This window comes from Lineus longissimus, chromosome 1 (assembly GCF_910592395.1).
Source record: "Lineus longissimus chromosome 1, tnLinLong1.2, whole genome shotgun sequence".
In the NCBI taxonomy this organism is placed as follows: domain Eukaryota; kingdom Metazoa; phylum Nemertea; class Pilidiophora; order Heteronemertea; family Lineidae; genus Lineus; species Lineus longissimus.
Genome location: NC_088308.1, coordinates 7,163,098 through 7,371,559, shown reverse-complemented (window position 1 = coordinate 7,371,559; position 208,462 = coordinate 7,163,098). Strand labels below are relative to the sequence as shown.

General features: G+C 41.5%; 18 protein-coding genes and 1 long non-coding RNA gene across 26 annotated transcripts; 10 read left to right on the top strand and 9 right to left on the bottom strand.

Moving 5' to 3' along the window:
- Positions 1–835: 835 nt before the first annotated feature.
- On the bottom strand, positions 836–4,116 carry LOC135487502 (oxysterols receptor LXR-alpha-like). Its single transcript, XM_064771236.1, has 2 exons — positions 4,009–4,116; positions 836–2,698 (listed from the first exon to the last, which is right to left on the bottom strand). Exons 1-2 carry the CDS (start codon positions 4,065–4,067, stop codon positions 1,588–1,590), a joined length of 1,170 nt encoding a protein of 389 aa, XP_064627306.1. The 5' UTR covers positions 4,068–4,116; the 3' UTR covers positions 836–1,587.
- Positions 4,117–11,549: 7,433 nt separating this feature from the next.
- LOC135482937 (uncharacterized) lies at positions 11,550–12,888 on the bottom strand. The gene is made up of 3 exons (XR_010446283.1): positions 12,823–12,888; positions 12,122–12,231; positions 11,550–11,799 (listed from the first exon to the last, which is right to left on the bottom strand). It is a non-coding gene; the product is annotated as an uncharacterized LOC135482937 (long non-coding RNA).
- A 94-nt stretch (positions 12,889–12,982) lies between these two features.
- Positions 12,983–17,044, bottom strand: LOC135496925 (testis-specific serine/threonine-protein kinase 3-like). The gene is made up of 6 exons (XM_064786525.1): positions 16,709–17,044; positions 16,181–16,421; positions 14,323–14,454; positions 13,867–13,980; positions 13,106–13,342; positions 12,983–12,990 (listed from the first exon to the last, which is right to left on the bottom strand). Exons 1-6 carry the CDS (start codon positions 17,042–17,044, stop codon positions 12,983–12,985), a joined length of 1,068 nt encoding a protein of 355 aa, XP_064642595.1.
- Positions 17,045–17,778: 734 nt separating this feature from the next.
- Positions 17,779–22,227, top strand: LOC135487475 (serine hydroxymethyltransferase, cytosolic-like). Its single transcript, XM_064771161.1, has 7 exons — positions 17,779–17,836; positions 18,382–18,663; positions 18,997–19,355; positions 19,656–19,868; positions 20,085–20,321; positions 20,635–20,862; positions 21,011–22,227. The coding sequence occupies exons 2-7, from the start codon at positions 18,401–18,403 to the stop codon at positions 21,175–21,177; spliced, it is 1,467 nt and encodes a 488-aa protein (XP_064627231.1). The 5' UTR covers positions 17,779–17,836; positions 18,382–18,400; the 3' UTR covers positions 21,178–22,227.
- A 233-nt stretch (positions 22,228–22,460) lies between these two features.
- On the bottom strand, positions 22,461–24,260 carry LOC135496920 (melanopsin-like). Its single transcript, XM_064786512.1, has 3 exons — positions 24,157–24,260; positions 23,600–23,814; positions 22,461–22,978 (listed from the first exon to the last, which is right to left on the bottom strand). Exons 1-3 carry the CDS (start codon positions 24,258–24,260, stop codon positions 22,461–22,463), a joined length of 837 nt encoding a protein of 278 aa, XP_064642582.1.
- A 621-nt stretch (positions 24,261–24,881) lies between these two features.
- LOC135498658 (uncharacterized) lies at positions 24,882–27,246 on the bottom strand. The gene is made up of 2 exons (XM_064789046.1): positions 27,170–27,246; positions 24,882–26,500 (listed from the first exon to the last, which is right to left on the bottom strand). The coding sequence occupies exons 1-2, from the start codon at positions 27,219–27,221 to the stop codon at positions 25,980–25,982; spliced, it is 573 nt and encodes a 190-aa protein (XP_064645116.1). The 5' UTR covers positions 27,222–27,246; the 3' UTR covers positions 24,882–25,979.
- A 1,607-nt stretch (positions 27,247–28,853) lies between these two features.
- LOC135498648 (tetraspanin-33-like) lies at positions 28,854–34,669 on the bottom strand. Its single transcript, XM_064789034.1, has 8 exons — positions 34,283–34,669; positions 33,025–33,210; positions 32,669–32,743; positions 31,854–31,949; positions 31,231–31,350; positions 30,628–30,675; positions 29,990–30,106; positions 28,854–29,493 (listed from the first exon to the last, which is right to left on the bottom strand). The coding sequence occupies exons 1-8, from the start codon at positions 34,409–34,411 to the stop codon at positions 29,395–29,397; spliced, it is 870 nt and encodes a 289-aa protein (XP_064645104.1). The 5' UTR covers positions 34,412–34,669; the 3' UTR covers positions 28,854–29,394.
- Positions 34,670–35,397: 728 nt separating this feature from the next.
- LOC135498640 (uncharacterized) lies at positions 35,398–39,054 on the top strand. Its single transcript, XM_064789023.1, has 7 exons — positions 35,398–35,479; positions 35,835–35,917; positions 36,555–36,695; positions 37,034–37,139; positions 37,483–37,595; positions 37,797–37,859; positions 38,311–39,054. Exons 1-7 carry the CDS (start codon positions 35,401–35,403, stop codon positions 38,473–38,475), a joined length of 750 nt encoding a protein of 249 aa, XP_064645093.1. The 5' UTR covers positions 35,398–35,400; the 3' UTR covers positions 38,476–39,054.
- Positions 39,055–41,831: 2,777 nt separating this feature from the next.
- LOC135487453 (histone acetyltransferase KAT6A-like) lies at positions 41,832–63,352 on the top strand. 4 transcript variants are annotated; one of them, XM_064771139.1, is made up of 18 exons: positions 41,832–42,013; positions 42,690–42,972; positions 46,039–46,147; positions 46,303–46,418; positions 46,772–46,859; positions 47,611–47,755; positions 48,153–48,215; positions 49,422–50,323; positions 51,403–51,503; positions 53,222–53,358; positions 54,667–54,739; positions 55,129–55,359; positions 55,711–55,804; positions 56,223–56,457; positions 56,735–56,894; positions 57,185–57,365; positions 57,671–57,903; positions 58,710–63,352. In XM_064771139.1, exons 3-18 carry the CDS (start codon positions 46,054–46,056, stop codon positions 61,593–61,595), a joined length of 5,739 nt encoding a protein of 1,912 aa, XP_064627209.1. In that variant the 5' UTR covers positions 41,832–42,013; positions 42,690–42,972; positions 46,039–46,053; the 3' UTR covers positions 61,596–63,352. The 4 variants fall into 4 exon arrangements, with proteins under 4 accessions (XP_064627209.1, XP_064627189.1, XP_064627180.1 ...); XM_064771119.1 differs by having other exon boundaries at positions 42,690–43,727; positions 53,237–53,358; XM_064771110.1 differs by having other exon boundaries at positions 42,690–43,727.
- Positions 63,353–64,342: 990 nt separating this feature from the next.
- LOC135487433 (renalase-like) lies at positions 64,343–67,985 on the top strand. Its single transcript, XM_064771077.1, has 7 exons — positions 64,343–64,570; positions 65,052–65,154; positions 65,301–65,449; positions 66,131–66,307; positions 66,625–66,798; positions 67,054–67,223; positions 67,434–67,985. The coding sequence occupies exons 1-7, from the start codon at positions 64,411–64,413 to the stop codon at positions 67,602–67,604; spliced, it is 1,104 nt and encodes a 367-aa protein (XP_064627147.1). The 5' UTR covers positions 64,343–64,410; the 3' UTR covers positions 67,605–67,985.
- A 71-nt stretch (positions 67,986–68,056) lies between these two features.
- LOC135487441 (marginal zone B- and B1-cell-specific protein-like) lies at positions 68,057–71,313 on the bottom strand. 2 transcript variants are annotated; one of them, XM_064771090.1, is made up of 4 exons: positions 70,882–71,313; positions 70,045–70,163; positions 69,098–69,202; positions 68,057–68,921 (listed from the first exon to the last, which is right to left on the bottom strand). In XM_064771090.1, exons 1-4 carry the CDS (start codon positions 71,146–71,148, stop codon positions 68,741–68,743), a joined length of 672 nt encoding a protein of 223 aa, XP_064627160.1. In that variant the 5' UTR covers positions 71,149–71,313; the 3' UTR covers positions 68,057–68,740. The 2 variants fall into 2 exon arrangements, with proteins under 2 accessions (XP_064627160.1, XP_064627168.1); XM_064771098.1 differs by having other exon boundaries at positions 71,095–71,313.
- Positions 71,314–72,724: 1,411 nt separating this feature from the next.
- On the top strand, positions 72,725–75,000 carry LOC135496912 (uncharacterized). The gene is made up of 3 exons (XM_064786499.1): positions 72,725–73,087; positions 73,800–74,396; positions 74,669–75,000. The coding sequence occupies exons 1-3, from the start codon at positions 72,778–72,780 to the stop codon at positions 74,998–75,000; spliced, it is 1,239 nt and encodes a 412-aa protein (XP_064642569.1). The 5' UTR covers positions 72,725–72,777.
- An 8,976-nt stretch (positions 75,001–83,976) lies between these two features.
- Positions 83,977–141,358, top strand: LOC135487466 (UPF0764 protein C16orf89 homolog). Its single transcript, XM_064771150.1, has 7 exons — positions 83,977–84,382; positions 133,373–133,540; positions 136,394–136,544; positions 136,989–137,103; positions 137,978–138,137; positions 138,425–138,565; positions 139,382–141,358. The coding sequence occupies exons 1-7, from the start codon at positions 84,196–84,198 to the stop codon at positions 139,528–139,530; spliced, it is 1,071 nt and encodes a 356-aa protein (XP_064627220.1). The 5' UTR covers positions 83,977–84,195; the 3' UTR covers positions 139,531–141,358.
- Positions 141,359–143,342: 1,984 nt separating this feature from the next.
- LOC135498635 (transmembrane channel-like protein 7) lies at positions 143,343–154,427 on the bottom strand. The gene is made up of 15 exons (XM_064789010.1): positions 154,117–154,427; positions 150,427–150,484; positions 150,214–150,295; positions 149,480–149,751; positions 148,858–149,006; positions 148,434–148,581; positions 147,922–148,083; positions 147,533–147,705; positions 146,944–147,067; positions 146,389–146,594; positions 146,002–146,077; positions 145,440–145,570; positions 145,001–145,156; positions 144,410–144,488; positions 143,343–144,160 (listed from the first exon to the last, which is right to left on the bottom strand). Exons 1-15 carry the CDS (start codon positions 154,305–154,307, stop codon positions 143,939–143,941), a joined length of 2,229 nt encoding a protein of 742 aa, XP_064645080.1. The 5' UTR covers positions 154,308–154,427; the 3' UTR covers positions 143,343–143,938.
- Positions 154,428–159,246: 4,819 nt separating this feature from the next.
- Positions 159,247–175,425, top strand: LOC135487412 (testis-expressed protein 2-like). 3 transcript variants are annotated; one of them, XM_064771049.1, is made up of 10 exons: positions 159,247–159,342; positions 162,315–163,810; positions 164,691–164,726; positions 165,844–166,737; positions 169,794–170,038; positions 170,142–170,237; positions 170,789–171,001; positions 171,203–171,323; positions 171,734–171,803; positions 174,630–175,425. In XM_064771049.1, the coding sequence occupies exons 2-10, from the start codon at positions 162,389–162,391 to the stop codon at positions 174,656–174,658; spliced, it is 3,126 nt and encodes a 1,041-aa protein (XP_064627119.1). In that variant the 5' UTR covers positions 159,247–159,342; positions 162,315–162,388; the 3' UTR covers positions 174,659–175,425. The 3 variants fall into 3 exon arrangements, with proteins under 3 accessions (XP_064627119.1, XP_064627136.1, XP_064627128.1); XM_064771066.1 differs by lacking the exon at positions 164,691–164,726; XM_064771058.1 differs by lacking the exon at positions 171,734–171,803.
- Positions 175,426–179,086: 3,661 nt separating this feature from the next.
- Positions 179,087–183,085, top strand: LOC135498626 (ribosomal L1 domain-containing protein 1-like). Its single transcript, XM_064788997.1, has 7 exons — positions 179,087–179,191; positions 179,643–179,782; positions 180,056–180,200; positions 180,532–180,680; positions 180,915–181,016; positions 181,473–181,639; positions 182,144–183,085. The coding sequence occupies exons 1-7, from the start codon at positions 179,120–179,122 to the stop codon at positions 182,452–182,454; spliced, it is 1,086 nt and encodes a 361-aa protein (XP_064645067.1). The 5' UTR covers positions 179,087–179,119; the 3' UTR covers positions 182,455–183,085.
- A 2,583-nt stretch (positions 183,086–185,668) lies between these two features.
- On the bottom strand, positions 185,669–190,211 carry LOC135498622 (ankyrin repeat domain-containing protein 40-like). Its single transcript, XM_064788982.1, has 4 exons — positions 190,022–190,211; positions 188,764–188,912; positions 188,261–188,452; positions 185,669–187,844 (listed from the first exon to the last, which is right to left on the bottom strand). Exons 1-4 carry the CDS (start codon positions 190,159–190,161, stop codon positions 187,522–187,524), a joined length of 804 nt encoding a protein of 267 aa, XP_064645052.1. The 5' UTR covers positions 190,162–190,211; the 3' UTR covers positions 185,669–187,521.
- A 959-nt stretch (positions 190,212–191,170) lies between these two features.
- On the top strand, positions 191,171–197,679 carry LOC135498616 (UV-stimulated scaffold protein A-like). Of its 2 annotated transcripts, none has more exons than XM_064788970.1 (13): positions 191,171–191,309; positions 191,619–191,794; positions 192,169–192,323; positions 192,516–192,636; positions 192,890–193,845; positions 194,044–194,179; positions 194,717–194,900; positions 195,142–195,285; positions 195,550–195,610; positions 196,134–196,256; positions 196,567–196,666; positions 196,970–197,180; positions 197,433–197,679. In XM_064788970.1, the coding sequence occupies exons 1-13, from the start codon at positions 191,179–191,181 to the stop codon at positions 197,530–197,532; spliced, it is 2,598 nt and encodes an 865-aa protein (XP_064645040.1). In that variant the 5' UTR covers positions 191,171–191,178; the 3' UTR covers positions 197,533–197,679. The 2 variants fall into 2 exon arrangements, with proteins under 2 accessions (XP_064645040.1, XP_064645030.1); XM_064788960.1 differs by having other exon boundaries at positions 195,139–195,285.
- Positions 197,680–198,103: 424 nt separating this feature from the next.
- Positions 198,104–208,123, top strand: LOC135487353 (splicing factor U2AF 50 kDa subunit-like). The gene is made up of 13 exons (XM_064770961.1): positions 198,104–198,316; positions 198,646–198,775; positions 199,196–199,311; positions 199,561–199,626; positions 200,002–200,246; positions 200,549–200,665; positions 201,253–201,391; positions 201,539–201,618; positions 204,159–204,281; positions 204,668–204,754; positions 205,140–205,266; positions 205,477–205,580; positions 205,835–208,123. The coding sequence occupies exons 1-13, from the start codon at positions 198,289–198,291 to the stop codon at positions 205,964–205,966; spliced, it is 1,494 nt and encodes a 497-aa protein (XP_064627031.1). The 5' UTR covers positions 198,104–198,288; the 3' UTR covers positions 205,967–208,123.
- Positions 208,124–208,462: the final 339 nt, after the last annotated feature.

Here is a 208,462-nt window from a genome sequence, read left to right as displayed (position 1 = left end):
AACGTCTTTTTTAATCATCTCACCGATTCCGACACAAATCTTCAGCCATTGGTACACTCCCAACACGGGCTCTGAAAGCAGGAGTAACCGTCTCTGTTGATAAAAAAAATCATCCGAGTCCAGAAAAACAACTGCTCTTTTTAGGTAAGCGTTTTTATCTTTCTTTGTCTTTGTCAGTTCTTGGTATTACACATGTGACAACAGTTCATTGCTGATACATCGGTCAGGGGGAAACGTGATTTTAAAGGTTAACGCTATACACAGGGTAAGATTTCGTAAATCGTACGGTGTCACAGCACAGGCACAGCATATTTTACACGGGAGTATGGAACGTGTTGTGAAAAGATTTCATAAAACCAATAAAAATCTATCTGGTTCTCTGTTTGCATTTTAACGGGTGACTTCGATCCACAGTCATTTGACTTCAGTCGATAGTTCAACTGTAGCGCTGTTGCATGTATGAACACCGGCCATGTCTGTGACCAGGGCAAAAATGCGTTAATCGTTCTTATGTGGAATAATGCCTCAGAGAGAAATCTCTGTGTGGCATTTAAACAGTTTGAATGCTGTTCGTAATTAATTCGCAGTGTAACCTTGCAGATCATTTGCAGTCATTGTACACCGGTGTGAAGAAAATTACAGTCCTGGCCCTGGGATAGATTCTTCCCACTCGCAGTAGGCATATTTAAGGCTTTGGGTCAGCAATAGCAACATCAAATCAGTCTGAATCCATAATCCTATTGCAAGGGGACATGCATTCCACTTGGCATTGTATTTCTTTCACAAATGCTCAGACTCCAGCTTATAGTGGATACAATTGATTTTCAGTAAACCATTACATGTATGTGATAACCAGTTTAATTATAAAGGAAGCTTCTAATGAAGAAGCTTCCGCTAATAAACTTCGATATTGTTGATTACAAAAGCCATTCGCTGTTCTGTTGCCGGGATTTTAATAAATCCCCTCCTTAAAGGACCGTATCTGAGGAAATGTGGTCATCCTTTAAATACATTGAGCCACCTATGAAGCAGTAGACGAACGGTACAATAAACACCGGCTAACAGTTCCTCTTCTGTTTCACTGGTGGCTCAACTGGCATTTTACATACTGAACTTCCAGCGGTATTGCTTCCGGTGCCTCCGCCCCTATTGACGTGGGTTGTCTGGAAGCTGAGCAATGTCAATACATTGAGGGTCAAGATGGTATTTCAAGGCGTTTATCTTGTCCTTGAATACAAGAATTCTTCAGCTTGGCGACGAAACTACCAATAAGCCCTGGATGTAGATATAGTGGCACTCATTGTACATGAAGTTCCAGTCCGGAATGGATGCTTATATAGAAATCTACTGGAAAAACAGTGCTGCCGGATTCTCGAGAACACTGAGGCTGTCTTCGACTCCCTGCTCTCGCCTGATGTCAGTCCATCAGGGCGTATTTAGCGGGTATGCATGGTGCTGACGTCTTGCGGATTTGGCCTCCGCAGAGAGATTGACTATTGATGGCATCCAAATCGGTAGCCATGTATACGCATGAAAGGTGAGCAAAACCTGCCGTCAGGGCTCTGTGCTTAATACTAAAGCTGATACTTATTTCAATCCAAAGTATTCATGCAGAATAGGCCTCACGTTATGCTTGGGGACTCGGACAACGTACCTTTCAAACGCGCCGACCGTTTGGCGAGCTAAAGAGGCTGCCGACATGGTGGCAGTGTAAAGATAATCAGCTTGGTCATGTCCCGCAATATGACAAAGATAAAGCCTGAACAACCTAAGGTACATGTTGTGTGTCCTGTCAACGCTTACAACATCGTTCATCCCTTGTCTCCCTCGCCAGAACAGTAGGATACGAGTCAGAATGACCAGCGCAGTGTCATCGAGGTTGAGCTCAACTAGAGATTGTCCGTATGGAGAATTAGTGATTTCGTTTCCCGTAATCGCCTCCAAGATCCTTTCCGTCGTGATTACGTTACCACCGGCTTGATCCAACCACGCAACCCCCTCGCCTGGCACATGGCGTCGATGCGACGGCATCGCCAGCCTCGTCAGCATAATCTCTATCGCAGCGCCCTTTAATAAAGTCACCTGGTCCTCCACTCCGAGCTGTTTAAAACACATATCCAGCTTAGCGAATGCCGATATCCTTGTGACGACTCCTTCAAGGAGGTTAACGATGCCAAGCAAGTCTTTTTTAGCGTCTCGTATCTCCGCAGCCGTAAAGGGGTTGTTTTCTATAGAAATGCAATGCTGTTCAACAAGACCCTGTGTAAAATGATAGTCCAATTCAGTGAAGACCCAAATGCTTGGTGTGACTAATGACAAACTTGGTTCGACCTGGCGGATTGCTGACAACTGTGTGTCCCGATCGGTCTTTTGTCTCCGGGTTATGGACGCCGCCCCGATTCGCGCCTTGCTCTTATCCGCCCCGCCGCCCCGCATCCCCAGTGACCGACACTTCTGCAGTCGACAGTACTGGCATAACTTCCTTGTCTGGACAGTAATCTTACAGTTCTTGTCATCGTAGCAAACGTATCTCTCCGAGAAGCGTCTTAGGCCCGAACGACGGAAGAATACTTTGCACGATTCACAAGAGAGGACGCCGAAGTTACAACATTTAGCCCTGTCTCCGCACACGCGACAAATCTGGTCCGTCTTGATCATTGGCTCGCTTGGACACGAATCCGCATTGTATCCTGAAGACCTGTAGAACGCAAAGAAACGGCAACTCAGTATTCGGGCTACATGACTGAACAGGTTGTTTTAACATATGAGGCGGTGAGAAACCAGAGTCTACCAAATAACATTCAATTTTTGACAAAGATGGTTCGGCCCTGGCTCCTCAACTTCAGATTTTTCATGGATGGACAGTGGAGTGCTGCCATAATATAAGAGTAAGTGGATCAACATCAATGAACCTCTGTCATAAAATCGTATTCAGGTCAGAGGTTGCTATACATGTACATGTACATGCACTTTTTTAAACTCATTTTTGACCAAATTGTCACTCCGGTTCTCACTGCCTTACACACCATGTATATGAAACCCGGTCAAGACGTCATTCGCAAAGATAAAGAACATCGGAATTGTGATTCAAAATTGGGTTGAAAATGGTCAAGTAGTATTTTCAAGTAGGTGGGTCACTTGACGGTATGACTCATCTGTACTTCGGCATCATGAGGTCGTGCACGGATGATACGTTACTATTACCCAACGAAGACACAATATGGCAGATTCTATAACTTTCATAGGTCCATCTGCACATCACGGACAACTTGTTCTTGCCTATATCAGAATCGTTTAACAATGAATCTGCTGACATGAAATATCGAGAGGCGGAGTGTGTTTAAAACCACTGGTTATGTCAGGATGCATTAGAACGAGAACGGCCATAACTTTCCAATTAGGAGTAACGCGCTATTCTGTGGATTTTCTACAAATTTCATTTGCAATATGAGATCAGTTTTTAACGATACACACTATGCGACCATCTTGTTTGTATAAGGTCAGGTCGATGGTACAATTTATTACAGCCCCCTAGTACATTAAAAGCCTAAAGTGTAGCCTATTAATGCTCCGTACTGTCAGCTGTTCTGGCTCGGCTTTATTTGTGCATCATCAGCCTGTTGGTCTCCTCTATCAACGTAGCCGGGGATTCTAAATCTGGTAATGCACTAACTCGGTGGTCAATATGATATTTGTACGGAGGCTGTAATTGTGCCACAAGGGTCAAAACTGCTACTAGGAGACTGAGTGGAACTCGCAATGGGGTTCGTTGATGCTGAGGTAAAAACCGTGAGACAGGTAGTCAAAACTGCTAAGAGATTGAATGGAACTCGCAATGGGGAATGATGATGCATGGTGAGGCAGAAACCGTGAGACAGGTAGTCAAAACTGCTAAGAGATTGAATGGAACTCGCAATGGGGAATGATGATGCATGGTGAGGTAGAAACCGTGAGACAGGCGGCGAGGTGATATTGAAAATCACCTTCTTTCTCAACTTGTAAACCTACCTCGACACATCCCCCGCATGGCAGGATGACATTTCCTTGTCCAGATCCGTGATATACATCCTATCGAGATCCAAGTCGAAATAAAAAAGAACAAAACCCAGATTGATTTGAGTGATGACGATGTATGACCTGGAGTGACATTATTATCAGACGTCTGAGGTCTACGTTAACAAACTGAAGTGCCTATAAGGAAGTTCGTTATCAATTTTACGTGCGGATGGCCGAAATTCCTACAAATACATGTACTATCCATTCTAGTCTGAACGAAGATGCGGATCGGGACGCAGAGGCTAGGGAGTTTTCGCAATTTTCCTGGACCATGACAATCACCATTTCAAACTCTGCTGCCCGCTTCTCCATTCAATGATAGTGGGGTCGAAGACAATACAAAGGTTACATGCAATACTTGACTTGCCAAACTCAGCTCGACGCCGAACTGCAGTGCCACTCGCGGACAAAGATAGAACAACTCGACATTTTTTTCACCGGTTTTCTTGCTGCGCATGCGTACCAGCGTCATCTTTTGTTGATTTCCGCTGGTACGCATGCGCAGCAAGAAAACCGGTGAAAAAAATGTCGAGTTGTTCTATCTTTGTCCGGGAGTGGCGCTGCAGTTCGGCGTCGAGCTGAGTTTGGCAAGTCAAGTACATGTATTACATGTACATCTTGACCACAAAGGTTCGACCTCATGATAACGATGTCGAACACGCGTTGACGTTTCGGGGGCTTCGCGAAAACACCCTATTGACTCTGTTGAAATAATGATTTGACGACGGATTAGTAGGTTTTAAAACTAGGTTGAGGTCCTTCTTGTATATAAATACTAACTCCAAAGTTCACCATTTGAATTTTTTATTGCAGGTACAACGGCGTGTACCTGACAACTCGCGCAGTTCACGACGCGGTACCAACATAATGGAGCGGCGCGGTCAATCTTCTTCTTCTTCTTCTTAGCGTTTGATTTCCTATTCATGGCTACATTACACAACCTATGTCTCTTATAAACCTGGCTGTCGTCTCTTGTTTCGTCCCCTGATCCCCATAGCCTAGTCTCCATTGATGCACCGTATGACCATGAGGTCAGTCTCTCGGTGTCCCAGAGTGGGCGTTCTGCAGCACATATTCTGGTGTCTGATCAGGTGTGTTGCACTAGCACCTTCCGGACGCGGCCATGTTCGTTCTGTCGTTTACCGACGTGTACCAGCCAACTCGCACAGTGCACGACGGGACCAACATGCAGCCGGGTCAATCTAAACCTTCCTATTTTCTAGCCATTTCACGACGTACCATTATATTCTGATAGTGTGCAGTAAATTATATAATTTTTGAGTATTTCTGTAGTGACGCAGTATCACATGTTTACCACTATAAACACTGATAAAACGCAAGCAACGCTGATAATTGTCTTGGAAACCAGGGCGTTGTATAATAAATCGTCATTGGATTTCTTATCACGGCTCTCCAACCAGACGGTCACTTGACTTCGAGCCGCCACCCTGATTGGACCAAGTTCGTTTGACTGCGATATCTCAAAAACTTAGGTAAGATTTCTACGGTTGGTTCTCGTTTTTCTTTCGCAGATTTTCGCTAATTTTCATATTTCACGAGTTGATTTCACTGTTCGTGATGTCCTACGATTCAGAAAACCTGAATAGTTCGTTACATTTGAAGTCTCGTTTGGCCGAACCGTTGCTTAATCTGGTTTTATGAGTGCGATATACGTTGCTGGCTGGCCACGAGAATTTTGTTTCTCTTTGTAAGAGTTTGATTTCTTGTTCATAAATCAAAATTTGACGTACTGTTCTCTTCAATCAATCAATTTTGAAAATCAAAATGGGGGTTTTGGAGTCCCATTAGCCACTTATGTGATCAGTGACACTTTACATTAATTATATCGAGCAAAAAGATAGGTTTTTAAGTGATCCGCGAAGACAGGGGTACTGGTCAGCATCCGCAAGCTGATTGGGAGTCGGTTCTACAGCTTGGGAGCGATGCAAGAAAAGGCTCGGTCTCCGAAGGTCACCAACCTAGCCCTTGGCTGTACCAAAAGCAACATGATGTAACAGAAACTGTAGTTACATGAACATTGTATAACATATTCTAGATTCATCGAGCTAAGACCAGCTCTGAATATTCAATTTAAATATGCTAGATATTCTCAAGAATTAATTGAGACTTTATAGATTCTTGATTTTATGCAAATGGTCGTTCAACATGTTAAATTTGGAAAAACAATCGGTTGGCCAGATCAAGTTGTCCAATAGTCATGGCGTCGTGTTCAGGCTTCCCTTTGTCTTACTTCCTCACACGTGTCATTGGTAACGGTTGCTTAGTGATACTTTCATACATTCGGTCTGTTTCGGTAGCAGGCAAGTGAGGGGCAGTCCTCTCGTTGGGAGATTGGGTTATTTTCTGAATATGTCCTATCAGAAATTTCAAAAAGTCATTCTACAGATACAGGTGGTGTATCGATATGAAGACATTCGTCAACTCAAGTAAATGAAAGATTACACGGCTGCAACGCAGTCTCTAAGTCGGAGTGGGATTCGTTTTGTAATTACGAAGCAGATTTCGGGCGCGGCAAATTCTAATAAATTCCGAACTTGGCGTGTCGCAGCAGTCTTTCAAACGTTTCGCCTTGTGTTTGTATACCGTAATGCCCTAACGTGTTTATTTATCCTAGTGACCAGATAAGGATGTCATTGTTCAGGCCTAAATTGATATGTCACAATTCCGCTGCCAAGACATAATTGGTCTCTTAATCCGTGATTTACTGATTGGCGTCTGAAGATGTGATTACTTTTCAATTCTTTGACCTCCTGATCAATACAGTTATCAACGATTTGTCCTGTTCGATATCAAAACTATTTACATTTGTACTATGACCTCAATATCGATTTTTTGATAAGTCGTCCCGTGACTGCCAACACCCCGGCTGCCATTACTGAAGTTCTACTCCAAGGTTCTTGGGTGTATGAAAAAGTAAGACCTAAGACCCCCCAGTAAAAAACTAGAGCCCGAAAAGTAAAAAACTAAGATCTCCAAAATAAAAAAGTAAAAACCCCAAAGTAAAAAACTAGACCCCAAAACTAAAAAACTAGATCCCAAAAGTAAAAAACCAGACCACAAAGTAATAAAACTAGATCCCAGAGTAAAAAACTAAGACCCAGGTAAAAACTAAGATCACCGAAGTAAAAACACTTAGACCCAGGTAAAAAAAGTAGTTCCCTGAAGTAAAAAACAAAAACCCCGGGCCCTGGTAAAAATAGTTAGATCCTCGAAGCAATGTGTGTTTTCTGCAAGTTATGAGAGGGCTAGAGATTTCTAAATTGCTAATTGGTTCTGGGGTCCTCTTGTCTTCTTGCTCGAGATGAACTTAAGCATTACCCTTTCTACTTTCAGGATGAAGATTCTTATTGCTTTCGCTCTCCTCTGCCTTGCGCACTACAGTAAGTAAAACTTCTTTGCAACAAAGGTCCGTTTCCACTAGAGTAGTTTCCCGCTGAAATCCAACCAATCTGAGCTTTGAAGTCGAAACACGTCTTTATTTAGCACACCACTTGGCAGTCCAATGCTTATTAGAGAGGTTCTTATGTGTATTGTTGTGACGTAAATTTATCATCGTGATAAGGAATGAGCCCGACTATTAAGGCTATTGTAGTTTCAGAGATTGTTCACTTCCCGGCCCTGCCCTGTGTGTGCAGTATCGGAGAAACGAACATTAACGCCTGATATCCTCAGGATGAAGTAGATTGTGTTCACTCTTTCAACCTCAACATATCAATTTGGTATCATACTTGGTTGTGTCCCCTCGCAAAATAATTGAATAATTTAAAGGGAAAAAATTATTCAAGGTCCAGCTGCTAAATCGACGTCAGAGACAAACGCTAGCGTTAGCTCTACGTATCTCCTTCGGGGAATTACATTACCGTGACAATAGCAGCGGTAAGACTAACGGCAGCGTTGCTGCTAACGCCAATTGAGCAGAACCACACCCATAAAAATTGTTTTGTCAAATCTCAACCAATTAATTTTTGTGGAAATTGGATGTCGTTTTGATGGATTAATGTTGATAAACCAGACCCACTATTATACATTTTCGGTACTATCAAAAATACATTACTTCAAAGTAACGTGTTTTTGATATTATCAACAATCAAAAAGCTTATACTGTCTCCACTTACCTTTGAACTGTACATGTATTTCTTTCTGTTTTCAGGTTACTGCGCCACCACCTCTACCACCGGCGCTGCTTCTTCAACCTCCGCCGCTTCTCCTTCAACCTCCGCAGCCGCAGCTTCAACGGCGATGGGATCATCTACCATGGCTTCTACTGCAGCCACAGTAAGTACCGCTATGTCATAAAACGTCTTAACTCAAAATTCTCTGTTTTCATCAGGGGGCAGGATGCGCAATCCGCTCGAACAACGTCGCACGAATAAGAATACGAAGGTCGATGGAGGCATCCACTCATATACTCATTTCGTTCATTTACAGAACATTCGTACTTCGTAGGAATAATGGATTTTTTTCTTAAATCTTCCATGAAATACATTTACAGGCTTTGTATTTGGTTTGACTTGTAAAACCTGTCTTGTGTTGTAAAAGATGCGAAATTCTGACAATTCGCCACCAGACTTCTGGCATCATCCAAATAAGATGCTCTGTGTAATGTTCAACAGGAATTTGTAGCATAATATTGTCAGTATCTACATGCATCCCAGCTACTATGGAGGTATGAAGTCGGTCGATTACGCTATTTCAGTGAATGTTGGACTGATATACTGCAAACCTTTCTTGGTGATCAATTTTACAGCTTAAAGAAGAACTCACATTTTCAACGTTTTGTAATTTGATATCATAATAAACAATACAGTGAACATGCCACTGTGAATGAAAAAGGGATTCGAATTCGAGATTTCTGCAGTGATATTATTATCATACTGTCCCGACAACAAATTACAAAACGTTGAAAATGTCAGTTAACAAACTTGACGAATAAGTACATGTATTATACAATATGTAATATTTTGACTTATTCGTTATTACGCTCCTGTTAATTATCAACACACTTCTAACAAACACTCATGATTTGCCTCTTTTTCAGACCACGAGCTCCGCAGGCGCAGTTGCCTTCATCCTCGTCGCCATGATGGTTGCAGCCATCGTCGCCATGTTCCACTAAAAGATGCTTACACAAAGACAATTAACCCGCGCTATTTAGACGCTTTATGCTTACGAGCATTCAGCTGAAGGATAGTGGTCGTCGGTTTGAGCGTCCAATCTTGAGGGTCAGAGGCATTGCTTTAAGGACGTTGCATAATCATTTGATGCAGGTTTAGACCGAGTAAATGATCAGATGAACCTGTGATACAAACTTGGCAATCTGCGAATGAAAATGTTTTATTTGCAGCTGATAGAGATGGTCCGATCCATGCGAAACCAGCCGCAAGATTGGAACAAAGTCTGAAATCATTCAGTTCTCATCTGCCCACGCGTTATGCATAGTGGACAAAATATTTCTCATACCTTGCACAAATGAAATGTACGTGCTTTATTATATGAGCTTTATTTGCTGGGTGTAGAAGCTTTCAATACACCAAAAAATGCCTTGTGTTTTATACACTAATTGACATCTTTAATTTACATGTATTTCTAAATAAACGACTGATAAAATAAAACTTTGGTTCTTGTTATTTAGGCAGTGTACTAAACAAAAACATGGCGTAGCCCGGATTTCCGGAATCCGGATTTCCAGTGCTAGGATTTCCAGAGAGGAGGGTCGTAGAATAAACTCGTCAATGTTGAAAATGTATTCACAAAATCATCCAAAGAGGGCGTTGTTTGCAGCCCCAGACTCCATCTGGCAACAGTTATGAAAAAATGATGACACTGAAGATCCTCTGTCACCACTTAAGACATACTACAAATATATAGAGTAGAACCTCCCGGACAGAATCCTACAATACAAATTTCCCTAGAGAGCTGTGGCATCTAGTTATACTTGTCATGATCGGACTCGGATTTTCTCGGAATGACAATTAATGATCTCATACCTCAAGTGAGATTCCGTGAATATGATTGGCTGATAGACGTCACGTGACCGTGTGGTATTCGCAATGTTGCCCGCTCCAGCCGGTCGACATTTATTTAGCCATGTCTCCCGGCGTGACGACATTCGGCATGTTACACTCTGTGGCGGGCAATATTTATATAATGTCCACTGAGAGGTGCACTGACTACAGAGTTCAAATTGAATTAAATTGACAAATTCAGGACCAAAGTCAGTGTCATTATTATCGAGGGTGTCCTGCTAACAGAGGTGTCCGCAAAAGGAGGTTCAACTCTATAGATAAAGGATACTACTGTTGTCGCAGAGTAAGGAGAAAGTAGCATGAATGGAGAAGGAGGGGAGCTGATGGAACAGTGAAGTTCTTTCAACTGAAGAACTACTGTTGTTTGTAGATTTTCGTGCATGGCTACATGTAGATTACGATCTAACAATGGAATCCTTTGCCCGAACTTTCCCTTGAAGGGTTTATAAGATAGCTTTCACACTGGATTTACGCCTTTACGGTACTATCAACACAATCATTGCTATCGATCTCAAATTTTCTCCGACCATAGACACAACGATCGCGCGGATTGGCCACCCCGATTTTTTGGGAGTTTCACCATTTCAATAGCGGGAGTGGAACAGTTTGCCTAGAGACTAGTGACTTCGTTACATGTATTTTCAAAGAATTGACGGCTATTAGCCAGGCTGATTACATGTAATGTCAAGTCAATTACCAACGTTTTTACGCATCCGGGAGCCAGGGTCGGAAGATGCCTTTTTCTTCTCCATACATGCGGCCGTCCACTTGCTCATCTTGCACAATCAAGTGGGTAGTTTTTACTAGATAGGACTCACTCACTCACTCACTCACTCACTCACTCACTCACTCACTCCTAGTCTACAACTCGACATATCTATGTCAACTGTGCCACCGCATCCGTCCAGGCATTATGGTCCTGACCCGCCTGTGTAAACACTTCTCTCGCAACTCCAGCATTCTCTGCATCACTGGCTACAACATCCATCCAGGACTACAACGATGGAATAACAACATCAAGTGACGAAATTTCCAGCTTCATCCATTCCAGGACAGATGCAGATCAATGCATCCGTGATTCCGGTTTATCTGGGGGACAAGATGCGTATCGTGGTGACCAAATGCGCGCATCTTGGTTATCCAAGTTCTCCAGCTAGATTATTTTGTGCTGGTTGTCATCTTGGAGAATGTAAGCAGGTGAACGAAGGATGCGTGGAGGGGTGGACAATGATAAACCAAACAAAGAAAAAGCCAGCCTTACGTTTATGCTCTGAGGGCCATTTTGTCGCCGGCTTATTATTCCAAAAATTTTAATCAATTTCGTCATCACTGTGAGAGTTTGCAATCATACATTTTGTGAGGAAATTGGTAACTAAACTAGATTCATCGGGTAATCCCTCCTCTGATCGCTTGATACTTTCCAAGCTACTCATCCGCTGTACAGACTTCTTTCTAAGAACGGTCGTGCTATTCCTTTGCTCCTCTCCGAGATATTTCGCAACTCTCCCGCTGCCCGTGTACTTCAAGCAATTCAGTTCAGTGACGAGAGATTTGTGGCTTGCTCCTTGCTCTATCAACTGGTTAACACGTCCTTCGGGAGTGGAAGTTCTCCTCGGAGAGTCGGCAAGCAAACTTCGCCTCCGGAATCCAGTCAAGTTTCTTCGACCTGTTTCTGCAGAGGGCCCCACGTTAAAATCTGAAATGGAAGTTGAAACACTATCTCAAAGTAGGTCAGGGAGTCACCGAGGCAATTATCTGCTTGTTAAGAGAGCCAATTGCTCGTTTTCGTTAACACATAAGTCATTAGAATGGTGATCGTTGCTCGCCAGGATATCCAAGTCGTCCAATGGACATTCGATTAGAAAACATGTTCTTCTCTGTTGGTTAAGTAAGCCACACAATCATTTTCTGCACGTCTCCAAAGAGTAATCGACAATGGTTGACGTAATCTGGTATGCTATTCCAACAATTATCATACGTTCTCACTGACCCAGTCAACCTCGGAATGACAATCTTACCATTGCATTGGGAAATCGGCTGCAGTTTCCCGGAGATCTTCCTCCCGACAGCTCCTTTGACACCAATATCTGTACCGCTGCTTCTCGCCGAGGACATTGACTTAACTTCTCTGAAATCGGAAAAAAAGACGCTCAGGGTGAAGTAGTTGTCTGCAGTGAATTTCAGGATGGCGTACAGCGTGACAAGTGGGGATCTTGATCTATGTGTGTCATTTTATTAGTGCACTCTGTTCAGGACGACATGGCGAACAGGAGATAGGATAAGAGACCGGAGACCTTGTCAACTTGCTTAGGACTATAGAAAGGAGGCTCGATCGTCAAGGCTTCAGGAAATCATGGCAATTGAGCTCATGTGATTGACCAGCGCGTGACAATGCCTTCTTACCTGTCCCACCAACCATCCTCGAAAACCAGAGTCAGTTATATCCGCCTCCCCTCACACTCCTCGGTCGTTAGTGCCGAGTGTTGGCCTCAAGTTCAGGATGCCCACCAACAAAACTCCTCAAAGGATTAAATCAAGTTCCCTCTCTCCCGAGGTAGGCCTACCTACATACTGAACTTCTAGCGGGATTGCCTCCGTAGCCTCCGTATAGCCTCTCCGCCCATACTTGACGCGCGTTGTCTGGAAGCTACGCAATGTCAATACGTTGATGGTCAAGTCTGCCCGAGGTACCATTGTGTACATTTTATTAATTTCTCACCTGCAGCTATTAATTGCGACGGCTGTCAGCACATCAGTGACTATGGTCGTACTCGTAGCGGCATTTCCTGTGTGGCGCTGGTCGCTATTGTAGCCGTGCTCGACGGGTACATGAGGATCTGCAACAGATGTTACACAATCTAATATAATAATCCTTCCTTTCAGTTGACTGAAACGGTACAGGAATGAAATAAACGGTAATGCGAATCATCGTCCTCCAGTCGTCCACAATGCTTAAAATAATACTCTTAAAACCGAGATGGTGCAGCAGACTGATCCTTTACCTTCAACAATCCTGACACCTTGGCTGGAAACCGTTGAGTTACTAACGCTCCCGCTAGCCTCCGATGGTTCACGCCGAGAGATGATGCTCCACGTGGAGTCGAGGTCATCGTCGTGGTCGTCGTCCTCGGGTATGGTCACGAGGGGCATGGTCATCCACGGGGAAGCTACGATGTCCGCCAGGCTCACCCTCTGTGATCTGTCGACTCTTAACATCGAGCGGATTAGATCAGAACATTCTAAAAGTAGAGTATATATATGGGATTATTTGTGTGGTATACCCGGAAAGGCTAGCTTGGTGACATGAGAAATGAGAAATTGAAGATGCCAGTACAAGAATTTGGTTAAGTGCCATTTTTCTAAATCTTTTTCGAGAAAATGTGCAAAACCACAATGAGGTTATTAAAAAGTGGATTAGGAGAGCCAATTTTGAATGTTTCCCACTCACACTATGTCGATAAAACGATATAAGCGGCGTTATGATAGGAGGCCCAGCTCCCCGTGTCGCAATATCTACACCTTCTCCATATATGCTTCTTCCCTCTTGCTCAAATGAATGCGCTCTTTGAAAAGATTGTTATAGCCACTTTATAAATTCACAAAGACTAGTCTTTATGAATTCTTGATATGACGTTTAATGCAAGTAATGAAAAACAGAAGTTCTTTGCATATCAGTTTATTAAGTTCCTCTTTGTGTTGGCCGAAAAATAATTTAAAATTTTTCGAATGCTCAAAAACCTTTATTTCTTAGAGTGTCACTTACCTTTTGTTACACCAGCATTGAAATGGATCTCCCCGTCCATGGACTGGCGAAGGATGTCGACGTCTTCTTCGTGGAATGGTACCCTTCCGTGCAGCATCCCATATAGGCAAACGCCTTATGAAAGAATAGGAGGCTTCATATCAAGGAATGTATTTAACGTAACGTTGCATTTTTCAAAGCAACTTAACACATCTTATTGGCGTGTTACTGTTCTACTCTATACCAGTTATTGCACGGAATTTAGTCCGCCGCTAAGTTTATAATGAGACGTTGCAAACGTTTTGGCTTCGCGAACATTTTTGAGAGTACATGTATATGATTATACTGAACGAATTGTTTTGACGTGTATTTCGTGTAAGTAGTGTAACCCTAAGAAGCTTAGCGAAACGTGAGTTTACGATACGGTGTTGGGTGTTTCCCTCTCAATGAACATGTTGAAATAGTAAAACGCCTTACCCAAAGACCACACGTCAGCAAGCTTGCCGTCATAGTCTTCACCGTCTAGGATCTCGGGGGCGGCGTACGCGTACGATCCACAGAACGTCTTGCTGAGCTCGTAAGAGTATTGGAGGCGGGCAAAGCCGAAATCTGTGAGCAAGAAAAATGGTCACATTGATTTTGATGCGTCGATAGTTTGATTGATTTAAACCCTGTCACAAAGAGAATTTTGTACGACGTCAAAAAAGTACAGTGTTTTGTGTTTTTGCAAGTTCACGTCGGGATAGATTTGTCTTTTGCCAAATTTGACGATCTTGCATTAGGGACTTCTCTCGCTTTGCTCAATATGTGACCAACGAGTCCTTGAAATGCATTGCGAAAAAACTATACATTTTATTTAGAGCAAATAATATGCACATGTGGGTATTAAGTTGAGATCACAAGCTGATCAATAGGACGTCATCCTGCCTACTACATGTACCCTGTCTGAATAATATACCTGCTAATTTGACATTCTAACGCCGTTCCAGTAAGATGTTGCGAATTTAACACTGTGTGAATCATGATCCAGTAAGATATTTTTTGCCATCTAGTTTACCTGCTAATTTGACATTTTTTCCCTGATCGAGTAAAGTGTTATCTAGTTTGATGTATGATTACCTGCTAATTTGACATTTTTATCCTGATCGAGTAAGGTGTTATCTAGTTTGATATTTTTACCGGACAATTCGACATTTTTATCCTGATCGAGTAAGGTGTTATCCAATTTGATATACATGTACACTAGCATTGTACCCGTGGCGCAGGCAGGTTCAAATGGGCTATACCTTGAATAGATTGAATTGCAATGAAAATATAATGCAATATCAAAGGAGCAATATCGAAGAGACAAATTAAACCAACCATTTGTCCACAGACTCGGACCCTGTGGCGTGCTGTATGCGTGCATATAAAAGTAAATCAATTGGTCCGAATGAGATGATGAGGCAATGTGAATATACCTCGTTCCTTAGTCAGCAATATGCCCCTTTTTATACGGAGATGAAGGAGAACCCAGATAGGCCTTCACATGTCGGCCTCCAAATGGCTCGGACCAATTGCACTATCACTACTAAAACTTTAAAATGCGTGCTCCTCCTACATGTAGCATGATCTCGGGCAAGGCACTTAGTCGACAGGCTAGCTAGAAGTTCAGCACCGTGAGCAGCTCCTTGATAAGGCCATGCCAAGTTCAGAGTGCCTCTTCAGATACATCAAGTTTTGAAAGCTGTGGTGAGCACATAAACATACCATTGTAACCTTAATTTGAAAATCCTTTCATAATCAAGGGCTAGCTCTGGCTAATACAGTACCAATATACGATAGACCATCAATTTGACCCCAGCTCCTTACTGCGGGAAAACCCAAGTCCAGCAACCAAAAGTATCAAAATACAGTTTATTTGAACTGCACACATGCGTTTGTTTACAATTTCTTTCCCGCGAAATCTCGAAGATCAGGTGACCTACAATCGTGGATTGAAAATAACATTAACCTTGGTTCAGCAGGTCAACACGTGTACAGGCTGTTCCAATCATCCCCCTACAGCCAGCCGTTCAACAGGTAGTGTTAGTCACCCCACAGGGAGTGCAGGTGATTCATTAATCCTCTGCATAACTGAACAGCAATGGCTTGGCTTCCGTGAGTGATAAGGAGAATTGACCGTGTCCGATTAAAAATCCCTCATTACTGCTCCGCTGAAGTAAATTTCCGAAAATAAACATGACGTTGCATCAGGATAACATATCACCTGCAAACGCGCAAAATTTCGAGACGAAACACGACCCCCAAATGGCACTTTAGCGAGCCGCCTTATAGTATTATGATATAGATTTACCTGCTAATTTCACATTGTTATCCTCATCCAGTAAAATATTATCTAGTTTGATATCTCTGTGTACAACCTTTGCCTCGTGTAAAACTTTTACTGCGGCAATGATCTGCCGGAACAACCTCCTGGCTTCTGCTTCCGGCAGGACACCGGCCTGGTTTACATATTGGAGAAGGTCGCCATTTTGAGCGTATTCCATGACGATGTAGATGTGGTTTTTTGACTCCACTACTTCGTTCACACCAATCTTTGAAATAGAAAATGCATTTTATTTTTAAAGTAAAAAAACACTTTCATGCATACATTGCTCTATCAAGGCATTACCATAAATCAGAGGCGATCATGCAGGAAGTGTTGTTACTATGAAAGTAAGCTACTTCTGAAGGAAGGCGGTTTTTCTTGCAAATGCAAGTTGGGAGTCCTTATCAGATCATATACATTTACATGTAATTTTGACCCCGATGTTGAATGAAAAATGACGAATGGTCGAAGGCGTTCACTGAGACTACCCACTCTACACGTACATGTACTTACAATATGAGGATGTTGAAATTGCTGCATAATATAAATTTCCCTCTTGATAAACTTTTCAAATATTTTCCTGGGTATCTTATCCTTCGTGATAACCTTAACGGCCGCGTGTTCTTCTTCTTTTGGGTTGTAGGCAAGTTGGATCTTAGAGTAAGGTCCTTCGCCGATCCTTTCGCCAAGAATGTAGCCAAACTTTTCAAGCGGGGCGTTCTCTCTCACGGGCCGCCAACTGTGATTTTTTCGCTTGAGCACCAAAGGTCCGGCCGCTACGGAGATGATCTTCGCCTTATATGCAGAAGGTGTGAGTGCGGCCTTGTCATAGCACGCCAATGCTGCCATTATTGTTTGGTCCGTTACAAAAAATTGAATCGAGAAAGTTTTGCGATTTTTTGGCCGTGTGGGAGTCCCTCGTTGTCAGGGCGTTTCATTAACAACGTGTCGCCAAGAGTGACGTCATTATATGCGTCATAAAACGTCATGACGTCATCATACTGCAGGTGCGAGGTGTGACGTCATGCCCCGATAAATGCAATGCAATGCAATCAACATCCTCCTTCTTATGACAATTAATGTTTGCGTTTCGGTTTGTGATGTCGGCAAGGAGCATCCATCTAACGACGCGACGACAATGACTAATGAGTGACTACCGCCGTTGCTGACATAATTCATTTGGCGCCAAAACCTTTATCTTTATGCCTCACTCATTCTACGACATAATAGGCCACAAAAACAGGCACGTCCCATCCTCGGTCACTTCAAGTTAATTAGTCAATCATAAACTTGAAGCTTAACCAGGCATGCGCCAGGAAATTATAGTATAGTCTTACAAGAGTGTACTCCAGTTGAAGACGAAGTGCGCATACATTCAATGTTTTATCTTTATTTTATATTTTCGCGGGAATTGCGGGCCACGTGCCACATCGGTTAGTTTCGTTTCATCTATTCACGATAGATGCCACTTCTGGTTACAGCCATCGGCACCGATTGGCCAATATGAATAGGTCGCCTCTAATTGGTTGAGTTCCAGAATAAATACAAAAGTGCCCCACTATCAGCCTCACTTTCTATACGTTCAGCTGTGTGTCTGTGCTGCTGGTGTTATTTGCTTGCCTTGTTGTGTTTACTTGTTACGTAAGTGTATCGTTGCGTTGTCATAACATTCACCATTCTCCAAAGGACACTGACAGCGTATTTGTTAATCATGACATAAACAGATTCGATTGTAAACACAGTTTCTTTTCTTGTTTTTATTTCTGTGTGGTTTCCCGCCATGCCGCGAAGTGTGCATGACACTCGATTTAGTCATAACAATAACATGCATAAATGCATTTAGGCCATGCTTATAGATAAATGCATGTAGGCCCTATGTATGTATGTATTACTAAAAGTAATGCATGAGTTGAACACAGGCCACTGAATCAAGTGTCAGTAAGGAGTCAAATCATTGTAAAAAGGGTCGAGGTAGAAGAGGGAGCAAGATTCCAAGGAGACCGAGCAGTATCCGATTCCCGTTGTGGTTGTCGATGCATGGGCTGGCGAGAGCAACGGCACATGCCACGTTTTGTTACCATTTTTTGTCATTCAAACCATTAACCAGGAAAACCTGATTCGGACTAGTTGTAACCAGCTTTAGTACCAGCTACACATATTCATTCATTAAAAAAATCATTTTGCAGAGAACAGATATCCCGCACTATGGAGGTCGACCAAGCTCCTCTCGCCAATGGCCACAACGCCAAGTGTATGAATGGTGGCGGGGACGGTGCCCACCGCTGGAATCTTCAGGATAATCTCGAGGTTGATGACCCAGCCATCTACAACATCATCCTCAAGGAAAAGGATCGTCAGAAGAGAGGACTCGAACTGATTGCTTCGGAGAACTTTGCGAGCCGGGCAGCGCTGCAAGCTCTTGGCTCGTGTTTGAATAATAAATACTCTGAAGGCACTGTGGGAAACAGGTGAGCTAAAGCATTACATAAAGAACTTTTTAGAATTACTGCAATACTGGGCCTAAGTCGCAGGTGTTGTATCGGCTGCGGTGTCTGCTTTTTTCCATCCCAAGGTATGCTGTCGAAAACTGAGTCATGCAGTGGACGGTCACTGCCTGGGGCCAGCTTGTCAGCCCCTGGAACAACAATTGGGGTTCGTTGGCCGAGTCCTCATTATATGAGCAACGTTATGATCAATGATAGTCGAGATAAAAGTCAGACATCTGAAAAAATATTCAGGTTTAAATACGTTACATTGTTTTGGGCCTTGAAGAATTAGTGATTAATCAATTTCTTTTGCAGGTACTATGGAGGAGCCCAGTTCATTGACGAAATGGAGAGTCTGTGCCAGAAACGAGCCTTGGCAGCATTCCACCTCAACCCAGAAGAGTGGGGCGTCAATGTCCAGCCTCTGTCCGGCTCCCCTGCCAACTTTGCTGTTTATACTGCCCTTGTGGAGCCCCATGGGAGGATCATGGGTCTGGATCTGCCAGATGGTGGCCACTTGACGCATGGTTTTATGACGGCCAACAAGAGAATCTCTGCGACGTCCATCTTCTTTGAGTCCATGCCGTACAAGGTGAACCCGGAAACTGGCTTGATCGACTATGACATGTTGGAAACCACTGCCAGACTCTTCCGTCCAAAACTCATTGTTGCAGGTAAAACTTTCAGACAACACTTGTGCCATCAAAAAATGGCAGAGAGAAATTTAGATAACTTTGTATGAATGCCAATTCCGACCTAGAAATTGTGTCCAGGTTTACAAGTGGCGAGATTATGAGTATGACGTGCTTGACGCCTGATGTAAGTGTTGCGCATAAATCAGTTTGGCTTGATTAGAAATGAATGACCGAGAAATTGGACATGATGGCTTAAAGGGAGACTGTAGGCAATTTATATATTTGAAACCAATGTTTTATTACCCATTCCTATTCAAATTTGAATCATGTTCGTTTCAGGTGTGAGTTGTTATTCCCGTAACCTTGACTACAAGCGATTCCGCCAGATCGCTGATGAGCATGGAGCATACGTCATGGCTGACATGGCGCATATCAGCGGATTGGTTGCTGCAGGGTTAATGGATAGCCCTTTTGAATACTGTGATGTTGTGACGAGCACGACACATAAGACACTAAGGGGGCCGCGTTCCGGAATCATTTTCTACCGAAAAGGTATGCTATATGCTAAAGTGAGATTGGCTTTTTTGTGTATAACCGTGATATTGGTCCCAAATAGGTTGTTTCCATAACATAATGTCCTCTGTAATCAGGAGACTTTTTTACTATAACAGCATCAGAGTCTCCTCTAGAGAGGCTGTTTGAAAGGCCAAGGGATTGATTTTCATTCTCAGTAAAAATGTTGTTAACTGTGCGATTGGTGTTTTTCAGGTGTCAGGAAGGTGACTGCCAAGGGCGAGAAGATCATGTACGATCTGGAAAAGCCCATCAGTGATGCCGTCTTCCCTGGTCTGCAAGGTGGTCCACATAACCATGCCATTGCTGGGGTGGCTGTAGCCCTGAAACAAGCGGCAGAACCTGCATTTATTGAATACCAAAAGCAGACCGTCGCCAACTGTAGGACCATGGCTAAATATTTAGCCGATAAGGGGTACAAAATAGTCACTGGTAAGTAGAATGGGTTACATTGTACAGTATTTTGATATCCATTCGAGTTTGAATCACGACCCAGTTGTACAAAGCCTATCACTTGGCAAAAGTAAAATCGTGCATTGACCACCAGGGTCTCTAGCTTTTCTGTTAACATGCATATTATATGTATTCACCATAACGTGTTCTTGAGAAAAAATTACTTGTTTGTAAAGGGGGCTACAATTACATGTACAATCCGGAGACGGAGTAAAGAGCGAGACTACCATTTCAAAAGCTGTGATAATATTTCCTTGCTTTTATCATATTCTAATACACATCTGGTTTCCAGGTGGCACTGACAATCACTTGATCCTTGTTGATCTCCGTTCCAAGGGAATCGACGGTGCGAGGCCCGAGTTCGTACTCGAAGAAATCAGTATCGCTGTCAATAAGAACACGTGTCCAGGCGATAAGAGTGCCCTCCGACCCAGCGGGCTCCGCTTGGGGTCACCGGCTCTTACATCAAGGAACATGAAAGAGACCGACTTTGAAAAAGTGGCCGAGTTTATTGACCGAGGTGAGTCGCGCTGGCCTTCTATTACTAGACTGGATTATTTTAATGTATAAACGACCAGTCTTAATGACATATGGCGGCCTATTCCAGTCACCCTCGCACTCAAATCACTTGTACCAGTGCAATTCAGTCCTTTCATTCCTTGTTTCAGGAGTTGCCCTCGCCATCGAGATAAACAAAGACTGTGGAAAGCTGCTCAAGGATTTCAAGACCAAGGTCACGAGTGATCCAGTCGCCAAACAGAAGGTTGCGGCTTTGAGACAAGATGTTGAGAACTTTGCTGTGCAGTTTCCGATGCCAGGGCACGAGGTACTGTAGGTTTGGACTCGTAGACCAAAAATACTTTAAAAGTAATGCATGCAGCTAAAATGCCAGGGTTTGGGATAAAAAAATACAAGAGAAAAAACAATCACATTCTGACTTCGTTTCATCATGTACATTTGAAAACACAAACTGTGCTTGAATTTTTGTTGATGTTCGTTTCGAGTAAATTAGTTTTCAGGTGTGTGTAGCCTATTGATAATACATAAACTTGTCATGAAATGACTTTATGATAGGCAGACTTGCTGAGCCTGCCATTCACATGCATTTGATCAGTATACATGGTATATGGGATTGGTTATTCTTCTTTATAATAAAATACGTAGTATACTGGTCCTTGGGTTTGGGGTAACCTGTATATTTAATAATCATGTCTTCCAAGCCATTTCCTTGGCTCTTTCTAATCGGTTCATTTCATTGATGTGCTAGTCGTAGCCTTAACACCTTCAGGGCCAGCATATCATTCCCTCATTCCGGCTGTGGCCCAAACTACCTTGATCTATGTGGACCAAACCCCCCTCCCCCTCCTCCAGCCAGTAATTCCAGCTCAAAAAGGCTTTAATGTGAAAATGACTCGGCACACCATCTTCAGAGAGCTCAACATGGGATTTTGGCAACTCAAGATCATTGTGGTGTGGCCCTGAAGGTGTTATAAGGATATGCATTTCTGTTATACTACATGTGGTAATCGGATAGTCCAAAAAGCAAGAACCAAATATGTGTTAAAGGCCCTGTGTGGGTGGAATTAAAATGTTGGCCATAACTAGGTGCCATGTCGAGATTCTGATGTGCAATGCACCCCGAGTGCGGTGTCGCAAGATAACCATAGTGACAGGAAGAATGTCTGTCTAAAACTGCTCTAAAAGTAATTACGATTGCATCATGGCCAATAAAGGGTGCGATGTATTTAAAACAATTGCGGTACATTGCAATCAAGATGTGTTCGATTTTAGAACACTCAAAGCATCATGTTTCTTACATCATTATTATCTACAAGTAATCGCCTAGTTGTGTTTTATGTAATAAAATACAAAGAAATTCTTGATAATTATGTGCTGATATCTTTCTTTGTCTGCTTTTGTGTGGGGTCATATATACTACTGTAAAATCGATCAGGAACTGTCAGGTCCTTCTTATTGAACAAGACTGCTACCAGTCGATGTTGCTCATTCCGTTGGGGAAATAGGAGTACATCACACCCATGCTCAAAAAGTTGCCCTGGCTTCAGTCGGGAATCATCAAGAGTTCCTCAATGACAACAGTGCTGCTGTTGATGGATGTTAATTTCTTCCCTTCTTTGCCGTCCTGAGGTAAAACATGATCCTTTCCAGTATAATTCGCACGTCCTGGCGATATCTCTTGCCCCCTCCGATACAATAGAGATAAAAGTTCACTGCATAGTTCCATTCCCACAAGTGGTGCAGGATGTAGTTTTGCGCACTGTACCTCAACCTCCAATAGGGGTCGCTCAAATCGTAATGGGCACTAATACTCGGGACTCCCATGAGGAGATCGTGTAGTCTGTACGGGATCGATGTGACAACATACGCAAAACAAACTATGATGAGCATCTTGGTGAGATAACGGGCCTCCTTCTCTCTGGATTTCTGCCCGTCCTGGCCAACTCCCATTGCCACACTCTTCTTGGATGCCGCGTGAAGGGTATAGATAATCCAGATATTACAGAATACAATGATGGCAAATGGTAGGAAGGTACCGAAAATAAGTGGCACCAACATCCCAAATGTCTCCAAGGCTTTGTCGTCAACGGACATCCGAATAACCTCTCCTTCACCCCCTGCAAGACATCATAAACTATCAATATGGTCACTTAATAGCAACAAGTCGCACGGCGGCGCATATGCGTCTAGGCCATCCAGGACTTACTAGATTTCGATTCGATGTCAGCTACGAGTCTCTGACAAGTGCAGACAAAAAGCAGATATTCTGGGTGGTACGAGGCTTGCGCACCGCCTTGATGGATGATGGAAGACAATCGGACTGGGGGAGCCATGTCTTATGAAAGCTATGTTTCACTACTCTGTTCAAGTCCGACATTGGCGCAGCGATGTAAAAGGTTGCATTTCTAAAACTGACCAACGGGGGACATAATAGCAGTTGTCAATGTGCGGTGCAGCCAGGCCAGTGTGTTCATTTGGCCGCGGCGTAGCACTGACGTCTATTGATGAATCGAGCTTTGTGGCCATGAAATATTAACGCCGCATCTATACCTTTAGTTTTGTCATGATTGTCAGGCATAGACACACACGCCACGACTTTGTCACACGACTGGCTGTCCGCGGCAGTTTATCGAAAGCGGCCATGCGACAAAATCGCAGCGTGTCCGCCTCACAGTGACACAAGCAAAAGCGGTACCGGCTAAAAGCCTGGATTTCAACTTCAATGATACAGAACTCACCTTCCTCTTTCACATACTTAAACGTAAAGAAGATATAGATGTTCAGCGCCATCGCGAAAAGGAATGTGATAGCGACGGTAAACTTTGCCCGTCTCGTCGTGCAGATTGAGGGAGCGGCCAATGGGAATCTGACTACGATCAATCTGTCAATGGTCATCTCCGTCAGATAGAATCCTGACAAGATTCCGAAGGCCCAGGCTTCGAACCACATTAGTCTGGAATTGACAATGATGATAGAACTTCGAATCGTTAGTATTTTTTTTCATGGACTTTGACGACAGTTGCATTGGTCAGAAATAATGCCTGCCGCGGACTCATAGTTGATGCGACGATTCCAATTTTACCGCTTTACAACTTTACACTCAAGGGTGGATTCGCCGCATTTTGAAACGAGACGCCACATTGATTTTGCTGCACCGTGTTCCAAAACGAGGTGAAAGGCCCCCTGACTATCCGTCGTGGTCGTGCGGGTGCTCAACACGGATTGAAAATAACCAGAGTCGAGCAAAGCACACCCAGTCCGCTGAACTTAATGACGTAAAGGGAAAGACACTTACTGCATTTCAAATTCTGTTGGTTTTTCGGACTTCCAGAAGATCAAAACGTGTCCCCACACGGCCTCTATGAGGACCATCGTATCTGCACACGCAAGTCCAGTCATGTAAACACAAGTTGAAATTCGCCTGTTCCGCTGTTGTAGGGTGACACAAATCGACAAAATGTTCCCCGGGATGCCGAAGATGACAATGATCATCCACATGAACCGAGTCCACAGGTAATGCACCAGTTCCAGGTTGGAGAGGTCTGGGTTTTCTGTCGTCGCTGTCATAATCAGGTCAGATTGCAACGCGACGACGGACGAGATGTTTTCTACCGAAGACGTCGCCATCAGGTTGTTTGAGCCGCTGACCCCTCCGAGCAATTTTGAGATGATCATTTAGTATACCAACCTCGTCGATGACTGCAGTCACTGCTTTGTGTCATTCTTATAAATCGCGTTTAAATCTAAATGAAGTTGAGACTCTCATAAACAGAACAATGCATTTCTGTGCAAGGTATTAATATAAAATTAAAAATCAGAATACTTTAAGATCACTCCTTTCATATAAGCTCGAACCTATAATAGTGGTGCGATCAATAGTTTCACCAGTTTGGATTTATCGAATTGCAATGACCGTGCATCGGGTGTCTCAAAAGTATACAAACACTTGCTTGACTGCACCAGCCACACCGACCCCGGGTTATCCATGATGCTTGGTTCCTGTCCTCGGTTCCTATTGACTCTTCTTACCAATCCCTATTCATAAAAAATCCAACTTTACGCACATTCCGGACGCAGAGTGGGCCGGCCGGTGAAGAAGTTTAAAATGTCCTAGGATAGAATGCCCGGGAAACAAATGATTCTATTATGCGCTTCAATCTCTGAGCTATTGACGGTCAGGTTCTCTATAGAACCATATTGCAGAATACAATAGGGCCGGACACTTTTTCCAGGGGGGGCATTTGTTACTGTTACATCGGCCTCGTCCCTCTCCAACACGACTGCCGAATATAGGATGACGATAGGACTGCCCCTGGAGTTAAATTTCACCGTGCAAGCTCAACATCACCTCAGTGCTACCACATCGCCCAAACTAGCGCAATAATGCATCAGCGATCCATTTTTTAAAAATGTGTCTTCATCACATCCAGCACTAACTCGATGATCGGACAAAATATTGAGACTGACGTTCTGACATTCGACAACCAACGTCTTCGAATTATGATCAACATTTTCACAATGATAGAAGCCGCATTATCCTTTCACCTGAGGTACTTCAAATCCTAACACGGCTCCACCCACCGTGTCAAGATGGTTGTTTATCCAGATGATGAAGGCAGGTTTACACCCAGTAGAATAAATGAACCGGCTCGCTTTGGTCATCTGCAAAGAAGTAAACCTTGCTTTTCGGTCTGTTTAGGCTACACCACAGAAGGAATTCGTAACACTTTGGCATTCCAGATTCCTGCAGCGGCATAGAGTGGTTAACGCAACCGAGGATGTCGGCCACGCGCGTCGTGTGCTACATCGTGACGCAACCTTGGAACACTACACAACATGGGAAGACCTGGTTACTCATATTCGATCAGAAGAGATTCGAAGATAAAGCCGTCAAGTTAGAAAATCCTATATATTATATACATGTATATATGTGTGTACCATGCGTTGTTTGATGCATGGGGATATCAATCAATATCATAGGCAGGGGCTACAATTAAACCGGGGCTACAAATACCCCATTCTACCCTAGCTGTTGGTAGTCAAGCAAGGATCCCCGAACGGTGGTGCCAGGAACCGATAAGAGTTCCCAAACCACAACTACGCTACTACTGATGGATGTTAATCTTTTCCCTTCTTTTCCATCCTGAGGTAAAACATGATCCTTTCCAGTATAATTCGCACGTCCTGGCGATATCTCTTGCCCCCTCCGATACAATAGAGGTAAAAGTTCACTGCATAGTTCCATTCCCACAAGTGATGCAGGATGTAGTTCTGCGCACTGTACCTTAACCTCCAATAGGGGTCGCTCAAATCGTAATGGGCACTAATACTCGGGACTCCCATGAGGAGATCGTGTAGTCTGTACGGGATCGATGTGACAACATACGCAAAACAAACTATGATGAGCATCTTGGTGAGATAACGGGCCTCCTTCTCTCTGGATTTCTGCCCGTCCTGGCCAACTCCCATTGCCACACTCTTCCTGGACGCCGCGTGAAGGGTATAGATAATCCAGATATTACAGAATACAATGATGGCAAATGGTAGGAAGGTACCAAAAATAAGTGGCACCAACATCCCAAATGTCTCCAAGGCTTTGTCGTCAACGGACATCCGAATAACCTCTCCTCCTTCACCCCCTGCAAGACATCATAAACGATAAATACGGTCCCTTAGGTCCGCCACAGGCGACGATAATTTATTCATCTGGGTACTTGGTATTTTCGCTGTCTGCGGCGAACCTATATAGGTACGTTTGGCCACGGACTTTGCTTGGTCCATCCAAACTTGATGATAGACCCCTCCCCTCCCCCCTCCCCCTCCCCCTCCCCCATCATACGAGGCTTACCCAACGCCTTGGCGGGTAATGGGGAACAGTCGGACTGGGGGATCCAGGTCTTATGAAAGCTATGTGTCAGTAGTCTTTTCAAGTCCGACATTGGCGAGGCGATGTAAAAGGTTGCATGCATTCCTAAAACTGACCTACGGGGGACATAATATCAGTTGTCAGTGTGCGGTGCAGCCAGGCCAGTGCGTTTATTTGGCCGCGGCGGAGCGCTGACGTGTCCATTAATTGGATGAATCGAGCTTTGTGGCCATGAAATATTAACGCCGCATCTATACCTTTAGTTTTGTCATGATTGCCAGGCATACACACACCGCGACTTTGTCACACGACTGGCTGTCCGCGGCAGTTTATCGAACGCGCAATGCGACAACATCGTAGCGTGTCCGCCTCACAGTGACATAAGCTGCAAAAGCGGTACCGGGTAAAAGCCTGGATTTCAACTTCGATAATCAGAACTCACCTTCCTCGTTCACATACTTAAACGTAAAGAAGATATAAATATTTAGCGCCATCGCGAAAAAGAATGTGATAGCGACGGTAAACTTTGCCCGTCTCGTCGTGCAGATTGAGGGAGCGGCCAATGGGAATCTGACTACGATCAATCTGTCAATGGTCATCTCCGTCAATAAGAATCCCGACAAGATTCCGAAGGCCCAGGCTTGGAACCACATTAGTCTGGAATTGACAATATGATAGAAGTTAGAATCGTACGTTAGTATTTTGTTCATAGACTGTGACGACGGTTGCATTGGTCAGAAATAATGCCTGGCGCGCACTCGTCCGCGTTTTACCGCTACTCGTCCGTGCGGCATGCCAAATCACAGGCGGTGTGCGACAATCCTATTAACGTTTCTGTCGCCAGAAGGGATACATCGAACAACGCCGATAGATCGGCATGCCGTGCGGTAAACTTGCAGCTTCCGAGCATGCACTCTGCTATTCGATCACCATTCCGAATGAAGTCCGACGAGATAGATTTGTAGTTACACCTGGCGTCTGCTGAAATACTCATGGGTCGACTCGCCGTATTTTAGAACGAGACGCCACATTTATTTTGCCGCACCGCGTTCTGAAGCGAGGCGAAAGGGCCCCTGACTATCCGCCGTGTGAGATGATCGCACGGGTACTACACGGACTGGGAGTCAAGCAAAATACACGTACACCCAGTCCGCTGAACTTAATAACCTGAAGGGGAAACACTTACTGCATTTCAAATTCTGTTGGTTTTTCGGAATTCCAGAAGGGCAAAACGTGGCCCCACACGGCCTCTATGAGGACCATCGTATCTGCACACGCAAGTCCAGTCATGTAAACACAAGTTGAAATTCGCCTGTTCCGCTGTTGTAGGGTGACACAAATCGACAAAATGTTCCCCGGGATGCCGAAGATAACAATGATCATCCACATAAAGCGAGTCCACAGGTAATGTACGAGTTTCAGGTTAGAGAGGTCTGGGTTTTCGGTTGTTGTCACAATCAGGTCAGACTGCAGCAAGACGACGGACGAGATGTTTTCTGCTACCCAAGGCATCTCCATCAGGTTGTTTGAGCACTGTTCATCGAGGGGTGTGAGCAATCCCTGCTTGTAATTTGGAACTTCGATGATGTCTTATCAAGCCGTTCTCCTAGCAAAATTGTCTTCAATCTCGTTTTAATAGTACTCGGAGTTGTGTGGGTACGTGTATTGATAGGCCACTTCTACAAAAGGTGCATCAACAAGCAGCTTCTCCAGTACGACCAAGGCATGGTCAGCGATCTGAAGCAAAATGATGGCTAACCCCTCCCGAGCAATTTTGAGATGATCCCTTAGTATACCAACCACTTCGATGACTGCAGTCTCTACTTTGTGTCATTGTTATAAATCGCGTTAAAATATAAATGAAGTCGAGACCCTTATAAAAAGAACAATGTATTTCTGTGCAAGGTATTGATATTACATTAAATAGCATAATATTTTTAGATCACTCCTGTCATGCTAACACCTGACGCCTGCTACTTTTTATTAGTGGAGCTATCAATAGTTTCACCAGTTTTGGATTAATCCGGTTTCAATGACCATGCATCGGGTGTCCCAAAATTATACAACCACTTGCTTGACAGCACCGACCACATGGACCCCGGGTTTATCCATGATGCTTGGTTCCTATCGACTCTTAGTTTTGCTCTTCTGATCAATCCCTCAAAAAAATCTAACTTAACCTACACTCCGGACGCAGAGTGGGCCGGCCTTGTCCCTCCTCATAAGGAGAGACGAATAGGATGACGAAATTAATGGACTGCCCCTGGAGTTTAATTTCACCCTGAAAGCTCATCATCTTATACTCAGTGCTACTACATGTACATCGCATCAACTATCGCCATACATAATGGATTTTGCCGGCCCAGTCGCGCAAACTAGCCATTCAGTCTCTGTGACTGGCGATTGTAATATGACAAAAATATTATTCATCTGCAGGAAAACCGGTAATCACTGGGTTTGATACTATGTGCAGGTCCCTGCACCACTATTTCGTGTCTCAGGCACCTTTGAATTAAGACAGGCACAGACGAAAAAATTGCCGCAGCGATTTAAATCGCTTGTTTGCCAGGTGCTTACAGAGTATGTTCCTGAGACCACTGTTCCAAGATTAGACCAAGAACGTTGAATATACATGTACATTATGTAGATCTATATGCTTGGTTGTGACTAAGTTTCCTCCCGAGACACTTGGCTTTTGTACGTGTACATTGTCCTTTTCTCCGACACCATTGAGATCATCCAATAGACACAAACAAGACCAAAAATCTGGAAGAAAAATTTGAAATTCTTAAAAATTACTCAGTCGGTGACACTGACCTGGTGATAGCATCCGAGTTCAGAGTTCGAGAGTCAGCTGGTTTCTACAACCGTATAGATTCTATTGCTACAGAGGAGAAGATTTACTGAAACACTGGTGTAGACGTTTTTAAAGTCTCCTCCTGGAAATAGTGTCCTTCCTAATTGTATAGTAACGGATTAAACGTATGGTTTTGTGTCGAACCAAGGCCTCAAATGCATTTTTACCCAAATTACCAATTTTCTTGGCTGTTTTCCAACTTACCCAAACCCACCAAGGCCATCCCGGAAATCGGCACCGGGTTGGGCCAATACTGCATCGGACCGCTAGCCATCCCGTAGTGATTAGATTAGAATCAATTTCAGGACAAAATATTGAAGCGGACGCTCTGACATTTGACAAACAACGCCTTCAAATTATGATCAAGATTTTCACAATATGATTGAAGCCGCATTACCCTTTTACCTGAGGTATTGCAAATCCTAACACGGCTCCACCCATCGCGTCAAGATGGTTGTTTATCCAGTTGATAAAGGCAGGTTTACACCCAGTAGTATAAATGAACCGGCTCGCTTCAGTCATCTGCAAAGAAGTAAACTTTGCTTTTCGGTCTGTTTAGGCTAATCCGTAGAAGGAATCCGTAACACGTTGGCATTCCAGATTCCTGCAGCGGCATAGAGTGGGTTCCCGCAACCACGGATGTATAGAACTACACGCGCTGTGACGCAACCTTCGAACACTAACAACATGGAAAGACTTGGTAACTCTATATTCGATCAGAAAAGATTCGAACTCACGACCTTGTACATAGTTGTATTTTATTTGCGGTGAAGCGTCAAGTCAGAACACCATTACAGAAGATGTGTGCCATTCATATAGAGAAGTCGCATCGCAAATCTGTCTCATGAACTCTAGCTCAGTGTTGGCAGTCTAGCAAGGATCCCCGAACAGCAATTTCTCGCCAATTCGGGCGACAGCCCCCTCGAAATTCCCAGATTCGAGTACGCCATGGATACCACAGACAAGGCGCGATCGAATCGGCGGGTGTCCAGGCAAAACTATAGCTCGTTTTGCCAACAACTCGCAGTTTGGGAGTGACTTACAGTTCGATTTGTTCGCATTCCAACGCCGCAGTTGTCTTCAAGTTCATACTGGAAAAAGGAGTTTAAAGAAGTAATTTTAGAAGTGACTGGTCGCCGAGGACAACATGTGTGACAAAGGTTGCCGGTGATGCAGCCTAAATGCCGCCCCCCGAAAAAAGCCATTTCGCTATCGTATGAGGTGACGGATAAATCTTTTGGTTCTAAAGAAATCCATGACCTTTAATACGCTCCAGATATAAAGCCCATTACAGCATCGTTTTTCCGCGGGACACTCTATGGCAACACCCATGCAAAAGTTTACGTGACTGCACTTTACATGAGGTAATCTCAATGTCAACTGGTGGCGCTATCAATCCGGATGGCAATACCGGAAATTTTGTATTAATTTGAAAATGATCACTCATCCTAGATGTTACCTAAAAATGCATCTGAAGGTCCATCTGATTTCAATCTCTTGTGAACATCAAGCTACGAAGTTGATATTGCGATAATTTCATTCCTCAGGTAATGCGCTGACAGCAGGCAAAATCTGCTGCTAAAGTTATGATGAAGTGATGACCATGCCTATATGTGGGAAGAGTTGGAAAGATGACACCGCTTTACCTTATGGAAGGGTTGACAACATGAGGCAGGCACACCGCAGACCTTAGCCAGCCTTCTGTTACAAGTATATCGGATGTTATACTGCCAGTCTTGATAGTCGTTTAAACCACAGCAGTGGAGCTAGAAGGAGAAAGAGCAGTTTGGATCATGTCAGATTTCCAATACGACGAAATGGTCCAGCGTTCGCGTTCCCCTCTCGTACGCACAGCGTCGTGCCTCTTTCGCTGTACAGCGAGATAGTAGAGACCTCAATCGGCGATTTCGTGTACCTTAAACCCAACCTATCTGGCTCCTGCCAAAAAGCATCCGTCTCTTTAAATGTTGTGGCTGGAAGAGGTATGGCTCCACGGAGTGGAGTATTCGCAACCTGTATAGTCCCTCCATAGTAGCTCTCCTACGATTTGCAGCAACACCAACAAATACCCTATTTCACAAACACAAATTGATCACTATCTATTAAAGGACCACACGGCTAATTCTCAACACCCGCAGTGTCTCCTCGACGCGCTTTTCCATCGAATTGACCGCGATTATTTGAAGGTATAGGTGAAGGTATGAAAATGACTCTGTGTGGAGAGCGAAGCCAATTTGAGCAAAATATGACCTTGGCATGCATTCCTTACTTGCTGTTGAATATAATTAACCCTCCGTGTGACGTCACTATCTTGCCCATAAGATGATACAGTGAATGAGACATACTTTGTTGCCATATCAACTGCCTGAAACGATTCAAAGCATTTTTTCTAAAATCTAAAAAATACGGTTACAATGATAATCGGATATACGTTCCGCGATATAACCCATAATATATTGCAAATTCAGTGAACAACTACATTTTGTAAGAAAGATTAGACAAATCTATTGCCAAATTTTAGTACAGAATTAGAGGCGTGGTTGCTATGGCCACGTCTTCTTCAATATTCGGTGATCATATAGCATCATATAGCATCATCGACTCGTCAAAATCCTTTGTTACAAGGACCTCGGCTTTTGGTATTTTGATCCTCTCACAGATCTAAGTCTCGTACATTGCCTTGTAATTAACAATCGATTAGAAAGCTGTGCTGAAATGCCAATACGAATACGGTATTCTCCACATCAAAAAGATTACATTGATAAGAAAACAAATTCTGCTATATACCGCTGTACCGGTTATTTCTGGATGAAGAAATCTTCAGATTATTTTTCTTCATGTATCTCTCAATCAAATATGCCAAATTCGACCAGAAAACTAACGGGCACTGTCCAGGTGCTTCAACAAAAAAAACATATCAATATTTACATGATCTGTAAATTTCTATCCTAGGAATTGAGGAGGGTCCCAAAATTAGATTAAAGAAGGCAAAAAGACTTTGATGAATTCGGCCGAAGTATGTGCACAGTGACCCAAAAGGACGTGGTCATTTACTTCTGAAAAAGCCTATAACGCCATACATACCTTCTCTCTATGAATGAAGACAATGATACCACAAATGACTTGGAAGAAAAACAGTAGCACCAAGACACACAAGAACTGAAACGATAAAGCTTAAAACAGTTACGGAATAATCAATTTTCATGATACACGCCTAGATTTTAATCGTTGTCAAGCCATAGAAATAGTCTAAGGGTTGATCAGTCTATAGATGCTGTGTACATATCTGAGAGGGTTTAGCGCAGTCCAAACCGTGGGGGTCAAGATGACGTGCCACATGCAGGCCCACTAGAAACAAACCAAGGTCAGTTTGATTAAAAGACTACCCGGTTAATTTTGGAGCATTACAAAATGGTCGAAAATGAGGCACTTTTACTTACTACTTTGAGTACTCTGCTAATTACCCTGACAGCGCCAACTATCCCCAACAATCCGGTCAGAAGGACCACTACCCCTGCCACTGCCACAAGCACGGCGGGTGTGTGGATGTGCCCACTGATCGGGTCATAGTTCGTCTGAATGGTGGTCACAAATATGCCTAAGGCCAAGAGGATAATACCAGTCACCTGCAACGCAATGATATCAAACTTTTCAGGATAAAGTAACAGAAACTGACAGCACGATCCTCGAACTGTATATGTACACTAAGGTGTCAAGTGCCAAGGATTAAAGAAATCTGTAGGTCTATGTGATGGTATCAATAACCCCAATCATATCTGTCTCTAGAGCTAACATGTTCTACTGAGGGGTGTTACACAAACCGTTAAGCCCTTTTCGGTTTTTAATGGGCCGTCCTAAATTTTTCATTTTTTAAGCGTTTCGTGATAGGTTTCCTTTCATACTAAGACCTTTTCAGGATGTTTGCAGTTACTATGATAGGCAGCTCAAATCTATATATAAGATGTATTAGATGCATTCCACTCCTAGTTATTATTCGATCAAATATCATATCTTCTGGTACTCTTTCATATCCAGGTTATGAAAATACAATGGATCCATATTTTAGGTACAGAATAGCAACTATCGAGTCTCAGTCTGCATATACTGCGATAATATACTTGGATATTATCATGCAGTCTGCTTTGGAGACTGGCGAGAACTCGGTTTTACCTTTTCGACGACCTGCAACCGACGCTTCTAATCAAGCCGTGTTAATGACTGACAATTCCTGGTATCAGTTAGAGCTGAGATATGTAGTTCATGTTTTATTTAGTTCAATTGATGTGCGCTTTGGAATGCCAAGAATCAACTAATAGAGTTATGATGAGTGGTGGTCTATAGCATTCGCGGCCATTTTGAATTTCATTTTGAAAGTGAATGCGGTGACACAACAACTTGGAAAGATTGGACGAAAAATTGATGATTTATCTTGGCGGGAATATGCGCAAGCGAGTATTGTTGATAGATAAAAAGCGGGGATCGATGATGAGGTTCATGCATGATTTCGAAAGGCACCAAAGCATAAAACCCTGAAACAACAATCCATCGAGAACAATAAAGACCCGTCTAATAATCGATCAGACTCAGACTCATGGGCGTTGCCCCATGCACAAGCGACACATGCACGTGGCAGACTTGGGTTCTGCCGGAGAAACAATTACTGCAAATCAGGGGAATATTTGGTAGACTTATACTCACAAGCAGAAAAACTGTAAACACAATAGTAACTATCCGAACCATTCCATAATATTGGTTAACATGTCCCCTTGTTTCTTGCTCCGAGACGGAAGATAACGGCTCCCGCATGGTAACTGTGCCGTTGGCCATCTCCCCGGATTGCCTTATACTTCGTCTATCGAGTCTTGTCCTTTTCTAATGGCGGGAAAACTTTCGATCAAGAGATTAAATAAGTGAGAAAATTACTCCAGAGAATAGAAAAAGCTGCCCTCTTTCTCAAGTCTGTTTGAAGCATTTCAAAATAAAAACCCCTGTTCATCAGTCGGTATTATAGGGGGCTCGTCAAATTGGTTCGCGCCGTTTGCTGAAATGCATGTTCAGCCTGGGTTGGTTCAATGTATATGGCATCAGTGGCATTGGCATCGTAGTGAAGTATACGAGGACGATACGACCACATCATCTCACTACTATTACTGCGTGGCATGATTGGAATAGTCTCTCTGTGGAAGGACGACCATCTCGCTATCCATGGTACACCTAAAAGTAAAGGCATGAGTTGAGGTTTTGAAAAATATTGTCAACATTTTATATTTGAAATCGGACTTTTCAATAAATATTAGCATTTCTACAACACCGATGGAGATCAATCTTGATATGTCTCATGGTGGCTATACAGGTTCAATTTCAATTGCAAGTTGTTTATTTTGTGGTACACAGAGGATAACAGAATATAGCCTAACATGAATATAAAGCATTACAAAAATAAAACTATCTATACATGCAATTGCACACAAGATGCAATAAAGATAATACAAAATTATCAGACTAGAACCAGTCTTTGCTCTTATATACATTCGTACTTTAGTGTCGCACAGCCCCACGGGCAAATGTTATATAATAAGTAGGCGAATGGCACTTTTCAGGGTAAAGAAACCTCAAAACTTATAAACCGATGAAGGTTATTCAGGTGTTGCATATTTGTGTTGCCCGAAAACGCATTTTGACCATTGGCGCACTTCTGATGCATGCAGTGGTTCGTTCCTTCTCCCTAAACAGGAAGGGGCCAATGCCAATGCCAATACCAATGATTAGAACCAACCACCTGGATGTCAGCTGACTGTCACGTGAGAGATGATACAATGGACAAAATGGTAGACGGACGGATCTTCTTGATTATCTCTTGTTTTGTTGTTTTATTGTCGATTTGTGCCGATGGAGGTAGGCTGATCGCCAAAATATAAATGCCAGATGATGGATAATGGTTAACACTCGCTAATGATGCCATTTGTAGGCTATCATTGCTGTTTCAAGTGAGAAATCGGATTTTGTAACTTCCCGGGCCGGGTTGTGACTTGACTTCCCACTTACAGTTAACAGTACTTCCTGGCCAGAGGTCACTGCGTGGTGTAACAATAATGGATATCCCCTGAAAAAAACTGCCCTGTGCCTAATAATTTCATTGAACAATGACCTTTGGTGGGGGGGGCATGATCAGGGTTTGAAATCTTGTTCGTTCTGTGTGACGTTTTGTCATGATCTCGAGTGACCGACATTGTTATCGCTTTTATTTCAGATGGCTCAAAACTGATGCATAGAACACAAGATGCGGTGATTACAAAGAACCAGGATGAAGGAGTTCAACTAAAAGATTTGACTGTAAGTTGAAGGTAGTAGTAGAGAGTGTTTATTGCTGACCCTTTCGAATTACATACATTCCTTTCAGGGGTCTTAACGTTTAAATAACAGACAGGTTGAGTGGATATAATGAATACAATGTTATGTGAGTTACAGTTTGTGATAGAAGTGGTAGAGTTTATGATGATTACTTTTGAGCAAATATCAACCACAATCAAACAAGAAAACAATCAAAATATTTACAGTAGCATAAAATAATGGGGTCACATGTTTGAAAATTACCTGAGAAGATTAGAGGTACATTGACTGCTGACAACAGTGTATTACTGATGGTGGACAATTGTAATTAGTTGCGTTGAGTAGGCAGATACAATATTTACAAGTGAGTTGTATGCGATTAGATTAAGTAAGTTGAAGGCCTGCCTCTGAAGCTAATTATTCTCTATGAGAAGCCAGAATTTAACTGATACGAGTTCTACACAATACAAGATTTACGGACTGCCTGGTACGAGGTGGGGATTTGACCTATTGGGGTAAGATGGCAAAGATCACATTATAATGACTCGTTTTTTTACTTTGTGCATAAAGGTTAGATTTGAGTTTGTGTAATGACATTTTTCTGGTGTTGATGCATGCTTTACTGTATATTTTCTTCTAGGTTGATGCAAGGTGTGCTTTCTGCAAATTCTTTGTTCAGAAGTTCAAAGATGCTGTGGAAAGTGCTAAGACGCGGGGACAACTCTACAATTCTATCAATGGTTTGTGTCTGGCATTTGTAAACAAATCACAGCAAGCGATGGTAAGTGGACCATTTTCATATTGCACTTTATTGAGTGTTTGGGGTGTAGCTTTGTTTTGCAAAAGAAAACCAACCCACCTTGATTAGAGCTAAGCTTGGTGCTTATTTTCATATAATAAGTCAAAATTCTCCGCTTATTCTGTGTGAAACATGTAGACACTTTTATGACTTTACCCTTTGCAAAGATCAAAGTCATAAATCGGTCATAATAATCAGCTGTTTGGCAACTGTTATTGATGTAACACTTTGATCACCCTGTCCAATGTATTGGCACTGCCAAAAATAATAGATAAAAGTGATTTTACATGCTGTGACACGTTTCCAATCTTATATTTCAGTGTCCAGGGATAAGCAAAATGATAGTTGATGGAATAGAGAAATATTTTGACTCAGCTGTCTCCCCACAAGGAACTTGTGCCTTGCCACAAATAGGAATGTGTCCTGGTGAGTCAATGTGAAGCATGGGCATGTGCTAGGTTGGTTTTTCATGTGACGATGGTTTTTAGCTGGGCCTCGTGTTTCAGCAGAGGAGTTTTAGCAGGGCACAGCATTCTGCCTTTTCTCAATTTGTGGGTACAAGTGGGAACTGCATTTCCATTTAAAGAAGGGCACTGCACTCTGCCTTATTCAGACAATGCTCTTTTCACCCTCCCTTTTCAGATTTCGAGCTCGAACATCACTTCTCCCAACAGGATCATCGAAAAACCATGAGCTACTGTGCAATACTTTTAGTTTGTGATGAATTGTATTTTCACAATAGTTACGTTTATCATTTTCCTGCTTGCAGCTTCTGAGATTCTGGCCTTGAAAATCATCCATGGCGATCAGAGGCAATCCATAATGTGCACTTTGTGCCTTGAAGTTGCAGAAACACTCAACAGGTTTATCAATAAACATATGGTGAGTTGAAGTAAATTTAAAGTCAAGTGAAGATTACCTATCTAAACTACAAACAAAAAAATTTCCTTCTTGCTTGTAATTTTGAATAGGTTCATGCCGTGCCATCTTATGTTAATCCTTGTCTCACTTTCCCTTTCATCTTTTAATCATACATACATTCAAAAATAATTGACTCAGACTTGTAAGCTATTTCTATTTCAGGGCTTCATCCAACAGGCAGCAAAGGACATATGTGACAGGATGCCCCCACCAACTGACAAGATGGTATGTATGCAATGAAAGATTGAACGAAAGAATGTTATGGTGTTGATTTTAACTGGATTCCAAACCCAAGGATGGTCACAACTCAAGCTGAAGCCACGTTGTTTGTTTTTTTTTGCACTGCTAACGGCACTATATGCAAAGTACCTTACTCTTACGTCTCAGGACGTCAAGGAGAAAGCTATGTAGGGCAAGGTCTCTTGCTCAAGGACACTAAGATGAAACAATGATGCTATGATCTGTCCGAGTCAAACCAACCACCTCTTGATAGGAACCCAACACTCTTACCACAACAAGTACATGCATGCCATGATCTCCCAAGATGGAAACAAATTTGCTTTTTCCCAGATGCATGGAACTTTAGATTACTGACAGTCATCAGATTCTGTTTTCTTCCTTTGAGTAAATACCATCTCTAAATGTAAACATTCTCTTTCATCTCTTTTACTTTTAGTGCGAGGAAGGTATCAATGAACTCTTGGACAAAGTGGTGAATGTCACTCTGTCTCCTGATCATCTGTGCCAAGTTGTGGGAATGTGCCCACACTCTCAGGGAAAGGATCTGTACATCATCAACCCAGCGATGATTCCACTTATCCTTGAAAAGGAGGATGCTTAGATTACTGAAAAACCCTTTACGTACACAAGCTATACAGGCAGAGCCAGAGGCGGTTGGGTGGGGAAGGGGGGATTTTATTCTTGAACAGAAAGAGCTCTTGAGCTGAAATTCATTTTCACAACTGGTCATGAACTGCCCTTGTTTTTCTGGTAAATGATAACCTCTCTGAAAATACTGGCTATGCCTGTGCTTTATTTCATTGCAATACAGGAAAAAAACTTTTAGAATACGAAAATGTTCAACTTGGTGAGTAAAGGTATCAATTCATAGGAAGAGATAAAGGTGTAAAAACCGAAACTGAAGTTGTGCAAAAAATTAGGGCCACAATAAATAAAGGGGTTGAATGATGTGCCATTTCCATTAAATACATTTCACATTGTAAACCTGTATAAATTCAAACACTATTAGCATGTATTTATTAAGAGACTAGAGATAACAGACTTAAATTTGAACGTTCATTAGACCAGAATATTATTTTCGAATGGATGATAATGCTATTCTGTGATCTTGGTATGTGTATGTGCTACAAATTTTCTTCTATTGATTTTACATTTGACACTTGAATAAATATATTTTCACAAATAATGTTGTTTTTTTGGTTCCTGAGGAAACAATGTGATTATAACTTGTAAAAACCGAAGATGACTACTCATTATAAAACGCTACACTCAACTCCCTAGCCCTGAATCTGCACAAGTCTTTTAGTGAGCTGAGAGAAACTTTGATCCCCTTTCTCTTCCAGGCAAACCAATTGAGTCCCTGGCACAATAAGACCACGGTATGTTCAACATGCGAAATAGGACGGGCCGACGGGGCATTGCTAAGTAGCCAACAAGCAAATTTATGTTGGTCACAACCTCCATGTACTGTCACTCTTCAATATGTAACAAAACATGCCTTAAACACTGGTCCAATGTACACTGCCCGAGTCTATGTATAAACACTTTTTGCAGACCCGAGGTACAGTGTTCCAGTCTTGTCTGCCATTGTTTGTGTCCCTTATTACCTATGTGAGGCTTGGACATTTGTAAGTCAATGTCCTATATCCAGCAGGCCAACAAACGTGTACATCAGGACCTGTGTAATACCCTTGCAAAGTAATCCTGTAGACAGATATGTGACGACCTGAGAGAGTTGCAGGAGGTCTTGTCACAACCTGGTCCCCTGGTGACATCTTAAATTACTGCCACAGCAAACCAAACATCACGTCACAACCTAACTACAACCAAACTCGAACACCAATCTGTGTGCAGTCACACTCGGTTCGGGTTGTCAATTAAGAGGAGCACCTTTCACAACCTGGTCTGCCTGTGGACAACTAGAGACTGCAGTATCCAACTGTCTACAAGCCTAACTAACCCACTGCAGCCTATAAATCTCCACTGAGCGTAATCTTAAAGAGGAGAGCCTGCCACAACCTACTGCATGGTCCCCCAACTGGAGACTGTGAAGACTGCCAGTGTCTCCAACAACCAACCATCGATCATAATAATAGATAAATCTATGTCACAACCAAACTACATGTATTTCCAAACTTTGAGACAATAACCACTGAGAGTGTGAGTTGTCAATGAGGGGCAACACAGTCACAACCTGGTCCTCGTGAATGGCGATGGCAAAGACTGGCAGTGTCACAACAATCTCAGCTGTCATCAAATAGTAAATCAATCAATGTCACAACCTAACTAATGAGCCGAATTTGGAGACGAATAATATATTTAGCTCGGAGCGCAAGCTGTCAAAAAGAAGAGTACTTGTCACAACCTGGTCCTCCTGAATGGAGACGATAAAGACACATGATGTGGCCAACAATCCACCATCAACAAGTAATAAATAAATGTATCCCATAACCAAACTACATGCATAGCCCACCAAGAGACAAATCGATATGTCCGCTGAGCGCGAGAATATATAGCAGAGCACCATCCAGATGTGTCACAACCTTCCGAGGACAGCTGGAGACGACAACGACTGCCAGTGTGTAGTGTCCACTAATCTACCATCAGTCAATAAATAGATAAATGTCACAGCCGATCAAACTTAACTAGCGTAAATAAACTTGGAGATAGATCATTTGTATGTCCACTGTACTATGAGCGAGACTGGGCGAAGAGGCCAGGAGCATGCGCCTGTCACAAGCTACTAGTACTGGTCCGCTCAGGGGAGGTGGAGTGCACAGTGTCAGTGTCACAGCAATCATCAAATAATGCGCATGTATGTCACAACCTAACTATAGTCCAACACGGAGACAAATGTGTCCACTGAGCGTCACAACTAGTCTGGTTATGCCTCGATGCAACTTACTGTCACAACCTTCTGGTCCTCCTGATCAGTGGTGACAGCTCAGTGCTATTGAGACGGAGTGCGATTATTATATACAGCGACGCAGCAATCTCAACAAGTCAATCACCAAATAATGCATGTATAGGTCACAACCTAAGGAGACATGCAGAACATTGGGTGGGGGGGGGGGGGGCAGTGTTTTTAAAATAAAACATAGTAAAAATTTATTTATCAATCTTCCGAGCCATCTATTGTCAAAATTTGGTAGTGTTGCTTTCATATTCTTAGTTGGTCTCAATTATTCATCCTAAACCTTATGGGCCATACTCCCTTTAAACATAGCCGGGTAAGATGCAAAAACCGTGGTGGTCAAGATGGATATTATCAAGAATTATTATAAAGACTATTTCTTCTTGATTTATATAATATATAAAAAATAATCAAACCATTGCTAATTGGCTCCTTAGAGTACTAAGTACAGTACAAGTGGGCTCCCTGGTAGTGTATACCGAGTATTTCAATTGCCTGTGTTTTTATCAAGCCTTGCTGGGGAATTCCCAAGCAAATAGTTAGGGTTGTAATTAATTGGTTAATTAGGGGTCATCATGGTAATCAAAAACCGCCTCAAACTTTACACTTTGAAAGGCCAAAATTTTAAATACGTTAAGGACAAGGCCAAAGGGTTTCCAAGATGATGATCAATATACAAGTAGTTGGATGAATAGTGATTGCAGAATAATTACCAATGCCTGTCACCTGTTATCTGCATGATGACACCAAGTCATGATCCGACCAATCACAGAACCCGTTACTTTACTTATGCATAAATGTTTTCATCAGAGGTCACCGATTGAGAATTGCTGTCTTTAGTAGGTGTAAAATTTATAAATACCACTTAACTAAGCTCTGTATGAAGAATTCTATATTGTGAGACTATTAAGTGCGTATTCATTATTTATTGTCGTTGGTGAATTGAGATAGTTTGAAATACATATCTCAGGAAAATTCAGTGTATTTTTCTAACCGTTGATCAAACTGCGAATTCTCCCAAAGAATAGGCTCGCGTCTGTTGTGCGACGGGAGCCATATTTACGAAGATGAACGATCGTTCTGGATTTTGTGAATAGACTTGCGAAATTTATCACAGTTTTTCACCGAATTCTTAAAGTTTTTACATCCGACATCGGTATCAATATCTAAACAAAGGTTCAGTGAATCCGGGGGTCGGATGATAGGCGATTTGGATGATTTTCCCGTGAGTATTTCGCAATGTTTTTATGAAATTTTCATATCATTCTTCGCATCCCGACAACCGCAGAACTGCCGAGCGGGGAAAAACCATCGCAGAAATGGTGCAGAAATCCATCAAAATTGCATCATCTTCTCAGCGAATTACATGTCTCGAATTGTAGTGATAAGATGCTTTGATATCTCTGCAATATAACTATATGCCTTTTATGGTAAATTATTCGCTGAACTTGTTGTATTTTTGTGTGGAAAAAAGTAAATATTTTCCCGTCTCTGCCGCCATTTTGTTTTGCGATTTGCAGCCAGTGACTGGTCGCCATTTTATGATTTGGTTTCGTTTGGGGCAGGATCGTACTTGATATGTGCAATTTCTATAACTGGGTTATACTGGGTATTGTGCAGGGGTCATTTTCCGGCGTTTGGGGTCACATTCGATGAGATTTTGGACTTAAAACTTACTCTCTTTTGTTGCAAAACAACGGTCGCTTTGCCCGCTGCAGCCAAGCCCGTATGCTGCGCGTGCATTGCTCAATACACACAAATAATAGTAATTCAATTGAACTATGCAATGCATTGCTATTATGATGACTAACAATATATTCCCTCCATTTTTAGGTGCTCTTTGTTTAGCCCATATGTTAGTTTCGGCTGTGATGCTACTTTGATGTTTCTCTTTTGCACAGGTGGTGGAGATTGTGATCACGATACTGGTTGCGCCAATTGCAGAGAGTGAAAGGGACGCGTTTACACTGGTTCAAATCAACAGAATAAAGAGTCTCAGTGACAAGATGTCCAGTTCTTGCAATAGAGTGCAAATTTGAATTGAACATAAAAGTCATACATTGAATGCTGCCTTTGTGTGTTGACTCTTTGTTGAAATCCCTGGATTTCTCACTGAACATTCCACACTAGAGTTAGGACTACAACTTTTTCAAGCCAGGTAGCAACAGGGATTGCTAAATAAAGGTAACTGGTTCTGTCGATTCATATTATTTGTATGAGATTTTTTTTATACAAATGTGTCAGTGTGAAGTCCACGCGGGGAATAGCTATGTAGGAAATAATACCATGAGTGCCGACTGACAACTATGGTGAAGGAAGTAGAAAATCAGGGTCTTGCCAATGCGACATACACCAAATGGCTTCTTGAAGCCATCAGGAAGGTCAAACATCAGAAGCAGCGGCCCTGTGTTGAACGCATCTTCCACGCTGTAAAGCAGTACCACAAAGTAACCAAGGAATTGATTGCAGAGCAGTTGGAGCTTGCCGTCAATGATGGATCTGTTCTGAAAGTGTTTAATAAAGGACTGGTCTCTTACAAAGACCCTGTCAGAGTTGCGAAGTTGAAATCACGTACACTGAGACTTAGCAGTAAGACAGACATTGTGAAAGTGATTATCAGGTGTATAAAAGAACTTGGCGAAATAGGTGGTTCATCTCTACAGAGTATTGAAAAATACATCAAGTCAAGTTATAACGTTGACGTTTTGGATGATACTGATTTGTCTGAGCACTTGATACTTGGGGCATCAAATGCAGTGAATGCAGGCAAACTGATTCAGGATGGGCGAATGTACAAAGTGAGTTGTGGAAGTAGCAGCGGAGATACAGATTCCATTAACGAAAGTACTAGTGGAAGCAGCAGCAATACTTTCCAACCCTACAAACTGGAAGATGACCCCACTCTGATCTACGACACTCTAGCCAATGGACAACGAAAGGTAGTTGTACAGTGCTATCTGTCTCTGGCTAGTTAATGCTTATTGTTTTGTTGTTTTCATGCAGCTCTAGTTTAACTATAGACCTAGTTCACATCATTCTGTATTCTGTTTGTACTAAATGGCTGTCCTTGATCCCTTTGCACCTTGTCCATTCAGCAATAAAATGCACTTTTGAAAGTAAAAAAATAGGGATGGTCTAACTTGAGTCCACTTGCCAAAAGTGACAAGTACGTGTATTGAATTGGGGTTTGAAGTAGAGCAACCACATACCCACTTTCAGAACCACTGTTTCATCCCTGGATCAGTTATCAATGAATTCTCTTCAGAAGTGCATTTTGCTAAATGGTCAAGTAATTAGCTTGACCCTGCTCATTGGTTTTAGTCGCCGCGCTCTCACTTTTGCTGCTTTGTATATTATGAATTGCTTCTTTTATTTTAAAGAAATCTGTTGTGATAACTGGCATTGTGTATTCATTAACTGCATTTCATCCTTCATTACTCATAAAGCTAACTTGTAAAATAACACCTTCATAAATTTGGTTTCCATTTGTGGGAAAAGGATGTCTGGAAAGGTGGAAGTGCTTTCTAAATTGTAATTGAAGACAAAAGCATAGGACTGAAGTCTGCAAATTCTGCTGTGTTACTTGATAATGAAGTGAAAATGTGTTGCTTTTTCTCATCCCCATCACGAAAGTAGTCAGCTTGTGCTGTAGACATCACTGCGCCAGTTGGACGTGGTCATTCATTCAAAGCCAAAACATAAATGTAACATATACATGATATAGGCACAAGGACACGTCACGTGGGATGCAATTATGCAGTCTTTTTTGTTCGCTGCCGGTTTGATGTGGCCGACAAGAGTTTCCTCCTACTGGTGCGGGATATCTTTTAAATTGAATTCAGAGCCTCCTCTACTGAAAAAACAAATGTCGTTCATCCCAATTACCCACTTGCCCTGGTGTATGTGCATCTTGGTCTGTTTACAGTCATCACTCTCATTGGTTGAGTCATCATGCATCATCGGCAATGTCGCAGAATAAAAACAAATGTATGGGGATTTCCCAATCAACCCTTTTATGAGTCAGACACCAGGACATTGATGTGATGCACAGATTTCTTCCAACCTTGCATCAGTCTACCAACAGTCATCATATTGATTCGGGCTGCTCCCACAGTGACCGATAATAGAAATGTAAATCATCAAATGTATTGGTTGCCAGGCATTGGGAATCCCCAAGCATTGTTGTTGTTTTGATGTGGAACATCTGACACTGTTCATTGATTGCCTTGCTGGGGAGGTCTCCTCATGATAAATCATGTCAGTATTTTGCAAGCAATTCATTGACACTATTATATAAACCACCGACTGCACTGAAGAAGAACACCGCGCACTGGCCCACTGGATTTAATCTGAGATTGGTTTGTGCATGCTCCGGAGGTTGGAGGAGGTGGTGGCTTGAGGTCAACCTGCTGCTGTATGTTTTATCTGACGGGTGTTTGGTTAAGTTACCGTACATGAATTGACAAAACATTACGTAACAAACATCACACTTATTCCACTCATTGATGTACATATATGTAGTCGGATACGACACAAGAAACACAATTCAAACAATGAATATAGTGGGACTGGGAGCCTAAGGCCAACCATTCACCCACATGCTAGCACACTAACAATTCACAGACACAGCGTAACACTTGACTCCATCCATTTCACTTCCATTCCAATCATTCTACTGCCACATGATATGGTGTTGTCCTCACCTCACACACTGGTGGAGCCATCCTCTCAATACATTCCTTTACCATTTCCATTGTCAATTGTCAATAAGTCCTTCTGTGTCAATCCTGAGTAACCAGTCTCTGTGATGTTGATTTTTGTTGTAGTTTAGCACGCATCCGGGCCAGGAAAGGATACTTTTGTACTTGTAGTTTTAGCCTGTCGTCTCATTCCAATCTCATCTCAGCAGTGAACAAGAAAAATCAATCAGTCTCAATCTCTCACATCAGTCACGGCTGATTGCGGAACAACCCCATTGCATTGTATTGGGTTTGGAACAACATCTAGTTGCTCTGCTTGCAGACAGTTTGTCCTCAGGCCTGTCGTTTGAAATTCTAAATTGAATACAAATTTGAAATAGGGATGCATGCTTGCATTGATGATCAAGACAGTAATTAGAGTTAGTTTATTAGAAGTAATTAGTAAACTTGGTAATTAGTCTTGTGAATTTGTAAGTTTGTTACAGTTCTGTTTGGCTTGTAGAAGCTCTTTGGCAAACACTTTTCTGATTGTTTTCTCATTTATTTTCAGTACCGGGCCCAGCCTATGCCAGTATGCTTTAGTTGTCTTGGTACTGTCGACGCAAATGAGTATGGAGAGCATGAGGAACTGATCTCTTGTGCCGAGTGTGGTTATAGTGGTGAGTACTTACAGAATTATTATCACAGTACAAAATATGTCATTTTTGTTGGCCATGATTCCAGTGGGCAGTGCCCCTGAGTAATAAATTGTTGCTGGTAGGTCTGCTATCCTGAATATGCTGCCAAGACTAAGTTCTTTTTTTTGTGCTTTCAGCTCATCCATCTTGCCTGAAGTTCTCCAAGGAAAAGACTGTCACGGTCAAGAGTCTGCGCTGGGAGTGCAGTGAATGTAAAGTGTGTGCCTTCTGTGGGGAAGTAGATGCAGAAGAGGTGAGAGCTTCATGTTGCTTGGAATAATGTACTGAATTTGAATTGAAATCCAAGTCTTCATCATAGCAGTCTGCAGAACAGAGTTAGAATGTCTCAGCGGAGTCAGCCTCAAGAACGAAACAAAAGTTTCTCAGCGAGGACCTTTCATGAATCAGGGCTTCGGCTAGAACCTCACAAAATTGAATTTTCAAGGGTCCTGCTTCATGCAGTTTGGAATGAGATATCCAATTACCAAGGGTCCTTTCTTCATTTTGAAAGGTAAAAAGACACAATGTGTCAGGAGTTAATGGATGTTCTGCCCGAACTTCTTTAGTCAGGTTGTAATGTCAAACCTGTCCACACCTCTATTTCAGGATGAGATAAGTTTGCAGATCTGTGATGCCTGTGACCAAGGATTCCATTTGGATTGTTGTGATCCACCTCTTGCAAAGCCACAGAAAGGTAAAGTTCAGCCTAGTACTTGTCTTCTACGGAATATTTTTACTGGTCTTCAGCATGCAAGGAACAAACAGCTAGATAGTCTTTCACTGTCTGACCTTCCACATAAAAGAAGGACAAAGTGCTAGGATAGGAAGGAAGTGAACTCCTGGCATCTCTGTTCGAATTTGGCCTCTCTAACCACTATTCCGCTTTGTTTTGAATAACCAGGCCCTAGTTATTGTTCATGTATGCCAGGAGAGTTGTTGCTACATGAATGAACTGTGACCGAAGAAGGTCTTCCAAAAACTGAGGGCTTCGGTTGAGAGAGAAAAGAACAAACATGGTTGAAATATTTCAGCATGATTTTGAGATTGGTCCTCCTACAGAAATAAGACATCAAAACGCGGATGGTCCTCGTCATATCTGATATTGATAATGAATGAATGAATGAATGAATGAATGAATGAATGAAAAGCATTTATAGGCGGCGCCTTTCCATGAGCCTGATCAAGGTGCCACCCCGTTCAAAACCGAAAACATCATTCAGAGAAGTGCTTCTTAAAAAGCCACGTCTTTAGCTGAAGTTTGAAACTGGTGATATTTTGGCATGCCTTGACGTGGCCAGGGAGGGCGTTCCAAAGAACAGGTGCACAAGACGAGAGACTCCGGTCGCCTAGCCGAGTTCGGGTTCTTTTGACGGAGACCCGATCAAGCCCAGAATACCGCGTCTCTCGTCGGCCAGGTGCAGCACTCAAATAATGTCCTTTTTCAGGATTTTGGAGCTGTGCCATATGCATCCCAAGGTCTGCAGGGAAGAAGCGCTTTGGAGTGTTTGAAGACAATATGAGGAGAAAGTATAGGAAAAGTGAGAATGTTAAAAATGGCATATTGACTGCTGCTCGTGATACTCCACAGAAGTAAGTTGCGATTTGTCTGTCTTGATCGTTTGCTGAATTATCAATTTGCGATTATTATGCACGTCTTTTTCTAACTTGATGATGACAGTCATCGTCATCTGTAAATTGAGCGGGGTGGTGAGCATTTGTTTATACTCGGTTGTTTGGATGAGTTTTCACCACCGTGATCCATCTGGTAAGTCTAGATCGTTTTAAAATGGCTTGTGACACATCGAAATTCTCTTGTACTCTGTGCCAGAGTTGTCAATTGGGGAAAGATAATGTTTTCTTTATTGTGACATCGTCTTGTTGTTTGCTCCATGTTTGTTGTGGCGTGTAAAATGTGGTATGGATATTGCTCCCCTCGATCCCTGCGTTGATGCAGCTCGAGTCAGTTGATATCCTTCCTCATTTACAGGTGCCCTACACCTGGATGCGATGGCTCTGGTAACAGTAATGACAAATTTACCCACCACCGGACGTAAGTACTTGTGTGAATCGGAGCGCCAGGGTTCTGCTGAAACATTAGATCATTGCATGTTAGCTGCAATCAAAATTCATACAGGTACTGACTACTGTGTGCTTGGCAAGGGTTATGCTAGATTTGTTCAATGGTCAGTATATTTTCAAATTGTCAACTTGACTTCCCCTTCATGGTGCCTTTTGAAAATGTGGTGTGATCTTATCTTTATCAATATCAGTAGAATTTGGAGTCACTGGGCCTTGATGGTGCTAAACCCCAGTAAACCACCTAAGACTGAAAGCAGTGTGACTGTTGAGGTTTCTAATCCTGTTCCTGGCATTTTTGATGGCAACTATTTCTAGCACAACCCGTGGCCATGCATTCCTATAACCTACTTCACTTTGTAATTTGCAGGTGTTTTACTTTTGGGATGATTGACTTGATGGACTTCAGTATTTTAATTCATTGTATAGTCTATTCTAGGGCAGTCTTTTGGCAGAACCCTGAGATCGCACTTGCATGTCCTCTTGAGAAGTCTTACATCATCTCATTCCATTTTAAAGCCTCTTCTTTCTCTTCATCTAGCTAGCTGTTCGGTAGAGACAGTTCCATTTTCACTCCATTCCTTTTAGGTTTAGCTTGAGACATAAGTAAAAGGAGCTGACTTTTGAAAGGAACCCTTTTCTTCAGGCTAAAATATTTTTCTTCAGGCAATATCATCTAGTGGATGGATAGTTTAGGTCTAGGAGACAGTGTGCAATAACAAATTTCAGCTTTTTTAAAAGTCTTCTGAATATTTCCATGCATGCAGTTTCTGTCAACTATTGGACTGACTCTGAAATCAGTCCAACTTGTGCGCTTTTCACTAACAGCATCGATATTGCATGCTTCTCAACTCAATTATAAGTTCAGACTTTTTATGACGACACGCTCGGTCATTGTGTTAAACTATGGTCTCGCTTCAAGTTAACCATTAGACTTGCCGATAATCTAAGCATTTGTGAGAGATTGTAGAAATTTGCAAATAGCCTGACCTAAATGCAGGGTGGATTTTAAAGAAGTACATAAAAAGGCTGGAATTTGATATCATATCCTGACACTGACAGAAAACAGTCCAGTTCTTCTTCATCATACTCATTAGTTCTCATCATCTTCTTCCTCTTCATGAAGTGGCTTTCCCATTTTGTAAATAGACTAATTGTATGTTTCATACTTTCTTTGCAGGCAGTACGCTTGTCCCCGGCTGCCACCAAACAAACGCCCCAGGTACAAGTGCCGTCAGAAAAGCGTTGTGTCGGCTCGAACTGCTAAAAAAGCTTCCACAGGGAGCAGCACGACAACTACAACCACCATCACGACAATACATGGTAATAAATCAACTAAATCAACGACCCCTACTGTCCAAAACGGTGATCACAATTCCTCTTCAGAGAGCGAGGAAGAACAAACGCCAAACCCACCACAACAATCGCCACCAGAACCAGCCAAAACTGAAGCTGGGTTCGAATCGACTGGGTTGGCAAACAAACCAAAAGGTTTGATTGACGGACTATCACAGTTCTTTACCCCTAGCAATAAAAGGAAATCTAGGGTCTCCCTCAACACTGACATTGCTTTACCCAACAAAACAGGTGACATAGTTTTACCCAACAAAGAGGTCAAAGTGCAAACCAAAGCAAAGCCAACTCAACCGCAGAGTAAAACACAACAGGCTGCAAGCCGACTTCTGAAGAAGTCTCGTGTTATACAGGCTAACAAAGGACGTCAGCGACAGCAGACGCATACAGGTCCTCCTGGAAGTGGCCAGCTAAAAGGATTGTTTGACGGACTCTCACATTTGTTTGCTGCACCTGGCGAAACAAGAAAACGTAGTTCTGCTGTTTATGCTCCGCCAAAGCGCATGAGATTTCTTAAGTTTGGTCGTCAGTTATCTGAACTTGGACGAGACGCTGTCGGATCCCAACTGTCAGAGGTAGCAACAGGAAGGGGCAGGGGGAGAGGTGCTGCGTCGGAGCGAGTGGGAACGAGTGCGACACCTGCAGACAAACAAGGGCCAGGAGAGCACCCTAAGAACGTCGCATCATCGAGCATGGGTCGTGGGCGAGGACGGGGCAGGGGAAGCACTGGTAAGAGTTTGCTGCCCTTGGAGCATGTCTGCATGTAGTTTTCCCACCTCCAGCTTCACCTAGTCTGCCCACTCCCTGCCTGTGTTCTGCTTCTAGTGCTATGTCTCTTCCTTTTCAGAACTTCTTAAATTTCTTTACTTTCCACCTAAACCTCCTCTTGCTGATTTGGCCTTGGCACCATTGTCGGCTGAACTGTCCTCCACAAGGTAGAGTTGTTAGCTGTTCAAGACTGTTATATCTTAACCTTGACAGTTGGGACTTGGACTGTCAGGAATATTTAACAACTCAACTGAGGCTGGATAGGTTTAGACCTAGTGCCAACTGTAGTGCTGAAGCCAAGAAGAATCTTCAACTATTTCCTCTTCTCTTTCTTTTGGGATGTGCTCGTTTGATAACAGTTTTGTTAACGTCGTTTTCGTTTGGTGTTGTGTGTTCATTCTAAAAACACAAAAGTCTTGTGAACGTTCTTGCCGACAGCTATGGACAGGATCACGTTGTTGGTGGCTCAGGCTGGTGAATTTCAAAATAAGAAAACAGACTTTGTTTTATGTTTTATCCATTGTTTATTGCTGGTCTTTGACTAGTATTACCTTGCTGGACTGGGTTGAGGTTTTAACGCTCAGTGTGGTAAACCACCATTTTATTTTCTAACCATTATAAAAAATCGGTCTTGAAGGACATGTAGATTGACATGGCCGTTTTACAATATACAATAGTTAACATGACCATAGTTTAGATGTAGATAGGTTTGATACTGCAATTGTTTTTGCCGAGTTCTGACTAATAAAACCAGTATGTGTTGTGAATTTGTTAAATCTGGTGCCTGTGATGCTAATTTTTTTATATGATTGTTAAAATATGACTTTGATAAAACCACATTGCATGACGCTCAAAACTCAATCTGTAATCATCGGATCACTGCGCTGTTCAGCCAGTCTGTCTTGACTTCATCCGTAAATACTCTGAAAAACACATCAGCATTTACAGACTGATTGAATCTGACTGATGCATTGGTACATGTATGTGCATGTTTCTTTAGATTGCATATTAGATCTCTGATGTCTATTCTTTGTTTTCAGAAGGGGCATTATTGAGTGGTATGAATCGGTCGTCGCTACCCCCAGGTGTGACTGAGAGGGACATTGATCTGTTCAAGAAGGCCAGACAGAGAGCTATGCAGGTAGGGTTTTGGTGTGGTGGCATTATCTTCATTCATGCTGTTGTCATTGTCTGTGTTGTGAATTTGGTCTCACCAGTCTTTTTAGGACTCTGCCATTGGGGCAGCAGGAGAAGTGCAAAAATTACCATTGAAACCACATTTTCCATTAATTTGAGAGAATGTCACTCTCATTTTGGGGTTTTCTCAACACAAAACTCATCTCTGAAAGTCCTTCAATTTTTAAATCAAAAGACTGGTGAGGATGAGTTTTCGAATGCGTTATGACGGAGGAAAAAGTAAACTTACTAAAGTACTGGAGCTGATTGATGTTTGCTTAGGATCAGAATTTTCCGCATTTTCTTTGGAACCAAATGTTTTTCAAGACCATAATGGAGCTTCCCCTATGTAATGTTTTAGATGAAGGCTTATATGGATGAACCTTTCGTGATCTGTGTGAACAACAAAGCTGTGAGTTGGTTGAGACATTTCGCACAAAGCTAACCTCTACCTGTTCCTTTGATACTAATGTTACACTTTGATTTGTGTTGGAGAGAACTGTACTTAAAAGTTTACAAAAGATTGTTTGGATTTTCAAAATATTTGCCAAAAGTTCACAAGTAGACTTACATGTATCTAACTGAGCTGAAATTAGGTGTCCGTTTTCTTTGAGATGCTTGTCTTTGATATCTGTGGTGCCTCGACAATGTATTATAAAAGTTGTTAATATTCACTAAATTCATTGATAGTTGTGGTGACTATTTCTGACTTTATTACTCACACATTTTGAGGTACCTCAAGTCTTTCTTCAACTTTCTGTTCAGTTGGAAGATGTAAACTCAATAGCAGTTATTAAATTTATATGAGACGAGTTCTGTTGATGGTTTGATTAAGCAAGTGGGGCGACGAGTTTCAAATTCAAAATCAAATTCAAATTCTTACTGCTGATGTATCAAGTTCCAGCTGAGTTCTAAAATGAGGGATTTATTATTCACAGGGATCAAAGTTCAGTACTGTTTGATAGCACAGACATGCGACCTTAATTTTGCCTGTACAACCAAAAAAATCTCATTCACATCTGGATTTTTTGCCTGAGCTCCTGAAAAAGGCTTGTTCTGATATGTGAACTTTGATCCCAGAGTATTGTTATTGTGTTGTATCCTTTTCTCATCAGTGGGGCTGTTCAATCATGCAGGTGATTCGCTGTTGTGAACGGCTCACGGTAGAGGCACCGGTGTGCTATGAGAAAGGTTTTAAAATTGAAATTCGCGGTCAGAAAGACAGATGACATTCAGATGAATTGGCATGATTTTTGATTGAGGATGGTCCTGGCCAATCTGCTAGCCATATCTTATATGTCATACATAACTACCACCTATGAACGTAATATTTGTAAAATCCATATCATGCTGTGTTTTCTAGTCTGAAGATCATTATTAAAATGACGGAAATACCAAGGTGTTTGTTTCACCTATCATGTCTTTACAAACCAATTTGTGCACCTATCACACCCTTTCCTCGTCTTCAGCGTAGTCAACAAAGTACAACCATCCTTACAAACAATGTTCTGAATTCCTAATATCAATCATTCCGATTTCAAAATAGGATGGTAAAATAACACCTGAAACTAAATAAGTCACTGCACGCTGCACCTCACTGATAAGAAAGTAAATGTTGTGTCGACGGGCTGACTCGATTACCGTATCCTGACACAAGTTTCCTTTCTTCTTTTAATTTTCTAGACTATACTCTTTCAGTCAACAGAAGGGGAAGTAGTACCAGCTAGTGAGCCTCAGGGACGATATCCTCCATGTATAGAGTTTGGCAAATATGAAATCAACACATGGTATTCGTCCCCTTATCCTCAAGAGTATGCAAGGTTTGTACATGTAATGACGCGTCCTGCCCGGTAGGGGCCGAGAACCAGACGAAAGGAGGATCATAGGATATATAACATGTTATAAATGATACTGTTAATGCTCTTCTTGCCACTTGCTTTGCATGTTGGTTAAATGGCTTTGTAAATGTAGTCGTCTTTGGTTTGTGACTGTTCATTTCATTTCGATACCTCCTTTTACTTTCTGGTCGCTGTTCATGTTTCACGCCAGTTGGCTTGGTCAAAACACAGCTTTTTATTTGTAATCCTAGCTTGTTTCAATTTCTAAGTTGCTTTACTCCTGTTATACCGTAACTAAAGTCAATTTGCTAAATTCATCTGTTGATTTGAACTATAATACCTTGTTCAATGTAGCTTCACCCACTTTCCTTTACTTCTCTCTCCTTCACCCTGGCCATTCTTATGCTACAGCATGCACTCTTTTAAATGTGTATGTCATCCTTACCAATTTAATTGCTTGATATTTTGGGGGAAGGGGGTCATGTCTGCTTGGAGGTTTGGGGATGGCAATCTTTCCATCAAACTTGAGAGAAAGAACAAATGCATTCCTACAAAGGACTGAACAAATTAATGCATTTGGTATTGGTTTTACCATGTCAATTTGGAAGAAGTAAATATGTGATAACAATTTTAAAACATTGCTCCTACCTGCAAATTGTATGGCATACTGATACATCGTAACTGTTAGCCATGAATTTTGAACAGGAACCAAAGATCGCCAAAAAACATAACCAGCATGAAATATTATTTTCTGGCTGTGTTGTGAATGAATATTTCATTTGTGGGGGCTGTCTGTGTTGCCATGCCTTTCTTGCATCCTGATACCAATATTAAGAACCTGAAAGCAAAAAAATATTTTATGTTGCCACCTGCTATTAAAAGTTTCATGTCTTGCTTCTCGATTATTCATCTTTCCTATCATCACACCATCCTACATTCTCTGGGTTGTTGGAGATCAGATATCCAAGTGGACCTCGAGGCTAGACTTCAGAAAATGGTGGTCTTTCCGCAGATTTCCCCCTGGAATGCAAGGCACATCCAGTCTTCAATAAACTATTGACATTGGACGGTATTGGATGTGCCTGTCTTCAAAGTGGATGCTCAGTTCTCCAATAACCCCTGAAATCCTTGCAGCTTAGTTGACTGCATGTTTTCTTCTATCCTCCATCAGCAACTCTTCTATCGCAAGCCTTTCCATGGGTGCTGTTACTCCCCAAGAACTAATTGCCGTCAGTGCGGTAACATTTTCTTTCATGTCCACCATCTCATTCATTGACTTCGATTTTCCAGATTGCCAAAATTATTTATTTGTGAATTCTGCCTGAAGTATATGAAGAGCAGGAGTATTCTACAGAGACACATGGTAAGTAGTTGATAACATCCCAGTTCAGGGATCAGAAGAGTTCCATTGAAGTCAGTGATTTGAATGGCATGTTTGCCTCCCCTATATTGACTACGAGGAGCTGCTATGGACTAGTGACTTGGACTCAAGGTTCCCAAAAGTCAGTGTGATACTTTAGGCTGGCCTCCTTGCTGTACATGCCTTAATACTCCACCAAGGTGTATGAACGTGTATTGTCAGTAATGCTCAGGTTGAAGTGCTGAATGAATCGTCCACCTGAGCTCTACTGAAAAGTTTCAGGGTAGACTGGGGTTAAAGTTAAAGTTCTAACATGAATATTTCCAACTCCTGAGAAATCTACGTCTACCAAGTCATCGAAACTTTTTAACGTCTGTCACTTGTTATTCCAGGAGAAATGTGGCCTGTATCACCCGCCTGCCAATGAAATCTACCGAAAGGATGATGTGTCAGTATTTGAAGTGGACGGGAACGTGAACAAGATCTACTGTCAGAACCTGTGTCTCCTTGCGAAGCTCTTCCTCGACCATAAAACCCTTTATTACGATGTGGAGCCATTTCTCTTCTATGTACTGACAGTCAATGATGACAGTGGATGCCATCTTGTTGGGTATTTCTCAAAAGTGAGTTGATACCACCTGATTTGTCCCACATGTCCAAGCAGGCAGCAACGGGTCCAGATGCCACTGTTGGGCATGGCTTTCAGGACCACGTAGCTTCATATCCTCAAGTTCAAGGAGTGCTTTTGTAACATTGGCATGTTGCTGTTGTACTAGTTGTACCATAACTGGTCAGAATTCAACCAGAATGTTTGTGCTTGTCGGGGTATTTTGTGGGTCCCAAGTTTCATTGCATCTGACCTCTGCTTTGCTTAAAACGTAGGACCGTAAGTGTCGTGGATTCTATTTTGAACAGCCAGGATAATATGCGGCGAGGGTTTGGTACAAGATTCTTTAACCTATCCTCTTTTCCAGGAAAAACACTGCCAACAGAAATACAATGTCTCATGCATCATGACGATGCCACAGTACCAAAGAAAAGGTTTTGGTAGATTCCTCATTGACTTCAGTAAGTAATTTCAACCATGCTGAGTCTCATTGCCTTTGTTCTGCTGGCCAAGTTCTTCTAACTTTTCCGGTGTCAAAAAGGGCATATATCAACCTGGCCTTGCCTTTGCCATTGCTTCCTGCAGGTCTTCTGTGGGAAGTGGCCTGTCATTTTCTGTCGATAGGTGAAGGTTATTGCTGGACAATTTTGATATATAGAGGAGACTGGTTTCGACTGCAACTGGCTGGCTAAAGGGTTCATTTTAATATGATATGCAGAATATTATAAAAATGTATTGTCTTCTGTAGTTAGGATTCATTGAGAATATCTATTCTGTTATGCAAAAAAACCTTGAGACTTGCTCTCTGACTGAGGTTGCTTGACATTGTGGGTTCGTGAATTTCAAGTTTTTTTCATGGTTGCTTCCTATCTACTTCAGGTTACTTGTTATCACGGATAGAGGGTCAGACTGGTTCTCCAGAGAAGCCCCTATCGGACTTGGGCCGAGTGAGTTACCAGGCCTACTGGAAGAGTATCATCCTTGAGTACCTGAACAAGTACCAGGAGCAGAGTATCACAATCAAGGGTGTGAGCAAGGCCACAGGAATGTGTCCTCATGACATTGCTGCCACCATTCAGCAGTTGACCATGGTCTGCAAGAAAGAAGACGGACAGTAAGTAATGGTTTCGAAAATAATGACGATGCTTATACATATCAGCGCTGATTTGGGTCTGTCCCAAGTCACTTGATCAGACAACAGCAATGTAGGACAAAGTGTACCAGCAGTGTTAGTACTTAATCTTCCTCTGCATTCAGACAGTTTCTGCTTCATGCTGTCATCTGCATGTAGAGACTGGCCCATCGAACAAGCTATTCAACCCTGGGAAAAAATTTCGATTTCATATTTTGGAACTTTGATTAGAAAGTCATGACGCTGTTTGTGTTTTCAGAATTGTGATTTGTGTTGACAAGAATCTGTTGAAGGAGCACATGGACAAACTGAAGGCCAAGCAGCACGAGAGGCGGAAACTGGATGATGAGGGCCTGCGATGGACACCGTTGATCTCAACTAACACTCTTGCTGAGGAGGAGAAGAAGCTCGAGAAAGAGGTAAGTGTGCTTTAGATTTCTTCTTCTGCATTGTCTCTTGTGGACATTTGTTTTGGGTTGCTAGATCTAGTAACTGCCAAGGTAGAGGCTGTGCAGATAATGTCATCACAGAAGAAGACACCATTTTACTGTCAAATTTGCTTCATTGACTCCGCGACACACGTAGTGTGGAGTGTATCCTATTCTGGACATTATTACATTAGTCCCGACTCCAACTTGTTTAATCAGGCTACTTTGATATTGACTGAAGACTGCTTGATGATGTTGAAACTAACTTGTTTGAATTTCAGTTGAAGGAAATGGGTGCAACTCTGAAGGGCCTTGTGCAAGAACGGAAATCAGACTCTGAATCGCCTGTGAAAACACCTCAGATGAAGAAGAAGCGAGGTCGGCCACCAAGGAAGCATCTCTTGCAGGATGAACCACCCTCAAAGCTGCCAAAGCTTGATCTCAGTCAGGCTGTGAAATCTGGTGAGTAGGAGGAATGAAGCTCTTTCTCTTCAAACCCTTGTGCACCCCAGGGGTTTCTGCTGCCATTAGCCATGATGAACAATGGGACCGTTTAAATTGCCAGGAAATGACAACTGTCACTGAAGGGAAGTTTCATCACGTTTCCAATAGTGGGCTATCTGTAGGTTCAATATAGCCACATTGATGTCTTGATGTAGGCCTCTCAGGGAGTAGGTTCTTAGCGTAAGACCTCGTCTCAACTTCATGTATCAGCGGGAAGAATATTTTTATTCTTGTTTATTATAATATATATTCTTTTTTTTCAGCGGAAGTTGAACCCGAGATGGAATCTCCTTGTAAGATGGATATCTCTGAGACAAAGATCATAGCCAATGGTGACACACTGCCTGAGCTTGAAGCAGACGTGGTGGTTAGACCCAAGCGACAAATCCGTCGGCGGAGGAAAGCACAAGGCTGGCCGAAGGGTGCCAAACGAGGGAAAAAGAAGGTCGTTGTTAGTGAGGTGACTGGCAGGAAAAGGCCTGGAAGGCCTCCGAAGGTACGCATCTCACTTCTGGAGCCTTGGGTTGTCAGAATGGAGCTGTGGCAACTTCGGTGCAAGCTACCTTCAGCATGTTCTCCTGTTCGATAAATTGATACCTGTTTTCGACAAGGTAACTTATATGTGTCCGGGATTGTTCAGGTGGCTGGTGCAACTGCAAGTGGATTGGTCTGCTATTGTGAAGTCAATGTAGTCTGCCCCAAGGATCAGTGGTGTTTGAAATACATAAGCTCTGCTTGGCATTGATATCCTTGCAAGCAGCGCATTTAGGGTTTAGCTTTCACTATCATGCTATTGATGTCTTTTCGGGAAAGAGAGAAAATTGCTTTCACCAAAGCACAATGTTGACCTTGGTTTTTATTCCATGCTAGTACCTGAGACAGAAAATGAGCAATTAACAGATAACTAGTCGGTTGTTGCATCAAAGTACAATTTTTCTGTGATTTTGTTTGTTTTTTACCGATTGGTGACAGTTGTCAAAGCCTATGTTATTAAGGCTAATTCTCCTTGACCACTGTTGCCATAGATATGTTGAGACTGCGACAGATATCGCTAGTTCCCAGAACAAGTCTGTTGGTACCACTGATGGGTGCTGCAGTGACTATTGCATGTCTATGATAAAAATCGCCAGTCTGCAGTGCGCTTTAAGGTGCACTCTGAATATTTTGTAGGAATAGAACCAAGTTTGAAAGTAGGTCTGTTTTGAAATAATTTCTCAGTTTTAATCTAAGTGAAGAAGTTCAATACTATTTAATGTACTGATGTTTTTTCTGTGTTATTCATTGACATTTCTTCCCTTTCAGATCCAGCACACGACCCTTGCAGAAACAACGCAACCGACTCTGGCAAATGGTGAGGTGAATGGTACCAGTGATCTCAGTGATAAGGAGGAGTCTGACAAGGAACAAGACGAGGAGGAAGAAGAAGAGGAGGCGTGTGAGGGAGGCAATGGAACAGCTGAAGAGACCAGGCACGAGAATTCAAACGATGTTGGGGACGATAGCAAAAAATGTGCGGAGGACAATCAGTGCAATACACACGCTGATAATGGCGATGAACCGGAGTCGCCCCTGGTTAGTGACGATGAGAATGATGAAAATAAAGCACCAAAGTTGGATATTCGTGATAAGCAAGTTGATGTGGTTAAGGAAAAACTGTTTGAATCCGAGAAACCGCTAGATTTAGATGTAAATGACGCTAAGCCTGTTGTTAAGAGTGTTGTGAATGCTGCTGTTGATTCTGATTCAGACTCAGACTCTCAGTCGTCTGATTCAGACAGTGACGATGATAGCGAGGACAATCATCAGGAGGATATCATTCATAAAGTGCTTTCGCCTGTTGTTGTATCTACGCAGTCTCCTCCGTCTCTTACCCGAGCTGATATTGATGAGTCAGGAGAGAGTGAGATCGATGAAACAGACTATAGTCACGAGGAGCCCATTAAGGACCAGGACCAAGAACCTCTTGGTAGGGAGGAGAAATTAAGTACCGTAGAGGAAGCCGTCGGAAATATTCCTGAAATTCATCATGAGGTTTTGCCCTCTCCGGGACCTGAACGTGCCATTGAAGTGTTTGAAAGCTCAGGCCTGCGCGACTCGGGTGTTGATGATTTTAGCGAGGAATCATTCGTAAAATCGGACACGTCTGACTCAGAGGCCAATATCTCGGCTTCTCATGAGGAGTTCAAGGATCTACAGCATGATTCAGTTGTGCAGGAAACGTTGGCATCCACGCGCAATTTAGGACAGATTTTGGCTGACGAGATGGGACAGAATTTTGATCAGATAGACAGTAGTGCCACTTCTGCGACTAGTTTACCTGTGGGTAATGTTAGTCAGCAGGATGCCCTGAATTCAGGAAGTGTGGATCACGAGGATGCCCCTCCTCTTGCACCTAGTCAAAAGGCCAGTCAGACTTGTACCAGTGCTGGTAAAGTTTCATATCAATCCACACATACCGTATCTAATTCTACTTCTGTGAGGCCAAGTGGCACCTTGGTGACCTCGCGTAGTCCTAATCCGCACATGCAGGCTGTGAGTGGCAGTCCTGCTCGTGTTGCCAGTAGTCCTTCTACATGTATGCCATCACCGGTGATGAGTAGTCCCAAAAAGGCCAGTTCAACCAGTAGTATGAGAAGTCCTGGCCCCTATGGAAATCCAGGTAGTGTACCTTCTCACAGTATGAACAGTCCCCAAGTTGTTACCGCTAATATGAACAGTCCGAATGTCATCTCTGCCAACGTTCACAGTCCGAATCATGGAAATGTTGTGCAGGGTAATCTTAGCAGTCCAGCTGTGCACGGAAACCTGAACAGTCCGAGCGTTGTTAGTTCAGCCAATGTACGTAGCCCGCAGGTGACGAACATTCATAGTCCGAGCATGTTATCTGGGAATATTCACAGTCCAAGTGTGGTTAGTTCAAATATGAACAGTCCTAATGTTGGCCCTGTGAGCATGAACAGTCCTATCATGGCCGCAACTAACATGAGCCCTAACATGGCACCAGCCAACATGAACAGTCCTAACATGGCACCACAAAACATGAACAGTCCAAATATGGTGCCACAGAACATGAACAGTCCAAATTTAGGACCGAATAACATGAACAGTCCGAACATGCAGCCCAACATAAATAGTCCGTCTGTGCCAAGTCCACATCAGAACTTGGCTAATGCCAACAGGAACTTGCCTCACAATGGATACGGAGGCCATGGTGTGGAAATCGATGTGACTCAGTTGGGATTGGAGTCGCCTGCTTCAAATTGCAGCAACGAGATGACAGGAAATGCAGTGGACACAAGCCCGCCGCAGAATTACTCCGACTGTGCACGCATTCAGAACTCTTACTGCCACCCTGGTAACTATATGGAGACAGTGAATATGCATCGTATGCAGCAGCAGCAGCAGCAGCAGCAGCAGCAACTACAACAGCAACATCAGCAAGCCCAACCTCAGCCATACATTCCTGCAGTTTCTAATCCTGGAAATGTGAACTACAACTGTCCGCCTAACCCATCGTTTACACCTCCTGTGCCACAGAACACTCAAAGACTTACTCATAGCTCATGTGCCATCTCTGTTGGTCGACAGACCCCATACCAGACAAATACCAGTTGTAGTCTTGCCAAGTTGCAGCAACTCACTAATGGCATTGTTGATATCATACCCGAGAACACCATGACACCGCCGCCAAATCTCACGCCGCCACCCGTCACAATGACACCGCCGCCATCTGTACAAAGAAACGTCACGCCACCCATTCCAAATCTTCATACTCAAGTTACATCGCCGTCGACAAATCATTACAAACCCTACCAGCGCCGCATCATGCAGAAAAGTCCGAATGTAACAGTGAAGCCAAATATGAGTTTTACTCCGAATGTGACAATCCAGCCGGGCAGCAATGTGATCACTGGTTACAATGTGTTGAATATGAATGGTTATAGAATGCAGCAGCCAGTGATCAATCCTAGTTACCATATCAACACTGGGTACCTGAATCAACCACAGACACTGCCTGTGCAGATGGGAGTGGTCAACATGCATCCGCAGGCGAACTTTCAGCAACAGATGCAGATGCAGATGCAAATGCAGCCTCCTCAGCACAGCATGAACAATGCGGTTTATACGTACGGTTACATCAATGGCATGCCAACACAGGCATTCAATATGAACATGAATCGTCGGTAGCAGGCTGTAAGACTTCTGGGAACAAACTTGATCAAATATATTGAAGAGAGGCTCTAATATTGTGGCCTCAGTTAAAGGGAACTGGAACCGCCGAGCGATTTATTCAACTTTTCGACTTTCACCGCCCGAGAAAGTCGAACTTCCAACTTCATATTCGAGTTCAAATTTGTAGCTCCGCCCCCAGTGCCCGAGCATGCGCAGTTCAATTTGTTATCATTGAGAATCATGTGAGAATCACGTGAGTCATGCGATCTTTCATTCATGAGTTTTCGTAGTAAATTCCATAGTAGTGACGTCACTCAATGATTGACAGCTAGGCGCCATGTTTCATTCATGCCTCGTTCTGATCACCCGATACGCGGGAAATGAAAACGAGGTCATACGAACTGGCTCGGCGGTTCCAGTTCGCTTTAACATGTTGGTGTTTCAAATAAATATGCTGGTTACTGCCCACAATAGACTTGCCGGAATCCCTTGTGGCTGGTGAAATGAGGGATGAAATAGCTGCCTTCGATCCCTTAGAATAATATTTGTACAAAAGATTCTGGGAAATCCATTGTGGCCCGTAATCTGTATATTAATTTGAATCGCACCGTGGCTAAGAGCTGCCGTTTCATAATGTCACTTTACAATCTGATCTAGTTGCGGGGAATGCTATGCTCAATGTGATACTCATCTGCGGAGTATAAAGGCAGGCAATTCTGAATAGTGACCGTGTTCTGCAGTAGGTTGGCATATTGCGTTATTGGGAGTGTCCCTCTGAAAGGTGGTGCTACTCTGAGGGAACATTGTACAGTTTAACTGGTGTTGGAAGTATCTTTATTCTGTGGCTTGGGCAGTATCTTTTCCATATGTTTGAACAAGTTTGTTCTCTGTCCTTCAAAAGTTCTGATCACAAACCATATCATAATATATTACCTGGTGCAAGGTTTCTGCGTGGCATGACCTTTAAAGTAAAACTGCTTATTTTAGCTTTCTATCCCAGAATGACTGGCACTTGCTGTGATTGAAAATCACAAAATGTGTGCTACGCTATTTAATTAAGTTGCTCTATCTTCACAACATGTAAATAGGGATGTGTAAATATGATGACTATGTTTTTATGAGGACCATTCTCTGTGTTCCTTGGATGCTGCAGACATTAAAACCTATTGTTTGTGATATTTCAACTTTCTCTACTGTTGTATATGTAAAGCAAGTGGTCACGATATGAATGTCTTGGGTTCATAGTATTTGCCCAGTTTTGGTTGTGATCGGAGTAGTAGATTTTATCAAGGTTGCTGAATCGGATGAACTGGAATTGATTTTCGTTTCATGCAAATTTTCAGCTGTAGGGTTTTAGGGAATGTCAGGAAAAAGCTGCAAACGAATGCCAAAATAAATGTAGTGGGATGGCAATGTAGGCTATGTTGCATTATGTGTCCCGTAACCTGTAATATTTATCTTGACACCATATCCAAGAAGTTCACCTGTACATTGCAATTGTACACAGTGATGTATCTAATGTACAGTGAACCTCTTGGACTTTAGATTTGCTTTAGTTTTAATTCTTGGTTGTAAGTGTATACATGTACATATATATTCAGACTCCCGTCTCAGGCAGACCTGATTTCTTGTACAGTTTTTGTAATTCCTTTGGTACCTTGTGTTGTACCGAGTTCGACATGGTATATTTTTGTGTAGAAAGATGACATTGTCGCCGTGCATCCTGTGCATTTATCAAAATAAATTATGTACATTATTTAGAATCAACCTCATCACCAAGTTTTTCTGCTTCTTTAGGGGTTTGACATGGAGTGTTTGAAGTACTATCATAATCCCATCTCAAAACTGGAGTAATACTTCTATTTTTCATCACTTTGTACTTCTACAACTCCATGTCAAATCTGTCATGAACCATTTTGCCCATTGTTCATGCATATGATGCTTTGCCGATGTTGAGATTTGTCCTTTCGCCTGGAGACTTGCCATGGACACCTCATTGAACAAGTGTCTGTGTGTGAAATTTGCCTGCAAGAGAAACTAGCCTGGACACCTTTTGCAACCTGTTGATGTGGCAAATATTCTGTGGACAAGAAATGGAACTTCTGGACTTGTTTCTTCCAACAGGACCTGGTTAGGTCATGACACTAGGCTCATACTTTCGGATACATTCACAAACTTCCCCAAGGATTGCTATCATACCCTTCAGGAAAAGGCCTGCCAATGACATTCAAAATGGTCTTCATGAAATTTGCTTGTGGTTCGTTTCCTGAAGCTGTTGTGAAAGTGAATATCCCAGCCTGCTGCCCCTTGAGAATTGGCACATCCTGCTTTTAGGGGATGTTGATTTCTGAGTTGGGTGTCCACGGACTCCTCCTTGTCTGCTTCAGTACCAGTCCTCATGTGAAAAAAAGACTGTCTGGTTCCACCAGATGGCTACTGCCATGACTGTATCCTTACACACCAGACGTATTGGACTGGCCTGAGGAGACCAAATTAGGATGACGCGATGGGCTCTATGTATCCTAAGAATTTTGACTAATGGAAAGGACCAAGGGAATGTGATTACACCTTCATGAACGATGCAGACCAATACACAAAGAGTCCACCCCCCCCCCCCCCCTCACCCCAGCAATTACCACCACTAATGATCACTGTCAGACTGTCGTCATGGTTGTGACTTTGTCCGTTGATGAAGTGTCGTCTGCTTCAACACGTGCATTTATTTACGTTCGAATCTACCTCCTCCGACAAGAGAGTTCCAATACAGATTTTTTTACCGGGATATCCCTGCACTTAGACACTCAAATATCGATGTAATCACTGTCGCATTATGTCTATTGCAAAAGGTCATCTATCAGTCAACATGGTGAAGAAGATTTTGATCGTAGGCTGTGGGGTAACGGGGGCAGCTTCAGCCTCTTTATTGCAGAAAACTCAAACTGACCCCCAGAAATTCAATGTCACGATCTTTGAGAAATCGAGAGGAACTGGTAAGGGTCTACATTGTTTCTTCTCTATTCTGTTGTTACAATGACCTTATGATCGTCTTCCTGGTTTTGTGGCAATGAATGTTGTTCTAGAAGGTGCATCCCAGGTACAATAATGACCACTGCGGGAAGTTAATCCGATTTTATATTGGTTTTAGACAGTAGTGTTGTCTGGTATATGGAACCAAGAATCCAAATAAAAATCAACACAGACTAACAAAGAAATGGCTCGACTCCTCTCGGTCTTACACACCAGAACCAACAATAGATACCAGTTATCAACTTGCACGATTGTGTGTGTTGGTTTCATTAAGGCGGGCCATCATGCCGACCAGCAATCATTGATAAGTGATTTGCCCAAGACTGTGGAGGGGACTCATTGGAAGGGGCCGAGTATGCACATCCATTTCCACGAAAAAAATTTCAAGCCCCTTACGACAGCACCCCTTGACCTCAAATTTCACTACATGTGTACCAATTTCAGGTGGGCGCATGAACACCAGCAGAAGTAGTACAAACCAGCAGACAGTAGACCTAGGCGCTCAGTACATAAGTGTGAGACCTAACTATGCACAAATCAATAAGAGGTAAGCATGTGCTCACAAATTATATCCCTACTAAAGTGTCCAAGGCCAAGGGCTTCCTTTGAAGGAGGCTGTCTATGTGGTATTGTTATGTAGTCCTGAGTTGATCCTGCGCATGAATAAAGCAACCCCACTCTCTTGCTTTTCAGCTTCCATGAAGAGTTGCTGTCAAGTGGCGTCCTGCAACCCCTGACAGGAGTCATAGAGGGCGACAATAACCTAATGCCTGATGGAACACTCAACTATACTGCTCCTGGTGGCATTGGAGCGATCCCGAAACATTTCTTAAAACAATCTGGTACGTACCGGGAGTAATCATTTAGGCAAGGCCAGGGCCTGGTTGTTAGAAAGCATGTTAGCTCTTAAAGTGATACTATGATGTGATTTACAACTTTGCGGAAATACGTCCGTTTTCAAATGTTGATCACAAATGTAAAGCTCAAATTTTCCATTTTGGATTAGATTTATTATAAAATCGCTGAATGTAAACCACCGCAACCGCGAAAATGTTCATGTTGTGACGTCATCAACGAAAATGGCATCAAAGCGAGCTGTCCGGGCGGGATTAAACCATCAATTTCTAGAAAATGTGCATTTCGATTCGAAAACTTTACTGATTTATGAGAAAGTGACGTAGTCATTTGTCAAAAACAGCTAAAACGTTATATGGTGAAATTTGACACGAGTTGCCCTTTAACATCATGCTGACCTGTTGTTTCATGTTCATCAATGCACATGTAATATCATGTCAACAGGATGTTATGAGCGAAAGTGCTTTCTAAAAGTGGGCCCTTGATTTCTTTATCAAGTGTCTCTTTAGAAAGAGATATGGGATCAGAATACCTTCAACAGCAGAACCACAAAAATGAGCCTGTGCATTTGCTGCTCAGCAGGCCCAACCCTGTAAAATATCTGCGTCATGGAGCAAATTCTTTTACCCTCGTCTTTTCTTCTGATGCAAATGCGTTTGCGATTTCAGATGCTGATGTTTCATTCTCCACTCATGTCTCCTCCATTGACCTGGATCCATTTGGTACCTACTGGCAAGTAAAAACACTAGATAAACCAGATGAGATCAAGAGCTTTGATGCAGTTCTACTCACTATTCCTGTACCCCAGATATTGCAACTGAAGGGGAATATACAAAATATGTTAGGTAATTTCAATTTCTCCATCAACATGTTCTAGATGCCACCGCATTGATAAGCCTTAAATGTGGACTGACGATTGTGATTTATGCGAAACAAGAGAAACAGAAATGTATTATGCTCACACTGAAGTCCTCAGCAACTAACTTTTGTCCACACAGTACAATCATCCGGGTACATGTCAAGAAGTATTGTTATACTTTCAAGTTTGCAAGACATGTAGGCATGACATCATCATTCCTGGGTGACGACGTCCCATTGGCTGGCTATCGCATTGCGACTTTTTAGAAAGTTTATTTTTCAAGAGTAATTGTTTTCATTCCAGATGAAAAGAAAGAAATCAAAGAGAAACTCGCCAAGGTGGCCTACTCTAGTCGATATGCACTTGGTTTATATTTCCCACCCGAAGCCAAGATCAGTGTCACCTGGGCAGCCAAATATTTCTGGGATGATCCATGTATTAGGTTTGTCTCTATAGACGATAGGAAGAGAGGGAAAGGTGAGAAGTGGGCACCACCCAATATCATTTGGGAGGACCTCATTGATGTCACATCATACAGGCTCCTGTCACAAGGCTCAGGCTTGCACAGAATGATAAACTTTGTTGTATTTCAAGGAGATTTTAATTCAGGCTCCGACATCTTAAATAGTTTTGTCACTGCCTTCAGAAACAATTAACCCTGGCTCATTTTGTGCTCGTCATTGCATGCGAATCTTTTTTGGAAACAATTTCAAGTTTGGGTCTGTTTTCTAGATGGAGTTGGTCATTCCTTGTGCGTGCACACAAGCGTGCCTTTCGGTCTTAAACATCTTGAGGAGGACAAGGAGGCGGTTCAACCAATAATCATGGATCATCTCAGGAAATTAATACCAGACTTACCACAGCCTACAGAAACTAAGTGTCAGAAGTGGAGATATTCTCAGGTCAGTATTAAGATACTGGTAGTTAGACACGAGGCAGCCAACTATAGTTAGCCTGACATTCACTTCTTGATCACCACCATGACCACACAGGTAGAGGTTCTCATAGTGCATCACCCTTATGTATTATGTTACAGAAGGAGTGTAGTTATTGACGTGATGAATCGCCAACATTCAATTCAAGTGAAACGGTTCTTGTTTCTTATTTTACAGGTATATAAAGGCTATGAAGGAAGTCCTGGCTGTGTAGTCCTACAGGACAGTCCACTTCTAGTCCTTGCCGGAGACAGTTTTATACATTCAAACTTAGACGCTTGTTTAGTATCGGCAAAAAAGACTGCAGATGTTATTCTGAATCATGGATATCTAGCAGGAAACTTATAGGATTATGTTTACATGTACAATGTTAGGTGGGATGAAAAATATATACCACCATGTCTGCATGTTGATAGTAATACGACCTTAAATGTTAGAGACTAATCATTTGTTGTGGTGATTTGTGTGTTACAGACTATGATAATTTTATAAAAGGTTGAGCTTTGTCGCCAACTGTTTCTTCAAATGAATATACATGTACTCATTTGAAGAAAAAACTATGCAACTTGCTTTTTGATAGAAGTTCAGAGAAGTTCAGATGGAGATAGGAGTATCAGTGTTTTGGAACTGGCGATTACCTACCAGACTCTTATACCCTGGCTATCTGGTAAAACCGTGTGTACCAATAGTGATATTGTTTTTCCTTCCCAAATGATGGGTACGACAAAAACTGCCACAAAATATTTTTCCTTCTTTTGCTGTATACGTTGTGTTCAATCCAAATAACTAAGAAAGCAGTGTTAGGCATAAACATTTCTTTACTAAATAAGCTTACCAACAACAATGTCATACAATATGTAAAAATGGCTGCAAGGCACAGTAAAGAGATCTCTGAACAGTCACAGATTGGTGCTGATGGCAGCTGTGAAATTCTTTGATCACTATTAGTCCGACAATGTCTCTGACCTACTGTAATCTGGAAATATTTGCCATGCGTTTCATTGCTTGTGTCTATTTTACAGAATTACTGGAGCCGTAATGCATAATTATGGATGTAGATGCATTTTGCGCTTGTTATTTAGCGATCCCACTCATTGGACCGCAAAATTTAAACGCCAGCAAATTTAATCTACCATCTTCAGTGCAACTTCTCTACCGGGTGAGACAGGAGTTACTATTAGCACCACGCTGACTTGTACACTTAACAATTCTGCACGCAAAAGTCAAAATAATATTTTCTACGACTGATGGCACACAACACAATTTGACAACTTCAGGTGAACAATATCGATAGCCTCGGCATAAACTGTCAACCACATTTGGCCTTAAAGGGTTAACTCTGTCATATAGTCCAGTGCGAAACACTATCAATTGAAATGGCCAAAAAATATAATGCAAATGGAATGTTCTCTGGAATGGATAGTGACATTTCTCTATTAAAGTTCCACCTTCGCTCGTTTGGAATGGATAGTTATCCGACGCTATTAAAGTTCCACCTTTGCGCGTTTTCCCTCCAGTTTTGAGCATGCACCGCGTAGGCCTGTTTCAGGTCCTCTACACAGATAGTTCTCAAAGTTCTGTATATCCTCTGGCCTCTTTTTAAACACTGCATAGATATTTTCCTCCTCTAGGTCTCCTACAAACTGATCGCACATATCATGTAACCTGAAACAAGATATTTATAATTCATGTAATGCCTTAGAAATTATTCATATATATCTTACAATCTTTATGATGAAGCCTTTTTTTTTTACAACTTTCTATCTCCGCTAATTCGTACATGGGATTCCTCATCGTGACGTTACTTTCTCAACCCAAGCGTAAACAAACAAAGAACCCACCTGCTAGGCCATTTCCCTCCACCCTGCATCATGCCAGGTTCATTAGCCTCGGGAAGACCAGCTCCTATCAATCGTTTCACATTGTTTATCTCCCGAATACCATACCTGAAAGAGCAAGGTTTATATGATTGAAATTCAAAAGTACAGTAAAACCTACATACTAAGGACACTCCTTGGACACCCTCAGGACTAGCAAGTACTGTCCTTATAGGCAAGTAATCTATACTTGTTAATAGGGTGGTGTCCTGATTAGAGAGATCGAATTTAATGGCAACAACTAACTTGAGACCTAACCTTGATAGAGAGTGTGTCCTGCTTGAACCTGCCCAAGTTTACTGAAGACGCTTCGTGAAAGAAAAGCATCAAATTTTGGTAGCGAGTCCACAATTCAGTGGTTTCCTGCTGCTTTAAATTCCTGGGGCTGTTCCCCTTTAACATACTGTCATGCTAATTTTGTGGCTGTCCACCTTTAATGAAATAATGTCTTCTTTCAGAATAACAAGACAAAACTATGTGCCATTGTGTACCAGATTAGACTAAGACCAATTGAAATCTATTCCTATCAATAAAGCCACTGTTGAATGAAACTCATGCAAAATACAAACATACGATATAATGATATCTTTGGATTAGACCTGCAAACATGAAATATGCCAACAGGTATTTGCTCAGGAGATGTGTTAAACTGTCGTATCAAATGTTTGAAATAGTCATAGAGGTTGGATTATTTATCCCTACCCTGAAGCACAGAAAAGTTATGGAATTGTATAGAGATGAAATATCGAAGTGAAAAGAACCTTCCAGGCCAACAGTGCCCAGAATGCTCCTAATTCGGGCCAAATGTCTGAAGTTTTTTGTCCAAATGAACCCCAAGTTAACAGCCTTCAAAGGCACAACATCCAGTGAGTAACTCCTCCCTGTTTCTCAGCTACTGCTTTTCAACTTACGTGTCAAAAACACCTTTTCCATGACAGACACCATCAAATACATCCATGATTATTGACTCTGGCAGATTCCCTTTTAACTTTGAATTTTGCACATAAGCTTTTCTTAGGGCTGAGAACAGCTGAAAGGGAAATATCAGCACTGTTAAAAGCACCAAATTAGAGAACATTTTCAAATTACATAGTCTACTATCTGTACTCAGTTTAGTGGGCAGGACATATATTTATTTTTACTCTCACATACCAAATAGTGAATCTTACTGCCACCTTAACCATCTAACTCCCAGATTTCATGAGACATTCTACAATGTGTTTTTATATGAGTTGTTCTCTTCAAGCAGACTGCAAAACCATTTACACCAATCTATATAGTTGTTTCATGGAAACCATGGCAACCAATGTGCTTGTGTCACACAACAGAATATCCCAGTAGAGCATAAAAACTCTTGATGTAAAAATGGTACATTGAGCAAATCTATGTACTGGTATATAGTGGGGATCAATAGTGGAGTTAGTTGGAGGTGAGATGGTGACGGAACCATGATATTATTATTACTATATATATAAAACTAGATTGATATCCCACCCTGGTCACATAGACATTCCTGCATCATGATAGGCTTATGTCAAATGAGAAGACATCTACAGAAATCCACTTATATTTAAAGGTTTAACAACATGGAAGAAGTTAGATAGATATAAACAGTATCTGGCTAATGCTGTGCCAGCAAAACAACTCACTGTCAGACCCCCCCCCCCCGCAAATCCCTGGGTGACATGATTTAGCCTAGGCCTACACATCACACAGAACCACTATAAGGGGCCTAGTAATTGAATTACCTGAAATGTGACAGCCCTGCATCCGTCACATCTGAGACTGTCCGGCATGAAAGGGCTGTGGGACTCCTCATCACTCAGGTCCGGTGGTTTAAAGCTCAGCTTCCCAGACTGCCCGCCCGGGTCAGATTGCATCTGAGGCCCACCCTGCATCATCTCCGGTCCACCATCCGCACCTGGATCTATGCTATCAATCTGAGCGAACAGGGCTCTTACCAAACACAAAACACACAACACACTTCCTATCAAAATGTTAGCATTCCTGGCCATGTTTGCGATGAAATTTCAACACCAGTAGTGTCGCTAGAGGCTTGAGGTTTTCAATCGATTAAAAATGTAACAAAATGTTGTTCAACTCCACGCGATTGGCTCTGATTGGAGAGATAATCGACAGGCATCACTAGATCTAATAGCAGATAGCCACGTCCGTTTCAAAGGTGTTTGGCCACCTAGTGTTAGTTTGTGAAACTATTAGATATCAGTCGTGTGTGTATACATGATGTCCCAAAAAGAAAGGGTGGTGTACAGTGGATGTGCCTCCTTCTCTCGCCCTATTAACGAGATCCAATTAGGATGTCACAATGGTCTGCCCCTGGAGCGTACCCAGACCAGTGGACAAAAAGGTTAGATGTGGCTCTGCTTCTTCACTGGGCTGGTAATATGATAATCGAACGATGAAAGTGAGATGAATATCCCTAACGTGCATGTGGGCCTATTGCGTTGTAATCATGCACAAAAACATTAGGCTTAAAACTGATGACATGTCTTTAATCATCTGTGCAGGAACACTGATCTATAAGATTGAGGTAGGCCCTGTTGATTCAGTAAAAATACAATTATAGCGTCGAATAGCATTTATTGATACACTGATGCAGATGGTAAGGCTTGAAGACTTAGAAATCAGAAATCAGCAATAAAGAGTCACAGAACCTCTCTATTATGGACACCCTCGGGACTGACAAGTGCTGTCCTTGATAAAAAGGTGTCCTGATTATGGAGGTTGAATTGAATTGAAACCACCAATTTGGGACCAAAACTATGTACGTCTCCTTTAGAGAGGTTGTCCTTAATAGAAAGGTGTCCGCTAAGGGAGGTCGTTCCACTGCATAAAAGTATTGGATAACTAAGCAGCCCCAGCTTCTACATGTACAGGCTCCCTTAATATCCGTTCAACGTACATGATTGTATATCATTGTACCACAATTTTGATGTTGGCCCCCCGAATGATTTTCAGTTTAACATGATAAAGCGAGAGATCAGTAAAAAAAATATATTGAACTTCAAGCGGTATTACCTGCGCCAATTGACGCGCGTTATGGAAGCTGAGCAATGTCAATACATTGAGGGTCAAGAAGGGGTACTACATGTATGACCGCATCCAGCGCTGCTTGGTCAGGTTGTTTGCGGTGTGAACGGGACAAACATGACAAACAGTACGCCAAGTAATTTTACGTCCTGAGATTCTGGGTTTTTTTCACTACTTCGTCATTACAAAAATATCGAAAGGCGGAGTATGTTAAAACAAGATGGTGATTTTGCGGCCGCGACGCTTGGTATAGCTTCGGATTCTCACGTTGTGCATCTATCAAGTGTTGAACAAATACAGCATGTCTGTTTTACCCGTCGCCGTCATGTTGATTCGTGCGACTGCCTGGACGCTGTCTCGCGAAGTACAAACAAATGTTCCCACCTCGATCCGTCACTATCATCTTGACTCGCCTGGACAACATCTTTTCGGACTCAAGCTGAGTCCACATCAACCGATAGCCCGATCGTTGCGTTCCTTATAAAACCCTTCCTTCCCGACATTCCGGACATCATCGGACCGATAGTGTACCAGCGCGTTTGATGAAGTGCTAGTTCAATCACAGCGGTATTACCTAGATTTACCCTGAGAAAATGTCGTCTTTAGTAGTTTTTCTCTTGTCTGCCTTGGCTCTGGGTTGTCTTATCCAGCCGAAAGGAGTAGATGCTCATGCTTCGAACCGCCACTGTCTGCAGACGACTCGGCTATATCGTCTGCTCTTCCAAATCGAGACGCTGGAGAAGATTATCTGCAGAGAATGTCCAAGCTGCAGCAGGACGTCCAAGTATTTTACTGTTCTTCAGCAATTAAGGCGGCCCTTGCGCATTAATGAAAGCATTGACCTAAAGTTGGCAACTGCGACTGTGGTATATTTGAAAGGCGTCTACAAAAAATGCAAGAGAGGTAAGAAAACATAAAGAATATTCATGACGTGTCAGTCTTCAATATACTCCATCATTGTTGAAAATTGCCAGCCAAAGTTGTCCGGACAACAACTCGTCGAAAGAAAACTTTGTAGCAATTTCTAAAAAATAGGGGTCTAGTTAAAATAAAAAGGAATCAACAATGTATTTTTTCTGAGTTTGGAAAGACCAGCCTTAAATGTGGTCAACGCCATCTCGTCTTGCTGGTCGTCGCAAACTATCCACAATATAAAATGGGGCAAAATTCAGAATTTGGTGAGTCGAGTCGAGTCTTTCGGTTCTAGTTGTCCGATGAGAAATGGTAAACAAGGCGTCAGAGGTGTAGTCTATTCCAGACATGAACCTCCGCAAAGCAATAAGGACTGATTCCACTAAGAGCGTTTTCCGCTTTAGTCGCCGCCGCGGTAAAAAAATTCACCTGGCCTCGGTGTTTTTTTGTTAAACTGTTAAATGTCAAATTTCCGCGCCTCTTTATTTTTTGCGATTCTCAAAATTTCTGTGTCTGGCTCCAAGAAAGAAGAGGAAAAGAGGTGAATACACCCCGTTATGTCAACTGCAACTAAATTGAATAGCGTCGAACTAAAGGAGATACATCTGTAACGCCAAGTTATAAGTAAACGCCAGCGTTGGTGACAAAATTTCTTTTGAAGAACCAGGCACTGTGTTATATCATTTTGTTCTTAAATCTTCAGGTTGCCGTCGCCCGCCCCCACGCATACAGCTGATAAAACGATCCGTGGACCTTGCATTTTTGATTGATACCTCTGTGACGCCGAAACAACTCCAACTGATGAAATCGGTGATGTCATCATTTGAGGCGAACTGCCTTCGTACCCTAAAAAAGGCGGTCCGTGTATCGGTCATCGTTTACGGCCGATACCCCAAAGCCCTGAAATGGTTCAGCACGAAGACGAAACTAAACAAGAAAATAATGGTATCCAAGGGAAATAGGTTCAGTCTAAAGAATGGCATCCGTTACGTGAGACAGTATGCTTTCCAGCGGCGGTATGGACATCGCCGCGGCGCACGTAAGATGGTGGTCGTCATCGGCAATGCAAAGAATCTTGACAAGGCTTCAACAGTAAAGGAAGCAAACAAGGCCAGAAATTCGACGAACATTGAATTTTTTTACCTAGCTTTGGCTGAAAGGAGAGAGAAGGTCGACACACAACTGCTAAATGGAGTGGCGCCCAGAAGGGGGAGATACATGTACTCTGTCATCCGGACCTACCGGAAGTGGACGCACAAGGCACTCGTGAGCAAAATATGCCGGGAAGTTAAATATCAAGGTAAGACGCACATCTGCAAAATTTTCCTTGACAACCAGCTCGGTACACATAGCTCATTTTTGAAGCTACTAGGTTGATTTCATCTTGATTTAGATTTTAAAGACGTCGAAAGGTATGAACTAAGCTATATGTAGTTTAAAGCCTACTAGCCTTTCTTGTATGATTTAGACTCCATTTTGTCCCCATTCGGATATCAGTTTAGAACATTCGGTTTTTTGTCTCTCACATCCACAGATTTGCCAGCAAAACCTATATTAAATCTTATATTTCAGACCGGGTGTTCCGGTTCACTGCCGTCGCTGGGCCCGGTAAGTTGTTGTCGCTGAATCAAGCTGCATCCGCCTGCAAGGAGCTCGGGTTAGCAGTCGCGAGTACCGCGGAGATCCACCGCGAGTGGAGGCGCTCCAGACTTGAGTCGTGCACCTGCGGCTGGGCCAGTAATGGAAAAGGTTACCTACCAATCCAAAGGAGAGGAGCTTGTGGCTACACCAAGACTGGCAAGATCCTCGGCCAGGGACCCCGATGGTGTCGGCAAGCTAGAGGAAAGGGATATGATGTTTTCTGTTCAGCAGTCCTGAAGACGAGTGCCAGAAATGTATCCTAAACCCCGATATATGAATGGAATCTGCCTTCTTTAATTCAAAACATTTTAAGCTGTACTTACAATCATCAATAAAAAAGGTTTCAACCTAAGGTGGTTGTTGATGGGTTTTTTTTAATTCACTCACAGTTATTTGTACACTTTACAAGGCGTTTGCCTGAAAACAGTCCCACTTACGGGACGTAATCTCAAGATCTCACATCACACGGCTCAAGTCGGACACTCATGACACATGTGCCCAAGTCGTTCACTCAACTCAAAAATGCGTTTATATTGCATTATAGGTCCATCTCATCCGAAGCAGGATGTTTATGTCAACGAAACAAAATGGCCGACAAAAGTTCCCCAACTTGTTGATGCACAGTACTAAGCTTACTGAGCATCACTGGAAGATAACTAAACATTCCCTGATAAGCAAATCGGTTCAGGACCGGGACAGTGGTCTTAAAATCAAGTTTTAAATGCGAGAAATCATACGTCGGCAACAATATGTCAGTCAGAGCTTGCATGTTATCCTCCAACTCTATCACGTGATCGAACTCCGATAGATCGCGAGAGTCTCGCATCTCACGTAACTGTCTCCTTATTTCATGCATAATTTCACTTGCGGTTTTCACTGTTGCTGGGAACCTCTCCAGAGTCTCTAAAGCTACGCTACCACCCAACCCCCTCTCCTTCAGCAGTCCAATATAGCTCTTCACCTCATGCATATCCTTTATTTTCGATGAATAAAATGGTTTAACGGAGTTCAAACCTTCCATGGTTTCTAAGACGCTGTCCTCGATGATGCGGACCTGTGAACGAAGGCTGTCTATACTGTCCCCTAGAGTCACGTGGGCACCTTTCCAGACGTACAGGTTCTGTGATTTTGATGAAGACTCGTCATGCGCATCTAAAAATAAAAACATTACATTGAGAACCAAGAGCGTGGGTTGATATTGGACCAACGCATTTTGCTTAGCTGCCGGCTGCCAAGTCGATTTATAGACCAGGGCGAGTTAATTTGACCCTTGAGATCATATTTATTTAGGCTATTGAACTGAAATGTGGGTGGACCCAACACCTGTGGCGTAGCTTAACCTTCCTATTAACAACACAACCTACCTAGAAAGCAAGCGAAGTTAAGATAGGCCTCATCTTCGTCTTCGCCAACGCTGACGTAACCACTATTGTCCCCGACCAACTCCATCAGTCCAGCATGGCACTCATCGAACTCGCTCTCCGGGATGTCCAACGAAAGTTCAATCTTCCCAATCCCAGTTTTATCCAACACATCCGCAGTCACGAAAGCTTGTTCACACCTCGACAATAGGTGGCCGGTTTCGTAATACACTCTCAATCGTGCTAGCGCCTTTAAAGTCTTACAGATCATCACAATTTTGATGCTGCCGATCATGAGATACTTTATAAAGAAATCTTTGAAGTTTAACAAGTCTGATAGCGCCTTGATGTGGTCCTCTTGATTCTTGACTACGGCAGTGTAATAGTGCAATACCATCTTCTGATAGGTGTCGGACCAAGAGCCACTGAGGTCGCCGCTGTCAGTCGTGGCTGATGGCGATAGAGGGGGAAGAGGTTCAACGGTTGATTTTGGTTCCATGTTTGCTATTTTGACAGTTGCTTTGACTTCACCTTGACCGAAGAAGAAGAAATAAGACAATTATTTAGTAGAATAACATAGCCCGATGTTGCAGAAGCAGGGTCAAGAGGTGTCGAAGCCTCCCGTGCCGTGTGAAACCGAGACTCCTGCGCTGTCGCGTATTATAAAATACACGAACGTCGCCACTATCACGTGCCTGCGCCACGCCCGCGACCTCATTGTGTAATGGAAGCTAGAACCAGTTGGCAGAGAGAATATATATATCCTTTGATCTGCTTCGAGAATGGGCGGCAGCCACAACAAAATGAAGGTATGGAGGACATATTCCTATTTGATATATAGTACTACATATACATTTCCTACATATTATTGTATTTTGCCTACCTCGCTCCCTGTGCTTCGATGTTCGCTTCTTATCGCTGAGAAGTGCCCATGTACGAGGATGGCCAGTCTCATCCAATTGCATTCGCTGCCCCGTTCCAATCGTCGGAAGTGACGCACTCAGTTTGCATTCTTCCGGTTTAGCCTCGTCTTTCAGCTGTGCTTCATCTGTAGGAGGTATATACTTGTATACTTTGTGTTGGCCGAAAACCATTAAAGGTTTTAAAAAATTTAAAAACACTTCATTTCATTAGTTATCGGCCAACCATCATCAACCTGTTTATATGGTTCTTGCTTTCCTTTGGTTTTGGTCGGTATATCACTGTCACCAAAGACTCCAAACATACAGTCGAGTGCGCGTCGGCCTACTTACATGTACTATCGCTGGATACACTTGTTCTTGATTTCTTTTTCCTTCTTTTAGCACCTCTACCACGTTCTTTGACCACCAGGGATTGGATCTCCTCTTAAATAAAATACTGAAGATAGTTAACATTTTTTGATTACGTCATCTGTACCCGGGGGAAACATCCCCTTGAGCATGTCCGGACAGGGAAACCCAAGGAATACCCAGGTTTTGGTATGCAGTTCATCCTTTTTTCACAGTGCACGTGATCTCAGCAACCTGACCTATAAGATTTGAATATGCACGGTTGCAACTTTCAACTTCAAGACTATAAATTCAATACCCTAACTGGAAAAAGATAGCTACACTCCTGTTAAGCCCAGGTGCTATCAGCAAGAGTCTGATAGCTTTCAAGAGATATGAACCTGAGGGATGGGACCTACCTTCTGCCCGCTTCAATTGTAGATGCTGGAGTGTCTGTACCAGTCTTGCTTTTGTGGCTGCTTTCCCTACCCTCTCATGCCAAAGACACAGGGCCTGGTACGCTAACTCAGACACTTTACTCTTCGGATTCCCCTCCTCTATCTCAAATATGTCGCTCTCGGCTACACCCAGGTCTCGCGAGACGTTTTTCCAATGCCTTACGATGTGTGGTGCAAGATGGCGGAATATGTCATGGATACCTGAATATGGATGAAAGAAAATGCATTTTAAAGAATATATACAATGTTCTAGCTCAAATTACAATCATACGCAGCTCTTCAAATAGATGGACCAATGATACTACAGTGTATTTGGGGAGAGAAATGGATGGGTTTAACGACACCACTGTCGAAGTCTGCAGGTAGCAAGAACTCCTTATCATATATATCTTGTATTAGCAGAAAGAAGTCTTCATCATGTTAACATATCTTTTAGGGTCGGTTCCTTAAAACGACAGCTGACTAGAACATTGCTGCTATCAAAAGTTCATAAGGTGAGCTTATATATTTTGCTATAAATTGATATCAGGAGGACCTTGGAGTTAACCAGGTTGAGGCCTTGCCAAATCTGCTGAGAAGAATTAATATTATTGCACGTTTTCAGCACAGCACGATTCTTACATTCAAGCATATTCTCTCTATAAACTCAATCAGGCCTAAGAAAATACCCACTGCTTTGTTGGCTTATTCATTAATAACAAGTCTTATGATTGTAATTCTATATTTATGTCTTAGATCATTAAGTTTTTTATCGTTTCCTAACCACCAGCATGAGAGACGGTAAATGACTGTACTTGTTTTTGGAACGTTCCCAAAAGGTACTAAGACTATTTCTGCATCACAAATGCTGTATCATTGGAGATGTCGATATGCGTTCTATCGCTAATTTCGACCCTGTCACCGACACCTTACAATGACTCATCATATTTTTGAGTATGTCTTTCGGAGGCGGCGACGACGACGTGAATGCTGATGAATTCAAATGGTTTATTTAGTTTAAGGTCGAAATGTTAATGAGACAATACAAGTGGAAGCTCCAATAGTCGAGAGTTGCAAATATCCATGTTCAGAGAAACTGGTGTAATATTCGAAACTTTATAATTATACAAATGTATAGTTATTGCAGTAGTGTAAGCGGGTAATAATCTATCTTCAAGCCCTTTTATGTAATCGTTCGAGTTAACCTCCTCTCGGGGATTTTTTTGCGATGCAATAAAAATTTTAAAAACTGCTCTAATTTTCACTCTGTTCCTCAGATTGTCATGATTAAATGTGGCAAAGCTACATAGAAACGTGTGTGGCGCAATAGATATAGCTTTGGAAGTGTTTGCATACGGCTAATGACAAATTGCCCCACACTTTTTTTTATCATTTGAAGATGATAGCGATGAGGAATCGTTGTGCCATCTTGGGTTTATCTTCTCAGTAAATTAGTAACATTATTATCCGAGCTCAGGAAAACTTAGGCTTTCCTTTTTAAAACGACATTCTTGTGCCTTTCTGAAGTTCGACTTTTTCCGTCTTCATTTTTTTCTTGTAAATGTGTACTGATCAAGGTTCAACAGATATTTTAAAAAACCACTTACCTCCAACCTCTATGGGGACCTCTGTCGCGGCCATTTCTTCACGGATATTAAAATGTCGTTTCGATACCTCAACAGCCATATTGTATCAAGTCTACCGAACACCAACCTTATTGTGATTTAAAACATACAGTATACTTAGCCTTTGTGATGCAAATGTTTGAAACGGAAAGTTTTATATCGAAGCTTGATTATAAATTCTCTTGTAATGTGGCCCGTACGGATTAGCTGGCTGGGATGATCCGGGATTAAAGTTCAAATGTATATATATATATATATATATTGCGTCTGGTTTTACTCATTATATGAACAAAACTTGATTTCGTCAGTCTAGTTATTTCGATACACTGACTAATTTTATTTAACCCCTGGCTGGCATCCAGGAGTTTTGGCAGCTAAAGTCTATCCCGGGGGATTTCTTGACCAGCCCTTGAATCTCACTAACTTTTGATTTTTATAAGTCGCGCTTACCGAAATTTATATCATTCAGAAAACAACTGAAATGTTGCTCTTTATTCAAGCATTCAAGAAAGACCACCACAACTAGCTTACTATACAGTTGCAATATTTGGTAAATTTGTAGGCCTATTTGTTAAATGACACTCTTGAAAATGGAAAGGCTTTGGGGCTTTTTTCGAGAAAGGTTTTTGGCCAACACTATTGCATGCGCAACGAGTAAACGTTTTCCGGGAAAGAGCTTCCGGGTTTTTTTCGATCTACATGTTAGATTCCAGTGAGAAGGTTACTTCATTATTGACTTGTGCTCTTTATTATTGAAAAACTCTGGTTCAACTATTGACATTTTACTGAGTGTTAAAGCTTTAAATTGTCAAATGAGTAAGTGGAAGGGAACGTGTAAGGAGCAGAATGAAGCTTTCAGACAACAAGGTTAATACCGGATGTATCAGGAAGTGAATCTTTGAACTTGGGACAACAGAGGTGATAGGTTATCATCACATTTGCGCGACCCTGATGCGAGAGATTGATATCCAGTTCGTCGACGCGAGGGAGGCTTTGTGACGTAGTGCATACTGTTACATGTATGGCTATAAACAACTGTGCTTCAGCTGGTTGGTCTGCGTGTATTCCGGTGGGCGTCGCTTCACCTTCATGGCTGATGATACATCGATACGTTCTTGAAGAAATTAATGTCCACGCCCTTGAGGGCTGCTGTGCAAAAAACAACTCGGCCGATTTCTTCAAAAATGATGTTTTTTCTTTAAATCAATTTTGGGAACCAAGAGGATTTTCACATTTCAGGAACCATGGTCACGAAATAATTGAACTGGACAGAGGCACCGACGAGCCCATGTCATACGAAGTGTAGGTAGGATCAGTATGGTACGACTGGTATGGATTGCGAACTATCAGAGATACATGAGCAAGTCAGAAGCACGCGAAAGGGTCGTCGGGTGAAAGGCTAATTGATATTGATCAGTTAGTTACCTTATCATTTGTTTTGGGTTCGGTAAATTAGTTTTCATTTGGAACATCATATCCGCCAACTCGTTTCAGTATGAAAAGTGGCTATCAATTTTGTCTGCGGCAATGACGCGAGGGACTATAATAGAAATATTTAATGTATTGGGTTGATAAACAATAATAATGCTTGTGTAAATACATAGCAATCGTTAGTATGAATGAAAATCAGTTGACCTTGCAGTGATACATTTGGTATTGATGGGGACGTTGGGGGAAAGTGCATGGCCTCACAGGATGTTGCTTGTGAAATCATGTAACCTAACCTCGAACAAGAACAATGCTATAATGATAATCTATCTGCTTTCTAATTCATTATAACAATGCCATGGTTTAAGCATATTGGCAAAAATAAAAATGATGAATAATGTACGAACAATCTAATTAGTAAACTTAAGGTGGTTTGGTTACCATGGAGAGAAACCTTAATTGCTATTTGTTATCTCTTATTGGAAAATTGTAATTTATGAGTTATAGTCCATGACATGAGTTTTGTGACATTATCCGGTGGGTCACCATTAATTCAAGTTAGCTGAACATTGGCCGAGTTCACTCATTTCCTATAACAAGTCTAATGCAAGATAATGCCGCCGATAAATCTTCACTGATGGCCTTTACTTCCGATGACAGTTCTGCAATAAGATTGATGGGTTTAACGCTTGACATGTCCATCGAGTTTTCAAGTCCGTCCGTCACGTTAATATTGATACATGTATCATGTATTCGGAGAAACCCGCTGATGAAACGCCATGATCACCTTGACCGATTTCGCTCAATTTTCAATGCTGTGCACGTGCGCATCTTCCTGTACTCGCGTTGTGTGTACATCAAAATACATTTACATGTAATACGATCATGCTCATCGCTGATTGTGAATCAAATTCGTTTCATGTTGGAGTTATCAAAACAAAACGTTCTAAAGTTTACAAGTAACTTAAGAAACAATACAATGCTTCGGATGGCTGTTCATTATATCGAACCGGGACAGAGATGATACGTTGCCGCATGTGCGCGACTCGCTGCGAGAGATTGTTACCCAGTTTTGAGATATTGTCACCAAGTATCTTGCATGCCGACTTACCGGCGGTGAACATCAATCCTACATGTAAAGTCTCCTCGTTTCATGGATGGATAATACACACAACGACGGTAGCCTACATTGTGGATTGGCATGGTTTCATGACGCGACCTCTCACAGTTTATATACGGAGGCGTTTGGACGTGTTACTGTTTTATCATGTCCCGGTTTGAATAACCAATAACAACTAGGTGAAACCAGAAACCCATTTTCAGTCCCAGTTTAAAGTAATCGGGCTTATAGTACATTTATTGTAACCAGGTGACTTAGCAGGGCGAAATGTATGATGAAAAATCAAGATACAACCGAAGAAGAAGAAAAACGATATGCCAGCAGCAACAATTCAATTCATCGTCGAACATTTTAGAATCGAATACGTGACAAAGTAATGAAACTTATTTTCATTAAAACTATAATATGCATCGTCAGCACTTAAGCAGCGACGAAACATGGCAAGGTGGCATAGCCTACTGCTCGCTCCAATGTATTTGAATAGACGACACGTGAGCTTGCATGTTGCTGAACAAAATGATGCGGTTTTACTCCAGGTTCAATTCATTTTTTTAAGTCAAGAGCTCAAATTCTTCTTTCTGGTGACGACTCTGCTGATTTCAAGCTGTCTTTATAGACGGAATCCCATATTAGTAGTTTTATCTCATTTTTCTTCTGAACTATATACATGTATATAACACAAATTGACACCAAAAATCCCTTCAGTTTGCCACTGATGAAGCTTGTCAAGCTAGGCGTAATAAAAGGCCTGATTGCAATAATTCGATTCCAATGATTCGGCGATTTTGTTACATGTTATATGGTTGTATTGAGGCAACGACGGATTAAAGCGCATGACAGAGTCTTCTGTTCCCCGGATATTCTATCCTAGGACATTTCAAATTTCTTCACCGGTCCACGGTGGCCGAAGTATAACTTGCCCCATGCCTTCAAAAGTGTACAGTCGTATATCCTGCGGTGACCCAGACAAGACTCTGGCCAATTTTCCACGAGATGTGAGTTTTCCCTGTGCCTCGTTCACAAAAAGTAAACACTTATTTCATCATCAAATCACTCGCCCAAGGAAAAAAAGAATTACAATCTTGTAATAAAATCCGCAGCTCTTTCCTAATTGATCACGAACAATTTGTGAAATATCTAGAGATTAGCGAGGCGCCGTCGGAAGGTGGTCGTCTTTTGAAAGGGAGTGAATGAATTATCCCGTCAAATGGTCCTTCTCCTGTTTTATAAGTAAAAATTCCTTCCTTAACGTGTTTTACGTTTTTCAAACCTGGTTTCAACGCTTAGATTGTGGAGATTTGCGTTCTTCGTTATTTTTAGTTCACACAACTCCTGGCACGAAAACCATTCAGACCACCACTTCAAATCGAGAATAACTCAATTTTCGGAAAATTTTCAATGTTTTTAATTCGATGTTGACTATAAGGCGAATAGCAAAACACGGTACAATTTAACCGTTACTCTTTATTTTTAGCATACACTGCAGAGAAATGCTGCCGGGATGGAGGATTCTCATTATTGGCACTCATTTGGAATAGGCGTCGGAAATACATTCATCCACGATATTTCCTTTTTTCTCTCACTTCCTGTGCTTATCGGTGATGGATATACCTGCGGTGGTATGAGAGGTTAATTAACGGTTGGTCTTTAACTGACGATTGTATGGGAAGTATAGACCTAGTATAATTGCTTACGTTTTAGAATGGACCTAATTTCTTGATTTAAGTCCGTGGGTGTGGGTGTAGGATAAAACGGTAACTTGAAGAAATTGTATAGCAGGCAGCATCTAAGTCGGCTTTTGTATGGGACGTCTTCTCAAATAGGACTGGTGTTCAAATGGTCTTCAGTTGCAACTCTACATGCAGTATCAACTTCTGAGTTGTTACACTCCTGTTTATTAGGCAAACGGCGTAACTGTTGAAGCCATGAACGAGACGAAACCAACTTCGATTTTACCAGGCAGTGATAACTCGTGACGCCAGGATGTGATCGTTACAGCAAAGAACCAATCAAATTAACGCCAGGATCAGCGCGCGCTGCTGCAGTTTAGCGCGTCCCTAAACATCAACCTCTGACTCAAAACCATGACAACCAAATGCGTCCCAAGAAGAGTTTTCGGCAAGTGATATAAAATGACTGGAAGAGCGGGGAGACAAATTCAGAAAAGGAAGGCAAGGGTCACACCTGGTGTCAACTACTGATAAAGTGATACTCTCATTTCTTCCCTTTGTTACATTATGAACATTGCCACATGGAGTTGCCTATTGCTAACGCTGCTGGCGGCACGTTCCTCTTCTGGCGAAACAAAGACGGATGTCCTACTCGTTAAGACCTTGGACGCCTTGGATCATGTCTTGGAATATCTTATGGATCAGCACAGAAACATCAACTTGGATGCGGTCATCGGGACTAGGATGGTTGAAGGTAGGACATTTACTTTCTTTGCTGTCATTATCAATTCATATACTAAGCATTTATAACAAGCATGTCTGATTTTGATGATTGATAATAATAAGATCTAATTTGGATTGGAACACATATATAGGATTCCCTTATACCTGTCGGTCGATGGATATTGGGCAGGCTGGGACCACATGAAAATCCAGAAATTATACCAGACTCATTCCCCGATTCCGGGGGAGGTTCTACTGTATTCTCGATTCTGCTTTGAAGCAATGTCAGTATTGTTTCAGCTTGAGCTCATGGTCACGCTAATAGCGGACTATCGATTTTTGTACACGATTTTTGTATTGCCTTAATTCATCGGAGGGATGTGATTCCATTGTAACAATAAGAAGAACAGTGATCGCTCATCTCACATACAGATAGGCTCGCCCCTATAGGCGGATGGAGGTTTTGGGCGAAACGTCAACTCAATCCGCTTGGTGTTTGGTTGAGTGTTAGGTGAGACAACCAATATCGACCTGACAATGAGGTAACATTTTTCGCAACCTGTACGGACGACGAAGAACTTCGAAGCTCGTTCGTGTCATCAAGTCCTGTGCCCATTTATTTGTATCGTCTTCTATACTCAGTTGTACGAGGAACCGGGAAAATTTTCAAAAATGGGCGCCAAAAAAGCACCTTTGCTTACCTGGTCGTCCAACATTCGTATATACCTCTTAATTAAGGGTAGCGGAACCAGCCTAATATCAAAGAGACGAGTGTCGTCAACGCCAATGGTCACAGGGTTTTGGCATACTGAACCTCCAGCGGTATTGCCCCCGAAAAGCCTCCGTGCGTTGTTTAGAAGACGCTGAGCAATGTCAATACATTGAGGGTCAAGATGGGTTTTGGCCCCCAAGAGTCGAGTCTGCGGAGAGAATGATTCGCACGTGCCTTTGACCCAAAGCCGCGAATTCCATCCATAAATTATCTAGTGTATAACTCACTGTCCATTGAGATAAAATATTAAATAAATATCAGATCTGATGACAATCATTAACAAAAACCTCATCAGGCATGCTAGAATTGATTTCGTTGATGGCAGAAGATCACTGTTTCTTTGACTAAAATGCACCCATCTTTTTCACTTACCAATCGACTATAAACCGGGTCCTACTTCTTAAAGCTAAAACAACCAACTAAGAACAATATCGGATTTTCTGTGTTCTCTTTGAAGAGCTCTTTGATAGTGCGTGTCTTGTTTTTGACCTGGCCAATTTATTCGTCAGATCATTTGCTGAGACAGGCAAAGATGGCATTTCTGAGAAAAAAACATGACGTTTTAACAAGTGAATATATCAGTCATCAAAGAATCAGGTGCATGGCTACTAAAAACCAGGGTTACGCACAGATAAAACAAATGTTAGGAAATGAGACCTCTGTGACAAGTAGATGCTTCGAAAATATGTGCTCTGTGAAGGGGACGTAAGTCAAGTCTTCTAGGCGCTTACTGTATAATTCCTCCAAGCTGCAATACACTCCTCTCTGGAATTAGTCGACAATCAATGCCTCCTTTTCAAAAATGACATGAGTTTCACACCGCAGGTTCAAGGTAATTGTTCGCCTTGCCAATTTATCAGCGGTGTGCGACAACCCTATAGTCTCTGAGGGATACCAACCCGCAACACCGATAGATTGGCATGTTGTACATACGCGTATGAAAATATACATGAAGCAACGCAGATTGATATACCATGAAGCTAATTATAGTATGAGAAAGGTATACGGTTTACCAAGTCTGCCGTTCTGGGAGTAACCTTGAGCATTCCGATCTCAACGAATATCATGCAAAATAGAATACGCCGTTATGTCTCTTTGTAGTTTATAGAATATACAGATTAATGGGCAAAAACTGATACAGAACGCCGGCGAGAGGCGTCCCAATGACAAACTAAAAAATGGTTCAAAGTGGATCAATGCTCCGTTTAATACAAGCCGAAAAGTCTACCATTAAGCTTACTACAAGATTAGACAGAATAAGGCAGATAGCAAGCCATCAACCTTTGATCCGAACATTAAACTTTCCGGAATCTCTTTTTTAACAGCAAAAGTACCCTTTGTCATGCACTCTGTACTCCGATCAAGCTTTTCCATCCGAACTATATGAAGTTTGACACAGGAAGGGAGTCATTAGAGAAAAAGTAACAACGTCGCCTTTGAAGTTGACATTTACATCTACTTCCTCCCTTATCTCGTAGTTTTTCACTTATAGTTCAGACAAATTTGTCATTGTTTATCGAGTGAGTCCTTATATGGGCAGGCATATATATGCCATCGCTTTGTTCTTTATTATTACGTTCTAACATGAGTTACATGGTAGTGCGTCACGATACTCTCGTGATTTATACAAGTATTGTCTGAGCATAACATGTCAACAACGAAAAAACCAAACGAAGGCTGTCATCCCAAGGGAGCCATTGCAACACCCAGGCGACTAGTGTCCCTATCTCCGCAAACACGCGATCTCCGCGGTGCTATCCCATTTAGCCTTTTTAACCACAATAGAGCCGATTCTCCTTCAAATGGAGCCAGTGCTACGCCAAGGCGAATCACTGAGCGTCGCCAATTCCGCGTTGATAACGATCTCACTCGTGCTCATCAAACAGAGAAGCTTTTCCTTCCAAAAGAGCCAATGCTACGCCCGCGCGAATCAGTGTCCCCTTCTTCGCGATTTTTCCGCTGTGAAAACAATCTCATTTCCAAACATAGCAAATTAACCAAAAACGAAGCCTCTCCTCCCCCAAAGGAGCAATTAAAATATATGACCATCGCTGTAACTCAGAAAATGTCAAATTTTCCCTTCAAAAGCGAGAAGAAAGCAAGCTGCCGTGATATGACAATAAAATGACTTCAGGCCAAGGCTCATATTTTTGTTCATGCATGTATACGCGTTAAGTTATCTTTGCGCAATTCGTATCATATGCGCAATATTATTAGCTTTTTAGGATATTTCGAGTATAATTTGTTTAACACTGCCTTGCGCAACCTAGAGAGTTTTGTTACAATGCTTTATATTGCCAATTTCGTCCATCTTTAGCAACAGCTCCAGTTGACGGCCGTTAACATCCCCGGAAGTCCTTTTTATGCTTGTTGACGTGAACGAATCATTGTCGCCTTGGTATTTGGTTAAAAACGGGTTTTCTTGAGAAGCGGTAAATAAACCGAGGGGAACCGCTTCACATCACGTGCGATGATTAAGTCAATCGATTACTCCGGCAAATACCCATCCGGCAGCAAGATGTCGTGCGACCTTTGTACAGCCGAGCCGTTATCCCAACCTTTCCGATCATGAATAAGGTTTCTGAATGTCAAAATGTTGATTCTGCTTTTGATATTGGTCTGTAACGAACTACTTCACTCACTAAACACTGCTCTAGAATTCTTTTGGTTCTTATCGTTTCTTGGTAATATCCTAACTTGTCTTTAGATGCTAACATGGGCGGTATATCCTGATTAGAGAATAGAAATGGTGCACTTATCAGGTACCACTTGGATAACCGGCAAAATAACAAGGACCTACCTCTAATGGCATACTTGAATGCTTTCGAAGTCACAAGGAGCAAGTTATCGCTGTAACCCACTCTACGATTCCAAACGTACAAGTAGCCCTTTTTATTAATGAATTTGAAATTCCCTTTTTTATTGATGGCTAATGCTTAGCGTCGAGCGTCACCTAGGAAATTAGAACGAAAGCAGTATTGGGTTACTATCTTATGGTATGTCAACATGTCCAATAAAGGATTCCTTCATGGTTCTACCTGACTACGCTGTACTAAATGTCAGTTTTACAAAGCTCTCCGATTCAGGCTTCTGGTGTAACAAGCGGGTGACCTTCGCGAAAAATATTACTTCTGTACTTATCTATTTTGCGTTCTGCAGTCAAACAAACAAAAACCCAGCGTGATCATAACTGTCAGGCACACAGTGGGAACAAGGTTGGTTGATTGATAGTATCACGCCTGGCAATGATTACATGACTGTTACATGACTGTTACATGATTGCTATACTGTGATGTTGATACTCATTAAGGCAGACACAGACTACACACTGTTTAAAGTTCTAGGTCACCAAGTATTGAAGGCAGATGTGGCCAAGTTGGTCAAGTATCTAAACAGTGCACGGACAGACTAACATCTAACTCTCTATTTTAATTGAATCCATGCATCTGTGGTGGGCTACCCAAGAATAAAAAAATCGCCTTGACCTTGATGATTCTGGAGGGAAAATACAAATATGGCTACTGTTGATATCAGTGAGTGCTCTGGGTAGCCAAAGTGTAACTGATATCCAAAGTGACCCAGTTGCTGGCAGATTATAGCCTCGGTTTATGCTGACAGTGCTTGTCAAGAGGAAGAGAAGGGCAATTTCGATTTTATTTAGGGATTTGATATGCTTGTTCTTGTCTTCTTCTGACGTGACATCCCATATCCCTGGTCGATCCTGTACCAGCTCTATGAATTTGAGGGTTTCCCCCATAGATAGTGTTACAAGTATCTACCAGAGCTCTTCTTCTATTCAGTATACAGGATACTACTGACCAAATGTCCACTACACAGCATCTTCAGACACAGGACTGCAATCTGGTATCCCTCAAAACACTAGAAATAGACCTATTTTGATGTCATTACCATTGACCAACTCAGTTTAGATACCAACACACCTGTCAACAACAGGCCAAGATAAACAAATTGCTTGGTGAGAATAGAGCAGTCTCCCTCAGCGGCCAACACTTGGCAAAGTACCTCCCCACCTTAAAATTACTTTGCAAAGAAAGGTTTGTGGACCAGACACACTGCCATGGAAGTTACCTGAAGGGATGGTATCAATTAAAACACTTTAGATAGATGGTAGTCTGTGTCCGCCTTTATACACCTAATATCAAGATTAAATAAGGAGTATCATTTATTGAGAAAGAAAAGTCTTTATTTATTCTTGATAATTACAAATATTATATAACATCGAAGGAGGATCCTTTTGAGATGAAATACTTGGTCCACGACAGTGCGGAGCTGGTGCTGATGCTTTTCCGCCTCCTCCTCCTCGACAGAGTCAAGTAGGCCCAGCATTTTCAGGTGATTGTTGATTCAGCAGTGCCCAGTTCTTAGTCGGGATATATAGCAACTTGTTCTTCTCTCTCCAAACTGGTGATAGAGCCTGGCCTGGCGATGTGGCCAGAAGACCCGTCCCTCACTGAGACGTGTTTTTTTCTCTCGTCTCATCCAATTTGATGACATACAGGTAAGGCTAAATAACAGCATCAGTTAATCATAACTGCTGATAACAGGTACAGGGGTCTACCTCCAGAAGGGATCGTGAACCTTGGCGAAAAAGTCTTGGAAAGATATATTCTCTCAGTAAGATCTTAATCTAGCGCCATCGGTTGCTATCGACATACACTTTAATACGTCGGCAAACAATGTGAGGGAAATATTTTCTCCAAGAGGGGGACATGTAAATTTACTCGCACATCGCCTGAATTTAAAATGGTTGGGTTAGTCCCTCGGGAATGGCCGATACAGATCATGATCCCGTGTTCATTGGTCAGTCTTGAAATCCATAATCGAACAATCGCAGACAATTCCTCTGGGAGAGGAATACATTGCACCGCCTAAATTATGTTCGGACTTGAGCGCCTAGAATAAGATTCCACTCACGAGCCCTGTTGCCCATGCCTGGCTGACCGCCGTTCCATGACTTAATCATCGTGACAGGTGAACGTGCAATCGCCCGATTCCATTATTCTCGCCAAAGATAAGTTAATCGCGTCATCTCTCCTTAGAAATTGCCGTCCGATGGCTGGACTCGATAACGAATTCCGCTTTTTCTCCTGAAGTTGTCTTTCCGCATCAAGTTCAAACCATCCACGTGTAATCTTATTGTTTGTGACAGAAGCGCCAATGTTATTGCTTATCACGGAAGCGATGAAAAATACCAACCATCGATGTTGCAGTAAAAATCAACGGCGAATTTTTCCCCCAATTCATACAAAAGATATCAACCTGGGTTCTGCCATCCAAGAATTATCCATCACGACAGACATCGCTATGGCCCGTTATGTGAGGTATATTAGGCCAGGTAAAACTGTTTCTCGTCCGTCCGAAACTTTTCGCAAAACTGGAGGGTTTTTGGGGGGGGGGGGGGGGGGAGGGGGGGTTATATCATGTCTTATTTCAGTTCACCGTTCTCACAACCACCCTCAAAGTCATCGAACCCTATCACTATTGATTCTTTTGAATTTTTAATCTTAAAACTCATACCATAGAAATAAGAAAAATTTAGGGCAGACTGCTCCCTGAAAAGCTGCTTTGTTGAGCGTAACGAGAAAGACTAATTTGTACACCCGATAGAAATATTTCTGCGATTGATCTCAGCATCACATCCATCTCTTTCCGTATTTTAAAGAGTGGGCTTTGATTAAATATGCAATTCGCAATAAATATGCAATTTTATAAAATTCTACCATCTGTATTATCATGATAACATACGTCCGCTTGTTGCATCAGTGGCGTTTTTAAATTTGATATTGGATTTCTTCTGCCTTCTGTCTGATAACATCCTCTCCGCTACAATAAGATATCTATTTCGAAGTAGAAAATAACAGAATTATAAGATTTGCAAGTTATAAGCAAGTAATCGTTTATTTATTATGACAACTAACACTTTTAACACTGTCTTCGACACCTCGCTTATAGTACTTGACCGAATATCATAAAAAAACTATACTCATAGCGCTAACCATAGGCCAACACATGACATTAAGCAATGTACATGTAATTCTCTGGATTAGGGAGTCTTCGCAAATCGCCGAAACGCTGATGTGAACGCCTGTCTCATTGTATGACCTCCTGATAACGAACTCGAACTATGGGATAGGCGTTCACGAGGACGTTTCGGGAACTTTGTGAAAACTCCCTAGTTCACGTGTGTCCCGCTGGCATTTAGAAATAATCAAGGTCCTTGTGCGGTAGTAACGAGACATGCCGGCGTCAAAACCGAGTAAAGTGATTCGTTATCGGTCTACACAACATCATTATTTATATCTATTCATAGATTCAATACACATTTACATGATTGATGATTTCAAATTTAATTTCAAGTTGTAATTGATATTCTAATGGACAAAGGCATGCCTTAACTTTGGTGAATAAGCCAGGTCGTACCTTGCTGATTGCGAATCATTCATGTCCTTTGAAGAACATGGATTATGTTTGACGCTGGAAAGTAGTGGGCGACTAATTAGCAGTTTAACCGTTAATGTCGATGTTCTCATCTGCTCCATTCATAGTGGTTTGACGTGAGCAGAATAGTTAGCCACCCATATTGGTAATTTGAAGAACGCAAGTTTGAGGGGGTCCTGAAATGAGATAGTTACTGCTAAAAGCGGGGATATGTTCCTGTAAGCTACTGACATTGTACATAAAATAAATGGCCGGCGATTTTTCATAACTGCAAAAGAAATGGTTCCTTTACAAATATCACACGTATGTTATCTTCTTTTATTTGTCGACAAGGGCAATTCATTTTTGGGTGAACTAAGTCTGCAATCGACTTTTTTGTTAATGTTCTGTATCATAAAAGGTAAGATATATTCTAGCTGTTCTACATGTAAGTCCCTATACTGGGAATGTTCCCGTTCTTTTTGCTATGGCTGATCCCTTCCTATGCGTTATTATCCTCTCTTTCATCTTGCTAACATGAAAAACCTAAAACAAACGTGTATTATTTCTGTATGGCTTTTTTGTTCAATACTTGGCCTTTAAAAAACAAATGCAACTGCAGCACCGCCGTGGCAGCATCTTGTCACCAAAGGTTTCGCATCCTCTCCCGGCTACGTCTAAATGGAGTATCAGGATGCTGTGGTAGGCGTTCCGCCATTTATTGAAACGCTTCTAAATGATAGTCAAAAGTCAAGAGTTTTTATTCCATTTATGACTTTAGGAGATGTTCCATGCAATTTCATTAATGATGGTACCTGTCACAGCATAGCGAGCACCAAATGTGACCCAAATCTATCAATATCATTGCAGTAACTTTATTGATTTTGAAGCCATCACCATCTCAGTAGGGTCACATAAGGACCAATACTTCAATATGATATATCGCAAAGTCAGAAAGCATTGAGCTTTATCTCGATTGGCTTATTCAGAAGAAGAAAATCCACTTTTGTAAATTGAAGAATAAGGAAAGGCAGGGCTGGGCTGTTCATAAACCAAGTTGGTTGAAATATTTTAATGCGATCAGCTGAAAGAGATAACGTCTTAAGGGATACTCAACGCAACCGTTGAAAACAACGTGCTATTTCTGCTTTTGACCAACCGGGTCCAAAGATATCTCATGCAAAAGTACTGCTGAGTTACACTTATGGCCTACTAGTTACAGCTTCATTGTTGATGTGCTTTGATTCCAGAGGGGAAAATTATTACTTCTGATAAAAACAACAAGTGATTTCAGGAAAACGTAACGTTTTCTCTGTCCGAATGTGACTCTTTAGATTAAGTAACAAACGTACATTTCATTACCATCGTGTCTTTTATTGGGCCTTCCAGCCGATTTAGCAAGTAAAGATTACTGATAGCTGATTGCTCATCAGAAACATGACGTCACCGTCCACTTTGCATAAAGCTGAGACGGCATTCCAGTTCGCAATAAAACATAAAGATACCGCAAAAGTAGGGCAGTGTCCTTCCGAGTTATTACTACACCATCTCTGACCTTCTCATGATATTCTATGTTATAGTCTCATTTATCCCGTCTATCTATTGGTATTTACTCACAGATGTACTTGATATGGCGGGTGTAGGCGTACAGATAAATGACACGTGTTAACACAAATACGTATAATGTAACTGCCACCGGTGATCATGATGTGTCCGGCAGATACAATCATTATGATACGTTTTGCCCGATCATTTGCTCATATACAGTTGAGTACAGGTACGTGACACTTGTCCTTAGAGACGCGGATGACGTTGTTCCTTGTTGCATTTGTAATGATTTATGATTTGATCTGCCTAATGCTTGTCCTTCTTATTGTTTTGTATCGACACATTTGATGATGATGTGTGACCACTGTGCACATCGAAACTCACAGGTTAATCCATTAACCTGCCAGACTCTCGACTTAAATTGATTTGTGCCGAATCCACGTAATATCTGAGAAACGTCAGATTTCGTGAAATGACTGACAACGCCTTACATGAACTTTAGAGGTACGAGGCCGCCTGTGGGCGTTTGAGGCGATTGTATGAGATGGTCGCCGTGGAGGCCGTCATACATGTAGAAGAGCTTGGAAAGGAAGGGGGTGTATACGGCCAGTAGTGGAGGTTAAAAATGACTTATCAAGGTCCATTACGGTTAGTCGGCTTTGTATCAAACAATAGGTTTTTGTACTGCCTCTCAATGCTCTGAAGGCCACAGTCCACTACCGACCGTCTACAACCACCGCCACCCCCATGCTTAAGCCCTTTCCAAGCTCTTCTATGACGGTCTTCAGACCACGGCATCGACCAAATGGTGAGATTTGGTAACGATGAAGGTATTCCTGGTCGCTTATTTTGGGTACTGAGATGAGTACAAAAAACGAACGGTAAATCCCAACATGAACTTCATCTCTGCTGCCACTAGTTTAATTATATAAATACGACTGCTTATCCCCTGTGGTGAATTAATTTATCCTTTAGATTTTCATTAATTTGAGCACTTAGCAAGACATCTTGCGCTAATTAGACCCTAATGAAGGCACTGCTACTAAACAAGTCTATCAAACTCTCCGCGAACGGGACCCGTCACACCTTGCGTCAGTCTCCGATACTCCGTGCACAATCACTGATTCCGCTTATCATCTTTAAATTGAGATACCTAAGGACGTGGATTGTGGTAATTAGTGGTAATAACGGTAATTCCCTGAGATAAGGTTACACGTTATTGACAACATGAACAGGTGTAGTAATATCGTACTCACTTAACTATAAGTAGCCTTGTAATTTATGGGTAATTTCGTGTAATTGTTCTCATTTGTGTGTGACGTATTTGATGTGGCGTAATGATGGTGTCCCTGGGCGACGCATCTCTTCAGCACTCTTCCTTTACCCTATGATGTATTCAGATGAAAGGACTTGGCGGAAAGTTCCTTATAAGAAACTACATGGACACATATACGTTGTTGATTTGTAGCTATAATCCTTTCAAATGAGAAAACAGTAGCCCGGCCGTCAAAGCAACCAAAGCAATGATACACAGTCCTAGTCTTAGATATGAGGAGATCTATTTGTCACTGGTAACCTATCACGGAATGTTTAATTTCCGTTTAATACATTGTATCATCATAACTCGTGCTCTCTCATTCGCGTCTTGCTGATAGAGTCTTCTGCTTCTGCGTTCGGAATAAATATGAATAAATATTCATTGAGATGCACGCTATAGACACGGCCAGTCTGTTTTCGGTAACGAAGTCGGCTGTCCTAGAGTTCCGACACCGAGTCCCAGAATTTTGTTGTCTGGGTGGTGTCCATGTCCGTGATTAAAGTCGGTATGTCAGCTTTTCAATCTATATTTGTGGGACCTTGATGATCATTTGAAGTCACCGCCAAATTCATATTTTGATTTTTTTCCCTGAAATATTGTCACGACGAATCACAGCGTTTTTGAATTTTTCGCCCACTCCCATTTTCCCGCGACTTAAGTGATATTCATTCGGCTCTGAACTCAGCGCCAAGGATTAATGCACTGACTGTTTCAACAGCCTCCTTGATCTCACCAAGAGCGATGATGTTTCCGCCATCTGCTTCAAACTGTTTGATCAGATATACTTGAACTAGAGAATTAGACACAAGATTAAAGCATTTTCATGTTAGGCTAGTATTGACGGTAAATGGTATATCGGGAATCGGCTTTGCACTTGAATTGGTTTCTCTGTTCCAGATATTCAGGTAAATCTGATGATTAGACCAGCTGTTCTCCAGGCAGGCAAGGATCGGATCCCCTAACTGCGATTTGCCGCCAAAGATTTCAGTCGTTTAGCTTGAGATCACCCGAATTGGCATAACTCAGTCGGCCGAAAAAGTGATAAAAGGGTTTACGTGTTAGATTGTTAACCTACTCTAAATTTCATGCTTCGAAGTTGAAAGATTCCAGGTTTAAACCAATCGGGATAAAGTCATAACATGTATGTCGAAATGTACAGAGAACCTGGCGGCCGGGATGGATCGAGTCGTAAGTTTATCGACATTGAAAAAACAACACCATGATGGCGTCATGCGAACTGAATGAAAGGAATCTACCCGGCGCCTCTTCTTTTCAGAACTGCGAAATCGATACCAAGGAATTAGCAAATGAAGTGTTGTAGCTAATCATTAAAGAAACGGTGCGGCCAATCAGTGGCGGTTGTGTTGAATTTCTTCCCAGCTTCTTTAAATACGGTGTCTCGTGTTTATCGAATAATGTAAATTCGCCTGTAAGAAAATACTCTAACTAGATGCAACACGAAATCCTTTTTTCCCAATATTGTTGAGTTTGTTACGCAACAAGCGAGTCAATTGGATCTCATACTGTAGTGTAACGTACAGAGAATCCTTTGTTTGTCCGGCCAAGACCTGACGCAACTCGGTATTTGATCCCTGCACACCGGGTCCCGACCGAAAGTGTAATGAAACGCACGAATTGATATTGAGTTACACGGTATCGTCCCCGGGTCTATTTACCGCAAATAACCCTTACCTGAACACCAACGTACCAGTTCCTTCGAGATATTACAAAACTCCATGTTATTAATTTACTCTTGCTGGATAGAATTGTTTGCCCTGGACACCTTTCTAAACAAGTATAGAGCAAGTAAAGAGGTTATACATCTCAGAACCATAAATGAGTCATGGTATCCGCTCAACAGTAGGACAGTGGAACATCATTTATGTGAAAATTGCATCTGAAACTTCGACTATAGATCGTCGACACGATAATAAAAAAACAGAATTCCGCGAGAAAAACGACATCTGATAATAACCACAAGGTGCTTGAGATATGGTCTGTGTGCTGAGCAAATAATCGAAATGATGACAATTGGGAATCGTGCACAATTAAAAACAGTGTAAAATTGGAGAAACGTTGTTCTAATACTCTCGATCATTTTATGTTATCACTATGCCGTTATGCCGTCCTACCCGGCAGCACTGTGACGATTGAGATGCTGAACCCGCTCCAAAAATATTAGACACCATTGGAAAAAAATATATCGATTATGGTATATAATTATGTTTCATACTACATGTATACTGCTTATTTGGAAAGAGACGACGTTTTTCTTACTTATCAGGTTGAAGGGCGAGTGGCAAAAAGTCATTCTCCTTCATTCTATAGCTGTACTTGTATATGAAGAAGGTTCAATGAGGAACCGGCGTTAAGATAAATGCCAGTGGCGGCGCCACAATCGATCGTACCTTCTGACGCCATGACGTCATTTTCTGGTCTGTTGACGTCGCATGAGGTCAATCACGGGAAACTATTGCGTACATTTTTGCACAGGATTTCAACAACAGAAAACGTGCCCAATAACTGGCATCGCGCATATTTTCCGCAAAATTATCTTAAGAAACTGATAGCTCAATAGATTTAAAACAGGAAGATGCAAACGTCGCCGAAATCGGTCGAAAATAAGCGATCGTTTTCGGGTTCAGAAATAACATGACAATGCATTGGAAATGGAGAGTTTTGGTGTGATCGATTGCAGCGCCACGTGGCGGATAAATCGCGCCGGTTCCTCATTGTATGAGATCATTGAAACCTCTTTTCCCTTGCCAAATGTAGTCCGTAATTATGGGGTGTTGGTGTAGTTTTATCTTGGTTTGATATCGAAGAGTTGCAAAATAGTCAAACATTCGTCGATCAAATCAAGTCACTTCGATGGAAAATTTCAGCGGCTGGCACTTGTTCAGTTCTGGAAAGTTTTTGGTGTGTTATTACCAACCTTAACAATAAACGCCCAACCCTCTAACCTACACTTGATATATATAAAACACCAGTGATAACTTCAAAACCGATAACTTACACACTATCACATTTCAACAAAGGTTTTCATTTTAGCAAGTGATTATTGCTTTGAAATCTGTTTCGGTACGGGCGTTGATTCTATGGTTCGCTTGAAGGATGATACATCTCGGTGTCATAGATTCATCTGCGCTATAGCCTCGTGTTCAGTGCGCTCTATCAAAACCGATCTCGCAGTAAAAACGATGTAAATATTGCCAGCGATGCTGTAAACGTAAAACTGTTTGAAGATTGAAAAAAACTTCATATGGATGATTTTGTAGAGCGACGAATTTGTAGAAGTTTCATCTCATGTTAGAACGGGCAAAATACATGAAATGCTTCACAACGCACTTGGGTGGTCAGAGTACCAAACACGAAACGAACTCATAAGTGTTCAAGACGCGAACCTGGCACGGGATCATACATTTCCAGTGGACTTGACGGCATGTTTGATTCAAACAGGCCTCACGCAAAGGCTTTGTTTCAACCAATGGGAAATAGATTTTGTCGATATACGTTGTATTATAAGAAAGTTCACGCTTCAAAATCATGCCGGTGCAACGTTTTTGAGAATTGCCGTTGTTAATTGATTCACCAGTGGTCATTTTTCGGGAAGGCTGAAATATATATTGATACGTTTTTCTGTGTTTCCTCCATTGAAAGCACATCATTGGCCAAATGATGTCATGTGTCCGGTCGTGGGATGTCATTTTCACCATCCAATAGCAATAACATTCGTGTATTTCTACACTGGCCAATTGTCACGATTCTTATGCCAACGTTTTCCAATCTTTCGCTCCAGGGTGTACTGAAAACAAAGACATGTGTGTCATGATATTGGTCTATCCTCCAGCTGCTTCATATTGTTGAAGGGTAAAAAACACGAATCGATACTGGTAATAGGGTGCGGTGCGTCTTTCCCAATAACAAACCAATTAGGTGAGACCTCGAGGGAAGACTCCGGGTGTGTTTAGCCCATCAGGTCGCGTAATCAAACAGCCTGGAACCGTCTGGCTGTGATTACCCCCGGGATCACACCTTACCGTAAGCAAATTCGACTCATTCTGATAATTTACCAATAAGACTCCCTTGTGATTGGTAGAAATTTGAGACAACGCCGAAGAAGCAGGATTGCGCGCTTCTGATTGGACAATATGTGAACAAGTCTCTTGACACAACATTCTTCAAGCAATTTGTATTAGGTTATTCTCTCTGCCATCAAAAATTTCTAGTTGATTACTAGTTGGTTTTGGCATCTTATACTATGATAATACATGATACACTCCTATTTATCAACACAAATTCCGATCAAAGCAAAAACGAGCTCTTACAACATGTAAAAGAAACAAGCTAGGAATAAATGGGAATGAGCCCTCCTTCAAACATTTGCAAAACAACCATCAGGATCTGCGCGTAATCGATTTTATTTACTCATCCGATAAGCCTAAATCATTTCTTGAGTTCGGGGCTATCCAAACTCTTTGGTGGGTGTGCCCCTAAACCAAGCAATCCTCTGACAAGTGAACTTGAAAATAAGCTTTGATTAGCGAAGAATTAATTGATGAGGCAATGAATCTATTTATTGTTTTGAGGAAAGCAATGTTTCTCGATGTTCGTCATCGGTTCAACTCAAACAGTAGATTGGTACAATTGTCCTAGATTGCCCTAATGTTCATTAGCAATCATAGAAGAACAAACAATGACATCACTCATAAGTCTTCAAAATCATTAAACCTTAAGTCTTCAAAAGAATACACTTGCCAGAGGCGAAAGTTGCATTCTTGATACTTCGCGTGAATTAGGTACTCCGCAGGGCGTAGTCGAGAAAGGCAATTAGAGCGCGCATTAGGAAAGGCCAGCTTGACGATCAACCTCTCTCATGACATTAGACTCGGATGTGAAATGTCCAGGTGAGAAAACATAGCAACTCAGTGTCGGAAAGAGGATCGCCCGCTCAGGCGACTATCTCCTGGGGTCGACAGAGTTACGAATGAATAAGTAATCGTTGTATTTTCGGACACCAATACCACGAATATACGAAATGGTGGTGTCTTTGGCAACTATACAGTCACCTCAGAAAAATCTATACCAAAAAGGCCTGAAAAAATCGGTGGATTTAGGAGCGTTTGTAGCCTGAACTCCATTATTTGCCCCATCCGGTTTAAGGCCGGTTTGGCCTCTTGATTTCGCTTGGGTAATATTTTTTTGAGATGATGAATGTCGGTTTTCATCATCACAAATGGAGAGGACTTTCCCATAAATCATAAAGTATAGAATTATCCTTTTTGCTGTTGAACTCGATAAAAAACAACCAGACGAATATTGGAATAAATGCTGCAGACGAAATAAATGTTCAAAGGTATAAGTATCTAGTCGTAGGAAGTTGAGCAAGTTGCTCTACATCCGTGTAGGAACTTACTGATCCATGGCTCTGTTGATTTAAGACGATGTATCAGGCTTCTTTTGAAGTTCGATATTCCAACATCCGCGTTCCGCGAGTAGATAATGGCAGTTCTCGAAAACAACAAGTGCCGTTTTGAGGATTGTATTGGGCGTTTTATCTCCTATTCTTCAGTTTTCCGGTCAGACAAGATGCATGATATAAATGATATTGCGGGCTATTCGACAATTTCAGAATGAATGAAAAACCTCGTTCCAATGAGCAATGGGGTCTACGACAAGGTGACCATCAACAGTCGGCAATGATCCCCAAACGGCGAGTTGACGCCAATTTGGGCGAGAACTCCTCGAAACTCCGCGATTCAACTATGCCAGGAGTTACCACTGCGTAACTAGATCTAGGATTTCTACAGCGACAGCTTGATCTTCCATCTGTGCCAACACGTGGCCGAATATCCAATATGTGCATCATTTCATTTTTAAAAATGTATGATATTTTTCTTTTTGCGCAAATCTGTTTTCAACACGACACGGGCACGCGGGGTCAGGATACCACACTAAATCGGCCAGCGCGAAGGGCGAAATAAATGTAGCTCATTCGGGCGACAACCCGCTGATTTGGAATCCCTGCCTTGGATCACGTGCTCGTGAGTCCGATATGGAGTTTTGAAGTACGGGGAAGAGCAATGTCGGCCGGACGAGACTTCATTACAGGAATCCAATATGTTGGGCTCTACTGTAGTGTGTTAATACTTTTGAAGTTACATGTACTTATATATCATAAAAGCATCTGCTTTTCGTCTTTGTTCTAACACGAGTTTCCAGTTAGTGTCAGTTGTTTTATCGGAGCAATGTTTATATGCATCCCTTGTCAAACGAGCATAAAAAAATGTTATTGCAGACAAAAAGCAACTTGTAGCCTTGTATGAGCCATGAGTAAATATACAAAGTCTGGCCCCCAATCTGAACCTCTCTCCACAGGGATGCTTTGACCGTACTGCTTTATGTTATCAGTGCTATTTGATCAGTCTTTGCGGCAACTTTGATTGGCTGTTGTCACGGGAAATCATCCAATCACTGCCCATCCGCCGCGCTCTCGGTGGGTACAATGTAAATTATACATCAGCGCCTGATCAGACGTGATAAACAAAAACTTCGCCTTCATTCCATGTCTGAGATATTTTTAGAAGCATGCTAAGAGAAGAAGAGGCAAAAATGATATTTTCATTCAATACCTTAATGTTATTTGCAGTAAGACAACGTCTAGCCCTGATGGCAGTTTGACCAACGATGTGGAAAAGTGAAATCAGTTAGCGATAATGTCAATGTGATGTTCAGTTACGTTTACAGACTATGCTGTTATTTTAAATAACTGTCAATGTCTGCCTCAACAACGAGAGTGCCACGCGTTGGCTGAAAAATCCTGTTCAGCGGATGAATCCTATGAAAACCAGAAAGTACTTATATCCTGGTTCAAAGACTCTGATACCATAAGCATGAAGTTGATATACATGTACCTACAAATATAATAAAGAGATATATTTATATATGAGGAGTCTTCGACCTTTGACAGCCGAAGCTAAAAATAGAAACTTGACGAGGGAACCGGTGTTTTCCGAATGCCATACCGATTCAGTCATATTCGGCTGCATTCAATGTCAGCACTTTGACCAACATTTCTTGGGCGCTATGATTAAAGCTAGTAATGCTTCTTGAAGACAGTTGTACGCAGTATTAACCGATTTTCTATACTTTTGCAAGACGCCCTCTTCCCAAGCATCAAATACCCTGTCAATAAGGTCACCTTTTGTCAAGGTATCGTGAGTAGTCAAGTAATTACCGAATATGAAGGCGATAGTTTCGCGGCGATCTATTCCTTTTTCTTCGGTTCCAATCAAGGTAGTATGATTATTCTTCGTTCAATGACAAAGGCTTTGGCATATCTCTCCCGTACACTGGTGGAATGTGACTTATTTGGCTCTTGTCTTGGGAGCCGAATAATCATCGTTGGTGATAGAGGCAAGGATTTCGCACCTTGTGGTTGTGGTAGATTCGTGCCTAACTTGATGATACCGGCCATGAGAACAAAACGTTCTCTTCTATAAGAAACGCCCATTGAACCAGTCAAGAAGATCTGCTGCAACCAGGTCTTTGAGAAGCTCGACGTCTTTATCTGTATTGGCTGAAAATCCTAAAAGGTTTTTTAATGCTGTTTCACAACAACCCTTATTTTAGAGTTGTCTCTTTTGAATAGGGACCGCACGCACAGTACGACTATTCTCGAAGTGTCCTTTATCTTAACTCGCTATCATTTTCCGTCCCGCCGTCCAAGCCACTCGATCACTTACGAGTAAAAATAATGTGATGTCTACCTCTGCCACAAGGGACGATTGGTCATCATTACTGTCACTTCCCCAAAAGAATGTCCTGATAACACGACACAAGAACATACTGATAATATGCCACGCGCCATAATCATTAGAGCCAATGCAAGACGGTCTTTTTCACGCAATGAGTAAAAAAAACCTTTTGCGCGACGCCTTTTCTAGTCATACAATTCCACTTCCATTTCAACTTGTTTTTCAGTTCTTTTTTAAATCATATGATAGGGCATTTAAAGGATTTTGAAAACCCCTCAATTTATCTTAAAAATGAGTCGATGAGAAACAAGCAATTAAGTAACTTTGGCCTTACAATAATTTACATTTACCACGTCTATTGAAGTAAAGTAAGCCATATTCAGAGGATTCCTTGATGATGCTGATAAATCACCCAACGATGCCAATGATAAGACGGGCGTTGTGAAATGTAGCCTAAGAGATAACTAACCACACAATGCAATTCCTTTTAAATAGACATGCTATGATATATGGCCGTATTGCTCTTTAAAAACATGTTAACTTCTCCTTGCCGTAATATGTAAGGGAATGAATATTTTCTGTTGACATTTGGTAGCGTTAGTTAGGCCAATTCGCACGATTTGGAAGAAATTGCGTCTTTAAAGATGTATGCATCCAACATGATTCGGTGCGTTAAGCCCTCGTTTGAAACTACCCATAACTCAACCGTTTGAAGGTTTTAACCATCAAGTCGATGATTTATTTGTAGTTGAATTGGAGGTCATTCGATATATCCGACCAGACTTAATAAGTCGAGAAGAGATCTAACCATCGTAAATTATATGGTATTAAAAGTACTTCGTAGAAATGTATGTTGCCATATGCTGCGCATTTGCGATACGTGTGTAGTTCCACAAACAGAATATTCTAAAAAGCCCCAATAGAAGAAGTGACATGTACAACATGAAGCTGACGAACCACAGTTAGCGCTCGGGAGTCATCCATCTGCATGGCTCCGACCACGGCCGCGACCGAATACGTTAGAAGCAAAATGTATGCGCTGCCAGTTTTGACACCGAACCGAAGGCCGTCGCTTGCCGATTTTCTATGATATTCTGCCCATATATCCCACCTCAGTTTGGTCGAAGGGTCAGTCCTTACATCAATCACGCGCTCCCAAACAAAAGTACCATTGCCCCATAAATATCAGCGAATTGCCAATGAAGCCAGCTATTAATCAACTTAACTTGTTCTGGCTTTGAAAGACATGAATGACAAAAGCCGGTGTAATGTTTTTAGTTGTCCACCACACCCTAGTGTTTCATTACAATAGTTAGCTACTAGATAAACCATGACTTTTCAAAATAAAACAGCTTTATTAGGTCAAATATGCATTAAGAAGAAAAATGTTTTGGGATGGTCCTCATTTACAAGCCATTGCTTGATTGGAACCTCATTTATAAGCCATGGTTTGATTGGAACCTCATTCAGAAGCCATGGTTTGATGGGAGCTCACTCACAAGCCATCACATTCTACGTCCTTCAGAGCAATGTGTCTGCTCTTTCAGAAGTGATAAATTGTTCATTTGCCTTTATTGGTGTAACGATCTCACTCCGCTGGTATGTCCCGGGGGAAGCACGACTCGCGACTACAGATTTATAGCTCCTTTAGATCGCGTATTCTGTCTATTTATGATGGTCATGTATCATTGATTTGAAGAAGAATATAATCAAGCTAATAGGTCGATCGAGTCACGGAGAGAGTGGTTAAAGGAAAACCATAGGCATGAGCTATAGGGCTCCAATATTTTAAATAGGGTTTCACAGTGATTAATATTCACCTGGGACTGCATGGGTTTAGCTCCCATCCCTCTGACAACACGCTTTGAAAATCCCCTGTTGATGGCCTTTTCTATATCATCATCTGTTTTAACAGATGCCTCCAGCCTTACAATGTGCATGAAACCAGCCCGGGAAACCAGTCCCGCAAGACAATTCCACTAGCCTCAATCCTCTTATACCAATACTATCGTTTGGGAATTAAAGACTATTATTAACCGAAAGACAACATTGTAAATGGCGAATAACATGAAAATTGAATTAGGCCATACTTTATTTTAATTTCCAATAAATTTCTGATGGTGTATCGCACGCAGCCGCTCTGGGGCACCATATTTACAGATGAATTGGCTGTAAATGGATTCTTATTGTAACGTTTTTCTTTCTTGACGATCCTAGTTTGCAGCAGCGTCTAGGTAGAAATATGCCTCGAAAGCGATGTGATACAGAAGAAGTTCGGGTCAAGAACGGCATCAAATCTAGGACCAGGATCGGGGATGCACACGAACAAAGGCCTTTAGCGTCCAAAGCTCTCAAAGTTGTATGCGTTGTGCGTATATGCTGGGGATACTTTGATAGACTTTCATGCTTTGATTCCAATTTCCTTTTCTTTGTTCTCCAGGTGTAACATTACATTAAAGCAGATGCAACAGACGGCATATAAATGTATATATAGTTTCAACAAGTAATGTTTCATCTTTTACGCTTGTGATTTACCAATCAATCGGGCTGTGATCGCGACATGGACCATGTCGTGTAAACCTTGAGATGTTTGAGTTGAGCCGGAATAGATTGACGTGATCGATATAATCACTGGCATGGTTGGTGAAACCAGGTGTGAGCAAGTTGACGCGCTGACACGAGTGAGATCCGTCCCGATGTGTGTTCGAAAGTCTCAACCTTCTTTCGAGACAACAAAAGATATCGTATATACGTGATGGTAAACGAGGTCTCCTTTGATTATTAACACTTGAACGTGACATATTCATCTTTCAAGATAGCAGCAGGATACCGGCGCGGAGGCAATCGAAAGATATTTGGTAACCGCGTTAATGGCCAAGCTAACACCACATGTTATCAGAGATGCAAACCTCTTAGGGACCTTGAGGTGGAAGTGCGCGGCGGGGTCGCGAATTTTGTTCAGCCACCTCACATATCCATTGAAAGATTCTGAGTCAGTTATGGATGTCTCTGAAAGGTATATGGAATAGGCCTATTTTAGTTTGCTATCATTCGTTTGATGGCTATGGGCCCTATGCTTCCTTTTCTACTCTCGTCTAAGATAGCTCTTGAATATTTTGATGCTACAATCTCGACATAACTTTTCAAATGTGTACGTCTTCCCATGCAACTCTGAAGTATAACGCACATACAGTTTTGTGTTCTGGATCCGGTTTAGATGCTGTATATTGTCTGTGTCTACTCACAGCCGGCTTAGGCATCGAATGCATTGAAGAACGTACGTATATTCGAGTAGGCGTTCATTCCAAATAATATCCAGGTTTGAAATTGCAATTGCTTGTTTATCACAAAGAAAATTCTCCTCCATGAAGATCCTGGTTAATTTTTGCTTTTCAAACTTTCTATGACGTTCCGCATAATAAAGTCTTTCCTGAGTTGCAATCAGAGAATTCCACTCTTATTCTTAGTTATTCCTGATAGATGATGACAACAGGAACCACGCGATAAACATGACCATTGTATGAGAGACGCGCTTACAAAGCTCATTAAGGAAAATGGCATTTTATGTTGTGTGCGGAGGTGACCGGGGCGCAAGATGGCGGAAACAATTAGTGGCAGAAAGTTTGCATTTCCTCGCCGTCATTTTACATGCGGAGCGTATCAGCGGTAGTCTTCCATTCAGTTATGATATTAGCTAATATCAAGTCAAGTCGATGCTAGATAAGTTCACCTACATGTACCAGCGTACATGTACGAGCAAAAATCTATATACCCCTCTCAGTCATCTGTATATTCTTCAACAAACTTCCTATTCATGAGTCTTTTGCGCTGCACAAAAAATTGGCTTGGAAAATTTGACAGTGTCTCACTTGAAGTAGCTAGTTCTTGGTCATGCGTGTCCGATTTTGGCGAATTGAGTATTTCAAAATACGGTATTTCGAACCTTTAAGTTTCACATGAAAGAATTCATTTTATCCAAAACGCTATACGCGTTCTGTCAGTGTGAAATCACCAGCAATCAGAGAACCACTTTCTCGTGAAATGGCAAGGAGAAATTGTTGTTAGTGTTAGCCTAACTTAAAATCTTGCAACTTGAGCCTCGATGCATTATGCAGCAGGCGTATAGTGTCGATTTCAAAGAATTATACCTGTCTTTGCGTGGTGAAAAACCCACGCAACACACTACGAGATATTGGAACTGATATTAATCCTTTTTCGTGTTCTTTAAATGTCATTAAAGCGTCTTGTCATGCAATCATCTTTTTACTCAACCCGATCATGAAAGCCTGGTATGACACTCGACAAAAAGAGGGCTTTGTATTACAAAGCATGAAACCTGATTTTTTTGGAGAGCTAAACATTTGCAAAGTAATTATTGACGCAGTCGTGCATGTTACCCACAACTCCAATGATAGTGGAGGCGATAAAGTAATTACTTAATACATGATAATGTACAAATATGTACATGTGTGCCAAATATGGTGTTTACCAATTCGCGCGTTTATTTTATGTTTTTTTACCTTTATCGCCTTTGACTAATGATACAGGTCCGTAAAAACTATGTAAGTACTTGTACCAGTATGTACTCTTAAAGCTATATTTGGATGAACTACATGTGGTACTGCAATTTGGCTATTGGACAATATTCCTGTTCTGTAGGCAGATTGTGTAAGATAGTTTTAGTAATACCAATGGCTTTCAGTGGAAAGTGTAGTTACTTCGCCTGTTGTGACAATTTACCTCATTGGATCAAAATGCCGGACACGCATCAGATCGACATTTCGCGATGTACTTCGATAGCGAATTATTGAAACCTCTCCTGCGAGGTTTGGTGGAAAGCTTTTCTTACAAAGTGATTACGAAACTGCAACAAAGAATCTTATCGGCTCGAATGCAGGACACGTATTGCGGTGAAATTATGGCCTGATTAGTTGATGTTTTCCGTCTCGTGGCGTCAGATCTAATCGCGAGTAGGAGTTTGAGGGCGAGGAGTCCATAGTCATTAATGATTTGGGGTGGGTGAGTAATAATCGTGATAGGGAAATCAGAGAAACTCTCAGAGAAAGTTGATCCACTGCCAAGTAAAATCCTCGACATCCTATGATTCGGGCACCCGACGACGCCTTATTCACTTGGGCACCTCGCCCCTCAGTCATCATCACCAACAACCCCTCCCTTTCATCACCATTAGTTTGACCACTGCAGCATCAAATGAACCACAGCATGTTCCTCTGAGCAAGACAGCCAGCAAAAAGCCGCATCTGAATGTTAGACCCTTTTGCCGCAATCGAGTCATTCCTTCTGGTCATTTTAATCTGCCTCTATCACTTAACAGATATCCTCCCCAGGACAATCAGATAGTTTCGTAAATACAGTTATTAGTACAAGCGGGACATCGGCGCAGAAGCAATTGACAGACATTTGATGACCGCGTTGATGGCTCGGCTAACACCGTGTTATCAGAGATGATCACCTCCAAGGGACCTTGTTGTGAAAGTGCATGCACAGCCCGGCCCACCTACAATGTAAAACAACCATTACGAAGATATGGGCTCATATATAAATGTCTCTAATGTTGTACTGTGGTAGTATTGTACATTGATGAAAAGACCTACATGTATTTTGACATCAATTATAGGTACATGTGCACCTGTTCCCTTTTATGATCATTTCTATAAAGTACATTGTAATACAATTAGCCTTAATAGCAATCATAAAATTTGATTTTGAATTTCTTCCTATTTAAAAAGAATTATTCAATAAGCTATAGCTATCCTGCGGTGCCGATATTCATTTTAATCATTTATCAAGATCATATCAACCATCTCAAATGGAATATAATAAGCCCCCCTCTTAGTAAGACCCCCTTTAGGAGGGGCTCTTAAGATACACGTGTGTGCGGGAGTATATAATGTAAATGAAGTGAAATAAAGAGAGTAATTATTGTATATCCAACAAACAATTTTTTTTGGTTTTTCAAAATGGCGCTGAATAAATAAATCAGACCAGTTGTAGCGCTGAATTATAAATCAGACCAGTTGTAACAGGTTACGAGAACATCTAATTTAAATCTTCATGGGAATTCGCTACATATGCCTAAGAAATTGGCCAATTATATTGATATTTTTATTAGAGAAATATCCGTCATAAATAATGACAGAAAAGGTGGTTTTATAACAATCGCACACACCCGTCCAAAAAAGGCACTTTAAGAAAAACAAATACGTTTTCCCTGCTTAAAACCACACTGACGACTAAGTTATATTGGTCTACTGCCCAAATCTGAAGTATCAAATTGAATCACAAACTAGAACTAGCTCTATTCAGCTATAGTTGCGTGAAAAATTCGGGTGAGCGGCGTACATTCTGCACCCTAGCGGCCAATAATTAAACTACTTTCAGCCGGCTGCTCCGGTCTCGTTAGGGAGTTTTTCCCAAATGTACGCGATGATGACGTGCCCCATTAACAGGACGTAACATCTTTTTCAAAATGCGTTTCCAAAGTGAATGCATGAGGACAATCCATTTAAGTGTCGTATATCACTGGAAACGCCCGATTCCCGTGAATAAGGACAATCACAATGTATTACATTACCAAAACAAAAATGTGTCGGAAGGAACTATATGGATGGTCCCATCGCACCCCCCCCCCCCCTCCAGCAGTATGACACAGAAGGGCTAGTTGACTGTCCACCGGGGGGGGGGGGGGGGTTGGGGGGAGCTTCCCCCCAACGCACTGGTAAAAACCTAAGTCGACGGAGGGGGGTTTGGGGGGTGTCCCCCCATTGTAACAGCTGTAGTTGTTAGAGCTTGCACTTAACATATGCTCGTAGGGGGGTTCGGGGGAGCTCCCCCGACCTAAAGGGGGGCTCACTAAGTCCTTGACTTTACATATTAAGACCCCCTTTAGGAGGGGCTCATAAGATACACGTGTGTGCGGGAGTATATAATGTAAATGAAGTGAAATAAAGAGAGTAAATATTGTATATCCAACAAACAATTTTTTTTGGTTTTTCAAAATGGCGCTGAATAAATAAATCAGACCAGTTGTAGCGCTGAATTATAAATCAGACCAGTTGTAACAGGTTACGAGAACATCTAATTTAAATCTTCATGAGAATTCGCTACATATGCCTAAGAAATTGGCCAATTATATTGATATTTTTATTAGAGAAATATCCGTCATAAATAATGACAGAAAAGGGTGGTTTTATATCAATTTTGTGTCGACATGTCGAGGTCACGTGACATAAACAAAACAATCGCACACACCCGTCCAAAAAAGGCACTTTAAGAAAAACAAATACGTTTTCCCTGCTTAAAACCACACTGACGACTAAGTTATATTGGTCTACTGCCCAAATCTGAAGTATCAAAATGAATCACAAACTAGAACTAGCTCTATTTAGCTATAGTTGCGTGAAAAATTCGGGTGAGCGACATTCTGAACCCTAGCGGCCAATAAATAAACTACTTTCAGCTGTCTGCTCCGGTCTCGTTAGGGAGTTTTTCCCAAATGTACGCGATGATGACGTGCCCCATTAACAGGACGTAAAATGCGTTTCCAAAGTGAATGCATGAGGACAATCCATTTAAGTGTCGTATATCACTGGAAACGCCCGATTCCCGTGAATAAGGACAATCACAATGTATTACATTACCAAAACAAAAATGTGTTGGAAGGAACTATATGGATGGTCCCATCGCACCCCCCCTCCAGCAGTATGACACAGAAGGGCTAGTTGACTGTCCACCGGGGGGTTTGGGGGGAGCTTCCCCCCAACGCACAGGTAAAAACCTATGTCGACGGAGGGGGGTTTGGGGGGTGTCCCCCCATTGTAACAGCTGTAGTTGTTAGAGCTTGCACTTAACATATGCTCGTAGGGGGGTTCGGGGGAGCTCCCCCGACCTAAAGGGGGGCTCACTAAGTCCTTGACTTTACATATTAACACCCCCTTTAGGAGGGGCTCTTAAGATACACGTGTGTGCGGGAGTATATAATGTAAATGAAGTGAAATAAAGAGAGTAAATATTGTATATCCAACAAACAATTTTTTTTGGTTTTTCAAAATGGCGCTGAATAAATAAATCAGACCAGTTGTAGCGCTGAATCATAAATCAGAAGGTTGTAACAGGTTACGAGAACATCTAATTTAAATCTTCATGGGAATTCGCTACATATGCCTAAGAAATTGGCCAATTATATTGATATTTTTATTAGAGAAATATCCGTCATAAATAATGACAGAAAAGGTGGTTTTATATCAATTTTGTGTCGACATGGTCGAGGTCACGTGACATAAACAAAACAATCGCACACACCCGTCCAAAAAAGGCACTTAAAGAAAAACAAATACGTTTTCCCTGCTTAAAACCACACTGACGACTAAGTTATATTGGTCTACTGCCCAAATCTGAAGTATCAAATTGAATCACAAACTAGAACTAGCTCTATTCAGCTATAGTTGCGTGAAAAATTCGGGTGAGCGGCGTACATTCTGCACCCTAGCGGCCAATAATTAAACTACTTTCAGCCGGCTGCTCCGGTCTCGTTAGGGAGTTTTTCCCAAATGTACGCGATGATGACGTGCCCCATTAACAGGACGTAACATCTATTTTAAAATGCGTTTCCAAAGTGAATGCATGAGGACAATCCATTTAAGTGTCGTATATCACTGGAAACGCCCGATTCCCGTGAATAAGGACAATCACAATGTATTACATTACCAAAACAAAAATGTGTCGGAAGGAACTATATGGATGGTCCCATCGCACCCCCCCCCCCTCCAGCAGTATGACACAGAAGGGCTAGTTGACTGTCCACCGGGGGGGGGGGGGGGTTGGGGGGAGCTTCCCCCCAACGCACTGGTAAAAACCTAAGTCGACGGAGGGGGGTTTGGGGGGTGTCCCCCCATTGTAACAGCTGTAGTTGTTAGAGCTTGCACTTAACATATGCTCGTAGGGGGGTTCGGGGGAGCTCCCCCGACCTAAAGGGGGGCTCACTAAGTCCTTGACTTTACATATTAAGACCCCCTTTAGGAGGGGCTCATAAGATACACGTGTGTGCGGGAGTATATAATGTAAATGAAGTGAAATAAAGAGAGTAAATATTGTATATCCAACAAACAATTTTTTTTGGTTTTTCAAAATGGCGCTGAATAAATAAATCAGACCAGTTGTAGCGCTGAATTATAAATCAGACCAGTTGTAACAGGTTACGAGAACATCTAATTTAAATCTTCATGAGAATTCGCTACATATGCCTAAGAAATTGGCCAATTATATTGATATTTTTATTAGAGAAATATCCGTCATAAATAATGACAGAAAAGGGTGGTTTTATATCAATTTTGTGTCGACATGTCGAGGTCACGTGACATAAACAAAACAATCGCACACACCCGTCCAAAAAAGGCACTTTAAGAAAAACAAATACGTTTTCCCTGCTTAAAACCACACTGACGACTAAGTTATATTGGTCTACTGCCCAAATCTGAAGTATCAAAATGAATCACAAACTAGAACTAGCTCTATTTAGCTATAGTTGCGTGAAAAATTCGGGTGAGCGACATTCTGAACCCTAGCGGCCAATAAATAAACTACTTTCAGCTGTCTGCTCCGGTCTCGTTAGGGAGTTTTTCCCAAATGTACGCGATGATGACGTGCCCCATTAACAGGACGTAAAATGCGTTTCCAAAGTGAATGCATGAGGACAATCCATTTAAGTGTCGTATATCACTGGAAACGCCCGATTCCCGTGAATAAGGACAATCACAATGTATTACATTACCAAAACAAAAATGTGTTGGAAGGAACTATATGGATGGTCCCATCGCACCCCCCCTCCAGCAGTATGACACAGAAGGGCTAGTTGACTGTCCACCGGGGGGTTTGGGGGGAGCTTCCCCCCAACGCACAGGTAAAAACCTATGTCGACGGAGGGGGGTTTGGGGGGTGTCCCCCCATTGTAACAGCTGTAGTTGTTAGAGCTTGCACTTAACATATGCTCGTAGGGGGGTTCGGGGGAGCTCCCCCGACCTAAAGGGGGGCTCACTAAGTCCTTGACTTTACATATTAACACCCCCTTTAGGAGGGGCTCTTAAGATACACGTGTGTGCGGGAGTATATAATGTAAATGAAGTGAAATAAAGAGAGTAAATATTGTATATCCAACAAACAATTTTTTTTGGTTTTTCAAAATGGCGCTGAATAAATAAATCAGACCAGTTGTAGCGCTGAATCATAAATCAGAAGGTTGTAACAGGTTACGAGAACATCTAATTTAAATCTTCATGGGAATTCGCTACATATGCCTAAGAAATTGGCCAATTATATTGATATTTTTATTAGAGAAATATCCGTCATAAATAATGACAGAAAAGGTGGTTTTATATCAATTTTGTGTCGACATGGTCGAGGTCACGTGACATAAACAAAACAATCGCACACACCCGTCCAAAAAAGGCACTTAAAGAAAAACAAATACGTTTTCCCTGCTTAAAACCACACTGACGACTAAGTTATATTGGTCTACTGCCCAAATCTGAAGTATCAAATTGAATCACAAACTAGAACTAGCTCTATTCAGCTATAGTTGCGTGAAAAATTCGGGTGAGCGGCGTACATTCTGCACCCTAGCGGCCAATAATTAAACTACTTTCAGCCGGCTGCTCCGGTCTCGTTAGGGAGTTTTTCCCAAATGTACGCGATGATGACGTGCCCCATTAACAGGACGTAACATCTATTTTAAAATGCGTTTCCAAAGTGAATGCATGAGGACAATCCATTTAAGTGTCGTATATCACTGGAAACGCCCGATTCCCGTGAATAAGGACAATCACAATGTATTACATTACCAAAACAAAAATGTGTCGGAAGGAACTATATGGATGGTCCCATCGCACCCCCCCCCCCCTCCAGCAGTATGACACAGAAGGGCTAGTTGACTGTCCACCGGGGGGGGGGGGGGGTTGGGGGGAGCTTCCCCCCAACGCACTGGTAAAAACCTAAGTCGACGGAGGGGGGTTTGGGGGGTGTCCCCCCATTGTAACAGCTGTAGTTGTTAGAGCTTGCACTTAACATATGCTCGTAGGGGGGTTCGGGGGAGCTCCCCCGACCTAAAGGGGGGCTCACTAAGTCCTTGACTTTACATATTAAGACCCCCTTTAGGAGGGGCTCATAAGATACACGTGTGTGCGGGAGTATATAATGTAAATGAAGTGAAATAAAGAGAGTAAATATTGTATATCCAACAAACAATTTTTTTTGGTTTTTCAAAATGGCGCTGAATAAATAAATCAGACCAGTTGTAGCGCTGAATTATAAATCAGACCAGTTGTAACAGGTTACGAGAACATCTAATTTAAATCTTCATGAGAATTCGCTACATATGCCTAAGAAATTGGCCAATTATATTGATATTTTTATTAGAGAAATATCCGTCATAAATAATGACAGAAAAGGGTGGTTTTATATCAATTTTGTGTCGACATGTCGAGGTCACGTGACATAAACAAAACAATCGCACACACCCGTCCAAAAAAGGCACTTTAAGAAAAACAAATACGTTTTCCCTGCTTAAAACCACACTGACGACTAAGTTATATTGGTCTACTGCCCAAATCTGAAGTATCAAAATGAATCACAAACTAGAACTAGCTCTATTTAGCTATAGTTGCGTGAAAAATTCGGGTGAGCGACATTCTGAACCCTAGCGGCCAATAAATAAACTACTTTCAGCTGTCTGCTCCGGTCTCGTAAGGGAGTTTTTCCCAAATGTACGCGATGATGACGTGCCCCATTAACAGGACGTAAAATGCGTTTCCAAAGTGAATGCATGAGGACAATCCATTTAAGTGTCGTATATCACTGGAAACGCCCGATTCCCGTGAATAAGGACAATCACAATGTATTACATTACCAAAACAAAAATGTGTCGGAAGGAACTATATGGATGGTCCCATCGCACCCCCCCTCCAGCAGTATGACACAGAAGGGCTAGTTGACTGTCCACCGGGGGGTTTGGGGGGAGCTTCCCCCCAACGCACAGGTAAAAACCTATGTCGACGGAGGGGGGTTTGGGGGGTGTCCCCCCATTGTAACAGCTGTAGTTGTTAGAGCTTGCACTTAACATATGCTCGTAGGGGGGTTCGGGGGAGCTCCCCCGACCTAAAGGGGGGCTCACTAAGTCCTTGACTTTACATATTAACACCCCCTTTATAAGACCCCCTTTAGGAGGGGCTCTTAAGATACACGTGTGTGCGGGAGTATATAATGTAAATGAAGTGAAATAAAGAGAGTAAATATTGTATATCCAACAAACAATTTTTTTTGGTTTTTCAAAATGGCGCTGAATAAATAAATCAGACCAGTTGTAGCGCTGAATTATAAATCAGACCAGTTGTAACAGGTTACGAGAACATCTAATTTAAATCTTCATGGGAATTCGCTACATATGCCTAAGAAATTGGCCAATTATATTCATATTTTTATTAGAGAAATATCCGTCCTAAATAATGACAGAAAAGGGTGGTTTATTTCAGTTTTGTGTCGACATGGTCGAGGTCACGTGACATAAACAAAACAATCGCACACACCCGTCCAAAAAAGGCACTTAAAGAAAAACAAATACGTTTTTCCTGCTTAAAACCACACTGACGACTAAGTTATTTTAGTCTACTACCCAAATCTGAAGTATCAAAATGAATTACAAACTAGAACTAGCTCTATTCAGCAAAAGTTGCGTGAAAAGTTCGGGGGAGCGACATTCTGAACCCTAGCGGCCAATAATTAAACTTCTTTCAGCCGTCTGCTCCGGTCTCGTTAGGGAGTTTTTCCCAAATGTACGCGATGATGACGTGCCCCATTAACAGGACGTAACGTCTATTTTAAAATGCGTTTCCAAAGTGAATGCATGAGGACAATCCATTTAAGTGTCGTATATCACTGGAAACGCCCGATTCCCGTGAATAAGGACAATCACAATGTATTACATTACCAAAACAAAAATGTGTCGGAAGGAACTATAATTACTATATGGATGGTCCCATCGCACCCCCCCCCCTCCAGCAGTATGACACAGAAGGGCTAGTTGACTGTCCACCGGGGGGGTTTGGGTACTGGTAAAAACCTATGTCGACGGAGGGGGGTTTGGGGGGTGTCCCCCCCATTGTAACAGCTGTAGTTGTTAGAGCTTGCACTTAACATATGCTCGTAGGGGGGTTCGGGGGAGCTCCCCCGACCTAAAGGGGGCTCACTAAGTCCTTGACTTTACATATTAACACCCCCTTTAGGAGGGGCTCTTAAGATACACGTGTGTGCGGGAGTATATAATGTAAATGAAGTGAAATAAAGAGAGTAAATATTGTATATCCAACAAACAATTTTTTTTGGTTTTTCAAAATGGCGCTGAATAAATAAATCAGACCAGTTGTAGCGCTGAATTATAAATCAGACCAGTTGTAACAGGTTACGAGAACATCTAATTTAAATCTTCATGGGAATTTGCTACATATGCCTAAGAATTTGGCCAATTATATTGATATTTTTATTAGAGAAATATCCGTCATAAATAATGACAGAAAAGGTGGTTTTATATCAATTTTGTGTCGACATGGTTGAGGTCACGTGACATAAACAAAACAATCGCACACACCCGTCCAAAAAAGGCACTTTAAGAAAAACAAATACGTTTTCCCTGCTTAAAACCACACTGACGACTAAGTTATTTTAGTCTACTGCCCAAATCTGAAGTATCAAAATGAATCACAAACTAGAACTAGCTCTATTCAGCTATAGTTGCGTGAAAAATTCGGGTGAGCGACATTCTGCACCCTAGCGGCCAGTAATTAAACTACTTTCAGCTGTCTGCTCCGGTCTCGTTAGGGAGTTTTTCCCAAATGTACGCGATGATGACGTGCCCCATTAACAGGACGTAACATCTATTTTAAAATGCGTTTCCATCGTGAATGCATAAGGACAACCCATTTGTGTCGTATATCACTGGAAATGCCCGATTCCCGTGAATAAGGACAATCACACTGTATTACATTACCATAACAAAAATGTGTCGGAAGGAACTATGATTGGTCCCAACATGGGGGGTTGGGGGGGGGGGTTTCCCCTCCATTGTACTGGGTAAAAACTTTACGCTATCGTAGGGGGGTTCGGGGGTGCTCCCCCGACCTAAAGGGGGGCTCACTAAGTCCTTGACTTTACATATTAAGCCCCCCTCTTAGGAGGGGCTCTTAAGATACACGTGTGTGCGGGAGTATATAATGTAAATGAAGTGAAATAAAGAGAGTAAATATTGTATATCCAACAAACATTTTTTTTTGGTTTTTCAAAATGGCGCTGAATAAATAAATCAGACCAGTTGTAGCGCTGAATTATAAATCAGACCAGTTGTAACAGGTTACGAGAACATCTGATTTAAATCTTCATGGGAATTCGCTACATATGCCTAAGAAATTGGCCAATTATATTGATATTTTTATTAGAGAAATATCCGTCATAAATAATGACAGAAAAGGTGGTTTTATATCAATTTTGTGTCGACATGGTCGAGGTCACGTGACATAAACAAAACAATCGCACACACCCGTCCAAAAAAGGCACTTTAAGAAAAACAAATACGTTTTCCCTGCTTAAAACCACACTGACGACTAAGTTATATTCGTCTATTGCCCAAATCTGAAGTATCAAATTGAATCACAAACTAGAACTAGCTCTATTCAGCTATAGTTGCGTGAAAAATTCGGGTGAGCGGCGTACATTCTGCACCCTAGCGGCCAATAATTAAACTACTTTCAGCCGGCTGCTCCGGTCTCGTTAGGGAGTTTTTCCCAAATGTACGCGATGATGACGTGCCCCATTAACAGGACGTAACATCTATTTTAAAATGCGTTTCCAAAGTGAATGCATGAGGACAATCCATTTAAGTGTCGTATATCACTGGAAACGCCCGATTTCCGTGAATAAGGACAATCACAATGTATTACATTACCAAAACAAAAATGTGTCGGAAGGAACTATAATTACTATATTGATGGTCCCATCGCACCCCCCCCCCCCTCCAGCAGTATGACACAGAAGGGCTAGTTGACTGTCCACCGGGGGGGGTTTGGGGGGAGCTTCCCCCCAACGCACTGGTAAAAACCGATGTCGACGGAGGGGGGTTTGGGGGGTGTCCCCCCATTGTAATAGCTGTAGTTGTTAGAGCTTGCACTTAACATATGCTCGTAGGGGGGTTCGGGGGAGCTCCCCCGACCTAAAGGGGGGCTCACTAAGTTCTTGACTTTACATATTAAGCCCCCCTTTAGGAGGGGCTCTTAAGATACACGTGTGTGTGGGAGCATATACTGATTTGATGAGAAATAAAGAGAGTAAATATTGTATATCCTACAAACAATTTTTTTTGGTATTTTTCTGAATTAACTCCGTTGAGTTTACCGATTTCTCCGCGATCTTCCGGTGGTGGTTGCTATCCCATTGATTGAAATTAATTTAAATTAATTTAAATCTTCATGGGAATTCGCTACATCATATGCCTAAGAAATTGGCCAATTATATTAATATTTTTATTAGAGAAATATCCGTCCTAAATAATGACAGAAAAGGGTGGTTTATTTCAATTTTGTGTCGACATGATCGAGGTCACGTGACATAAAAACAAAACAATCGCACACACCCGTCCAAAAAAGGCACTTTAAGAAAAACAAATACGTTTTTCCAGCTTAAAACCACACTGACGACTAAGTTATATTGGTCTTCTGCCCAAATCTGAAGTATCAAAATGAATCACAAACTAGGACTAGCTCTATTTAGCAAAAGTTGCGTGAAAAATTCGGGTGAGCGACATTCTGCACCCTAGCGGCCAATAATTAAACTACTTTCAGCCGTCTGCTCCGGTCTCGTTAGGGAGTTTTTCCCAAATGTACGCGATGATGACGTGCCCCATTAACAGGACGTAACATCTATTTTAAAATGCGTTTCTAAAGTGAATGCATGAGGACAACCTATTTGTGTCGTATATCACTGGAAACGCCCGATTCCCGTGAATAAGGACAATTACAATGTATTACATTACCAAAACAAAAATGTGTCGGAAGGAACTATATGGATGGTCCCATCGCACCCCCCCCCCCCCTCCAGCAGTATGACACAGAAGGGCTAGTTGACTGTCCACCGGGGGGGGGGGGGGTTTGGGGGGAGCTTCCCCCCAACGCACTGGTAAAAACCTATGTCGACGGAGGGGGGTTTGGGGGGTGTCCCCCCATTGTAACAGCTGTAGTTGTTAGAGCTTGCACTTAACATATGCTCGTAGGGGGGTTCGGGGGAGCTCCCCCGACCTAAAGGGGGGCTCACTAAGTCCTTGACTTTACATATTAGCATGCTGTTCAATATACCTTCTAACGTTAGATACCTTTATTACGGATCCAAAATGTTTGTGATGGATACGTGGGGCGGTGTAAAATACTCGCTGGGTATCAGAAAAGAGAGGCGAGTATTTCAGTCATCTGGTGGTTGTTTTAATAATAATACTAATAATAATAATTTATTATATTAAAAGTGCTTTTGAATGAAAATCATTTGCAAAGCACTGTACAATTTAAAAAAACAACAGATAATAAAAGAGAAAATTGTACATAGAGATTTAAACATTCATAGAGATTAAAACATTTAGGCGCTGTTGTCAAAGTGTTCAATAAAAAGGTGAGTTTTAAGATGTTTTTTTAAGGCGCTGGTGCCAATGGGATCACGCATCCACAGCCTGGGTGCCAAGTTCCCCAGGCAACGGTCTCGGAGGACGCCCCTTGTCCGTGGTATGGAAAGGAGCCATTGGTCCTCGGAAGACCGAAGCCTGCGGTCCGGGGCACGAAGACTGAGGAACTCCTTGAGGTACTCCGGGCTTTGGTCATTATGTAAGACTTGGTCGTTTTCGTATAGCATATTCAAAGCACTGATTTCATAGCTTTCGCCTTACCAATTAGGCTTCGTTCTAAATGCGTGTTTTCTTCCTGTGGCACACTTACCCCCATACCGGTTTCTGCACAATAATCAATATTTGTTTAGTCTATATATCCTGGAGCTGAACAAAATGGACTTAATCAGCAAAAAAGGTTGTTCAGTTTCAATCTCAAACGCGTCGCCTGATAAACGCAGTCGCACCTGGATGCAAGAAAGCTTCTGCGCAATCAGCAGTATTTACTTATATCCTGGAGCTGAATAAAATTGATAATGATACTGACTCAAGCAGCAAAGAGGTTCTTCTTGTCTCAGTGTTCTAGTTTTAATGCAAAACGCATCAACTGATGAGCACAGTGGCACCTATAGTGGAAGCAAAAAAATCAATTCTTGTCAAAACGTGTTTTACTTAACGGATCAGATGGATCTCATGATATACCCCGGGAGTATTTTTTCAATACAAGTCCAAATAAAATACCCACGGCTGAAAAAAACGCTTTCCTAAGTGATAGCAGGTTTCTTCCAACCTCATCAATATTCTATGATGGCGGTGTCGTCTCGGAGTTAAAGAATTTAGACATGCGCTGTGGTTAGGCACCAGGAATCCTGGCCCAGTGCATCGGATTCGGGGGACTTTTCCTTTTTTATTGATACACCCTGTAATTCAGAATTTGTTTCCTATTTTAGTTCCTGCAAATGTCAGTTTAGGTTAGCAAGATCGGCAATACACACCTCTGAATACATTCAGGTGGACACTGATAAGAAATCCCATCTCTGACCATCGAATCAAGTGAACTATTGTTGTGAGACGCCTCTCCAATATCGAGTTATAGGGAAAAGCTAGTTAACGTTGCTGAGAATATTGGTTACAATGTTTTAAACATGAAGCATCTGGCCTCTCTAAGACAGGTTTTGTGATCCGGCTCGTTCTCGCAGGTCCACTTATGCAGCGGTCAATGTACATGTAAACCCTGTACCCCCCTTCCGATCATGAGCGCCCCGCAAACGAGCCATCTACTGTACATTTAAATCGATGCGATCATATTGACATGCGGGTAAATCTGGTTACTTCTGTGTTTGATATTGCAGGACACCGAATCTTGTCGCCGGCAACTGCGAACATGACCACCGCAGACGGCCGAATTTTGTTGCATGCGATCAGCGTCTGATTTCATATATATATAAGTAACTTTCTATTAAAATCTTCAGGAAGTTGACATGTATTCTACACTACATATTTCTTTAGTCGCAGTGCGTGTGCCCGGTAAGTCGGGGAGCAGACAAGGAGCATTATCGTGCACAGTGCAGCGTCCCCTTGATGGCCAGTCTAGACGTCAGTAGTTGATGACAGCCTAATTCTGACTAGCCAAAGGACTTACTGACCCCTATAAAAGCGATGCGGGATAGTGATCTCAATGTCGTCAATCTCCGATGTGCCAAACCACCGGTCGCCGTCATACTTTGAAATCCGACCTTGTCCGAATCAATAACATCAGAGAAACAACGGAAAACCGCCGACATCATATTTTGAATTTGACCCAGACCGATATCTCGAGGGTAAGGGTTCACCGTATTCATGACTTGTCGCTCTGATATTCCATCCTGGGTATTAGCTTATGATTAGTATCGGCAATCCTACCAAATAACATCGGACCTTTGGCTTTGATGGTGACACCTTGCGTGTTCGTGGTCATCAACAGGGGCAGGAATAGTCATGGTAGTCACATTCGCAATACTGTAAACCCAGAAATGTTCGAGTTCTTTTTATTTTCGCGTTTTTCGCCTTTACAGATAATCGCGAAATATATGGCCGGGAAAATGAAAATCTGGTCTCAAGGAAAACGCTTTAACCGCACGGCTACATTGTCGTACATGATAAAATACCGCCAAGGCGATTCGAGAAAGAAGTGAGAGAACTCCATCAACCTTGTCATGAAAAATTAATGCTACATTTACTTTAGCAATATTTCTCACCGCACTTTGACTCTTCATCGGTGTGTTCTGACCACTCAGTCATCATATCTGTCATGCCTGACACCTATGGAATAATTCTTTTTTCCAATGCCTCATCCATTATTTTGAAATCGATTTCAACCATTATCCGAATCGTGCGAAATCTTCTCCTTGGGGACTCCGGTTATAAGGAATACCCACGTCACATAAACAATAAGGGGTTTGGTGCTTTGAAAATCCTTGAAGGGTTTTTTCGGCCAACACACATATGCCACCGCTTTTCGGGTAAACGAAGCTTTGAACGATGTTTGGCTGTTTTGGTTCTTTAAATGGTTGCATAGTGTTGGGCCAAAAAAACTATACTTAAAGGTTTCCAGAAACTCAAAAAATACTGTTTTCATGAGTATGCTCTTGTAATCGGAGAGAAGCAATTCCGATGAGGAGTTTGTTCAAGCTAATCTGGCCTCGAAAAATAACAGCTGATCGGCTGTATTGTCCAACTGTCACTTAAGGAGAAAAGCAAAAACACTCGCGCCAATATAATCTATTTGCAGTTTACCTGACACGTCTGGCATGTTCATAGGCCTTTCTTCACCAGTTCGAGGTCATTTCGTTGGAGGACGAACGTGTTGCTCTGGTCTTTTACATCAAAGGATGGATGGGTATAAACCTGGCCACGATATTCAAAACTTTGTCATACTTCCAGTATTCCCGTAACTTTTAAATAATCGGGATCTATAGCATGCCCAACGCTCCGCCTAAATTCGTCTAGTTTTCGATGAGAATATCGAAAGAAGAGGAAATATATCAACAAAAAAAGAAGATGAGTGAAGAATAGAAGCAAAATAACCCGATCGCCAGCAATCTATTTGATCAACTCTTGTCAAGCATCCAGCCAACTCGAGACATGCCAGGTGTCCTGGTTCCCAGTACCTCACCTGTCACGTCCGACACATTTCTTCGCCTGTTCGTGGTCAGTTCATAAGATGGTGAACGTGATACTGTCACTCTGCATGGTCCCTGGCGTGGGCATAAGCAGATCACTACTTGTCAGAAACATCTTCAATCACACATAAAGTATTCATTCAATGACATAAGATAGCTTGGACGTGATGAAGTAAAACACCTTAGAGATAAGATCTGTGTTAGCGCCGAAGACGGATATCACGAATCCTATACGCAGTTTAAAAGGAATATTTTGTTATTTATGTCTACCCTAAACATAATTCGGAAAGAACTGTCGCATTCTCCATTCATAGGCGCTAAATTATGCATCGCCGGTACAGATTTATGTCCTTGAGGACGAAGCATATTTTATATAACAGCGTAATAAACATTCTACAATGTACTTTCACACATGACAAAACGGAACTGTTTGACATTATACGACTCATTTTCCCCGATTTTAACTTCTTTCAGATAAAATTGGCAAAACTGCAATTTCTGCAGTTAGGCAGTAAGTTACCAGTACATTGTATCCACACTAATTGCAAGATTTCTTTTCGACATCAATAATAACCGCACTCACTGAACCTCTGCATTTTTACATTCTACAAGCCTAATGGTTTCAATGGCTTCAATTAATTTCATGGTCTCATCCATCATCGCCATATAAATGACAATTATCAGCATTATGTTATCATTTTCGTCTTGAAAAAGTTTTAATGTGCGTAATGTACATTTATGTGTGTATACGAACAGTTTACAGTATACACTGGTATACAATCTAGATGAGTTTCCTTTCTCTGCACGTATGTTTGCAATGTATACAAACAATGTACATATCACAGTGCATGTCTTGCTTTTTTTACTTCTGTAACACCAAGATTTGATTTAATGTACATGTAATTTACATGTATGTGTGTTTACGGACAGTGTAGAGTATACACTGGTATACAATCTAGATGAGTTTCCTTTCTCTTCACGTATGTTTGCAATGTATACAAACAATGTACATGTACATATCACAGTGCATGTCTTGCTTTTTTACCTCTGTAGCCTAACACCATACGGTACAGATTGGATTTAATTGAATTGAATTGAATTAAATTGAATTGAATTCGAAAATGACCAAGCACTGAGCAAAAGGTGTATTGTGGTGAGTCAGTTTCAGGGTAATGGAAGACGCATCTTGCCAAACAGAACCGAGAACAACATCATTCCATCTCAACATCTGCACACATTTGGCTCTTAATTAATTTATTGATTCCATCTCGGAATTCACTTCAAGGACACACATACAATTAGAAATGTCGCTTCACGAATTTTTCGGCAATCTTGATGTAAACTGAATGCCATATTCGTCTTTATCTTGCATTCTGACATTTAGAACCAGATCAGCGATATAGAAAGTGACTTTTATTTTGATTGGTTTAAGTGACTTTTATTGTTCTAAACTACAAAATTCAAGGTGACTAGGTTCGGAGGGGAAATGGGTGTTGTTCATCATAAATCATATTGTAATTGACGCGTAGCTTTACATTGAACAGAAAAAAAAGTACGGCTCATCACATTCGAAAAAAAAACCAATGGTAAAAGCATTGACTCATCCATGCAGCATCTTCTCCTACATTGTAAGTTGTTAAGAAGGAATTTATAAAAGAAATCGACACGCCTATAGAAATGGGCTTTGGAAGCTTGTCACTAAGAGTAGTGATGGATAGTACCCGAAGGTTCGTTTCTTCTTAGATGTGAGGTCATGATAAAGACATTTTTAAAATACTCATGATCAAAACCCATGAATGGGGCTTGAATGCTTTGTATAGTTAACATGCACATGCACGTAAAACTATGGACAAGAAGTAACAATGGTCTCTAATCGAATGATTTTATTCGTACGTCCTTCGCTCATCCATTAGTAGTTGTGTGGATTATGTAATTTCTTTACCTTTTTCGAATAAAAAAATAATTCGCGATTTTATTTTTGCGAATCGAGATTATTCGCGAAATCCTTAAAAATAAAACACTCGCAAGAATATTATTAGTCCGCAGAATCTGTGTTGCTCAAAATTATCTCAGAACTAAGCTTTAGTCCAACGCATTCCTGTGTAACATTTTGAGTCGGGTTTCCTATATTTCAGTGTTTGCATATACAATGGGTGATTTCAAAGTCAGTTTTTAGATTTAGTTTTAAAACTAAATGGAACACTAAAACCCTTGATTAAGCCGGCATTGAAATGAAGCGGGTTTTAGTCTCATCCTATTTCAGAGTTGGTGTTTGTTGGTTTTAGCATTATGTCCGGTTTTAGCTTAAAACTAAGGGATGGTTTTAGTGTCAAAAACTAACACCGGGACTAAAACTAAAACTCTCCAAAACCCCAGAAATGAAATCTGTTCTGGTGTTAGTTTTGACACTCAGATTTAGCATTATCCTATTTCAAATGCATGTTTGGTTTTTCCAAGGTTTTATCTCTGTCCATCTTGGTGTTAGTTTTACCTGCAGAATAAAACTTCTTCTTAGTTTCAGCCCAGGTTTTAGGTGTTTAGATAAAACCAGGTGTTGGTGTTAAACTAAAACCTCGAATTGGTCTTATCCAGACATAGGTTTTTAGGGGTAGAAATTAAGAATAAAACTGACACTAACACCCAACACTAAAACCAAAACCAACTTTGAAATCACCTAATGTAATAGAGAGCTAGTAGAGAAAACCGTGTTATTCATTATGCTGCCTGGAAAAGTCTAGACATGGTCACTGCAAACTTGTGATCGAATGAATCAGTGAAGAGGGCTGGATCAGAAAGGGAACACGTATATTTAATATTGATGTTCATCAGTAAACTGATCATGATCGTGCTGAGCTAGAACCGGAGATCGAAACCGATGCGTTGTCCGATAATTGCAAACCAATATGTGAACTGCCACTGTAGCGTGTTTTACAATGAGGCACATTTGTTGACCATGTCATGAACCAGTTGATGAGACTCCTCGACACAAGGGAATGCTAAAACCTTTCCTTTTATTGATATTGATAAAGGTCATCTTGCTAAATGTATAGTATACGCCAAAGGATGGAGCCGATTCAAGGGGCGTCGTTAGATACGACCAAGAACATGTATACTTGTCCTCTACTTTTTTATGGCTCTATCCACTAATATCAAGTTGGTAATATAAAAGTATTTTCCCGATATTATTGTCTTTTTCCACACAAAAAATATGTTTACATTGTCCTCGCAATTGTCCTCGCAATGCAAACATATCATTGCCTGTTTTTGGCCATCTGTTTACGAAATAGACATATCAAATCAAAGAGTATCCCTTTTTCTAATATTTGATATCGGAATGCATACACCGATCACCTCTCTGGCATTGACCATTTGATGACTATTTGAGTTACGCTTGCGTCGGTGTTGGTCTGCTGACTATCCCTTTACAGGGAAAGCAGGCAAAGACCAAGTAGTCCAGTCACTCTCGCCTGTAATGGCTATATGCGGTACCGTGCACGGATCTCTCTTGGGGACAAAGCCTCAACTATAGAATGCCGAGATAGCGTCACTTTAACTAAAGGCAGGAAAGCAACAATGGCATCAATCCTTTTCATCAGTACCCACCGGAATATCTCGTATCACAAGAAATGTTGTGGAGAGGCAGCTTCTTCAATAACTCTTTTTCCATGGTGTCAGATTACGGCTGGTTGATTGCGTGATTGGCCTGTTTAATGTCAAATCTATTTAGGTTGAGTCACTACTCGGCGCCGCTTAACTCGGACATATTCTTGTCGTGAATTTAAAGTGACCCGATGAGATTTGTGGAGATATCTGTCAAAGTCGAAGGTTAACTGGTGTCTACCCGTCATGCAGATAAGCGACCTTTGTCTACATGTATCTTTCATGCAAATAGGCAACCTGAATTTATCTGCCATGCGATAGGCAAACTGTATCTATTTGTAATGAAAATAGGCATCGGTCATGCAAATATGCAACATGTATCTAAATGACTTGCCATCCAGATATAATTGTATCTGTCTGTTATGCGGATAGGCTCTACGGTGCCTCATCTTTCATGTAAATAAACACTGAAACTGTATATACTAATATCTGCCGCGCAGATTGACAACCCACATGAACATGTATCTCATTTATTCCAAAGGGAATTCCACAAGTGCTATGCCATTTACTTTATTTTTTAAGAACGAGAATATTTTATCCTCTATAAGAAAGATTCAACGCCTTTAAACTGTATGAAGCTAGAGAGAGAGAGACGCCGTCAAAAAGTAATATGATTTCGAGGGATTTACCATGTGACGGACGAACGCGACAATTTTGTTACTTGAGTCCATTAGCAGTCGGGGAATCGAATCACCTAGTGCACGAGAATCAAATCTAGAAAATGATACGAGTTACATGACAAGGCAGCTAAGGAACTGGTAGGGGAAAAAAGAGATGTTGCTAATGGTGTAATAAGTTATGGCATCCGAGGCCCACTTTTTATCCCAACAGTGGCGGACTTCGAGACTACAATCTCCGGGAGAACGAAGAGAGGTGACACTTACATCATTTACATCCATACTCTCTCCAATTTGATTTCCCTTTTGACAATATATGTTCGCGTGACGGTATAACTTATGTGATAAGAAATTGAGAGGGTAATGCAGAAACTGGTTTTCCATTTTGACAGCAATTTTGGTGCGAGATAATGTGCATTTAAAGCTCGAGAGTTTTTTATGTACTGTCGCTAGATAATGTTTTTGTTCAGAAATTACGCTGTTAATAATCTCTCAGACTACCGGTTAAAGCTGATCAGACCGGCTGTTGCCAAAACGCTTTACAAATGGTCACGTGGTAGTTATTTGACCAATCATCGAGTCCATAACTACCTCCAACGGCAAGTTTTTCAGAGCGTGATCTGTTTTCCACGGATTTTTCTTTTCACCAGAGATATTCGTATTTCATCTAAAAAGATTATAACAGAAAATACCAGCTTTGCTATTCACGTGAATGTATTTCCTTTGATACTGTTAAAACACCCACTCTCACGAACATCGTGGTGAATGTTCAAAGGTATCAAATACCGGCCACTTGGAATGCGATCGATCCTGATTGCTTTAGAGGCACATTGACAAGAAACTTTACCAATATGCGGTCAAAGAAAACCCTTGGGGGAAGGAACTGGAAATCGAGCAATGGGTTCCTTTGATCGGAGTTTTCCATAGCAAACCTGGGGACGTATTTTTGACGCTGGTAGTCATAATGGTTGTTAAAGCTGGGCCTACACGGTAGATCAGAGTATGATGACTGATCTGGATGACCTCCAATGCATAGTGGAATAATGCATTGCATGATGCACTAGGAGAACCTCTACCTGCGGACTTGAAGGAGTGAATGACAGGCGATGTGTGCACAGTCTCCTTTTATATCGGGGGCCCAGGAGTATGTTTCCTTTGCGGTTATCAACAGGCAATGTTTGATTTTACGGTTATCTTACAGTGTACTAGTGTATCCCATCTCTTGCTATCTTCTAGTAAACAACATGGAGAGAACCTGGTAACAAATCTGGCCCCCTCCACTCGTCCACCGTTGTAAGGACCAGTGTTCTGGTTCGAATTCGGGGAGACCCGCGGATGCGTACTTCTTCAACTAGCATTATTTTCACGGAATAACAATCTTGTTTCTGTAATTCGAAAGGGATGGATATCATCCTCTATAGCGCTTTACAGTGATGGATAGAGCAACTCATGTAACACACCGAGTGTCTTGTTTTAAGATACGCACTCTACTCCGGCACGCCTAACATCTTCGTCTATTCAAAAAAAAATTTATCACCGATCACCAATTCAAAGCACAGATGAGCGAATGATCGGATAAAGAGACGCAGAATGTCAAAACGTCTTGTTTAAACAGTTAAACTACATTAACAAGCTTTCAAGCCTTCTTCCGCAACTTGCGAAAACTAGGATCGTAGACATCGTGAAATCGGGCGCATTGACTGAAGTAATCAATGTCGCTTGAAGCCTGATCTTATTGAATTATCCTTCTGGTGGTTTCGTGATCAAGCGGTCGGTCAGCATGAGGTGAAGCAGACGATATTGATCATTCTGTTACTCTCGCTTTGACAGAACTTTGTAAACTGACACTACTGGTTAAAAGCTATCACATAGGATGAGGTTTCATGCTCCGGTTGCGGAATAGAATCGTCGAGAATGCAAGGCTAGGGTTGTTACGGATAATTGTCCGGATCCAGTTTTGTTTACAGGTTAATCTGATGTTCATGGAAATGTTTCAAAAGTAGGTTTAGTTGTATATAATATAGGACAGACTCTGGACTGACAAGTGCAGTCCTTAATAGGTAGGTGTCCGAATTAGAGAGGTCAAACTGAATGGCGAGAAGCAATTTGGGATTAAGACTTGTGAGTGTCCATAATAGAGACGCGTGTCTTTGATAGAGAGGTGTCCGCTAACGGAGGTTCCACTGAACTTTGTATTTTTATGTTGTTTTGAGTAAAAGTAATAAAAATCACAGTTGAGATTAGACTTATCCATCCAGCTTGAATCTGCTTTTATCGCGTTTGACTTTTACCAAAACCGATCCATAAATTTATTATAAGTGCAATTTGAAGATTATAAATGTCGAACCGTAAGTCTTTAGTTCGAACATCCGCCGACCCATGATGTATTTGTGGATTTTTCGCTAATCCTAAAAGTTGACGTGCTAATGCCAAACTGGTGATAACAACATTAAAGAATTAATTCATCTTGTTCAAAGTGCTAAATCTGTTCGAAATTTCAAAGGGCAACTTTATAAAAAAATGAGACAGTTTTATGCTTGGCGAGGAATCTCGTGGCATTGCTTTGAGAAAGAATTCATTCCGCGCTCCTCTGTTCAAATCGTTTCCCAATTGAATTTTGATAGTTAAGTGAAACGGCACAAACCTGATGCAATTAAACTGATGCAAATTTGAGAACACCCGGAAACTGTCAAACAGTTTTGAACCTTTTTCCTCCTTTCGTCATATTCTTTTCTCACAATCCAAAATAACCACCAGTTGTACAAAGCAAATGATTTCCTTCCCTCAAAACTGCGGAAGTTGTTAAACTAGAGAGAGCGTGTAGACACTTGTTGGCCTAATTAACAGAAAAGACCTGTCATGCTGTCACCGTGATGCCACAATAACCCTACCCCTGTGACATCCGCGACTACTAATGGATTGTCGAATCCAACCGCGAATCCAGCATGTGGTCGGCCGAGGCTGTCACTCCCAGCGTGCCCATACCTCGCGTGGGTGCTCTTCTGACATATTGAAATAGAAATCTCGAAATCTTTGAGTGAAATGATCTCTACTTTGATGATAAAACGCTCTTTTGCGACACATCACAGTATGGTGATAATTCTCAAGTATATCTCAGAAGAAAAGAAGGCTGACATTCTGGAGCATCCGCCGATTAATAGTTGCTGGTGATTGCTGTTCGTTTGAACATCCGTTTATGTCGTTCTCCTAAACTTGACGAATCTAAGTTTGTCCGCGTTTGACAAAAAAATTCAGCGACATTGAAACTTTCCGCAATGTTTACGATTTAGTAGTCTCTCCAAACTTGTCTCGCAATCTGAGAAGGAGCATCTGTCCAAATCCCTAAATATTGAATTTCTGTAACATGGACTTCTTGAGAAGATAATGTTGTCGTTAAGGAACATTTTCCTGTTTGGAATAAATGAACGCGAGGGAGAAATGTCTTGAATGCTGAACAACATGCAAGTCCCAGGTGGCCTTCGTCGACGAAATTCAGTGCTTTGAACTCTGAATTTTGAGGCAAGTGGATTTTCACCCAAAAATCCAAATTTAACTCTGAAGGCTGTGCTAAATTAATGTACGTTGTAATTAACTGTACAAGTAGGTCTGTTCTCATTTACTCTGTACTTTGCAGAAATATGATAACTGGTTCGTGTCATAAGAAGCTTTGGTCTTTGGAACGATTTGACAAAAAGGAAAAAATTACCTCTGCTTGTTATCGACAACCACTTGAAAAATCAATCGAGAGTAAAGGATGTGATATAAATAATCAATAGACCCCATACACTCCCCTCAATCCTTGCTTTTGATGTTAACGGACTCCCTTTGGGACTACCACATTGATTATACGATCAGTGATCACAGCGCCGTGATGATCTGACCCAATGTGGCCAACTCTTCCCGCCGTGAGGTGCACTTTTTCCCCAACTGTCCATCACGAAGATTTTGGGTCATAAGTCTTATCAGTCAAAGGTTTTATATTGACCATGTTGTGCCATCAATCATGTCTATTCCATTCACGTGGCCGTATGCAATAGTTTAAAGAATAAAATCAATCTTACATGATAAATGTTTTAATTTGAATTTGTTATCATTATCGTTCAAAAAGCTATTCAACAATGCTGATGATGTTATCATTTTTAAATTGTTACCATGGTCTTGATAAGTGATTTTGAATCTCTTAATCAGAACATGTATGTAACTATCTCAAAGTGGAATTATAGCCGTATTTTCAATTTACCACTTTTCGAAGACATTTATGACTCGCCGAACTCTTTGTAATGGATACACGAGTTGGAAACATATTGCCAACGGGCGTCCCCTGGGAATGCTGTGCAGACGGCTTACCCAGCACCGATCGTATATCGCATGTTTTCTCAGATCGGATTTGTATTCACGTAATTTTATGTATGGAGTATCATGAGAAGGTGATTTGTCTGGTTTGTGTCATACGCGAAATAGTATGGCATTAGTATTCCTCCCCCGCTAAGCCTCGGGTTACAAACCGATCGATTGGTAATTGAGGACGGCATCCATCATTTCGACAACAGGAATTGTTCAGATCACACATCATGGTTTCTTTCTTATTGAGAATAATTTAGATTCTTGTCTATTTCTTTAGAACTTCAACTTACTGTCAGCTCTGGTTACAAGACTGTTTCAATCAATTCCATCGTTACTTAGGGCTTAAATCGGAATTTCTGTCATTCTCTTGAACTTCTTTCAATAACTGTCACGTTTCATCCATATGGGACTTCGACAATGTGAGCGCTTTTTCGGGACCAATAAACATCCGATCACGTGATAAATCGAGTGTTCAGTGACGTCATGGGTTGAGTCGGACACGTCGCGATCAAGACGAAGTGTCTGACGTCTTTCGAGAATACAGATGAAATCAATCTTACCAAATATAATTCACTTCTAAGTTACAATTTGTTATCATTATCACTATCATTCAAAAAGTTATCCAACAATGTAGCACTCGATTGGTCACGTGATCGTAAGTTAATTGGTCCCGAAAATGCGACCGATATCGTCGGGCCTTGAACGAAATCTGCAATTATTTAACCTTGAATTTCCCTTTCCGAAAAAGTAAAGATAGCTTCATTGAATTTTACAGTTACGCTCTCCTGTATCGACAAGGAGGTGATCTACAGAGTTTGGGACGTCACTTGGGGAGGTAGTTTGGGGGATATTAAAGAAATAGCTCGAAGTGATTTTTCATTCTCCCGGCTGTACACAGATGAATGAATTCACTGTCAACAATGAATGATGTTTCGTATTCTCACCAGCGTTAGCTAATCTGATAGGGGAGCTCAGTATCTGATAGGTCCTTATCCCTCATGACAAGGAGATCAGCGGGGGCGGAATACATCACAGATACCATCACCGTAACTCGAAGTTGGGAAAAAAGGGCAGAGTTGTATAATATTTGTGGTCTAACCTCAAACTGGATGGGGAGTTAGTTTATGTTTTTCGTAAGAGGAAATATTATATATACGGGGTGTATATGATATTATTGTGGCCTGGGCGTTGATAGTTTGTCTCCTCGTCTCCAGAAATCCAAATCTGAAGCGAATAAAACTTTTCGGGCTAAAGCAGCTCCAATGAAATCCATCATGATGGCATTTGCGACACTATAAATTCTGTCTGGGAATAAAATAGCTAACCTACTGGCAATTGGATTTAATTCAAGGAATACACGCGTATTATACGTTACTTTGCCGGATAAGACGATTATTTCTCACAAATCATTCGGCGAGGGTTGCTTAGCCTCGAGTTGTGTGACCTTTCTCACCATCGTTAATTTGATAGCTTGTTTTGAAGAAATCTCTATACTGGCCCTCGAGACACGAATTTGGTGACAAACCAAGCTGCTTCCTAAGGCTTGAACACTCAGTGAGAATATTTGGCAATCGCACGGCGGCACACTCTTAGATATAAAGTTTTTTAGCATCTGACAATCCTTTAAAACAAATATACACCCCGTAGACGGAGGTGCATGTATTCGTGGGAAAATGAAAAACCCAAAATTATTTTTTAGATTGTAAAATTACCTGTCAAGTTCTTATTTCTAAGGGTGTCGTATAACACGGATGATGTTCTTGTCAGCGCCTTTTAGGGTGGTGCTCTCAAATATCAAAGTTGTAAACTCAGGCTTGAAGTTAGACCAAGGGCAAAATTTCAGTATTCATCGTCACCTCCTGGCATATAAGATGGGTATTCAACTCAACAGATCTGTTCTTGCCTTGTGGTACCTTTGTTGTTATTGTCAGACGTTTATAGAACATGCAACCTTCCTTAGCAAAGCCAGGAGCACACCGAGGAAACAGTCCGCGATCGCGACATCATGTCGCAGAGGTCTTTAAATCCAATATTAATTGTGAAATGATCTTCTGAGTCCACGGCGACATAACAGGTATAGGTTTAGACCAGTGACTTCCAAATGACGGATTCCTTTAAATAGGTACTATACGGATCAAATTGGCAAATGAATCGTCCTCTTTCTACAGTTTTATCCGTGTACGAAGGATCCGTGATTAGTTGCGGTTCTGAACCTCCCTAATGCCATAAAACAAAACCTTTTTGTTTTCCAAAATGAATTATGATTAATAAATCGCTAGCAATTGTCGAGTTAAATAGCTTTTAGAAAATACCTTTCATTTGATACTTTGTGCTCCAAGACGCTACCAACACTGCCAAGGCCTCTTATACAGATATCTTCAGAATGTGTGGATACACTAGCATTATATTAATACATGTTGCGTCAGAAAATAATATGCATGCCCGGTAAAGAGAAAAAAATCTCACCTTCGGGTTTTAAGAGTGAGGAGGAGTCTGTGAAAGCAATGAAAAGGAACATCTGGAACAAGAATTTCCAGTTCATCATTTACCCAAAAACAATTCTCGTCTTGTGCGTCGACAGAAAATCCTCGCAGAAGCCGATGAAACTTCTTTCGGGAACAGACGAGGCTTATCAACACACAATCGCCAGCTTGGGCTAATTCGCCAAGAAGTTTCTAACGCTTCTCTCTTTATCTGTTTGCAGCTACCTTTTCCAATTTGATCCACCACCTTGAGACTGCGCCAAAGTTTTTACGGAAATCGACAGTGAAAAATGCCTTGAAGAGAATAACTGCCTTGAGGAAGAAGGCTGAAGATGTCAGTGAAAAATCCCTCCCGTATATAAAAAAGGACACACCTGATTATTACCATTGTGAGTAGAGAAGAAATTATTGGTGTTGTTGAGATGGCATTGCAAGGTGTTTGATGAAATAAATGATATTGGAAAGTAAAATGACAAGAACTGCTGCAAGAAGGCCATCGAAATAGTGGCCTGGTGTCATCTTTATCGTGGGCGAAAACAATATTGTGACAAAAATGGCTGAAATGCATCGCAAGGTGTTTCGTAAGAAAATGGCAAGAAAAGTATATGTTGTTGGTCAAGAGTATAATGACATTATACTGGTGGTAAAACCAAGAGTAGAATGGCATAATACTGGTGATAAAACCAAGAGTATAATGACATTATACTGGTGGTGAAACCAAGAGTATAATGACATTATATTGGTGGTGAAACCAGGAATATAATGACATTATACTGGTGGTAAAACCAAGAGTATAATGACATTATTATACTGGTGATGAAACCAAGAGTATAATGACATTATACTGGTGGTGAAACCAAGAGTATAATGACATTATATTGGTAGTGAAACCAGGAATATAATGACATTATACTGGTGGTAAAACCAAGAGTATAATGGCATTATACTGGTGATGAAACCAAGAGTATAATGACATTATACTGGTGGTGAAACCAATAGTATAATGACATTATATTGGTGGTGAAACCAGGAATAATGACATTATACTGGTGGTAAAACCAAGAGTATAATGACATTAAACTTGTGGTGATACCAAGAGTATAATGACATTATACTGGTGGTAAAACCAAGAGTTACTGTCATAATACTTAATGGCATAATACTGCACGTGGTGATACCAAGAGTATAATGACAATACACTGGTGGTGATACCAAGAGCGGCATCTCAAGGGGAAAAACCGATATGTGAGAGTTAGTAAAGAAAAAAAGCGATTGTAGATTTGTAATTGGGCGTTTGATATGTCGTGTTTCGTAAAGACGTAACAGTCAAAAATATATCTAGATATACCTGGGAGACGATATCTGATAGTGTGTGATGGCAGGGAGTTACAACGATTGTTTCTCGTGTCCCCTTCATTAACAATTAGGTGTGACAGGTACATGTAGATTTACTGTTGCCAATGTTTACTTGTTCTATACAGGTTAGTCCATTGACCGTGTTATAAGGACTAGCAGCTGCACATACTACATTAGTATGGCAAACATGTAATCTTATATAGGATGGTCAGTTTTTAAGTTACCTTTTTACTCTAGTTTCACGGATCTAAGACCAGTTATGAAAATTGAATTCGTTCGATGAGATATCAGTCTACTTGGTCGTCCAATGCAATCGTTTAAGTGACTTGTAGCTTCAGGCTCAGTATTATCTTCTACGTGAGTGGTTCCAGACCAGTTTCTGCATCTTATGTCAAAGTCTGGCGACGCAGTCGCTGGGATTTCGACTTTCTTTAAAACTAATTTGATCAGTTTAGTAAACTGAGAAATCATTTGATATCACCTGGAATAAAAAAAGACTTCTAATTATTTTCAGTTCCTTTTCGTTACGGTGCATCAAGTTTTTCACACGCCGCAATAATTATCCTGCAACCAGCAAATTAGCAAAGAAAAGCCCCAAAAGAACCTTAGTTATTTCTCACGCCTTACTGTGAAGATTCCTTTTGGTCGTAACCTGATCACATTATGAGAGGAGATTGAAAGACACGCGGTTGCTACTACGTGTCAAGAAAAACACGTCGTACTTTTAATCCTTGATGGTCCATTTGTTTCTTGATGAAATTTGACCAGCACTGCAGATGAAATAAACAAAACATGAAAAATTCACTGGCGTGGTCAAGTTTCATTGCTCCACACCCGCTATATATTGCATAAGCAACTTTTGATGATCTATGTTCACGTTTGAAGCGCACGTTTTCATATTGCTCCATGCTTAAGAAAACAAGTGTGTCCCTGATGTCCAAGAAGTGATATTGTTATGAAGAATTGATAGTCGGTTGTTAACGTGGAGTCGAAAGAGTTGCTTTCCCCCATTTTGAGAGGGAATATCCTTGAATAGATCAAAAACAAACAAGGAATAACTTGTAATGAAAACACCATCACCTTGGCTGAGCTGAGAGAAAGCTTGGCCTGCAACTCCTATATTATCATTATATGATCAGGTCGTGACACGTTAAAATTCACGCCACCCAATATTTCTTAACTTGGGTACACGGCCAAGAAATCTTGCAACTTTTTATTTGTGAACAAAGATGGTATTAAGAATCATAAGTATGAGATGTTTTTCTTGACACGTAGTACCACCAACGGTGTGACGCGCTAATCGCAGTCATTTTGTCCGGAACTGAATTAGCTAGAAAGACGTAATGAAAGGCTTTTGTTCTTATCTCTCCGATCTCATTCAATTACTTTGGAGGATTTTGTGGATTATTGGCATAATTGTGTTTGTAACGAGTGTCTCAAGCGATGGTGAGTTGAGTCATAAGCAGAGGTATCAATGACGGACCGGACAACGGTTTTGACGTCAGTATTGGACACGTTGATAGATAGCTTGAGAGCTCATAAGATAAACGAAAACGGTAATGACATCACGCCATTCTAAAAACTGTCTACCATTTCAACTTGCTGTAAATGAATCTCGTTCGATTCAGGAAACCTAAAGCCAATGTCGCCATATCGTTTATCGTTTGATTTCTTAACCTCTCTAATGTAACGTTTGTAACGAGTGCCACAAAGTGTTGGCTGAGTTGACTAGCATTTAGTGGAGATGTTTCGAAAGGCGAGTCCAAGAACGGCCTTTGTGGACGTATGAAAGGCATACTGATGTTCAAAAAAACGCTAAGAGATTCCAAGTTGACAAATAGAATATGTGTATCAAAATTTTATTCTGGTTTCCCCCTACATTTCAGTAATCAGTCCAATCCTACAAAAAGACTTTTGGAACATGGATTACCCGAGTCGTGACCTTGACCCCGACCTTGTCGTTCCGGTCATCTACAACAAGGAGATAATGCGGGAGAACGATTCCGATATATGCATCTCGGAGTATTTTGGAACCGGGTAAGTTTGACAACATTTTGATTTGACCAAAAGCAGGTTGGTGATTACATGCTGAAATGACTCTATGCTCAAAGAGGTTATTTCCCGAATACTAGTGGGCCATTTCAAAGTTCAGTGAAATTATTAGTAGCAAAATCATCTTATCTGGGCATAGGTCATGAATATAGCATTTTAGGTATTTGCGTGTACACGTTGTTTTCAATTTAAACCCTTTAGGTTTTGACTGACAAAGTATTTTATATCTCGCTTGACACTAAACCAAAATTCATGAAATGAACACCAAACTGTACCAATATCAATTCGCCATCCCATTTTCTAGAAGACAAGTAAATATTTTGAGCATACGCGTTATAAAAAGGGAATATAGAAATTCAGAGTTTGTTCCTTCACCATTTCGGCTATCGACGATGATTAGATATTGTAAAAAATATTGTCCCTTTTCAGGTCTTCAAGTCGAAAATGTGATATAAGCGAACAGTGCTGGAAGCTGATGACGTCACCCGGGTACAAACTCTACTCCTTATCTCATGAACATTTTTACATTCAAATAGGTATTCAGGTAAGAAAGGAATTCAGTCAGAATTGATATTGAACCTTTAAGTGTGTTTTGGCACTTGTCTTTAAAACGGGTGGCAAAGTTACTCACGCCTCCCTCCCCTCTCTAAATTTAGCATTTAGTTAGATATGACAAAGAAGGCCTATCATTGGATCAAACTACTAAATACATTTTTTGTACTAAACCGGGATATAGATAGCCGATCTGACATTATACACACTTGTGTTCAAAGAAATTGTAAGTTGATAGCCCCGCTTTCATATAGAATAAATATGCATCTTGAACAACTATATAATGTGACTTTTAAAAAAGGGTGACAATGAAAATGTCAGAAGAGGATATCATTTTTTCTGAGCTTGTTGTCAGAGATCAAAGTTGACGGAAAATATATGAAAAAATGAGTCAATCAGCGAGAATATGTCGATAGTGTTTGATGCAGATAGCTTGGTTATCTTGTTACCAAAACGCATACGACATGTAGGTGTGCATCAGCTGTATAAACTGATAGGACTATGACATTTAAATAAGATTTTTTTGGACGATTCGGGTTGTGAATTAGAATCATGAACAACCCCCGTCACGGCGCTGCTGTCGCTTGTTGTCGTTGTCGTGATGAGATATCGCGCCCACATCTAGACCTGCCTTGCCAGGACTGGCCCGTCCCGTCCCACTACAAGATGTTCAGCGGATCGGAGCCTGCCAGCCCACATCATACTTGTATTTCACCAGGATCTTTGCTCGACATGGTGAGGCGGGTAGCGGTGATTGGAGACGGCCCATTAGCAGAAAAGCAACACCGGTACCTTTGGTGTTTCTTTGTGTCATCTGTGGTATCAGCGTCATTAATATCTGGTCATCATGGCTGTTCTTTTTTCAGTATGGCTGCTCCAATAAAATGAAAATAATGCGATTGCTCAATAACCAGCCGAGTCTGGAGAGATTAAAGGCTATCTACTGCTCGAACATGCTAGAGGAGGCTCGCGGTCTTGCGGCAGACGACTTCCCGCCAATCAAACGCGATCTCTTTATGGAACAAGGTAAACCACACTTGTTCTAACGTGCACAATTTGGCCGACCGAATATTTGAAATGGACTCGTCGAAGCTTTTGTCCAGGCATTTGCATAGGTGCATGAGGTACACAAACAATAACATATAGCGCCGATTAAGGAGCGTCTCGTAAATGAATTAGCACCCATAATCGACCTGATGACAGCACAGACTTTCCTACTCCGTCACTGTGCTTATTGCGAATCTTGCCTATTATTTAGCAAACGAAGCCACAGCTATCATGTCTTTCTGTCATTGAACATTGTCTTTTTCCAGCTGCTCTTTGCGGAATGATTGGCTACCGCCAATTCTTTAATTCTGAATGGTTAGAGGCGATCCTGAGCTGGCAGAAGCCCAATGGATGTTATGGATTCGCAGGGGACAGATCAGATAATTTACAGACTTTACAAAAAATAAGTAAGTGACTGATGTTGCCGTTTCTATGCACAATGTAGACATCGCATTTATTAGGCCTTATCAAGGCAATAATCATAAATACTGGTTCTGGTGTCATTTCAAAGTTCCAAAATGCCCACGCAAGTAAACAGATGGCCCCGGCAGAAATCATAACAAAATGGCTTACGAGAACTTTCTCTGTCCCGGTATCCCGATAGTCATTTACGGGCAATCCCGGTGTTGAAGTAGAAAATGTACCCCCGGAAAAGTGTCCGACCATATTCTTTCAGACTGATTATGTTAAATTGTTGTGTAGAGGCCATGACCGACAATAGCTTAGAGACAAAAGCACAAAATAGAATCCTTTGTTGCCCGGACATTCTATCCTAGGACATTTCAATCTTCTACACCAGTTTTCCGAAAAAGACGTCTATTGCCCCTCTTTCAAACGATTTAGATCAAAAGGGGAGACGATCCTTCTTTCATTATCAGTAATAAAAGCCTCAGGGGGGTTGGCCAGCGCGTTACACGACTGATTGATGCTGAAGAGGGTTACCGGTCAACCGGAAATACAAAGCATTATCATCCTTGCCTCCGGTCATTGTTGACATTAATTGATTGAACTTGCATTGCTTCTGCTACGACAGTTATGGGTACTAGATCTAATCTATAGTATAAACGAACTTACATGTACCTTAGGCACAAACCTAGGCGTATAACATTCAAGACTGCTAATTAAGTAGCCGGAGCTTTCCATTTAGCATTTGTCCATCCGCGAGAACAGGGAACATGGAACAATGACAATGGAAGTATAATGTGTTGTTTTTTTATTTCCAGGCGAGACACAGAGCCGGCGCCACAAGAGATATGAAAAGCCACTAGAGCATCAGTGTCTCTCTCATAGGTCCACAGTCGCTGCTGCAGCCCTTGGCCAGTACGTCAGATACATTCTAGAACAGATCTACCGGACCTCAATGTCTTCATAAGTCACTTGTAAAAATGCGCACCACGACAAATCAAGCTGTTCGTTCCATCTTCAGGCTCGGGGTCTCATAACCTGTGATGACCTCTACGGGCGGGATTAACATTTAGTAGCAGCCAAACTGGTAAATTCCTTGGGCGAGATATAGCTTAAGATTATTTCTTCCATTTTTGTTAAAAGAACAAATACCATCAAAGTTTCGAAGGAACACAATCGAGGAAACCTGATCTGAACAAATTCAGTTGTGTATTTTTTTGGAAAGAATATGGAAGAGCTTTGCTTCTCAGTAAAGAAATGGGGCGTAATCTTAATAAGCTCATCTTTCATGAAATTGCATGGTACTTATTGGCTCCTTTTACCTCACACACTAAAACAGGTAATGGAAGGCATTTAAGGAAATTGCTATAACTGCTGCGAATGATTTGCTGTGTTTCACCAATAAACGGTCATTCGAGAAGAATTGTTTTTCTTGTAGCCTACGGACTCCATTTTCATTTTCTCGAAATGTACAAAAAGAAACCGAAGTTACGAAGTCCAATAATGGGAATCTGTCAGATACTCGTCGAGTAAGTTCAGATTCAATGCGATTCATATTACCAAGAGTATACAATCATTGTCCATTCGTAAATGTTTTGTGTACATCGTTTTGAAGCCTGCTCTGGAGAGCGAACTACTGGCCAGATTTCATTGAAGTTAGATTTCTATTCTAATATATGTACCTCGCGACCTCATTTCATTAACATGTAATGGTCGCGAAATAAATTTTGTAAATGCATTTGTGTACATTGATGAAGTGCATTGAATTTCGACACTTTCCGCTCTGTACGGTTATTTTGACCAATTGAGATGAAAGGTTCAGGTGATTATTTTTACCGTGCCAAGTTTAAATGAGAAATATCTAGAAAGAAAGGCTTTTCTAGGGTGTATCGCCAAAATTGCCATGGTTTTTTTTAATTCTGATGCTGAATCCTACAAATCCTGTTTGATTGCGAAGCAATGATCAATGGAGAAATAAAAACTTCAAAGAAATCCACATACATGGAGTTTGGGCCCCAGAGCCCAGAACGTTGGCAAAGAAAAAACGAATAGCCAATAGGAGAAAAAGTATTCTTGGTGTTACCTTACAGTCTAGGATGTTCTTATGTATCTCTTTATCCTGTCATATACGTATCTTCTAATGTACCAAGTTACTTCGCTGAAATTTGACACATTGTCTCGGCCATTATTGGTAAATTGGCTTCCATTACATATTTGTAAACGATATTTTTTCAATGTTCAAATCACCAAAGGTGTTTGCCTAACCTTAGCAGTAGTTCAAATTCGCCACATTTCGGAAAGCAAAATTGACTGGGAATCTTCCCCAAGTTGCTCATTAGTCCCTTGTGATTGGCTGACGCTCCGGTGATGCGGAATTTTTATTTTTATTTCCCCGACTTTTCGTCATGTACAGAACATATAGAAAGCAGAGTAGCGTCCACGACCCGAATGTCAGTATTGGAGTGCGTTCACGGAATATCTTAAGAGTAGGCCTGACTTTGAATTTCGACGGTAAAATATATTATTTAGTCTGATTAATGCATTCCTTGTGCAGTCGCGTTCCGCGCCTTGGTCGCGTTCCTACTTGAATATCCTTTGGGCGTCCAGTGTTGATCGTGCGCCCGACGCCGACGGTCGTGCATCGAAGTAAAATGTAAGTAATCGGCTCAGGGCAGATGTACATGCAGATCGTCTACGGCCTTCCTCAACTGGATGTGTAAATTTGTGTCCTCCGTGTTAACCGTTTTCCCCTGTCTGTGATGTCAGATATTAATAAAATAATTTTCAGCAGCAAATCGTCTACTCTTTATGAAATTCTTGTTGTGAAGATATGTGTTGAAAATGAGAAATACGGGCAAGGACTAAAGTAACGGTGTCATCCTTTGATGCAGGGCCGGCGTATTAAAATGTATCGGCGTTGGTTCATAGATCAATAGAAGACTGTACAATGTATGTGATGGAGCGCCGACTTCTTGTATCTCAGCAAGATTACTTACCCTGACATAACGCAATGAACCTTTTAGCCAAAAATAAAATAAAACACGGCACACGTCAGGTCGCGGACATGGAGCACTACTGACCCATGGTACACATCGACCTATACAGTACACTGTTGTTCTGTCAAAAGAAGGTCACACTGATCTACCACGTGGTCGAATCTTTCTAAAAGATATGATACCATGAATCTTTATTCAATCCAGTAGGTTTAGCTCAAGAGCCAATTCTGTGAAGCAAGGTCGGGAGTAATACGCCGGCGAAGAAAGAACTGAACTGAAACAAATACTATAAAACAAAAATTACTCCCGGATTTGCATCACAGCAGGTGCTCGGAGCTATAACTATAAACTATACAGGAGTGTGATATATTCGTCAAGTTCTTCCTCCAATGAAATTTTCCGCCAACCGGTACCAGTGCTTTGGATATGCTGGTGGTTAAAATATTGCCGTCCGTTTCTTTTGTGTCTCCTTGTAGATCTTCTACGAAAGAACCGACCCAGGCGGTTGGTACGACTTGGTAATTGAGGAAATGTACGCTTTGGTCATTGAGAAGAAGCAACATTTGAATGTACCTTCAAACAGCAATATATTATCAGGCAAAATAAATTTTAAGTTACATTTAGTGCAAACATCGCCAAACTAAACGAAAGTTACCTCTTGTATATACAATGTACTACATGAAATGCCACCGCAGGTACATGTGATTTACGCGGTACAAAAAGTAAAGGAAGCTAAAAATGGTGGTCAAAAAACCTAAAATATTTCTCACTCAGGAATACCAAGACATTTTTAAACGTATTATAGATACACGGTATCCGGTTATGGTGCTTGATCGACAAGAGAGATTAATTGAGTAGATACACTTTATCTAAATTGGCTTTAATCGCTGTACCCTGAGCAGATGCGATGACGCTATACATGAGGTTTTTGTGCAACCATAGAATAGTAGCCTATCACCTAGCCACTGGACAGAGACGGGAAGATAACATCTACTTAGATTTACACTGACCAAGGTCGTCAGAATGCACATGCGCACGTAAAACGTTTACATGCAATCTCCCAATGAGAAGACGAGGTCCATTTGCCCCTGAAACCGAAGGAGGCCAATTGTACGCAGTATACACGGTGCTATAGTCTATCACTGAGCAACTGCTTCCAATGGCGAAGCTTGGCCTTGAAGTGCACTGCGACGACTTCCGGTCAGCGCCATTTCTAATTCTAGGACTAGAAGGATCAAGACTGTTTCGACAATTTATTTTATATCAACATATACATACAAGTACCCAATACATATCACAGAGATTGATCAGCAGAATAGATAGCAATAAAACAAGGAAGTGACTACTTGGCAAGCCCGGCTTACCAAACAGCGACTTTTTCTTGTCCTGAATGGAGAGCCGAACTCATTAATATTAAAGTAAAGTCTCCAGCTCGCCAAACAGGGTAGATTTTTTACCTGTTTGGCAAGCCCGGCTGGCCGAACAGGGTGGCTTTTTAGAAAAAAAGATGTCTGTTCGGCGAGCGGCTTGCCAAATAGACCAAAACATCACAAAAACAACTTCCGGTTTATGCGTTTGACAACATCCAGAGGAATTCTCACTGATGATGCCTTTTGAATGACGACATAATGTCACAGTCGACAGCGATATCAGTTTACCTTTAAAAGATGCATGCAATACCTTTGTCTTGAGAGGAAATCACAACTAAATTGAAACAGACAAAAGACTAGTTCATTTTAAGGGGCGTGCGCCTACACCTGCCTAATTCTCATACCCCCCCCCCCCCCCCCCAGCAAAAATAACAGGGGGCCCGCATAGTTTCAATTGTGTTGTGTAAATGTAGGTAAACCGTTACCTTTATCTAGCGTGCTTACGGTTCCGGTCATATTTATTAGTAAATTGGAAGTTCTTTCTGAGACATCCTGTAGATACATCAGAATGAAAAAGATATGGGAAAGACTATCACCACAATTCTCTAGCCTTATGCACCTTTCACACGTACATTGTACATGTATATTTTCGACCTTCCATATCACAGGTTGATATTATTTTTCGGAAACAATGTGAACATTGTGGAATTTGTGAAGACCTGTTACCTTGATGGTTAACGAATTAAAGTGTATGATGAAATTAGCTGAGTGGCAGATTAAGGGGTTGGCGCATGAGCCCCCTTTTCGTCGGGAGCAGCAATTTTTCATGGGTTCATTTTCACAAGAAGAAGAATATGACTATACTTCTACATTGTAACTGAAATTAGCTATCATATGTCCGAAAAACGCATATTTTTTACTCAAAACGGGACCTCAAAATGGAAAACCATTCAACAATTTGGATTAGACTTCGAAGGCTCAACATTGTTTAGTATCAAAAGCCACAGCATTAGCCGAAATAATCATCAACAGCATTTGGCGGTGTTGGTTTTGTCGCCTCTCTGCTGCTAGTAATGTCTTCCGCGACCGCCAGTGGTGCGATACCTCGCGGTCGCCTGTCGGCTGTGTCTGCGACGATTGCCGTCATTTGCTGTCGTGGTCGTTTGGGCGGTCCTTTCTCACCAGTCAGGTCAGAAATGCGGGCAAGAAGGAACTGTTTGTCCTTTCCTTCCTGAAAAGAACCAGATAAACCAATATAATAATAGGGATATACTACCCAGCATCTGTTGAACTGGAGTCTGAAGATGTTGATCATTGCATAAGTTCCTGGTAGGTACGAAACTTGCTTTGAAGCATATTTTGAATTACTCGTGATGGAACTTTCAGCTGACTGGACACACGGATAGATTTACCGAACTTTTATCCCTTGCCAATGTTGTGAAAGGTACCCATCTGCTTTGAAAGTGTCATATTAACTTACCAAAGCCACTTGTTCAGTGAGCAGCTTGTTCCTGATTTTATAAGCATCCACCATGACGACGTAGTAATACAGGACGAGCCTGAAGAAGAAGACGCTATGATTAATATTCGTGCAAGGCAATATGAAGCCAAGTTAAACATGTCGCACTGTGAGTTTATACATCAAAGACAATTCGCTGTTATCAACTGAGCAGTTTTTTCCACACAAATTATAAGAAGCAAGTACTCTATGGAAAAACCTTCGCTTACAACGCGTGTGCTGTAATGATTGTCCAGGGGTACATTTACGGTCATAGCCTGATGGGCAAGAGAACTTCGCAACACCGGCCACGATCAACTACAAGACAAAATCTGTCAGCGTAGACCACTCTGCACCGACATCTATCCCTGCAATACAGCGCTTATACCAGCTGTCAGGTTAGGAGGATGCGTGATCCTGACCTGAACAGCAATGGACTAGGGCAGCAGCTTGAACGACACCAGCCTTCATCTCCAACGTAGGGACTGTCAGGTGATCGCAAGCTACCATGAGAAATACAACATCCTCAGAAGTTTAAAGGCTGAACAAGTACATGGGAAAACTTTTACTTACGCGACAATAACAGTAATCGGAATGAGGAATCCTGTTGAAGTGATCAGGTTGATAGTTGCGCTCGCCCCAGACGGCCAACTGGCGACAGTTTCAGTCAAGATGTCGTGCATGTGGTTGTAAATGCGGAACGGGCCACATCCCCGTGAAGGACTTAAGCTGAAGAGAAAAGGACAAAGATGTTGATAATGAAATTGTACAGTACTTTGTCAATTGCATTTTGATTGTAATACAGATGGCTGGTATGCAATGTAGCTCCCCATCATTAGATGGTGCATTCAATTCTTGAGCCTCCAATCAAAATTAAGTCAGCGCTCCAAAACCCATTCCCCGTACCCCCATCCTAAGCCGTTCCTCAGCTACTACTAAACTGCTGAGAAGACGTCCATACTACTCATATTCTGATGTCAGAATTGGCGGCCGACTATCGCCCTTCGCTCACCTTGCTATCGAATAACCGACAGGGAACACGCAGATGATGTAAGCCACTATCAAGACTATCATGAAGAAGGTGTTGGAGCGAGATGTCTTGTACGGCTTCTCAGCCGGGATGTAGTTGAACAAACATGTCATCTGAAACATAAGGTAGATGTTCTATCAGCTTGAGCATCAACATCAACAGAAACTCAATCCGCATCATCAACATTTTCACCATCATCTCCACCATCATCATCGTCAACATCATACTCGTTGAGGTTTCGGAATGTTTGCTTTCAGCCAATACTCGTTTGTGTGGCAAATTATCGAAAGGATGGTACATGTCTGTACGACCAGAATGTTCTATAGTCGCCAATTGATACGACGTACCTACATGTACTTAGATGTTCCCTTGACAATAGTGTTAGCTTTGATAAGTGAGCTTCTACGCCAAGGTGATTTGACAAAAGGCAATAGAGAAAACGAAACCATGTACAAAATCTGTATGTCATTGTATTACGTTAAAGCAAGAGTAATGTCATGTACATGTATGACATCCAGTACAGAATGAGATTAAGTTACGCTACCTTTTTCAGATAAAATACCAGAAAAGTCTTGAGGACAGCCATAGCTGGAATCAGCGGGGAGAAGAAAAAGCCAACCCTGAAAGGTACAGAGATCAACGTTAATTTGATACCCGCAATATATGAAATGTATCATACGGTTGAACAGCAAGATAATTTACCGTTTTCGTAATGCTGAGAGATATCAGACTTTATACTCTGTGATCATATTCTTCTGTTACTCACAACGAATTTATAAAGTTTCTGTAACTCATGTTAGATTCGCTCCCAAACATTTGTACCATGTTGACGGTTCTTCGCTTGGGTTTAATTAATGGCTGTATGATTTGCACCCAATGGTAAGTTTATTCTTCGAATGTTTTCAAGTGATCGAAAGTGTACTGCACCTACCAATAGAGTGACTGGGAGTAAACCAGATCGAGAACGTTCTTCGGAAGATCAAATTCCTGTTGTCCAATAATCTTGGCTAGTTTACAGCTGCACTTGGTTACAATCAGTCTTCTCGGGAACTCGACAAACACGATCAAACACACGACAACAAGGAAGTCGAGAATGACCAACTTGTAGAAGTTCTGGCCCACGTAGGTTTCCCAACACTGCAATAAGAAAACAAGTCCAGTTAAAAGATAGAGAGGAATTTGAGTCAGACGGAAGGGCGGCGTACGGACCAGGTACTTTGTGTTAAATGTCCAGAGTTTCAGCTCAGACAGGATTAACCAAAAGTACGTTGACCGTCGTTTCTCATGCAGTCTCTTACTGTTCACCGAGGCGAATTCAGTGGGTATGGTTTGAGATAACGTCGCGACATTAGTCCACGCAATGTATTATCACAATTGAGGAAAAGAAATATCCCAGTGTATATACATGTTCCAGACTTGTGACTTTGACCCCGCTGACAGAATTATGTAGTTACATTCTAATTTGTTTGCCCGAAATGATACGAACCAGAGTAGTTGCACATGCATCGCCAGTCCCTCCAGAGTTACAGCTGTCCTTGCCTTCACAGGCGATCTGAACATACAGGGTGCCAACCAGCACAGCCAAGGATGCCAAACGAAGGAACACGCGCCTGTAGAAAATGGGAAAGTGAGTTCGTTAAGACCTGCCGCTACGTAGGCCTTTTGTGAGCGATTCTGTTTGATGACCCCGGTCATCGGCCATGGAGCAGGTGCAGGAGCAGGAGCAGACCATCATAGGTTTCTCGACCGCTTCTACTGGGCAATTTGGATGAGCTCACACTTTTTTCACTGCCCTCAAGTACGTGTGAATTTTCCAGGCATCAGGAAGAAGGGATTTTGGTAGTAGTCGAAGTTGAGGGCATCAGCAAAGGCCGCAAACGATCAGTAAGTGTTTGGTATATCCTGTATAAGTTCAGGGCCTTTCACTTGGTACCGAGTGGTCGGCGAGGGGAGGAAGATCACACAACTGAATGTATTCAAGAATGTGTTGGGGATTGAGCCAAATGTTAACGCTTCCTTAAATTGATTCGTGATTCGTGTGAATGGTCAAAGCTGTTTTGGTTTTTGGCACTCACCTAATCAGTGTCAGCTTGATAGCGAAGTCTGGTGTATAATCTTCCCACTTGACCACCTTCGTGAAGACAGGCGGCAGTACCGCATTCAGTGCCGTAATGGTCAGTGACACCAAATACTCTATGAGTAGCTGGAGCATCTTGTGCCATGTCTTGTAGTTAACTTCTTGGGTTAACTGGTTAACAAGAGAAAACGTAGTTCTTTGTAATTTATGGTGACATTCCTTGAAAGCATTTGAAATTACGCTTCAAAATTCAATCGACTTCCGAGAGGTTTAGATTTGATACCAAATAAAAGAGCAAATGCCTTTTCACTGCACTTGACTCGGCATGGATGGGATGAAATTGCGAGTAACTTAACAAGAAGAAGAAGAACGAAACACTTGACTTACTTGTAAAGATTTGTCGGACACCCAGTAAATGAGGTATCCAGCGCCTCCTAGGAGCACCAACACGACGAAATTGATGAATATACGTAACGTGTACAAGCGACACTTGTCCCATTTTGTCCTCTTGAGCCGGCGGAGGGCGTGTCGATCGTCATCCAGATCGCTCTGAAAGAGGGACAGGAATTTTAAATGCATTCCACATCATAGCGGAGTATTCTAGTTGAGAAGCGACAAGGATCACCTTTGCAACTGTTATCAGTACAAGTCGGGTCGAGGAAAAAACGTAGTGCCTGCAATGGCCTTCTACACTCTCCCTCAAATGGCCGTCAACGCCCGCACCCGCCAATGATGATCGCCAGGCAAGTAGAGGCCATGACCGTCGTTTTCCTGAAATTCACCACAAACTTACGTTCCGAAGGCCACCAAAATACTGTACTATTAGGTAAGGAGCGTTACATGTTTTATCAAAACTTAACTGGGTACATTTCTTGGCTCGTCTGGGTGTCGTTACTTACAACAATTTCATGATAAATGCCTGTCGCCTTGAGAGAGGCCGTGTTCTCATCGGTGGTGGTGTAGTCCCAGCCGGTGAAGATGATGTTACAATAGGGCTGAGAGCGATCATGGTCCGTCGCCACGTTCTGGCGAAAACTATTCCCGGTCCTGAAGAAGTGGAAATTCAACTTAAAGGTATAATCCTACTTTATGGGTAGACCATAGGCACCATCATTTTGGCTCGAACTTGAAATCCTAAAGCAAATAGAATTCCTTCACAATTTAAAGCGAATGCCAATTTTGAGTGTGGGAGTCTTTTCTCTGGAAAGAGAGTGCTGCATGTATACAGCGGTTATCATTGTTTGGGGTTTTTCACTCTGGTTCAAATCTCGTTAAGATTCAAATCTTCTTCAGATTTGAAGAATGGGAAATGTGTATACCTACACCTTCGCCATGATGATTAAGCTGATGATGAAGGCAACTGCGGTGACAAGGATGTAGGCGAGAGGCATGTTGTAGATGAATCCACTGGCTATGTTCAGTTCGCGATTGGCGAAGTAACCATAGAACAGAAGCGTATATTCCATCCAACCCTGCAAGAGATGAAGGTGACAATCTCATACCAGTAGACCCGGTACATCAGTACAACTAGAATAGAGTAGAAAGAGGATAGTTTGATGTTCTTCAACATTCATTTGAAGAGCAAATCTTCTCAGGCAGAAATTATGAAATTCTGAATACGTCGAACTGACGTTTTGCGAGGACAACAAACCAGTCTGTTATAATCAGGATTCATCGTTTGCAACAACTTGATCTCATATGATAACACTGAAGTGTATCGGATATTGGTCCACCCCTGTGTAAATTAGCTTCGAATGAGCGAATGTCGGAATAAGGCCCATTTTACTACAGAAATCGATACCTTACTGACGGTGTTGGTTGTCTAAGCCTCGACGAGACGCCTCGGTTTTGGCCTACATTTTAGTTCCACCTTCGCCGCATTTGATAAGAAAACCAATACCGGCTGAAACCAGGGGTGGGTTATATATGAGTGGGTGTTACTTACCGTTCCTTGAAGAAAGTCTAGCAGAAGTTGTCCGTAGTCGGTGTAGTCGATCTGAGTATATATGCCAGTGGAGTACGAGGCCGAGCACGTGGCGGACTGGTTTACAACGGAGTCGGTGCTGTCGTACAGGGTGGTGTCTTGGTAGTCCGTTGGGGGCCAGATCAACTGCGGGATGACCATGAAGCAGAAGACGAGTAGGAAGATCCACAGGTTGAGGAAGAAAAGTTCTTTGAGGAAGACGAAGTATGAGGTCACAGCCGTACCGAAACTACCTGAGAAGAGAAAAAAACATGATCTTAAAAGGATGGGGACTCGATTATTCAAATTCAAATGCTTTATTGATTAAAATCATGAAGGGCTACAGAAATATGGTAATAACATAACCACGTGCAAGTGCAAAATGTACTGCAATTTACATGAATGAAATACAAATTTACAAACGCTCCATAATCTCTTTTTGGTAAGGGATAGAAAACACGACTGTACTCAAAAGGTATTTTGGAACTTCCAGTCGTTATAAGCCAATCAGAAAACACCTGTATGCTTGTGCGGCGCTGAAAGCAGGCTTTTGATTGGCCCTAAGGTGAACCGGATGTCCCTGAAAGCAGCTTGAGAAAAGTAGTGAATGCAAGCACGCTGTTTACTCCGTAAGCAGTGGACTTGCGTCCCCCCTCCCCCGACCATGAGGAGAGACGAATAGGATGACGCAATGGACTGCCCCGGAAGGAACTTACCTTCTATTCTCTTGAAAGTTCCACCCCACACTTCAAGGCGGGCGAGGAAGTTGCGCCATTCTCGTTTCAACTTCTCCTTTTGCTGCAAGAAAACAATAAGTACATGTACAGTAGATACTAAAAACCTTTGATCGAACTATTTCACGAATTAGTTTTTATTCGTATTAGTAGCTGATTTATATTTTGAGAACATGCCAACGGACTATGTCTTACCTCTCTTCGTTTCGTACTCAAATCTGCATCCAAATCTTGTGTAGTGAGCAATTTCGTTCTGAAGAAAAAAGAAATGTTCAAATTGAAGAATGAATAGGTGACTTAGCTTGACGGGTAACTCGACAGAAGATGAACATCATTTGTTTTTTTCGTTGCCGATTGTGGGATCAGTTCGAAAATAGTTAAGTCATGAAGAACGACATCAATTGACCCAGGTGCTGTGATGTCCGTTCATCAATTTCATTTTATCATCGCCTACCTAAATCGAAATAATGTACAAAATCAATATTTTTATCGACCTTTGTTTGATTACAGCAAGTACAATGTATAACAAAATGGCAAATGTAAAAAAAGGAAACCTTAATTTGCACGTAAATAGATGGCCAGATGCAAATTTACTGATATTCCATTGTGCAGCAACTCGCCATTACGTACGTGTTAATAGCCCATCTCTGCTTCTCCACTCTCCTCTCTAAAAGTGGTCTGATTTTGCATTTCTCACGCCACATGAGATAGGTATTTTCGGATACGCGGTCGACCCTGTTCTTGGCCGGGATTCCAAGAGAGGGCGCTACTGAAGCTTTTCTCATAGATTCTAGTTTTGTATCAATCCGTGTGAGAGAACAAGCCATACACCCGGTACAAGTGTCAGAACAAGTACAAGTCGTGTCCAGGACCAGTCTCAGAACAAGTACAAGGCGTTTCTGGAACCAGTGTCAGAACAGATACAAGTGTCTGGATCCGGTGTCAGATCAAGTACAAGTGTCTTGATCCGGTGTTAGAACAAATACAAAGCGTGCCCGGGACCAGTGTCAGAACACTAAGTACAAGGCGTGTCCAGGACCAGTGTCAGAACAAGTACAAGTCGTGGCCAGAACCAGTCTTAGAACAAGTACAAGGCGTGTCTGGAATCAGTGTCAGAACAGATACAAGTGTCTGGATCCGGTGTCAGAACAAGTACAAAGCCAGCCCGGGACCAGTGTCAGAACACTAAGTACAAGGCGTGTCCGAAATAGAAAGTATCTAATCCACTGGAAAAAATTTAAGACACACAACAACGGAAACAGTTTTATCCTTTGCTTTTATCCAGAGACGGAACTATAATGAATCGCCAGTTGAAGATGATATTGGTAGAACATGACTGAATTTTTTTTGTCACACCTCTGCTCGGCGCCATTGGTTACGGCCATCCATCTTTCTTCGCATTAGGCTACTGTTCCAAGTTATTGTTCACACTCAATCACCTGGGTTTGGTTGCGAATATTAAGGGTCGACGGCAAAGTGGTTACAAAGGCCGACGGACAACGTGTCCGAAGGCCCGCTAATCCGAAAATTGAAAAAAGGCCGCCCACTAGTCCGGAAATGAAAAAAAGACCCGCTAGCCCGAAAATTAAAAAAATAACGGAAAACGTGTAATCCTGAATTTGAGGTTATATTACGCTAAGGCTGCCTACATGTAAACGTGCGCCTTGTCCTCTGCACTGAACTGAAGGTGTACTTCCCAAATATTTGACCAAAGATCTGATTATGTACAGATGTTGTCGGTTTTCTCGTCACATCAAGTGCATGGCAATATTGCACATACAGGCCTAACTTAGTGACCGAGTCTGTATCATCAGAGACAGAACTCAGGCGTGCATATTGGCTGGGGGGTTTTAAACTTCCACATTGGCCAAATAGCCCTCTAATTAATCATCAGGTAAGCCTAGGCCTAAATTATTTACCAACTTAACCCAGGTGTGTGTGTCGAAAGTATTAGAAAGCTATTGAATTATAAATATAGTACACATTTCTAGTCCGGGAATGGACCATCAAGTTGTGTTCAAGATTAGACGGATTGAGCCTCTCGGCGACAGGGTTCACAATGAAAATGGTCAAGTTTTGGAGATTGGATTCAGGGGAAAACACGACGGAAACCACGACAAGATATAGAAATAAAGGATAAGGGTGATAAACCAAAAGTTGTCAGTCATTTTAAAGGATACGTTTGGTCAGCAAGTTTATTATTCTCATTAATGTTCATGCTATACTGCGAATTCCTTTTAAATTATGAATGCGCTGGCGCTGTGGTTAAATTACCGCGGTGTAACGTTTTTGGTTGATCCCATATTACGATATTTCTTTACAATAGACAGATACATGTTAATGTAGAGCTAGAGAGACAATGACTTTTCAAAAGGGGGAGAGAAAATAAGCGTTAACGCGTTGAATCTGTCTTTCAGCAATAACAATGAGGGGAAACACTCCTGACCTAAGATGAGAGCCTCGGGCCTTGTGCTCTTGTGAATTCGAATGGAGTTCTTAGCCACATTGGCCTGTAATCGGATGAACAAGGTAGTCTGGCACTCAACTCGACCAGATCACCAGAGAAAAGAATAGCCATAAGCGATCGTACGTGGAAATGTTAAACCGACATTTTGTCCTCGCAGGCCTGGCAAAGATACTAATGATAAACATTTTTATCAATTCACCACAACGTTAGAAGCGTTTTCACAATCGTCACAAAACTGCTGGGAATATAATGTCATCAACCATCTAAACAGTAATACTTTATTTTAAATCTAATGATAACTGTGTTATACATATATGAATGGCAAGCGCGATTACATCTGAGATTCTATCATATGCGTACAATCAAGAATTCATAAAGACTAGTCTTTGTTTATTCTGGGTACAATCAATACTTGGCACAATGTACCACGATTCTGAGTTTGGCTTTTTCGGGGAGCGATCTGGGGGACCTCTTTTTTGCAGCTTGTCTTTGTCTCATCCAGTGCTTCTACACGGCCTTCGCCGCCCAAAGGAGGTATAGTTGAATAACGAGCTTCGATCAACTGAAAACTGCTATGGAACAGCTAAACATCATTTTAGAGTCTATAAAGACATAGACCAGTTTTTGAAAATTAGAACAGTTTCACTGGCAAAAATCAAAGTCATTAACGAAAACATGGTTCAGATATCATAATTCAATCATTATTATAGTTCTTTATTGCGATACAGAAGCATTAAAATAGTATAAATTACATTAGCTTTCCCAGAGAGCGGAGCTGGGACTGCGGTAATATTGGTAATGCGAATTCCCAACCTATCAACAATCATATTATAGCTTTCGGTAAAAATGTACCCATAGTGATAAATTGATGCACGGATGAATAATGTATAGCTGCAGATCAAATGTCATGTGCATGATAGTCCAGTCTTTGTTACCAATAATTCATAAGAACAAAAAATTGTAACCAATATACTTGAACAAACTGCCGAACATAAAGTACCGATTTCTGTTATAGGGGGCGTTTAAAGTATTATTTTTTATGATATATTACATGTGCTAGGTCACCGCTCTACATCATTGTGATCAAGTAGGCATACAACGAGGACACCTTATTTGCATGCTATCCAAGTCTGTCATACCCTACACGGTCATTATTTGCATGCCGACTAGATTATAGTTTATACGACAGTACAGGGGGTCAGACATCACCACGCTCTTGCTCTCTCAAAGTAAAACGGCAGTCCGTGCTTGGCGTATCCGGGCTTGTCTATAGCTATAGAAGACTTATCCTCATGGTGAACAAAGTGTCCAAACAGCCGATCTCGCTGGTCTTGGAGGACTAGCTTCATGCAGACAAACATGCACATTGATGATACATATTTCACAAGGATGCAGATGATTTTTATGTCATTCTTTACCTGAACTGCGCAGTCAATTCGAAAGGTCTCCTGCGCTTCAGAAACGCCAAGTGGATCTCACATGAACCAGCAGGCCTGCTGCTCTTTTTACGCCTTCTGTCCTGAAAAGGCGGTTGTACCGTCCCTAGTTTTCTCACCCCCGGTGCATGATACATCACACCGGGATGGCTGAACTCCATCTGTTCGTACATTGTCCGTAGATTGCCCACTTTGAAAATCAACTCGTGTTATCTTATCAATATCATTTTGAGCTTTTCTCTGAAAACTATCACTGAGGTTTGTTCCGTGACCGTGACAAAACGAAGTCAACGCAGTCAACAACATTCCTTAGAGAGGACCATAACATTCCTCACGGTCTCTCACAATGAATGATCAAAACAAATTGTCAATGATGAGTCTCAATGGCTCACTCAGTGGTCACCGGAAGTAGAATTTGGTAGGACTTCCGGTCCTACCATCCAACCAGAAGTGTTTATTTCTCCATCACAGGTGTAGCCATTAGAAATAAGCATATGAATGTACCTTTCTCAAGTCCTTCCAAATAGCAAATATTCATGAAAGTGAAAAGTTTTCGAGAAGATTTGGCAGAATCCTGATCGCTTCGTCAGTAATTTCGTTCTGAAGTCGGTATGATACATATGAATGTATACGCGATTTGCCCCAACTAAACAGACAAAACACTGCCATTAGATGTTAGTAACTTTCAGCTAGACAGTCATTATATGTCATTCTATTGTAATAGTGTATGCTATCAATGCTAACAATGACCAACCCATGTGTGCTACCATTTCGAGATGCACATATATTTCTAATCAGATGTAATGATAAAAAAGGGATGGGACGCGTCGTCAAGGTGACAAAGCGCTGATCCTTGAACGATTTTATCCAGTTGGTTAGAATATACTTTTTTTCGACTTCTATTTGTCTGTGGTCATCTTCCAGTCTGGTATTACATCCTTCGAATCTTCAATTAAGATGAGACGGAGCCTGGGCAAAAAGTGACAAATCGAATGTTATCCTTTCTTGCGTTACATGTATCTCTTTGGTTGAATTGCTTCGTTTATAAGAAGTCGACAGCACAGTTTTGAACTTGCCTACTAACAGAACATACTCGCTATACCCGAAGTACATGTCACTTAACTTAGTATCCTTTAACGGTTTATTACATCATGAATATCAGTGAAATGCAATTGCTCCAACCATGGAAGAGTAATTCTCTTATTTAGTTGGATGTTTGGTCGGCCGTAATTATGCGTTCGCAGACTATAAATATATTTTCCACCAAGAGGCGCGTTTTATGAGGCCCAAATTTGATTTGAAAGCATTTTACTCTAATGGTCGTTGAGCGAAGATTATTCCCTAGCCACTAGTTTGCTCTACTATACTCGCATGGAGTTTAGGGGCAAACACTGAATTACACTCCCAAGGCAAGGCGGAAATTTCCGCACAAAATATTGCCTTACGACGGCAACCGTTCAGGCCAACGACTATGTTTTATGAAGATTAGTCTATCGTTCGGGCGTACGCGCAGACTACTGTAGATCACTCGACACGAAATCAAGTTGCTTGCAAAAACTACACTCCGGACGCAGTGCGGGACCGGCCTCGTTCCTCACCATAACCCATAAGGAGACCAAATTAGGATGACGCGATGGGCTGGCCAGGGAGTCTACAGCAAAAACGAGCAGTTGCGAAAACTCCATATTTTACGGCGATTAGTTGTCATTACCATCGAAGTGGCGCGGTCCAAATGTTGTATAACTGACCAGGCAACCAGAAAATAATTACATTGGGCCAATACCTCGTTTTTTGATGACTGCGTTTGTCTATGTCACAGGGCAGTAGCGAGCACTTGTTTCTATGTCACCGCAAATTAACATTTTATTAGTTCCAGCAAGGTTGGAAAGCGGTGAGCGTCAATCCTTTGGAAAAAGGGACACCGACGCACAACGTCGATAGATCGGCATGTTTATTCAGGCCAGTGAGAGACTCCCGACATTTTTACGAACGAATGTGCCTAAAATAGGCAAATGACAATATACACGTACAATGTACTTGAATCTGGCACTGGAGCAGCTATAAGTTAAGGGACCATTGGTATTAAGGGCTATATTACCCAGATCATGCCTTTACCTCAAATCCCGCTTGATCGTGAATCCTCCTGGCGCTCCCCTGATTCGCTTTATGACCTTCGCCTGCTCTTCAGCGGTGTCCGCCCGCTTGATATGTTGGGTGATGGCATCTATGTTCAGCTGGACGTACCGCGAGTTCTGCTCGCCGGGTTTGTTGGGGGTGAGAGGCTTTTTCTCCTGCAGAGCAAGATCGCTGGGAAATATCTGAAGAGGATGACAGAAAATACATGTAGCATCTTCCGAAGTATCTCGGTCCATGCAAGGAATTCCGATCTTCAGTGGTAAGTTTGGCAATAGTGAAAGAGGAAAAGAGAAGGTGTCCGGCCATATTGCATTCTGACGGATTATGATACATGTATATGGTTCGATATAGAGGCCGCGACTATCAATCGATCAGATAGTAAAGCGCATGATCAAAGCGCATGATCAAAGCGCATGATAGAATCCGTTGTCCTGGGACATTCTATCCTGTCCAAATGTCTACACCGGCGCATCTCTGAGAAAGACACCAATCGGTGGCTTGCTGCATCGTAATCTGGCCCAGCTGTTGCTTCTACCTATAGTTTCCCTTTAAAGAACGTTGTACAAAATAGAATAAAATTTACCTTATTTTTCGCCATGATTTGCAACCAGCCTGCGTTCGTGTAGATATATTCCTACTATCGAAATGATAGATATTTTGGTATATATCCTAGCTGTTTGATATATTTCCACTTCCGTAAAGGCTAGCTTGAGGCACACCGAACTTCTGAAAGAAGATTAACATGATCATTCATTTCCATGCTTAATTGTTTTAATCACTAGGTATGTTTTTTTATATCGATATCATTCAAAATTACGTTGGCCTATCATGCCTATACAGAATTTCGACGAATATTTTATTCTTTACAATTTTTAAGCTTATGTTTGGATTTGATTTGTTAGGGAGTTTAGGCATGGATGGAATCTACGTTATCCTGAAAGGGATGAAATAGTTAACGGTATACTCCTACCAACCTTATGAAATGAGCTCCTCAGACCCTCAGACCTCGTCCTCGAAATTTGAGATATATCCTACTTGTTTCCTTTATTCAGTGGAAAGATATTTCGATGTTGCTCAACGGAACTCCAAAACTAACTTAACTGTTGACAAGTATTCCGATGGTGCATGGTAACAATGATATTATATATATACAGTAGTTAAAAATTGCCATGTTCAGGCCTAGTTAGCCCGTCTGTTTATATGCGTTAGCATGCTTTAGCTATTAAGACCCCTGGCCTGCCGGTCGGCAGTATTACATAATGTGCTATAAACTTTCATGGGTGACCACCGAAGTACGTCATCGAAGACCACTGTGCTAATAGCGATCGAAAATCAGGTCGAAATATTATTGGCATCGTCAAGCTTGTAGCCAGACGAGAAGGCAACCTTAAATAATTAATGATTTCATTAGTCGATCTTACGTAATCAAATATTTACCTGTGGTTCTGAATAGGATATCGGGAGTCACGATCGCGGCTTTCATGTTTTCGTGACATATTAATCATTATTGATAATGAACACTGATTTTTTTGTCGCTGTTCATCCATGACATATGGAGTCCCTGTTTTTTTCTTGTTCGCATCTGTGACTCCTGCCAACAAACTAGGATGTGCCTTCAACCATCCTACAGCAGAGAGCCTGTGGCCAGGATGTCCCTTCAACCAACGGTCTTCTGTCGTCCTCCGCCGCCTCGGCCGGCCTATCAATCCTCTAATTGCTTCGAGATTCTTTCGCCTGGATGTTCCTTGTGTCCAGTGTGCAGTCTTCCGCCGTCCTCTAGCCGTCTACCAGATCCTGACACATGCAAAATTATATGACTCCTTTAGTCTGAAGCATTCTACCTTCCTCTAACCGCCTGGTAATCATGGCTTCAGGATGTACATACAGTACCAACGGTAGTCGGTTGTGAGTTGAAAGGACACCCTGCCGATAGGCTATACAGGCGACTGGACGACGGTAGTCGGTTGTGAATTGAAAGACCATTCTGGCGATTGGCCGCCAAGGCAGCTATTAACAGGAGTTCCATGTGAGGAAGGGGAGAATATTGTAGACTAAAGGCATATCCTTTGCGACATGGTCTCTCGGTGACTAATGGACGGCAGAACGTTGATTGGTTAAAGGAACATCCTTGCGAAAGAATCACTAAATGACTGGTGGACGGCGGAAATGTTCGACTGACGGCACATCTTGACGACAGCATATTTAGATATCTGGAGGAGGGCAAAATGTTGTAGAATGATGGTATATTCTGACGACACGATCTCTAGATAGGTAGGCTGACAGAGAAGACTGAAGGCGCATATACTGGCGACCGAATAAATGGATGGAGGAAAGCTGAATATTGCAGACTGAAGGCACATCCTGACGACAGGTCACTTAATGGCTCCAAGACCACAGTATATTGTAGACTGAACGCACAACTTGATGACAACATCTCTAGATGGCTGTAAGACGGCAGTATTTTGTATGGCTGAAGGAACATCATGAATGAAATCTGCATAAAAACAGTTTTTTCGGAGATGCCTGAGGAGCGGTGCCCCCCCCCCCGCCCCCCGCCCCCCCCCCCCCGCTAAATACAGCCTGAACGAACAGGTTGCGCCTCGGTTTTCCTGGTCTTCGCACGGAATGAGGCGGGCCGGACATCCTCGCGAAATGAGCTCTTATGGCTGGAGAACGACAGAATGCAATGGTGTACTGAAAGCACATCCTGGGTCTCAGTAGAATCATACCTTAATGTGCCACCATACAACGACGCACACTTTTTCATGGTGGGAAGAAAGCTGCTGTACCGACAAAAGAGAGAGGCCACTTCCCCTTTAAAATTTGTGGGCGACTGTCAGGTGCTGCTATCTGCGAAAAAACAGCCAAACTATTGCCACGTGCGCATTCGTATTTTCCGCGTTATGTACTAATGGTGGCGTCATCTGTTACCCGATAGAAGAACTCCGACATCCCTCCGACATCCCCCGGTATGATCGAGGATGTAACAAATCGCGTTTAAATGCCAAAACAGTATTTTCTGTTCATGATATTCCGCTTTATGTCACAATAGTGAATACGATCTGCGTAAAGGTGGGTATGAGAAACGAGCTAATAACACAACGTTGGCATGAGAACATTCACGGGCGGAAAAAAAGAGCTTTATTTCGTGTTTATCGCCTTGTCTTTTCGATATTTGCAGTACCATTATTTTTGTATGTAAATTATAGTGCATTGCACCATGCATTATGCATTATTATGATTTACACACACATACATTATTCTACCATTCATCGTCATGCCATATCACAGCTTCCCTTGTTGGAGATAGATTGGAGGTGTGGAGGAGAATTGAATGACCCCTTTAATGAATCACTCACAGATGCCGGAATCGTCATTCATCATTCATCGTCATCGCAGACTTGTTGTACATTCCCTATTTTATTTATTTTTTGCCTCATCGCTGACAGTGGACATTGGCATTGGCGTCATTGGCATACGACACTTAAGAAGTTGGCCCAGAAATGGCAACGATACGGTTTAGACAATGGGAGACTGCAGAAATGAGGAATCAGGAATGATAGCATCCTCGTTTTGCCAGTTGGCAGATTCCACATTTTAGCAGTCTCCCATTGCCATTTCCAGGCCAACTTCTTAAGTGTCGTATTGCATTGCGTTAATGTCACTACATTTTCATTGGATGGAATTAACTTCGTGATGTACCGTAATTGTAATCACTGGTAATGGACAAGATGGAGGAACAACATCAGGAGCTAGCTTCCTTCCTGAAGTGGGGGGCTAATTCCATGAACATGCCATGATGTCAGACTGGAGAGAACCTCAACATCAGCCATCCAGGTCAAATCAGTGTGACAACAAAACTTGGGCCAATGGGGAGTCCCATGGCAAAAGTAGGACATTTTTTACATTGGATGCTAGACAAGACTCATCCTGCATCAGGACGTGGAGTATAGCCAGTACCCTATTGGTCAGACTTGATAAACACATTATTAGAGTAGACACATTGTGATGCAACGGCTAAAACTATCACAGACAGTCTGACTTCCCTGACTGCATGATGTTATTCATAGTCTATCATCATGAGTGGCACCAGTGTCTACCTTATGAATATAATGGGGCATGTAAATTTAATCAAAATAGGCATTTTTAATTTTGCCCTGCTGTGATGCTTCAAAACATGCTCATTCAATATTTTCCGTATTGTTTTGATGTGAGGAATGGATTCACACAGGCTGTCTTGGGCTTGGGTCGGTTGGCTCATCTCCAACATTCCACATACCAATGAATAATAGTAATATCGTCCATACTTTTTTTTCTGATTTGCAACTCTGTTAAATATCACCTCAAGTTTGTCGCAGTAATTGTGTGATTTGGCATGTTTATATCATTCGGATTCCATTTCTAATTGTTATTTTTAAAATTGGCTTAACTGACCTACTTCTATTGTGACCTCAGTATTTTTGGCAATGATTGGGCACATATATATAATCCCTAGGTCTTAGTACTAATGTACTGTGCATAACATGTTTTGAAGTACAAGTTGAAAATGTACTTCTTGGTTTTAGTTTTACATGTATGAATGTGAGTTGTTGTTAATACATAAACATGACTTGCAAACTCAACTGTTGACATTCTTGGTATCAACCAGAATCAAAATCAGGTCACTGGCCTCATATTACCAGTGTCTTTTGGATGTCGTGTACTCATCAAAGAATCTATGTTTGTATTTCTGTCAATGATGAGTTAATCATGACCAGCTGTGGCAGACAAGTATCTTGATAGAATGAGATTAGTGGCCTAGTGTGGTTATATTACTGGCCCAATAGCCTACTTATTGCGCGGCTGGTGTTGTGTCAGCCAACCTTACTCAGTTTTTGTCAATCTGCCAGTACAGGTACATAAGGAAATAGCCTGCACCTCCAATCTAACTGGGTGCACATACAATACTGTAGTGAATGGTGCTCCGAGTCTAAAGTGTCCTCTTGACATCTGCCCACTCCTGATTGTCGACATTTTGCCAGTACTCGTGCACGCAGCCCAAAAGCCTGCACCTCCAATCTGACTGGCTGATACATTGTATAAGACGGTGCTATAAGGCGGAGGGTCCTCTTGACGTCTGCCGTACAAGAGTCCTCTTAACGTCTGCCCTACAAGAGTCCTCTTAACGTCTGCAAGTCTTGTTTACCAATATTCTGCCAGCACATGTGCCTCTATGAATATTGAATCGAGATCATTCATCTGTTTTAGAAATTCAATTTCCATGTTTGCTCATTTTGCCTCATTTGAAATTCGACAGCTGCAGGCACTATGAATATGCTTTGATCATGCTGCAATAATCATGGTAAACTGGTTTTATATTCATATGTTTGGTATGTTAAAATTAATTTCTCCTTTATCCTAAAATAAAGTTATCCTTTAACCTCTTCGTTCTAAGTTTTATTTTGGGGGAGCATGTAACAATGGAGTGAGGGCTTTTTTAGTCTTCATTTAAAGGATTTTATCTCAGGCATTTTCCTGAGTTCATATGGATCTACCAGCACAAACTAGCCAAAGTAGTTCAATGGCAGTTCCAAATTTCAATCAGCCGTGATCAATACGAATTGCTGACCCATAAAAATAACGTATTGGAAAATGGATGGCATTGATTTGAGTACAAATACACCATTGCCATTCTTATGTTATTCTTTTTCGAAACCTCTGAGCTGCAACGCTGAAGTACTCAAAAAGCTTTACTCGATGTTGGTGGTAGGGAAACTGTAACCATAGCGACCATTTGGTACAATCCGCTTATAAGAAGTGGGGTGTACCCCAAGTAGGAAATTGTCTGGCAATGGCTTAAATTTTGTACTCCATGATTTTGAACACTATAAATATCTCAATGATTGTGCACATTGTAATTCGTCATACATTATACAAGTTTTTGTAATTAATTAGACAATGTTTTATTTCAGGCCATGTTTCAAGTCTGTTGGTACTAGACTATCATAGTGCTCAACCAAACCTAACACAAATTTGTAGAACAAAATTCTATTTTCTCTTTACAGACCCACTGTAGTGAGCACTGAGTTGACAAACTAAAGGATGCAATTGCTGAGCTGACACTGTCCCGAGAATCAAAATGGCCAGTAAGAAGGATGGTCCACCGCCCAGGCCTCCTGCGCCAAGGTTGGGCCTGGACAAGCTACGCTCGAGCAAGAATAGCTCTGGGCCGTCGATATCAATTCGGTTTAACAACGCAATGAACAACGATGATGACGACGATGAAGAGGAGCTATTCACGCTCACCGGTTTCAACAACAAGAATGAAACTCTCCAGTTGGGAAAGAATGACTCCAAATCTGTGTCGTCTGCTACGCCGAAAAGGCCAACAAGACTGATCTCGCCCAAAGTAGAAATCAAAACATTCCCGAAAAGCAACTCAAAAGAGAACATCTCCCGGTCAATTCTTGGTGATATAAAGGAGAAGATATCAGATAAGATTGCTGATCCTCTCAATGCCATTTCGCGGAAGTTGGAGGAGATGTCACCTACGAATCCCGAGGCCGGCACTGGGAAGGATTTGATGGATATTAAGAAGGATGGGTCACCGTCACTATCCACTGCCCCAGTCTTACTCCCCACCATTTCCCCCAGCCAGAGCTCGAGTAATATCGAGGCCAGTGCGAAAAGTGGTGAGCACTCGGCCAGTCATTCGCGGCACTCCTCCGTTGATCGTAGCAGCTTGGGGAGTGTGAAAGACTTGGAGGGTAGCCCGGTGAGGGAATTGAAGCAGTCCGACAGCCCAGTGGGTATGGCCAGAGACGAGAGACGAGCTGGTTCCATGACCAGTGACATTGACATCAACGAATTGAAACGTCGCTCTAATTCTATACGCTCCACTGTGACATCAGATGATATCTTCGACGAACCCGTTGAGGACTTTTTTGGCTCACAGAACATCACTTTCGGTCGACCCCCATCTCAGAGTGCTCCCTCTCCCCCTATATCGAGACGCACGTCGGGTCAGTCTAGACCCCTGGCCAGTTCAGTGGAGGGAGATCTAGTTACACCAACAAAACGTACAACCCCAACAAAACCAGCTAAACCCGTTGCCATGACACTATCCAGCCTCTTGAAAAAACCGGATGTGGAGGATGAAGAACTCTATCTTGATGCGAGTCCAGATTACCCAGAAAAACCAGCGCAAATACCAAAATCTGAATCTACGAATGTCTTTCAATCTGTGCCAACTCAAAAACACGCTGAAAAGACCCCTGTTGTAATACCGCCAAAGAGCAGTGATCTACCCCGACCGATTCCAGTAACGAAAGTCTTAGTTTCCACGCTTAGTATATTTTTGTATTTCATCATTCCGTTTCCTCCATACGTGGCCGGCCTGATCATGGGTATGGCTCTAGCTGGGGGTGTACTCTTCGCCTATTTGTGGTTGACCAAACCCAAGAATCCGAGGGAGCCATTCAGTGTGGCCAAGCTTGAAGATCTTGTGCCCGAGCTTGTGCCGGAGATACGAGAGTCCAAATACCAGGATGGAATATTCAGGGTAAGTGTCTGGTTCTTTATCTTTGAAGGCCGATTCTGTTTGTTGTGAATTTGTGTCTGTTTTATACACATGGTGGCCCACTGGAAATGTTAGTCTATGAGCACATCTGTCATCTCTGTTGCTGACAACAGTTGTCAGTCTGAGTGCATGTGCCCAGCTGCTGAGAATATTTTGAGATCCGCATTAGCTGACAGGCCCTCATTTGAACATACAGTAGAACCTCTCTATTAAGGACCCCTCGGGACTGGCAACTGTTGTCCTTAATAGAGAGGTGTCCTGATTAGAGAGGTCAAATTGAATGGAAACGACCAGAACTAGTGTCCTTAAGAGAGGGTGTCCTTAATAGAGAGGTGCCCGCTAAGGTAGGTTCTACTGAGCACTGTATTGAAATGACAGCATCCAGAAGCAATATTCCATTGAGAGAAAATGAAATAGCTAAGCTTTTCGAGGCTGGCGGATTATGCCATTAGTTACAAGCTGCCCTAAAACCGCAGCTCTACCACCATGTAGATTATGCCAGTATGAAAAATGTTCCTCCTCCGTCTCCATGGATTTATGTCCCCTGTCTGTGTGCAAGTACGCTAATCTAATTCTTCTGTTGTTCACCAGCAATATCCAATTAGGTTTTCCCAGGGGGTACCATAAAAATCTAGTCGGCAAGTTTATGTACTGCCTAAACGGGTCGAGTTAAATAAAGGAGCGACGTCCTACATTCCAAGCATCATTTACCATGCGCATAATACCCAACACTGACTGAGACATCGTTTTTGACCTTGAGCAAGTCACCATACTTTGATGCCATCGTCTCTTGAGTGAGGCAAACAGTGTGCAGCAAGTGTAGCTTTATGTTTCTGGTTCTGATTCTTTCTTTCTTGCTCAGTATTTGCAGCCCTATCACCCGAAGAGGTTATACCGGGTATGTGAGTGTCTGTAAAGCTAATAAAACTGACACTTAACACTTTGACTTAAAAGCATCCCGCAAACTAGCAATTTTTGTTACTTGAACTGCAATTATTTGCTGGCGACAATAATTCGCTGTGGTTGTCATATCGAATAAGAATCAGTGACCATGCAATCGACATCAAAACAGCAATAGCCAGTTACAAGCGCAGATGATTGATGCTTTTATTGCTCATTAGTCATTGCAGTGATAATTGTTGCAGGTTGCTGCAATGAAAATTGCTCATTTGCGAGGCGCTTTTGTCTGCACCTTAACTTTTTAAAGTAATGCTTATCTGATTTAAACTGCTGATTTGTTGTGCAGTAGTGGAGTCGCCCATTGGGGGACTTCCAATAACTAAATTTGGTCGACCTGGCTCCTGCCTATAGTCTTCCTTTAACTTCAAGATAGTGCTGATCAACTGCACAGATAAACGATATCATTAAAAAAATCCATCACTTAACCATCCTCCGACAATTCATCTGCAGAGTCGTATTTTATCTTGTTGCGTAGGAAGTAATTTAGAGTACCAGCATAACCTCAGGACAAACATGATGTTGTATTTGTTCCACCAACATATCACTAGCTGGCTAATGTAGAAATAAAGTAAAAATAAATATCATTTGACCTCATTGGTATTCGGTGAGTGTTTAGAATTAGAGTTAGCGTAGGTGGACTAAACTTATTGTGATTTTGGCCTGGGGATCTTGATTTCATGGTACATTATCACATTGTGGCATTTTCATGACGCTTGTGCAGCCTACAGGGTGTACAAAAAACCGCTTATTTTATCAGTATATCACAAGTCAAATATTCTATGACAAAAACAAAAATTACGAATTTGTAATATCTATAACATTTTTAAAAAGTCATTGCAGGATTTTGTTATCCGGACCACACTTGAGCGGTCCCAGAGAGGCTGCCGAGAGGGTCCAAGATTGGTCACAGCTATTATCTTATCAATATACAATGGTTGTCATGGCACAGAGCTGTTGTCTACTCCTGAATTTTTCAAACTGAGCAAGGTTTTTAAAACCCATCAAAGGTTTTCTGGCGAACAAACAATAAGGATGATATTATCGTCTGCTTGCAGGGTTGGATGAATGAGGCTGCCGAGTATGACCCAGAGGATTACCACATCAACAAAACTCATTCCATATACGTCAGCCTGGAGGGGACGACATTACGGTTACAGCGACCGAAGACCAGCATCCCAAAGCGGGGCATGTGGGATGAACCGCTACCGAGTCCAAAATTCATCCACCAACGATATTATGACGTAACTGGGAGTAAAATCGTCCTTCTTCCACCAGAATTAGTGAAAAAGCGTTTGTGGAGTAAAAAATACCCTGTGTGCATTTATCTCAAATCTGGTAACAACGGAAAAAGTAATGTTAAGGTAGACTCTCGACACTCACCTTCCAAGACGCATGAATCTGTGTCGCCATCTGAATCGTTTGACGAGGATGCTGAGAAGGATTTCGAGATTGTATCAAAAGAATCGTGCAACGAAGTGGTGCTTTATTTATTTGCCCGGACTACGCGGGAGAAGGAGGAGTGGTACCGGCGGTTTGAGGCGGCGTCGCGCGGTAAACCGCTGATCAACTACCTGGCCGAATCGTCCAAGCTGACGCGGAGCGCGTCGGCCGAGTTTCAGAAACACCGCCGACAGAGCAGTGATTCATCCGTGAGCACAGCTGAGCCTGGGATGAAAGAACTCAAAGAAATGATTGACCCAGATGAAAAGATGCAGACGGATTACATCCGTTTCCTTGCTCGCGTCATGCCAGCAGACGCCATCTTGAAAGTGGCCAAGTCGTCAAGTTTGATACGCAAGGAAGGGGCGCGGTGCGGTTTCATAGTGTGCGAACCTCAGCTGATTTCTGTGAATGCGTTGATATCGAGAATATTTTGGGACTTCCTTCGCGAGAAATACTGGGCAGAAAAGGTGGCGGAGAAAATCCAGAAGAAACTCAGTAAAATTCACGTAAGTATGGATTATCTTCCCATGTTGGTTCTAGTCTCAGTCAAAAGGAGGCGAGGGTGTGCGCATTGGCCACCATTTCGACAAATGCGAACACATATAGCAAGCAATGACATCACAGCAGTATCACCAGTGCTGCTAGGTCGGGTTACGGGGAAACTGAATTAGGTGCCCCCCAGCTTTGCACATGGTTTCTCCTGCTATCCTGATACGTGCATTGCTATCTGGTAGCCGCTACCAACAGCCTCGTCCCCTATTCCATAAGGAACCAATATGCTTTCATCTGATCTGCTGAACTGCTTTTATGTGGGGTAGTCAGCTCCTTGATCTCCCACCCTGCTTGTCATGCAATGACATCACTCTTCTCTATCGATTTAGTGTCACAAAAGATTTTGTTATGCCGCCACTTTTGTCTCGAATCCAGATTTCTTTTCCGGCAAATATCGAAGACTGTCACAGCACTTCATCTGACATCACTGATTGGCTTGTCAGGATCAGACTCAGTGTCATCCGAGTTTCAGCTAATGCACCACCTTAACTCAATGACTTAATAGCCACAGTGTCATTCATGAAGAAGATCCTGTATCAGTCCTGTCAAGCATAAGCGCATGCATATTAAAAGCTGAAGCTCTAATCGGGATGTCAAAGTCAGATTCAGTTTATAAATAAGCGCATCAATTTCAGCCTTTCTAGGCTGACATGTGTGTTTTCAAAGAAGAGGGTTGGGTGCAAATAAATAGATATCGATCAGACCTTGATCATCCAGTTGGCCAACAGTCAAATTTTGAACATTTTCTGTGAACAAACGTCCGGGCTATGTTGAACAGGTGTATGGTACATGTTTGTTGGAGAGTGTGTCTGAGAGAGTGCATTATTGATTTTTCTCAGGATTCCTAGCCATGGAATACATCGATTGATCTCCAGTAATCTTGTTCAGTGAAATATTTGCTGTCGCTTGATCGTGATTGATATTGCAGACTGTCTAGTGTCTATTATCATGTTGCAGAATGTCTCAGAATGCACTTTTTAAAATCAACCCTTTTATCACTAATAACAGGCATGCAGTTGTTTTAAAGGGCACTGCATCGGCAGCTGAGCAATGGTGCATATCGAAATAGTTTGAAGGGATTAGCCGTAAAAAGACAAAGTAGTCTCTCCTTGAACCCCCTCTCTTCACCACTTTGGCTCAAGAGTCAGACTGCTCTCTCCACCACTGTGGCTCATGCTGATCTCTTCACCATTTTGGCTGCTCTCTCCACTACTTTGGCTGCTCTCATCGCCACCTTGTCTACTCTCCACTTCTTTGGTGCTTTTCACCACTTGGGCTGCTCTCTTCACCACTTTGGCTCAAGAGTCAGACTGCTCTCTCCACCACTTTGGCTCATGCTGGTCTCTTCACCATTTTGGCTGCTCTCTCCACTACTTTGGCTGCTCTCGTCGCCACCTTGTCTACTCTACACTTCTTTGGTGCTTTTCGCCACTTGGGCTGCTCTCTCCACCACTTTGGCTCGGGCTGCTCTCTTCACCACTTTGTCTACTCACTCCACCACATTGGCTGCTTTCTCTCCAACTTGGACTTCAAACATACCAAAGGTAACCAGCATGATGATGACATTTTGCCAATATCAGTTCTTTCTGCCTGTCTGAATTCATCGAGTTCCCAGACAATATCCTATATTTGCTTTGCTGAGCTCAGGCTCTTCTCTTTGTCTTAATCTCCTTGGACATTTTTTGCAATTGGCTTTCAAGAACTTTCCCCCTCTGGCCTCCCCAACTTGTTTGTACATAATGTTGCAAACCGGTCAGAACAAATCAGTGGTTTGATGAAAGGGAAAAGGTTGTCCAGAGATTCTGGTCTCTGCCCTCAAAGCAGCCAAAAGTGGATGGGGTTACCAGTGCCAGTTATCTTGGATAAAGACTAAATAAATCAGGAACATGACAAAACAACTTCTCACAAATGTAGGCATGTTATTATATGTAGTCTGAAAGTAGAAGGAGAAAATATCGAAATTGTAGTCAGAGTTAATCAAAGAGGACCAAAACGAGGTCAGAAATTGCCTGTCATGATCATGACGGCTTTATTCTATATTGAAAGTATTTTCATTGATATTCAATCCGATGATTGGAATAATTGGAATTCCCTGATGAAATAAACATGCTATCACCCGCATGGCTCCAGGAATTCATGTTTCTCTTCGGGGGTTTCCGCCCACGTCTTGTCTGCAGAATGGATTACGAATCATGCTCATCGCATTCTGTAGATCGTGTTGATCAGGTTGACCTGCTTTTTGGATGGAAAAGTACAATGTTATTTTGTTTTGCGATTCACTCTACAAGTACAAGACCCTGTTGGGTGGTGATTGTGGCTATGTCACATATCTCAGGTTTTTTCTGTCCCCAGGTATGCTACTGGGAACGACAATGCTTGAATGTTTGCAGGGATTTTTTGTGCCAGTCATATTGTTTATTATGTATCGTTGATTCATCTGTGAAAATTGTGGCTCAGCCTAGCAGCATTTTCAATGCGGAGGCAAACGGTAGTCTGAAAGCAACGACATCCCCTGACCAGATCAATTTATTTTCATTATTGACTGTCTGGCAATAAAATATTCCACTCCCGCAGTCAGCTGTCTGACTCTGTCAGATTCATAAAGCAACTACTTAGATGTCTGTCCTTTCTGGCATAATCAAGTGGTACATGAGTTGACAGTGTGTTTGGATTTGATTTGATTGCTAGGACGTTGCTAGAGGTTGTACTCTAAGGCACAATAGATTGTGCATGATTTGAAAACTAGAGCAGAACCTGGACACCCTCAGGGTTTGGACTGGCTATTGAGTCCATTAGAGAGGTGCTCTTATTGTTCAGTCAGAGGCCCAATTCATTGGAAATGCCCAATTCCCGACCAAAATCAGTGTCCATTGATTAGAGGGTGTCCTGCAAATAGAAGTGTACGCTGAGGGAGGTTTGACTGTACTTCCCTTTGTGAGAAATATATTGAACTGGGGTCTAAAATGCCTGTGATACTGTAGCCTCAATGTTATATTGATGCCTCTTTCAGGTTCCTTACTTCATCAATGAGCTGACCATCACTGATATAGAACTGGGGAATGAAATGCCTGTGATACGTAAAGCCTACAAGCCTTATTTAGATGAGCGAGGCCTCTGGATCGACCTTGACATTGCCTATGGTGGAGGCTTCAGAATGACCTTGGAAACGAAGGTCAACCTGATGAAACTGAAGAAGACCTCCAAGGAAGAAGTTCCTAGGGTTTATCGGCCGAGAGACATGACTGATGGAAAGAGGTAATGTTAACGTTGATAAAAATGAAGACTAGAAACAAATTCTTGGCTTATAATTGGCATGCACTCAAAAGCACAGTGATAAGAATCGTCTTTGTTTCTTCAGGTCTGCTGTAACTCACTCGGATGAAGAGGACAGTGTGGAATCATCAACAGATGAGGAAGCAGAAGAGAATCCCCCAGTGGATACGGCAGACGACAGGTGAGGCTGGCTAAAACTAAATTTTGACTCAAAGGTCGAATACATGTATGTACATCATTGGTTTTTACATGTACCAGATGAGAGTGTTAGACTTTTTGAATACTACATATATAGATTTTTAAAATGATAGGTACTGAAAGCTTTCATTTCCAACGGGTATGTCTGTTAGTCAGTTGATTGATGACATTGTGACTGACGATCACGTGCAGGTTTTACAACTACACGTATTTTCAAAGATTTACCAGAAGTTGAACAGATTGTCACAGTTATTCATAGAAATGAAAGTGGCGGGTAAAATCCTAGCCCCCTCACTTATCAAATTTGTGCCAATATTCTAAAAAAGGAATTCCTTTTCTGAAACTCACCCTCCTGTCAACCTTCTTCAAAACGTTAGCTGAAGAGGAATTCCTTTTGTGAAACTCGCCCTTCGGTTAACCTTCTTCAAAACGTTAGCTGAAAAGGAATTCCTTTTCTGAAACTCGCCCTCCTGTTAACCTTCTTCAAAACGTTAGCTCATGTTTTTGACAAAGTTTATTCAACTTGTCTTTCAGTGGTATCCGGGGCAGTGGGACGAGTAAGAAGCTCCTGCGTATCCTCGACAAGGTGACCAACTCCAAGTACTTCCAACAAGCGACCGAGAATAAATACATCAAACGTGCCATGGAGGGCGTGTCAAATACTCGTCTTGTACTCAGTGTCGAGGTGCAGAGTCTGGTTGGGAAACTGGCCATCAACATTCCTCCTCCACCAACTGACCGGTTTTGGTAAGAAACTTGTGTACCAATGGTCACGCAAACAGTCAAATTCGTAATCCTATATCTTGAGTTCGATACCTGATACTGAAAGCAAAGAACAGACTCCCACAGGTAGTGAAAGTTACTGTCTATTGTTAAAAATGGAGTTGAAGAAACTGTGTAACCTATGCCAATTCAAGTCTATTTTCATGTTGTATTTGTCTGTTTTAGGTACGGTTTTCGCACCAATCCACGTCTCTGGTTATCTGCTAAGCCACAAGTTGGAGAGAGGGCAATATCCGTAACGCACATCACCGATTGGATAGAGAAGAAGCTGGCTCTTGAATTCCAGGTATGTAATGTGTGAAGTTTGAAAAATGATCAAAAAACGTATCGTTGCCAGCTGTGGTACACTCTGACAGCACTGTCTTTCAGAACCAGACATCATGGTTTCTTTCTGGGATTCGCCTTACTTTTTCTCGGGAACTGATTGTTCATATGTTACGCCTACAATCACTGCTTCAAATGACATACTATTGCTCTGGAGATGGCACTTCTATCACATGTTCGATCCCTATTCCTACTAAAATATCCTACTCGTTTCACTAGACCATTGCCATCTACCAAGTGGTCATTGAATTGTGCATCATTCAAAGAAGTGGTTGAGGCAGTAAAGGTAGGGGCAGTGGCACTACGAGAGGAGGTCATACGTTTCAGAGCATCGTTTCCTCGTACTGATTTCTAGCTTTCGTTCTGTTTCAGCGAGTGTTTGTGATGCCAAATATGGATGATTTAGTCGTCCCGCTCATGTTCGATAAGATCAACACCGCAGGTGACATACTCGAGCCCACGCGATGATGCCTGGCGACAAAAATATCTCCACATAACTGACTAATTTGTCCAGAATTTCAGATGTATTATAATCTACTGACTGCTTTGCTGACGTCTTTCACTGTACCGATACCATCTTGCTCCAAAGGGCTTTCACATTGTTAGGGCTTCTGGTGCACTAATGAGGTACAGGGTGGTGCAAAGCCCTATCCGGTACTGTCATGATAGTGAGCTTCTACTATTCTGCTCAGTGAACCCGGCCACGAGAATGACCCACTTACGACGTCATCAATTCTTGGACTTGTGACCTCGATATCAAAACTGGATTTCATGAATTAGACCTTGGTCTCATTGGTACACAATTGTACGAAATGCTCTCATTTGAATACATGATAAACTGGCAAGGGAAAAGGCAAATTTGATTGGCAAGCCAGGAGGACATGATGATACCGCCAGAAGGGATTTCAAAACATGAAAATCCGGCTGTCTCTACTGGATCTTTACAGTTTTGATAATGGGAAGAAAACCATTCCAGGTGGAGTTTTTCTTTTCTGTCACGTAATAGCAAAAGTTCAGTAGTACCACTGAGAAAATCTTGCCCGGAAAACATGTTAGTTTTTCCTTGGCTCAGCCCTATCTTAAATTGTCCATTGGTCGAAGATGTACTGCTTCATCAGATATATACTCCAAAATATGGCATTTCCCACCAATGATATGCATACCTGTACATGTAGTTAACAACCCAACCCTTCGATATCCTACCCTTTCTGTCCCTGACAGTATGTGCCAGAAACAACTCACTTAAAGTTTATTATCTGATCTGATACATGTAGTAATAAAATACTAAGGTTGTTGTGAAAGGGCATCAATTTCATTAAGAATTATGAGGGCGGTTTATAGTGTTTGTTGAAATGTTTGGGGATTGGCTTGTTTCTGGCACATGCTGTATGCTGGTGCTTTTTAACGTGATACTATTATAACATGCTTTGTACATTAACTAGCTTTATAGTATTAATAATATGCTGAATGTATTTTAGTACTAGAAATGAACATTTATGACCAATAACACTGTGAAACAAATGCTAAATTCTCCACAACTGCAGTGAAATGGTGCATTTATTTTATAAATTTCCAAGTTGCGAGCATCAATAATCAAGGAACAGTGTATACAGATTACAGAAATTGCAAACATTGGTTCACAGAATATCATATCTCATCTGTGTCGTTTTGTGTGCATTCCTGTGTGATAATTCACTCCATGTCATCTGGCAGTATCTTTACTACTGTGTAGCAGATGTCTTCTGTCCATAAATCATCTGATCTGGTATGTACATTGTAGGCCAACATCTGTCCAAGAAATGATAAAAGCTTCGAAACATGTAGCTATATTTTTGCATACTCCTTTTGTCTTTATTTGTATTGGACAAATTTTTTCCAAAATTTATGATGTAACACCTGTGATTGCAGAGATTTTATTTAAAATCTTGTTGTACACAATCAAACAAGACAAAGAAATTAGAGAATCTGTTGGATGAGAATAGATCAAAATCTGTGGTCCATTGCATTTGAGTGACCATGACAAAATATCCCATACTGGGGCTAAAAGTGTAACTTGTCATGGTCTTATCTCTGGCAAAAGCCCAAGTATATGGGAAAGAAGACGTAACTAAGGAATGATTGCACCGAGCTGATGTCTACATCTCTGATGAGCTAGTTTTAATGACTGGCTAAGTTAGATCAACAATAAATAAGCGAGCCTCATATATTTTTGGTTAAATACATGTTGTTTCTAATGTTACATTGTCATTTAAGAGGTCTATATGGTGTTGCTGTTAGCCAAGCTCAATTTCGAGGTCCAAAGGTTGATGGCCAAGTTATCAGAGTCTTGGAAATTGCATTTATGAAATGCGATTCTGTTGATATGCTTGGTATTCTAAAAAAGCTGCTATAGTACAAAACTAGTAAAACTATATGATTTGACAAATAATTGCTGATATCTACACTCCCAAAACATAGGTTTTCGTAGTGCTGGCGATCCATAATGTAACGAAAGGAAGACTTGTTTGTTGCTATAGCCTCTAGCTGGGGAGTGTACCATATTTTGCAGCTGCATGGTGCTAGGATAAATGTGGGACAAAAAAGGCGGTTTTCATGTTATGGTACAGGGTGTTTCCACAACATGATCCTCATATTAGTTCTTCAATATATGTTGTTAATGTGGCAAGTATGAGCACATCTAGTTCTGGAAGTTTTTGTTATGGGAATTTTTTGGGAATTTTTTTTCATTCGAAGCGGTTTTTTCAGTACTGGTGTACTTCTTTGTGGTTCAAACATTTTGTTGCCAATAGTTACGCTTCTTTCTCTTCCTTCCTTCCTCTCTATCCTCACCTTTTGCTTAATTTTGCTCCTAGCCTTTTCATTGTTAGAAGCTTTAATACTCGTATCGAGGGTAAATTCAGAGATGTCAACTTTCCCTTGAAAGCTGGGAAAAATCCCTGTTTGCTGCTTATCTCCAGATTTTTCCAACAAGTGTATAATCATTTTGACCCAAATTGCAATGAGGATGTGGCCGGCTTACTGAAATGACCCCCTCATTAGCAAAAATGAGACCCAAGATATCAAAGTGCCCCCCACCCCCATATTGCCAGTCACGTGACCCGTGGTTGGTGCTACAAATCTACCCCTCACACACTGTGTTTACAAACAGGTGTGTGTACCCATGTCAGTCAATGAGTGACCCCCCCCCCCCAACTCCTTCAGTCATGTTGTGTCTCTCCACCGTTGTCTCTATCCATTTATGACGCTCTCCTTCTCTGTTCGTTTCCAGAAGGTGTTGGTGCTGCCCAACATGGATGACTTGCCGATTCCCGTCATGAACCCCGGCGTTGTTAACAATGGGCCTTGTGATGCCGACACATAGATGGCGCTTTGCTCCTCTCTCTGCTGATTGGTGATATGGGACTTTGTTGTTGCTTGCGATGATTTTTTGTCGATCTTGAGCAACTCATGCAACACATACCTTGCCAGACATACCTAATGCGCACTGCAGACAAGTGATATGTGACATTTATTATATACAACAAATATCACCAGTCTGTCGTGGTCATTGTAGGTTCCTGTATCAAGACCAGTTAGAAATGATAGATTTTCACAAACTTTGTTGGGTGAGCCGGGAATGTACCGGTAATCATCAGTGCCTTTGGAGGAAGTGTGAGATAGTTGTGAAAATAGGCTAAAATATGGCTGCAGTGAGTTGCTCAAGATGATGTTTTTCATTTTTATGATTGCTCACAGTGGTGCAATGTTGTATTCCATGCTCTCACCTTTGCTCTAACTCCATTCGTTTGTCTCCTTCAAGATGGCGAAAGAATGTTTTGTGTGCTTCGGTGTAGTGAATGTAATCACCAAACTTCTGTTGTGACCCCTGTAAATAGGTGCTAGATACACTGCTGGTGTTTACCCATGTGAATACACCCCGAGTGCAGTATGTTCACAAATTTATCACATTTCACCTTTGAGTAACCAGTCTAGGATTTCACATGCCAGCCTGCTGGAAATGCTAGTGTGAACCCCACAACAAAGGTGGCAGTAGTGGTCACTTTATCATGCCATGTCATGTCATGTGTAAAAAGTGATGCGTGACTGCATGAACTCTGTAAACCAGCCTTAGTGAAAGGTAAAAAATGCATGGCTATAGAATCGCATGGCAAGATCTGCTCTTCAGCACTTATTGGTTTAGGGCTAATGCTTCATAATTTTCTATCTATCTCTTGCTGCAGTTGGTGTTGCAAATTTCCAGGTGGAAGAGAGTGAAAGTTACCTAACTTGGTGTAGAGGAGGTGAAGGTGATAAACACTGATATTAAAACTGATATTCAACTACATTGTATGTAATGCTACACTCATAACGGGAGAAAAAACTCAGTACTTCATTATGTGTTTTTGGCGGGAGCAAGGTCAGTCCAAATGTCAGTCAAATCAAATTGGGGGTCTGAGAAAAGAAAAAAATACTGATAATTATGGACAGCCTCTCGATATAGAAGTTGACTACTGGTACTAATTTATTTGGTATTTTTTTAGTGCGGATAATGCTTTTTTTTCCTGTTTTCTCTTTGAGTGCCTGACTATAGATTATTTGCTCATCTTTGTACAATAAACTGCTTACTTTCTTTTTGTTAAGTGTAAAATTAAGGCTCCAGTGGCTACTGTGGGGAAATAGGGGAAAAGTTAGCTCTTGCACTTGCAATTTTCAATTGTGTGATCACAGAATAGTGGCATGGTGCGGGATAGATTCCTACCTTTACATAGACTGTAAATACTTGATCTGCTTGGGTTAGCACTGAAGTATGAGTAGGGCAAGTTCTGACAGGCTGGCGCTATTGTTAGTGTAATGTGGCAGATTCCTGCAGAGAGGGCAGTAGTAGAATGCATCAGGAAATGTGCGCAGTTATTCTGCCAACTTTTCTATACATTTTCAGGTATGTTCACAAGTGCCCCCTACACTTGAACTCATGCAAATGCAGAAGTGCTGGCCCAGCATGTACTTGCCCTACTCTTACATTGTACACACTTACTGGTACTGTGTCAACATGTTTAAGCCGTTGAGGGGTGTCTGTTACACATAAAGCAATTACAGGTAATATAGGCCTTTTTGTACAGGCAGCCCTCAATCCGCTTAAACACATCGACACAGTATGTTCAGGCAGGGAGCCTGATTGATAGGCCATAGATAAATGTATACAGTATATTCCCGAATAAGACGATGTACAGTATGTGTGCAATGTTGTCTAAAAATATGTGATATAGGCATGTCTATTTTCAATGGGTTCCTTGTGTGGTAGCCTTGACTAGTCTGGGGTAAGGTAAAATGGTACAATGAAAATCCCAGATACAACTTGATTGATAGCCTTGACTAGTCTCAGTTTTGGTAAAGTGGTACAATGATAAACCCAGGTGCAACTTGTGTGGTAGCCTTCGCTCGCCTGAGGCAAGGTAGAGTTGTACTGTAATAAACCCAAGTACAAATATACCCCCTTCAGAAACAGCTAGCAGTACACATCAATGCACACAGCGGCTATAATTGTACCATCTTACCATATCATATAAGCTCCATCAAACACAATTTAAAGTGAAAGTTAAAACAGTTTCACTCTCCTTGAGAATTCTCAGAATGTACATTTTAGGTCGGAACAAAAGTTTGATGTTCATGTACAATGTTCATTTGTATTATTGTGTGTCATGTGTTGGCTTTCCCCAGTCATAAGCTGTCCATTTTAACTCTTATTGAGAATTGGGACTTCCAAGCCCATGTATTTGTAGCCTTAGGAACCAAAATACATGTACACTAGAATACCTATCATAATATATTTGTATGTAAATTATTACATGTATATCGTCTGGTAAAAAAGGAAGGTGCAATGTCTCACATAACATCCCATTAAAAAAATTTATTCATGAACTGGCTGTGCTTGTTTATTGTTTGTTGTGGTAAATGTCATCGCTTGATTAGTTTCGGGGGGGGGGGGGGGGGGCAGCACAATCCATTGCAGTGTCTTTCAAAGTAAAAAATAGGCCTACACAGACACAAGGCTTGATATTGGTGAGAAAAAAGTGTGTGAAATAAAAATTTACATGTACATTTATTGTGATTTTGAATCTAGATGTGTAGCACATTTCAGAGAAAGTCAATTCTCATTTCATGGTATTTGTTCAACAGGAAAGCCCATATTATCAGTTTGGTGATAATGAGTAAAGCATGAGATGAGAATTCAGAGACTAAGTGTTTTGGATTCATGTGGTGAATTTCTTATATACATGTACCTGGTATATAAGTTTTCAGAAATTTTCTCCCTAGGCTTAGAAATTGTCTTCACCCAGTAGGCCTTCTGGTGCTTTCAGCCTAGTGTAGGCACATACATGCCAGTGACTAACTCGACTATTGTCTTTAATAGTATAAAGCTTTTTGGCAATTGTTCATATTTTTGTTTATGCGATGGTTTGTGGTTAATCATAGATGATGGTATTTTCTGTAATAAATCCAACGCTTCATCAGAAATAAGCCTTTTGTCTTTTATCAATGGACTTCTCGTGCACATAGGAACTGGTGATATGCATAAATTCTATATACTATACTTGCTATTTACATCAATGGTACAGAAAAATGTTAGGCCATACGGCTCTACAGATTACTTTTTGGGTGGATCCCATCAGGGAACTAATTTTGAGACAAGACCACTAATGAATATTCATAGGTTGGAGGGTCGAGGCCTATCAATTAGACGAGTGCATGTTTTTTACTCTCAAGTACATATTTGGAGAGGTATTGAAAAAATATTTGCTGTGGCAAGTCTACAGATATAAAGAAATTATTTGATGAAAAAATTAATTTCGAATTTTGCTAATTGGGTAATGGGGGGCGTGTTTTGAGTTTTTTCTGCCAGTTGGCTGAAAACAGTGGAAATATCAAAGTCTGTCTAATTTGTCGATTATAAAAAAATTTCCGTGGTCAATCACCAATTTCCATCGCACCAGTTACTCGCAAGACTAACCCGTATATCATATCCGAATTTCAGTTTCACTACTTGACGCATTCTTTGATGCGTCGCGGTCAAACATTGACAATTTAACTGCTAAAAGGCTTAAAAAATCAATTGTGGTCTTGTCTCTTTTACAATGAAATATAGGCCCTGTGATCCAGCACTGGCGTCACCTCATAGTGCATGTGGACGGATTATATTGTCATCGGGGGGAACTTATTTTACATGTAGACCAGGGGTCGCATCATCCCACACATATAAGGACAGAGTCACATAGCTTGCCAAGAGGATCATTTTGCATCATTGCTATGAAGAGGACATTCCAGCTTTTGTCATTTATGCCGAGCTGAGGACCATCTCCAAATCACATCACTCTGTCCGAGGACAATCGTCAGGGGTCGCATCATCCCACACATATAAGGACAGAGTCACATAGCTTGCCAAGAGGATCATTTTGCATCATTGCTATGAAGAGGACATTCCAGCTTTTGTCATTTATGCCGAGCTGAGGACCATCTCCAAATCACATCACTCTGTCCGAGGATAGATCGTATTGAAGACATTTTCACAACCTGATTGAAGACAAGTATTACCATCATTAGAAGCAGTTTGCAATTTAACGATTTAAGCCCAATTACCAGATGTGATAGTGGTGGAGGTGCGCAGTGCAGATTGAGTGAAAAGACGAAAACTGCAAAGTTCTTTTTTGGGACAAACTGTAGCCAAAGGTACTGCAGCGCCATCTGCCCGAAACAAATATAAACAAAAGCACGTGTTCCAAGATGGCAGCCTCCGTTGACGAAAAATCAAGCGGATCAGAATCGCAATTACACGATCCCATCAGCTTAGATAAGGTTGATCATTTTGTTCACGGGATTCCGGCAACATAAGAGATTGTTATTATTTGCTGTTGGTGTCATGTGTTGGCACTTATAACCCACAAAACGGGACGCCCATCCTGTTGATTGCACATGTTATGCACCACGATGTACGCGCATGCACAGTACATCACTACATGACATGTGTACATACAGTATGTGATTGTGAACATTTGAACTCTTTGATTGATTGAATGTATTGTAAGTGGTATAGCATTAACAATACATATGACGTATTCCTTGTACATTGCGTCGGCGCCCAAGCAAACTTTGACAAAATTGTTGATGTATGTAATGTACGCCTGTGTAGGTCTGGGAATCCTGGTTGGTAGTGGTATCTGAATAGTCATGGGATTGCTGAATACAATTTATTATTTGATTCAAGCAATGCAAGGTTGACAACTATTTCGGCTTTTTTATGCTCCAGGTGAAAGAAGCTGCCTCAGCCCTTGTTGACTATGTAAAGAAGAAGGGAAGCAAAAACCTGTTGGGAGAAGCTGGTGTCAAGATAGGACTACAGTTAGAATTCAAGAAGGCACCCAAAGCTAAAAATAAGTGCATTAAAATGTAAGATGAATGAAAACATTAGTTTCGGGTAGAAATGACTATATACCAGCAAATTAGATGTTATGTTTTGAAGTTCAGATTAAGCCCTCAGGCAGGGAACAGAAAGCATTTTATGGAATTATTGATACTGACTCAAAACTTAATGTGAATCTTAAGGAGTGGTCGTACTTCATTCAGCTGTGCCACAAGTATTAATTCTTATATTGGAGATATAACCTTCTGGTTAATTGGGGGGTTTTTTTTGTACAAATATTCTGTGGCTTGGTTTTTCAGTCCTCTCCCACATGAACTTGCTACAGCCACCACTGATGTGTGTTTATTCGTCAAGGACGTTGACCCATCCAAGAGGGAGTATGATGACACTGTCAGGTTTTTCAAGAATCTCCTGGCTGAAAAGGGCGTCACGTGTGTCACGACTGTGAGTAGAGAAATGATTTAGTGGATTATCGAAGCGTAAAAAGTGGCTGACATCTCCATAGCTCTCATTCAAACTCAACCCTTTATGCATAACTTATAGCGTTGACTATTGACTAGCATTGACTAGCGTTGACACCATTGTGTTCCCAAAGAGCCCCAGATCTGAATACCGAGGTAAAATAAGAAACTGAATTTGGTATTTAAAACAAGTCAAGGGAGCAGGTTTTCGCAAAGAGCCATATTGGGGGGTCACGGAACTCAAAACCGCATAATGTTTGGAGTTGAGGGTTTCATTTCTCTGGGGTGAATTAATATCTTTGTATCACTTTCAGATCATACCAGTCAAGTCGTTGAAAACTGAATACAAACAGTTTGAAGCTAAAAGACACCTATCGAATATGTACGACGTCTATCTGGCAGATGCAAGGGTTGCTGGCATTATGCCAAAGATGTTGGGAAAGCACTTCTATGGACGTAGAAAGTGAGTCTTTAAAAAATAGTTGCCTGATGTAACCTGATTAATCCATGTGGCAGAGGGGTCTGCACAACCTACTCGATGAAATATGAGTAATTCTTTATGAGGCCAGGGTCTTCTGGATTTCCATTAGAAATTTGTTTTGCTGTTGCTGAAATCACTTATTTACCTCCCTACTCACCCTTAAGGTCTTTGCAGTAGTATGTTATCAATTTTTATTTACAAAAAATTTTTTTCCAGACACCCAATCCAAGTAGACTTGTTGTCTGGGAATCTCTCAAAGGAAATAGATAATGTGATCAACAACACAAGATTGCATCTCACTGGACGAGGCACTTCGTGGTTTGTATCCCCCCCATTCAGTTTACCTCATTTGTCAGGAGACCTCATTATGAAAGGCAGCACATTTCAGTCCCATTGGTGACCTAACTAGAGAGGTTCTACTGTGTCTCAAGTAGTGACCATTGGTTACGACTCATATCTCAGTTATTTTCCTGTCCCAAGGCATGCTACCAGAGAACTTAAATGCTCGAATGTGCACCAGTAAAGTTCAAGTATCACGAAACCACAGATTTATGGAGACATGAGAAATTTGTTGCTGCAGTCAAATGGATATTTCATGACTCTCGTCTCCAGAAGAAGGGGTTAAAGTCCAGCTAGAAGGAAATTCGATATGTAAAAATGAACTGAGGATGTTTGCAGCTGTGGCCAAGTCCTGTAACTTCAAAATCTGGTGTGACATAACTGACAGTCATCACCTGACTGTGTCCATTTCACATATTCTTATTTCCATTTCAGCCAAGCTCATGTTGCTCACCTGGATATGACCGTCGACCAGATTGCAGATAACGCATTTGCTGCTGCCAATTGTTTGGCCGAGAAGATTCCTGGTGGCCCCGATAATGTTCAGTCGTTCTACCTTACTAGCCACGGTGTTCCTTCTTTACCACTGTTCTTGTCAACTGGTAAGACATGCCGCAAAACATCCACCTCCTGTTGTATTTGCATATCTTATTTGCAGTCTTTATGATCATTGGGAAAATCATTCAGTATCAAAAACACATTCCTCTATATAAGTATAATCTTGATCACTGGCTATTGAAGAGAATATAGTATACTGGCACATTCAGACACTTGTTTGGAAAGTGAACAGTAATCAAAGATATTTTCTTGTAAAAACCATTCCACAGGTAACTACACAACCCATAACCACTTGTCATGTCTTCATGAGGTACCCTATTTTGGTTCTTAGCATGTCCCAGGCTCGTGATCTGGACATTGTGGGTTCAATTGCTCCATCCTTGTTCAGACCAACATCAGTTACCAGCTGGTGGTAGTGCCTCTTTGGGTATTGTTTCCTTAAGCTGAGCCCAGCAGAAAATTTTACATCAAGATTGTGAGAAGACTGGTTTGAAAAAAAACTTGTCGAGACCTGCCTATTTATCTTTCCTTTGTTATTACTCATGCAGCCCCTGGAGACAAGGTTGTTTTACCCATACGCAAGAAGGTGGTGATTGAAGACGAGCCAGAGGACGTGACGACTGTGGTAGGTGCAAAGGTCATGGTCACTAGACGATACGACGTCGTCCTTGTCCCAAACGGGCAAAACGCAGAAGATATCAAGAAACGAATGGAAAGGAAACCAAACAGGAAACGAAAACACATCAAAGTCACTATTGAGCCCGTGCCTGTTTATAAGAAAGTGAAGAAGACTGAGATGAGCAAATCCAAGCTGACTATCGTAAAACAACCGAAGAAATCGAAAAAATCGTCCACTTGATGACATTGTCATGTTGTTGTAGTGGATGGCATTCTTTAAGTACCGTTTGGCTGTCCTCTTTGTATGGAGCTGTGTGTGTAATGGCTTGGTTGTTGGTAATGTAACATTATTTAACCGTTTCCCTCAAAGTTTTCATATGGAGCACTCCAAGGGAATGAAAGCACTTGTATGTAGGGAGTATTACTAGTGATATGACTTTTGTATTGGAGATACTATCACCTCATTATTTTGTGTTTCTTGTGCCATGTGAGACTACCAAAATTATGAATATCATCTCCGGATATTTCGGCCACATGGTTATGTCCTTTAGGATAAACAAGTTAACATTTTATTGCTACTGGTGTATAACCGATAAGAAAACGTGTCCGAGTGGTATATAAATACCCGGCAAACAGAGAATGTAATCAGTGGACTCTTCTCCTTGGGTTTATAGCCCAGTACCATAGACCGTAGTACTTATACCTTTACCGGTATATGGTGAAACAAACCTGGTTACAAAATATCGTATTGTAAAAACATGTAATATAATGCATCATTAAATGTCCTGTTGCTTGCAGTTTTTGCCTCCAATCAACACGGTTTTGTTGATTTCATGTTATGGCTGAATAAATATGTTGCAATGACAAACTTATCTCTTGGTTGTGTCTTTTTAAATACAGGAATTTATTCGACAGAAGTATGATGTAACCAAAAACTTGTTCTTTTAGTGAGTTTTTGATGAAACGTACTTCTGACAATAAATGTGCAAAAAGCAGTGACAATGGTATGTTAACCTGTGTGTATTCTGGTTCTGAAAAACCATTAAATCGACTTGAGTGAAGTCAGGTTGTGATATCAACTAGTCGCCCTGAAAGGAAGCATCCAGGATTGTTTGTGGAGGATGGGTCTATTGAGAGGTGACATCAACCTTTGAACGCTCGGACAACCTGTTTGTCCACGTGTGACAGAAGGAAATGAAAGATGGTACTGGAGCAAATCCAAGTGGTCATTTTCGACTACCTCCCTTAATACCTTTGCGCCTTTTTGTCCCCAGGTATCCTACTCTCAGGAAATAACAGTGCTTGAAATGTGCACCATGTATGACAAGTATGTATCACTTATCATTCTGTGAAAATTTCGTGCCTTTGACTCCAGAAGAAAGGGTCCTAACCCATTGTGAAAGAAATTCCGTATGTAAAAATGTACAGAGGAGTTTCGCTTGACAGAATTTAAAAACGTTGAAAGCCGGTGCGACGTAGCTGGCAGACACCACCTGTAACAAAGCCATCCTTGGTGGTTCTTGAATGATTCAGTCACTTGGTGCTAAATCAAATTGGAAAGAGATTTCTTTGCATCACAACTGAGTAGACGTTCATATAGATGATGTTTCTACATGTATGTCCTTGGTTTGACACTCTTGGTCAGGTCACATCTGAGGTGTTCAGGTAAAGAGCAAGCCCATCCTTGGTACTTGAAAAGATTCATTCACTTGGTACTAAATCAAATGGGAAAGAGATTTCTTTGCATCACAACTGAGTAGACGTTCATATAGATGATGTTTCTACATGTATGTCCTTGGTTTGACACTCTTGGTCAGGTCACATCTGAGGTGTTCGGGTAAAGAGGAAGCCCATCCTTGGTACTTGAATAGATTCATTCACTTGGTACTAAATCAAATCGAAAAGAGATTTCTTTGCATCACAACTGAGTAGATGTTCATATAGATGATGTGTCCACATGTATGTCCTTGGTTTGACACTCTTGGTCACATCTGAGGTGTTCGGGTAAAGAGCAAGCCCATCCTTGGTACTTGAATAGATTCATTCACTTGGTACTAAATCAAATCGAAAAGAGATTTCTTTGCATCACAACTGAGTAGATGCTGATATAGATGATGTTTCTACATGTATGTCCTTGGTTTGACACTCTTGGTCACATCTGAGGTGTTCGGGTAAAGAGCAAGCCCATCCTTGGTACATGAATAGATTCATTCAGTTGGCAAATCCAACATGGAAAGAGAATGGGTGATATGAATAAAGACTAGCAAATGCTTTTATCTAAAACTCCATGTACGTTTACACTTGGACTTTCTGTACACAATTGAAGTAGAAGCATTTGCTAGTCTTTATTCATATCACTGACCGTCTGTAGACACAGCTGATTGCACTTTCATGATGTTTTGATGTCATTGGTCTGACGCTCCTGGTCTCATCTGAGTAAAGTTGGTTATCCCCTGTAAGGAATGGGACTTGTTCACAAAGACCATACAGACAAGAGCTGTACTGCAGAGAGGGCATCACACAACTCGGTTGTTACAAGGGAGAACTACATGTACATGATTGATGAGAAAGAGCGTAGGTGATTGCCGGGGAGGCACATAGATGGACTAGGTTGTGTAAACCGCCTCATGGGAACCCAGCAACTACATGTAAGCTGTATGTGGGATCAAGAGATACCTAGGTGGGGTGATCATTCAGCTGTAATAAGAAACAGCCACACCTCCATGTTGTCAGATCCTGGACATCAAATCGTCCTCTATTTGTAACTTAGTTGTGCTTTATCATTGAAGGATGCCCAGGCAACCTCATCTTGAATAGGGCATGACATTGTTTAAGACCATTGTTGTATCCTGCTGTGTCATGTAGGAACTCAATGGTCCTTTTGACCTGGTGTATTTTCACATTGTGACAGGGATAGCTAGTTCAAAAATCCAAAGAGCCTCATCTGTTATTGTTTATGTGACGTGACAGCATAATGGTCATCACTGAAGCACCTCGGCTCAATGGGAGAGAATCGGACTCCAGGTTCGAGGCTCCACCATGTCAAGTCACTGTAACCTGGTAGCTGGCTTGAAATGGATGTATGAACCTCAACAGAATGGTTTCTGGATATAGATGTAGTGCTTTGAAGCGGTATTCCAAGTGATGAAGTACTGTATGACAACTCATATTCATTTATTCATTATCATGGACAAGAGGGGGAGCAACATCGACTTTGTTTATTGGAAAAACAAAGGATGGATTATTGACTGAAGTGAAGTACACATCTGGTCCAGAACACCAGAATTTATCTGGCTAAACATTGATGAAAGAAAAGTGAGCAAAAGAGGCTTTTTCAGATTACCAGTATCGTCATACTCCTGTATGTGATGTCCAAGATTAAAAGAGTATTACTGAACAGCATCATCTGTTATGTAGTACGCTCAAGCAATTAAAAAATAAGACTAAGATATAGATATTTCAGCGCCAGACATTTATTAAAGCCCAGAAAAAGGGTTCAAATAAAGATCAGAAGAGGGTTCTAAAATAACATCACATTGCTTGATACCATGTTGTGATGAGAGATGACATTTTTTCATCTGGGGGGTGGGAGTCAGCCATTCCCTGCACAAATTTCATCATTTTCGAACTTCTTGCATCATCTAAAACAAAGTGTTGATGCCAAACAAACTTTTTTCTAGAGTGAGATGACATTTTTTTATTTCTCACAGCATTAAGCAATTCTGAGTTGACCTCTCAAATTACCTTGACTCAGGGTCAATGAATTGATATGTTCAGAAGTTTCTAAATCAAACTTCACACAAATGTTCGTCAACATAATTTAAAAGTGTCAACCAGAGTATTTTCTCTGCCTTTCATACAAACACATTCATTATCAAAACTAACGCACAAAGCATAGCACCAAATATACTGGAAGTGGAAAGCTGATTGTTCATCAAATATAAGTCAAATTTTCTATTTCTCATTTTGGCACCATGAAATAAGGACTCTTCCAAAAAGCACTTCATGAAAGATAAGAATATCTCCACATGAGATTTGCAACCAACTCAAGGTGTCCTGACTTCTTTTGTGTCTTATCTTTCATTTACTCTTGTTCAAATGACAGAACAGAACCTTTGTCTTCAAGATAAAATGAGATTCGATGATATAGTCAGAGGGCGCCCCATTATTTTCCAACGAAAGACCCCTATCGCAACTTATCAGCAAATACCAGTACTTGTAAATGTTACCTTTCTAACACTGGAAGATGTCGATATGTAGTACCTGTAGTGACTTAAACTTAAGCAGTCTTCAACAAAAAACCTATGTAAATCGCTGCATCTATCAAATAACATAAAATATTACCCAGAAATCAAAACGTATGCAATGTAAAACTAAAAGCTCATGCAAAATTCTTGATATTATTCACAGTACCAGTATATGGTTTGTGCCGAGACCAGGTAGCACCATACAACATTAGCATTACGACAGGTGACAGTCTATAGGAAAAGATACCAGGCTACAACTACAAGCCTCATTACAACACCATTTCGTTTCAAACAAATCCAGGCATACATATATATTGCACAACTAGGATGAAGTACCCATTGGTAAAGGCTCACGACTTTCACCGCCAAAGAACTCCAGGCTTCAGAATCTTCAGGCAGTTGCCTGAATTTAGGCTGTTTGGTCTGTATCTGCTCAATGGGTTACTCCTTAAGGACTTGTACATGTAATTTCAGGCAAAAAGGGAGTTTCATGCTTTTCAGTCACATAGCAATCTCATGCCTTGACTTGATATCATGTGGACACCAACAGTGAACATAAATGGAAGGTAGTGTAGATCAAATGTGAGCAGGTTTTCTTTGAGTTCGTGTACCCCTCTAATGCCACACTTGGGGATGACAAGTGCTGTTGTTGATGAAGGATATCCAGTAGTCAAATTGAAGGGAAATTACCATTTTTGGACGAAACTCGGTGCCGAAGTGTTTGTGTCCTCAAGACAGATGTTTCCATCAAGGAGGATCCTGTCATAAGCCAACACAGAAGTGAGGTGATGTCATGGTGAACACTGTTTCCAATGATTTGTGTGGATTCATATCATAGTACTCACAAACCCTGTATAAGACCAAGGCTTAGAGAGATTTATTAAATTGTAGAGACAACACGACTTGACAGACAACACGTATCAACATATAGGCAGCGAACAAGTGGACAGATTGGACAAAGGTTCACTACACTTAGGCCAACATGGATCATGCTTCAGCAGTCACATACATTGCAGTTTAATTTTCAATCCACAGTATCAAGCAACTACATGAATCGGTGATTAGTAAACTATAGTTTTAACGTCTTTGGTGGGAGCTACTGGATTTGTTGGTGATGGCCCGTATGTTCTAGAACTTGCACTGATTGCTTTAGTCGTTAGGACTAGCTCAAGCTCCTGAAAGTCTTTTAGTCGTTTAACGTCCTTGTCTTTCCGCACGATTGTATCGGGCAGTTTCCGTATCTTGTGCACAATCTGCCTGTCGACCTCCAACTCTTGACACATAACAGAGACCAGGTTGTCAAAGGTCAGATTGCTGTGGTCCAGTTCTATTTCAATAAAATCGGTGTCTGCTGCATGTGCGACACGGACCTTTAGGACCAATTCTGAAATTAAACCATGATTATCCATTATTACAGTAGCTGAAATTTTGAAGAACTATCCAATATCTGGTATACTTTAAGAAACCATAATGAGCTTTTGGTGTCCAGATCTCTTCATTTAGAGCAGAGTCAAGGGACAGTATTGCGCAGTCCCAGGTTTTGGTTACATTGTATTTGATAAAGAAGGCACTTCATGGAGGCAAGAAGGGCACTGCCATCATGCCTTCCATTCTGCCTTTGCACCCTTGAAATTTCCTCCTTACCATGCTTACCAGCGGCAACTCTCCCTTCGTGACTTCTATTTAAAGTATGCCGTTTTTCATAAATGGCGAAGTTGCCTTTTTTCCAAATTGCTGTATCCTCTAAAATGACACAAATTTTGAACTTGGACCCAGAAATTGCCTTAAAATGTTTGTTACCTTCTTCCTCTCGATAGCCATTCAAGTGTCTATAGCGATTCACGTCCGGCCTACGATGGCTCGATGCAGCAGATAGGTCTCCATCCATTGTAAAGTCTGATCTATCATCGGAGATATATGGAAACTTTGGATGGCTCAGATAATGTGGCGTGATTGAAAGATTGTCTTTCTTAGCAGGTGTTGACGAATCACCTAGAAAATTTAACATTAAGGTATTGAAATGCATTTTCTTCAATTAAAGGAAAAGGTAAAGCAAGCCCACTTCATGTTCTTTTCATAGAATGAGGTGAACAATTAAAACCTTGTGTTGTGTGTCCAAAAAATATCACAACAATGTGGATTTTTTGCATTTCCACGGGAGGGAGGGAAACAAATCAAGTCGCCTCCACTTTACCCTCCTTCCAGGCTCTCCTGGACTCCAGCATGAAGTGGATGTCTAACAACTGTCTCTCATCATTCCACACTAGGAAAATATCTGAAGAAACGTTCTTCAAAGTACCAACCTCCAAGCATTTCTCGGATATCCTTGTTGTCAGTGAGTTCGAAGGGCAGGTCTCCTTTAGAAGTTGGAAGGTTGGCGGTCGCTCCAGCAGCCAGAAGAAGTTTTACAATGGAAGAATGGCCACGTTTACAGGCCCAGTGCAATGCAGTCCTGGAAATTATAACATTGCAATAATAACATGAATACTAAGTAATATGGACATTCTATGGTCCCGTAATTCAATCCAATTTCATTGTTTTATTTTAGCAGAACAACCACATCCTCTGACAATTTTCACAGTGCTCTCAACAAGTAAGTTCCTCAGGTTGCAGATGCAGTTATGAAAATATGTAGGGCTGCAATAAATCGACATGAAACACAACATAAAACATATAAATTACATACAACAAGACACAATCACTCTCACACTCGCTGTCTCAGGCAATTTTTCATCATGCAATTACAGGGTGCATTTCAAAAATACCCCATAGGCCTTCAAATCAACACCACAAGAAGTCGAAACAAAATTCCAGATTTTGTGACCAAGCCATAACCAAGGTATGCTTATTCATGTCATGTCATGTCATCATGGTCATGCAAACATAAACCAGTTTTCATAAAGACTAATGGCTTCTGACGATCATCTCCTCCACTGGTGCAACTATTGTAGGCCTATTTGACTGTGACATTAACCCTTATTACTGTCATAGATCATCACATTAGGTTAGCTCACAGCCTTGGACGCGTCACAGTGGCAATTAGACTTCCAAAGACATGATGTCCTGAAGCTGTATTAGGCCAACCTGTATTTTACTAAGACAGCAACGTTGAGGCGAGGAAATGAAATTACTCGAGTGGTCAACGCCATGGCTCATGACGATTGACGTCATGAACAGCGTGTGGGTGGTGGGGCTGGCTGGGTGCGGACATCATGATGTGTGTCACTGACTAAGGGAGCATCCATTAAGTACGTACACGAAAACACCAATTTTTAGACTATATAACCCCCCCTCCCCTGTACAGTTTTTCATAGACCCCTCCCCCTGAGTGCGTATGTACTTAATGGATGCTCCCTAATGTCAAGTTGCTCGATCAACCCATAACTGCATGCTGCATTCTACACAGAGAAATTGTCTATTATAAGCCAAGCAATACAGCAATTACAGTGGTGTTCACTAGATACCTCCATATATGCACTGACCCTTCTGCCTAAAATTGCTAAAAAATGTGTTTCATTTCTTTGACACACCCTGTAAAAAATGATGAGATTCCAAACCCACCATCCATTCATACTATTTTGGGAGTCAATTTGGACCCCCTTCTGCAGCAAATTTCGCACCCTGTCGCGATCACCGTCACACGCAGCTTCTCTGAAATCTTCCTCTAGCATTTTTTGGGGATGAAGTGGCGTTTCCATCATGAAAATTTGACTTTTGTAACAACAAAATTTAGAAAATTAAGACGGTGACAGTGCTGCTACCTATTTGTAGACGGTTACATTAATGAATTATTCATTGCTTAGATTTTTTAATAAAGTATGTAGTCAGTTATTATATCCCAATATATAAGTAACTATATCTGAGTTTTGTTTGATAATTATTTATGAATAATAGAAATAGACGAAGTGGTGCATTATGCGATCGTCGCGAATTGCTAGCTTTTCGCCCCCAGTCGTTTCGCTCCCTTGGACTTTAATAGTACATGTAGTACAACATGTACAGTGTAGCACAAGCAGTTGCCAGAATCGTTTGGTCAACTGTTGTGTGGTCTTTGGCAGGTCACTTGTCTTTCATTCTTTATCATTCGTCGGTCATCAAGAGTGATCCTAGGCAAGTCTATCTTCTCTTGCAGTCATGTCATGAGTGAGATCTGGGATTTATTGGCGTCTATAGGCCAAGTCGTATAGATTCCTGTACTTGATTGATTTTTGGAACAATGTTTACATTTATACATAGTGTTCTGTTAGTCATAGTGTAGTGCCCTAGTGGGAAGACTAATGTCATAAAACTTGTCTCGTCTAATTATTGATGGTTAGGCCTACATCTGCAGTCATGCTTAATGTTCGCTGTTCGCTTCTCCGGCCCTTACCTCATTAGCTGGGTCACGTTGCTTACCTTAAGTTGGGGCAGGTTGTAAATTATCTGTGACAGCTCGGCTGTGAACTGTCGGTTGCGGATGTCTACTTTCAGACAGGCCAGGTGTCAACATTGTCTCTGTGGCACCAAGGCTGTGAACTGTCTTCTCTGTGCTCCGGTCGAGGTGTCTCACCCCTCAGCCAGGTTGTAACCTAATTGTCACTATGATAGTCATGATAGTCAGGCTTATAACCCAATAATTTCGGGAAGGTGAGAGACAGAGTTTCAGAGCCTTAGAAGATTATCTAACTGACAGAGCATGTTCTACCAACCTCTGATATCCTTTCCAGATAAGTGTAAACATGTCTGAAGAAGAGGCAGCGCTTGACCATGGTTTGTGCCAGGAGATGGCGAAATATGTGGAGGAATTGACAACATCTGGCAGTCAGACTCTAGATGAAGGCATCATGAAAAGCTTGAAAAAGATCTGCAAGTACGACATGTTATATTGGATTGGGCTAACTTCTCTTGATTTCCAGACTACAGTGTAAAAACTTTGATTAGTGGTTAGTTGTTTTGATGGCCGATTTTAGTTGTCGATATTCCAAGGAGGCTATAAACCAGATGACAAAAGTCATGCAAGAATCTAGAATTGAAGAATTAGCTTTGTTTTTAGTTACAGGTAAGACTGTTTTTAAAGAAACTGGCTTTGTTTCTAGTTAATACTGTTTTGTTTGGACAGTACGAAAAATTCCGAAAATTGTAAAAATCAAATTCATCTTCTGCTATTTTCACTTTTCAGGGTTTCTGATGGATATGTTAAACATCTACATCACTTGGTTATGTCTCAACTGGAAAAAGAACATGCCGAGATCCGTTTTTCTGCCTTCCAGATTGCCAATGAGATATTTGTGAGATCACATCAGTTTAGAGAACTCATTCTCTCGGATTTCCATAACTTCTTAGAGCTAACAGCCGGTAATTATCAGAGCAAATTTAAGAAGTTGCAATTAGACAACATATCGGGCAAAAGCCTTGAATTGGTTTTAACTGCAATATCTTAGCATGGAGGAGAACAATCAGAATGTAAATGCCTGTCACCTACTTATATTTCAGTCTTGAATTTGCCTCTTCCAGATCAGCTCCACTAGTGGTGGCTTTCTATTATGTGGAAATAAAACGGCCAACTTATGACTTGAGGTCAGTCTCGGATATTGCTGACATGACGTCGGGAGTCCTACTGCAACGCTGATAGGAAGGAGGCAAATTCAGTAGATTACAAGAAAGGAGTGCGACCATCACTTAAAAAGATTAACATGAATAAAAACAAATTGTTCATGTTCTTTTTGCAGAGATTGATTTTGATTGTCCCCTTCCACCTCCAAAGCATGCCGCAAAGAATCTGAATCGTTTGGCCATCCAAGCTGTTCAAAAATGGTACATAGATTTTGGACATGCCTACAAGAAGTTAGCACTGGGATACAACTTTTTGAAGAATTTTAAGAAGGTAAAACAATTAATTTAACTGTGTGATGAATGCAACTGAATCCTATTAAAATACTGTGTCAGTTTTTTACTCTATGTTTCTTGTTATATCTGCCCTTTTGGAGAAAGTTTGCAGATAAATTTGGTCACTGGATGTTATTAGAAATGAAAGACGTCACTTTGTAAACAAAGATATCCATCTAAACACTTCCAGGTTGAATTTAATGATGCTAGTGCTCAAAATGTGATGGAGAGACGAGTAGCTGAAGAAAGAGATCGGAGACGCTGCGAATTTATGACGAAAAAGTTGGACACTTTACGCAAAGAAATGGATGGTATGTTTGTTGTGTACATGTATCTCTTGTAGCTCTTGTGTCTGTATCTCTTAGTCTTATGCCTGTATCTATTGTAATCAAAGCATATGAGATGCTGTATTTTGACAGCGTTAGTGCGGATACCAAATTTGTCTTTATCAACTGGTGGCACTGATGTTCCCTGAACTAACTTGAAAGAAAATAAACAGACATCATATTTTAATTTTTATTGAAAATACATTTTTTCATCATTCTATTCTTCTTTTTTCTCCAGAAAACTGTACTGAGATTCTTGCTTGTGTAACACAGTTGGAAAGTGGGATTGACCTCATTTTGCCAAATCCTGATTTCGAGATCGACTGGGACAAAATTTATTCTAGTGCAAATGAAGTACCTCGTTGGGAGCCTGTGGTTTCTTCTGCATCTGTGATGCCGTGTGATGAGAATACTGACACAAATGATCTCACTCCAACATGCTCGGGCGTTGGTGATAATCATGACAAAGAACCTGATAAAGATTCTACTAGTGCTGGAGTTGGTGAACATGTTCCTGAGTTGCTAGCAAAATGTGACGATTGCAATTCAAAAAATGAAACGCTAGGACAGAATGAAGGCCACAGTCCTACTCGGAAGAATCCAGATACTTGTGAAAAGACGCATAGTTCTTTTCTGGGTAAAAGAGGGCCAGACATTGATGCGGATACAACGGGGAAAAAGTCGCGGAAGGAGAAAAATCAGAGCGTCGATTCCGAATCACAAAACGACAATTCTGACGGCAAAGTGTCCAAATCACATCAAGGTAGTGCTGACAACCAAGTTGGCAATATAGACATTTTTGACAAATTCAAGCTCCCATTTCCAATTGCAAAGTCTTCGAAAAGTGGTGGAAAAAATTCTAGACTAGTTGGCTTAACAGAAGCGGAAATTAATATGGACACATTTTCAGGTGGAAATGAAGCGGTGAAGTCGGACTCTGGAACATCCTGTACTTCTGATGATAGTGATTACGATGACTTTGAAGAAGTTTCCGATATTGCCAGTATGATCAGTAAAACTGGTTCAGCATTTATTCGAGAGCATGGATTCGGGACGTGGCGTTATAATCTCAACATTGATGTGACGCCAGAGATTATTGAGGATGATAACAATACAGATATCATCCAGAATCTTGTTGATGCTCAGAGGTTGATTGATACAAAGTTTGGGCCCATGGTCAGCAGGTGGCTCGAGGTATGTAGGTGGACAGTGTTGTTGGTATCAGATACATATAGTGTGTTTGCCTCGGAATTGAAAAGCCACTGCTTTCAAAGCTTTATTACAGCATATTTATCAGGTCTTTGATATTCATTCACAATCATCGACTAGAGTATCAAATCGAGTACTGTTAGACTTTGTCATAAATATAAACCGGTACTGTTTTTTTCTCAGATTCTGACAAAATTTGGTGGGCACCAAGACCAAGTGCGGGAAGTTCTGGAGCTGAGGAAGAGAGTGACAACAACTAGAGATAAATATGAGTTCGTTAGCAAGAGAATTGAATTCAGGCCCAGGAAGAGTGTTGAAGGTTAGTTCAAGTTTCAAGTTTTATTACATGTAACTTGCATCCTGAGGAAATCGGGGGTTAATGTTTGCCCCGTGCAGGGCCGTAGAAGTGAACTTTAACCCCTGATTTCCTCAGAATGATTAACTTGAGGTTGTTTTAAAAATAGGCACTCGGGATTATAAATATTTTGTCATATAGATGCCATGCAGTGACGTCATCTGTCTTCTGGACATCCATTTTGGACATTGATACTTGGCCTTGACCCTGTGACGTTGCCAATAAACTGTACCACGTTTTGATAATGTCTTTGTTATTGCCATTGTTTTGCCAACAACAAAGCCCGATATGTGGGTCAATGGTGTAAATTCGCTTTTCAATATGTGGTCCTTTTCTGTGAAATGTCACAATGAGATATTTGTAAAGCTCCTTTCCAGGTGGCCCTGCTCAAAGCACTGTTCTCCTTACTAGGTCTTAATAGTGTTATAGTGTTTAACATTTCCTGCACAAGATCTGTGATTTCACCAACAATTTCAATTCGATTGCTACATGTAATTTTAGAACCAGAACAATCTACGAGTAAAGGCAGCCGTCCATCACAGTATGCTGGGAAGACGGCCAGTCAATGGCAGATTCAATCGCGGCCAAGTCACGTTGAGTGTTCATCTGATCCCACCACTGTCGAAGCCACGCTTAATGTCCTCAAGAAAAAAATTCACACGGAGACGATTACGACACCAACCAGGTTTGATTTTAGGATTCACGTTTTAAGGTTTGATGTTGATATTGAGCGCAGATTGCTGTGATCGCAGATCTTGTTGCGTTGTGTGCGATGCGATGACCACCGCAAACAAGTAATTTTTTTGCATGCGATTTTAAAATCAATGATCAATTAATTGTCAATCATCAATTTGTGGGGTACTCGAACTATAATCGAAATGTTTTGATATGATAATATTATGCTGCTTCTATTTGATTTTCAGCAGCTTTCCAAAGCCTCTGTCCTCCACGGCTGACATTGATCCCAAGAAAGCAGAAATGTTGAAGAGGGCTCCCAAGGTTCAGTTTGACACCGACTTGAGTTACTGGGGCAAATCAGAGAAGGAAATTAAGCCTCCAACAGTCGTCAAGTTAGTCATCATTTGATATTTTAATTAACATAAATTTGCATTGTGCATAAACCTACTTCTGAAGGTGTAAGATGTGGAAGTAAATGAATGGTTATTTATCATGATCCTTTAATTTCTTGCGCTACATAAGTTTTGTAGCAATCTTAAATCGACAGTATAAGTTTGGTTGAAGGGAATTCATCCCGAAATGGAGCTATTGGTACGACTGTCTTGTCTATTCAAATATACATGAGGCTCGCTAATATATTTTTGGGTCCATTGCAGGTTTGATTCATTGCATGTATTTTGGCAATCTGAAAATACGGGGAGTGAATTTGTAACTGCAGTAAGTAGGTCCTCACTTCATCCCCAGTTTCCCAGCTTACTTGATATGTGAAATGGTGCTTGTTTGTGTGCATGCAGGGGGCTAGAAATTTAGAAGCAATGTCGTCAACAACGTTATCATCTTCATCATCATCATCACTTCGGATTCATGTTCCTTTTGGAACTTTCCCACATAATTAACTTTTTAATTTTTTTAATAACACGCAGCTCATCACCATAATGTACCATGAAAAATGACTTTTGAGTGAAAAACTGAAGACATAGATCTGTACATGTAGGTTACATGTGTTGCCATAGATCTGTTACATGTAGGTTACATGTGTTGCCATAGATCAGTACATGTAGGTTACATGTGTTGCCATAGATCTGTACATGTAGGTTACATGTGTTGCCATAGATCTGTAAATATAGGTTACATGTGTTGCCATAGTTCTGTACATGTAGGTTGTGTTGCCATAGTTCTGTACATGTAGGTGACATGTGTTGCCAAAGATCTGTATATGTATACTTTTCTCACTTGCTAGAACACGCTCGAAGCCATGACGTCGCGGAAGATTGACTTTACGGGCCGGTATCAACCAGTCAAGTGGGCCTGCCGGGCACCCATGCCAAATGGAAAGTTGTGTGAAAGAAGAGATAGGTTAAAGGTAACTATTAGCTGATCATCCTTTCAATTACTTCTGATAGGTTATGATATTACATTAGAACCTCTCTATAACGGACACACTTGGGACTGCGAATTGCTGTCCTTGTCAGAGAGGCGTCCTGATTACATACATGTAGGTCAAATTGAATGAAAATGACCAATTTTGGACAAAATCAGTGTCCGCAATCGAACGGGTGTCTTGCTTACAGAGGTATCTGCTGCAGACACCTCTGATGTGATGTGATGGGGTACTCATACATTCAGCGTATCAAGTAAGCCAGACCTGTTTATACGTTCTCTTTTCATCCTAGTGTCCATTCCATGGCAAGATCGTTCAGAGAGATGAGAAGGGCCTTGAAATTAAACCGGAAGATGCAGTGGCAACAGCATCATCAGGAGCTGGAACAAGTGGTAAGAGAGACCAATGTTTGTTTACTTTGGAAAAATAAAGAACAAAACAGGAGATCACCTAAAAAAAACTCTATACATATTTTGCATTTTTTGTCTGTAAACATTATGGAAAAACCAAGAGGAGAAGGGAATTTGACACTTCTGAATCCATACTTGTTGTGTATAGAGCAGAACAATAGCATGTTGGAACCAGAATGAAATGCTAATGTTTGCACTGTGCACTGTGTATTTGTAGGCCTCGATGTGCATGTAGTATAGAATATGTTCCCTCTTGCTTTAGAAGTCATGTTTTCTCTACTTCAGCAGGTGGAGAGGAGGTGCCAGATTGGCAGGACCCGGAGCTCCTCCGTGATATTGAGGCCGCCAAGGGCGTTGACCTGGGGTCTGGTAAGGGAAAGGGGAAAGCCAAGGGAAAAGGGAAAGGAAAGAAGAAGGAGAAATACCCTGGGCTGACAAACTTGAAGCAGACACAGAATACTGCTAGGAATAGATTGGAGAAGCGGGTACTCAGCAGGTGAGTAAAAGAACAATTGAGAACTTAAGGTTTATGTCTTGTCAGCACATAAAAATTTTATTTCTAGATCTACGCGAAACAAAAATTAATTTCATGTGGCCTTATTGCTCAAGTGTCACCACTGAATGCCATGGTAATGGTCGAAAGATGTTACAACCTTTGTATTGAAGGAAACTGTTATTTAGTGAAAACTCCACTTCATTAGTGGCATCTCCAATATTCGGATTTTGATTGTTGATTTGTTATTTGCAGGAGAGCTCTAAAGAAAGTGGCATCAGACCTGGACAAGATCGATGAGAGGAAATTCAAGGACAAGTTCTGTAACCAATTCAACTATCATTTCAAAAAGTGAAATGTGGACTTTTTGGGGTGTGGATGAAATGTCACTGAGACAGCCTTCGGATTGACTTCTACAACTTGGCTTGATAATCATTGCTGGCTGTTGTGATCAACGATTCTTTTCTTCAGATCATGACTTATTGATAATGACCTTCATTCATGATTTGAATTTTTTTTAAATCTTGTGTAACGTTGGTTAACATTTATTTATTATTAAATATTCATACATCGATGACTGTGTTTGCATTTCTTTTGTGGTCACCAGATTTCCAATTGGCCCTCTCCTCCTGCCTATACATGCTTCCCGAAATTGGTGGCTTGCATTGGAACTAACTTTTTCCCCCTTGCCCGTCATTAAAGGCATTCAAGTGTGTTGGTCAACCATGACTATCTCCTTTGTCCCTCCACCATAAGGCCTAGTTTCCCCTTATGACATCACTATTTCGGACACTCAGCGCCCCATTTCTGAAAAGGTGTATAGTCCCCCTTTAATTCAATGTACCATCCCAACGAAAAGTCCCAGGGAGCGAAACGTCTTCGATTTGGAGCGAAACGACTGGGGGCGAAAAGATCAGGGAGCGAAATGAGCGGACAGCGATCGTCGCCATTTTCCGATTTTACGAATTCCAAATTTTATCATCAAAAAGAACAATAAAACCAGTGGTTGCTCTTAAAAATACGGTTATTAATTGGCAATCACAACCGAGAGTATATAGTTCTCATTTGAACTCTCAAACAAACGCCGATTTGATTGTAAAAAAGCAGAAAAATGGCAGACAATGGACAAATGGAACCAGGTGCGATTTCATTTCAAATTCAAATTATTTCAAATTCAGTGTAAACTGGCTTCTGCTTTCATTGTCTGATTTCTTTTTGTTGAATGGTTCAGTGCAATCATTACCTGTAAGGAAGCCTATGCCTATGTTCTTCCTGTTCCAATCTGATTTGGGCTTTTGATGATACCAAGAAAAAAAGCCCCAGCCCAGGGCCAGGGATTCCATTTCCATTTGGAGCAACTGCAGAATACCTGGGACACTCTGAGCAATTGCAATATATCGTGCACAATCTTCTCACAACTTGGGCAATGCAGAATCGGAAAACATCACCGGTAACTTTTATACTGCAGAGCGAAAGAAACGAAGGTCTCGTAGCCGATCGAAAAGTCGTGACAGAAAGAGGTCGAGGTCCAGGAGCAGAGACAGGGGGGACAGAAAAGGTGGCCGTCATGGTGGAAACAGAAAGCACAGGTCAAAGAGGTAATTTATCATAATGTGTCTAATTACAGCGAGCATTGGCATGAACAAAATACATGAGGACTGCCTACTGATAAAGCAGCAACCTGATTCTTGTTTAGTAAATATTTCGTTGCAGGAAGAATGCCAATTCAGCTTCAGTTTACGTTGCACAAATATTAACCCAATGAAATTGAAACAGTCTTGCCATCTAATAAAATCATACAAAGAAAATTACTTTGAAAAGAAGTGTAAATGTTTTCATATGGTCCGATTGCAGTATAGCAGACTTGTACTGAACAAGCTGAAGTTGTATTTTGAGGAGAAAATAGACACTTGACTTCTAATATCTCTAAAAATGTCAGGAAAGTGTTGTGGGGAAATTCTGGCGTTTATTCTAGTTGTGTATTTTGTGTCGTATCATTCATCATTTTAACTTTTCAGTCGATCTCCACCCGCCAAGCGAGGTGCAGGTAGAAAGAAGAAGCCGTACAAATACTGGGACAAAGCCCCAGCTGGATTTGAGCACATTAGTCCTATGCAGTACAAGGCAATGCAAGGTGAGCATCCATTATTGGAACTCCAACTGGAGGCTTTATGTCCTCAACTTAACAACATTTATCTTAGATTAGAATAAAAATATTGTTTATTCAATCAAGGCATATTTAAAGTAGTGCTTTGCCATGTTTTTACCACTTTGACCTTATAAGGTGGTGAATTCTGAGATTATTAAGTATTTGGCATGAAATTAAGATTTCCCTCTGGCAGTGCCATTTACTGTGTTAGTTACTATGACATATTTTTTTCAGCTAATGGTCAGTTGCCATCAAGTATGGAATTTGCTGCAACAGTACCGTTCCCAGGTATCACTGTTCGTAAGTTTTTTCATTCTTTGATTTCACATTGGTTTAAAACAAACCTGAAATGCCATGCCTGTTCGGATTTTCATTAATATTCTCTAAAATGCAGAGGTTGATAGTTTATAATTTACATGTAATCCTTATCCTCTTCAATTTTCCATCCAATTTTCAATATGCATTGTGATCAACAGGACACACAAAGCAGCGAGACCTTTAGACAAATGAGCATTGCATGGGTCAACTGCATACAATGTGGGATTTTGTCAACTGCAATGAGAGTGTCGAGCTGCTGGGTCGATGGACTTGACAGCACTGGTTCTGAAACATTTCCGTTAAAAAGGTGCCAAATGATGATGTCTAATGACCATTCTCTTTGCTTCTCCTTTCCAGCTGCTGGCAATCCTGCGATTCCACCACCCCCTCCTCCGACGGGCGCGATGCCTGGTCCCCCAGCCAGTATCCCACCACCACCACCCATGAGCATGCCGCCCTCGGCTGCACAGATGCCACCGGAGAGCGCTGGGGGCGTGGCGAATGGTGGCGGTGCCAGCACGACGGTACCCTTCACTGGCAGCGCCATCAGTCGACAAGCGAGGCGTTTATATATTGGAAACATTCCTTTTGGTTGCACGGAGGTGAGTCAGCTTTCTCATACTTCATTTTTGTCATCCGAGTGGGTATTAATGGTTTTATCAATTCATTAAATATCTCTTTTGAGTGTGGAAGACCCCACCAAATCTGTTCCTGGAAATGTTGTGGACAGTATGCTGATATGAAACAGCACTGTTATGAAGCTCCTGTCTTCAATGGCAGTTGCAGATGATCTCATTGGAACTCGTAGATAATGCTTAGATATTTTTGTCTGTTGAGAAAAAACAAATGTTATTGTCCTCAGCAGCTTGCGGTTGTTTCATTTGATTGTTTATTTTGTTCACAGGAAGATATGATGAACTTCTTCAACCAACAAATGAAAATTGCACGCCTGGCTCAAGCAGAGGGAAATCCCGTTATCGCGGTGCAGATCAATTTGGACAAAAATTTTGCATTTTTAGAGGTAGGTTGTTCATGTTGACATTTATTGCCACGTTTTAAGACGAGCATGTATCATCTTTGGGACGATAGGTCAAGAAATCCTGCCTTGTCAATGTCGCTGTTGTATCAGATTAAAGTCTGGCGCGCAATTGCACTGGCGAAAGTGTCTTGACTCCCGGTCCAATAGTCCTGGGTTTTAAACCCTGCTCAAATCCGGCTTTAAAGTCCAGCAGTGTCTGAGCAGCTTCTATCCCATTCAGCCATAGTATGCCTGAAGGGATTCATAATAGTAGCTGTTGTCGCTGTAAAACTTATTATATACTGTAACTTGTTTGTGATCTAATGGATGCCTAACTTGTTGTTTGTGATCTAATGGATGCCTAACTTGTTGTTTGTGATCTAATGGATGCCTAACTTGTTGTTTGTGATCTAATGGATGCCTAACTTGTTGTTTGTGATCTAATGGATGCCTAACTTGTTGTTTGTGATCTAATGGATGCCTAACTTGTTGTTTGTGATCTAATGGATGCCTAACTTGTTGTTTGTGATCTAATGGATGCCTAACTTGTTGTTTGTAATCTAATGGATGCCTTTCCTTGGTTCTTACAGTTCCGATCAGTGGATGAAACGACACAAGCCATGGCCTTTGATGGTATCCATTTTAAGACACAGTCACTAAAAATCCGTCGGCCAAGAGATTACCAGCCACTCCCAGGCATGGCTGAGACGCCATCGGTTGCTGTTCCAGGTAGGGGTCCTCTTGTCTGCCGAATCCTTTATGTAATGCAAGCTTTGACAAGTGTCGGCGGGTCAAAATCTGACACGCTTGATCATGGTCCTTTATCTATCTCTGATCTGGCTTAAAATGTAACACTCGTGATTTCCTCAATTTCAGGTGTGGTTTCAACAGTCGTGCCAGATTCGCAACATAAAATCTTTATTGGTGGCCTTCCCAACTACCTCAACGAAGACCAGGTAATGTTGCTGTCCGGTTGTAACGCAAGGAAGGCAGATTGTATCTTGGACAGATGTATATCCTCCGTGCTGTATCCAGAAATCTTTGCAATGCATCTTTTTCAGTACATTCTCCTGAAAATCTGCCTTCCTTGTGTGCTTCTTTGTCCGGGGCTCCCAAGTGGCAACGTTGAACTACCGAAGAATTAAAACCTGAGAGAACAAAATCAGGTGGGAGGGGTTTGATACAGAGCAACATTGCGCTCACCTGTGGTAGGCTAGGTCTTCAGAAGTTTCCATTGTGATGCGTTGCCACAAGGGAAGCTGCTATTTCAGGGTCTACACCAACGTCTGTTCTGTCCAGATCGGGAAGTTTTCTTCAGCAAGATATTCCATGCATTGCTAATGGTTACTTGCAGTCTGGTTATTGCCCATAGAAATTGGGCGTGCCTTCATCAAATATACCATTGCACAGAATCAGACACCTATTAGTTGATCTGGGGAAGTTCAACCAAAATTATTCTGCATACGCAGGACAGGGATTGAACCTGTTAGTAGAGATTGCAGACGCCAATCTTTTCTACTTGCCTTCTTTAATTGTGGAAATTTGAAAAAGCTTTGGATAGCATGCGTGGAATATCTTGAGTTTTATTTGGTGTAGGTTTGGAGTGATCGGGTGTAGTAGTTGAAAACCGCTGCCCTTTCAACCGCTATCCCAGGAGTGTACGGTAAGTCTCGCTGTGTGTTGTGCCTTTTCCTTTCTACAGGCAGCCCATGACTTCGGTGTGCATTATGCTGGTTTAGACTGAGCCTACGAAACGCCATCCATGAATCTAGCCTTGGACCTAAATGCCAAGAGCATAGCCACTGTGGCATTGGACCGTCTCTTTCAGATGTTCTGTTTCAGCACATCCCTTTTGCAGGTCTTTTATTTTTTCAAACAATATTTTCAGGCTATTTTTGTAGTTCAGAATATTAGCGAGTCCTTTTTCAGATGGCCTCAAACTTATATTAAATTGAAATTGAAACTTATCCGTGAGAAGTCAGATATGCAATCTGATTCTGTTCAATCAGAATGTATGCAAAATTTCAGGACCCTATGCCGCTGAAAATTCACTTTCAGGCATTTCTTTCAGAACGTGTGCAAAAATTTCTTGCAGCATTCATTTTCAGAACTCTGTGAATTTGAATTGTTGTCATGAATAATATTATTGTCCCTTTTATCCAAAATACCCAAAATTTCAATCAGGAGTATTCATCATTCGATATTGATGACATTTCCTTTTTTTCTTGCCATAATTAAAAGCTATCTTCGTTACTAAAAAAAAATTGACAGTCGACATGGATGTGACTTAAACCAATAATGCTCACAATTTGACGTCATAAAATATGTTTCCATACTCTATGCTTCTGTTTAGGTTAGGATGGCTTTGTTTGGTGTGGCAGTAGGTTTTTCAAACATCTAGCATAATGCCGATAGTCGTGAAATCGCCACTTGTCTTAAGAGACCATAGAATCGATATTAATATTTCTCTTTTGTTTCTTCCCCATTCGATTCCCTAGCTCAGGGGAAGAGGTTGAATTCTACGAAAGTTTCTAATACACACCCAACCCTCAATAAAACTGCTTGACAAGAGGCAAGGCAAGTGGCGGAGGTTTTTGACATGCCATTGATTATGAGGCTGAGTGTCTGAGCGAATCGTGTGTGTTTCTTATTCTGTTTGTCTGGTGTGTGAATGAAACGACATGAGGTATGGGTAAGTAAGATTCGCTTACTGGGAAAACAACGACACACATGCTCGAAACGCGCAAATTGGATCGATGGGGAGGAAGAATGAGACAGTCCATTCAATGTTAAAATGCCTGGCATACCTTGTCCCCAGGGGGTAAAAATGTTGGTGCTTGCACTGAACATCTCTTGCCTTGGTTCACTTGGGTACTAGTGATGCGAGGTCTTTCGACAATGAATGGGCTGGTCTTCGGGATTGGTTGACGAGGACTTCTGATGAGAAGACACTTTCTCAGTAAACTGCACAATAGGACTATGTAATGTAGTGTCCCGTTAGGAAGGTAAATGTATTGTGACTATTAAGGTTGGTGGGTTCTGAAGGCAATGCGTATCCATTTGTGATTCCTTCTGTCTTGAAATGGCCTCACACTCCTCTGCCACTTCGTTCTGTTGTAGACAAGTGAAGTGTCTGTCTTTCTGAAAGCACGTGACAGAATGGAAGATAGCCCTCCCAGCCTGTCTGTACTGAGAGAGTCGTGGCCCTCCCAGCCCATCACTGCTAGGAGAGCTGTGGCCCACCCAGTCTGTCTGTGCTGAGAGAGATGTGGCCTCCCAAGCCCTTTTCTGCTTGGACTTGGAGAGCTCTTCATCACTGGTATATTTTAGTGTCTAGTCTGGCCTTGGCGTATCCAGACCAAGTCAAGTTTAAAAGCATTGGTGTAACACTTCATGAGTGATAATTTTTGATCATTTGTGTACAAATTGCCTTCAGATCTCGCTGACCTTGTTCTCGCCTCATCCGATGTACTGATTCGTGTGTTCTGCTTTGTAGGTCAAAGAGCTACTGACATCGTTCGGCCCCTTGAAGGCGTTCAATCTCGTCAAAGACAGCGCGACTGGTTTATCCAAGGGATACGCTTTCTGTGAATATTTGGAAATCAACATCACAGACACAGTAAGTCAGAAGTGCTCCTTTGAGTTCCTGACAGAACTCCTCGCATGATAATCAAATTAACCTACATATATTTAGGATTATCTGTCTGGTTCTGACATCGTCCTAGTACCTGACTATTCATATAGTGAAATGTTCATTCCCTCGTCAGGCAGATCTCCAGCCACAAATTACCAACTGTCTGCAAATTTTCAGGTTCCAGTGTTAAACAAAATGTGGCTCTTTGAGTTCTCATTATGGAAATCTAGCATAATTGACCAATGTAACTCTTGGAAATGACCTTGCTAGTTTGTCCGAGAGAGACCACAAACTACTTGAACATGGCCAGCTCTTTGTATCGTACCCTGATGGAGTATCGATTTCTAAAATATTGTTTCTCTTGATTTTAGGCATGCACAGGTTTGAATGGAATGCAGCTTGGAGACAAGAAGCTCATCGTGCAGAGGGCCAGTGTTGGTGCGAAGAATGCACAGGCCGTAAGTGTTGTCATCTATTTCTTGAAAATCAGTCCGACTTCGAAAAAGCTAGGCAGCAGCTATAGTATGAGCCTTGGCAGATAAACACTAAATGACTGTGATATGGAAGGTTTATATGTCCTGTCCCAGCAGACATCTTCCATAGCTGGGTGAAGAGTAAAAGAGAATTATGTCAATCCAGGTAAACTTCGGATTGACATGATATTGTTGATGAAGATTTACCTGCGTTAACCATGATAGTAATTTTGTCTTTTCAAATGATAAAGTTTGAAACATTTGTGGTCCATAAAACCATGAAATATGTAGGCTTCCCAAAGATGCCCTTCAGCGTTATCTTGCACTGCACTTATCATGTATTGACTTTTGTATTGAACTTTTCTTGCAGAATCAACAAGCGGTCCAGATCCAAGTGCCAGGATTGAACATGGGTGTGTCGAACCAGATAACGAATGTTCTCTGTCTGTTGAACATGGTCACTCCAGAAGACTTGGTTGATGATGAAGAATATGAAGGTATGAAAGATTTTAGAAATGCATTTTGATATAGCCCTCATATTCTAAGTGATTGTCCTTACTGTGAAAATGATTTCCATACAGTCTCCTTGTCCTAATATAGAATTTTGGTTCTGACAGTTTGAATTGTGAGCTTTTTTAATCCATGTTATCCTTGACCCTTAAACTCAGCTTTGAAATTGTTATAGTAATGTGTTTTCTCCGTTTCAGATATCGTTGATGATGTTCGGGAGGAGTGTGGAAAGTATGGCGCCGTGGTCGATTTGGAAATCCCACGGCCAATTGCTGGTGTGGAAGTACCAGGGTGTGGCAAGGTAAGCTGTGTGTTCGATAGTCAAAAAGTCTGGTAAACTGCCGGGGTATAATTTGGTTGGGACAGGTTATAAAATGTGGGACATGCCTCCTACCTTTGAAGTTGTTGTTTAAATTCCTTCCCTATTTCACGTGAAGTTGAGTAACAACTTATTTGCTGCTCACGAATACATGTCAGAAAACTCGAAGTTGTCCAAAGCTTTGAGCAAGGATTAATTTTCCTTTATCTAATTTTTTGCCTCTCCTTTCTCTCCAGATCTTCGTCGAGTTCCGTGAACTTGAGGATTGCCATCGCGCTCAGCAAGCCCTCACGGGAAGGAAGTTTGCCAATCGCGTCGTCGTCACGTCATTCTTCGACCCAGAAAAGTACAAACGACGAGACTTCTAATAAGGTCACTCGTATTTACGATGGAATTTCTGTATCCAGCACGATGAACGATTTTTACGCAAGTGTTCAGTGTTTACTGTTGTCCGTTGTGGATAAAAATCTGAACTAATGAGACTTTTGGCTGCATTTTGTTGTGGTACAAAACTTCTAATGTTTTTAAAAGTGACTCTCGTCCATGTTTGGTTTTGGCCTCGGGTGATGAAGCCAGACTTGGACCAATTCAACGTTTTTTTTGGATTTGAAAACTGGACACATGTAAATCTATAGTATGAGTTGCTGTAGCTTCTCAACTGCCCGTGTTATTCTGACTGGTCTCTGTATTTTGACCTCATTTTTGTCAGGTGTTTCAGTTACATTACGCCATGAAGTGTTTTAAAGGCGTACACAAAAATAGAAAGATGCTCCGACATGGGCTTGTTGATTTTCAGCAGCTGTTGGCAGTCTTTGTTGATTTCACTTTATTCTGCTGTTGTGAATTCAGAGAGGAAATGTGGTTGTATTACAACTCAGCTTTTATTTTATGAATTCTCCGCATATATCTGCCTGTCTTTGTATTTTGTATCACTTAAATGTCATTCAATGGTACAGTACATTAGTGTCTTATACAATCGTAATGTAAACAGACTGGTGATACCTTGCGAAAAAAAATATGTAATGCCTCAAGCTGTTTACACATAGAATAAGAATGTATATCACTTCCATCTTCACCTACGGCAATTCAGTTTTTTAACCGAGAAACTTTGAGTCATTATTTGTAAACGATTTGTAAAGAAGTTGGTGGTCTGTACAGTGTCTGTGTATTTCAGACAATATTGACTCGCAATTTGTAGAATTGTTCCCAAAGTCAATGTTTTTAATGTATATTTTCAACAGCAGCTCTTAGATAATTCAACATAGTGTTGGACCTACCTTTTCATTCACCAGTTCTTGTCATTAAATTTCATTTGTGTATATTTTTATATAGTCAATGCAGGTTTTTAACATTCAGTTCTAGCAATGACCAGCAGTTGCTCTCATCAATACTTGAGAAAAAATTTACCGAAAATAATTGCCGGGTATAATAGAACCAAACGATGCCCAGGACTTTTGCGTTTTGGGAAAAAAATTTAAATTTGTTGTTGACGAAATCATCTTAAGAGAAAAAAAATGTAGATAGCCACATGTTAGTTCATCCCATCCTCGTAGTATTTGCAATTTAGGATTGGTTTGGTGTAGAAATAATTTGATTTTATCGTACATTTATATGCTGTGTAAATGCTATTTAGCCGGATGAAGGTGGCTTGTACAAAGGGCCTATATTGCGTGTAAGAGGCCTATGTGAAATAGACTGACAAAACCGGCAAAATGGCGTCGACACAGTACATTGTACATGTATGTTCACATTTGTGGAGTTGTGGTACTTGTTGTGGAGTCATTTGATGCCTCTCGTCTCTTGTCTTGCTTTATTCAGGGATTTCAAGAGGCAAAAAGGGGGGTTAGTTCCGGTGGATTGGTCAATCAAAAGTGCCGTAATCCGCCTGCTGTGCTTGTGGAAATGAGCCAATCAGAGGGCTCTGCTGTGAGGTTAATTTGCTTTCAGAAATCGTTGAATTCATTCATTCAGACATCACATTCGAAATATAAACTGTACAAATCTTTTCCATCTAGTTTCATGTCGAAAGTGATAGCCTAAGTGACTTTAAATGATTGACAACTATTGCACTAAATCTTGTTGCAACCTTATCATGTTAGAACTTGGACTGAAGGCAGGGGAGTTCCAGTCTCAGATTTGTTCTCTTCATGTGAAAATTTTAGCGGTTGGGGGACTGGGACGTGTGTGATTCAGCATTGCATGTATTCCTCACACAAGCATGAACAGTTTCGTCGTAGTCAGGTTGGAGAGACCAATGGGAAATTCAAGTACCTGGCTCCTGTCTGTAGACTCTCTTTAGTACCGGGTAAACTGATGAATTGAAAGTTATATTTGGTATCTGTCTGGTCTTGTTTGCTTTCATGAATTCTGTATAACTTATTATTTGAATTTTTCAGCAGTTGTTTCGAATTATTTCATTTTAATCCGTCTCCGTGGATAATATTACCCATTCAATAAGATTTTTCCTAGAATTATGTAGAATTCCTGTCACTGATTTGACAAAATATATCAGTCAATTATTATAACTTTGTTCATGTCCTTTATTGTAAGCCTTGTTCAAAGAACCACCATTGGAAATACATCAAGTCAATTCTTTGACGGCCTCTTTCATCAAAAAACAGATTGTGACTGGCTTTTATCATGATTGAGGCTACTGCCTTCCATGGTTGTGACTCTGTCTTCAAAACTGTTGTTCAAAATAAGCGATGATTGAGACTACTGTTTTGCATGGTTGTGACTCTGTCTTCCAAACTTTGATAACACTCGAATCATCAGGGCCTGATTGCTGAAAATAAGCATTATCATGATTGAGACTACTGTCTTCCATGGTTGTGACTCTGTCTTCCAAACTTGGATAACACTCG

Excerpts from the sequence above, each read along its gene's own strand:
- LOC135487502 (XM_064771236.1), bottom strand. The coding sequence starts at position 4,067 with ATGTATATCACGGATCTGGACAAGGAAATGTCATCCTGCCATGCGGGG. Across the intron at positions 2,699-4,008 it reads CATGCGGGGGATGTGTCGAG|GTCTTCAGGATACAATGCGG; the intron begins GTAGGTTTACAA and ends TGCGTTCTACAG.
- LOC135496925 (XM_064786525.1), bottom strand. The coding sequence starts at position 17,044 with ATGGCAGCATTGGCGTGCTATGACAAGGCCGCACTCACACCTTCTGCA. Across the intron at positions 16,422-16,708 it reads AATTTCAACATCCTCATATT|ATTGGTGTGAACGAAGTAGT; the intron begins GTAAGTACATGT and ends TCTATTTCAAAG. Across the intron at positions 13,981-14,322 it reads TGCTGACGTGTGGTCTTTGG|GCGTTTGCCTATATGGGATG; the intron begins GTAAGGCGTTTT and ends TTCTTTCATAAG.
- LOC135487475 (XM_064771161.1), top strand. The coding sequence starts at position 18,401 with ATGGAGGTCGACCAAGCTCCTCTCGCCAATGGCCACAACGCCAAGTGT. Across the intron at positions 19,356-19,655 it reads TCCAAAACTCATTGTTGCAG|GTGTGAGTTGTTATTCCCGT; the intron begins GTAAAACTTTCA and ends TGTTCGTTTCAG. Across the intron at positions 20,322-20,634 it reads GGGGTACAAAATAGTCACTG|GTGGCACTGACAATCACTTG; the intron begins GTAAGTAGAATG and ends TCTGGTTTCCAG.
- LOC135496920 (XM_064786512.1), bottom strand. The coding sequence starts at position 24,260 with ATGACTGGACTTGCGTGTGCAGATACGATGGTCCTCATAGAGGCCGTG. Across the intron at positions 23,815-24,156 it reads CCAACAGAATTTGAAATGCA|ACTAATGTGGTTCGAAGCCT; the intron begins GTAAGTGTCTTT and ends TGTCAATTCCAG. Across the intron at positions 22,979-23,599 it reads TAAGTATGTGAAAGAGGAAG|GGGGTGAAGGAGAGGTTATT; the intron begins GTGAGTTCTGTA and ends GATGTCTTGCAG.
- LOC135498658 (XM_064789046.1), bottom strand. The coding sequence starts at position 27,221 with ATGGCGCTAAATATTTATATCTTCTTTACGTTTAAGTATGTGAACGAG. Across the intron at positions 26,501-27,169 it reads TAAGTATGTGAACGAGGAAG|GGGGTGAAGGAGGAGAGGTT; the intron begins GTGAGTTCTGAT and ends GATGTCTTGCAG.
- LOC135498648 (XM_064789034.1), bottom strand. The coding sequence starts at position 34,411 with ATGGCCAACGGCACAGTTACCATGCGGGAGCCGTTATCTTCCGTCTCG. Across the intron at positions 31,950-32,668 it reads TCTTCATTCATAGAGAGAAG|GCAGTTGATATGGCAACAAA; the intron begins GTATGTATGGCG and ends GAATCGTTTCAG. Across the intron at positions 30,107-30,627 it reads GAATGCGAACAAATCGAACT|ATGACTGAAGCGAGCCGGTT; the intron begins GTAAGTCACTCC and ends ACTTCTTTGCAG.
- LOC135498640 (XM_064789023.1), top strand. The coding sequence starts at position 35,401 with ATGGACAAAATGGTAGACGGACGGATCTTCTTGATTATCTCTTGTTTT. Across the intron at positions 36,696-37,033 it reads ACAAATCACAGCAAGCGATG|TGTCCAGGGATAAGCAAAAT; the intron begins GTAAGTGGACCA and ends CTTATATTTCAG. Across the intron at positions 37,596-37,796 it reads GGTTTATCAATAAACATATG|GGCTTCATCCAACAGGCAGC; the intron begins GTGAGTTGAAGT and ends TTTCTATTTCAG.
- LOC135487453 (XM_064771110.1), top strand. The coding sequence starts at position 43,095 with ATGGTGAAGGAAGTAGAAAATCAGGGTCTTGCCAATGCGACATACACC. Across the intron at positions 53,359-54,666 it reads TATCCTCAAGAGTATGCAAG|ATTGCCAAAATTATTTATTT; the intron begins GTTTGTACATGT and ends TCGATTTTCCAG. Across the intron at positions 56,895-57,184 it reads AGAAGAAGCTCGAGAAAGAG|TTGAAGGAAATGGGTGCAAC; the intron begins GTAAGTGTGCTT and ends TTTGAATTTCAG.
- LOC135487433 (XM_064771077.1), top strand. The coding sequence starts at position 64,411 with ATGTCTATTGCAAAAGGTCATCTATCAGTCAACATGGTGAAGAAGATT. Across the intron at positions 64,571-65,051 it reads TGAGAAATCGAGAGGAACTG|GTGGGCGCATGAACACCAGC; the intron begins GTAAGGGTCTAC and ends TACCAATTTCAG. Across the intron at positions 65,450-66,130 it reads ACATTTCTTAAAACAATCTG|ATGCTGATGTTTCATTCTCC; the intron begins GTACGTACCGGG and ends TTGCGATTTCAG.
- LOC135487441 (XM_064771090.1), bottom strand. The coding sequence starts at position 71,148 with ATGGCCAGGAATGCTAACATTTTGATAGGAAGTGTGTTGTGTGTTTTG. Across the intron at positions 69,203-70,044 it reads GGAAAAGGTGTTTTTGACAC|GTATGGTATTCGGGAGATAA; the intron begins GTAAGTTGAAAA and ends TTGCTCTTTCAG. Across the intron at positions 68,922-69,097 it reads GGAGGGAAATGGCCTAGCAG|GTTACATGATATGTGCGATC; the intron begins GTGGGTTCTTTG and ends ATCTTGTTTCAG.
- LOC135496912 (XM_064786499.1), top strand. The coding sequence starts at position 72,778 with ATGTCGTCTTTAGTAGTTTTTCTCTTGTCTGCCTTGGCTCTGGGTTGT. Across the intron at positions 73,088-73,799 it reads CTACAAAAAATGCAAGAGAG|GTTGCCGTCGCCCGCCCCCA; the intron begins GTAAGAAAACAT and ends TTAAATCTTCAG. Across the intron at positions 74,397-74,668 it reads CCGGGAAGTTAAATATCAAG|ACCGGGTGTTCCGGTTCACT; the intron begins GTAAGACGCACA and ends CTTATATTTCAG.
- LOC135487466 (XM_064771150.1), top strand. The coding sequence starts at position 84,196 with ATGAACATTGCCACATGGAGTTGCCTATTGCTAACGCTGCTGGCGGCA. Across the intron at positions 136,545-136,988 it reads TCGGAGTATTTTGGAACCGG|GTCTTCAAGTCGAAAATGTG; the intron begins GTAAGTTTGACA and ends GTCCCTTTTCAG. Across the intron at positions 137,104-137,977 it reads ACATTCAAATAGGTATTCAG|TATGGCTGCTCCAATAAAAT; the intron begins GTAAGAAAGGAA and ends TTCTTTTTTCAG.
- LOC135498635 (XM_064789010.1), bottom strand. The coding sequence starts at position 154,307 with ATGTACGAACAGATGGAGTTCAGCCATCCCGGTGTGATGTATCATGCA. Across the intron at positions 146,078-146,388 it reads TACTCCCAGTCACTCTATTG|GGTTGGCTTTTTCTTCTCCC; the intron begins GTAGGTGCAGTA and ends TGTACCTTTCAG. Across the intron at positions 144,161-144,409 it reads TCACTGAACAAGTGGCTTTG|GAAGGAAAGGACAAACAGTT; the intron begins GTAAGTTAATAT and ends GGTTCTTTTCAG.
- LOC135487412 (XM_064771049.1), top strand. The coding sequence starts at position 162,389 with ATGGCCAGTAAGAAGGATGGTCCACCGCCCAGGCCTCCTGCGCCAAGG. Across the intron at positions 164,727-165,843 it reads ACCCGAAGAGGTTATACCGG|GGTTGGATGAATGAGGCTGC; the intron begins GTATGTGAGTGT and ends GTCTGCTTGCAG. Across the intron at positions 170,238-170,788 it reads GTGGATACGGCAGACGACAG|TGGTATCCGGGGCAGTGGGA; the intron begins GTGAGGCTGGCT and ends CTTGTCTTTCAG.
- LOC135498626 (XM_064788997.1), top strand. The coding sequence starts at position 179,120 with ATGGCAGCCTCCGTTGACGAAAAATCAAGCGGATCAGAATCGCAATTA. Across the intron at positions 179,192-179,642 it reads ATCCCATCAGCTTAGATAAG|GTGAAAGAAGCTGCCTCAGC; the intron begins GTTGATCATTTT and ends TTTATGCTCCAG. Across the intron at positions 180,201-180,531 it reads GCGTCACGTGTGTCACGACT|ATCATACCAGTCAAGTCGTT; the intron begins GTGAGTAGAGAA and ends TATCACTTTCAG.
- LOC135498622 (XM_064788982.1), bottom strand. The coding sequence starts at position 190,161 with ATGATGGAAACGCCACTTCATCCCCAAAAAATGCTAGAGGAAGATTTC. Across the intron at positions 188,913-190,021 it reads CAAAATAGTATGAATGGATG|GACTGCATTGCACTGGGCCT; the intron begins GTGGGTTTGGAA and ends TATAATTTCCAG. Across the intron at positions 188,453-188,763 it reads TATCCGAGAAATGCTTGGAG|GTGATTCGTCAACACCTGCT; the intron begins GTTGGTACTTTG and ends TAAATTTTCTAG.
- LOC135498616 (XM_064788960.1), top strand. The coding sequence starts at position 191,179 with ATGTCTGAAGAAGAGGCAGCGCTTGACCATGGTTTGTGCCAGGAGATG. Across the intron at positions 192,637-192,889 it reads TTTACGCAAAGAAATGGATG|AAAACTGTACTGAGATTCTT; the intron begins GTATGTTTGTTG and ends TTTTTTCTCCAG. Across the intron at positions 196,257-196,566 it reads AAAGAAGAGATAGGTTAAAG|TGTCCATTCCATGGCAAGAT; the intron begins GTAACTATTAGC and ends TTTTCATCCTAG.
- LOC135487353 (XM_064770961.1), top strand. The coding sequence starts at position 198,289 with ATGGCAGACAATGGACAAATGGAACCAG. Across the intron at positions 200,247-200,548 it reads TTCCTTTTGGTTGCACGGAG|GAAGATATGATGAACTTCTT; the intron begins GTGAGTCAGCTT and ends TTTTGTTCACAG. Across the intron at positions 204,755-205,139 it reads GTGCGAAGAATGCACAGGCC|AATCAACAAGCGGTCCAGAT; the intron begins GTAAGTGTTGTC and ends CTTTTCTTGCAG.